The sequence below is a fragment of the Amblyraja radiata genome, chromosome 14, assembly GCF_010909765.2.
Source record: "Amblyraja radiata isolate CabotCenter1 chromosome 14, sAmbRad1.1.pri, whole genome shotgun sequence".
Lineage (NCBI taxonomy): Eukaryota > Metazoa > Chordata > Chondrichthyes > Rajiformes > Rajidae > Amblyraja > Amblyraja radiata.
In genome coordinates, this window is record NC_045969.1 from 47,410,040 (window position 1) to 47,613,733 (window position 203,694).

General features: G+C 42.7%; 2 protein-coding genes across 13 annotated transcripts; both read right to left on the minus strand.

The window, feature by feature from the left end:
* Positions 1–15,350: 15,350 nt before the first annotated feature.
* Positions 15,351–77,127, minus strand: bach1 (BTB domain and CNC homolog 1). Of its 2 annotated transcripts, XM_033033238.1 has the most exons (6): positions 76,900–77,063; positions 59,570–59,575; positions 48,405–48,659; positions 33,038–34,507; positions 22,628–22,834; positions 15,351–20,903 (listed from the first exon to the last, which is right to left on the minus strand). In XM_033033238.1, exons 3-6 carry the CDS (start codon positions 48,645–48,647, stop codon positions 20,469–20,471), a joined length of 2,355 nt encoding a protein of 784 aa, XP_032889129.1. In that variant the 5' UTR covers positions 48,648–48,659; positions 59,570–59,575; positions 76,900–77,063; the 3' UTR covers positions 15,351–20,468. The 2 variants fall into 2 exon arrangements, with proteins under 2 accessions (XP_032889129.1, XP_032889130.1); XM_033033239.1 differs by lacking the exon at positions 59,570–59,575 and having other exon boundaries at positions 76,900–77,127.
* Positions 77,128–85,769: 8,642 nt separating this feature from the next.
* Positions 85,770–195,920, minus strand: map3k7cl (MAP3K7 C-terminal like). 11 transcript variants are annotated; one of them, XM_033033247.1, is made up of 7 exons: positions 195,813–195,920; positions 191,399–191,489; positions 177,702–177,766; positions 177,163–177,277; positions 127,001–127,062; positions 112,104–112,219; positions 85,770–87,089 (listed from the first exon to the last, which is right to left on the minus strand). In XM_033033247.1, exons 4-7 carry the CDS (start codon positions 177,230–177,232, stop codon positions 86,909–86,911), a joined length of 429 nt encoding a protein of 142 aa, XP_032889138.1. In that variant the 5' UTR covers positions 177,233–177,277; positions 177,702–177,766; positions 191,399–191,489; positions 195,813–195,920; the 3' UTR covers positions 85,770–86,908. The 11 variants fall into 11 exon arrangements, with proteins under 11 accessions (XP_032889138.1, XP_032889137.1, XP_032889131.1 ...); XM_033033246.1 differs by having other exon boundaries at positions 191,381–191,489; XM_033033240.1 differs by having other exon boundaries at positions 177,702–177,808; positions 191,381–191,489.
* Positions 195,921–203,694: the final 7,774 nt, after the last annotated feature.

Sequence of the window (203,694 nt, forward strand, 5' to 3'; positions counted from 1 at the left end):
CTCATTTCCAGGGGGCCCTATGAACCAACATTCTTTGCTTCTGTCAACCTCCATCAATCTTTGGCGATTAGCCAAATTGGGATCATCCCAACACAGAGCGTGTTCACTCCTGATAAGGTAATTAGAAGCTCTGCTTATGAGGATTTTGCAGGTTGGTTTGTATTGCAGACCTGGAGCATGGTGATGTTTCATTTGTGCCTAACCAACCACAAAAAAAGCTGAAATTGATTAATAGAGGTCCTCTTATTGAAGAACTCATTAACCTATCTGGTGATGAGTAGAAATCTCAATTGCAGAGCAATAATTATAGGTTCTGCCTTCAATCAATTAAAAGTTGGGCAGATTTGTGTCAGGACAATGGAATTTAGCATGTTTCTTTCTATCTGCAATAATGAGATACCAAGGAATTTGCAGAGGGAGATTCATTTTCTGTATCGAAAGATGCAGCTCAATTGCAGATCCATTACAGGGTTGTTTTTATTGTTTAGCTACCTTGCATCTGAAACTCAGAAAACACAGCCCTTTGCTGCTAATTCTGTTTAACTGGAACGTGGTAGTTAATAGTTGTACTTTACAGCAGTCAGATAATAACATTTGGATTAATAATGAATTAAGACATTAAAACATTTCTATTTTATGCTGCACATGAAGAGCAAAATGTTACTGGGGCACAAGAGACCGCATATTCATAAATTAATAAGCTCTAGGAGCAGAATTAGGCCATTCGGTTCATCGTCTACTCCGCCATTCAATCATGGCTGATGTATCATCCCCTCTCAACCCCATTCCCCTGCCTTCTCCCCATAACCCCTCACACCCTTACTAAACAAGAATCTGTCAATCTGGAAACTTGCGCAAAAGACAAACTACTGAAGGAGCTCAACAGGTCGAGCATATCCGCGGACAGACATATTTCAGGTTGGGACCCTTCTTCAGTCTGAAATGTTATCTGTTTCCCTCCACACATGCTGCATGACTCGCTGTTCCTGCAAGAGTTTGGTTTTTGATCAAACTTTACTGGAAGCTTGCACCATTGTAATGGCAAATTTACATCACATGCCTATGTTATTGTGCAGAAGTCTCAGAAATGATGCAGCATTGTTATACCATTAATCACATCAGTGATCATTTTCAAGGAATTTGTGTCCTTACAAAGACAGACATTATGTATTTAAAATGCTTTTAAAACAATTAATATATGTATAAATATATTATGTATAATTATATGATATATTAATTCTAGATCATATAATAGAAACATAGAAAATAGGTGCAGGAGTAGGCCATTTGGCCCTTCGAGCCTGCACCGCCATTCAATATGATCATGGCTGATCATCCAACTCAGTATCCTGTACCTGCCTTCTCTCCATGCCCCCTGATCCCTTTAGCCACAAGGGCCACATTATATATATATTATATTATAATATTATATATATTTATATATATATAATGTGTAGGAAGGAACTGCAGATGCTGGTTTAAACCGAAGATAGACATAAAAAGCTGGAGTAATTCAGCGGGCCATCTCTGGAGAGAAGGAATAGGTGACATTTCGGGTTTCGACTCTTCTTCAGTCAAGAAGGGTCTCGACCCAAAACATCACCTATTCCTTTTCTTCAGAGATGCTATCTGGCCCACTGAATTATCTCAACTTTTAGATTCTATCTTTACATACATATATATATATATATAAACAATTTGTTCTATGCGGTGAAGGATGCCATTTGATGTTCATTTCATGTTCCGTTTCCCAAAGAATCTTCGCGGCACAGATTGTTTCAGTATGATGCTCCCTGCTGGGGCTTTGTGAAAATGCCAAGTAACAAGTCTCTTCAATAAATCGGAATCAAGTTTCTTCACTCCGGCACACAGCCAAAATCAGGGGGTAAAACAAGCAATATAAAACATATTTAAATCACGATATAGAGAACAAAGTAATCAGATTAAAACAATAGAACAATTGGATAGAATATTGGAAAAATGACATTTGTAAGATTAGATTTTTGTTTAGAGAAAATTAAACTTCGTGATCATAAAATGTATTTTTCAGGACTGAAGATGTCCATTAGTAATTATGACATGGGCAGTTTTAAAATTCTACTTAATCCCAATCCTCAGTTGTTTTTAGTATGGAACTAGCAGTCAAAACAATTTCAGTGATTTAGACACAAAATGCTGGAGTAACTCAGCGGGACAGGTAGCATCTCTCGATAGAAGGAATGGGTGATGTTTAGGGTCGAGACCCTTCTTCGGACCTCATCCCAAAACGTCACCCATTCCTTCTATCCAGAGATGCTGCTTGTTCTGCCGAGTTACTCCAGCATTTTGTGTCTATCTGCAGTGTAAACCAGCATCTGCAGTTCCTTCCTATCCAATTTCAGTGATTTTATTGCTGAAGATATCAACAAAAACTGTAAAAATAAAAACTACGGGGGAATGTGGTTATATTTGAAAGAGCTTTCTAAATTTCAGTTTCACCATTCATGTTCAAGTATTAAGTGGCAGTAATGGTAGCCACTGACAACTTATTATAGACAATACGGTTTGGGTGAAAACTCTTTTGTGCATTTTTATTATTTGTTTTGAACATAACATACATCCAGTACACATCTTAAACTCACCAGCATTGCATGTAAGTGCTTTTAGTTCATGGCCAGTGTCACCAACTTGTGCTGTGAATTCACCAAGAAAGGATCAGAAATACTGCAATCTTATAGCATGACTTACTGATATAACAGTTATCACAAATATTGAACCATTGTATCTTTTCAGTCTAAATAAAAAACTGAAATTGAATTTTTTGAACAGGAATTGTAATTATTAGCAATCACACAACTTGTTTACTATATTTCATATAGCAGGGCCAGCAGAAAACGTCTGTTCTTCTTTCTCTTTCTTGCCTAACCAAGATCATAGTTACACCCACTTAGATCTTGTAGATTTTCTTTTGCTACGTTTCTCAGCAGCATATATCATCAAATATTCTTGAGACACAAGAACTGCAGATGCTGGAATTTTGCAAAAAGCACAAGTGCTATTGCTTATAATTTAGTGAAACAAACTAGCAGGAAAGAAATAGCAGATGGTGGGGATGTTAAGAAATGGGGGCAGAGGGGGGGCACAAACTAAGGATAAGGGGCACACCACTTTGGACTGCGATGAGGAGAAATTTGTTCACTCAGAGTGGTGAATGCATGGAGCGGTAACTCGGCGGTGAACCAACAAAACGTTTCTAGTTTTAGATTATTTCAGAGATACAGCACAGAAACAAATCATTTGACCCACGGAGTCCATGCCGACCATCAATCACTCGTCCACACTAGTTCTATATTATCCCACTTTCTCATCTACTTGGGGGCGATTTTAGGGAGATCAATTAACCTACAAACCCACACATCTTTGGGATGCGGGAGGAAACTGGAGCACCAGGAGGAATCCCACATGGTCCCAGGGAGAAGTGCAAACTCCACACGGGCAGCATCCAAGGTCAAGGTTGAACCCGGGTCTCTGACGCTTTGGGATCAGTAACTCTACCAGAAACGCCACCCATTCTGCCACAGAAAGCGGTAGAGACCAAATCATTAAGTATTCAGGAAAGCTTGATATGCTATTACTTGCCAAGATCATCAAGGGATATGCAAAGAAATAAGGAAAGTATATTTAATTTTTGATTCATGAAGGAGGCTTGACTCCAGCTCTTAATTTCTATTTTTCAACATTTACGCATTTTTTTCATTTTCAATTCTCCGTTCTGGAATAATTTTCATTTAATCTGGAAGGATAGGAGCAAACACATGATTATGACTGATCTGCTCGTTCATTTTTGGTGCAAAGATCCTCAGCCCTGAAGTTTCCAGTTTAGCTTTGGCCCATAGAAACATAATAAATAGGTGCAGGAGTAGGCCATTCGGCCCTTCGAACTAACACCGCCATTCAATGGCTGATCATCCAAAATCAAAGGGTTCAAAAGTCAGCTTATTGTCACTTGTACCAATTAAGGTACAGTGAAACTCGAATTACCATACAGCCATACTAAAAAAAAAGCAACAAGACACACAACTATATAAAAGTTAACATAAATATCTACCACAGCAGATTCCACACATTCCTCACTGTGATGGAAGGCAAAAAAGTCTTATCTTCTTTCATCCTTATTCTCCCGCGGACGAGGCAGTCGAACCATCGCAGTCGGGGTGATTGAAGCTCCCACCGCCGGAGGTCGAAGCCCCCGCCTCGGGGCGATCAAAGCTCCCGTGATTGGGGTGGTCGAAGCTCCTGCGGCTTGGAGCTCCCGAAGTCGGACTCTAACCAGGAACCGCGAGCTCCACGATATTAAAGTCCGCAGGCTCCCGCGGCTGTTGCTCTGAGGTTGATCCCCGACAGGAATCGCAAACTCCACGATGGTAAGTCCTGCAGGCTCCAGCGGTTGGAGTTCCCGAAGTCGGTTTCCAGCAAAAGCCGCCAACTCCTTGATGTTAGGCCGCAGTGCAGACGGAGATACGATACAGAAAAAAAAAAGCATCTCCGTCGAGGTAAAAGATTAAAAAAGCTTCCCCCAACCCTCCCACCCCACACAAAACAAGCTAAAGAACACTAAAACATACATTTAACACATACAAAAAAAAAACAACAAAGAAAGAAGGGACAGACAGACTGTTGGCGAGGCAGTACCCCATTCTGGCTTTTTCCCCATATCCCTTGATTCCCTTAGCCCTAAGAGCTAAATCTAACTGGCCATCATGGGAATGTTCCTCTTGGACAACTAAAACATACAATCATTGAAGTAAGGTTCTGTCAAGTAGATAAACTATATCAGCCAACAGTTCTCCAAGTGGGGTCGGCAACAATTTAAAGGAAGACTATTTTGTCAGCGGTTGCAGACTGACATTCTGCTTAGATTTAGACTTCAAAGCTGGCGTTAGAAAATCAACAGCCATCAATCTAGATACTGATCATGCCAGCCTGGTAGACAAGTGTCTCTGGAGCAAATGGCTGGCCTCTCATTCCTTCAAAACCTGAGACTCTAGCTGCATGGAAGCAAATAACTCAGTTGATCAGCGTTCCAAATTAAGTAAGAATTCAAGGGTGCATCCAATGACAAGCATTCTCATTCTTCCAATTCTGCCTCTTTCACCCAAATGTAAGCTCTCCATTGACAGCAATCACTATAGCTGCCAGAGCCCCATGTTCTGGAACCCCCACCACAACCCATACATATCTCTGCCTCTGTAGAGTAAGGGTTGAACTGACAATTTCAGCTAAAATGTGAAATTTCAGCTAAGTTAGCAGCCCTTACATTCCATAGCTTCTCAAAAACAAATGTATCTCCTCGCGCCTGTGATCATTGCCTGGGAACGCAGTCTTCAAGGCCATTCTATGGGAAAGGCTGCTTTGGCAAACACAATACAACAGCAATAGTTGGGTCAACTACACGCGCCCCCTGCCGCTAGTAGCGCAGAAACGTTGCAGACAAGGGAGGCTTATGATTGCCTCGGGGAGGGGGCAGTGGCACGGTCTGCTCTGATAACAAATGCCATAAAGGATGGTGTTGGGCGCCCTTTTGGAGAGAGAACCTCAGCCTTCGACCGTGTCGCGAACTGTGCCAGGTGATCAAGAACGAAACATCCAGTGGCGTGCACTGATGAGTTTGCAAGTGCGTACGGGTTTACGTGAGTGTCTGTGGAAACACCCTGCCACATGCTCTGCTGTGTACTCGAGGTCTGTGAGTGCGTTTGATGATATTCAGGGATACGTGAGTGTATGTGCCTTATTTAGTAGTGTGATAAATTACTGAATGATTCAAAACTGTTACCCGAATCCAGTGATTTATTGAACACAACAGCCTCCTTTTCTCTTTTTCTTTTGTTAAGGCGTTCATCAAAACCTACCACTTTGACCAAGCCTTAGGTCACCTGCCCTAACCTATCTTTGTATGCCTTGGTATTTTTGCAAGCACTTACGTTCAATTACAGGCTGTGTCTAAAGATGTTGTTAGAAAACATAGAAAAATAGGTGCAGGAGTAGGCCATTCAGCCCTTCGAGCCAGCACCATCATTCAATATGATCATGGCTGATCATCCCCAATCAGTACTCCGTTCCTGCTTTTTCCCCACATCCTTTGATTAATTTTGCTTCAAGAGCTAAATCTACCTCTCTCTTGAAAACATCCAGTGAATTGGCCTCCACTGCCTTCTTCCACAGATTCACAACTCTCTGGGTGTTACAGTTTGATGGAAGCTGTCCATCTGCTGGAACTTTGCAGAACAGCAGCAAAGCTTAATGTGGATACTTTCATTCCAAGGCACTGTAGGAACATTCCCACTAACAACGTTTCAGGAAGCTCAGACAAAAAAAAATATGGTAGGAAAAGTTGCAGATGAATCATCAGACTCAAGAAACCCAATGAACTTTCCGAAAGTAGAAATAAAAAATATTCCCAGCATTCATTCATAAAATATCTGTCAACATCCTCAGCTTGTGATTCAAAGCTGCTCTACAGAATACATAGAGGTAAAAGGGAAACCAGTCAAGCAGGGATGTGTATATAGTGATTTGAATTGAAGGGGATTTGAGTGAATGGTCTGACATTGAGTAATGTGGAATGCCCAGTAGTGTCAGGCAGCAGAATGCAGGCACCTGCTAGCTGCCAGCATCAGGACGATACGAAAATGGGAGGGAAAGTGGGGGATGAGGAGGATAGGAAGAGTCTGCAAAAGGATATAGATAAGCTAGGTGAGTGGGCAACAACTTGGCAGATGAAATTTAATACTAATAAATGTGAAGTCATTCACTTTGGGGAAAAAAATGATAGGGCAAGTTATTTTCTAAATGAGGAGGAGCTGCGTTGTAATGCAACGCAAAGGGATCTAGGGGTATTAGTACATGAATCACTAAAAGTCAGTATGCAGGTGCAGCAAGCAATCAGGAAGGCCAATGGAGTTTTGGCCTTTATTGCTAGGGGGATTGAGTATAAAAACACGGAGGTCTTGCTGCAGCTGTACACGGTATTAGTGAGACCACATTTGGAATACTGTGTACAGTTCTGGGGTCCATACTTAAGAAAGGATGTACTAGCCCTGGAGGCAGTGCAGCGAAGGTTTACAAGATTAATTCCTGCAATGAGGGGATTGACATATGAGGAAAGGTTAAGTAAGCTGGGACTCTACTCTTTGGAGTTTAGAAGAATGAGAGGCGATCTCATTGAAACATATAAGATCGTGAGGGGCCTTGATCGGGTGGATGCACCGAGGATGTTCCCAATGATCGGGGAGGCTAGAACTAGGGGACATAGTTGCAGAGTGAGGGGGGGCTCTTTTAAAACTGAGATGAGGAAGAACTTCTTCACCCAGAGGGTGGTTAGTTTGTGGAATTCACTGCCCCAGGGAGCAGTGGAAGCAGAAACGTTAAATATATTTAAGTCAAAAATAGATGTTTTTTTAGCTGCCAAGGGGATAAGGGGCTACGGGGAGAGGGCAGGGATATGGACCTAGGTATGGTTAGTATAGTAAGACCTGAGTGATCTCCTGGACAAGTGTCGATCGCCTGGATTGGGGTCGGAGAGGAATTTCCCGGATTTTTTTCCCGAATTGGACCTGGGTTTTTATCCGTTTTTTTTGCCTCCCCCAGGAGATCACGCGGTTCTTGGGGTGGAGAGGGGTGATAGCGGTATAAAGGGGAGGGTAGTGTCTTGTGTTCTGTGTCTTGTGTCTACTGTTTGTGGGTAAGTGTGTCTGTTTAGTGTTCAGCCATGAGTGAATGGCGGTGCGGGCTCGACGGACCTGGTGGTCTACTCTCGCACCTACTTTCTATGATTCTATGATTCTATGATCAATCGTCATCAAGTAATAAGTATTTAAAGCTAGGTATCTGATCTTCTGATTGAATATACAGATCTAGGGACTCCATGCATTTTATAAAGCCTTTGTAAATTTACTCGTGTCTTTTTTTCATTTTCAATTCCCCTTTGTGGAATAATTTTTATTCATTGCTTTCAATGTCAGCAACTCAGCATTCTGCAAACTGGCAGCAGTCAGTCTGCTGAATAGAGATTGATGCCATGCATGATATATAAAAGTAATCAAATGGCTGTTCTGTGTCAGTGCTTAGTCACACTCTGATCCAGAGAAAATTACAAGTGCTCTTGAGCTGTATAAAATATACTATCAATGAACAATTCAGTATATTTTTATATGAAAATCTGGTGGGTTCCAGAAAGCCTTATTTTAAAGGCCACCTTAAATGCTGTACCAGAGGGGAGGTAGAGAAGCAATTTGTATGAGATCTTCAAAGGGGCAGAAGTGCAGGGGACCGCCCAATATGCAAGTAGGATTACATGTCATGACACATTGGAGGAGTGTAGACAAGGTGTACTCTAGCAAAAAAAGCTTCAAGGTGAAAGTGCCATCACCAATCTGCCAAGCTCCCATCAAAATTACAATGTTAAGGCTATCATCGAAAGTAAGCTTAATGATGGCAAGGACTTTGTCCCTAAGGGATTAAAAGGAAAATGAAGCCATGCCCCAGGTCTGAAGCAGTAGACAAAATGCACATGTAATTGGGCTCAGGCTGCAAAAAATGGACAAGGGAGAGCCAGTGGATATAGTGTACCTGGACTTACAATAAGACTTTGATAAGGTCCCACAAAGGAGATTAGTGGGCAAAATTAGAGCACATGGTATACGGGGTAGGATACTGACATGGGTAGAAAATTGGTTGGCAGACAGGAAACAAAGAGTAAGGATTAACGGGTCCCTTACAGAATGGCAGGCAGTGACTAGTGGGGTACCGCAAGGTTAAGTGCTGGGACCGCAGCTATTTACAATATATATTATTGATTTAGATGAAGGGATTAAAAGTAACTTTAGCTAATTTGCAGATGACACAAAGCTGTGCGGCAGTGTGAACTGTGAGGAGGATGCTATGAGGATGCAGGGTGACTTGGACAGGTTGGGTGAGTGGGCGGATGCATGGCAGATGCAGTTTAATTACGATAAATGTGAGGTTATCCACTTTGGTGGCAAAAATAAGAAGGCAGATTATTATCTGAATGGTGTCAAGTTTGGAAAAGGGGAAGTACAACGAGATGTGGGGTCCTTGTTCATCAGTCACTGAAAGTAAGCGTGCAGGTTCAGCAGGCAGTGAAGAAAGCTAATGGTATGTTGGCCTTCATAAAAAGAGTTGAGTAGAGGAGCAAAGAGGTCCTTCTGCAGTTGTACAGGGCCCTAATGAGACCACACCTGGAGTATTTTGTGCAGTTTTTGTCTCCAAGTTTGAGGAAGGACTTTCTTGTTATTGAGGGAGTGCAGCGTAGGTTCACGAGGTCAATTCCTGGGATGGCGGGACTGTCATATGTTGATAGAATGGAGCAACCGGGATTTACTGGAATTTAGAAGGATGAGAGGGATTCTTATTGAAACAAAGAGGCAGGAAACATGTTCCCAATGTTGGGGGAGTCCAGAACCAGGGACCACAGTTTAAGAATAAGCGGTAGGCCATTTAGAACGGAGATGAGGAAAATCGTTTTCACCCAGAGAGTTGTGAATCTGTGGAATTCTCTGCCTCAGAAGGCAGTGGAGGCCAATTATCTGGATGCTTTCTAGAGAAACATAATTGAGAAGAAAGAGAGCACTGGTGAGCTTAGATAGAGCTCTTAAAGGTATCGGAGTCAAGGGATATGGGGAGAAGGCGGGAATGGGGTACTGATTGTGGGTAATCACCCATGATCACAGTGAATGGCGGTGCTGGCTGGTGGGGGCCGAATGGCACCTATATACAGCAGCAAGATTATGGTATATAATGCCCTGATAATAGTAGGATATGAACCCAGGTGTATTCATTTGATGAGCAGGAGAGTTAACCGCAATGATTAAAGAGAAACAAGATATGAGAAATATTTGTGTAAGAAGGAACTGCAGATGCTGGTTTAAACCGAAGATAGACACAAAAAGCTGGAGTAACTCAGCAGGACAAGCAGCATCTCTGGAGAGAAGGAATGGATGACGTTTCGGGTTGAGATCATTCTTCAGACTGGTTAGGGATAAAGGAAACGCGAGATATAGACGATGATGTGGAGAGATAAAGAACAATGAATGAAAGATATGCAAAAAAGTAACGATAATAAAGGAATCAGGCCATTGTAAGCTGTTTGTTAGGTGAAAATGAGAAGCTAATGCAACTTGGCTGGAGGAGGGATAGAGAGAGAGGGAATGCCAGGTCTACCTGAAGTGAGAGAAATCAATATTGATAGAACTGGGCTGTAAAATGCCCAAGCGAAATATGAGATGCTCTTCCTCCAATTTGCATTTAGCCTCACTCTGACAATGGAGGAGACCCAAGACAGAAAGGTCTGTGTAGGAATGAGAAAGAGAATTAAAGTGTCCGGCATCCGGGAGTTCAGGTTGGTTCACGCCGGCTGAGCGTAGGTGTTCCGCGAAACGATCGCCAATTTGGATTCGCCGATTTATAAGAGTCCACATCTTGAATAATAGATACATTAGATGAGGTTGGAGGAAGTGCAAGTGAACCTCTGCCTAACCTGAAAGGACTATTGGGGTCCCTGGACAGAGTCGAGAGAGGAGGTATAGCGACAGGTGTTGCATCTTCTGCGGTTGCAGGGGAAGGTGCCTGGGGAGGGGTGGCTTGGGTGGGAAGGGACGAGTTAGCCAGGGAATTTAGTGGATATGGGCATATCTGAGCAAAGGGGAATAGGGTACAGTACAGGTCAACGAACCTTCACCCAGCTCTCCCACAGCCCACTGTCTCCGCCTCTTCCTTTCTTCTTCCCGCCCGCCCACACCAGTCTGAAGAAGGGTCTCGACCCGAAACGTCACCTATTCCTTCGCTCCATAGATGCTGCCACACCCGCTGAGTTTCTCCAGCACTTTTGTCTACCTTCAAAAAAAGCAAGTGTTTTATTGTCATATGTCCCGAAACAGAACAATAAAATTCTTATTTGCAGCAGCACAACAGATATGTAAATCTACTCTGTAAACACCATTAAAAACTTCAAAAAAGTTAAGTATAAATGCAAATAAATAATAGTGCAAAGATAAAAATCTTAAAACAATGCGTCCCAAGTCTATGTAGTTTGGAGCTTATTAGCCTTAATGTTTTTTTTTTTTTAAGATCAAATAGAACAAGTTGTCCTACAACTTTAGGCTGTGCACGCCATACGCAAGAAGAAGTAGAAGAAGCCTTAAAGCCCTGTCCCACGGTACAAGTTCATTCCAAGAGTTCTCCCGAGTTAAAAAAAAATCAAACTCGCGGTAAGCATGGAGAATGAACGTAGCGGGTACGTCGGAGCTCGGGGACGTCTCTTAGCGCTAACGGCAGGTACTCAGGAAGACTCGCTAACGGCAGGTAAGCACGGGAAGACTCGTGAAGATTTTTCAACATGTTGAAAAATGTCCACGAGAGCCCCGAGCACCGACGAGTGGCCATTACTGTAAATCTCTGAGTTCGAATCAGGGCAAACTCGGGAGAGCTCTTGGAATGAACTCGTACTGTGGGACAGGGCTTTTAATGTTGTTGGGAAGAAGCTGCTCCAGAACCTGGACATTGCAGTTTTCAGGCTCCTATATCATCTTCCCAGTGGCAGGAGGGTGATATGGGTCCCAGATGATGCTGCCTGCCTTTTTGTTTGTGGATCCTTGGCCTTTCTCTTCATCGATGGTGGTGAGAGTCAAAAAACGTCAAATTCCGAGGCGTGCATTTCTCTGAAGATCTGTCCTGGACCCAGCACATTGATGTAATGATGCAGGAAGCCCATCAATGCTTCTACTTCATTTGAAGATTGAGGAGACAGTAAGTCGATGAGTACTCTCTTGGACTGCAGGTGTACAATAGAGAGCATTTTGATTGATGGCATCACAATCTGGTTCAGCAAATCATACTCCCGGGAACCACAAAGAGTGCAAAAAGTGGTGAACACTGCCCAATCCATCAGTTCCAATCTTGCTTTTCTTTTAAGCTTACCGCTTTTGACACTTTGACATGTGTTTATTTCCTCAAATCTTTTCAGTTGATGTTGCATTGTTAACACAAGAACATAAGTGAAGTAAGAGCTAATTTGCTCCCTCGTTCAGTAAGATCCTGCATGGCTGGTCCATTATAACCAAGTATCTCCAATTCATTTAATATTTAAAAATGAATTGATCAATCGATCAGTCTTGAATGTACTCATATGTAGAGAATTCCAAAGATTCACTGCCCTCTGGGTGAAAGAAAGTTCTTCTCAAGTTCTCATTTTTGTCCTGAATCACCCCGCACCCACCAGTCGACACTCCCCAATCCTTGTGCTTGGAAGCATCAACCTTGTCATGCCCCAGAATCATTTTATACTTTTCAACAAGATCTCTAATTTTTCTAAAGCCAAGAGGCTGCACACCTAGTCTTTTAATCTCTCCTTATAGGGGAAACTTGCCAACCTAGGAATCAAGCTGGTGATCCTTTACTGCATTTATCATGGCAAATACTTCCGTCGGTTATGGAGATCAGACCTCTACCCAATAGTGCAGTTTAATGCAATACACTTCTACACTTGTACTCAAATTATTTTTTGATAAAGACCACTTGATCACTGCACAAATGTGTTATCTTTCAATGAATTGATGGAGGTGCTTCTCCAAACATCAACATCTTGAATGAATGAATGACTGCTTTATTATTGTCATATCTAACAAGTCAGTGATATTCTTTGCTTTGCATAGAAACATAGAAAATAGGTGCAGGAGTAGGCCATTCGGCCCTTCGAGCCTGCACCGCCATTCAATATGATCATGGCTGATCATCCAACTCAGTATCCTGTACCTGCCTTCTCTCCATACCCCCTGATCCCTTTAGCCACAAGGGATATTTGCATGCCTCAGGTATGCAAAGAGCTGTCACATGAAGGGTGCCGACAAAGACCACCAGGTCTTTCTTTGTTCTTCCACCCCCCCCCCCCCCACAAAATGCTGGAGTATCTCACCGGGTCAGGCAGCATCTCTGGAGAATCTATGAATGGTTATATTAACCTTGATCCTCATCCAAATTATTATGAAAAGATAAACTCCAACACCTAATATCAGGCACTCTTAATTTGATTTAATCATCTGTTCAATGGCATCAAAGGCCCCCTGATACTCCTCAGACAAATCGGTTAGTTCACCCTTATGCAGCTGGCTGCAACCTCAAGACATAATTTGTCAAAGATGACTTCCCTTTCACAAATTTATGTTCACTCCATCTAATCCTGTTATTTTCAACTGCCTTGTACCACTTCCTTAATAAAATGTTCCAGCATTTTCTAATGATGACATATCTGCTTTGGACTGGAGTCGCAAGGCCAGGTAGTTTATTGACTAAACACATAAACTAAATGCCATTTACACCAACACTTAAAACCCAATCATTTAGGATTCAGACGCATTACAATTCTAAATCCAGTATTCTGCAATTTCTTTCATCTTTATCATGCTAATTTCCGCTGTTTCCCACATTACACGATTGCAACAGTAAACACAACTTGATACAAGAGAATCTAATTGGACTGAGGGCTTACCTTTGGTTAATAAGACTTTTCTTTATGAGCTTTTTCCTTCTGTTGGGTTAAAAATTACCTGTGTTAACTTATCAGACTTTCTTACAACTATGTAATTGCTGTTTCATCAAATGAAACCTATAATTATAAGCAGTTATTTGATTCAGTACCATTTAGCATTGGCTATTATACCCATTTTATGCAAGCCTCAATTAAAAATGCAGTTTATCAAGACACTTATTATTTGCAAGACTAACTTCTGTCCTAGACTCCATTAACAACGAATACTCTGCTAAAATAAAGGAGGCAGTGTACATGGACATGCCTTTAATTGCCTCATTAAGTAGTAAACAGATGGTGCACACTATTCATTATGCTTACAGCTTCCCAGAGCCATGAGAGCTCTTGAACACAGCAAATAGAGATTGTCTTTTATAGTCAAGGGCATCGAGGAGAGTGGAACAAACAATTGGAGGATCTTAAGTAATTAAGTAAAAGTTTAAAAGAAAAGTAGCAGAGAAGTTGTGATCTATCAACTTTCAAACTCACTAAGGACCTACTAACTACATCCCAGTTTTTAACGAGTTGGTGTTAGAGATGGTGATGGTTCCTAATCCTCTACAAAAACCTCAAAAATAAAAGATTGAGCTGTCCATATGGTTTTATGCTTGACCATTCCATTGGAGTTAAGCATGCAACTAATGGAATAGATAACTAGGGAACCAAGATACTTGGTGTATTTGGATTTCCTTTAAGACTTGTTCAGTTCGTACACGTTGACCAACATTAAATTAGGAAAATATCTTGATACGGATTGAGAATTGGTGATCAGATAGTAAGCAGAGTGGCAATAGACTGATCTTCCTCGGGTTCAGAGGTTGGGATGAGTGGAAGAGTGCTTAGGTCCATTATTCACAATTATTTTGCTGAGGGTATCAAATATTATATTTCCAACTGATGATACCAAACTAAGTGGGATTGTGAGTACAATGGAGAATGTAAAGTGGCTTCAATATAGACAAGTTGAGTGAGTGGGCAAGAACATGGCGGATAGAAAATAATATGGGAAAATGTAAGGTCATCTACTTTGGTGTGTCCAGCAGAGAAGTATTTGATAAATGGTGAGAGACTGGGCAATGTTGATATTCAAAGGTTCGAAGAGGTACTTGTAAGCAAGTGACTGAGGGCCAATATGCAGGTGATGCAAGCCATTCGAGAACATTCGGAATGCTATTATTTAGTAAGACAGTATTTGAATGTACGAGCAAAGAACTCTTCCTGCAATTGGATAAGGCATTGGGAGCTGTCACCTGGAGCACTGTCGAGTTTTCATCCTTACGTATGCAGGTGCCAAAGAGGGAGTGCAGTAAAGATTCAATAGACTAGTTTCAGGGATGGTGGGTATGAGGGCAGGTTAGGGTGACTGGGTTCATATTCTCTTAATGTTAATGAATTGCAGAGGGAGTGGCCTCTACAGCCAAATAAGGGGCACTCTCACTGAAACATAGAGAATTCTTCAAAGACGACATAATAGACTGGATCCTTCACCTGGCTATCTTAGACAGATTTCTCCACTTGGAGACATTTCTTTGGAATTCTGTACCACAGAGCACGATAACTAGTGTTCCTTCAAAGCTGAGATTGATAGGGTTCTGGACATCGAGGGAAATAAAAGACATGGGGATGTTGCTGGAAAATGATAGCAGTAGATGTCACAATCTTAATAAATGATGGAGCAGGCTCTTAGGGCTGGATTACCTACGCTGACTTATCATATCACAGTACATCTCAATCAGACTTAAGAATCCTCAGAGACACAAAGAGTTGAAACTTGAAAGTGTAAGGATATTTAATAAAACAATTTCATGTACAGAAAATAAAACAAGGTAAAAATGTTCAAATAAGAGATAAAGATAAAAGTGAATGGAAAGAAAATTGCTTTAAAAACACTTCAATAATTAAAATGTATACAATTGAGACTCAGCACATAAAAATAAGTTTTTCAGTGCCAGGATGTTTATTTGATAAGACATGTTGTTAGATCATTAAAAAGTAACTGGGACTTGAATGGGCAAGTCCTAAGGGTTTGTGGTATGCTTTGACAGTAAGTATCCAGGTGATCAGTAGCGCAAAGTCATGCCTATCATCTGTCCGAATACCAGATCCCTCAATGAGGTACTGATGCAGAAATTGATACACAAAGGAGAATGGAGAGCAAGAAATATGTGGCAACATCTTCCCAATTTCTATTTTTATCTGCACTAAGTAGAGAAATTTGTTTTCCAATTTGTTCTTTAATTAGTGTATCACAAAAACTAGGCCAGGCTTGGTCCTTGCACTGTCATATGATTCTCGGTGCAATATTTGCTGCTTTATAAGTGAATCACACTTTCTGAAGAAGTTAATGCAGAATATGCATCTGTCTGCTCACTTGCACCATTTCCACTGAATTGCTGTTAGTCAAATATTTCATCCGTTCTGAAGAATGGTCTTCACTTGAAAGGTTTATTTTGAAATGTCACTTAACTATTTGTCTTCCTCCTCAGAGGCCTGACCTATTTTAGATTTCCAGCATTTAATGTAATTTACTTATTCATAGAGTTTGCAAGGTAACCTGACTAAGAGTGCAGAATTTTAGGAATACCATTTCCCTTGCCCTATCTCCACTGATTTATTAGGAGAGTTTGAATATTTGCAATGTGCCCACTGGCTGTTAGCTACACTTTTATTGGTTGAGGTCTAGATGAGGCTCATTTGCAACTATTCTGTTACAATCCAATATTTCACCAGTGCTCACAGATGAGCTGCACATATACATAAAGAACTCTGGATGAAATATTAGTGCATGTTGTTTGTTACAGATTCAAAATGAAGAGTTGCTAACTTTTGGACATGATAAGGTACGAGTCCATACATTGACAAAAAAAAGGGTTTGCAGCATTCTAAAGAAACTAGAACAGGTATCAATAATTGTCTGACACATTAAACAATATACCCTGGATTTTTGATTAATGGAATTTATTCCCTTCTCTTCCCATCTTAATCAAATCAAATCTTATTTAATGCATTTGAGCCATAGATCAAAACGTCATCAATGAAACAGTACTTCCCTCAACGATCATCAACATTTGGTACCGAAGCATTTGTAACTCAAATAAGGTGAGTGGGGATGATTCAAGCGGAGCCCAAGGGGCAACTTTGTCAAAAAGTGATGGGTGTATGGAACTAGCTGCCAGAGCTAGTTGAGACAGGCACTATAACAACATTTAAAAGTCATTTGGACAGGTACCAGGATAGAGAAGGTTTAGAGGGGTAAGGGGCAAGCAAAGGCAGGTTGGACAAGCTCAGATAGGGTATCTTTTGTCAGCATGGGCAAGTTGGGCCAAAGGGCCTGTTTGCGTGCTGTATGGCTATGCCTTTATATAGTCTGTGGAGTTCAGATTCACAAATACTGGAAGCTTGAGATGAACAACTGTTCCACATATTTTAATATTTACACTTTTTTGCAAAATCTGCTAAAAATTCAAAGTATATTCAGTAAAGCTAGAACATACAAAACAATTGCTGATATTTCCTTAAAATTTGTACAAAAAAGAATGGCAGTGAATACAGTTAGACAACAATAACTGGATAATGCCAAAAAAACATTCACAAGAGTAACAGTGAAATATTTGAGGTTAATTCAAGAAGTCAGTCAAAAACAGAGAATCTGAATATGAATAATTTGACCAGACAGATATTATGAAACAATCGCTGTGCGAATGTTCCATTAGTGCTTCAAAGGAGTATTAATCACAGTACCATGTTTACAAATTTAAAAAGTCATTTTCAGTATTTAGTTCCAAATAAATCCAAGTAACTCTTCATAAAATTGTACGTTAGAAATGCATAAACTACCTTATTAATAGAAAAGGTGAATTCTCAAAATTGTCGAGAAATTCAGCACTGATTTACATATCGTACAGAAAACATAGATTCCGAAAAAAACATTTGCTAGTGAAATGTTTGAGCTGGTAAATCAGATAAACTGCATATTTAGTGAGGTTGAAAGTTGAACATTCTATTTCAATCATGCAGCCCATATCCCTGCAGTGAATTAGATTTTCCTGGACTATTACAATGTGCTTGTTCCTTACGAACATACAAGTTGAGATATTGCATTTGAAGGCTCAGCCGACCAAACATAAGCATGTTTATTGCTTTCTGAGGCAGCTTTTGCTATAATCCATTATATAAGCATGAGATGTGTAGTATAAAACTACAACGCTGCAGTGAACATAAACACTATTTAAAAAAAATATGTACAATATACATTTGGTGTCATAAAATTCTGTTAATTTTCACTGTTCATTCTGCATAACAGGTGGGTATTACCAGATCAATACACCTTCAAATTGCAAAGGGGGGCACAGGTTCAAAATGAATTAGGAGACATTAATCTTGGGAGGAAGCTGGAACCTTAGGCAATTTAATATGTACATTTATTTTGCCTTTAATACACACACAGAATTTTAAAAAGTGTCATATTTGATTCATGATTGGTCTCAGACACCCTCTACTGGACTACTGTCAAATAGAAACCATTTTAAAATGTATCAAATTGTTTATTTCCATATCTCCAAGTGATGAATATCAAATTGCAAGATAACTTTTTTTAAATCACTCCTGAGGATAATCTCAAAATTGTATTAGATGCCTTTGTGTTTGCCCATAATTAGTGAATCAAGTCCCAGGAACAAACCTTACATTAAATGCTTAAATTTGCAAATAAGCACTTTCCTCCAGGACAAAATTAATCTTGCTCTGTAGTTTTAAAGTGAATACTGGTAATATGTTAGGAAATTCCTGACAATAATGATGAGCTCAGTGGTCCTCTGAAATAAAATAATACTGCTCCCCGAGTTTGCAGCTCTTTTGTCCAATGGTCGTGATTTGCGATCTTTGATGTTTAATAAGTATGCAACTTGAATCTTGATTGTCCGAATTAAAAGTACTAACAGACACTCCGGTAGAATAATAAACTATTGCCTCTTCTGATGTAATCCTTCAACATTGAGGTAGTCAAGAATATTGGCTGAAATAAATGGCTTCTACTTCTGTTTAACACAATCAAAACACAGGGAAAACTCCCTAAAGGCCTGCTGTGCACAGAAAGCAAACAGTTAGCTTTACACTTAACTTTAACATGTAGTCAAACAATGATATACATTTTATCAATTATTTTTAGATCCTAGGTTTAGGAGCAGCAAAATTAAACCAACTATAACACCATTTAATGATTCACTTTCAAGTAATATTAATGAAGGCATTCTATTTTAAATGAACTTAAGCCACTTATTAATTTTTGTTCTACTGTACTACTGCTCTTAGTGGTTAATGTCTTTTATAAATAGATACAAGGGGGTTCTATATGACAAAGGATTTCCATGTTTATCAAACCCAGAAAATCTCCCCAAATATGTATGTGTGATAATGCTGTGACATTTTACGTTTTTGGAAGTATTTCTAGTAAGAGAAATAGTGCACACAAAAAGACATCCAAGCCATTCCTTTCCACCACAAAAAAAAAGCTGGAGTGGAAATAAATGTTGGCATGAAAAGGAAGACCATCATTAAACATTCACCAACTGCAATGATAAATCTACATTTAAACACTCAACTACCTCTTGAAAACAGGTTCAGATGGAATAGAGAAACCATCAGGAAGAAGCTAACCCCTTCGATAATCTCAACGTTTCCAGCTCATGAAGGCAAGAACCTGGCTGAAAACATGTACAGAGCTTTGCATTTCACCCTTCTGCTCCAAACATCAACAAAAATCACGGTCTCTGCCGGCATGTCCCAAAAACAAAATATTCTGTGTTTACTTAATGTATTGAAGCAAAAGATTGAGGAAGGATTTAAGTGAGTTGCAATGTATAAAGTTCCCAATTTGCTGATTTTTAAAACAAATCCAGTGTTTGATAATTGGATATTAAATATCAATTGTATTAATGCTACTTAGTCCACAAAAGAATGCTGACAATAGATGGCACTGGATCCTGCTTTGCTTAAGATAAATTAACTTAGTCGGTCAATGGTCTAGAGATATGACAGTTTAAGAATAGCACCAGCTCTGATCATGGAAAGCAGCCATTCTACCTCTGGTGTTGGCTCTTAAAAATAACTATTTATCTAAGTTAATGAATATCAAATTAAAATAGTGGGTACACAAAAAAGCTGGAGAAACTCAGCGGGTGCAGCAGCATCTAAGGAGCAAAGGAAATAGGCAACGTTTCAGGCCGAAACCCTTCTTCAGACTCTTAAACAAATGAAAATAGTGATTTGGCAAAATAAACCCTTTAATTGTGCTTGGGGAAAGTCTGCTAAAATATAGTCAAAAAGCTTAGGACAGAAATTAGTGTTTGGTTATAAAATCTCAGCAATGTAAAACTCCACTGGTCATGGATTTCTGAAATACCCCAGGGAGGAAATGGCACTTTAAAAAAAGTGAAAATACATATTTTAAAGATTTGAGTGAAGTGATATCACATCATGTAAACATGCAGATAACAGATGTAAGCAACCCATTGTCCGATGAAGGGTGCTTAAAATTTAGTGACATGTTTAAGTTACTGAGATGGTAAGTGAATTTGATAGATTGCCCTGATATGTATCTTTCTCCTTGTTCATAGTTTGTGAAGCGGAGTTAAAAAAGTCATATCCACCATTCTTTACATTACACCGATTAAACTGCCAACAAGTAGTTTTAAACTTAGCACAAATTTCACATGTAATAACATGTATAAATTCAAATGGAACACTCTCAGTTTCAAGACAATGTAGATTGCATGCATAAAAAGATTAAAAATAATTTGCATTGCTCTCCTGTGTCAACTGTGCTCAGTGATTCCTGTAAATTAATTTCAAACTCTACAAAGAGTCCGAGTGAAAAATGAAATACAGCAGGTTACTCATCTGTGGTACACTTGTCTATCATTTCTTGACAGAAATCAATCATTACAGTCTGGCAGCCCTGTTCTGCCTTGGACGAATCAGCTGCAATCCCTTTTTGTGGACCACTGGCGATATCCATTGTTTTTTCTTGAAGCTGTTGACTGGAGTCTTGCACACCAGTGCATTCCATACTCTTTGAACCTCTGGAGTATGCTGGATGTCCAATAATCAAATTTGTGCGGGTGACGGAGCCAATGTTTCGTTGAGTGTTCAGTACTGAAAGAGGGCATTCTGAGGAGGAGTACTTGGCTAGTGTGTGAATTTGTTCAGGGGTCAATGCTGCTTCTTTACATATCTGCTTGCAAAGTCCTGATAAATTGCCCCAAGTTTCACCCATAGATACTTTTAATTGGCCCTTCTCTTGCAGCAGTTTCTCCTTTTCGCAAAGCTATATCAGATGGAAGAATAACGTTTTAAAATCATGTTTTAATAACAATATATACACACTTGTGTGAAGATAGAATTTCAGTTACTTTTTTACTTATGGTTAAGGATTAAAGCATAGAATGGACCATGGACTGCAGAAATCATGTTTAAGGCATTTCATAGGGGAACCAGAGTGAACAGGAGAATACTCTTATTGTGATCTGCAATGCAGCAATTGAAAGGATAGTGGGATATATTCAGTGACATTTAAAAGAGAATTAAATAAAAACCTGATTTGTCATCTTGCTATTACTTGAGTACCATCATATAAATTAATAGGGAGCCGAAGTTCTATGATTTCATTTTATTCTTGCTCAGATTAAGATATAATTGACACAACTAGCATCTATTGTTTATCCTTAATGGACCTACAAAAGAAATGACTATTTGCATTCTTGACCTACTGTGATACTCCCCAGTATTGTTATGCAGATAGATTATGGCCCTTAATGATGAAAGGACAGTAACATATTTCCAGTAACATATTTCTACAGATGCACCATAGAAAGAATTTTATCAGAATGCATCACAGCTTGGTTTGGGAACAACTCCATACAGGACCGTAAGAAATTGCAGCGAATTGTGAACACATCCCAGGCCATTACACACACCAACCTCCCTTCTATTGATTCCATTTATACCTCACGCTGCCTCAGCAAGACCAGCAGCATAATCAAGGACGAGATGCACCCTAACTACTCCCTCTTCTCCCCTCTCCCATCAGGCAAAAGGTATCCGTGTAAAAACGCACACCATCAAGTTCAGGGACAGTTTCTTCCCAGCTGTTATCAGGCAACTGAATCATCCTACCATACCAGAGAGCAGGGCTGAATTATTTTCTACCTCTGATGTCCCTAGAACTATCCTTGACCAGACTTTGCTGCCTTTACCTTGCAATAAATGTTATTCACTTATCATGTATCTGTACAGTGTAAATGGATTGATTGTATTGTCTTTCTGCTGACCGGTTAGCACGCAACAAAAAGCTTTTCACTGTACCTCGGTACACGTGACAATAAACAAAACTGATAAACTAATAACTGAAGTCATGATGTTTCACGAGCTAGTCGTGGTACCTTCTGCATTAGGTTGCTCCCCTTGCCTTGCAGCTGGAACAGAGTGAACATTTGGGAGGTGTGAAAAACCAGCCTTGAACTGCCTCAGTGCACCTTGGTAAAGGCAGTGAGCGTTTAGATTGGTTGATGTGATGCCTCTCCAGCATGCCACGGTGCCCTGGATAATCTCAATCCTCAAATATTGTTGGCAATGCACAATGCTAGCAAGCAAAGAGTATTCTACCTCACTCTTTACTTGTCTTTTATGAATAACAGACATCCTAATGGGCCTGTCCCACTTAGGCGACTGTAAGGGACTAGTTTGAATGGAATTCACCTACGACAGCACCTACGGCAACACCTATGTAAACCTGCGACAGCAAAAATTGTCAATTCAACATGTGAAAATTTTGCGGCAGTCGCCTGTAGTCGCCCAATAAAATCGCCTAATGTGGGACAGGCCCATAAGAGAGTCAGGATCACCACAGTGGCTACTAGCAATTATGTGGCTGAGCCAGTTGAGCTTTTTACTAATGCCAATTAAAAGAATGTTGAAAGCAGGTGATTTAACAGCAATAAGCATACATGCAGAAAATAAAAATCTTCAAAACACTATTTCCACTAAACCTACCAATGTATCGATTTCACATTCTAAGTTCTGAATGCAATCAAGTTTCCGCTTTCGACAGCGTTGAGCTGCAATTCTGTTTTTGCTACGGCGTCGTATATCATGGATGTAATCTAATTGTTCTGGATTCAGTTTATGCAGCTTCAGCATTGTTTGAAAATCATTTCTGGATAACAGTGTAATTCTTCCAACAGGAAATGGTAGTTTAACCTAGGAGGAACCCAAAAACATAAATTAGCTTACAAAAGTAGGAAAGAATTGCATGGTAAATGAATATACCCAGAAGTTATATGGAGAATTTTATTTAAAATGTAGAACCAAGGAACTGCAGATGCTGGTTTATAAAAGACAAAGTGCTGGAGTAATTCAGTGAGCATTCATGGAGAACATGGACAGGTGGAGGAGAAAATCTTCAATTTTCAGGCATCCCTGGAGAGGAAAACTTCTCCTATAGAACTTCCATTATTTGTTCAATTAAACATACTCAAGATCAATAATTCAGAATTTTTAGGAGCAATAAAAATGTCAAGGAAATAAATTTGTACAAATCTGTAAATAAAATGCTAGAATTATTTATTGATTTATCAGAATGTGAACATCACTAGCAGAGTCAAAATTTATAACCCATATTTTTGAGGCCTCTATGCCTTTGAGCAGGTTGTGATGAGCCACTGCAGCCCTTGGAGTGAAGGGGCTTTGCATATTGCAGTGGCATAGGTAGTTCCAGAATTTAGACCCGGTGGCGACAAAGACATAACAATATATTTCCAAGTCAGGAAGATGTGGGGCCTTGAAGGGAATCGCAGCACCAGTGCTCCCGTGTCCTTTTTCCTCGTGGTAGTAGAGAGTACAAACTTGGGAGGTGTTGTCCAAGCCCACTAAGAAAGTGCAATGTGGGGGGGGGGCTTTCGGAGCGCTAGTATGGGTGTTGTGGGATGAAGGGACTGGTTTCCAGAGGGCTAGTATGCAAATTGTGCGCCAAATAGATTCTTGGGCTGGCGTCTCAGTCAATCAAGCCTGTTGTGCTGGCAACTCACTCACGGCTGGTGGGCTGGTAGTTGACTCACGGCTAATCCTTGAAATTCTATTTCAAGCAGGGTATAAGGCCACCAAATTCAAGTGCAGTTTCTTACCACTTCTAGCAGGTGCATGGCCACCAAATTCAAGTGCAGTTTCATACCATTTGAAGTAGGGTGCAAAGCCACTAAAGACAGCGAGTCGTGACCTCTCCCTCCTCCATCTTGCAGAGACTGAGCCACACCCACATTTCTGAGTTTTATAACCCCTCCCCCCCCCCCCCCCCACCAGAAAAGGTGTGGCTTTCATGGAGTGATTGACATGAGAGAGATTCTCAACATTTTTTTTAAAACTAATAACACTTTTATTTTTCATTGATGGGAAGAATTCTCTGCACCTGCTCAGTGGAGGGGGACTGAGTAAGATGGCCAAAAATCACAGCCGTAAGTGGTAGCGTTTTATCTAAAATCAATATATAGTGCAAACAGGAAGTAAGTGCATTTACAGTAGTGCCTTTTAACTTCAAGCCAAAGCACCCAAGCCACCATTTGCAATAAGTAGTGCATTTCAACTTCATGCCACCATTTGCAGTAAGTGGTGCCTTTCAACTTCAAGCCAATGCACCCACGCCACCATTTGCAGTAAGTAGTGCCTTTCAACTTCAAGCCAATGCACCCACGCCACCATTTGCAGTAAGTAGTGCCATTCAACTTCAAACCAAAGCTCCCAAGCCACCACTTGCAGTAAGTAGTGCCTTTCAACTCCATGCCACCATTTGCAGTAAGTAATGCCTTTCAACTTAAAGCCAAAGCACACACGCCCCCATTTGCAGTAAGTAATGCATTTTAACTTCAAGCCATTGCACCCAAGCCACAATCTGCAGTAAGTAGTGCCTTTCAACTTCAAGCCACACCCAAGCCATCATTTGCAGGAAGTAGTGCCTTTCAACTTTGTCAAAGCTCCCAAGCCACCATTTGCAGTAAGTAGTGCCTTTCAACTTCATGCCACCATTTGCAGTAAGTGGTGTCTTTCGACTTCAAGCCACACCCAAGCCACCATTTGCAGTAAGTAGTGCCTTTCAACTTCAAGCCAAAGCAACCAAGCCACCATTTGCAGTAAGTAGTGCCTTTCAACTTCAAGCCAAAGCAACCAAGCCACCATTTGCAGTAAGTAGTGCCTTTCAACTTCAAGCCAAAGCAACCAAGTCACCATTTGCAGTAATAGTGCCTTTCAACTTCAAGCCAAAGCAACCAAGCCACCATTTGCAGTAGTAGTGCCTTTCAACTTCAAGCCAAAGCTCCCAAGCCACCATTTGCAGTAAGTAGTGCCTTTCAACTTCATGCCACCATTTGCAGTAGGTAGTGCAAATAGGGCGGGGGCGTGGGGCATGCGCTTTCTGGAGCACTAGTATGAACCAATTTAGAACCAATAGAGACATTTTTTTGCAAGCTTTAGAACCAATAGAGACATTTTTTTGCAAGCTTTAGAACCAATAGACATTTTTTGCAAGCTTTAGAACCAATAGACATTTTTTGCAAGCTTTAGAACCAATAGACATTTTTTTTGCAAGCTTTAGAACCAAACTTTTTTGCAAGCTTTAGAACCAATAGACATTTTTTTGCAAGCTTTAGATCCAATAGACATTTTTTTGCAAGCTTTAGAACCAATAGACAATTTTTGCAAGCTTTAGAACCAATAGACATTTTTTTGCAAGCTTTAGAACCAATAGACATTTTTTTGCAAGCTTTAGAACCAATAGACATTTTTTGCAAGCTTTAGAACCAATAGACAATTTTTGCAAGCTTTAGAACCAATAGACATTTTTTTGCAAGCTTTAGAATCAATAGACATTTTTTTGCAAGCTTTAGAACCAATAGACACATTCTGCAAGCATTTTAGAACCACTAAGGGCACTTACATTTGAGTAGACATGTGTTCAGTGTTATTCACAGCTCAGAGAAACGTGCCCCTCTGCCTTCCTCCATCTTGAAGAGACTGTGTGGCACACCACTTCCTGGTTTTATAGTCCCTCCCCCCTGCCGCCAGCGGGGGCAGCAGAGAGAATGGGGAATTTTGTAAAACCATTAATATCTGTCATTTTTTATCGACGAGAAAAATCCTCGGCACACATGTGGCGGAGGGGGGCTCTGCGCAAGGTGGCCAAAAATGATGGCCGTAGGTGGCGGCGTTCTCTCGGAAATCGCAGCACAGATGGCCAAAACCGGTCAAGAACAGACTTTTAGTAATATACTAGACCAAGTGCAGACCCGTTGGGTCTGTTTCCCCAACGGCGTTTTGCAGGGGGGGGGGGGGGGGAGGGGGGGCTGCGGCATCAAACTCATATTAACCAACCCCCAAACACACAGGTGGGGGGAGGGAGGGGGGATGTGAAGAGGGGAGGGAGGGGAGAGGAGGTGGAGGAAATGGGACAGATTTGGGAGGGAAAGGAGAGCGGGGTAGGGGGTGAGAGAGGGGGATGGGGAGATAGATGTGGTGGAGGGGGAGGATGGGGAGGTAGGGAAGGAGGGAGGGAGGGGGAGAGGGGTGGGGGGAGAGGGGGGAAAGAGGTGGAGAGGGAGGTGGAGAGGGTAGGGGGAGTGATGGAAGAGGGACAGAGGGGTAGGGAGAAGGGTGGTGGCGTAGAGAGGGAAGGGGGGTGGGGGAGAGAGGGATGGGTGGGAGAGGGGTTTCGGAGAGGGAAACATAGAACCATTGAAATTAAGTGCAGGAGTAGGCCATTCGGCCCTTCGAGCCTGCACCACCATTCAATATGATCGTGGCTGATCATCCAACTCAGTATCCTGTACCTGCCTTCTCTCCATACCCCCTGATCCCTTTAGCCACAAGGACCACATCTAACTCCCTCTTAAATACAGCCAATTGAACAGGCCTCAACTACCTTCTGTGCCAGTGAATTCCAGAGATTCACCACTCTCTGTGTTAAAAATGTTTTTCTCATCTCGGTCCTAAAAGATTTACCCCTTATCCTTAAACTGTGACCCCTTGTTCTGGACTTCCCCAACATCTGGAACAATCTTCCTGCATCTAGCCTGTCCAACCCCTTAAGAATTTTGTAAGTTTCTATAAGATACCCCCTCAATCTTTTAAATTCTAGCATGTACAAGCCGAGTCTATCCAGTCTTTCGTCATATGAAAGTCCTGACATCCCAGGAATCAGTCTGGTGAACCTTCTCTGTACTCCCTCTATGGCAACGATGTATTTGAACATTGGGCATTGTGACATCACACGATGGAACGTTCACCAGGGGCTGGGGCTGGTGATGCTTCTATGGGTGAGAAGCCAGTTTATTTTTGAAATATTGGGGGGGGGGGTGAAGGAGTTGATTAAAAACGTGCACTTAAACACGACGACCAATGGCAAACCCGTTGGGTCTGATCCCCCAACGCAGCCGTTCCCTACCCGTAGCCCCCACTGGGGGGGGGGGTGGGGGGCGGGCGCCTCACACACACTAACCACCCCCACACACAGAGTTGGAAAAGTGCATAAAGACCGTTCCCTACCTGTAGCCCCCAGGGGAGATTTGGTCGTCGAAGTCGGGTCCCTGCCGTCTTAAAATATCGTATCTTGAAGTCGTCGAAGTCGGGTCCGTCTCGGCAACGCGTGGGGGGGGTGGTGGGGGGGTTAGCGGTGCGGCATCACACACACGAAGCTTCGACACACACAGAGCCTTAAAAGTGTAAATGCCCGACCTCTTTTCCGTTTTTCTCTAATTTAATTAAGATGTGCAGGTGGTGTTCTTATCGAGGTTCAGGGGTGAATGACGTAAATATTTTCACACAATATGGGAACATCTCATGTTGTCTTGAAGGCTCCTCGGCCCACATCTGACTCTCTGTACTGTCACTATGGCAACGATGTCTATGAGCACTGGGCATTGTTACATCACACGATGGAACGTTCACCATTGGCTGGGGCTCCTGCATAGGCATATGTAAATGAATCCATTCCGATTGGACATATGTGAAGATTGGGCATTGTGACATCACACGATGGAACGCTCAGCAGGGGCTGGTGCTGGTGAAGGTTCTGTGGGTGTGAAGCCAGTTTAGTTTTGAAATATTGGGGGGGGGGGGGGGGGGTTAGGTTTTGATTAAAAACGTACACTTAAACACGTCGAAATGTAATGAGGAACGGATACTTAGAAAGAAAAGAGAAATCTCTACCAAAATGGAAAAGATGTCGGCGATTCAGCGTTCCCCCTTATCCTTAAACTTTGACCCCTTGTTCTGGTCTTCCCCAACATCCGGAACAATCTTCCTGCATCTAGCCTGTCCAACCCCTTAAGAATTTTAAACGTCTCTATAAGATACCCCCTCAATCTTCTAAAATCTAGCGATTACAAGGCGAGTCTATCCAGTCTTTCTTCATATGAAAGTTCTGACATAACAGGAATCAGCCTGGTGAACCTTCTCTGTACTCCCTCTCTATGGCAACGATGTCTTTGAGCATTGGGCATTGTGACATCACACGATGGAACGTTCACCATTGGCTGGGGCTCCTGCATAGGCATATGTAAATGGATCCATTCCGATTGGACATATGTGAAGATTGGGCATTGTGACATCACACGATGGAACGTTCAGCAGGGGCTGGGGCTGGTGAAGGTTCTGTGGGTGTGAAGCCAGTTTAGTTTTGAAATATTGGGGGGGGGGGGGGAAGGATTTGATTAAAAACGTGTACTTAAACACGACGGAATGTAATGAGGAGCGGATACTTAGAAAGAAAAGTGAAATCTCTACCGAAATGGAAAAGATGTCGGCGATTCTGCGTCCAGTTTCGGAGTTGCAGGGAATCAATGGAAGAAATGTGACAGCCGGACGGAGTTCCGTTTCGGAATTTTGGGCGAGAGTTTTATATATTAATAGATATAAGATTACTAAAACTCTGATCTTGTCTGTGTGCATGCGTGCGATTCATGCCCTGAATTACATCAAAACCGTACACGATAACACTACAATTTTTGGACCACCTTACTCACCATTGTCCTGTGGTGTGGTGTATCAAGTTTTGTGCGGATTGATGGTACATTTTACAAGTTATTCGCATTTAACTTCTCAGTGTCAAAAATCCAAATCCTTGCTGGCCCTGCCCGCAACAATGTTGCAATCACAGGACACTGAGTCCTGGCAGCAAGTGAAATCCAATTTTTTTTCCTGGCAGCATATTTTTTAAAGTTTAAAATGAGGGAGGATGAATAAGGGGAAATGAACTGCCTCTGCACAGTTGTGGCCTATGGGTGAGTGGTGGAATATTGCATTAGGGGAACGGGTTGCGTTGGGGTAATGGGTTGCATTGGGGGACCAGGCCTCCTGTGTGACAGGGATCCAACCGGTCCCACTTGGTCTAGTATCTATTAATTGTTTAACTGCCCACCAATGTTCAATTGTAGTAGCACTGGTAGCACTGCAGAGGTCTGATCTCATTCATTGGGTAAATCACTGTCAACTGCACACTGTGCAGCACGCAGAGAATCCTGTGTATCAGCTTCAGTTGTGGTATCTCATTGTTTTGAGATCCTTCCGTATTCCTGAGCTGTTGAAGGAGAATTGATTTATCATCTGAAGGAAAATGCTAACTGGTAACCAGAAGCAAGTTTCCTTGTCCATGTTTGACCCAATGCCACAAAAGTACATGGGGGCTGGCTTCAATGGTATGGAAAACCCCAGGGCTACTGACCCATCTGCTCACTCTGCTGGAACAGGTTGTTCTCAGGGGTCTGCACATTGCCTAGAAGTATGATTCTGTTACTACAACAATGCCCAAGTCATTGCCTGATTGCAAGATCAATGTTTAGAATTATACAATTCAATTTTAACTATGCATTTAACTCAAATGCAAATACAGAATTTGCAATAACTGATCTGGCCTTCTGTGCAAGTACCTCTGAAAATAAATTATATTCATTAACGATGTTTCCAAATTTAAGAACCGTAATTGTAAAAATATTCAATTTTTATTGCAAACTACTTTTAGCCAAAAAGACAAAACATTGCTCATGTTTTAAAGGAAAAACACAAACTGATTCTAGAAATGCACAAATGGTCACCTGCGGGGAAAGATAGTTAACAAATCAGTTCAATCACCAGAACTGCAAAACCAAGCAGATGAATCAGGCTTCAAGTATAGAGGCTGAGACAAGGGAAGTTATTATGTGGGTGGGACCTTGCTTGCAGTCCATTTAGTATGTTAGACCGAATATAAAATATTCTGTGCAGCATTTGCTGAGATGAAGTAGCTATGCAAACTCATTGGCAGAAACCCAAATATGAAATCTCCCACTCATCTGTGTAAGAAATTTGTAAGTGAAACCAGACCGTCTCCACAAGAAACAGCAGGAGAAGTCATATGACCCCTTGTGTCTGCTGAACTATATAATAAAATCACGACTGATTCATCTTCATAAATGAAATAGAACTGCCGGGAAGTGAGCATTCTTCAATTGACTGATTTAATATCTCCTTTGCTTTGTTTGACTGTTGTCTTCAATAAAATAATTACAGCAATGCGGCAAGACATACCTATGGCTTCAAGAAACAGCTGGTCACAGACCCAGTGTTTCATGGCTAGATTAACTAAATGACAAATTAATTTAAATCAAATTTGACATGAAGTCAATGGCACAGCAACATGATAAACAGGCTTGGGTGAGTAACCTTAAGGGGCTGTCCCACTGTGGCGACCTAATCCGCGAGTTAAGGGCCTGTCCCACTTTCGTGTCCTTGGCACGCAAATTACGCGACCTTGTGGTCGCGTTGAGCCAAGACGGTCCCTCGAAGGTCGGGCGCGATTCCATGCGTACGCACAGCCGTCTGTAGCGCGTGACGTCATTTGAAGATGGACACAAAGCTGGAGTAACTCAGCAGGACTGGCAGCATCTCTGGAGAGAAGCAATTGGTGACGTTTAGTGTTGAGACTCTTCTTCAGTCAGAAAAGAAGGGTCTTGACCCGAAACGTCACCCATTGCTTCTCTCCAGAGATGCTGCCGATCCTGATGAGTTACTCCTGCATTTTGTGCCTATCTTCAATTTTCTTGGCCCCGCTCTGGCAGTAGAAATGCGGGCGGAACCGGACCTCAACGGCCGTGAGCCCCAGGCTTCCTTTTCCTGCTTCTGCTGCTGTTGGAGGCGAGACATTGCGTCGCGCCAGGGTCTTGGGCCTGTCCCACTTTGGCCGTCAGTTCCGCGACAGGCCGTTGGCGCGCGAAGATTTCGTTCACTACAAACCTCCTAGAACCTCGTGTGTCGACCATCCTGCGAGTTTGAGTCGAGGGAAAACTCGTCTAAACTCGCAGATTAGGTCGCTGCAGTGGGACAGCCCCTTTAATTGGCAACTGATCTTTGCAGGTCAGGATGAGATTTTAATGGCAGTCTATGACTGTGGGCCTAATTTTAAGGACACAATGTGATGAGTAGTCCTAAACAGATGCAATATTGGGAATCTTACAATTCGGAAATGGGCCTGCATTAATTTTAACTTTAGGTAAAAGAACACACACACACACACACACACACAATCTGGAAATACTGAAGTCATAAAGTGAACATTAAAAATACATCGAGCATCTGTAGTCTCTGTGTTCTCATGAAGGTGTATAACTACAGAAAAGAACTACTGCATCAAGGCTTCAATGACCTAGGTTCAATCCTGACCCCCAGTGGAGTTTGCTTATTCACTCTGCAACCATCTGAATTTACTCTGGGTGCTCTTGTCGCCTTCCATATTGTAAAGATATGCAGATTAGAAGATTATTTGGCAATTTTAAATTGGTCCCAGCAAGCAAGTATGAGGAAATTTTGATGAGAACGTGTGGATAATTAGCTGTAGGGAAAATTAGCAATGAAATATGATTTCTCTACGAGTCAGCATAGACTCAGTGGACTGATATGACCTCCATCTATGCAAGGAAATATGTGTATTTTTACAATACTGGAGAGATTTTAGCACAGAACATTAAAAATGTCATATCTCCAGTTTCAAGTAGTATGGTGTTGATTTTTTCAGGGATTGTTATTCAAATGTGCAAGAGATAGTATAGATAAAATGAAGTTAGGAATTAAAATTAATTCCCTGATTCAATCAGTTTATATCTCAAAAATATCACATTTTAGGACTACAAAAATGACAATGAAATAAAGTGGCAATTTCTGCATTAATTTCATTATGATTCAAAACATTTTCAAGTTTGTTGCTTTGTAGAGATGCATGTTTCACAGTAATAAGCACAACCTTTGATGAATTTGGCATTAAGTGCTGTGAATGGCCATATTTCAGAGTGTAACGGTGGTTACTTTTGGTGTCCACCTTATTTTAGAGTAACCACCGTTACACAACAATGGTAAATTATGACCAAAGAACTTACCAAGGTGATTGAAAATGTTCTAGTTGGAAGAACTCAATAGATAATGAAATTATGAGAAGAAAGTAACCTTAAAATCAAGATTCTGTAAAAGCTGCTGCATGCCGGCAACCACCTTCAACTAGCATCACTACCTGCTTCGACTAAAAAAAATCACCAATTTTTAAAACGGCAACCTATTTTTAGTTGCAGCCGGTTTTGAATTTTTTGAAATAATCGCCGGAACATAGAAGAAGCGGAAACCACTTTCGACCATTAGGGAAACTGACAAAAACCTCCGGGAACCGCACGGAAACCTTGGGTGAGGCGCAAAGTCTCCAGAGGTTTCAGTTCAGGTTTCCTAAGTGGGACAGGGGCATAATACGACACAATGAGACCACACCTGGAATATTGCGTACAGTTTTGGTCTCCTAATCTGAGGAAGGACATTCTTGCCATAGAGGGAGTACAGAGGAGGTTCACCAGACTGATTCCTGGGATGTCAGGACTTTCATATGAAGAAAGAATGGATAGACTTGGCTTGTACTCGCTAGAATTTAGAAGATTGAGGGGGGATCTTATAGAAACTTACAAAATTCTTAAGGGGTTGGACAGGCTAGATGCAGGAAGATTGTTCCCGATGTTGGGAAGGTCCAGAACAAGGGGTCACAGTTTAAGGATAAGGTGGAAATCTTTTAGGACCGAGATGAGAAAAACATTTTTCACACAGAGTGGTGAATCTGTGGAATTCTCTACCACAGAAGGTAGTTGAGGCCAGTTCATTGGCTATATTTCAGAGGGAGTTAGATGTGGCCCTTGTGGCTAAAGGTATCAGGGGGTATGGAGAGAAGGCAGGTACAGGATACTGAGTTGGATGATCAGCCATGATCATATTGAATGGCGGTGCAGGCACGAAGGGCCGAATAGCCTACTCCTGCACCTATTTTCTATGTTTCTATGACAACTCTGACTTGGGACCTTTTTCTGTTATTTTTGCAGGATTCATTTGAAGCATGTAAAACAATACTAGTTTTCTTACCTCACATTCTTGTTCCCTGGCAGAACATGCCTCACTGTCATCCTCTGAATCAGAGCCGAAATCATCTCCTGAGTTAGTAGTACAGGAGTCATCACATTTGCCATGTTGCGGTCCTTGGTCATTTTCAAGCTCCTCTAAACCAGAGCTGCTGGAACACACTGAATTTCCAGTATTATATTTAAATGGGCACTTGGAAGAGCTGTTGGTAGAACCAGACAGGCGAGATACTGAAGAGGTATAGTGCAGTAGTAAAGTATCCTGCGAATTTTCTTCAAGGGTTTGAAGTGTTTGGCAAGAATCTATAGGAAACTGAGAGCTTTGAGAAATTCTCTCCACATTGAGTTGTCTTGGACAATTGTTCTGTTCAATAAAAGATTCGGCCATACAGCCAGACCTTGCATCATGAGGTTCACTCCAGAATCGATTTGTTAGATGTTCTGCCACCTCTCTTTCCACAACGCTTTGACCACAGAGGGCAGAATTGACATTTTGTGTTTTCGAACAGTTTGAGCTAAAAATAACTGACTGTCTTTCAGAGTCTCCTCCTGCTTTTTCTGAAGCACTCAGCTGGTCACACCTTTGACCCATTTCATTTTTTGTTCCTTCAATGTTTGTAGACGCAGCATTGGTCTTTTGCAAGTCGTCATACTGCAACAAGGGGGTAAACAGCTCTGCCCGAGAGCAAGGCAAGTTGTAATGCTCTTCAGTAAAGTCTGGTGATACACCTGAGATATTTTGTGCTGGCCCATTTGATTCTTCTGCTGAAAGGTTTTGTGCTACTGAGTAACTTGCATCCATTTGCTTCTTGAGTTCAATATTTCCATCATCTGCCACGGGTAGGTCACCATGATCCTTTTCAATCTGCCTCATAGGTTCATCCCCTGACTCGATTGTGAATGCACGGTTTTGAAGATGTTCAATTTGCTGTTTAGAAATTATTTGATCCAATGGAGAATTTGGTATTGACAATCTATTACTCTGTGATGCCAATCGCTCCTTCCCACAGGCCAATTGAAATTTTCGGTACTTGGGACAAAGGGATGACGAACTGGCCCATCCACTTTCTTTCAAACCGGCATACTTGAGATCAGTCGCCTCATTCTGAACGTTTGGACAGTTTTTCCCAACTTCAATGCATTTTCGAAGCTTTGGACAAGGACTCTTGAGATGTTCAAATTCAAGAAATTCTTCCACATCATCATCAACCTCTGAGTTTTCATTATCACCAACTGGAATTTTGAGATTTGTTTTCAGACAGTTGGACATACAACAGGCATTTCTTGGAAATTCTGTAAAATCTTTACACTTTCCAAAGAGTTTGGCATGAAGAAAGCTAAAGCATGTTTTCTCTATGTTATGGAATCCAAGAATTTCTACACTTCTACAGACATCCAATATATTATCTTTATTCAAGAGAAGTTTGGCAGTGTATGCAAACTGGAGCAGCGGTGCAAAGCCTCTTGCTGTAACCTGACAAAACAAAAAGAACAGCCAATTATATTTTGACAAAACGGCACAAAACCCAATTTAAGATGAAGCAGATCAAATTAGCTCCTGAGTGAGAAGGAGAGCAAGTTGACTGGATAGAAAATTGGTTCATGGAAGGAAGCAGAGGGTGGAAGGTTGTTTTTCGTACTGGAGGTTTGAGACTTGCGGTGTGTCTCAGTGTTCGGTGCTGGGCCCATTGCCATTTGTCATCTATATCATTTATTTTGGTGTAAACGTACAAGGTATGATTAGCAAGTTGACAGATGACACTAAGGTGGGTGGTATTGTAGATAGCAAAGATGGTTATCAAAAATTAATGCAGGATCTTGATCAGTTGGGCAGGTGGGCTGAGGAATGGTTCATGGAGTTTAATCCAGAGAAGTGCGAGATGTTGCTTTTTGGGAAGTCTAACAAGGGCAGGACCTACACAGTGAATGGCAGGGCTTTCGAGAGTATTGCAGAGCAAAGGGATCTAGGAGTGCAGGTACATTGTTCCTTGAATGTGATGTCACAGGTAGATGGGGTGGTCAAGGAGGCTTTTGGCACATTGGCCCTTCATCCGTATTGAGCAGTGAAGTCGGGAGGTTATTACAGTTGTACAAAACATTGGTGAGGCCACATTTGGATCATCAGGTTCAGTTTTGATCATCCTGTTAGAGGAAAGACGTTGCTAAGCTGGAAAAGGTGCAGAGAAGATACACAAGGGTGTTGCCAGGACTCCAGGGCCGGTGCAATAGGGAGAGATTGAGTAGGCAAGGACTTTATTCCTTGGAGCAGACGAGGATGAGGGGTGATCTTGTAGTGTTGAACAAGATTATGAGAGGAATATGTACTTCTTTTATCCAGAGTAGGGGAATCAAGAACCAGGTGACATAGGTTTGAGGTGAAGGGAAAAAGATTTAATAGGAATCTGAGGGGCAGCTTTAAAAAAAACAAAACAAAGTATGTAGGCATATGGAATAAACTGCCAGAGGAGGTAATTGAGGCAGGTACCATCAGAACGTTTAAAACACATTTGGACAGGATAGGTTTACAAAGATATAAGTTAGGTCTTTATTCTCGGGAGCGCAGAAGGTTAAGGGGGGACTTGATAGAGGTCTTTAAAATGATGAGAGGGATAGACAGAGTTGATGTGATCAAGCTTTTCCCTTTGAGAATAGGAAAGATTCAAACAAGAGGACATGACTTCAGAATTAAGGGACAGAAGTTTAGGGGTAACATGAGGGGGAACTTCTTTACTCAGAGAGTGGTAGCGGTGTGGAATGAGCTTCCAGTGGAAGTGGTGGCGGCAGGTTCGTTGGTATCATTTAAGAATAAATTGGATAGGCATATGGATGAGAAGGGAATGGAGGGTTATGGTATGAGTGCAGGCAGGTGGGACTAAGGGAAAAAAATTGTTCGGCGCGGACTTGTAGGGCCGAGATGGCCTGTTTCCGTGCTGTAATTGTTATATGGTTATATGGTTATATGGGATGTTGGTCGGAGTGGTGAAGTTGGGCCGAAGGGCTTGTTTTCATGCTGTATGACTATGATTCCACAAGTGATTTATATTTTTACTGGCATAAACTGTATGAGATATACCTCTCCCATAATTCTTTATTACATTATGGGCATACCCATACATGATAAGAACTACATTTGAATGTATACAAAATAAAATTAACTAAAAATGACTAAAAGAGAAAACAGCATTAATTTAAAAAAAGTAAATCACTTCATAACTGCTGAGGTCCTGAAAAGATGCAATGCACCTAATCAGAAGCTGTGGTATTGTTCCTTGAGTTGGCATGGAACTTCACTTGAATAATGCATGAGGATGAAATCAGAGAGGGAGGTAGTCAGAGAATTAATGCTTCAGTCAACTGAACACTCGGATAAAAACTGTGTGAGGAGTTCACTAATTCACAATCAGATGTTTGGATTTTGTCACAAATCTAAATGACGTGCTTGTTAACTACCTACCGTCTTTTGCATGTAATTTAGGTGGGTGGTGGGAAAACAAAATCAGTGCGGTGGTAATGAACGCATGTGGCAAAATAGGTTCAAGGGAAATAAATGGAGAAATGGAATTGATAAGATTTCTAAGAGCAGGCATACTCAATGGGCCAAATAGCACTGTTCTATGTTTTAAGGAAATATGAGAACTATTATCCAATATTATACTACGATGTCATAACTCAGACAGATAGTACAATGTATAAGGCAAGACCAAGTGTCAAAAAGCCTATAAGCATAAAGAATACCGTTTTGAAATAACATTTAGTGCAATCCGTCTTTGCTAAATACGAGTTTAGAAACATGAGGATTCTCCAGAACAATTACTGGAAAACAGACCCATTATTCCTCAATCAGTTAAAGTGATTGCAAGGAACATTCCTCAAAAGCCATTCCACAATAGTCCTAACTCTTTTTATAGCTTTGTTTTTTAAATAAACTCGTGTCTCTCCCTTTCATCTTCCTCTGCTCACAGCCAAAAAGGACCAGGGACTTCCCAACCCAATAAATATAAGCTGTTTGTATATTGCGGAGACTAACAATTAGCTTATCTTCAATTTGAACATTTAACAGGCCTCACACCACCTGTGTATTCAGGTGAAACCAACCCATCCCATGGCACTATGCAAACACAGAGCAGTTCACCTTGTGATCTACCGCAAGCAACACATATTATTTGGTCATCCAGGTTGTTGCTGTTGTATGCAGGCACTTCTTCTCGAAGGGTTGCCATCTTGTCATGCCTACAATCCTGAAAGCTAAAGCATCTGAAGCTATATTCCTGGTCACCCATGCAAGCAGGTCAAGGGAAAGGTTCCTGACAAAGTGCGTCCCAAGATGTTCAGATGGATCTTGGGGTCTATGTCAATAATTCCATGAAAGTGGCACCACAAGTAGATAGTGGTAAAAACTGCATATGGTATGCCTGCCTTCATAGGTCAGGGCATTGATTATATGAATCAGGAAGTCATAATGCATCTTTATAAGACTTGAGTATTGTGTGCAGTTCTGGTTTAACCCATTACAGGAAGGATGTAGAGGCTTTGGAAAGTGTACAGAGGTGGTGTACCAGAATGATGCCAGGATTAAAGTGTATTAGCTACAGGCAGAGGTCGGAAAGATTTGGGTTGTTTTCTCAGGAAAACTGGAGCTTGCACATAGTCCTGATAGAATATAAAATTATGAGAGGCATAGGGTAGACAGTCAGAACCTTGTTCCCAGGATGGAAAAATAAAATACTAGAGAGCATAGCTTTAATGTGAGAGGGGCAAAGATTACAGGAGGTGTGCGGAGCAACCTTTTTTTTTTTTACAAAGGGTGGTGAGTGCCTGGAACGCACTGCTGGGGATGATGATTGAAACAGATATGTTAGTGGCATTTGGACTTTTGGATACGCATATGAATATGTAGGGACTGGAGGAATATGGGTTGTGTGCAGGTAGATAAATGATGGTCTTGGTACATGTTCAGTACAGACACTGTGAGCTGAAGGGCCTGCTCGTGTGCTGTACAGTTCCATGTTCCAAGAAGCGGACCTCAAGGGTGAAACAGGTGCAGGATGGTGGCTGGCCAGCAGGTGGAGCACAACAACTGAGAAGGCCTCAGCAGGGAGTGTGTCTCCCAATCATCGTGGAGCCCACGTCGTTGGATCCGTGTTTGTCCCTGTCAAGGACTGTGTGGTGGCAATCCGAGCATCAGTCTCTGCGTGTTAAAAGTTGTCAAGCACGGACGTCCACTGGCGGGGCGAAACAGCTGCATATCCATGCAATAAAGTCTCTGGCTCCAGGATCAGCTTCAGCCATTGCAAGACCCACAGAACAGATCCACAAGGAGGACAATTATACAGTACTTGAATTTGAATGATCACCAATGATGCAGGCACTTGGCGTTGTGTTGCAAGGTGTCCTATAGCCCTATCTTCATTGTTTGCAATATTCTAAGTTCACTTCAGAACCAATAAACTGAGATACAGAAATGAGAAGTTGAATATACTGGTTTGAGAGCAAAATAAAGTTACAGAAAGCAAAGAAAATGATTTTGTGTGGAAAAAGTCAGAGTATCTTTTTGATACAAGAACAATAATTCCTTGACTCTTGTAGAAAGCTTGCTGGCAAGCTTCCCTTTTATAGCAAGGCTACGAGTGTAGTACAGATTGTCCAATGATTGGTATTGATTTCCAACTTGGTATGTTGTTCCTCACTATCATTAAGGTTTGGAGATATTAATAAATGGTAGCGGTTTGTACGTCTTTCCCAAAAATCCCTCCATCCTTGCCTTAAGAATGTTGCATAGTTAAACGATTGACGGAATATTTACAATAATGCAAATATTTTGTCAATCTTTTAATATTTTGTCAAATCTTTCCCATTCTTTCTTATGCCACGGTTCGAGAGATTTTTGGGAAAGTTTCAAGCCACTGCCATTTATTCACTGTAGCTCAATCGGCTCAATCTCCCAAACAATTATTGCAGTCTTCCTCAGACGATGCTTATTTCTCTGGTATGTAACATCTTGCCTCAAATGGAAATTTCAGCTTCAAAAAGGTGATGCGATTGATTTCCGGATCGTTTCTCCGATAGCTCTGCGGCCTAACATCGTGGAGTTGGAGGCCTTGCTTAGGACTGACTTTGAGCTCCAGTGAATAAATTGACTTACCATCGGAGCCGATGCTTTGCCTGGGATCGATGCCCCAACCGCCTGCGGACTTTAACATCAGGAGCTCACAGTCTCGGGTTTAGACTGACGTCGGGAAGCTCCAAAAGCCGCACGACGTTCGACTAGCCCTGACCCGGGGTTAGATCGCCTGGCACGGGGGAGCTGAGATTCACCCCCGATGCAGGAGCTTGATCACCCCGACGAGGAGGCCAGCCACCGGCTACGGGGATAAGATCATCCCGTCAACAGAAGGTTAGAGGCCCCCGACCGCTGGAGGACAAAGAAGGGAAGAGATTGAACTTTTTTTCATCTTCCATCACAGTGAGGAATGTGGAAGAGTCACTGTGGTGGATGTTTATGCTAAAATGTATTTTGTGTGTTCTGTTGCTTTTTATTGGTATGACTATAATGGCAAATCAAATTCCTCGTATGTTGCAAAACATGACTAATAAAGTATGATTATTGATTATGAAAAACCTAGCAGCTGTTGGTAATGCTTTAGTTTAGAGATGCAGTATGGAAAATAGGCCATTCGGCCCACGTAGTCCATTCCAATCACCCATTCACAGTAGCTTCTCATCCACTCTCTACACAATAAGGGCAATTTTACAGAGGCCAATTAACCAATGAACCCACATGCCTATGGGATGTGGGAGGAATCTGGAGCACCTGGAGAAAATCCACGCAGTCACAGGGAGAACGTGCGAACTCCACAATGACCCACACAGACTCCACACAGGTAGAACGTGCAAACCCCACAGAGGTCAGGGTCAAACCTGGGTCTCAGTTGCTATGAGGCAGCAGCTCTACCAGCTGCACCACCTAATACAGTGATTTATTATCCTGTCGCATGGGCTAGAAGTGAATCTTGAATAGTGCCATATTTCTACACGTTGAAAATGAAGCGTGCATTTTCTATTCCTTGCAAAATGATAACATTTCTTTTTATAGCATTCTCCTACTTCCCACTGTATATAGTACGTTAATTTTGGAGGAGCAATTCCCCACACAATTGCAAACTCATGCCAATCGTTTTCTGTTTCAATTTCGTCTGGAATACCATATCTGGCAAAATGAGCCTTCAACATGAGAGGGATTGTTGATGTCAAATTTCAAGTTAGAAAAATAAGTGTCTATTACCACGTAGCCTTCTGTCTCAACTGTGAAGAGGTCTGCTGTTGCCTTCACACAAGATCTAACGGCTTTTCAAAATGAGAAACAGAATGCTCGCGTTGTCCTTTCATCATAGATCTGCATGACATATTGCTCAGAATTGGTGAGGTGTCTTTGATCATCATCCACTATGGCTCTCCGTCAGTGCTCTGCACGGTTCATGTGGATCCAAAGAGAATCTCAATTTCTCTGATGTATGCACACACTACCTTAGCACCCAAGGATGAGGACCATGTACTGGCCTAATAATCCCTGCCTTCAACATTTTAGAAGCTCAGCTTTCAATTTCTTTGATGGCCATTGGAAAAAATTTTAGGTGATGCATTACCGGTTGCTCTATTCAAGCCTCGGACATTATTTTCCCACTTGTTTTCCAGTTCCCCCAGACCCATCTGCAAATTCATTTAAACAGCTGCTTTTTGTTGAGTGAAACATTGCACTGCAGTAGCCTTTATTCTCATTAAACTTACTGCTAGACTGCACCCCTACCAAGAATTGGCATGCATTCCTTTACAACCACAACTTTGTTTTGTACTTGCTATTCTTTGAATTTTTTATTGCCAACTTGTATTTTACCAGTGATATTGCAGTTTCATGGCTGCACAATGGTGAATTTTTTGTCTTTTCAATCTACCTGCAAACAACTTAGAAATAAAAACACATACGTCAGGCTGTTGTTCATGGACTACAGCTCAACATTCAACACATCATCCCCTCCAAACTGGTTACCAAGCTCACGGAATTGGGTCTTTGCGCATCTCTCTTCAACTGGATCCTCGACTTCCTCATCAACCGCCTCATCTACATGAATTGGCAGCAATATTTCCTCCTCAATAATCATGGAGCACCTCAAGGCTGCTTGCTCAGCCCCCAGCTCTCTACTCATGACAGCATAGCCAGATACAGTTCCAACTCCATCTTCAAATTAGCCGAGGACATCACCATTGTTGGCAGAATAACAGATGGCGATGAGGAGAGTATAGGAGAGAGATCGATTGACCAAATGGTGACAGAATCTCAGTGTCAGTAAATTGAAGGAACTGGTTGTTGACTTTAAAAGAGAAAGGTCGAGGATCCTCAAACCTGTCCTCATTGACAGGACAGTGATGGAAACGGTCAAAAACTTCTAATTCCTGGGCATGCATATCTCTGAAAATCTCTGCAGGACCCACCACACTGATGCAATCATTAAAAAAAGCCTGTCATTGCTACTTCCTACCTCATCAAATACCTCCTCCAGCAGCTTGTTCCATATACATACCACCCTTTGTTGCCCCTCAACCTCCTATTAAACCTTTCATCCCTCATTAAACATGTCCTCTGGTTCTCGATTCCCCTACTCAGGGTAAATATACAGGGGCTTTTTCCCCAATTAATTCCTCTCATGATCTTATACATCTCTATAAGATCACTCCTCATCCTCCAAGCAATAAAGTCCTAGTTTGCTCAACCTCTCCCTATATCTGAGGCCCTCAAGACTTGGCAACATCCTTGAAAATCTTTCCAGCTAAACAACATCTTTCCTATAGCAGGGTGACAAAAACGGAACACAATACTCTAAATGTAGGTACACGTCAGTCTGAAGAAAGGTTTCGGCCCGAAACGTTGCCCATCTCTTTCGTTCCATAGATACTGCTGCACCCGCTGAGTTTCTCCAGCATTTTTGTGTACCTTCGATTTTCCAGCATCTGCAGTTCCTTCTTAAACACTCTAAATGTAGCCTCACCAATGTCTTGTACAACTGTAACAAGACCTTTCAACTTCTATACTCAATATCCCGAGTGATGAACACCAATTCGGAAACTACTCAGCTCACTTGCCCAACCGATCACGATCCTACTGCAATTTTTGACAACCATATCCGCTATCTACAATATCAACGCTGGGGCACACCACTCACTAGTCACAGGCCTGCAGTGTGAAAAACAACCTTCCACCATCACCCTCAGTGCCTCCGCAGCCATAATACTGACTGCCCTCAAGTCGCTTCCATTAACTGCTCCAAGTTCCCCACACCTTATGTCTTTCTCCACAGTAGAAACACTCAAGGCCCTTGTCCATTTCCTGTGGCTCCACACAGAGTTGACCGCTTTGATTCCCGATGGGTCCCATTCTATCTCTGCTTGCTCTTTTTCTCTTAATATGTTTATAATATCTCGAGATTATCCTTAATATTATCTGTCAGTGATCTATTCTCCCCCTTTTCCCTCCTGATTTTATTTTTTAGCGTGCTCCTCAGTTCCCAAAACCCCTCCAAGTAAAAACTTGATCCCAGCTGCCTATCCCTGCCCTACACCTCCTTCTTACTCTTAACCAGAGCCTCAATTTCTCTCGTCATCCAAGCTTCCTTACGCCCACCGGCTTTTCCCTTCACGCTTAAAAGGAACAGGCGGGTCTTGGGCTCTTGTCAGCACACTTTTAAAGACATCCTACTTTCCAGACATTCCTTTTCCTTCAAACAAACCGTTCCAATCAACTTGAGTGAATCCCTGACTGATAACTTCAAAGTTGGCTTTGCCCAAATTTAGAATTTTTAAGTTGTGGGCCCACCCTGTCACTATCCATAACTATCTAACCATAACTAACCTAACAGTAAAATGGGTAGCTGGTTCCAAAAGGCTCATCCACAAATACTTCATCCACTTGCCTCTCCCAATTTGTTAAGATTAGATCAAGCTTTGCCCTCTCCAGTGTAGGGCCCTCTACATATTGCCCGAGGAAACTTTCATGAACACATTTGACAAATTCTGCCCCATCTAAACCTTTTGCACTATGACATTTCCAGTCAATATTGGGAAAGCTAAAATTCCCCTGACCACAACCTTATTAGTCCTGCAGCTGCCTGCAATCTGCTGGCATATTTGCTCCTATAATTGATGTTGACTATTTGGGGACCTATAGTGCACTCCCAACAAGGCACTCATCCCTTTCTTGTTTCTCAAGACGGGACCCAACCCAAAACATCGCCTATCCATGTTCTCCAGAGATGCTCCAACCCTGTGTAATCTTGAGTAACTGCACCTGCAGTTCCTTTTTTCTACATTCTTCCTTACTCCCACCTGCCTTGCCCTTCACTCTAACAGGGACATGCATGCCCTGAACTCTTGTCATCACACTTTTAAAAGCATCTCACTCTCCGGTCGGTCCTTTGCCCACAAACAGCCGACCACAACCAACAGGTTCCTGCCTAATACCATCAAAGTTGGCCTTGCTGCAATTTACAATTTGAACTTGTGGGCCCACCTGCCTTTATCCATAATTATCTTAAACCTAATAAAACAGTGGTCGCTGATCCCAGAAGGTTCATTCACGAACACTACAGTTACTTGCCCTTCCCAATTTCCCAAAAGTAGATCAAGCTTTGCCCTCTCTCGTGTAGGACAAATCTCCTGCTGAAAACCTTAGTAGTTTTGCAGCAGACTGCAATCCCCTAGCATATTTCCTCTTCCATTTCCCATTGACTATTTGGGGGTCTGGAGTACACTCCCAACATGTAGTCTTACTGGACGAACCATCAGTAATATTATCTCGGATTACTGCTGTGACTTTTCCTTAATCAATAAAGCAATATCCCCTCCTCTTTCACCCACCTCTATCTCTCCTGCAGAAGATACACCCTGGAACATTAAGCTGCCAGTTCAGTCCCTCTCATAACCAATGGCTATAGCATCCCAGTCGTATGCAGAGTTCATCCGTCTTACCCGTCAGGTTTCTCGCATTAAAATAAGTGCAATTCAATCCAAGTCTTTCCTTGCTCCCTGCCATCCCCTGCCTATTCTGCCCATTAAACTTTCTTTCATCAGCATCCACACTGACTTCTAGCCTCTCACTTCCTCAGTTCTGCAATGGATCCAGCCCCCCCTGCCTATCCAGTTTAACCCCACCTGTATAACACTAGAAAACCTGTCCTCCAGTTCAGGTGCAACCCAACCCTCTGGTACAGGTCACCTCTGCTCCAGACGAGATGAGTTCAGAAATCTGTTCCCTGACCTTCGCACCAACTCCTCAGCCACATTCATCTGTCCTATCTTCCCATTTCTACCCTCACTAGCACGTGGCACCGGGAGATCACTATCCTGGAGGTCCTGCTTTTTAGTCTTTTGCCTAATTCCCTATAATCATTTTGCAACACCTCATCCCTAGAAGTAAGGTGGGGAGGGACAAAGTCCAGCAAGTGATAAGTGGATACAGGTGAGCGGGGATTTTTTTTTATCGGCAGGTAGTTGGACAAAGACCAGAAATATAAGAAGACAAATAGTGTGAGATAAGGGTAGAAGATGTGCAAAATCTGAAGCCAGAGTAGGAATACAGATGGAAGGGAATGGGGTAAGGGGAAAGGGAGAAATAGTGCACATCCAGGTGGGACACAGGGTGTTGTGTTGGGGGGGAAAGGGTGGGGTCTTTGAAGGTTAATAACCTAAAATTGGAGAATTCAATGTTCATATGGTTAATTTGTAAGCTACCCAAGCAGAATATTGTCCGTTGAACACTGACTACAAAATATTGACATTATACTTTATAATATAGACACTTCTCATTCAAAACCAAGCAAATACTCTCCAGTTAAACAGACTGCATGACCATAAAACAATTTACAAATAATAAGTTACATAAACATTATAAATAATCAGAATTTAGTTAGACGGCAAGAACTTTCTATTTGTTCAAATGGCTGAGCCATGGGCGGGGGGGAAACTGATGGGTGCAGCTAAAATCAGTTCATTTCAGACCTTTAATGTCAGCAGCATATAATAGTAGTGTTAATATGGAATTCAGAGAACAGAGGTATAATTCAGGGAATAAGAATCATAATTCCTCCATGGCAGCTTGATAAAGGGCCTGTCCCACTTTCACAACCTAATTCACGACCTCTGCCGAGTTTGCCCTTGACTCATACTCGCAGCATGGTCGTCATGAGGTCGTAGATAGGTCGTAATGCTAATCGTAGGTACTCCTGGCATCAAGTAGGTCGGGGTGTTTTTCTAGCATGATGAAAAATGTCCCTCGAGTAAAAAAGGTTGTGAATTAGGTCGTGAAAGTGGGACAGGCCCTTTACTGGGAACAAAGACAAGATCAGTAAAAAAGGAAATTCATTAGATAACAATGGAACAAGACAGCCTTTTCACTTCTTTGAAATGTAGGTGCCGTGCTTGGCCTATCAGTTTGATTTAATCAAATGCTGTTCAGAGAATAGATTAGAATCAGCCAGATTCTCTTGCAGGTCACATATGGCAGTGAATGACAGGTTTTTGTTCTTGCAAAAATTACTGAAAAGGTTCAGTTGTTATATAATGACTGCCTTTTGCCGATCTTGTCTTGGTTCCCAATGATTGCACAGAATCACCAAAGCTACATCACAGGTGGCTGCCATTTGCCTCATTGAGTATGTACTGGTCCCATGCAAGAGCAATCCAATTAATTTCATTCTCCAGCCCTCCACCATAGTACTGGAAATTCACCAGTCCAGGTCCCTTTGGAACACTACCAGTAGATCTACTCCACTGCTACCTACCTCTCCTCTGACGTACATTCCATATCCTCTTGATTTGCTGTGCGAAAAAAGGTCATGGCATTTTTGGTTCTTTTGTCACTCATTTTCATCCTCTGCCCTTGGTTCTTATTACTTCTGTTATTAGGAACAGCTGTACATCTACCTTGCCTTTACCCTTCATGATTTTAAATATATAAATCAGATTTCCCCCAATATTCTCTGTTCCAAGAATAACCCCAACTTTACCAGTGCCCGGCGCCGACCAGTTGGCGTGGCAGTGCACATGTGCAGGGCGGCCAATGATGTGCTGGCCATGGTCGTGTGCATTTGCAGGCCGTGGCAGTGCGCATGTGCAAGGCGGCCGGCCGTGCCGGCGAATGAGGGGCCGATGAGGAGCGGAGAGCGGAGACCCAGCGTCCCGGACACAGATAGCGGGCAGAGACAGGGAGTGACAGAGAGAGAGAGGGAGAGAGAGAGAGAGAGAGAGAGAGATAGAGAGTGGGGCCCCACTCAGAGTTGAACGGCAGGTGTCCCGGGTGCTTGCCAAGCCGGGGAAAATGGCGCGGCTTTTAAGTTGCCCAGCGGGACTTTAGATGGCCATTGGAAACCGGGCAACCGTTAATTTCGAGCCCTGTTAATGGACATTAATAAATTCAGCGGTGCTTGCAACGAACGCTGTTGATCTCGCAGTACATCTTTCTCTAGATTGAAAAAACAATCTCACTTTGCGACCCTATTCTCATAACTTAGCCATTTTCTATTCATGTTATTCTAGAACTTTTAATTCCTTAACATCCAGTCTTCCTGACAATCTATTACATGCCATTAATGCTACTTGGAAGTTCAGACATACCACGCCGAATGCATTCCCTTCAATAAGTCAGTTATCATATCACACTCTGTCAACTTAGATGGGACACAATTTGTCCTTAAGAAATCCAGACTAACTATCTGTAATCAAATCACACTTCTAAATGACTACTAAGTCTGCTTCTAATTATTGTTCTTGAAGATTCTTTATCAACAAAATAAACCAACCAAAATAAAGCATACTCCAAAACAGTGAAATAATTATAGAAAGTAGTTAATAGACAACAGACAATAGGCAATAGGTGCAGGAGTAGGCCATTCAGCCCTTCGAGCCAGCACCGTCATTCAATGTGATCATGGCTGATCATCCCCAATCAGTACCCCATTCCTGCCTTCTCCCCATATCCCCTGACTCCGCTATCTTTAAGAGCCCTGTCTCGCTCTCCCTTGAAAGTGTCCAGAGAACCGGCCTCCTCCGAGGCAGAGAATTCCACAGACTCACAACTCTCTGTGTGAAAAAGTGTTTCCTCATCTCCGTTCTAAATGGCTTACCCCTTATTCTTAATCAGTAGCCCCTGGTTCTAGACTGCCCCAACATCGGGAACATGTTTCCTGCCTCTAGCATGTCCAAACCCTTAATAATCTTATATGTTTCAATAAGAACCCCTCTCATCCTTCTAAACTCCAGAGTATACAAGCCCAGCCGCTCCATTCTCTCAGCATATGACAGTCCCGCCATCCCGGGAATTAACATTGTAAACCTACGCTGCACTCCCTCAATAGCAATAATGTCAATCCTCAAATTAGGGGAACAAAACTGCACACAATACTCCAATTGTGGTCTCACGCGCCCTATACAACTGCAGAAGGACATCTTTGCTCCTATACTCCACTCCTCTTGTTATGAAGGCCAACATGCCATTCGATTTCTTCACTGCCTGCTGTACCTGCATGCTTACTTTCATTGACTGATGAACAAGGACCCCCCCCCCCCCCCCCGAGATCCCGTTGTACTTCCCCTTTTCCCCCCAACTTGACTATTTAGATAATAATCTGCCTTCCTGTTTTTGCTACCAGTTAATCTCCAGGCTCCATGCTTTATTCATTTATGAATTAGTCTCAAGAATGTGGATTTTTGCAACAAATTTGATTTAGATTAAACGAGGTCCTTAACAATACTAGTGAACACAGTAAAAATAATCCAAGTTTTAAAATTATTTTAGAGCAATTTTATATTCGATTAAAACAGCAAGTTTGTCTTATGTAGCCAAAGTAACATGTCCAAGCTGTGATTTACTATCTTACTGTTCTGATACATTTGGTCAAGAGTTACCAAGGTGGAGCAGTTGCAGACCCTCTGAAATCAGAATCTTTTAGCTACTGGTGGGAGATTGGTTGTTGGGTCAAAAAGTTAAATGAAAATTTCCGTGGTGGAAGCAATCTGCCCTACAGTCAATTATTAGGAGTTCAGTATCAATCACGACAACCTTTTCTTGGGAAACTAACATTCAGAAGTGCGGAGTCCACCTTAGCAGAATGGGTCTGTAGCTGCTTAAAGTGCAGGCACTATTTTCTCTCCACTTATCAGCCATTGGAATCCCCAGATAATGCAAACAGTGCACATGCCACCCACACCCTCTTTCCCTCCAACTTCCCACCTCCCCAGATCACAGGCTGCTTACATTTCAGGGGGAAGTGACCATGGAAATATCAAATTATTACAACCGTATTACAGAAATCTCATTCATTCTTTACCTCCTCAGGAAGTGTAATAAGCATGTCAAGCTCTTTCTTCCATACCACAGCTGACAGAAAATAATCACTGCAGGCAGCAAGCATAGAACGATGAGCACGGAAGGACTTGTTTTCCACAGTCACAGTCACGTCACAAAAGAGGTCTTGCTTCCTTTGATCATTGAGGCTCAGTAGTACACTGGTACTGTGTACAGAGGACTCGTAGGAATAAACCAAAGTATCACTCTTATCTTCTACCGACATTGTCTCTCATTTCTGAAAAAAGAAAAAAAACATTTTAATTATAATTTCACCAGTCTTCAACTATAAGAAGTTTTAATCATACAAGTTCAACTTAAAGAAAAAAAACGTGACGCTCGAAATGTAGCTATGCGTGGTATACGTCTCAGTTTCTTCCTTGGCTTGTACTGTACAAAATTCAGTTTTTTCATCCATCGGTAGGGCCAGCAATCCCAAAACTAACGCACAATTTTAAAAAGGTTTGCAGCAATATCTGTGGTTATATTTCAACTTAACATAATACAATTTATAATGAGGTGAAACCAAAAGGTGCATTTGCTGCAAAGCTCAAGTTGAAACTTTGCAATATATAATAATGTGCCTGTATCACAGGGTTATTTACAATACAATGTTTATTGTCATTTGAACCTCAGTGAGGCTCAAACGAAACTATGTTTCTACAGCCATACAAACAAAAACGATTCCTACTAGACACACAACCAATTTAATTCACACAAACATCCATCACAGTGAACCTCCTCCTCACTGTGATGGAAGGCAAAGTCTCTTCTCTCCCCTGCTCTCCGTTTTTCTCCCGATGTTGAAGCCCCAGGCGGGCGATGGTAAGTCCCACGACCATTTTAAGCCGCGCCGGGTGATGTACGGCACGCTCCAGGTCTAAATGTCACAAATTTGTAATTCAAAACGCTTCAATTAAACTGGAAAGGTACATCACTGCATTGCAGGCATTTAATGGCAAAACATGGCACAAAATAGCCACTTTATAACCAAAGCATCTTCCATTTGCAAATAGTTCCAAAATCAATGGTTATTTCCACCCTAACCAAATTCACTGAAACTTTATACCAATAGTAAATGAATATCTTTCAACAAGATTGTAGCAGACCATGATTTAAAAAAAAAAAATTGGCAGAAGTTTTCATAGTGGAATGTGTAAATATTTTGAACTGTGAAACTGCTGGAGCAGGCTGCGTAATCAATAATCCTGAGCAAAAGATCTGCAATTCTTGCAATAAAAATAAAGGAAATAAGCTGATGTAAAGATCAATAATTTTACATTAAAATAAGTGAATACCACTTTCATTGAAATGATGTACAACACTTAATTGTGGAAGGGAGAACTTTCCCTGGTGACAGCAATACAAGGCTAATTTTAAGTTGTAACGGGAATTTTTCCCCCCATTTTTCCCCTCTATATATTGCCTTTGCTGAACCTAACAAATTCCACCCCATGTAAGCCCTTAGCATGACCGTCCCAGTCTATCGTGGGAAAGTTAGAAATGCCTTATCATGACAACCCCATACTGTTCATGCAGCTCGTCACCATCTCCCTGCATATCGATTCATCTAATTCTCGATGATTATTTAGGGGCTATTGTACAAACCCAACAAGGTAAATGTCCTCTTATTTATCAACTGCACGCACACAGCTTCACTGGATGAACCCTCACTAATTGAATCTCAAGACTACGCGAATGAAAAAGGCAACTCCCCTTGCTCTCTTTCCACCACCTTTCTCCTGGATCAGCTTCGGAAGGGAAAAGGCTGGCAGCTTAATGTTCCAGCATGCTGTGTTTCTGTAATGGCTATAATATCCCCAGTCCAATTATCTACCCAAACCCAAAGGTCATCCATTTTACTGTCAGGCCTTATGTTGAAATTGCAAATTGATTCAAGAATAATTTCTCTTCTCTGCCGTGCTCTGTATCCTGTCAACTGAACTTGCTGACAATGGCTTCTGTATCAACTTCTAGCTGCTCAACTGCCACACTAATGCTTTGATTCCCACCTATCTGCCATTCTAGTGGCATGAGCAAGTCTGCCCACCTGGGTATTGCTTCCTCTCCAGTTCAGGTGCAACCTGGCCCTCCTCGGTTCTGCCCCAGAAGAGATCCTGATGGTCCACATATCTGAATCCCTGTCCCCTGCACCAACTCTTCAGCCATGAATTTGTGTGTCCTATCCATTCAGTCGCCAGCATATGCCTCTGCGAGTAATCCACAGTTAATAACCTCGCTTTACATCCTGCTTTTCCCCCAAAAAAATATTTTCACTCTGCAGGACCTCTTCCTATTTTCCATCCACGTCATCCATGCCAATGAGCACAACAACCTCTGGCTGCTCAACCCCACTTCTGTCGTCACTCAGACACCCTCAACCCTAGCACCAGGAGGGCAGCTCACCTTCGTGGAGTCCTGCTTGCCGCCACAGTATCTGCTGTCTAATTATAGTCTCCCATTACTTAAGGCCATCCTTTTATGCTGTGCCTCAGAGCTAAGCTTGGTGTCGTTCGTCATAGTCCTGACTGCTGTTATTGCTCTCATTGCTGCAACAGGATATGGAGTGATTGGGCAAAACCTGGTAAATGAACCCACTCATTCTCATCCGACTGAAATTAGCTCTCTGCAATTGAATATCAAACTCAATCAAACTTTCCCTTCACCAACATCCAATAACATTTATGCATGGCAATTTCCCCTCATTTATGGTCAATGAAAATGTTATTTTCCCTCATTTATGGTCAATAAAAATTATTTTAAATAATGCTAAATTCACTGTACTTATTTAGACTGCACTTACTAATCCTGACAGTTTAACATCTGGCTCACAAATCACAAGTTCCTGGGCTCTCGCAGTCTCTGGAGCTCTGGTTCCCACTCTCTCTCTCTCTCTCTAAAGCAGCTGAAACTGTTCACTATAGATGCTTGAAACTAACCTGGTTCTAGTATTGTACTTCCGGTGGCGCTGGTGCCAGCTGCCTCCACCTTCAGCCCGGTATCTTTTTGTTTTTTCAGTTTTTTTTGTTATGTTGAAGTGTGTTTTTTATGTTTTTTTAATGTTTTAATGTGGGGGAAGAGGGTACGGTAAGGGGGATACCGTCCTTCAGTCGCTTCCTGGAGAGGACGCGACTATTATTCGAGTCGCGTCGGCGTTCCATCAGCCCGGCGAGAGGGTCTGAGCATCGTGGCGACTGCGGGTGCTTGGAAGGCCCCGACCACGGGTGAACATCTGGGAAGATCGGAGGGGAGGCTGGCTGGATTATGGTGCCTTCCTCACCTTGGTGCCATTGTGTTATGTTGTGTCGTGGGCTTTCTGTGTTTGTGCTTTTTTTTTTTTTTTTTTTTTTTTTTTAATAAATTCTATTTTATTTTTAATATGTTTTATTATTTATTATTTATTTATTTTTATGATACTGCCTGTAAAGGGAAATTCATTTCGTTGTCTCTAATTGAGACAATGACAATAAATTTGAATACAATACAATACAAAGTTCTGGGTTCAATAATCTCTTGAAACTTAACGGGGCTTTGTTTCTCTGTACCACCTTTAAACGTATTGAAAATATATGATCCTACTGAAGAACATCTTTTTCAAAAAGTGTATTTAAAGTGTGACAAAGTATGAATGGTAATACATCTGATAGTCCTGAAAACCTGCTCAGCTGTTAAGAAGTCCCACGCATGGTAGATTAATGAAATCTTACTGCACTTAGTTGCTTTCACTATGACCTCCCACTTATCACATCACTCACACTCTTCATAAAATCTAGCAAAACCGCCTGCAAGCTTAATTTAATAGGCCCATATATATCAATGAAAAAAATTGGCAGGTTTTAATAAACTCACTCCTGGTAAATGTTAAAAGGTTATTGAATTTTAATGAAGAATTGTAACATGGAGCATGCAGTGTGCTTGCCTCGTCCACTAAAGTGTCAAAATACCAATGAAAAATAATTTATAACCTACATGTGAGAGCTTTGGTTGAATATGCATTGCTGTAAATTAGCTGCTATACCAAGCATTGTTGGGATTTTAGAACACTCCTTGAAAAATGAAATACGTCGAACTGAAATATATGTTGTTTCATGAACAATATAAATAGGTTACAATTATATAGATTAAAGTTGCCAGTAAAAAGAGAGCAAGTATAAATATAGACATTACATATAATTTAGTTCTCTTTCTATAGACATGCGTACATTGAATTCAGTGTTGAAGAATATACTTTCTTTTGACACTTATGTACAAATGTATAGATTACTGTTGCCTCCAATTCTTCAGTAATCAACATAGATGACCTTGGGAAAAGTATTGAGTTTTGACAACTTTTCGCAATTGTCCTTGTAACTGTTCCTAGCAAAGCTAAGTTGAGTTGGGAACAAAAGTTGCTCGAATTGAAAAGATAGATCATAAATGGGATAACTGATATCCAAGAGATGAAGAACAAGAGTCAAGAGTATTTAATTGTCAAAGATAAACACAAAATGCTGGAGTAACTCAGCAGGACAGGCAGCATCTCTGGAGAGAAGGAACGAGTGACGTTTCGGGTCGAGACTCTTCTTCAGGGTCTGAAGGGGTGTCTCAAAGTCTGAAGATCTGAAGGTCAGAGTCCAAAGAAGGGTCTCATCCCGAAACGTCACCCATTCCTTCTACCCAGAGATGCTGCCTGTCCCACTGAGTTACTCCAGTATTTTGTGTCCACCTTCGGTGTAAACCAGCATCTGCAGTTCCTTGGTACACAAAAATGCTGGAGAAACTGAGCGGGTGCAGCAGCATCTATGGAGCGAAGGAAATAGGTGACGTTTCGGGCCGAAACGTCACCTATTTCCTTCGCTCCATAGATGCTGCTGCACCCGCTCAGTTTCTCCAGCATTTTTGTGTACCTTCGATCTTCCAGCATCTGCAGTTCCTTCTTGAACACATCTGCAGTTCCTTCCTGCACATACGTATTTGATTTTCATATGTACTGACAACGGAACAGTGAAAATGTTACTTGTGGCAACTTAACAGGCCTGTAAAGACAATACAGATAATATATACGATGAACACAAAGAATCAAAAAAATTAATAACAATACTAACACAAACTACCCGCCCAAAAAGAAATCCTTAGTGCAACTTATGGCAATCCATAGAAATTCATTGTTGAAGTTGGTGTTATGTAGTATCCAAGAGCTTGATGGTTGTTGAAGCTATTCTTGAACCTGGTAGTCACAGTTTTCACATTCCTATAACTTCCTCCTGATGGTAGAAGTGAAATGAAAATGTGACCAATGATGTTGGTCTTTGATGATATTGACTGCCATTTTTAGGCAGCCTCCTATATATCCTTTTGATCATGAAGAGGTCAGTACACATGATGGACTGGTTAGTGTGTACCACCCTTCACTCTTTCACTACCGGACATTCGAGTGGCTGAACCAGCCCATGACGCCTCAAAAGCATTACAAGTCGTTATTGTGGCCTCAAATACATATGGCAGTATTTTTAACATATTGTGTGCTGTTGCATAACATTGGTAGATCCAATTTCCCATGCAGAATAAATAGAGCTCCTCATTTTGGATTGGATTGGATTCCTTTATTGTCATTCAGACCTTTCGGTCTGAACGGAATTTCATTGCCTGCAGTCATACATGTAATAATAAATAACAAAACACACAATAGACACAAATTAACATCCACCACAGTGAGTTCACCAGGCACCTCCTCACTGTGATGGAGGCAAAAGTCTTAAAGTCTTTGTCTCTTCCTTCCTTGTTCTCCCTCTGCGCTGAGGCGATCCAGGCTTCCGTTGTTGTGACCCCGCCGGATGATGGTAAGTCCCGCGGCTCAACCGAGCTCCGCGAACGGGCCGGTTCAAGCTCCGCAGCCCGGGGTGGTCGAAGCTTCCGCCCTCCAGTCCAGCGGACGTAGCTGTAGTTGCGGGAGCTCCGGAAAAAACAGGTCACCCCCTGTGACCTGCATTTCAATGCAAGATTATGTGATGGCACACCAGGTGGTGACAGAGTGTTTAAAAATTAAACAAGAAAATGTACACCCTGAATGCCTGTCACATGTTCAAAAGATTTATATTACACAGGTTGTTGGGAAAATTTCATGGACTGCACTGATTAACATTTTGCTATTAAAATTGCTCTTTCATGCAATCACTGGTAATGCAAATAGTGTTTAGTGACATTTTGGAAAACAGCTTACATAATTATTTAACAATTTTGCCCAGGTTTTTCCACAGAAATTATTTGTCATGAGCTTTCATGTATAATTTCCTAATTTAAACAGATGAGTACATTTGAAGTAAACTCTCAGGTAGATCACCTGCCAGGTGCTCGTATATTAGTTTTCAAATGTAAATGTTTAACATATTCCCAAATGTATGATGGCTTAATATAGTCTTTCATCTCATCTGCTTCAGTACATCGTGGAATTACAAGTCACTTTTGATAAAACTCAGCTATCACTATTGGAACACCTCTCATTAATTTATTGTGTTTGATCTCCTATAATATTTAATCGAATGCTTCAATGGCTGGTTTGTGAGCTATTACGCATTCATCCCAGTCAACAAGTTTAAAATCTAATAAGAATTTTTCCTTGTGCAGCTCCCCAACCTATTTTATATATTGCAGTCTCCAATTTAAAGGGAGTTTAAAAGCTGAACGTGCATTTTCGCCATTTCCCACTCCTGTCAAGTGTGGAAGCTATGCTTGATCTTAGGGCAATCACGGTTTATCTTCAAACTTCAGCCTGAAGTAGATAAATAAGGAAAGTTCTCGACCCTTGCACGCACCAACAGTATTCGGGGGGAAAAAAAACTTCTTGGCCACCGTAAACATCCTCTGTAATTATATCCAAGGAAATTCTTTGGTATCTCACTCAACTTGATCCTTTCTCTCAAATGTAGTCACCCGACAGGTTTAAAATCGTCGCTGGTCTCCTGCAGAAATTTGATGCATAAATGTTTAGATTCCCTTTGTGGTTCAGGTACACCAATAGTACTTAGGTGGGTCATAGTCATAGAGCAGGGAAACAAGCCCTTTGGCCCAGCGTGCCCAAGACGACTGAATGTCCCACCCATCTACTTCCATTTGCCTGTGTTTGGCGCATATCCCTCCAAACCTTTCCTAACCATGAACCTGTCCACCCACATACATATTTAATACTTCAAAAATAGGTCTAAAAATAATCTCCATTTTTAATTGTGAAAGTTAAAATTAGGTCCTTGGGGGCTTTAGTAGAACTAAGAGTGTGCACATCCTTACGCTAAACTCAATTTACATGCAACGTTTCAGATTTCTAGAATGTTTCATTACAGACATTCCATTTTATGATGTATCTTTAGATTGCTGTCAGCTAAGCTCTGCAATAAACCAACAAAGTGCTGATCTCATGCAGCAATGCTGACAAATGATGAGTGAGCACTTTCCGGTTTCTTCATATCATTGCTTCTCTAAATAACTCACACAAAGGAAATCCCACAAACTCCTTCAGGCTTTCATATAATTAATTTTAATTTACAGTGCCTTCCATAATGTTTGAGACAAAGATCCATCATTTATTTATTTGCCTCCGTACTCCACAATTTGAGATTTGTAATGAAATAAATCACGTGGTTAAAGTGCACATTGTCAAATTTTATTAAAGGTTTTTTTTAATACATTTTATGTAGAAATTACCCGATCTGAGCCCAATCGAGCATGCCTTCTATATGCTGAAGGGAAAACTGAAGGGGACTATCCCCCAAAGCAAGCACAAGCTAAAGATGGCTGCAATACAGGCCTGGCAGCGCTTCATCAGAGAAGACACCCAGCAACTGGTGATGTCCATGAATCAGACTTTAAGCAGTCAATGCATGTAAAGGATATGCAACAAAATACTAAACATGATTACTTTCATTTACATGACATTGCTGTGTCCCAAATATTATGGTGCCCTGAAATGGGGGGACTATATATAAACACTGCTGTAATTTATACATGCTCAAACCAAGATGTATAAAAATGGCCTTCATTAAAATCTGACAATGTGCACTTTAACCACGTGATTTTTTTCTATCACATATTTCAAATTGTGGAGTACAGAGGCAAATAAATAAATGATGGGTCTTTGTCCCAAACATTATGGTGGGAACTGTATATTTTTTTCTAAAAAGATGACCAAAGGCTGCAGCAATTTTTTAACTTATTTAAATAATATCCAGTAAAACTACAGGCTATAATTGCAGGAACACTTTAAAGTTTCAATTTTACCCTTGACTGCAACAAATTCTTTAGTGAAAAATTACTACATTAATACATGACTTTCATGGTAAGAGACACTGAAGGGTCAATTCTAATATGCAGAAGCATACTTCATGTCACTTTGCCAACTTGCAATAGCCAAAGTGACACACAGAAGCTCTTTGGTAATACAAATAAAATATCTTCAGATTAAAGTTCACTTCAAGAAACCTTTACAAGAGATAGTCATACCCAACAAGTTAGAAGGTTCACGACCTTTTTCCACATTAACAATTCAAGTATTCTGAAATTAGTAGTTAAAGGAAAAAAGTTTACGACCGATACTGTTGTAATATTTTGTGAGATGTATAAATGCATTTTAACAACATTTGTACATTAGTGGGGAACTGGAATAGGACAATCAAAATATTTTGGAAGCTCCCTTTGATGCTAAAATGAGGAAATAAACTGCAGATGCTGGTTCACAAAAAAAGGATAAACTACTGGAGTAACTCGATGGGTCAGGCAGCATCTCTGGAGAACATGGAAAGGAGAAGTTTCAGATCGGGACCCTTCTTCAGATTCATGCACCCTGCAGAAATTAGCAATCAATTGCATAGTTTGGTTTAAGGTTAGTGCTTTTGTCCTGGTGCTCCAAAATATCATCTCACATTACTTACAGTTTATGATCCATTCTATGAATTACATTATTTTTAAAATTATTTTATTATATCAACAGAAATATTACCATGATATTCTCTTAGATCCAAGGTTCAATGAACAGCTTGAGAAATAATTGCCTGATGCTCATCTGCGGGGTCATAATCAATACAATATACAATACAAATTTATTGTCATTTGAGCCTCAGTGAGACTCAAACGAAATTTCGTTTACACAGCCATACAAACAAAGACAATGTCCTACAGACATACACACAATTAAATTCACACAAACTCCAAGAGTAAGTAAGAGGAAGTGTCCGAGAGCTGGCACCTGGTCTCAGCCCGTTAGAGGTCAGCTCGCCAGACTACAATGCCACCTCCCTTGCCGGCGGCGGTTGTGTTAGTAATCTTGAGCGGGGGGGGGGGGGGGGGGGGGGGAAGTGAGCGGACGGCTGCATGTTCAGAGGGGGTACGGTTGGAGTAGGTAAAGGGAGTCGATTAGTTAAGATGGTTGATGTCCCGCCAGCAGCTGGCATCTCCCTGCCAAGAAGCGTCTCCTTCCCTAAAAGCGATTGATTGTCATTTCAAATGGCCACTTGCAGTGAAATTGACAGCATGTGTTCTCAAGCGACAATGGCAATTGATAACTGCAGGGAGATTACTACCTTGACTTTTTTCCCCCAAAGACAACTTTTTTTCTGGGGCTTGTCAATTTCCAAAGTAACTTTAGTGGTTCTCTAGTTCCCTATCAAAATTGTGTTGTTACTAATTCGGCACACAATTAAAAAGTGTCCACTAATTCATCAATCACATTACATCCAATGTGCATGATGGAAACATGCATTGTAACAGAACTGCCTGTACAGTGGCATATCTTTTCAAAATTGTTAATTAAAAGAGTGCTAATAGAAATAATATCTCTACAGTCCAGAAAATCTGTCAATCTGGATTCAAAGTTCCAAGTGTGAGTGATTATTGGAATTTCACTGTACTGACCAAAAAGGTTTCAGACCTGCAGAACTTAAATCAGATAATTTTCACTACTGTGGAAATGTTTCATTTCCTGTAACAAGAATTCACTGTTTGCTCAGATAAGAAAGGATAAGAGCAAAGTCATTATCATGAGTTTGCAGCAGCGAATATTTCAGTTTACATTTTTTCCAAGAACTCTAGCTGCACTGCTTAGTCACTGCGGTGATGCGGTGCAAAGACTCACCGTGCTTCATGCCGTAAAACCCACCACAACGTTTGATTTCAATTTTACCTCGCATATGTAGGTGTTTTTTTAAAAGGAAAGATGCCTGCCTAGATACTGGATGAGTGAATTGGAAACAACATATTAATATTGATTTTGAGAAGTCTCATCAAGATGTTGGCCGGTGTGGGCAAGTTGGGCCAAAGGGCCTGTTTCCACACTGTATCACTCTATGACTGTCACAATATCAGCCCTTCACATCTCCTAATTGAATGGCAAAAAATAGTTAATATGCTGATGGGTAGGTTTTATCATTGGTGATATTCACTGTTTCAGCCATTTATTCTCGGAGTGTGGGGAAGGCATACCAAACACAAACACTTTTCGGAACGGTTCAACTACGTTTTGCAAAGCTTAAGAGTTGCTAAATTATTACACAGGAATCCATTCAACCCATCAGATTGATGCTGACTCTCGGCAAAGCAACTCCAGCAGTCCCTTATTTCTCTGTATCCTTGCAACCTACTCTTTCTCACATGTCCACCAACCACCATTTAGATTATTTTGCCACTTATCTACACCGTAGCGTAATTTATAGCTGCCGGCTAACTAACCAGAAGTGGGAGGAACCTGCACCACCTACTGAAAACCAACTCAAGAATGTGAAGAATGCTCAAACTCCACGCAGACAGCACACAACATCAGGACTGAATCTGGATGGCTGAAGCAGAGAGGCTCCGACGTTAATTACTGTCAATGTGAGCCACATTTTTGAAATAATTTAAAACAGCCCGTTAAATATTTGTATTTACTTCACTATGTAATTCTATACATTCAACTGAATTGATTCATCAGTTTTTAATAACAGATGATAGGGTACCTTTTCTACTTTTGAAACTCATGCATCCTATGCAAACACCGAAGAAAAATACTGCAGTAAAATGCAAGTGTTCATTTAACACTGCTGCTCCTGTTGAGAGCTTATATACCGATTTAGGTTCTTGACACAGCCTTGTATCTTAGGAGTGACATCTAATGCAGTGCCAAAAGTCAATGTGAACACCATGCACTTCATGCTTTTATATATTTTATGCAGATCCTACATGCAGCAGCAGTATGAAACACATGTTGTTTACTTTTGATGCAATTTCCAATGATGCTTACTGGCGTTGACATTATAAATGTTGCCTGCCATTACTTTTCTGATGCCACTGGCCCACGAGAACCATTAATCATGTTAACCACATTGGAAAGCAGCTCCCTACAGCCAACACAACAATCTCTCATTATTCTACTTGGCCCACAATTTGAATTAGTATGTAAATCCCAAGATTGCTAGCTTGGCAGTCATGATCGTTCCAGTTCAGCTGTTCCACAATTCCCTCTTTCCAACTCTTTAATCCTGCAGATGTTAAGTTTGCCGTTCCTCTTGTCAGACTTTCATTGCTATTGTAAAAATAGCTATCCACCACTAATTCCAAAAACAGCTTTTTGCCTCTTTTGATATAATAGATGAAATGGTTGAAAAGAAAAAGCTAGTTGGTAAGGAAAGATAAATAGCTTTTTATCAGCATTTGAGTAAAAAGGCTATCACCACATCATTGGGAAGAAAGAATATACCACCATTCTTTCGTTCTTCAAGCCCAAATCAAACATATAAAGCCACACTTAATACATTCCAACGTGACCATATAATTCTAATATGGGGACCAAACAGGGAATTTTATAATGGGGAAGAAAAACGTAACAAAACTAACATAATCATAAAGTTCAATACCACACAACCTTTACAGCACATCCCCAGCTACATGTGTAGATAAAACATAACCTTCCCAAGTGGTTGTCTGGTGTAACGGTTGTAACTTTTAATTGATTACAGGTGCAGAGTGCACTTTAGTCAGCTTGCCTATCCCAATATTGTTATTAAAATGTTATAAATGGGTGTACAAATACTATTTTAAGATTTCAATAAAGTACAAATTCAACTGAACTGGACATATATTATTTTAAACTATTGTAACTATGTCAACTTTCTCAGACAGAATGCTTGAGCAACTTGCTCATACACAAATCTAAGCAATATGTCCTGTGGAATATATTTTCAACCATCAGGAATTAACCATGTTCCTTTGAAAGTCATCAACTAATTCTGGGTGACTTTTTGCAGTTGTGTAACAAAAACCGACTGAATAATCTAAATGTAGTGATTTAGAATGAAAACATGGAACAAGTGTAAAATTGGAATGAAAAATGTAATATGTGTAATTTAATTCTCAAATATTGCTGTTATTTAATGCAATGGTATAAACAAAGCATAATTAAGCATTAGTATGAAGAACAAGTAATGTTTTCCAGCCTTTTAAAATGTTTGTGCCAGTTTTAAAACATTAAATTACAAAAGAAATGCAACCACGTATGAACATGAAATTGGTATGGGGAACTAAGCAATCTAAGACCTGGATAACATGCAGGTATGGGCTGGTATATGGACGACTGTTACTTGAAACAATAGTGTAAAGATGAAATACAGCCTGGAGTTGGGAGGATGATGATAAATTAGTCTCGTGTTGCTTATAAGGTGTGGCTTTTATTGTATCCGTGCTCAATGATATTTCACTGCTCGTCGTAACATATTAATCATCACAGTATATGTTTCATTTCCTGTAATTCTAATTTGCTCCCTTCATACAGAAGTGGGGGCCAGACAAATGGCCTCGGTGCATGGCCAGACCTGGGTGGGTGGAGATGCCATGAGCCCAGTCTACCGCTGCAGCCAGAATATAGCCCAAGTGTGTTGACTACATTGGAAGCTGAAGACAGGTGCTTTGCTAGGAGCAGGTTAAAGGAGAGTGGGTAAGAGGGAGACATGAGGAAGTTGGCAGGTTGAGCATGCTCATGCATGCGGATATCCAACAGTCAGTATTAATATCCATGAAGCAGGGCCTGGTCTCTGATTGTCTTCGTCTTCTGGCCAGTCGTTAACGATCTCACTACAAAGACCCAATGAAGCTTGGAACCTGGAATGTTAAAACTTCATGGACAATCCCAACAACGAGAACCCCGACTGCCACTCTACAATCATCGCTCAGGAATTCAGACACAGACACCCACATTCATTGCAGCAATGCGTGGAACACATCAGGCACGAGATGGCCAACTGAAGGATGTGGGTATACCTTCTGGAGGAACAAACCCATGGAGAAGCATCATCTTCATGGATCGCACTCCACCTCGCAAAATACCCATTCACCGACACTTACATCACATGTCATTCCCATGTTGGCCCTACCCATGACCAGAACCTGTAAAACTCCAATAGATTCTTGAAAGATTTGCACAATTTCCCCATGACATTTAACAGCAGAATCAGATTCATACAGATTCAGTCCAACTCATCCATGGTGATCATAAGCTTGTCACATTTGCTTGTGTTTGCCCCCATATATCCCTCTAAAACTTTTCTATCCATGTACCTGTCCTAATGTCTCTTAAAGATTATAATTACCCCCGTCACAGTAGCCTCAGGCAGCTCAGTCCATACATTCACTACACTCTGCATGAAAAAAATGCCCTTTAGGTCCCTTCTCGCTTTCAAATTAAAGCTATGTTCTCGAGTTTTAGACCCTGGTATACTAGCAAATTGACTGTGACTATCTGCCTTACCGACACCACTGATGATTTTATATACTTCTATTAGGTCACTCCCCCAACCTCCAATGCTGCAAGGGGAAATAATTCTAGTCACTCAGGACTCCCAGACCTGGCGACATCCTCATGAATCTTTTCTGCACCCTTTCCAGTTGCATGATCTCTTTCCAACACTTGACTGACCAGAACTACTGTATATCACAGTGATGGCATGAGCAAAGTATGGAGGAGAGAAGGATCCAAAGCATACCACCTCACCTGTGAAACACGGGGGTGGGGGTGTTATGGCCTAGGCATGTATGGCTAGTACTGGCTCACTTATCTTCATTGATGATACAACTGCTGATGGTAGTATCATAATGAATTCTGAAGTGTACACACACACATCCTTAAATATCATCAGCCATTCCTTGGCCGACTTCCCTAGTTTATCTAGATCCTGTTGTAATCTGTGATAACCACCAATTTTAGTGTCATCAGCAAACTACCATGTTAACAACATTGATAAACAACCGTAGACCCAGCACCGATTCCTTCGACACACCGCTCATCACGTCCCCAATCAGAGCAACAACCCTCGACTACCCTCTGATTCCTTTTACCAAGACAATTTTATACCCAGTTGGCTAGATCACCCACACACAAAGCAATGCTAACCATTCCTAATCAAGAGTAGCTCAGCGGGTCAGGCAGCATCTCAGGAAAATATCGAAAGGCGACGTTTCGGGTCGGGGCCCTTCTTCAAACTGATGAATCTCAACCAATCCTCACTCCACCAAACACAGATAGATCCTGTCTCTCAGAATCCCCTCAAGTAGTTTTCCCATCACTGATGTTAGGCTCACCATCGTGCAGTTCCTTGGCTTGTCCTTGGAGCTCTTCTTATACAAAGGTACAAATTAACCATCCTCCAGTCTTTCTACACTGGAATCTGCCGGCATCAAGATCTTAGGAGGTCAAAAACTGCACGAGCCGCCTACATGTCATGGCTATGTGTTGTAAGGGATTACCTATCCTCTGGCAAAGGTTACTTTTTTACTCCCTCATACATACATACACACAAGCTCCAAGACAAGGAACACTTGACTAGATTAAATGGGCTCTAAGTACCTGCAAACAAAATTGGCAAAATCAAAATTAAAAGCAGAGACACAAAGCTTCAGATCCTGGAAACTGGAGCAAAAAGAAAAGTGCTGGAGAAAATTACCATGTCAGGAAGCATCTGGGGAAGGAAATGAACAGTCAGTGTTTTGGGGTCAGGACCCTTCCTGTGGACTGAGCGCTTGTTGCTTCCTCAGTGCAGAGAAAACGGCTCGACCCAAAATGCAGAAGGTAGCCAAAATGCAGAATGCCCATTTCCCTCCACAGATGTTGCCTGCCCACCAAATTCCTCCAACTGTTTGATTATTGTAAAAGCAGCCTGCCTGACAGGCACCATAAATGTTCACTCTCTCCAATATTGGCACAATGTGGTCAGAGTGCGCATCACCCTCAAAAACTCTTCAATATTTCATTCACAGCATCTCCCAAACCCACCACCTCTGCAGTACAACCGGAACAGGGGAACAGGTTCATAACGCACCAGCACGTATGCTCTCAAGACATCTACCACCCTGTTCTCACTGGGTCTAAATATCGGAACTTTTAGCCCACCACCAAGGACTCAAGCTGTTCAAGTAACATTATTGTTTGCAAGCTTATCTATTTTTGAACTGTTTTAACTATTGTATACAACAGTACATATTTCTATATTTTCTGTTCCTGGAAGCATTAATCAGTTTTCTCCTTTCACATATAATACAAATGCAATACAGCAATAAGGTGATAGCTTGAATCAGGAAAACAAATAAATACAGATGGTCAATACTCAACAGGTGAAAGTGTCTTCTCTCCAATAATGCAACCCATGTTATTTCAAAACAAAAAGATCTGACTCCACCAATCATTCTGGCCCTATAAGGGTGGTAGTGGAAATTGGTCTTTTGTTGTGAAGAGAGTGGGGGGGGGGGGGGGGGAGTTTTTATTTGACCACTAAAACATGGTATACACAAAATCTCAGCAGCACAGTAGCGTAGAGGTAGAGCTACTGCCTTGCAGCCCTAGTGACCCGGGTTCGAACCTGACTACGGGTGCTTGTCTGAACGGAGTTTGTACGTTCTCCCCGTGACCTGCGGGGTTTGCAACGAGATCTTCGGTTTCCTCCCACACTCCAAAGATGTACAGGTTTGTAGGTTAATTGGTTTGGTATAAGTGTAAATTGTCCCCAGTGTGTGTAGGAAGGTGTTAATGTGCGGGGATCGCTGGTCGGTGCGAACTCGGTGGGCCAAAGGGCCTATTTCTGCGCTACATCTCTAAACTAAACTAGACTTTGGCTGCAAGACTCACTTCCATAATTCTTACAATCACTTCAAATTCCCCAAACAATGATTGTCTTCTTAAGTATTGAAAGATGGGATCCTGGTTTTTCCCTAGTTGAAAATGTCACACTTCAGATTAAGAGATTAGCTATGATAGTTATTTTATTTTTTAAACAAGATAGCAAGACATTAATCTGGACTAGAGATAGCAAAATATATCTACCATCCAGCGCACCTTAAACATATCAGACTGATAGTGATTCCATGCATCATTGAACAGCTGAACACACGCAAATAAAAGGTAAAGTCAATATTGGGAAGTTGCATAGCAACTGCCACATTGCAGCAATTAACTCAATATTCACAAGCAGAAAAATGATAGCTTTCCAAAAAGTTAACTGACGAATAATACAAATACAGGAAATGTGCATTTATTTTTAGCATGGACTAAATGTAAAGGAGACAGCTTTGACATATGCTAAACCAGAAAAGTGTAAATTTAAGCATTTTTTCTTTAACTGTGGAGGAGAATGGGAACATTTGTATCTTTCAATTCTACCCTCTGCAGAATGACTGGAGATTTTATTAAAAATGATATGCATCCCTAAAAAAGCGAACATCAAAAGTACACACAGGCATGATATTGAAAAACAAGTAGTCAAGTCTGTGAAGCACCATACTGGAATGCCAATACTAACGATCAAGACATTCTGCAGTAAACAATAATTAGTTCACGCCCAATTAAAACTTAGCTTAAATAGATAATGATTACTTTGTTGCTTCAGTCTTAGGGACGATTATTCGCTTAAACAGCCAAATTATCTTCCAGAGTATTGAACTGCTGTACATTAAGTCCACTCAGGAGAACAATTTTGCATTGGAATTTGGTGAAATCGTCAATCTGCAACAACAGCTCACAATATAACACCAAATATAAATTATCCCAATATATACAAATCATTACTACATTAACCACTGTAAATCAGAAGATGTGCACGAGGGATTCATTCTGTCCATTTTTACATTCAATGCAAATTCTCCAATGCTTCTTGCACTGTTTCCTAATTATATGGCTAATGAAAGCAAAATGTTCTATTACTTACCCTAGAAAAAACGAGCAATGTTGTCACTTTTGGGTGAAGTTATTTCTAACAGCTGCCTTAAGTTGCCTTCAATGCTTTTTTAAAGTTCATAGACCTTGGATTTAATTTTAATTGATTTTCATACTTTAATATCCATATCCGTCCTTTTCCCACATATCACTGTGCCTTTCTAAAAGCCTCTCAAATGCCACTATCGCATCTGCTTCCATCTTCACCCCTGACAGCATGTTCCATGTATCCACCACCCTGTGTAAAAAGACTTCCCTGCACATCTCGTTTAAACTCCCCTCTCTGACTTCAAAGCTATACACTCTCATCTTTGACATTTCCACGTAAAAAAAGATTTTGACCACATCCATGCCTCATAATTTACATAGTTCTATCAGGTCTTCCCTCAACCTTCAATGCTCCAGAGAAAAAATAACCCAAATTTGCCCAATCTCCCCTCATAGCTAGCACCCTGTAATCCAGGTAGCATTTTGGTAAACTTCTGCGCCCTCTTCAAACCCTCCACATCCTTACTGTGATGGGTGATCAAAACTGCACACATTACACAAAAATGGTGCAACATTACTTCCGGAGTCTTATGGTCAACGCCATGACCAAGGCCACCATCTTTACCAATCCACCTACCTGTGATGCCACTCTCAGAGAGCATGGACTTGGATGCCAACATCCCTCTGTACATCAATGCTGTTAAGGGTCTTGCCATCAGCCCTAACTGCATACTTTCCCCTTACGTTTGATCTCCTAAAATGCAGAACCTCACACTTGCTCAGATTAAACTCCATCTAATATTTCTCCACCCATTCCTGTAACTGATCTAAACCCCGTTGCATTCTTTGGCAGCCATCCTCACTGTCTGCAACTGTACCAATTTTGGTTCCTCTGCAAAATTAGTAACCCATCTACATTTACAACAGTCGCGTTTATATATTCCACAAACAACAAGAGGTCCCAGCACAGATCCCTGTGGAACACCACTGGTCACTGACTTCCAGCCAGAATAAAACCCTTTCACCGCTATTCCCTGTCTTCTAGGGGCAATCCAGTACTGACCCCAAACTACCAAGTCACTGTGGATCCCATGCATCTTAATCTTCTGCAACAGCCCATCCTTTCTAACATCATTGTAGACAACATCCTCTGCCGGTCATGTCTTACTGACTTGATTGAGTATATCTGCAAATATACTCAATCAAGTTAGTGAGACATGACCTGCAGTGGACAAAGACATACTGACTAACATCCGAGATGTCCTCATTCTATAGGGAACGGGGGCTCCCCTCTTCCATCATAGATGAGGCCCTCACTCATGTCTCCTCGGTACCCCGCAGCTCCCCCCTTGCTCCCCGTAGTCCTAACAGAGACAGTCCCCTTAGTCCTTATCTTCCACTCCATCAGCCATCGCATTCAACACATAATCCTCCGAAATTTCCCACACCTCCAACGGGATCCCACCACTGGCCACATTTTGCCATCTCCACCTCTTTTCGCCTTCCGCAGAGACCGTTCCCTCCGCAACTCCCTGGTTAACGCATCCCTTCCCACCCAAACCACCCCCTCCCCAGGTACTTCCCCGGCAACCGCAGAACATGCAACACCTGTCCCTATACCGCCTCCCTCGACTCTGTCCAGGGACCCCAACAGTCCTTTCAGGTTAGGCAGAGGTTCCCAGTCTACGTTTGGTCTCGCCGATGTATAAAAGTCAAGATGTGGACTCTTATACATCAGCGAGACCAAACGTAGACAGGGCCATGGAACACCTTCGCTCAGCCCGCCTGAACCTACCTGATCTCCCAGTTTAATTCTCCTTCCCATTCCTACACAGATCTTTCGGTCCTAGGTCTCCTCCGTTGTCAGAGTGCAGCTAAACGCAAATTGGAGGAACAGCATCTCATATTTCGCTTGGGCAGCTTACCAAGGTGGTATGACCTTGATTTCTCTCACTTCAGGTAGCCTCGACATTCCCTCTCTCTCTCTCTATCCCTCCCCCACCCGTCGCACAAGCTTCCCGTTTTCACCCGACAGACAGTTAACAATAGCCCGTTTCCTTTATCATCGTTACTTTTTTGCATCTTTTATTCATTGTTCTTTATCTCTCCACATCATCGTCTATATCTCTCGTTTGCCTTATCCCTAACCAGTCTGAAGAACAGTCACGACCCAAAACGTTACCCATTCCTTCTCTCCAGAGATGCTGCTTGTCCCGCTGAATTACTCCAGCTTTCTGTGCCGATCTTCTCTAATTAGCCCATTCTCTTCCAAATTAGAGTAAATTCCAGCCCAAAGATTTCCAATCACTGATGTGAGGCTCACAATTCTATAATTTTCTCGATGGTATCTACTTCTCCTTTAAAACAAACTCTCCCGCCCTCCAGGACCTTGCGTGTGGCAAGACGGGATACAAAGATCTTCATCATGGCCCCTGTAATCTCCTCTCTTGCTTCCCTCAATAACCTGGAATAGATCCCATCTTGCCCATGGGATTTGTCCACCTCAATGCTTTTCAAGAACCCAAAGGTTTAGAGTTTAGAGATACAGTGCGGAAACCGGCCCTTTCGCCCACTGAACCTGCGCCGACCAGCCATCCCCGTCCAATAGCACTAGTCAGGCCGAAAGGTCAGGTTGTGGACTCCACGGCAAATTAAAGATGTGAGGATCGGGGACTGGCACGGTGATGCCGCGGTAGAGTTGGTGCCTTACAGCACAAGAGACCTGGGTTTTATCCTGACTACTGGTGCTGTCTGTACGGAGTTTGTACATTCTCTCCGTGACCTGCGTGCGTTTTCCCCGTATGCTGTGATTTCCACCCACACTCCAAAGACGTATAGGTTTGTAGGTTCATTGGCTTCAGTAAAGATTGTAAATTGTCCCTAGTAGTAGGATAGTGCTAGTGTACGGGGATCGCTGGTCGGTGCGGACTCGGTGGGCCAAAGGGCTTGTTTCCGCACTATATCTCTAAATTTGGTGTAAAGATGTATAAAGCTTTGGAGATAGGGGCTGAATATATTCTAAGAGATGGATAGATCAAATCTATCTAGGAGAGAGAGAGTAGTAATATGGTATTGGGACAGAAGATCAACCACGATCGTACTGAATTGCATCATTCTGCTCCTATTTTCTATGCCATCATGTTCACTTCAGTTGCACTATATACATTCTGGCATTTCATTGCACTAATTTCCTATCTTGACTGTTTCCTCGATGACTTGTTGAACCACATCTCACTATGGTATTTCTTGTATAATGTTCCAAACAGCGCACTACATAGATGCACGATGTCCTCTAGTTCATAATCTACTGACCTGGCAATGTAATTCAGCACTTCACTAATTTGGAGCGTGCTGATATTAAAATCTATCACCTACATTAGGCATTTAACATGTCACCTCATTATGGAATACCAATTAACAAAAAAAGCAGAAAGCTAAACTGCTAGAATAATGAAAGATACACAAAGTTGAGCCAAATGCAATTCTAAAATAAGTAATTTGGCCACAAATATACATAATATTATCATATGCCTGTTTCTTCGAGATGAAGTTCTCTTGAACTCTCTCTTGAACCATCAGTGCAGAAGTCGGGTAACCTTTTTTGCTTGCTTTCTACTGCTAGAAGAAACAGACATGCGGTAATATTATGCATATTTGTTGCCAAATCGTTTACTGTACCATTGTATTTGGCTCGGGTTTGTGTCTTCCACTATTCTAACAGAAGATCTGGCAAGTCCACAAGGATTCTCTCAAATTTCTACAAATCTGATATAGAAAGTATTCCGATGGGATGTATCTTAGCATGGTATATCAACTGCTCTGCCCTTGACCACCTGAACCTTCAGAGAATGGTGAACACATCCATAACTAAATTACATGTTAAACGCCTAATGCAGTTGATGGATAATCCATCACAGGCTCATCACTTCCTTCCATCCAGTCCATCTTCAGTGTATTGCATCAGCAGTGGCGGACTGACCAGGGTGTCAGCTTGCCCGATGGCAAGTGGGCCCTTGATGACGTGATTGCAAGTGATGGCAAGTGGGCCCCTGTTAAATGATAGCATTGTAGTTGTGGGTGGGCCCCCTTTGTCTCCTGGCAACCAACATTTTTAGACCCAGTCCGCCACTGTGCATCAGGAAGGCTGGAAATATCGCCAAGGAAGCCAGCCACCCTGTTCATTCACACCTCTCTTTTCTATCTTCTGGGAGCCAATACAGGATCTTGAAAGCCTGCACGTCCAAACTTAAGAACTGTTGCTACTATCAAACTTCTGAATCCTTCTATCCAGAGATGCTGCCTGTCCCGCTGAGTTACTCCAGCATTTTATGTCTATCTGCAGTTCCTTCCTACATCTCTTTCAAACCTCCTTTCTGGAGGTTTGGCATCCAACTCCAAACTCTACCTCATTTGATTATTCCGCTGTTGCCCATCAGTATTTTTCTGCCCAACTTTAGATTGTAATAGTCTTTTCACCATTCTACTGTCTTGCATTTGTGTCTATAGTTATCATGTATACTGTTTACTCTAGAAGCTTCATGTGAACATGCAATTTCATTGCACCCTGATGTACATGACAATAAAATAAATCTGAATTTGAATCATGTTGAAGAAACCCTGCCTTATTCTTTCTGTCAATTTATGCACTATATTCAAATCACACACTTAACATAGTTCAATAATGGTTAGGATTAGGAGAATTTGGCACAGACTTTATGAATAAATTGAGGGATGAGCACATCATAGATAAAATATCACACCAATTTATTTTTCTGTCATTTTCTTCTCACAGTTTCTGTACCTTAAATCAAAAATAAATGTATTATGAGGGAAAGTCACTGGTAAATTCAATAGAGAATGCAGAACAAACTTTTTCCAGAGAGTGCTGGAACTTATTACCACAAATATTGTTGAGCTAAACTGGTTTTAAGGACAAGGTAGGTGGGAACGAGGTGCAAAGGAATAGAAGCATATATTAAAGTTAGGTGGGGGGGGGGAAGGGGGGTATGGAGGGGAGAGGAAGATATGCATGTAAAGCACCATTGATTCGTGGACATAATGGCTTCATTTTAAAATTCAGCATTTCACTTGTCAACAATAAATTAACTCCCCTCACCCAGCCGACAGTTCAACATCCCAGTTTCTACTCTCCCGCGCATCTACACACTTAGCTCCACCCAAGACCGCAATAAATTGCAGAAAATAGTGGAAGCAGCCCAGATCATCACACAAACCAACCTCCCTTCCATTGACTCCATTTATTCCTCAAGCTGCCTCAGCAAGGTCAGCAGCATAATCAAGGATGAGTCGCACCCTGGCCACTCTCTTTTCACCCCTCTCCCATCGGGCAAAAGGTAAAGAAGTGTGAAAAAGCACACTTCAAGATTCAGGGACAGTTTCTTCCCAGTGGTTATCAGACAACTAAACCATCCTACCACATCTCAAGAACAGTCCTGAACTACTATACACATCATCTGGAAACCCTTGGGTTATCTTGAGATCGCAACATGATAGAATGTGGCAAGGCATTGTAGAATTTGGGTCTGAAACAACCATAACAAACTTAAATAATGGTAATTACAATGGAAAATTATAATAATCTAAACTGGACACAACAAAAGATAAGTGGAATATATTTAAGCAGACAATTTTTGACTCCCAGCAAAGATATACCTTACAAGGAGGAAAGATACTAATGGGTGCGGAGCTGTGGGATGTGAATCAATCATGGCTACTGAAGGAACACAATGAGGATGAAAACCATCAAAATGTAGATGGTGGAAATCTGAAATAAAACAAAAAATGCAGGAAACACTCAACAGACCAGGCAGCATCCGTTGAAAGAAACAGAGGTAACAGAGTTTTAGGTTGAAGTAGCTATAAAGATAGTAATACAGTGCCCTCTATAATGTTTGGGACAAAGACCCGTCATTTATTTATTTATCTCCACAATTTGCGATTTGTAATAGAAAAAAATCACATGTGGTTAAAGTGCAATGTCAGATTTTATTTAAGGGTATTTTTATACAATTTGGTTTCACCATGTAGAAATTACAGCTGTGTTTACACATAGTGTCCCCCCCCCCCATTTCAGGGCACCATAATGTTTGGGACACATGGCTTCACAGGTGTTTGTAATTGTTCAGGTATGTTTAATTGGCTCCTTATTGCAGGTATCAGAGTGCTCTCATCACCTAGCCTTTTCTCCAGTCTTTCCATCACCTTTGGAAACTCTCCCACACATCTACACAAGAGACATCAACCAAACCTTAGCCTTACCAAAATCAACTGTTTGAAACATCATTAAGAAGAAAGAGAGCACTGGTAAGCTTACTAATCGCAAAGGGACCGGCAGGCCAAGGAAGACCTCCACAGCTGATGACAGAAGAATTCTCTCTACAATAAAGAAAAATCACCAAACACCCGTCCGACAGATCGAAATTACTCTTCAGGAGTCAGGTGTGGATTTGTCAATGGCCACTGTCCACAGAAGACTTCATGACCAGAAATACAGAGGCTACATTGCAAGATACAAACCACTGGTTAACCACAAAAATAGGATGGCCAGATAACAGTTTGCCAAAAAGTACTTAAAAGAGCAACCACATGTCTGGAAAAAGGTCTTGTGGACAGATGAGACAAAGATTAACTTATATCAGAGTAGCCTGGGCATGTATGGCTGCTGAAGTTTCTGGCTCACTTACATTCATTGATGATACAACTGCTGATGGCAGTAGCATAATGAATTCTCAAGTGTATACACACATCCTATCTGCTCAAGTTCAAACAAATGCCTCAAAACTCATTGGCCGGCGGTTCATCCTACACAAGACAATAATCCCAAACATACTGCTAAAGCTTCAAGTTCAAGTGAGTTTATTGTCATGTGTCCCTGATAGGACAATAAAATTCTTGCTTTGCTTCAGCACACAGAACATAGTAGGCATTTATTACAAAACAGATCAGTGTGTCCATATACCATAATATATATATATACACATGAATAAATAAACTGATAAAGTGCAAATAACAGATAATGGGTTATTAATAATCAGAGTTTTGTCCGAGCCAGGTTTAATAGCCTGATGGCTGTGGGGAAGTAGCTATTCCTGAACCTGGTTGTTGCAGTCTTCAGGCTCCTGTACCTTCTACCTGAAGGTAGCAGGGAGATGAGTGTGTGGCCAGGATGGTGTGGGTCTTTGATGATACTGCCAGCCTTTTTGAGGCAGCGACTGCGATAAATCCCCTCGATGGAAGGTCAGAGCCGATGATGGACTGGGCAGTGTTTACTACTTTTTGTAGTCTTTTCCTCTCCAGGGCGCTCAAGTTGCCGAACCAAGCCACAATGCAACCGGTCAGCATGAGCTCTCTACTGCGCACCTGTAGAAGTTAGAGAGAGTCCTCCTTGACAAACCGACTCTCCGTAATCTTCTCAGGAAGTAGAAGCTAAAAAAAAGGTCAATTCTTGATTGGCCAAGTCAATCACGTGATCTGGACCCATTGAGCATGCTTTTCATGTTGAAGAGAAAATTGAAGGGGACTAGCCCCCAAAACAAGCATAAGCTAAAGATGGCTGCAATACAGGCCTGGCAGAGCATCACCAGAGAAAACACCCAGCGACTGGTGATGTTCATGAATCGCAGACTTCAAGCAGTCATTGCATGCTAAGGATATGCAACAGAATACTACTTTCATTTACATGACATTGCTGTGTCCCAAACGGTATGGTGCCCTGAAGTGGGGGGACTATGTATAAACACTGCCGTAATTTCTACATGGTGAAACCAAAATGTATAAAAATGCTTTATTAAAATCTGACAATGTGCACTTTGACCACATGTGATTTTTTCTATTACAAATCTCAAATTGTGGAGTATTGTGGCAAATAAATAAATGATGGGTCTTTGTCCCAAACATTATGGAGGGCACTGTAGGCATTGATATTGTTATTGGTTTCCGTGTACTAAAATATAGTGAAAAACTTTGTTTGCGTGCTTTTCAGTCAAAGCAAACCATACACGAGTGCAGAGGGCAATACCAGGGTGTAGTACATAGTGTGACAGCATTATACCCTTATAAAGAAAGTGCATTTAAAACAAAACAAGGGTTATAACGAGTCAGGGCAGGAGATTGGGACCACGCCCTTAGCTTCTGAGAAGACCATACAGGAGCATGATAACAGCGGGAAAGTACGTGCTTACAAGCTTGTGTATCTTCTAGCTGACAGGAGAAGAGGGAATGACTTGGCCTAAATGCTTCGTGATCATATTGGTTGCTTTCCTGAGGCAGCGTGTAGATAGATGACAGAGGGGGGGAGGAGGGGAAGGGTGGTTGGTCGGCAGCCCATTATGCTGCTCTAAGTAAGAATGTCATTGTCCGTTTTGGATTCATATGACAGTAAAACACTCTTGACCCTCTTGGATTACATAGTGAACTGGGCTACATCCCCAACTCTCTACAACTTCTAATGGTCTAGGGCAGAGATGCTACCAAACCAAGTTGTGATGCAACCCAACAGTATGTTTTCTCGGTGAATCTGTAGAGGTTTGTCAGACATACAGAAATTCCTTAGTCATCTGAGCTAGTAGAGATTATGGTGAGCTTTCTTGGCCGTAGCTACACGTAGTTGGTCCAGGACAAATTGTTGGTGATATTTACACATAGGAACTGTAAGCTCTTGACTATCTCCGCTGTAGCACCATTGATGCTGATTGAAGTCAATGACAAGCACCTTCGTCATGCTGACATTGAGGGAGAGGTTTTGGCTTGACATCATGTTAGTAAGCTATCTGCTTGCTGTGCTCTGTCTCATCATTGCGCAAGATCCAGAACAGTATTGTATCATCTGTCAACTTGTAAGTGGAGTTAGAACAGAATTTAGTTGCAAAGTTACAAGTGTGTAGTGTGTATGGCAAGGGGCTGAGGACACATCATTCCCAGTGTTGAGAATTATTGCAGAGGATTCTCACTGACTGTGATCAATGGCATCGGGAGGTGCCGACTCCTGGGTCCAAGAGTTTCGAAACGAGTTTGGTTGGGATCATGATGTTGAAGGCGAAGTGATGGCCAAAAAATAGGAGTTTGACATAGGTGTCCTTGCTATCTAGCTGACTTAGCTAGCGTGGAGATGTTGTGATGGTGGGCAGCCTGCGCTAGATCCAACTGTTTGTAATCCTCCAATAATCCTTAGGAGAGATACCAAGGATTGGAAGTGATATCCTTATACAAAAAGGATGGGAAGCATAAAGCAGTTAACTAGAATGCAGTCATCCCAATGCAGAAATATATCCCATCTGATTAAATTTATTACAATTGTTTTAGGAAGTATCGAAGTGCAGAATCAATTATTTTATTTGTATTTAGGCATGGAGGAAGTGGTGAGGCATCGACGATAAGCTGAGAAGATGCAAAATTCACTGGAGAGATGTTTTGACAGGTCATGTGGGAGGCAAAGAGTTGGCAAATGGAATTTTATGAGTAAGGCTGCTCATTTTTCAAGAGTAAAGAATAGTTTAAAAAAAAAAAAAACTGTAGAAAGTACAAAGAAAGAATGGGGAGGTGTATCATTGGTACATGAAAACACAAAGTTAGCACACAGATACAGCAGTCAATCAGGAAGGATAATGAAATGCAGGTCTGTAATTCAAGGGGCAATACAAACAGCAGTAATTCAAGGGGCAATACAAACAGCAGTAAAGTCCAAATGCCCTTGTGAGCCCACACCCAGAGTACCTATTAGGTTTGTTTAAGAAAATCTATATTATCATTGGAGATTGATCCAAGAAGGTTTCCTAGAATAATCCAGGTATGGAGGGATTGTGGAATATGTTGGGTCTCCGCTCGTTAGAGTTCAAACGATTAAGATGTCATCTTATTGTGATACACAAGATTATTAGGTGGCTGTGAGTAAATAACTGCTAGATGGATGTTTCCCTTCATGGAACCCAGAGGGTATAGTCACAGAATAAGGGGTCAATCATTTAAGACTAAAATGAGGAAGACTTGCTTTGGTCTTTGGAATTCCTTATCCCACAAAGCTGTGTTGCTGAATCCTTGAATATATGAAAGTTGAGATATACTGATTTAGAAATAATCTATCTGAGAATCAAGGGCATAGGGATGGACTTGCAAAAAAGATGAATCAAGTATAACATTATTGCACGGCAAAGTTCCAATGATTATATCTGGAGCACATTTGCCGACTCTTGCATGTATAATGGAAATTTAGTCTCCAGCGTGATCAATGGATCAAATGACCAAGTCAACCTTCAGTGAAAGGATTTCTAAGATAAACTTATATTTATCCTAAAAGTTAAGAGATGACAGACCTCTTCTAATTGGGTTGATGGTCAAGTGGCCATTTGTTAGTTTGAACGAGTAATGACCTGTGTGCATTCCACCTGCCATTCATAAGATCCATCATCTCACATCAACATGACCCTGTCGTAACATGAATCTGAATCATTGGAAAGGAAACCATTAAATTTAACATCCCAAGGATATCAACCGCCCCAAATACATGATTGAACTTAAACAATCTGGCGTGTTGTCTGCGTCAAAAACTTACAATCATCTGCGATGAGCTGATGTTTGTTTGTATCATCATTTCATGGAAAATTAAGTACTTCTGGTGCGTAAAATCTTAAGAACACAAACTCAACCCCCTAGTACAAAGCATAAACCTTTCCAAAAGTGCATTTCAGCTACAGACGAATAAAATGCTCCTATTTTGTTTATTGTTTCTAACTACACCTACGAAGTGTGATTATTGACAGCGGTGACTCAAAATACAGAAATATCAAAACTGAGTGTGGGTGGCGCTGAAATACTTGGTAACACAATTGTTTACAAAACAGACACCATAGATAAAGTCAGACATCCGCAGAAAATCAACACCAAGGGGGTTGGGGAAAGGAAGTTCAGATACAATCCAGGAAATTCACAAGAGACGAGAATACCTCGGATTTGCAAGAGAGAGAGAGAGAGAGATAGACAGCGAAGGTAAACTTCTGCAAGTTACGGGGAAAGAGTCTTCCTGGGGGATCGGGGCATGAACCCGCCCGCCCGCCAACCGGCCCTGCTCAATGGTGGAAGCGGCCCGGCCCGACCGGCCGGCGGACTCCCTGTGGCCGTGGGAGAGGCTGTCACAGCCCGGCCTGTGGTGACGGCCCGGCCCGGTCCGGCCCAGCAGCGACGACCGAAGCCTCCCAACGAGCGCCCGGCCCACTCCCACTCCCACCCCGACCGCAGGTAGCGGGCCCCGGGCCCCCCACACCACACCACACCCCTCACTCACCTCATGCTCATGCCGACGGGGGGAAGGAAGAAAACCCAGCCTCGGACACGGCGCCGGCGGCATCTGCCTCGCATCTGCCTCGCACCCGCGCTCCCCCGGCCCCTCCGCCGGTGTCGTTTTTTCCACACAAACTCTGAGTCTGCGAGCGATGCGATGCGATGCCCTCCCCTATCCTCCCTCCTCCCCTCCCCCGGTCCCCGCCCCGCCCCGGCCCGGCCCGGCCCAGCCCAGGGAGGGGCAGCCGTCGTCCCGCCCTCACCAGGCCCGTCCCTTTGGCCAGCGGCGATGTCTGTCACACTGATCGACCGCACAAAACAACCCGTGTAAATTGTGGAGAGGGAGAGAGAGAGAGATGTGGACATGATATGGGATGGGTGGTCAGGGGAGATGGAAGGAGGGGAGATGGAATGAGGAAGGGAGGGAGGGAGGAGGGAGGAGGAATGAGGAAGGGAGGGAGGGAGGAGGGGAGGAGGGGAGGAGGAAGACAGGGAGGAAGACAGGGAGGAAGACAGGGAGGAAGACAGGGAGGAGAGGTAGCCAAGTGGTGGGAATTAAGTGCAGGGAGGAACTGCAGATGCTGGTTTAAACCGAAAATTAATATAGACGGTGTTGTCACACGTCAGGTATTCATAACCTACTTACTGATGCACAGTTTGTTTATTTTACTAGCCCACATGGCTTCAGCGCTCATCATAGTCTTGGTCCAAACTTGAACCAAAGAACTGAATTCCATGAATGAATTGAACATGACGGGCCTTAACATCAGGGCAACATTTGATTGGGAATGGAATCAAATAGGGTGATAAAACTGAACTTATTGGCAATAGACAATAGGTGCAGGTGTAGGCCATTTGGCCCTTCGAGCCAGCACCGCCATGCAATGTGATCATGGCTGATCATCCCCAATCACAGGGCTGCCAACTCTCACGCATTGAGCGTGAGACTAACGCATTTGAGGAAATTCTCACACTCTCACGCTGATGACAGAAGTTCTCACGCTCAAAAAAAATGTTTTAAAACATATTTGAATAAATAAATAAAGTCCCATTCCTCCACACTCACCAATGAGAATAGTTGTTTTGGCTTAAGCCCATCACACACTATTTAAAATGGCAATGTAGACAAAAATGCTGGAGAAACTCAGCGGGTGAGGCAGCAAATTATGTCTGAGTTTGACCCTTCTTCAGACTCAAGCATTTCTCCAGCATTTTTGTCCACAGCTCCATACTGTAAGACTATGAGTCTGACACACTGTAGTTGCCTCACCCGCATTCACATTCCCATGCAGATGGTGTGATAGGTGAGACACGGCGGTGGTCCCAGCACCGACCCTTCCACCTTCCACCCGCCGCCCGAGGCACCGCTCACACCTCCCACCCTCACCCTCACCTCCGGCCGCTCTGTGTCCCGTGGCCGCTCTGTCCGCAGCCAGGAGCGGACCGGGTGAGTGGGGGCGTCGGTGCCGCCTCCGGTGCCGCGGGGATGAATCTCGGGCTAAGGCTCCGCTCCGATCCCCGGGCCACTGACCCTCACCTCCCTCGGACCGCAGCTGGATACAGGGCACCTTGGCCGGCACGCATTCCCGGGAGGGAGGGGGAGTCTCCGATCAAGTCTCCGATCACACCGGGTGTTGTCGCCGCTCCACTGACACACACTGGCACACACAAGGTTTAAAGGGATACGGGTAAATGGGACTAGTTTAGATGGGGCATCTTGATCTGCATTAACAAGTCGGGATGAAGGGCCTGTTTCCATACTGTAAGACTATGAGTCTGACACACTGTAGAAAGGGTGCAATTGTTCTGGAGAGGATCCAGGGGCGATTTATGAACATATTGGCAGGGCTGGAATTTTTGTTTCACTTTGAAGAAAGATTTGATAACTGGGATTGTATTCTCTGCAGCAACGGAGATGAAGAAGAGTTGAGGTGAATAATATTATGAGAATAGGACCTGTTTCGCTTAATAAAGAGTGTAAGAAGGAACTGCAGATGGTGGTTTAAACTGAAGATAGACACTAAAAGCTGGAATAACTCAGCAGGACAGGCAGCATCTCTGGAGCGAAAGAATAGGTGATGTTTCGGGTCGAGACCTTCAGACTGAAGAGGTTAAAAACCAGCAATAAAACACAATGACTGGAGATGTGTGTTATCCAACTGAAGGCAGTAATCAGACTCATGTGTTCATCTTTATTGACGCATCACCATAATAAATATTACGGGAAAAAAAATTAATGGGGTGGCACGGTGGCGGAGCGGTAGCGTTGCTGCCTTGCAGCACCACAGACGCAGATTTGATCCTGACTACGGGTGCTGTCTACAGTATTTGTACATTCTCCTTATGACCACATGGTTTTCTGTGGAAATTCCGGTTTCTCCCACATCTGAAAGAAGTGCAGGTTTGTAGGTCTCTCCATCGCAGAGGACAGACTTCTGACCGACATACACTACAAACCAACTGACTCACATGGCTATCTGGACTACACGTCTTTCCACCCTGCCCCCTGTAAAGACTCCATCCCCTACTCCCAATTCCTCCGCCTACGCCGCATCTGCTCCCAGGATGAGACGTTCCACACCAGGGCATCGGAAATGTCCTCGTTCTTCAGGGAACGGGGATTCCCCTCCGCCACCATAGTTGAGGCTCACACCAGGGTCTCATCCATACCCCGCAACACTGCTCTCTCTCCCCATCCCCGCACTCGCAACAAGGGCAGAGTCCCCTTAGTCCTCACCTTTCACCCCACCAGCCGGCAAATACAACAAATAATCCTCCGCCATTTCCGCCACCTCCAACGTGACCCCACCACTCGCCACATCTTCCCATCTCCCCCTATGTCTGCCTTCCGCAAAGACCGCTCCCTCCGCAACTCCCTTGTCAATTCTTCCCTTCCCTCCCGTACCACCCCCTCCCTGGGCACTTTCCGTTGCAACCGCAAAAAATGCAACACCTGTCCCTTCACCTCCCCCCTCGACTCCATTCAAGGACCCAAGCAGTCATTCCAGGTGCGACAAAGGTTCACCTGTATCTCCTCCAACCTCATCTACTGCATCTGCTGCTCTAGATGTCAGCTGATTTACATGGGGAGACTAAGCGGAGGTTGGGCGATCGTTTCGCCGAACACCTCCGCTCAGTCCGCAATAACCTACCTGAACTCCCGGTGGCTCAGCACTTCAACTCCCCCTCCCATTCCCAATCCGACCTCTCTGTCCTGGGTCTCCTCCATTGCCAGAGTGAGCAACACCGGAAATTGGAGGAACAGCACCTCATATTCCGCCTGGGTTGCTTGCGTCCGGATGGCATGAACGTTGAATTCTCCCAGTTTTGCTAGCCCTTGCTGTCTCCTCCCCTTCCTTAACCCTCGAGCTGTCTCCTCCCATCCCCCCGCCCTCGGGCTCCTCCTCCTCCCTTTTTCCTTCCTTCTCCCCCCCCCCCCCCCATCAGTCTGAAGAAGGGTTTCGGCCCGAAACGTCGCCTATTTCCTTCGCTCAATAGATGCTGCTGCACCCGCTGTGTTTCTCCAGCATTTTTGTGTACCTTCGATCTTCCAGCATCTGCAGTTCCTTCTTGAACAGGTTTGTAGGTTGATTGGCTTCTGTAAATAGTCCCTGGCATGTAGGATACAACTGGTGTATGATAGATTGCAGTCGGTGTCGACTTGGTGGGCCGAAGGGCCTGTTTGCATATATATGTTTTACATATATATCTTAATTTCATTGAACCATATATGGTTGAATATGTGGCATTATTTTCATCTTGTTTCTATAGTCAAAGGGTAAGGTTAATTGATTTATTTGGGCAGAACAGTGATGGAAGTCTGACTCCTCTTGCCTTCTTTCTATGTTTTTGGTTCTCTATATATGCATAACAGCATGAATTATAATCTGATTTCCATACATGAATATACTAAGATCATTCATGTGCTGCACCTGTTGATCAGAGCCAGGCTCTACTGTGGAATGTAATTAGGAATGTAGTTCAGCCTAACCTTATTCACACCTAATCCAATTTGAAGCAAAAATGTGGCATAGAGTGTAAGTTAAAAGAATGCACCAGATTCCACAAATACTGACTCCTTGCCTTAATGTGTGTGGCTTAAAAAAAAGTAAGAAAATTAACCTAATCCAGATCAAAGCAACCTTCTAGATTGACATCCCATCCATCACACTAAACATTAATTCCCTCCACCATTGTGAGCATTGGCTGAACATGTCCTGCCTAGTAAGTGCACTGCTGTTACTCATCTATTCTACTTTGATAGCTTCTCCAAAATTTCTGACCTTTATCATCACAGGGTGGCACAGTGGAGTAGCTGTAGAGCTACTGCCTTACAGCTCGAGACCCGGGTTGAATCCTGACTACAGGTGCTGTCTATATGCAGCTTGTACGTTCTCCCCGTGACCTGCGTGAATTTTTGCTGAGATCTTTGCCTTCCTCCCACGCTTCAAAGACGTACAGGTTTGTCGGTTCGTTGGCTTGGTATAAATGTTTAATTGTCCCTAGTGTGTGTAGGGTCGTGTTAATGTGCGGGGATCGCTGGTCGGTGCAGATTCGGTGGGCTGAAGGGCCTGTTTTCGCGCTGTATCTCTAAACTAGACTAAACTAAACAGGGTCTTCATTCAGATGCATGTGCAGGTTTCCCTTCATAGTTACATACCATCCAACTTGGATATATATTGTCATCTTTTCATCTGCCCAGGGTCCAAATTCAGGAGCCCTGTCTATTATTTCATCATTTCATGCAAACATCATAAAAATCAATCTGTCAAAAATATAAATAATAACCTGATGCAGCATTCTATCTCTAAGATGAACATAACAAGGATATCAAAGTATAAACATGTTTATATAGTTAATATATCTTAGTATATCATCAACCCCTCAGAATTTGTGAATTAGACTTTTTATCGTGTGAAAGAAAAAAGAAACAACTGTCAGGGATTAAAATGTTCATTATTCACGTGTAATTTTATTTTAACTTTACATACCATAACAACTACTTTCAACCAATAGCCTTGATCTTCTTCTTCTTGCGTATGGCGTACACAGCCTAAAGTTGTAGGTCAACTTGTTCTATTTGATCTTGTTTGTGCACGTTGGGTTGATTGTATTAGTTGAAACAGGGTGGACCACGGGAAGGTTGCAATCTCCCACCCCATAGCCTTGATAATAAGACGGGTTTCATATCTGTCCAGAATGCTGACTTGGAGCAGCAAAACAAATGGGAAACATCAACAGAGGTATTACCAAACAAACCACAGCTCAACAGTGGACCCCCTGCCACCACCCTGAAAGATGGAAAAAAAATCAGCAAAAAGTGTTACTCAGCTGAAGTGAACAATCTTCTAGTTGGTGAATCATAGTTTACTCATCTATTGGAAAACTGGCAATTTTGGTCTTGCTTCATAGGCGTGACTAGCACTACCTACCAGTCAGCATTTCCATAAATAATTTAATGGTCGGTAGCCAAGACATCCGTTATATGATGATATGGAAGTCACTGAGTGATTACAGAGTGGTACGGTGAGGAGCAAAAATAGAGAAGGGGGTGAATTTAATAAGGAAACTTCAGAGCAACTGATTCAGTGCTGAACCCATATCTATCAATGGTAGAGCAATTAAGATGAGGAACACATAAGAATAGAATTTGGAACCAAAAGAGAGGGAGCAAGTAAAATAATAAAAAAGTGAACGGTTTCTTAAGTCAGAGTTGAAATTTTTAATGTAATTTGGTGTGTGTTAAGACATTGCATAAAGCAGAGCATAAAGCAGCTGCTAGTTTCACATCAGATTTATTCTGCTGCTTTCCACATTTGTCTGGGATTTCTCTCATAAAACTATCCTTGGTTTAGAAAATCAACTGTATAACAATTCTGAGTAGAAAAATAATAGTTCCGCAGCTTCCAGTGGGGCTTTGAAATATTTCAAAACATTTCACTTTACTTTTGAAAAGCAGTTAAGCTGGCAAATGTAAATAATAGTTGCACATAACAAGATCTCACAAATAGCAGTGTGCTTATGGAAAGTTAATCTAATTTTTTTTGCAATGGTTTAGGGCAAGATATTGACTACCATTCTTAGTCTTGCCAAGGCTTATTTAATGTTCCCTTCCTTAACTGGACATTGTTTCCTTGTCTCATTGAAAGGACAAGGAGTTAAACCAAAATATTGCTAGTCTCGTTATTGACAAGCAATTTTACAGAATGAAATCTGGTTATTTATCTTAAAGTGTATATAAAGTACCGGTATATCTATAAAGTGTGAATATTGCCTACTGTTCAGAACTAATGCAAACACCTTAACTTTCTTGTAATTTGGTTCAAATTCACGTATGCGCACCTTACCACTCTTAGAGGTAGTGGAAAAAATCATGTTTTGCAAATCCTTTTACAAGTAAGAATGTGAACAATGAGCTGCAATTAGATAATCCAAAATTGCACGCTCAATCTCGGAGATGAAGCATCTACATTCCAATCACTAAAATAATTCCCAATTTATAGTTAATTGTAAAAGAGCAAAAAAGATTCAGCAATAAGATTTTCATCAGTTTGTTCACCTTAGAGGGAGGTAAATGAGGGATTCTGCCAGGTGTTCTTTTAATGTGGTAATCCTGCAAATATTAATGAAATGAATCATCTTATCATAACCCAAGTTAGCTCTCACAATGGAGCATGCCACTTTTGGGCATTGTCCCCCCTGATGAGTCAAAACAGGTGCTACTGCAGGTTAATGTCAAAGGTAACACAAGACAATATGGTTGTGGTTATTGATGATCAGTCATTCCAGCCTTAAGTTATTACGGAAATATTTCCTAAAGCCACTGTCCTGGACCACACACCCACATTGCCTTCAACTGCAACATCAATTACCTTCCTTTCATCATAATGTCAGAAGTAGGGAAGTATTCTCGTGAACATGCAATTTTGAATAATATTCTCCGTGGAGAGATTTGATTGATTAGGCTTTTAACATTTTAGTATTTATTAATGGGAGTGGATCTCATTCTTACTTGTAAAGTTCTACTAGGACTAAACATATTAGATACAAGGAGAAAGAAGCTATGCCTGGTGAGGACAGCAGGCAGAGGATATAGCCTTAGGTATGGGGAATGGAATTTAAAACTGAGAATACGAGATTTATTCACCCAGGCAGCGGTGAACCTTTGGAATTCTCGACCATAAAAGGCAATCATTAAATATATTCAAGCAGGTTGATTAACGCTGAAGGGATTAAGAGATATGAGGTGAAGCTGGGAACAGAATAATGAGCCAAGCCAATAGATATTTTTAAGGCAGACAGATTATTGATTAATAAGGGTGTCAGGGGTTACGGGGTGAAGGCAGGAGAATGGGGTTGAAAGGGAACGATAGATCAGCCATGATTGAATGGTGGAATAGACTTGATGGGCCTAATTCCGCACCTAAAACTTATGAACATCCAGCTATTTGGGAACTGAAGTAAATGTGCACCTTAAACTACAACCTTGACACCCAATGGCATTGCTGCATCTGTGCAAGGGTTAGGCTGCAGATCAGTTTGGAGCATGCAATACAAGACCATAATTATCTATGTTTAAACCTTCATGGCATGGTTGTTCTGACTAATGTGAGCATGTGCGCCTCTGCTTCATGTTCTTCAAGTGGAGGTAATAACAGGTAGGTACATACTGCTAGTCCCCTTCCTGAACCAGCACCACCTGAACAATTATCCAAAATGTTTCTGATAGCTTAATGGACAACAGGGAAAAGGCATATGAGGAATTGTTCCAATCCATCTAATGACTTAGATGTTTAAAGCTACTTCTATAACCAATGTATGGTAGGATGGTTGGGTAAATGCAATAGTGCTACAGTAGCATGAATGTTGGAAAACCACTGGAGTGTTAGGTATATTCACAAACTGAGAGCCACTTCAAGAGCAAGAAATTGGATGTGTAGGAAAAAACTGCAGATGCTGATTTAAACTGAAGATCGACCCAAAATGTCACCCATTCCTTCTATCCAGAGATGCTGCCTGTCCCGCTGAGTTACTTCAGCATTTAGTGTCTAAGAAATTGGATGTGGTGCCTAAGGCAGAGATGCAACATCACAGATCTTGTGTTTAAGAAGGAACTGCAGATGTTGGAAAATCGAAGGTACACAAAAATGCTGGAGAAAATCAGCGGGTGCAGCAGCATCTATGGAGCGAAGGAAATAGGCAACGTTTCGGGCCGAAACAGGTGCGACAGAGGTTCACCTGCATCTCCTCCAACCTCATCTATTGCATCCGCTGCTCTAGATGTCAGCTGATGTACATCGGTGAAACCAAGCGGAGGCTTGGCGATCGTTTCGCCGAACACCTCCGCTCGGTCCGCATTAACCAACCTGACCTCCCGGTGGCTCAGCACTTCAACTCCCCCTCCCATTCCGTATCCAACCTCTCTGTCCTGGGTCTCCTCCATGGCCAGAGCGAGCACCACCGGAAATTGGAGGAACAGCACCTCATATTCCGCTTGGGGAGTCTGCACCCTGGGGGCATGAACATTGAATTCTCCCAATTTTGTTAGCCCTTGCTGTCTCCTCCCTTCCTATCTCTCCCTCAGCCCTCTGGCTCCTCCTCCTCCTCCTCCTTTTTCCTTTCTTCTCCCCGCTACCTCCCCCCCCTCCCCCCCCCACCCACCCCACCCCCCCCACCCCCCATCAGTCTGAAGAAGGGTTTTCTGCCTGAAACGTTGCCTATTTCCTTCGCTCCATAGATGTTGCTGCACCCGCTGAGTTTCTCCAGCATTTTTGTGTATCACAGATCTTGTTCCTAGTTCTAGTTCGTAAGGCCCAATTTAGTAAAACTGATCAAAAAAGCTAAACCTACATAGAATGCAACAAATGGCAGAAATCATGTCACCCAAGTTTTATTAAAATTATAGATAGTTGTACAACAATTTTAAATGAAACAATAAACACAAGAGACCAGCTTTGAGTTTCCATATTTGAGTACTTTCTATTTTTTGCAGATTTCACAGTATACACTTACCCTTTCAAAACCATTGAGAAGAGTTTGATATATTGACCACTGCAAGAATTAGTGTGCAGTGAAAATAACCTGGAAATACTCAACATTTCAATGTATTCTTCAGATAATGAGAAGCGTTTGATATATTGACCACTGCAAGAATTAGTATGCAGTGAAAAAAACCTGGAAGTACTCAACATTTCAATGTATTTTTCAGATAACTGGCTAAATAAAATCGCACCTTGTAAAAAATGGTGTAAAAATGCCACAAATATCCTCAAAGTAAAATTATTTTAAAACACTGAATTATATAATATTTATAAAAATCATATGATAATAATGAACAAAATGTCCACTTGCATTTGTGCTTTGCGTTTTCCTGGTTGACCAAAGAGGAAATACAGAAACTAACGGTGCACATTATATAAAAACCCTGCATAATTAACAAATACTGTAAGTGCAGTTTTGTTTCAATCTGCAATGGACTAAAATTAAAAAGAGACGAGTCTCATGATTTTCAAATGTTGACTGGCAATCTCAAGCAAACATCCCTCACATATTTATCGCATGCATGCACTGTAGATTTAAAAAGAAATTGCAATTTTTATAGACTATTATGTTTTCAAATAATTATAAGTACAGAATAATCTGTTATGATAAAACATTATTTATCAGCATTAATTTGATCATTATACAAATGATTTGATTAATAACTCTTGTACATTTAGATTTATGTTAACAAAGAACAATGATAGACTTGATATTTGTTTACAATATCTAGGGATCTTAATCTTTTCCATATATTCTTTGATGTTAGCAAAATTGAATTTTGCTGTATACTGGCTGATCTGGAAAAACAACAGCAATGTTGCAAATCAGCTTCCAGAAAAATCATGAACTACCAAAATGGCTTCATTTCTCCTTTTACAAATTCTTCAAATTGATTCTCTGAATCTGTGAAGAAGATTCCACAGCTATTCCAGCATTTTGTTTGTTGTAACATCAGCGTCATTTGCCTGCAATCAGGAAGATCCCTCTTGCTGCTGCAGTAACACCTGAGGTTTCTCTAGATGTTCTCTACACTGTAAGTGGTAGGAGGTCAGAGAGTGATTCTCTTCAGAGAGCTGCTGATATTCCTGAATTAGGAGCGTGGCATTCAGTTGATCATTTTCATCTTGATCAAGCTCTGCAATCAGTTGTTTCCTGATAAAGAAATGAAATGGAAATTAGAGCATATTTACACCTGCAATCCGTTACTATTTATATTTCACTCGGGTTCTGATATACACTTCATAATTGGAAAAATGACCATGACTATCTTTTCACAGATGTCTTCAGGCAACACAGCATTCCACACTCAAGTTTAATGTCACTTTCAATATTAAAAACTTAGTGAATAATCGGCCATAGGTGAGAAACTAACTTCACGTAACTTGTAAGATAAGTATTGTGGTGAAGTTTACAAGTTTCACTTGGAGTCTCACAGTCTGAATTCATCTGTCATTTAAAAAGATGGACAACATTTCAACTATAAATTCCAATTAACATAAGCTGTATGTACAATTTGATAGTAGTTTAACTGGCAAAAATTCAATCTCCACAGTACTCCCATAGTAGTGTTATGTGAGAACAGTGGCTCCCATACATATGGAATAAGTTAATGGCCATGATAGATGAAGGCATGTAGGCACTGACATCATGCTGATAATTGTGGAAAGGTCTTTTAGACCCATTAGAAGATCGTAGTTTAACTTCTCCTCTGGCAATCCCTTGAGGTCAAGGTTGACTTACAATATGCATTCTGAGGTGAAGTGTGAGTCCAATGTGAGATCTAGACTGCCACAAATGGAATAGACCTTGATTGACACAACAGGTTATTTGAGCTGCTGTGAGTGCTTGATTTCTGTATGCTCCCATATTCCTAAAGAGCTCAGCGCCTCTCCAAATGCTTCTCCTCCACGTTCAGCTGACTAAGGTTAAGGACGCCTTTCAGTTTGTGTAGATGTTACATTTCCTCCAAGGAAGTTTTGAGAATGGCCTTGAAATGGTTTCTCTGTCCTCCTGTAAAATGCTTGCCAAGGTATAGTTTTAGAGGACATGTTTCAGGACTCTGTTGTCAAGACAACGCAGACTGCCCAGTGGACCTGACCAAGTAGTTTTGGTTGCTGAGAAGGTTGGTTTGAGAGAGGATGATAGACCTTCTTTTGAGATTAACAGGAGGCTGGAGATCACTGTTCTGTGGCAAACAGATCTCAAATTAACATTATATTCATATTCATCATCATATTCATAAGAAAGCATTTGGAGTCATGCAGAATTATCTCAATACAGTTCTCCGAATAGTGTTCTGAACGGTGAGGTGAGATTGTGTGCTTATACCCACATCAATTTAACTACATTATTTTTTGTAGATTTGTACCATAAGATACCCAACATTAAGCACATCTTAGCAGGTGAGGCAGCATCTATGGAAAGAAGGAATTGGCTACATTTCGGGTCGAGACCCTTCTTCAGACCCGAAACGTCGCCAATTTCTTCTCTCCATAGATGCTGCCTCAACCGCTGAGTTTCTCCAGCATTTTGTGTCTACCTTCGATTTTACCAGCATCTGCAGTTCTTTCTTAAACAATAAGCACATCTTGTTTATTATTAAGGATCCTGCACAGTGTGAACAATATTTTACAGCTAACATTAACTAGTTCATATGCAGCAATGCAAATACTTTTAGAGAATTTGCTGAAATAAATGCTGCACAATATGTATTAATGTGTGAAATCTTCTGTCTTAAGGTAACTACTAAATAAAAAAAGAATAAGGTTAAATATTCATTTGGTCCATTTTCCATACTATTCCAAAGAGCTGAAATGCTCACTAGATAACTTTGAAAAAAAAGTCATTTTATTGCTTATTTCCGGGTTTACACATTTGCACATGGTGGTAAATATTTGTTATCCAGCAACTACTGAGTCATGCTGCCTCATTCACTTTTCTGAATGTCTCTGTAGATTAGATTAGCTGCAGCAATGTAAAAAACTATTTATTTCTTGAAGTTGTTTGATTTTAATATAGTCCAACGTATGCAACAACAGTGAAATATTACAATGTTAGAGTGCACTATGTAACTGTACCACTGCTAGCATGCTTTCAACTATGGCACCTTTACTGTCTTTTTCTCAGGGTAGAGGATGCTAAAACATGAGGATTTAGGATTAAGGTGATAGATTTAAGAAGGACCTCAGGGGTAATCTATTCACTCACAGGATAGTCTATATCTGAAGCGAGCTGCCAGAGAAAGCTATCGAAATGGATACAATTAAAACTTTCAAAGGACATTTGAACAGATGGAAATGGTTTGGAGGAGTGTGAGACAAAAGCAGGCAAATGGGACTAACCTGAAGTCTAACTTGGTCAGCATGGTCAAGTTGGAACAAAGGACCTGTTTACATGTTGTTCGGCACTATAGGTCTAAGTGCCTCCAACACCAAACAGTGTTTTAAGAATAAAGAGAAATGATCATTCAAAAAAAAAAAAAATGTTTCATGACATCAAGACCCGACTGTTCAATAAATGCTGGTCTATTCTAATCTACATTTCTGCAAAAACACTCAACCATTTTAGTTTTAATACAATAGTCTAGATTGTTTTTGTTCAAAGGTTACTGCTATGACAATTGTCAATTAACTGCAAGATTCTACAGAATCGTTGTCACTTGGCTCCTTACCTTGCGATGTGCAATTTTAACAGATTTTGAAAACCATATCACATAAGAAAATAAACAGAAGAGAGGACTATGTCATTCAGTCTCTCATGCCTACTCTGCCAATCAATAAGACCATGGTTGATCTTCTCCCTCAGTGCCACTTCTCTACAATAACATTATGCAGTAAACTATGCATTACAACAGCGCAAGGGGAGGAATGGTGTCTGTTATTGCCCATTGTTCGCTATAACCGAGTATTATCATTATCAGTCGTTGAAACTAAGAACTGCAGTTAATACACAAAGTACTGAAGTAACTCAGTGGGTTGGGCAGCATCTTTGGAGAACATGGATAGGTGATGTTGGGACCCTTCTTCGGACTGATTCAGTCTGCTGAGTTACTCCAACATATTATATTGCTTCGTTTTAAAACTAGGTGCCGATGCCGCTGGTCTGCACCAGCGATGCTTCTTCATCGTTTAACGTGGCTGTTGATCCTTCTCATGTTGTAGCTCCTGCTCCACCACTTCCTCCTCCTCCTTCACCTCCAGTCGCTGACATCTTCCAAAGTGGAGTATGCCTGCGACTCTGGGGGAGGAGGAGGAGGGGGGAGGAGGCCGAGTGGACAAAGTGACGGCCGACAGGAAGAAGCAGCAGAAAGTGAGGGGAGGGAACGCTGCTGTCCTGTTGGTGGCAGCAGCCCGAAGAAAGCACTGTTCCCAAAGGCTACAACGTGAGCCGCAAAAACTTGCCATGTCCACCAGACGGTGCAGTGTATGAAGAAGGGCTCGCTGGTGCACCTTGCCACCCGGCAGTGACATCGGAAGCCGAGGGGAAGTGGTGAGAGCTAGGGTGGCATCAGCAGGTCCGTCCACTATAACCCAGATTCATTAAAAAGGGGTCTGTTAAAATTAGGGTTTATTCTATTGCTCAATTTTCCATCCAATGTTATCGTCTGCCCTTTACAGGAGGAAGTGGCTTTTATCCTCTAATGTCTTCCCAGAAGAGCATTGCTGAGAGTGACATCTGACTTTCTTTCTGCATTCAACATTTCTTCCAATGTGTTTCTATAATCTAACTTTATGTTATTCATTTTCACTACTTTTCCTCCATGGTCTTTCAATACATTTAAGGGATACATGGTATTCTCTGTTACGTGTCCAAGAAAATTTACTTCAGTGGACTTTAAGTCAGAGATATCTTGATGGTTTTCATTTTGGAATCCTTGCTGGTCCATGAACGGCAGGGCATTCTGTACTTAACGCTGTGACAGATAAACCTGGCAAGGTGCTGCGACTGAACCTGATTTCTCATGGTCTGAAAATTTTGTTTAATCCAGTTTAGAGATTAGCATGGAAACAGGCCCAATTAACCTACAAACCTGTACGTCTTTGGAGTGTGGGAGGAAACCGAAGATCTCGGAGAAAACCCACGCGATCAAGCTCCGTACAGACAGCACCCGTAGTCGGGATGGAACCCGGGTCTCTGGCGCTGTAAAGCAGCAACTCTAACGCTGCGCCACCGTCCCGCCCTAACGGCTTAAAATCATAGTGATTCAACTCGCAATGAAACCTCGGAAACCTCTTCTTAATGTGGTAAGAACGATTCAAACTGCCAATTTCTCATCTGATTTATACCACAGTTCCTGCACAAGGTGCATTTCCTTATAATGAAATCAAAAATTGCATCATTGTGTTCAAAGGGAAAACAAACAGCAGTCTTTCCCTTTTGCATTACTTAGCAAAATAATTGATGAGACATTTTGCTACGGTTCTGCTCATGTCAATTCCTAGGGAATCTTAGTTAATTTTGGATAGTTTCCTGATTGTCTAATCAGCAACAGACTCATCTGCTGTTCTTATTCAGAGGCACATGACATAATTTCCCTTCTTCAGTGCCACCTAAATATGTCAGTCATCAATGGGGAACCAGATTCTATGGAGAAGTATTTACAAAAATACTTCCTCATTTCTACACTTTCTGAATTCAATGAAACAGTTACATATTGTGTTATAACATCACATGTTCCAATTTTGTAGATTGCTTTGAGGACCAACCAACCATCATCTTAAGGGTTACTTACACAGGTTTTGCCCAGAATCAAGGCACAAAGCAATGTCATTTAAAAGTTTCAAGTTTAAAGCAATACAAGTAAATTTTCTGAATTCTATCAGGAGTAGAGAAAACCTGGGCTGGTTAATATGAGAGTGATTTATTTTGCTCAATCCTGATGTCAACAGCTAGGATTTTTTCCCAATGATTCACGTAAATGCACAGAAAATTGGATGGGATCCATTATGTGGGTGAAATCCTTCCCATTCAGTTTTCCCTAGTGCCGGATAATCATTTGCATTTCCAAGTAAAATCAAGGAATTGTGTTCCTTGGTATCTGCTCTACATTTCAGAAATTTCCAGCCAGCCCACTCAACATCAAGACTGGCCAACTGCTAACCAGAACCTGGTGTCATGTTATGAAACACGAACTTCAATCAGTAAACTTTCGTTTGCTTGCAAATGTCTAACGCTTGAAATTTTCATTATTAACCAATTAAACCACCCCAAAACAATTTTTTCCATCTTTGCTAGCAATTAATGCAAAATGTATATTTCTATTCATTTTAGTTATAAATATGCTTTTAAAATGTCGGTGAGCAATCCTGTTTGTTTCTTTGGTCAATGGGGTGATTGTAGTGACCTATAGATAAAATAGAACAGTGAAAACTCAGCCAGAATCGAGGTCAAATGCAAAACCTATTCACGACTGCTTGGAAGAACAATGAAAAGGCTGTCAAATAAATATTTAAGGAACATGTCTGTGACTGTATCTGATTTTGATTAAGGGCTTTGTGGAAATTGCCGCAACTTTTGAATGATTCTTTAAAAATTGAAAATATCACATTTTGTCAAAGGAATAATACTAAAAATATACTCTGAACCAATAATAAAAGTAGAAAGTGCAGTCCAGCCATAAGCCACTGGCAACAGGCAGTGGAGGTCTTCTCATCATAGTAAACAAAAACTCTGATTTGCTATCTTTCAATGATTTTATACCCAGATTTCATTTAAAATAATTGTCATATCGGTAATTGATACAAAATCAAATACAATTAAAATAACTGTTCATTTTGACCCGAAATTCAATTCAATGGATCTTTTATTGTCATGTGTACCAAATGTACAGTGATGTAGATTGTTTGTATAGAGATCAGTCCGATTATTGTCAGACATAAAGACAATCCCTGATTAAGTACCTCATGCATGGAAACAGCCTGTAGTTTTAAAAGGAACTCAGATGAGATAACTTCCTCTTTAATGAATATATACAGTCTATCTTTAAAATGCTTGTTTCAGTTCAACTGCAAGAACCAGGCGGCTTCTGACACTAATTCTTTATTTTACAATGTAAAGTGTAAACTCAGGTTGACATATTTAGTTTAGTTTGGTTTAGAGATACAGCACGGAAACAGGCCCTTTGGCCCACCGGGTCCACATCAACCAGCGATCCCCGCACATTAACACCATCCTACACACACTGGAGACATTTTTTACATTTACCAAGCCAAATAACCTACAAACCTGTACGTCTTTGGAGTGTGGGAGGAAACCAAAGATCTTGGGGGAAAACCCACACAGGTCACGGGGAGAACGTACAAACTCCGTACAGATAGCACCCGTAGTCGGGATCGAACCTGGGTCTCTGGGGTTGCAAGCGCTGTAAGGCAGCAACTCTACCCGCTGCACCACCGTGAAAGCACAAGTTCGGGACATAATCCCCGTATCATGATCAGGACATTGTATCATAGTATAAATTCTGGATGGTAGACACAGAATGCTGGAGTAATTCAGCGGGACAGGCAGCATCTTTGGAGAAAAGGAATGTGTTATGTATTCGGGATGCTTAGCACACTTGAATAAAGGCTCGGACACGGGAGTAATCTTACAAGCTTCTTTACTACAGGACGCCACCTTGAGTCTCCCGCACATGCGTACTTGCACAACATATGACAAGACACTCATTACATATGCTAATTACATATGCTAATTATCACATACCTAACAGAATGGGTGACGTTTTGGGTCAAGACTCCAACCCCCACCCTTGCCATGTGTTCACCATCCCCTCTGACCTCCCCCTTTCGGGTACAGAACGGTCGGTCCTCAGCAGAGGCCTCACCTTTGTTCCCCTCCGCCCCCACCTCAATGAGTTCCGGGTCCACCACGATGTAGACCCTCCGCAACACCCTGGTCAACCCAGCCCTTCCCACCCAAACCACCCCCTCCCCAGGTACTTTCCCCTGCAACCGCAGGAGATGCAACACCTGTCCCTTTACCTCCCCCCTCGACTCCATCCAAGGACCCCAACAATCGTTTCAGGTGATGCAGGGGTTCACTTGCATGTTCTCCAACTAAACGCAGGCTCAGGGATAGTTTCGCTGGACACCTCCACTCAGTCCGCCTTAACCTACCTGATCCCCCGGTTGCTCAGCACTTTAACTCCCCCTCCCATTCCCAATCTGACATTTCTGTCCTGGGCCTCCTCCATTGTCAGAGTGAGGCCCAGCCCAAATTGGAGGAACAGCACCTCATATTTCGCTTGGGTAACTTACACCCCAGTGATATGAACATTGACTTCTCCAACTTCAAATAGCCCTTGCTTTCCCTCTTTCCATCCCCTCCCCATTCCTAGTTCACCCACCAGTCTTACTGTCTCCGACTACATTCTATCTCTGTCCCGTCCACTCCTCTGACATCAGTCTGAAAAAGGGTCTCGACCTGAAACATCGCCCATCCCTTCTCTCCAGAGATGCTGCCTGTCCCGCTGAGTTACTCCAGCATTTTGTGTCTACCTTCAATTTAAACCAGCATCTGCAGTTCTAAATTCTGGATGCCTATTAATAGTTTTTTTTTTAAATGGCGTTTAGCCCTGGTTAATGATCAGACTTCATGACTAAAGGTTCCATGGAGAATGATGTTAGCTTATGGTTTCAGAAGATATATTAAGTGTACACGATTCTGTAAAGATTGTTGTAATATAATGCAGAAATGGGATTATATATTTTTCAGAAAACTGACAACAACTGACAGAAAACATTTCAGAAAAGTCAGATGGCTCTTATCCCAACCCTCCTTCAGATTTCCCTTCAGAACTTTAACCATGTCAAAGATTCAAACCCTCTCTACTGGTAGACTATTCTGAAAACTGTTTGTCACATATAAACCTGACTGATATCAGTTCCACCTCTATTCCACCCCTTTAGTGCAATGGCACTGTTGATAAATGCTGCTGCCTCACAGCTCCAACCACACAAATTCATTTTTGATTTATGGTGCTGGCTGTGTGGAGTTTACATGTTCTTACTATTTCCTCCACGTGCTCTTGATTCCTCCCATATCGCAGAGACATGAAGGTTAGTATATTAATTGACTACTGTAAATAACCTCTCACACTGGTGGTAGAATCAAAGGAGGCATGTGCGAGAAAATAGTTAAAGAGAAATAAATGGTGGAATGGGATTGATGCGATCGCTCTGAGAGCTGACCGGAATCTGATTGCCTCAATGGCTTCCTACAGGAAACAGTGAAAGATAAAGTTAGACACAAAATGCTGGATTAACTCAGCGGGACAGACAGCATTTGTGGAGAGAAGAAATGGGTGACGTTAAGGGACTCGACCCGAAACGTCACCCATTCCTTCTCTCCAGAGATGCTGCCTGTCCCGCAGAGTTACTCCAGCATTTTATGTCTATCTCTGGTTTAAACCAGCATCTGCCATTCCTTGCTACACAGTCAAAGATGAAGCACTGGTATCATTCCCTACCGGTAGTCTGGTGCAAACAAAAATATAAGCCACGAGATTACATTTTGATCTTAATTAATTGCATCACAATTTACTAGCTTATAAGATCACGCAGATCTCATGATGATTAATTTAGTGTTCACAATGTGGTCTCCTCTACATTGCAGAAACTAGATGTAGATAGGATTAGTGCTTTGAGGAGCACCTGCATTCAGTTTACAGGAGCAATACTGAGCTTCCTGTTGCCAGCACTTCAATTCTCTCATTCACTCGCACTCTGACATGTCTGTGGCCTTTAATACTGTCTTAACAATTCACAACATTAACTTGTTTTGCTGGCTAAATTACTGTTTCTAATTTATGTTGGGGTCTGAAGAAGGGTCTCGACCCGAAATGTCACCTTTTCCTTCTCTTCAGAGATGCTGCCTAGCCCATTGAGTTACTCCAGCATTTTGTGTCTACCTTCTATTTTTGTGTGCAGATAGACACAATAAGCTGAAGTAACTCAGCGGGACAGGCATCATCTCTGGAGAGAAGCAATGGGTGACGTTTCGGGTGTAGACCCTACTCTAGTCTGAAGACGGGTTTCGACCTGAAATGCCACCCATTCAATCTCTCCAGCGATGCTGCCTGTCCCACTGGGTTACTCCAGCTTTTTGTGTCTATCTTCGGTTGAAACCAACATCTGCAGTTCCTACACATTATATTTGTGTGTGTATGTCTGAGTCTGTGCCTGTGATGCAGCTGCAATCAACATTTTCCATTGCACCTGTGCCTCGGCGTCGTTGTGTATTTGACAATAAAATTGACTTGACTTGAGGAACAACACCTCATCTTCCGTCGAGACACTCGCAGCCTTCTGAACACAATATTGAATACTACAGGCAATTTGCTTTTCTATTTGAATCAAAACTGACCAAAGTAAAATGCTGCTCAGTGTGTGAGTGGGTCAGGCAGTAACTGTGCCAGGAATGGACAGACGATGTTTCAAGTTCTCCGTTGTTTTATTCAAGATCCATCCCAGTATTTGCAGTTTCTAGTGCCTCAAAGCTGACCAGTTACAAGTCATCCATTTGTGATATTGGCTTTTTTTCTGGTCTCACTCCATGAGTGCAGAATTGTTACCTAGACTTGCGTTGTCTTTAGTTCAGTTTAGTTTAGAGATACTGCGCGGAAACATGCCCTTCAGCCCACCGAGTCTGCGCTGACCAGCGTTCCCCACACGCTGGCTCGAAGGGCCGAATGGCCTCCTCCTGCACCTATTTTCTATGTTTCTACTAACACTATCCACAATTACAATTACTCTAACAATTTACAATTCTCACCGAAGCCATTTAACCTACATACCTGTACGTCTTTGGAATGTAGGAGGAAACCGGAATTCCCAAAGAAAACTCACGGGGAGAAAGTACAAACTCCATATAGACAGCACCCATAGTCAGGATCAAACCCGAGTCTCTGGTGCTGTAAGGCAGCAACTCTACTGCTGCACCACCGTGCCACCACCCTTGTCTTATTTCGCTTTGCACAGATGCTGCTTGATCTGATGAGTTTTTCCATCATATTCTGTTTTTATTTGAGATTTGAGTAACCAGGTGATTAATGAATACACCCTGCTCTGGTGCTCCAGTGATCCATGCGCACATGATTGAAATCCTGATCAAATAACCTGCTTCAGATGTTATAATCTGAAGCAGGTTTATGCTTCAGATGTTAAAAGCCACTAGGGTTTTCCAACAATTAATGGCTAGATACATGTCTGAAGAAGTGCCTCGACCCGAAACGTCACCCATTCCTTCTCTCCAGAGATGCTGCCTCTCCCGCTGAGTTACTCCAGCTTTTTGCGTCTATTTACACTTGATGCGTTTTTGAAGTCCAAAGCATTGTTATCATCTCTGGAAGTGTATACCTAAATCAAAAGCAAGCTCTTGCAGATGCCAGAAGTGTGAAATAAAGAACACGAAATGTTGGAATTACACAAAATGTGTAGGAAAGAACTGCAGATGCTGGTTTACACTAAAGATAGACACAACTGCAGATGCTGGTTTACACCAAAGATAGTAACTCAGTGGGACAGGCAGCATATCTGGAGAGCAGGAATGGGTGACATTTCGGGTCGAATTACACAGCATGTCAGGCAGCACCCATAAAGAAAGCAAAAGAGTTATTGTTTCAGACTGATGACCTTTCATTAGAACTATTGAAATGTTATTGACATGTGTTTCAAACTCAACACAATGACTCCAGATTATTTTCTATTTCCAAAATTTTGTTTTATATTCCATCATATGTAGCTTTCAAGAAGCAGAAAAATTTAGAAAAAGAAAACCTTTAATATAGCCGCCGCCAAATATTATTTCCTCAGTAATGCTAAACTCACACAAAGATGAAATTAGAATTGGCACTGTTTCCTACAATAATTTATTTTCTCAATCTCAATTTTACCCTTCAGCATTCACTCTCATAACCTTTCCAGTGTTAGGTAACCACAAACATCTTGTGTCCCACATGCACGCCCTCGATATTGCACTATCTCAACCCTTCAATATGGGTTTTCAATAAACACGATTATCCCTCCCCATGTCTCTGCCGATTAAGATAACAAATTGTTGAATTCGAAAGAAAGTTGTTTGCATTTGTGGTTCCTTTCATGCAGGCACATGCCGTGAGTGATTACTCAGGGTAGGCAGTCAGTCGGCTTTTTAAAAAAAACTTAAACCGCGCATGCACAGATTGTTCTCTCCGTAAAAATAAAAAATAAAAATAAAGACAGTAACAATTCAAATTGCCCAAGGCTTCCAAGTCTCCTTTATTCTGAATTACTGAATGGGTGGGGATGGAGGGTGATGGTAGGTAGAGAGATGGTGGGAACAACGGGAGCACACCGGGACAAGATGAATCAGCTGTCTTCTTATTGAATGACAACACTTGTCCAAGGGACCAATTGGGGGGGAGAGTTCCTTTCACAGCGTGTGGAGAGTCTGTGCCAGGGGTAAAGTTGCGGGGAGGGCAGGAGTGTTGAGAAGGAGGTGGTCGGGGATCTCACCGCTGCTTCGGCGCTCCGGATGCGGAGCCACCGCATTGTGGCGGGGATAGAAGCAGCTCGGGGAGCTGCGAGCGGCCGCCGGGACCCGACAGCAGAACTTGCCGCCACTTCAGCGCCTTCTGCCGTCCCGCTCACCTCTTGCAGTGCTCTCTGTCTGAACATCTCTCACCTGCCGCTCGCCGACTTCGCTAATGTCAGCCACGTCCTGCAAATCCTTAAATTCCCACAGCCGAGTAACCTCAATCGCGCTGTTGGAATTTAAGGATTTGCGGGAAGCGGCTGACATGAGTGAGGCCAGCGAGAGGCAGGAGAGAGGTTTTTAGACGGAGAGCTGCCAGAGGTGAGTGGGGGCCGCCAGAAGGAGCTGAGGTGGCGGCTGGTTCCGCTGTCCAGCCCGGCGGCCGCTCACAGCCACCCGAGCTACTTCTCCCCCCCGGCCTCAATGCGGTGGATCCGTGCAAGGAGCGTCGCAAGTGGGTTACTGGCATGATCCCGATCCCCTCCTTCACAACGCTCCTGCCCTCCCCACAACATTACCCCGGGCTAGACTCCCCAAACGCTGTGAAAGGAATCCCCCCCCACCCCGGGAAATACGGTATTTAAAAACATATAGCACCAAGAAATGTACTTACCACATTATCGGTTCACGAAGTCTATTCTCTCTTTGTTTCTTAAAATACGCTTAAGATAATGGCAATCCATATTTGAAAAAACCCGCCAAGATACTAACGCGGTGCATGCGCAGTAGGCTGCTGCGACTGCGCAGTACAGCAAAGGCAGAATTTCAGCTGCCTTCAGTCCCGCTTGTCATTGACAGCTTGAAGCAGCATCGACGGCACGTGGGCTGCACAGACCTTCGCGTGTTGCAAGTACTGATGATGAAAGACACGGAGAATTATGCCTGGCTAAGAGATTGATCTCTTAGATAGGCATAATTCTCCCATGCCTTTACTATTTATATTTAGTAATTACCATTTTATAATTTTAGTCGGGGTAGGCAGTGCCTTCCTTGCCGACCCTGACGGCACGTGCCTGCTTTCATGTCATTTAAATGTTCCAAAATGCTGCACAAGCAAATAACTATTTTTAACGTGCGGACATTGCCATGTATGCAACTATAAGAATCAAATTACATACACCAAATGCCTACAATAGAGTCAGGCTGAATTTGAATTTTGAATATGAACTTGAATTTGAATCAATTTTATTAGCCAAGTATGTATACATACAAGGAATTTGCCTTGGTGCTTTGCTCGCAAGTAACAACACGAAATACAGTAGACAATTAAAAATAAAACATTATACTTTAAACATGCGAAGAATGAAATCAAATACCAGAGCAAGAGGAGGCTACAGAGTTTTGGCTGTTGAGTGGAGCTACTGCTCGTGGAAAAAAGTTGTTTTTATGTCTGGCTGTGGCGGCTTTGACAGTCCGAAGTCCCCTTCTAAGAGTTTGTGGCCAGGGTGAGAGGGGTCAGGGATGATCTTACCCGCTCTCTTCCTGGCCCTTGCAGTGTACAGTTCGTCAATGGGGGGAAGGTTGCAGCCAACAACCTTCTTGGCTGATCGAATGATGCGCTGCAGCCTCCGGATGTCGTGCTTTTTTTAAAATCATGAATATTCAAATATTCAAATAATATATAAAGTACAGTAAAAAAAAAACAGAACCCACCATCATAATACACGACAAACGATAAACTATTGAACAACTATCTTCCATCCTTTCCAGACTGACACCACTAAAACCAATGACCAATGAACTGCTGGACTTAAGGAGAGCTCTCCCTCCCCTCCCCCGACACCATCAACAACATCACAGTCACATCTGTGGAGTCATTTAAGTTCCTTGGAACCATCATCTCCAGGCCCCTTAAATGGGAGGCCACCATCGACTCCACAGACAAAAAGGCCCAACTGAGGATGTCCTTCCTGCGGCAGCTGAGAAAACACAATCTGCCACAGGCAATGATGGTCCAGTTTTATACTGCCATCATAGAGTCTGTCCTCACCTTCTCCATCATGGTCTGGTTTGGCTCAGTCACCAAGCATGACATCCGGCCCGGCTGGGGCGCTGGTCGGGTCTCCTCAGAGTGCTTTCCTACCAGGGCAGGGTGTTGGTCATTATCCAACTCATGGCCTCCCTGCTCTGGTACAGATTGACCACATTGTAGGTATGTTGCAAAGCCTACCTGAAGCGTCGCTGAAAATCTGTCGCTGCGGGTGTGCGCGATTTTGGCGCCGTTTAGAGGGGGGCGGGTTTAAAACGCGATTTTCTCTAGGCTGTTCAAATCGAAGATGTTCAGCCTAGTTAATTATTAACGAAAAATCGCTGGAAGACCCCGTCGCAAAAGCTATTATTAGTTTTAAAGGCCTTGTATAATAGTTATAGTAGTTTAAAAATCAATCTCTAAACCCGCGACCACCGGCAGCTGTCAGGGTCGCATAGAGCAAATAATAGAAGGTATGCTGCTTATTTTTACATTAAAAAGGGCTTCTTAAGATCCCTTTATACAAAGTTTAATATTGCGAGTAGCTCATTTTGGGCCCATTATATCCCGCCGTATTTTTATGGGCATTTGAGGGCACAAATCTACCGCAATGTGAACGTTCTAAACCAGTGCGTTCACAGGAACCCACTGGAAAGCTGATTTAAAATGGACTTTAATTTACAGCAATTGAACACTAAATTCCTTCCATTTGGCCTATAAATTAATGTAAATGAGATTTTAAAATCATGTTTTATTGTGAATTATTTATGAATATTATTTGGACACTTAGGCTATTTAAAAATGTTAATCATTTATTAAGAAATGGATAGATGTTTAAATCTAGTAATTGAAGTTTGAAATTAGCTACACTTGGGTAACTAACTAATTATATGCTTTAATTTCAGGTCATCCAAGTAAGATTATTTTATATTTGTTTCAGAATGGTTCAATCTACGATAACTGAAAATTTCATTCAGTTCTCTTAATTTTTAAGAAGGTTATGGGCTTTTGACTGCACACGATCACAGCTTTTTTGTTATGTCCATAGAAAATCAATAGGGAACAAGATGCTAATTTCCGAGTATGAAAATGGCCATAACTTTTTAAATACTTGAGATATGAAAGTGAATTAGGTGTCAAATTAAACTTCTTTTTATGCTTTATCTGATGGGATAAATTATAGACTTGATTTTTTAAATCTCAAAATTTTGTAACATTGCTACACATTGGTCGCATCAGCCACCTTTGTTGGGATCATCCAGAAGAAATTGGTGCTTCTTATTATTGAGGATTAAAGAAGGTTAATGAAGGGAATTCAATGGATGTCCTCTGCATGGCATTTAAAAAGCATTTGATAAATTCCCACAGACAAAACTGATTAGGAAAATTGAGGAACATGGAGGTTAGTAATAGCATGGATAGGAAATTGGCTTTAAGCCGGAAAGCAGACAGCACTGGCAGAAAAAGCAGACAAAGTTGGAAGTGTTCAATAGATCAGGCAGATTTTCAGGAAAGAGAGTGAATGCTACAGGTCAATAACCAGAGATGTCAAGGAAGAACACAGAAAACAAAACAGAATCAACATGTGTATGGAGCGTTACTTATCAATCCCAGAGCATTTTAGGTAACATGCACCATTAACTAGTTGGTCCATATTTTTAAAGTGCTGTTTGTCTTCGAGTTTATGAAATGTATAATTAATCCGAGAAGAAAATATGTATACACAGCTTCCCAACCTACCTTATAGACATAAAAGGGCTGTGTGGAATAGTCACCACTGCTGTCTGGTACACTGAGAGTGATCATAAGGTGACACCAAATTCATCCATTCATAATCTATCTCTTTACAGAACATGGTTATAAACCTTATTATACTATCAAAGATAGACTGAAAATGCTGCAGTAACTCAGCGTTTCAGGCAACATCCCCGGAGAAAAGGTTGAGGTGATGTTTCGGGACAAGACCCTTCTTCAGACTGAGAGCCATCAATAGCCTCATTTGAGTTATCGCAATAGTTCAATTTGATTCTAGAAGCATAAGTGTTTGGAAACAAGGTATTTCGTCATGATATGTGTTTATGAAGGAACTGCAGATGCTGGAAAATTGAAGGTACACAAAAATGCTGGAGAAACTCAGCGGGTGCAGCAGCATCTATGGAGCAAAGGAAATAGGCAACGTTTCGGGCCAAAACCCTTCTTCAGACTGATGGGGGGTGGGGGGGGAGGGGCGGGGAGAAGAAAGGAAAAAGGAGGAGGAGGAGCCCGAAGGCTGAGGGATGGGAGGGATGGGAGGGATTCGTCATGATACTTTGATAACCATCTTGTAAGAAATGGAACTTCCATAATTTGTTCGATGTGTTTTTGAGTCTGTTGCTTTTAATTGTATGACTGACCTGGCCAGTGAAATCCCTCTTATGTTGCAAAACATACTTGGCAAATAAAATCTGATTCTGATTCTGATTCTGATGAAGATCCTATTCCATGCAGACAGAATTTACTGTTGAGTTGAAAAGTTACATTTAAGGGATCTGATGAATTAAATCACAGCACCAAATAAGAAAACACCCTTAATATAACCATTTAAACAATGCCACCTGGTACAATAGGCAAGTCCCTCCAATTTCAGGATATCAGTTTGATTTTCATTTTCCTTCAACTAAAGTCAAAATTACAGCCAAATTACAGTTGGTGATTTTCTCTGAATTTAACAGCTTAGAGCTAATTATTGAACCCCACTTAAAATTAGTGTCTCATAAGTCTATGAATTCTGTATTTGGAAATTAGGCTGATTTATTTTTACACCAATATAAAATCACATAGTTCTCTATGCATCACTAAGAAATATTAGCTACTTAATTTATTTTGGTCACAGCAACTGCTACCCACTTTAACTTTAGTATAGTTTAGTTTATTTAGTTTATTGTCATGTGTACCGAGGCACAGTGAAAATATTTTGTTGCGTGCTAACCAGTCAGCGGAAAGACAATACATGATTTCAATCGAGTCATTCACAGTGTACACATACATGATGAGGGAATAAAGTTTTGTGCAAGATAAAGCCAATAAAGTCTGATCAAAGATTGTCCGTGGGTCTCCAATGAGGTACATAGTAGTTCAGGACTGAACTGCACACTTCTCTAAATAACTCTTCTCAAAGGGGTGACTGCTTGCCACAGGTAGCTGATACCAGACAGCACCCTCTACAGGGCATCTGCTGTAAATGTCAGCAGGATGCTGAAGTCTCTGGTTCATCAACGTCAGATCAAAGACTCCACTCTGTGACCCTTGGGCTTGCAATCTCAACTCAGTTGCTCTGGTTATCTCATTGCATTTCTCCCAAAGGCCACAGAATTTAAAAAGCAAATAAACATTTTACTTTATTGTCACATGTGACAGGTCACAGTGAAACTCTTTGCCGACATACCCAAGGTATGCGAATGGTCGCCACATAAAGAGCACTTACAAAGTATCCGTGCCAGGTCCCCCTTTGTTCTCCCCCCCTTCCACTCCCTCACGGTGGACCCCTCACACCAGGTCCTCCTTTGTTCCTTCTCTCGGCAGCGGCATCCTCACTTCCATGTGTCCGGCCTCATCCGTTGGTCCAGACACGGAAATCGCTCTCAAAACATGGGGGGGGGGGGGACACAATTTCTTGGCGGCCGCCAATCATCGCACTGAATCATCATGTCCCCCCCCCCATTGCCTGCTGACCGACTTCTCTCTCGTCCAATCGGCGCCCTCGATCATTAGTTCCACCCCCACTGTCTCGCGGAAAGCGGAGATTTTTAATAGCTTTTTTTTTAACTGAGTTTTAAAATACAGATTACAAATCATGGGGGGGATCTTCCCCGCCTCTCAAAGCATGGGGGGACGTGTACCCCCCGGGATATCCGCCCCTGCGTTGGTCGGCGCCATCAACGACCGCAGCGCCGACCTCTCCACTATCACCGCCGAGTCCTTTCCGGATGCTTCCGTGGTGCTGTTCCAGGCCCCAGCCGTTGGCTCTGTCGACTCCGTCGGCTGCGGGCACCGACCTGCGAGGCTCCGGCCTCGGTTCCTCCGCGGTCTGCCAGGAGGCGTCTGTGTGACTAACGATGACACATTCCAAGATGGCGGCGCCAAGTGGCCACCTTTTGCCAGCAGCACAAAGCAAAGGATCAAATACAACATTGCTGAACTTCTTTGGATGAAAGAAGCAGCACAATCAGTACCCTAACTAACAAGCTGCTGGTCCGTTTAAATGGATTAGCGCTGATGCGATCTCTCGATGGCGACGGAACTGCCAATTGCATGGGAATCCCAAGCTCGCAGAGGATCAAGGTACAGCGCGTACAGTGCCAGGAATCACCGGGGAGACCTTCATTGTGTCCGGAAACATGGTCGACGGGACGGACTGCAAGTAAGACTGAAGCACAGGGTACTACGACCCCTCTACTGGCCAATGTACAGTCTCTGGAGAAGAAAGCTGAAAACTTGCGTGCAAGACTGCTTTATCAAAGAGAGATGAGGGCAGATGAGGGTATGCTGTAGGCACAGGGCTCACCTCCAGCTTCCCAGACCCAGCCCTCCAGCTCAAAGGTTTCTCCATCCATTGCGTGGACGGAGGTATCAGGAAAAGGGGGAGACGATGGAGTAGCCTCATGGTAAACTCTTGGTAGTGCTCAGACATGGCGATCCAGTCCAATTCCTTCTCTTTCCACATGAATTCCTTCCACCTCCCGAGAGAATTCACCTCGATCATCAAGACTACATCCCACCCCAGGCAGATATCCGTCTAGCATAGTTGGAGCTGCAGGCCATGGTTAATGAACACCAAACAGCACACCCCGATGTCTTTCAATTCACAGCCAGTGACCTCAACAAGGCCAGCTTGAAGAAATCACTCCCAAACTACCACCACCACCACGTGTCCAGAGGATCAAAAATCCTCAACAACTGCTTCTCAGTTGCCTACCGCTCCAGCTCTCACCGGGTCCCTCTTCGTGTGTATAGGCAGCAACTGAAGAGTGAAGAGCAGCGCAGAGCTGGTCGGTGGGGGGGGGGGGGGGGGGCGAGACAGAAGATCAACTCCGGAATTGTTTGGAATGCCATAATTGTCACCAACCTCATAAGAAAATGTGTGGAAGAGTATGTTTGCATCAGTAGATCCTTCAGGAAGATGAACCCTCGGCAGGGGTCAGGACTTGATGGTATACCTGCTCGCATTCTCAAAACCTGCATGGACCAACTGGCTGGAATTTTTGCAGACATTTTCAACCCTCTCATTACTGAGGTTTGCAGGCTCCCACCTGTTTAACAAGGGTATCAAAAATACCGGTGTCCAAAAAGAGAAGGTGAAATGCCTCCATGATTACCGACTGGTGGCACTAATGTCCGTGGTGACAAAGTGCTTTGAGAGGTTCATTATGGTGCATATCAACTCCTACCTCAACAAGTACCTGGACCCACTACAATTTACCTACCGTCACTGCAAGAGTTCAACAGAGGATGCAATCTCGCTGGCTCTCCAGTCTGCACTGGACCACTTGAACAATAAAAACACATACGTCAGGCTGGTGTTCATAGACTACAGTTCGGCGTGCAACACCCTCATTCCCTCCAAACGTTACCAAGCTCAGAGAACTGGGTCTCTGTGCATTCCTTTGCACTGGATTCTCCATTTCCTCAGCAACACAATTGGTCGATTCGGCAACAACACTTCCTCCTCGATAACCATCAACATAGGAGCAACTCAAGGCTGCATGCTCATACCGCCTGCCTACTCACTCTATACCCATGAAGTGTAGCCGGACACTGTTCCAACTCCATCTTTCAATTCACTGACACCACCATTGTTGGAGGAATTACGGATAATGATGAGCAAGAGTACAGGATCCACAAACCTGTCTTCATCAACGGGTCGGTGGCGGATGGAGTCAATAAATTCAAGTTCTTGGGTATGCATATCTCTGAAGATCTGTCCTGGACCTAGCAGATTGATGCAATTATTGAGAGGATTTGGTATGTTGCTGAATACTCTTTTGAACTTCTACAGGTGTAAGGTAGAGAGCATGTTTGCTGAGTGCATCATGGCCTGGTTCAGCAACTCAAAACACCCAGGAACGAAAAAAGTGTGAACACTGCCCAGTCCATCATGGTTACTGACCTCCCCAACCATAGAAGGGATCTATAGGGGGCGCTGTCTAAAAAAAGCAGCCAGCATCATCGAGGTCCCGCACCACCCTGGCAATGCTCTCCTTTCACTCCTGCCATCGGGATGAAGGTATAGGAGTCTGAAAACTGTAAGGTCCAGGTTCTGGAACAGCTTCTTTCCATCAGGCTATTGAACAGTACCAAGTCCAACTTACCTCCGAGTTATGAACTGCCTGGGTTGCACTGGGGACTTTGGGTTTTGTTTAAGTTTATTTTGCATTATATCAGGGTTTTTTAATTTAATGAACTTTTGTTGTTGTTTATTATATTGTCTATTGAGTGCTGTTATTACAAACCTGCTCTGCTGTTGTTGCTGCAAGTAAAAAGATCATTGTTCCATTTTGGGACATATATGACAATAAAACTCTCTTGACTCTTTTGACCACGTTTAGTAACATAGCAAAAGCAAGCCCATCCACAACACTGGCCCCAGCCCCCAGGGTGACTTCCACGTAACACTTTCACTTCGCTTTAGAAACATAGAAACATAGAAATTAGGTGCAGGAGTAGGCCATTCGGCCCTTCGAGCCTGCACCGCCATTCAATATGATCATGGCTGATCATCCAACTCAGTATCCCGTACCTGCCTTCTCTCCATACCCTCGGATCCCCTTAGCCACAAGGGCCACATCTAACTCCCTCTTAAATATAGCCAATGAACTGGCCTCGACTACCCTCTGTGGCAGAGTTCCAGAGATTCACCACTCTCTGTGTGAAAAAAGTTCTTCTCATCTCGGTTTTAAAGGATTTCCCCCTTATCCTTAAGCTGTGACCCCTTGTCCTGGACTTCCCCAACATCGGGAGCAATCTTCCTGCATCTAGCCTGTCCAACCCCTTAAGAATTTTGTAAGTTTCTATAAGATCCCCTCTCAATCTCCTAAATTCTAGAGAGTATAAACCAAGTCTATCCAGTCTTTCTTCATAAGACAGTCCTGACATCCCAGGAATCAGTCTGGTGAACCTTCTCTGCACTCCCTCTATGGCAATAATGTCCTTCCTCAGATTTGGAGACCAAAACTGTACGCAATACTCCAGGTGTGGTCTCACCAAGACCCTGTACAACTGCAGTAGAACCTCCCTGCTCCTATACTCAAATCCTTTTGCTATGAAAGCTAACATACCATTCGCTTTCTTCACTGCCTGCTGCACCTGCATGCCCACTTTCAATGACTGGTGTACCATGACACCCAGGTCTCGCTGCATCTCCCCTTTTCCTAGTCGGCCACCATTTAGATAATAGTCTGCTTTCCTGTTTTTGCCACCAAAATGGATAACCTCACATTTATCCACATTATACTGCATCTGCCAAACATTTGCCCACTCACCCAGCCTATCCAAGTCACCTTGCAGTCTCCTAGCATCCTCCTCACAGCTAACACTGCCCCCCAGCTTAGTGTTAGCTGCACCAACAATTAAGGCACAATTTTAGGACACAAGGAAAGTTATTATAAAGTCTAAAATGTTTTTAATTTTTTTTTAATATTTACTATGGCACCTCAAACTAAATATTCAATTTAATAAATAGAATAATAAACAAACCAACAAACAAACAAATAAATAAATAAATGAATAAACATTTCCTCTCCTCCTCCCCTCTCCTCCCCCCCTCTCCTCTCCCCCCTCTCCTCCCCCCTCTCCTCTCCCCCCCCTCTCCTCTCCCCCCCCTCTCCTCTCCCCCCCCTCTCCTCCCCCCCTCTCCTCCCCCCCCTCTCCTCTCCCCCCTTTCCCCTCCTCTCCTCTCCCCCCCTCTCCTCCCCCCCTCCTCTCCCCCCTCCCCCCCTCTCCTCTCCTTCCCCTCTCCCCCCTTCTCCTCTCCCCCCTTCTCTTCTCCCCACTCTCTCCTCTCCCCCCTCCCCCACTCGTCTCCCCCCCTCTCTCTCCCCTCTTTTTCTCCCTTCTTTCCCCCCCTCTTTCCCCTCTCTCACCTCCCCCCCATCTCCTCTCCCCCCCTCCCCCCCCTCTCCTCCCCTCCCCCCCTCTTTTTCTCCCCCCCTCTCTCTCCCCTCTTTTTCTCCCACCTTCCCTCCACCCCCTCCCCCACCATTCCTCCCCTAAACCCACTCCCCTCCACACATCCCTACCCCCTTCCCTCCACCCCCCCTCCTTCTCCCTGCTCCCCACCTCACCCCCTCCCCTCTCAGCACACCCTCTCTCTCCCCCTCTTTCCCCCCTCTTTCCCCTCTCTCTCCTCTCCCCCCCTCTCCTCCTCTCCTCTCCTCTCCCCCCCTCTCCTCTCCTCTCCCCCCTCTCCTCTCCTCTTCCCCCCTCTCCTCTCCTCTCCCCCTTCTCCTCTCCTCTCCCCCCCCTCTCCTCTCCCCCCCTCTCCTCTCCCCCCCCCTCTCCTCTCCCCCTCCTCTCCTATCCCCCTCCTCTCCCCCCTTACCTCACCCCTCCTCTCCCCCCCACTCCTCTCCCCCCCTCCTCTCCCCCCCCCCTCCCCTCCCCCCTCCCCCCTCTCCTCTCCTCTCCTTCCCCTCTCCCCCCTTCTCCTCTCCCCCTTCTCCTCTCCCCCCCCTCTCTCCTCTCCCCCCTCTCCTCTTCCCCCTCCCCCCTCCTCTCCCCCCTCTCTCTCCCCTCTTTTTCTCCCTTCTTTCCCCCACTCTTTCCCTCTCTCACCTCCCCCTCTCGCTCCTCTCCCCCCTCTCCTCCCCTCCCCCCTCTCTCTCCCCTCTTTTTCTCCCACCTCCCCTCCATCCCCTCCCCCACCATTCCTCCCCTAAACCCACTCCCCTCCACACATCCCTACCCCCTTCCCTCCACCCTCCCTCCTCCTCCCTGCTCCCCACCTCTCCCCCTCCCCTCTCAGCACACCCTCTCTCATCCCCCTCTTTCCCCTCTCTCTCCTCTCCCCCCCCTCTCCTCCCCCCCATCCTCTCCTCTCCCCTCTCCTCTCCTCTCCCCCCTCTCCTCTCCCCTCTCCCCCCTCTCCTCTCCTCTCTCCCCCCTCTCCTCTCCTCTCCCCCCTCCTCCCCCCTCCCCCCCTCTCCTCTCCTCTCCTTCCCCTCTCCCCCCTTCTCCTCTCCCCCCCTCTCTCCTCTCCCCGCTCGGTCCTCTCCCCCCCTCTCTCTCCCCTCTTTTTCTCCCTTCTTTCCCCCCTCTTTCCCCTCTCTCACCTCCCCCCATCTCCTCTCCCCCCTCCTCTCTCCCCTCTTTTTTCTCCCTTCTTTCCCCCCTCTTTCCCCTCTCTCTAACCTACCCCGACCTCCCCCTCTCCTCTCCTCTCCCCCTCTCCTCTCCTCTCCCCCCCCCCTCTCCTCTCCTCTCCCCCCTCTCCTCTCCTCTCTCCTCTCCCCCTCCCCTCTCTCCTCTCCCCTCACCCTCTCCTCATCCCTCCTCCCCGCTCTCCTCTCCTCCCCCCTCTCCTCTCCTCTCCCCCCCTCGTCCTCTCCTCTCCCCCCCCTCTCCCTCTCCCCCTCTCCTCTCCTCTCCCCCCCTCTCCCCCCCTCTCATCTCCCCCCCTCGCCTCTCCCCCCCTCTCCTCCACACCCCCTCCCCTCTACCCTCCACCCTCCCCCTCACCCCCTCACAGCAAACCCTCTCTCTCCCCCTCACTCTCACCCTCTCTCTCTCCTCCCCCACCTTTCCCCCCTCACCCACCCTCCCTCTTCTCCACCTCTCCACCCCCCTCTCCCTCTTGCCCCTCTCTCTGTGTCTCTGTCTCTCTCTCTGTCTCTGCCTCTGCCCCTTCTCTCTCTGCCATCACTCTCAACCCCCCCCCCCCCCCCCCCGCCTCTCCAGGTGTGACTGCAAGTTGGGGGCTATGCGTCAGTAGATAGGTTGTTCATGGGATAAAAGGAGCAAATTAATAATATTAATATGATATCAAGGGGGGTAATTAGCGTGAGTGCAGGGTGGGGGGGGGGGGGGGGGGGATAGTTAGTGTGTGTGACGCTGCATGCCGCCTCCCCCCCCCACAACCGCACGTTGGGGGAACAGACCCAACGGGTCTGCACTTGGTCTAGTTATAAATAAAAGTTCAGCTTTTTTTCGTATCATTTTCAGTAGGTTCATTTAATTTGAATAAAAGGTGTTTTTCCACATCAACCCATTTTCAACGGTATTGCACGCATTTTATAGTTACACCTTTTATATAGATCAAGCATTTTCTTTAAAAACACATTTTAAAATGTGGCCTGATTGCACTAGTTTAGATTTCAAGAGATTCAATAAACGTATTCATTCATTCATTTTGCTTCAAGTGGGTTGAGTGGAAATGCAGAAAAAAACAGCTTTCATTATCCACGCATTTGAGCATGTAATCTGCTTTGGAAGTACTCATGGTGCCAGAGTGTAAACCATCCGGGTTTATACTAGCAAAGATAAATTATATTTAACTAAACCATTTGAGGGGAACAAAATTAGTGGTTTAAGAGGGGTAATTAGTACATGTTCACGTTATGGGAGTAGAATTAAGCCATTCGGTCCATCGAGTCTACTCGCCATTCATTCATGGCGGATCGCATTTTCCCATTTTCCTGCCTTCTCCCCATAACCCTTGATACCCGTTCTAATCAAGAATGTATCCATCTCTGCCTTAAAAATATCCACTGACATGGCCTTCACAGCCCTCTGTGGCAATGTTCCACAGATTAACTACCCTCTGACTAAAGAAGCTTCTCCTCACCTCTTTTCTAAAAGAGCGCTGTTTAATTCTGAGGATGTGACCTTTGGCCCTAGGCTCTCCCACCAGTGGAAACATCCTTTCCACATTCACTGCTGGTGCTGATGCCATTTGGATCTCTGTGGCTGTTATCAGATTAGTTGATGCAGGAGGAATATCAACTAAACTAAGATAGACACAAAAAGCTGGAGTAACTCAGCGGGTCAGACAGCATGTCTAGAGAAAAGGAATAAATGACATTTCGGGTTGAGACCCTTCTTCAGACTATGACACAAAAAGTTGTAGTAACTCAGCGGGTCAGACAGCATCTCTGGGGTAAAGGAATAGATGACGTTTGGATCGAGTCCCTTCTTTAGACTGCTCTGGAGAAAAGGAATAGGTGATGATTCAGGTCGAGACCCTTTTTCAAACGCATTCTTCCTACACATCAACTAAACCTAGTTATCTCATCTACCAAATATTCACACATATGCTTTCCAAAAGCATCGGTAGGTAAGAATCAATAGTTTGATTGATTTCTCCTTTCACCTTGGTCAATGTCTCAGCTGTTGCTTTGATGGGAAAGCAGTTGATTCAATGTCATCCAGTTCTCAGATCTGAGTCTACTTGGTTCTCTGTGGCCCTGTACCACATACATCATGCACTCTGAGGTGCCAGGGTGGTTTAAAACACTTTTATTGACCACTTTATAATTTATAAACCAGTTATTACTTTCAGTTAGGTTTGTTAAAACTAAAAATAGGATCAAATAGTCAGTGTTGCAAAGCAATATTTTACTAGTTTTCAGACTTAATTAAAAAAGTAGTGTTAATGCAATCCATGAATAAAAGTTATTGCAGAAAGTATCAAATTACAAACAATGAACTTCACTTACTTCCGTTCTTGTAGTAGCGCAATTTCTTTCTGCACTTTGTGGTACTCTTCAGCTATCCTGCAGTGCTTCTGAAACACCAGCATGGACTCTTTGGAGTTGAGGCATGGCTGCAGAGGCTGACAGGCATTAGAAATTAGGACTTTGGTGCACATTGTATCAGAGGCACTTCACCAATCAAGCTATAAGACATACTATACTGTATAGCCCAATTCAATCCAACTCCGCCACAAATGGCCAGGTGCGGCTTCACTTCTCTGGTTTACTATTTGCAAGATGTCATTTTCATTTAAACGTTTTACAACTGAAATTTTCCAGAACAATTATTATTATTATTATTATTATTAAAATTTATTTCGGACTCAAGGTCCAGACAAGGGACAACCTTACATAAAATACATTGCATATAAAAACACCATAAAATACATATAAAATCTTGGTATATACACATAAAAGCGTCATAAATTATGCACAATAGATGATTTAAAATCCAGAAAAAAAAGAAAGAACAGTGTCCTACAAAGAGACAGCGATACCCGTGTCTCCACAGCTGGGATTGGTAGCGTGTAGTGCTAAACCTTATGTTTGACAAGGCCACGATAATTACATTTTTAGAGTAATTTATCCTGCAAATGAATTTATACATATGATTTCTTAGGCTAGCTTCTGAAGTACTATATTCCTGCAGCCACAAACATGTTACTAGCACTACACCATCTCGGTTTCTTTAGCAGTGTTCTCATGGCATCATTATATGACACCTTTAGTCTCTGCAAACTTGTCTTTCCGTAGTTTGAACACAGGTGTGCAGTATAGAGTGGTGTGCAATATGCTCTAAACTGAGACATCTTCACCACATCTGTACACGCATCAAACATACGCAAGAGAATATTCGCCTGTACATACAGCATACATCGTAGCCTATAAATATCCTCATCATCTGTCATTTATTCTGTAATAAAATGGCCAAGATATTTTACCTTATTGCAGACACTAAGATTATTGTCAGACAATTTAAAATCAGGACATTTTAGACATTTATCCTCTTTGGTTCTACAGATCATAACAGCATTCTTACAAGCATTATATTTAATATCATGTTCCACACCAAACACAGAACATATAGTAAGGAGCTGCTGGAGACCAGTGGTAGATGGACTAAAGACCACAGGATCATCAGCATACATAATATGGCTCACTACAATATTACCAATCATGCACCCAATATTACAGGCTTTCAATTGCTTGGACAGATCATAAATATAAAGATTAAAAAGGACTGGGGACAAAATTCCCCCTTGTCTAACACCATTGCTAACTCCAAATGGGGCTGAGACCTTATTGCCTCATTTTATTTGCATAGTCTGGTGGGCCTACCAGTAAGCCAGAATTCTCACAATGTATTTAGGCATCCCTCTTTGACTAATTTTAACAAACAACTTTCTATGATTAACACGATCAAAGGCTTTGGAAGCATCAATAAAGCACATAAGAATTGAAGAGTTTTTGCCTCTATATCTGTTTACAATCTCCTTTGTATACAAGTCAGTGCCATGTTTAGCTTTAAAACCAAACTGGTTATCTGTGCAGTTAACAAACTAATTTACTCTATCCAGCAGAATTCTTTCTAGGACTTTTGACAATATGCTGGCTGAAGCTATGGGCCTGTAATTATTTAGGCTGCCTACTTTACCAGCTTTGTCCTTAATGACCGGCACTAGCAGAACAGACAACATTGAGTCTGGTAACAAGCCATGAATCGTAAAGCCAGTAAAACAAATAGCAAGGAGAGGAGCTATCCTCATACTCGAATACTTAGGATGTTCAGTAGAAATATGATCCAAGCCACTTGCTTTGTTGTTGGACAGCTTGTTCATGGCATGATACACCTCATGTGGCATAATCACCATTGAGTCCACCCTATACAAATCACCTTGGTCACAGTCGAATAAAGTACTATAATGTTGTCGCCATAACTCCGCGATATTAGCTGTTCCGGATGGGAAAGCTAAAAGTTTTAGTTTTTAGTTTTAGAGATACAGTGTGAAAACAGGCCCTTCGGCCCACTGAGTCCATGCTGACCAGAGATCCCCTCATATTAACGCTATCCCACACACACTAGGGACAATTTTTACATTTATATCAATTAGCCTACAAACCTGTACGTCTTTGGAGTGTGGGAGGAAACCAAAGTTCTCAGAGAAAACCCACGCGGTCACGGGAAGAACGTACAAACATACAAACACCCGCAGCGGGGATCGAACCCGGGTCTCTAGCGCTGTAAGCACCGTAAGGCAGCAACTCTATCACTGCGCCACCATAACGCCCCAAAAGAGCTTAAAGAATAAGTAGTTCTGGGGCTGGTAACAATGAGAGAGGGTCATCTGTCACACTAGCAGCAAAGGGAACCCAAACATGGAAAAGAAGGTAAAACAGAGGAAGTACAAGGAATGTAGCTGCAAAAAGGTGCACTGTTTTGGGTTTTCAACTTGCTGTTTAATCTCAAATTACAACATGTAGTCAAGCTGAAAGCGGGGAAAGAAAGGCAATTCAGAGGGATAATCATTGAGATTGGAGCACATATCGGCCGGCAGCATCTGAGAGAAGAGCAAAAGAATTGATGTTTCTGGCATGACCTTTTGCCTGAACCTCACATCGGGCCTGGCATCTCATCTCTGAAATGTCAGCTCAATTTCTCTTCCCACAGATACTGCCTGACCTGATGAGAGGCTGCATCGTTTTCTGTACCTATTTCAGATTTCCAGAGCACATTCCTATTTGCGTACAGGGTCGGGAGGTAGCAACGTGAAGTAAGAAATCCGGAACTAAAGAAATACAACGGAAGCGAGAGGAATGACCTGAACATATAGAGGAAATAAATAAATATGAGCAATGCACAAAGTGCTGGAGTAACTTAGCAGGTCAGGCAGCATCTGTGGAGGGAATGGATAGGTGATGTTTCAGCTCAGCTCCCTCCTTCAGACTGGTTGTAGTGGGAGGAGAGAGAGAGTGTGGTGGGACATAGCCTGGAGAGTGATAGGTGGATACAGGTGAGGAGGGGATGTAATTGGCAGATGGGTGGGCAAAGGTAAGCGATGAAAAGGTTGTCAGATCAAAAGAGGTGAAAAGTGAAATGTAAAACCAGAGGGAAGAATATAGGAGGAAGGAGATGGGGGTGGAGGAAGGGAAAAGAGGGGCGGGGTAACAGGAGAAATAAGTGTGCACCATTTTGCCAAACATTTGGCCTACAAATAGAACAAATAGGAACTGCTGATGCCGGTTTATACCAAATATAGACACAAAATGATGTAGTAACTCAGCAGGTCAGGCAACATCACTGGAAAAAATGGATAGATGTTGGTTCGGGTCGGGACCCTTCTTTTGAACAAGGCTCCCGAGCCGAAACAACATCTATCCATTTTCTCCAGAGATGCTGCCTAACCTGCTGAGTTACTCCAGCATTTTGTGTCTATACTTGGTCTACAATGCTTGCTGGATCTCCGGCTGCAGACCATTTGAACCTCCTTTCCCATTCGTGTCTTGGGCCTCCTGTACTGCCAGAGTGAGTGAGCGCACCTGCTACTTGGAGGAACAACACCTCATATTCTGCTTGGGCAGCTTACAACCCAGCGGTATGAATATTTAACTCTCCACTTCTAAGTAATACCCACTCTCTCTTCCTCACCCCAGTGTTCACACATTTTTCCCATTATCCTGCCCCTCTCCCCCCACCTCCTGTCCCCTTCCCTCTACATCCCTCCCTCTGGCTTTACATTTCATTTCCCTTCTCTCCTTATATGACACTCCCTTGTCTCCTTTTGATCTCTAGCCTTTGTCCATCTGCCAAGCAAACCCCACCCCACCCCCCGCAATCTGAATCCACCTATAATTTATGTGGCTCTGTCCCGTCCCCTTCTCTTTTCCAACATTCATCCCCCTTCTACAATCAGTCTGAAGAAGGGTCCTGATCTAAAACGCCGCTTCATCTTTCCATTCCCTCCACAGATGCTGCCCAACCCACGTCAGTTACCCAAGCCAAGCGTCTCTGCATGCTATTCCCAGAAGCCAATCTGCAATCATTCATTCAAACCGCTCCATTCTTTTAAAACTCTATTCCAACAGTAACATTTCTTATTATCTTGCACTAATTATTGTATGGAAGGAAAAGGCTGCTCGAGAACATAAACCAGCATAAGATAGACTGACTTGGTGGAAATGCTGCAGGACATTGCAAACATAGGTTTTCACTTTATCTTTTCCAGGACCCTCGGCTTCCTAAAGGAATTTGGAAGACATCCAAACGGTTAGCCAGTTTTGAAGAGAGCTTTTTGAAGGTGGAGAGATTCTGTCCTTCCAAGAATCTGCCATTCGAGATTTTATTTGTTCTCGATATTGCTCCCTGGCCTGCTTCATTCAGATGTCACAGTTGTGTACTTGCAACTGAACACAGCAGCCATTCCCCAGCCAATGTATACAATACAATAGAAATGTGTTTATCCCAGGAGGGATATTGGTCCGCCAACAGTCATAAAAACACAAAATACATGAAATTAAAGTGACGAGTGGAAAGGCTTGGGAATGTGCAAAGATTGGGGCGATTGGGGGGGAGAGTCAGTCTCTGTCTACCCCATGACAGAAGGGAGAGGAGTTGTACAGTTTGATAGCCACGAGGAAGACGGATCTCCTGTGGCGTTCTGTCCTGCATCTTGGTGAAACCAGTCTGTTGCTGAAGGTACTTTATTTATTTATATAGCACATTTCATACACGAGGCAGACTCAAAGTGCTTCACATAAAAACATGTCATACAATAAATGAAATAATAAAATGAAATAAAATAGAAGAACTAAAAGAAAAGAAAAGCAAAATTAAAAATGCATTATAAAAAGTGCAAAAGTTAAAAGTGCAATGTAGTTAAGATTTAGCTGAAAGCTAAAGTAAACATAAAAGTTTTCAGTCTTGTTTTAAAAGTGGTCAAAGTTGAGGCAAGTCTTAAATCTTCAGGAAGTTTATTCCAGCTATTTGTTGCATAGTAACTAAATCCTGCTTTCCCATGTTTTGTATTTACTCTGGGAATCACTAGCAGATTGGTTTCAGAAGATCTTAGCGGTCTAGAAGGCTTATATAGTGGAAGCATGTCAGTGATATACTTTGGCCCTAAACCATGTAGTGATTTATAGGTGAGCAGCAGGATTTTAAAATCAATTCTCTGACATACAGGGAGCCAATGTAAGGATTTAAGAATTGGTGTAATATGCTCAAATTTTTTGGTCTTTGTTAGAACTCTAGCAACAGCGTTCTGAACAAGCTGTAGCTGCCTGACAGTTTTTTTTTTGGAAGACCTGCAAGGAGACCGTTACAATAATCTAGCCTACTATTAATAAAGGCATGTACAAGTTTTTCTAAGTCTTGAGCTGACATGAGTCCTCTTAATCTTGCTATGTTTTTGAGGTGATAGTAGGCCGATTTTGTTACTGATTTGATGTGACTGTCGAAATTTAAATCTGAATCCATAATGACCCCAAGATTTCTGGCTTTGTTTGAAGTTTTCAGGGACAGAGAGTGAAGGTGTTGGGTTACTTTAAGCCTTTCTTTTTTAGCACCAAAAACAATTATCTCCGTTTTGTCCTTATTTAGTTGGAGAAAATTTTGGCACATCCAGTCTTTGACTTGCTCAATGCACTGGCACAACAGATCTATGGGGCGATAGTCATTTGGTGATAGCGCTACATAGATTTGAGTGTCATCGGCATAGCAGTGGTGGTCAATATTATTATTTCGCATGATTTGCCCTAGTGGGAGCATGTAGATGTTGAATAAAGAGGGCCCTAAGATTGAACCTTGCGGTACTCCACACGTCACGTTGGTTGGTTCTGATACAAGGTACTCCTCAGGATCAAGGTGCAACTGCAACTTTAAAAACCTGACTTGCCGAGTTCTTCCGTAAGACATTTTCTCAAGCTATTAAAGTAACTGACGCAGCAGAAAGCAAGATTACAAGGAACTTTGCGTCTTACAACATCTACAATGCAGTGGAGAATTGTGCAGATGCATGGACGGAGGGAAAGCCGGCAGGGGGGATGGTGGATGGAGGAAACTTTGTCCTAACTTTGTTCAGGAATTCCTGGATTTACAAGACAATAGCAGATGTAAAGGAGAGAGCGGTCGCCCTTGAGAATCAACTTCATCTTGAGATTAATGAGGATAATGTCACTTGAATCTCACACAGAAGACGAGTGTAGATAGGACATGTTGGTTAGTATGGGCAAGTTGGGCCAAAGGGCCTGTTTCCACTGCTATGACGAGCAAAACCATGAAGACCTTTTGGAACTGGACAAGGAGCTGTTAGAAGAGGAAAAATAAGGAGAAATTGAAACCCCAGTACCTGAAAATTGATTTAATACAAAAGGATTGGCAGCAGAATTGAAGGCATTTGAAGATGTTTCGGCAATGCAGGAGGATTAAGACCCTTATTTAGCAGCATCACTAGAACCAGTTGCACCTACGTTAGTAGTGTGGAACATACATCTCCCTTCAGAAATATTTTTCTCTTCGCATGTTATAGAAACGTTAACAATGAAATTCTGAATTCCCTGCAAACGTACGGTCACACTCTACTTTCCCCCTCTTAATTAATCCTTGGGTCATCCTTTGTGGCATTTTTAAATGATCCCCGTCCTTGAGTTTCAATCTTTCTTTTGGCCAATATGAATGTTCTCTCCTTGGATATAATCCTGAATTTCCCATGTTGGCTGCAGTTGAGTAACTATTTCCATTTGATTTGTGACCCGGATGGGAATGAAGAATTGAAGTAGTTTTTCCCAACACCAATAAATGTTGCTCCTTAAGCAAAGTTCCCCAATCTGTTTTAAGCAACTCACCCCTAATACCATTATAATTTCCTTTATTTATATTCCAGACACTAGTCACAGAATCCAGCACATCACTCACTATTTTAATGAGGAAATCTATCATATTATGGTCACTTCTCCCAGGAGCCTTGCACAACAAAATTGACAAAATAACTCGTTCTCATTGCATGATACCTACCCTTGTTTAATCTGTTTATTGGTTCATCTTTGATGTACTGATCCAAAAAGAATTGTCTTGAATACACTGCAGAATTCCTCATCCATAGTACTGTTCCTAATTTTGCAAGACCAATCTATGTGTAGATTAAACTCACTCATGATTATTGCTGTACCTTACAGCATGGGTTTCTTATTTCTCCCCATCACCTCTGCTCTTTGGAGGTGGGGTCTGTAAACAACTTCCACGTATATTTTTGACCCCTTGCTTTCTCTCTGTAGTTCAGCCCATACAGATTCCACATTGTTTGAGCTGATGTGGAATCTCACATAGATGTGCCCATCTGGTTTCTGATTTTGTTTGTCATAAATTGCCGTGTAACGATGCTGCATGAAATATCATACTTCCTCCTCAAATTTCAATATCACTTCATTTTATTTACTCTACTACCAAGGTGTGCTCTGTAGAATTGGATTTCTTCTATGCCTCCAAAACTAACATTATATATTTTTACTGTCAATTTGTTCCGACTGTTTTTTCAAAATATGCTTATTGACATCAGAGGTAAATATAATATATTCATTTAAAGGAAATTAATTTCTGAGATGACACTTAGCTAGTTATCCACAGAGGCTGTATAATATAGCTGAACAGCATTGCATTGTTAATGAATGCAAGTGGCTAACTCAAGGAAAAGATAGCAATATTCTTCAGAGAATATGACAAAATAATCTCAAAATAATTAGGAATAATATTATTCAAAAAAGTTTAGTATTGCTGGGAAATCAATTTTCTGCTCCAGTGTAATAGTTCTCATATCTGTATACTTATAAAACTCTGATCTTGGATGTGTGTGTATTTATTTGTGTATTTGTTCGTCTACGTTTCACATCTCCTCAAAAACACGACGCGCTAACGGTGAAGTTTTTACATATTCCGATAGAGATTTATGCCATGATGTCACAAATCACTTCATCTGAAAATTTGATGCATTATTTCCCGAGTTATATATGAAAATGTTCACAAATGTGCAAAAACTTGGAAAAGATAACTGCTTTTTCCCCGTGCTTAGCCCTGCTCGCAACATTGTTGCTATCCAAGTACACTGACTTCTGCTCGCCCTAGCAAGTGCAAATGCATTTTGTTTAAGTTTAAAAATGAGGGAGGCTGAATAAGGCCAAATGAGCAGCCCCTGCGCAGTTCTCGGCTACGGGGGACCAGGCCTCCTGTGTGACAGAGTTGATCTAGTAAATAATAAAACAAATTGTTTACTGGAGACTCAAGAGACGGCAAATGGTGAAATCTGGAGCATAAACCAAATGGCCGGATGAACTCGGTGGGTCAAGCTGCATCTGAGAAGACACAGAAGTGGCCGACATTTCAGATCAAGACCCTGCATCAAGACAGAGTGTAGAGGGAAGATGACCAGTGTAAAGAGGTGAGAGGGAGCGGTTTGTAGAGGATAGTGGAGGAGAGGCTTGATGGGCTGATAGAACCAGGGGGTGGAAGGGAGGAGGTAGAGATATAGGCTGGAAGGTGAGGGGTAGAACCAGATAAGGAAGGGGCTCTGGACAAATGGGACCAGAAGGGAGGAGGGAGTATAGAGACAAAGGCAGAGCTAATTGTTTAGCCTGTGTTGAATCCTCCTGCAGGATTATGGTTTTATATTTTCCTTAGTGGATTGGGGAAAATTGTTTCAAAATCAACGTAAAAATGCAGTTGTGTGGCATGTGGTATGTTTCAGTTTGTAGGAAGTTTACTTTTGTAACACATTTAATTGAAAAATTATAGGCAAATAGTTCAAATTGTGTCATATATGTCATCACAGGGCCTTTATCCCAAATATCACGTTTGTCAAAACTATTTCTGAAGTTCTGCCACATGTTTTATTTTGTATTCATCTTTTATGTCACCCGTGTTTATAACCCCCATTTGGTGCCTGGGGTTGGGGCCTGGTAATAGTGGGGGTAGCTTGAAGAATACAGGAGATTCGGGTGACTTTAATAAAATTGTAGTGGACTTTAGACTTTAGAGATACAGCGCCTAAAACAGGTCTTTCGGCCCCCTGAGTCTGCCCCGACCAATGATCACCCCATACACTAAAACCATCCTACACACAAGGGACAATTTAGCCGAAGCCAATAAATCAACAAATCTGTACATCTTTGGCGTGTGGGGGGAAACTGGAGCTCCCAGAGAAAACGCGATCACAGGGAGAACGTACGAACTCTGTACAAATATCACCCATAGTGTGGATTGAACCTGGGTCTCCAGCGCTCGAAGGCAGCCACTCTATCGCTGGGCCACTATGCGGCCCCATTAGGTCATTCAGTAATTTCACAGAAAAGGTTAAATCAAAAAATATATATGCTTGGCATATCAGCTGCCTCAGCTGTGGGGCTGTTAGCAGTCCTGAGTATTGCCGTCTCAGCCACAACTCCTTCAAAGAAACCACCTATGACATCATCAAGCATTTTAATAGGGATGGAACATTTTGACTAATTGTGAACAGGTTGGCTATTAATTTAAAACCACTGGTTTATATGATACAGTATAAACTGCACTGAATGAACTATCTTTTAAATAACCTTATTGTATCTGACATCCACCACCTCAAGATTATGTTTATGGCTTTGGGCTATCCTATATCTAATCCTTGTTTCCATCTGCAAAGGTGAATAATAGTTATGGTTAAGTGCCGAGAGAGATGGAAAGTAACTCTTTACAGTTGGCAAAACATTAACAATACCTTGTATTAAATGGTTATTTTACACGCAATCCAATATTAACAGTGGATACAATTTCTGGAATGAAGGATAGAATATTTTTAGTTTTCAATAACACTTTTGTTTTCTGGCATGCTATTACTGTCCTAGTAAACAGATCAAAATCCTGTTACCAAGTCCAAAAGAAATGAGTTTGAAATGCACACAATTGCCAAGAGCAAAGTGACGCTGGAGACATAATAAGACATTTGTTATTTATTGACCGTGATTTGTTGCGTAAGACAGGTTTAGTGTTTCTGATTACAGTTAGGGATTTATTGGTGATGTGGTGGTGGTGGTGGTGCGGGGAATTAGAGGCAGGCTGAGGATGAGGATATGGGAGGAATAGAAAGAATGGAACTAAACAAAGAGAGCCAGGGCAAGAAAATAATGGAAGAGACTGACAGGGTATAATAAAGCACGGTGGAAGCTGAGGGTGTAAGTGGTTGCAGTGTTTTAAAAGTTTCTAACAATAAAAGGGCGGCACGGTGGCGCAGCGGTAGCGTTGCTGCCTTTCAGTGCCAGTGACCCGGGTTTGAACCTAACTACGGGTGCTGTCTGTAAGGAGTTTGAACGTTCTCCCCGGGACCTGCGTTGGTTTTATCTGAGATCGTCGGTTTCCTCCCACACTCCAAAGACGTACAGGTTTGTCAGTTAATTGGCTTGGTATAAACGTAAATTGTCCCTAGTGTGTGTAGGATAGTGTTAGTGTGCAGGGATCGCTGGTCGGTGCAGATGGTGGGCGGAAGAGTCTGTTTCTGCACTGTATCTCTAAACTAAACTAAACTAAACTAAAAGGATATCAGATAAAGGAGCAGGAGCAGGCCATCTGATCCTTAAAACCCACACCACCATTCACCAAGATCCTCTATCTCAGTCCCTAATATTAGCTTCCCTGATGAACAGGACAGTATGAATCCCTATTTTGAATTACCAATGACAGAGCCTCCAAATCCCTCAGGTTAGAGAATTTCACAGATATTCTATCCTCTGTGTAAGAAACGTTCTCCAAATCATAACTTTTTATGATTGGGTGCCTGGGTTCTAGATTTCTAAGCAAAAGAAAACATCTTCCATGCATTCACTATTCCAATCATTGTAAGGATTTTCCAAGTTTTAAAGGGATCGCCTCTCGTTTAGTTTAGTTTAGAGATACTGTCCAGTGCAGAAACAGGCCCTTCAGCCCACCGAGTCCACCCGACCAGTGATCCTCACACATTACACTATCCTACAAACACGAGGGACAATTTTACAATTTTACCAAAGCCTATTAACCTACAAACCTGTACGTCTTTGGAGTCATAACCTGTAACCTTCACGTCTCTACAGAATGCAGATCTAGTCTATTACATTTCTCCTCATGAAGCAATCCTACCACCCTGGGAACCAGCCTGATGACACTGGAATGGCACGTAGAACTTGGCTTGGTCTGGCAAGTGCACAACCCAAGATTGCAAGAAATCTCAGAGAATTAGTGGATGCAGCCTCGTCCATCATGCAAACCAGCCTCCTCGCCACCTCATCGACTCAACTTACACTGCACACTGCCTTGCGTGAGCAGCCACACCGATCATTTTCCCTTCTCCCCTCTCCCGTGGGAAAAGAATACAAACCATGAAAGCAGGTACCAGCAGATTCAAGGACAGCTTCGTCCCCACTGTAACTCAGACTCTTGACCTCATAAACTATGGAAATATTTCCAATCTCCCAACCTATCTCAGTGTCACCTTTACAATTTTTAAAATCTTGCTTTCTCTCTGTCTGTAGCAGTATATTTTGCACATTATATTTCCTTTCTCTTTTTGCACTACCTGTTATACTCGTGAATTGTACTCATGTGTGATTTACCTGGATGGCACACAAAACAAAGTATCTTGGTGCGCGTGACAATGATAAACCAACACCAATCTATCTATACATAACTAAAACTCTGATCTTGTTATCTTCCGGTTTGTGCGGTCATTCTATTTGCACAAAAACGGTACAAGATAGCACTACGATTTTTCGCCAGCTTACTCACCATTCTCCTGTGCTGTGATTGCACCAAGTTTCGTTCTGATCGGTGGTCTAATGTAAAAGTTAGTGAGGTTTAAAAACCACGTGTGCGCAGATCGATCTACTCTCCTGCCAGTCGGAGCCGCGTGAATTGGTCATTTCTCTTGTCACTCCACGGGACGGTCCGTCCCTTCCTGCGCCATTGCATCTTTACTCGAGCTGAGGGAGGCTCTGGATGGCCAGCAGAGGTCTCCAACCAAACACAATTTTCGGAGGGACCGGATGCGGCCCAACCCGACCCGGCGCAGAATCGGAGATATTGCCAAACGGAAAACGGAGACTCTGATCCCGGTGGAGGAGAACGTCCAGCGACCAGCGCCCGCTGTGAGTCCTATAGCCCCTTTCCCTCTGGTCCCCCTCTCTGGCTGCTGCCCCCCTCCCCCGTGACACCCATCCTCCCACACCCCTCCCTCACCCCCACCCCCTCCCCCCGCCTTCAAACCCCCCAAACCCCCGCCTCCATATCCCCCCCACACACCCCCTCTCTCTGGCTCCACAACGCTCGCTGCCCCACCCTTCCCCCTCACCTCTCCCCCCACAACCCCCCCTTGCCCCCACACACACCCCATCCCCCGCCCACACACTCTTCTCCCCCACCCCTCCCCCCCACAACCCCACCTTGCCCCCACAACCCCCCTTGCCCCCACAACCCCCCTTGCCCCCACAACCCCCCACACCCACACACCCTCCGCCCACAGATTACTCCTAAGTCAGCGCGAGTAACCTCAATTGGTCCCTTGATCGAGCTGACACAGGAGTAAGTTCCACCGCCCGCTGTCCTGTTATCCATCATCTGCTGACTTGCTCTTGAGCTGGTCCCCTCACTGTCCGGTCTACATTGAAATGCCATGCAGTGTCACCCAGCGCAGCAAGTGAGGTCATGTCCTGCTCCCGGCGGCAGTCTGAATTTAAGTATTTGTGGGAAGCGGCTGATATGAGAGAGGCAGCTCTCCCACCATCTCTCCACCTGCCGTCACCCTCCACCCCCCACCCATTAAGTAATTCAGAATGGAGGAGATTTGGAAGCTTTGGGAAAATTGAATTGTTACTTTCTTTATTTTAATTTTTATTTTTTTGAACATGAGAAACTCTATGTCCCGTCAGCCTTTTTTCAAAATTTAGCAACTCAAAATGGGGGTGCTTCTTCGAGGCAGGTGCGTCTTCATTGCTGGGAAATACGGTACTTTATTAAGAGATATGGCTTTTGAAGACAAATTACTTTATAAAAGTCGACTGACAGCTTACGGAGAGGAGAACAAACTGCGCATGCGAGGTTTAAGATGTTTTAAAAGCCGACCGACTGCCTGCCCTGAGTAATTACTCATGGCACGTGCCTCCCACCCCATACCCCGCTTGCCACACACCCCCCCTTCCCTCCTCCACATGAAGAGGGGCGGGGGGGGGGGTGGAGTGCTGGGGGATGAGGGGTAATGAGCCATACCTGCACAGTTAGGGGCTATTGGTGAGTGGTGGAATATTGCGTTGGGGGGACGGGTTGCATTGGGGGAACGGGTTAGTGGTGGAATATTGCGTTGGGGAATGGGTTGCAATGGGGGACCAGGCCTCCCGTGTGACTGGGACCCAACGGGTCCCACTTAGTCTAGTATCAAATATTTGTCAATGTTGTAATGTCATTCATAACCAGGAGAGTCCTGACCTACAATACTTGCAAACTTTGTTATTGATATTAATACATACTTCCCTTCACTCTTCAGCTGGTGAAATCACAACCATAAGTTATATCCCATTCTCTGTAATTCCCATCATAATGTCTTGATCCCCTACCCCATCTTCCCTTTTTAATATACTTACTGAAACCACATTTTAGCCACTCCATCTAATAATTTTCAGTCATTTATCCGCCATCCATTGTTTTATGCCACATATGTATTCTTCCACATCAAAGTAAAAGCACGCTGTTTTTATTGTTCACTACAAGTGCAGGGAATAAGTACCCTGGAGTATGATGATCTGTTCTATTATCATGAAAACAGCAATGTTTAAGTTCAAATGTTATCTACAGAAATTAGATTTTCTCTGTCTTCATGGAATGTCCGGTGTACTGATAGGCTGGAATTAGGATGGCTCTACCAGAAATTTCAAACATTCAACTCGTGAAAAGAAAACAGAAGTTACCAGTTCCATGTACTGCACATGTACATGCCTGACACCAACCCAGATTATACAATTGAAATCCAAGGTAAAATGGCTAATAATAGGTGAGCTCCTGTAATGGTCCTCAGTAGAAAAACAAGAAACTGTCATCATATGTCCTCTACTGAAAATTCACTGGATCTAAAGAATATGAAAGCAGACATAATGTTCTTCTGACTTTCCACAGCCCTTAAATGGATAATTTTCTCTTTCTCTGAAAGGAGCACATTTAACACTGTTTGCTTTATGTGCAAAGCAAAATCCCTGTCCATCACTCAGATGGAAAATTTGAACATGGAGTGATCTATGATTAACTAAAGAGTCATAGAGAAATAGAGTGATACAGTGTGGAAACAGGCCCTTCGGCCCAATTTTCCCAAACCAGCCAACATGTCCCAGCTACACTAGTCCCACCTGCCCGCGTTTGGCCCATATCCCTCTAAACCTGTCTAACTGTTCTTAAATGTTGGGATGGTCCCTGCCTCAACTACCCCTCTGGCAGCTTGTTCATTACACCCACCACCCTTGGTGTGAAAAAGTTACCCCTCAGATTCCTATTAAATCTTTTCCCCTTCACCTCAAACCTATGTCCTCTGGTCCCCGATTCACCTACTCTGGGCAAGAGACTGTGCATCTACCCGATCCATTCCTTTCATGAACTTTAGCATTCTTGATAAGTTAAATTTAATTTTTGCTTTTGCAAGTTGATAATTTTTAAAATTGTTCACAATTTAGCTACAAGTCCATGGAATAAAATGCAAATTTACTTTTTTCTTTGTAATATTGGGTGCAAATGTTATACTTTTAACAGGATCGGATCCATTTTTTATTCACTTCCTGGGGTGACAAGAATTATAGCGCCTTGCTCTTCAAATTAAATACAATTCTCAATGCTTTACCTGGAGATGTTGATCAAGTTGGAGATAAACGTTGGGAATGAAATCATCAGGGATATTCAGCTCTAGGGAAAGACAAAATAATAGAAAAGGTCAATAACAAAGTACTAAATGTTAAGCACAGTAGATAAGAGACATAAATCATTTAGTTTAAAATTTTAACAATGTAAATTACAAAGTTTAAACAGTGAACCTCAAAGGATCCTACATTGCAGTGTAGAGAAGGAAGAACATAGGTTCTTGGTGTGGACATGGTACAGAAAGACAGAACAGTGATTTTGTTATTTCTGTTGCTCTGGGCGACTAGTATGAAAACAACAAGAGTGGATGCTGTATTTCTTATTCCGAGACTAGGAACTGAGAAGGCTTAGGAAGTTCGGCATGACCCCAACAACCCTCACCAACATCTACAGATGCGCCGTAGGTTTCATCGCAGCTTGGTTTGGGAACAGCTCCATTCAAGACCGCAAGAAATTGCAGACGGTTGTCGACGTTGCCCAGACCATCACACAAACCAACCTCCCTTCTGTTTGTGTGTAATATATTTTTTTATTAAAGGTAATCAATTACAATGCTTCAAACAACTTTATATCAAATTAATTCAATTTGCATTAAGTAAAACACTAGTAATACTTATCTACTGTTTTTTTAGAAATAATGATAGAGAAAGAATAGAGAAAGAATAAATCATTAAGAGAGTGATTAAATAATAATTTGATTATATATAGGAAAGAAAAGAGAAACGAAAAAAAAAAAAAAAAAAAAAAAAAAACATTTTTAGTAATCACAATATGTATTATTAATAACACTACTACAAGTGATAGTATCAATAAAGACATATATGTAATTCCAATATAAAAATGAATTATTCTCACCAAATCCCGCAGGGTGCACGTCGAGCTGTGTTGCCAAGAACAGCTACTTCTCTAAATACTGTATATATGGAGACCATATCTGTTCAAAAGAATTATACTTGTCCAATAGGACAAATCTAATTCTTTCCAGATGTAACGTCTCCATCATCTCTGTTGCCCACATTTTGGTTGTGGGGGATAATGTTCCCTTCCAAAATTTCAATATGATTTTTTTTCCAATTATTAAACAGTAATCAAAGAAATTTCTTTGATTTACTGTAAGTGATAGATGTAAATCCGGAATTCCAAATATTATTAGCTTTGGGTTAGGGTCCAATTTAACTTTGATGACTTCAGAAATAACTTTAAAGATTTCTGTCCAGTAATAATTCAATTTAGGACATGTAACGAAACTATGTATTAAATTTGCCTCTGCTTTCTTGCACTTATCACAAATAGCGGAGAGATTCGGAAAAATACTATTTAATTTAGTTTTCGAATAATGTAACCTATATAATACTTTAAATTGTATCAGTATATGTCTGGCGTTTAATGAACACCGGTGTATTCGTTGTAGACTTTCTTCCCAGTTTTCTTTTGTTATAGCCAATCCCATTTCATTTTCCCATGCTTGACGATATACTTCCGTTATTGGATTCTCCTTATCCAAAATGATGTTATATATATAGGCTATTAATTTTTCTGTATTTGGATATAAATTAAACAGTTCATCTAACAATCCTGCTTCTTTATTTTTATAATCTTGTGTATTGGATTTAATATAATCTCTAATTTGTAAATACCTAAACAAATGTTGTGGAGACAATCCATAAATATCTTGTAACTCCTGGAATAAAAGAAATTTTCCTTTTCTATACAGATGTTCTATCCTTGTAATTCCTAAATCATCCCATTGTTTAAACCCCCCATCTAATATAGCAGGTTTAAACGATGGATTATTCATAATTGATAATCTAAATGAGAGATTATCCAAGTGTAGAGTCTTAACTATTTGTTTCCAAATACGTCTATTATTATATATTATTAGGTTGTCTTTATAATATTTTTTTTGTACTTCCGTTGGTGCAAAAATTATCGAACCTACATTGAAAGGTAGACAGTCCTCCTTTTCTATATTTAACCATGTCGGTTCATGATCCATATTTACCCACCAGAAATTCATATTCTTAATCTGAACAGCCCAAAAATAATATAAAAAGTTGGGAAGTGCTAATCCTCCATTTATCTTAGCTTTGCATAGATGTTTTTTATTTATTCTGTGATTTTTATAATCCCAAATAAAGCTATTGACAATATTATCAATTTTTTTAAAAAAAGTTTTCGGAAGAAAAAAAGGAATAGCCTGAAACAAATATAACAACTGCGGTAGAAATACCATCTTTATGGCACTTATTCTACCAATCATGGATATAGGCAGTGTTTTCCAATATAAAATATTTTTTCTAAGTTTATCTAATAGTTGAGGATAGTTGGATTTTATTAATGAGTTATGAGTTTTAGTTACGTTAATCCCTAAATATTTAAGTTTGTCTGTAACTACTTTTAATGGGTATTGTTGTAATGTAATGCGACTAGTATGAAAACAACAAGAGTGGATGCTGTATTTCTTATTCCGAGACTAGGAACTGAGAAGGCTTAGGAAGTTCGGCATGACCCCAACAACCCTCACCAACATCTACAGATGCGCCGTAGGTTTCATCGCAGCTTGGTTTGGGAACAGCTCCATTCAAGACCGCAAGAAATTGCAGACGGTTGTCGACGTTGCCCAGACCATCACACAAACCAACCTCCCTTCTGTTGATTCCATTTATACCTCACGCTGCCTCGGCAAGGCCAGCAGCATAATCAAGGACGAGCCGCACTCTGGCCATTCCCTCTTCTCCCCTCTCCCATCGGGCAAAAGTTGGAGAAGTGTGAAAACGCACACCTCCAGATTTAGGGACAGTTTCTTCCCAGCTGTTATCAGGCAATTGAGTCATCCTACAGCAACTGGAGAGCAGTCCTGAACTACTATCTACCTCATTGGTGACCCTCAGACTATCTTTGATCGGACTTTACTGGCTTTATCTTGCACTAAATGCTATTCCCTTATCAACATGGATTTGTGCCTGGAAGGTCATGTTTAACTAATCTTCTTGAATTTTTTGAAGATGTTACTCGGGAAATTGATGAGGGTAAAGCAGTGGATGTTGTGTATATGGACTTCAGTAAGGCCTTTGACAAGGTTCCTCATGGAAGGTTGGTTAAGAAGGTTCAATGGTTGGGTATTAATGGTGGAGTAGCAAGATGGATTCAACAGTGGCTGAATGGGAGATGCCAGAGAGTAATGGTGGATGGTTGTTTGTCAGGTTGGAGACCAGTGACGAGTGGGGTGCCACAGGGAGCTGTGTTGGGTCCACTGTTGTTTGCCATGTACATCAATGATCTGGACGATGGTGTGGTAAATTGGATTAGTAAGTATGCAGATGATACTAAGATAGGTGGGGTTGCGGGTAATGAAGTAGAGTTTCAAAGTCTACAGAGAGATTTATGCCAGTTGGAAGAGTGGGCTGAAAGATGGCAGATGGAGTTTAATGCTGATAAGTGTGAGGTGCTACATCTTGGCAGGACAAATCAAAATAGGACGTACATGGTAAATGGTAGGGAATTGAAGAATGTAGGTGAACAGAGGGATCTGGGAATAACTGTGCACAGTTCCATGAAAGTGGAATCTCATGTAGATAGGGTGGTAAAGAAAGCTTTTGGTGTGCTGGCCTTTATAAATCAGAGCATTGAGTATAGAAGTTGGGATGTAATGTTAAAATTGTACAAGGCATTGGTGAGGCCAATTCTGGAGTATGGTGTACAATTTTGGTCGCCTAATTATAGGAAGGATGTCAACAAAATAGAGAGAGTACAGAGGCGATTTACTAGAATGTTGCCTGGGTTTCAGCAACTAAGTTACAGAGAAAGGTTGAACAAGTTAGGGCTTTATTCTTTGGAGCGCAGAAGGTTAAGGGGGACTTGATAGAGGTTTTTTAAATGATGAGAGGGATAGACAGAGTTGACGTGGAAAAGGTTTTCCCACTGAGAGTAGGGAAGATTCAAACAAGGGGACATGACTTGAGAATTAAGGGACTGAAGTTTAGGGGTAAAATGAGGGGGAACTTCTTTACTCAGAGAGTGGTAGCTGTGTGGAATGAGCTTCCAGTGAAGGTGGTGGAGGCAGGTTCGTTTTTATCATTTAAAAATAAATTGGATAGTTATATGGATGGGAAAGGAATGGAGGGTTATGGTCTGAGCGCAGGTATATGGGACTAGGGGAGATTATGTGTTCGGCACGGACTAGAAGGGTCGAGATGGCCTGTTTCCGTGCTGTAATTGTTATATGGTTATATGGTTATGTATCTGTACACCGTGTATGGCTCGATTATAATCATGCATTGTTTTTCTGCTGACTGGTTAGCATGCAACAAAAGCTTTTCACGGAACCTCGGTACACGTGACAATAAACTAAAACTGAATTCAGAAAGGCTTGGAAAATACATTAACAGAAGATGAATCCCTAAAGCAACAATATCAATGCAAACAGCCCCATTGCTCTCGTAATGCAGTAAAGGCCACATTTTGTGACAATGTTATGGCCAGCACAGTGGATTGGGGTAATGGTGCCCATGCTGCTGCAACTGACTGTGATTGCTGATATGCACATAATTTACACACAATTTTCACGGTCATTTTCTTGGCAGTTTTCTTGCTTTTATTTGGAATAGTTGCTGTCGTTTATTTTTCTGAAAAAATTTGGTTTACTGAGTAATATTTCTTTGCATTAGACTATTTAGAAACATAGTTATTCAGCACAGAGCAAGCTATTTGTTCCACCAAGTCCACATCAAACAGTGGCACCCATCCCTGTTAGTTTTATCTTCCAGATCCTGGTCCAAAGACTTCTATGCTGAGGTGATTCTTGACACTTATTGGGATAATGTAGAACTAATGTGAGTAGGTGACCGGTGGTCTGCATAGACGTCGTGGGCCAAAGGGCACGTTTCCATGCTGTATCTCTAAACTAAACAAAAAAAAATGCATCATGCCACATGTATCTGAATTAAATTCCATCTACCATTTCACAGCCTACTTAGCCAACTCATCAATATCATCCTGTAGCCTAAAACTACCCTCCACACTGTCAACAACCTCACCAATATCATGTCATCTGCTAACTGAATAACCCTCTTTCATCCACATCCAATCATGGACATATATTACAATTAGTCTGAATCCCTGCATCGTTCCTTGTGCAACACCATGTCACAGATATCCAATCACAATAATAACATTCTACTATCATCCTGTTTCCTATTGCCAACCTTTGGTGAAACTGATTATTTGAAAGACACAGCATGGAAACAGGACCTATGACTATGTCTCTATGACACCAGTCTCACCATGTTCATTAACATGTCCTTGCTTGTTCTTCCTTTCAGATTTTTTTAATCATAACCGCTACCTTCCCAACAATCTCTCCACTTGTTAACTTACTGCTCTAGTTGCAACCCCTCGCCACTCTGGATGTGAACCATTAATATTAGAAGTTCTGAAATTGCAGAACTCAAGAGTGTTCAGTGAATGTTGTAACAGATAACATATTGGAGAAACAGCCACAGTGCTTGTTTCTCAGAGCGGGCTTATTTTAGAGCTGTCTGTGTTTTCATGAAATTGCTTATTTCCCTTTCACTAAATACTGGTGCAGCTCTTACATAATCAGGAGCGTTTCAGCCATCATGACCATATTTCAACAGAGAAGGGAAGTGTAAGGAAGTGGGTTGAATGAAATTTGAAATGTTTGCAACTTTCAAACTTGGGTATTTTCAAGGGCATTCCTATTAAAGGATAGTATTCATGTCTGCGGTAAACCTAAATGATGATAGAATTGATGAGAGTTGCGAGAACATCATTTATATAGAATATTTATATTTATGACTGTTGAATATAATTAAATCTATTTTATTGTAGGTTGCATTTACAATATGGGATAATTTGTTTGTAATTGTTTAGGACAGCACAAGATCTGAACTCTTGGGATATTGAAGGTAAAGTTGATTATATAGACGGAGAAAGACTGGTACCAGTAGCACGTTTGGTTCAACATAATTTTCAGCATGATTTATTTTCTGGGATTTACAGATCACAATATTTCTTCCTTAATTATCCCAATGTGTCCGGTTTTCACCCTAGCATGAAGCAGGGTGGATTGGAAAGCTCCATGGTCTGAACAAATTACTGTAAAGTTCCTTCCAGGATGCACATGTGAACTTTCTCTCCACAGACCAGTCAAGGCTGCTGAAACCCCTGGATGACTGAGTTTCTTTCCACCTTGGCTTCCTCTTGATGTTACACTCATTCCTTCCTTATTCCCAGCAACTTCCTCAAAATTCAATTATTTATTTTTATGCTGCAAGTTTATTCTCCTCGTGGTATATGCTCTGTTCTGCAACTTATACACCAACTCATGCTCTGATTCTGCACCATTTGCCTGCCCATCTCTCAATAACACGCGGGCATGGGGGAGAGGGCAGAATGAGAGGAGAGAAAAGTTAAAACAGGAGATTTTTTCCCCCAATCTGCTTCCCATCTTTTGCCTGCTTGGCCACACCATAACGGTGACTCCCTGGTGAGAGAGTTACCAACCTTCAACCCAAAACTGATGTCGACCTTATCGCAGGAAGAAAGTACAACTATAAATAAGAGGGTTGGCCATCAGGGATGCCATTAGCTGCTATGCACGACAAACCTCTTTTCTATCAGTAGCTCTTATTTTGCTGAGTTGCCTGCAGTTCAGCTGCTGTCGTTTTTCAGTATAAGTGTCAGGAAGCTTCATGACTCATCCAAATGCAGAAGTCCCTCGCTTGACCACCCATTTCCCAGCTTGGATCTTGATGCATTTCTCCAGACTTTATTCTGGGGAATAGAGTCATAGAGTGATATAGTATGGAAACAGGCCCTTCGGGACAACTCACCTACACCAGCCAACATGTCCCAGCTGCCAACATTTGGTCCATATCCCTCCAAACCTATGCTATCCATGTACCAGCCTAACTGTTTCTTAACTGTTGGGATAGTCCCTGCCTCAACTACCTCCTCTGGCAGCTTTTCTGTACATCCACCACCATTTGTGTGAAAACGTTACCCCTCAGATTCCTATTAAATCTTTTCCCCTTCACCTTAAACCTATGTCCTCTGGTCCACGATTCACCTACTCTGGACAAGAGACTGTGCATCTACCCGATTTATTCCTCTCATGAACTTATACACCTCTATAAGATCACCCCTCATCCTCCTGCGCTCCTGAGTCCCAGCCTACTCAACCTCTGCCTATAGCTCCGACCCTCTAGTCCTGGCAACATCTCCTAAATTTTCTCTGTACCCTTTCCAGCTTCACATTCAATTCAATTCAATTCAATTCAATTCAATTCAATTTATTGTCATTTGGACCCCTTGAGGTCCAAACGAAATGTCGTTTCTGCAGCCATACATTACAAACAAATAGACCCAAGACACAACATAATTTACATAAACATCCATCACATTGCTGTGATGGAAGGCCAAAAAAACTTATCTCTCCACTGCACTCTCCCCCCCGATGTCAGAGTCAAAGTCAAAGCCCCCGGCGGGCGATGGCGAATTGTCCCGTGGCCATTAAAGCCACGCCGGGTGATGCAAGGTCGCACACCGGGTTCTAGATGTTAGAGCCCCCGGCGCGCGCTCACAGTCCCGCGGCCATTCCAAGCCGCGCGGGGTGGTGCTGTAAGGCCCCGCTCAGGTGCTCTTAAACCCCGCAACTCGGGCGGGAGAAGTCGCCGCTGCGGAAGCCCCGAAAAGCGGACTCCCTCCAGGGACCCGCGGGCTCCTGGTGCCGTCGTCCGCCAGACCCGCAGTTGCAGCCACCGAATCTCCGGGGGTCGGGTCGCAGCAGCGTCCACCACAGCTCCACCCGCTCTGGACTCGGCCAGCTCCGCGACGGTGAGGTGAGTAGTCGGCACCACAGCCTCCGGTCTTCCTGTTGGAGGCCGCTCCTCGTTGCAGCCCCAACGACAACGGAGACCCGACAAAGAAAAGGTCGGGTCTCCCGTGCAGGGAGAGATTTAAAAGTTACCCCCAACCCCCCCACACACATACCCCAACAAAAAATAACAAAAACTACATAAAAACATAGACATAAAATAATAAAAACGCAGACGGACTGCAGAGGCCGCTGCTGACGAGAGTCGCGCCGCCCACTGAATCTTTCTTGCCCAGAACTGAACACAATATTCTAAATGTGGCCTTACTGACGTCTTGTACAACTGCAATATGACCTCCTAACTATACTCAATACTCTGGCTGATGAAGGCCAATGTACCAAAAGCTTTTTTGACCACCTGTCTCCACCTTCAGGGAACGATGCAGCTGCACACCCAGCTCCCTCTGCTGGTGGGCAGAAGCATATTTATTTCAACACAAGGAATATTATGGGTAAAGACGATGAGTCAGTGCATGGAACCATGATGTTGTGGCCAATATAGAGACAATTACAAAAGGGATAGGACTGGCATCTCAACATGATGATGACATGATAGCGAGGGAGGTCCAAACGGTGGAGGAGTTGCATTACCAATCGAGGAGATTGTCACAGCTCAGAAAGGACATACAGGAAGGATCATCCACAGATCCAATATGGGTAGAGTTCAAAAATAAGAAAGATGCAATCATTCTGGTGGTGTTATACGAGAGGCCTCTCAATAGCCAGTGGGAGATGAAAGAACAGTATGGTGAATGATTATGGAAAGATGTAACAAAGTGATCGTGGCGCTGGCTTTAATTCCCCCAACATTGACTGGGACTTCCTTAGTGCAAGAGGCTCAGATGTGTCCAAATTTGTTAGGTGCGATGACTGCACCTCGTTTGGTTTTAGATAGTTATGAATAAGGTTAAGTCTAGACCTTGGGGGAAAGCACTAAATTGGGGATGGCAAATTGCAACATTGTTAGACATGATCTAGGGAGAGAAACTAGGAAGCAGCTGTTTCTGAGTAAGTCCACACCTGGCATGTGGGAGTCATTTAAAGACATCTGATCAGTCAGGGTGACATGTGGACATAAGATGAGGGACAAGGATAGAAGTTAATAAAGTTATGAGAAGGATAAATATGGTAGAGAGTAGGTATCTTTTTCCCAGGGTGGAAATATCAAACACTATAAAGTGTAGCTTTAGGGTGAGAGAATGAACGTTTAAAGGGGATGTTAGGGGTTAGTCGTTATACACAGAGGGTAGTACCTGCCTTGAACGCACTGCCAGGCATGGTGATGTAAGCAGATATAATAGTGGCGTTTAAGAGGCTTTTGCAGAGGCACATGAATATGCAGCGAGTGGAGGAATATGGATCACATGCAAGCAGGAGGGATTAGTTTAATTTAGCATTGAAACTTTCCTGACTGTGTAAGAGATGTGCATGTGAATTTACAAAATATGAAGTCCCAACATTTGACAACACTGGATTCACAATGACTTGGTCGTATGGACTCGGGACTGGCTTATTCATAGAAGACGGAGGGCTGTACAGCTGCTCCTCGACCGATGATGTGGTGAAGTTCCGATAAACCCATCGTAAATTGTAACTATCATGTTGAAAACGCATTTAACACAATTTGATCACGTGACCGGAAGTGAGCTGCGGCTCGCTGCCATTGCCCAGCATTTGCACCATCGTAAAGTCGAAATATCGCAAGTCGAAGCATCGTAAATCGGGGAGCATCTGTAGTGGACAGTAGATATTCTGGCTGGAGGTCTTTGACCAGTGGAGTTCTGCAGGGGTCTGTGCTGGGACCTCTGCTGATTGTGAGGGTGGTTAGTGTGTGGGGGGGGGAGGGTAGTTAGTGTGTGTGTGGGGGGTGGTTAGTGTGTGCGTGACGCCACAGGCCTCACCCCCCCCCCCCCCTCTCCCCCCAACCCCCTGCAACCGCACGTTGAGGGGATGGGACCCAACGGGTCCCACTTGGTCTAGTATATTATAAAACTATTTATTGATTTTGTCAATTGGCAGTATTTGCATATTTGCATTTCCAAAGTTTCCCATTACCGAGGGGGAAAGAAGCTGCTGTTAAACCTCATTGTTGAATAAGAGGAGACACATAGGCCTGTGAGGACCTCAGAAAAGGATTTTATTTTTGGTAATATATCAACAAGACATGTAGTACAATTATAGTTCCCAATGATCATGCCATTCTCAAGCACAATATTGATTGGAGGTATAGGAGATTATTTCACACCCCGCAAAAGTGAGGAGCATTGCCAAATTTTCAGGCGCTAAAGTTGATTAGCAATGTTTTATCAAGGAATTCATTTTCCTAATGCCTCTGTCCCGCTTAGGAAACCTGAACGGAAACCTCTGGAGACTTTGCGCCACACCCAAGGTTTCCGTGCGGTTCCCGGAGGTTTTTGTCAGTCTCCCTACCTGCTTCCACTACCTGCAACCTCCGGCAACCACCTGCAACCTCCGGAACTGCACGGAAACCTTGGGTGGGGCACATAGTCTCCAGAGGTTTCCGTTCAGGTTTCCTAAGAGGGACAGGGGCATTACTGAATACTTTTCCCAAGAAAATAGTAATCATTTTTTATTGTCATTTTGCTCTACCAATACAAACGTCAGGAGAAGAGCAATATCACACCCATGTGTCCTGTGGTGTGAACTGGGCTTTTGTTTCTTCTGAGCAAAATGTTTATTCACTCTCCCGAAACGGAGACTGAACAAATAGTGTGATGAGAAAGGACACAAAGCGCTGGAATAATTCAGCAGGTCAGGCAGCTTCGCTGGAGTACAGGGATGGGAGATGTTTCATAAGTTCATAAGTTATATGAGCAGAATTAGGCCATTCCGCACATCAAGTCTACTCTGCCATTCAATTATGACATCTATCTTTCCATCTCAACCCCATTCTCCTGCCTTCTCCCCATAACCCCTGATACCCTTACTAATTAAGAACCTGTCAACCATCGCCTTTAAACTATCCATTAACTTGGCCTCAACAACAGTCTGTGGCAATTAATTCCACAGATTCACCAACCTGTGACAAAAGAAATTCCTCCTCACCTTTAAGGTACATCATTTTGTTCTGAGCCTTTGGCTTCTGATCCTAGGCTCTCCCACTAGTGGAACCATCCTCTCCACATTTACTCTATCCAGGCCTTTCCTATTCGGTATTTTGGGTTGGGACCCTTCTTCAGAGGCCTGACGTGCCATTAAAGCCCTTGTCCCACTCTCCCGAGTTACTCACAAATTTTCCCGAGTTTTCCCCTTGATTCAAACTCGGAGAATGTCCGTAGCGAGTCCGTAGGAGTCCGTAGCGAGTCCGTAGATATTTCGTAGCAGCTCGTAATGCCAGCTGTAGGTACTCGGGCCATCAGGTAAGTCGGGACGTTTTTTCAGCATGTTGAAAAATGTCCACGAGTAAAACAAATACCTACGGCTGGCATCTCCGAGTTTGAATCAAGGGGAAAACTCGGGAGTATTCGTGAGTAACTCAGGAAAGTGGGACAGGGGTTTTTTGTTATTTTTCAGGAAAATAGATTGCATTTATGGTCAGTTTAGTTTAAATTAAACAGTACATATTATAATCTAAAGAATTTACCACGCTGAAGGAGCTACCACATTTTAAATGATATGTAGTGTTATTCTTATTACTTAAATAACTGACAGCTGCTTAATTAATCACATTGTTTGTAACAATATTCTATTAACTTCATTCAACTACTGAATCATCTGCCGTTTTTGAACCCAAAAAGAATCTAAATCAACCAAATTGCATTTTCAAATATCTTTGTTCGGTTATGTAGCTTTACTAGGTGCTGAATACTTCAGATTTAGTCTGATAGGAAAATCTAGGTTTATATAGAAAGAATAAAAGTCTGAGTGACTCAACGGGACAGGCAGCATCTCTGGAGAGAAAGAATGGGTGACATTTTGGGTCGAGACCCTTCTTCGGACCCTCGATCCGAATCGTCACCCATTCATTCTCTCCTTAGATGCTGCCTGTCCTGCTGAGTTACTCCAACTTTTTGTGTCTATCTTTGGTTTAAACCAGCATCTGTAGTTCCTTCCTACACAAGAATAAAAGCCTGTTCAAGAGAACAGGAGAAAGGAATCTGCCAGAAACAGATCGTGCAAAGAAGAGACCTCAATGGCTGAGGCTGCCACTGGTATTGGAGGGGCTGGTGAGGACAGGCGAGCTGGAAATGACAAGTGATTTCCTGCAGGAAATTTTTGATTTGATTTGATTTGATTTGATTCCTTTATTGTCATTCAGGCCTTTCGGTCTGAACGAAATTACGTTGCCTGCAGTCATACACAGTAACAATAAATAACAAAACATACAATAAACACAAATTAACATCCACCACAGTGAGTTCACCAAGCACCTCCTCACTGTGATGGAGGCAAAAATCTTAGTCTCTGTCTCTTCCCTCCTTGTTCTCCCTCTGCGCTGAGATGATCGATCCAGGCCGAAGATGCCGCCCTCCAGTCCAGCGGACCTCCGTGGTGATGTCGCCGCTGCCGAAAGCCGGAACGCCGTCTCAGCACCGAGTCGGCCCGCCACAGCCTCAGCTCCGAGTCCCGCTGCATCAGCTCCGAGTCCCGCTGCATCAACTCCGAGTCCCGCTGCAACAGCTCCGAGTCCCGCTGCATCAGCTCCGAGTCCCGCTGCATCAGCTCAGAGTCCCGCTGCAACAGCTCCGAGTCCCGCTGCAACAGCTCCGGGCCGCTGCCGAAAGCTGGAACGCCGCATCAGCGAGTCGGGCCACCGCTGCCTCGGCCCCGAAGACAGCCAGCCTCGCGTTGGTAAGTCCTGGCTGGCTCTGCCTCCGGAGCCTCGAGGTCGGTCGCAGGTTGGAGACCGCCAGCTCCGCCATCAGGCCTCAGCGCAGACGGAGGCAGAGAAGGGGGATATGACAAGAAAAAGTCGCATTCCCCCGAAGGGAGAGACAAAAAAACATGTTTCACCCCCCCCCCCCCCATAACACAACCTAATAAACTAAAACTTAGCCAAAACAAGACAAAAATCTGCTTAGAATCAAGGATAATGTGCTTTCACACCAGATCTGTGGGCACCCGCATGGTCACAGGGAGAACGTGTAAACTCCAAAAGGTTGCACGGGGGAATCACAGGCTCCACCACAGGTGGTTCTTGCCAAGGGACAGCTTAAGAAGTGAAATCAATGCAGATGGTATGAATCTGAACTTAAAATTAAAAATGATGGAAACGCTCATCAGGTTAGATGGCTTCTGCGGAAAGAGATACGGAGTTGATACAGACACATGAAACTTCAACCTTGTTCCTCTTTCAACAAGACTGGCTTTGAGGTGACTGCTTTAGTGGAGATTGCAGATCTCGAAAGTGCTGCTGTAAGTTCTTTGGTGGTGCTGCAATTCATTCCGTAAAATGGTGTGGCAATGCTACAGAAATGGAACCACCATTTTGTATAATTGTTCTTGTTTTCCTCAGATATTATTTTTCAAAACAAGTTTAATTAAGATTGATAAATGCATACTGAAATGCACACACACACATAGGCAATGTGGCACAGTTGGTAGTGCTGCTGCCTCACAGTGCCAGAGACCCAGGTTCAATCTTGGCCTCAGGTACTGTATGTGTGGAGTTTACACCTTCTCCCCGTGACCATGCGGGTTTCCTCCAGTGCTTTGGTTTTCTCCAACATCCCAAAGATGTACGCGTTTGTAGGTTATTTGGCCTCTGATAATTGTCCCGAGTGTGCAGGGCGTGGATGAGAAAGCGGGATTGAATAGAACCAGTGTGAATGGGAGATTGATGGACAATGTGGACTCAGTGGGCCGAAAGGCCTGTTTCCATGCTGTATCTCTAAACTAAAACTAAATTATGAGTCATCAAATAGTTAATTAATTTCTTCTAAAGGAGCAGCTTGTATGGTCCTTTGCAGCAGCTCTGATAATGCATGGCAAAGTATTTGTCTCTTTGCATTTGACTCTGAACAGTCAATGTCAGTGAAATTTTCAAATGCTGGACCATTATATTAGAAGCCTGCCCTTTCTTCACTCAGCACTTTCCTACCACATTTCCAGCAGAGGTCACTGGATCCTAATTTAAAGTGTGAATCTGACTGATATTTTTTTTCACTCTATTCCAGCCTGGAATGCTATACCAATTATAGTCCCCCCAATGTTTCAATAATAGAGACAAGCTAATTCAGCAAGTCAAGTTATCAAACATTTTGCATTCCTGATGTTCATAGCTCAGTGCCACATCTCACAGTGCATCTACAAAACAAGATAGCAAGGATTTACTGCCTTTAATGTACTTTATAGAACTCTTTAGTTCACAACGAACACATGCATTTCATTGCAGATTTTGGATTACATATTTTAAAATGTGCTCTACTAAGGAAGATTTCCCAATTTCAGAAAAACAAAGTTCTGCTTATAACGTGACATATAAATACACTTCCTTGGTGTGAGTCATGTCTGAGCAGTTGGTCTTGCTTCACTGAATAGACATGGAGCAATGAATAGCTGATGTTTATTCCGTGAGGGCATACGGCTAATTGTAGCAATATGGTGCTTGACATCATTTTGTAAAAGGACCATCACTAAATGTCTTCAGACCGCTGTACCTCCACTAAGTTAAAATCAAACACTTTTTTAACATCCATTAAGAAATCACTTTTGTTTCTTACAGAGTTCCAGTCTCAAAAACACAATCTGTTTACTTGTTAGCTAGATTGCAGATTTTCTTACTGGGAGCTGAAAATAGATCTGTATTCTAAAAACAGATGGATGAATCAGACTCCAGATGGTCAGTATGGTGCAAATAATAAAGATCAGTAATGCCAACAGTACAGTTGCTGGGGTAATGTTAGGGCGACTGATTGTAAAACAGGCCTATATCAGTGTAAGATGAGGGAAAAATTGTCATCAAAGCTAGATTTTGGAGTAAAATTAGTCTTTGCAAGGCTAGCTATTTGCATTAAGGGAACTATTCTCGTTATTGTCCTTGGACAAGCTTACAAGAAGTTGTCTTTAAATACTTGTCACTGGTTTATAAAGACGACTCTGTTCCAGATAGGAATAAAAGAGATGCCTTATCATTAAAATTACTACCCTTCTGCATTTCTATTTTTTGAAAGGCAGTTCCATTCTTTGGATAGAAATAAACTTATTTTACATTTGTTGTGTCAACACAGACTGCAATACGGATATTTCACTGAAAACAGCTGAGCTTGGGACCCGAGCTAGGCTCGCCAACTTTCGGGAAATGAGAGGTTGCTGTGTCCTCAGTTTTACAGAAACATTAGACCAAGTGCAGACCCGACGCCGTTTGTGGGGGGGGGGTGAGAAGAGGGGAGGGAGGGGAGAGGAGGAGGAGGAAACGGGATAGATTTGGGAGGGAAAGGAGAGCGGGGTAGGGGGTGAGAGATGGGGAGAGAGATGTGGGGGAGGGGGGATGGGAAGATGGGGAGGAGGGAGGGAGGGGGTGAGGGTGGAGGAGAGAGGGGAAAGAGTGGGGAGGGAGAGTGGAGGGGAAGGGGGAGAGAAGTGGAAGAGTGGGGAGGGAGGAGGAGAGGGGTAGCGGGAGTGATGGAAGAGGGACAGAGGGAGGGGGGAAGGGGGGGGGGGGAGAGAGGGAAGGGGGGGGGGGAGAGAGGGAGGGGGGGGGGAGGGAGGCGGAGGACGGGGGAAGGAGGAGGGGGGGAGAGAGTGGAAGAGGGGGGAGGGGGGGGAGGGAGTGGGAGGGGTGGGATAGTGGTAAGGGACGGGGGGGAATAGGGAACAGAGTAAGGGGGGAGGGGGGAGGGAGAAGGGGAAGGGAGGAAGAGGAGGAGGGGTGGAGGGAGGGGAAAGAGGGGTGGGGTAGGGGATGGAAGTGGAAGGGTAGTGGGGAGGGAGGGGTATGGGGAGTGGTGAAAGAGGGACAGAGGGGTAGGGGTAAGGGGGTGGTGGTAGAGAGGGAAGGGGATGGGGGAGAGAGTGATGGGTGGCAGAGGGAGAGGGGCGAGGAGAGGGAAACATAGAAACATAGAAATTAAGTGCAGGAGTAGGCCATTCGGCCCTTCTAGCCTGCACCACCATTCAATATGATCATGGCTGATCATCCAACTCAGTATCCTGTACCTGCCTTCTCTCCATACCCCCTGATCCCTTTAGCCACAAGGGCCACATCTAACTCCCTCTTAAATATAGCCAATGAACTGACCTCAACTACCTTCTGTGGCAGAGAATTCCAGAGATTCACCACTCTCTGTGTGAAAAATGTTTTTCTCATCTCTGTCCTAAAGGATTTCCCCCTTATCCTTAAACTGTGACCCCTTGTTCTGGTCTTCCCCAACATCCGGAACAATCTTCCTGCATCTAGCCTGTCCAACCCCTTAAGAATTTTATACGTTTCTATAAGATCCCCCTCAATCTACTAAAATCTAGCGAGTACAAGCCGAGTCTATCCAGTCTTTCTTCGTATGAAAATCCTGACATCCCAGGAATCAGTCTGGTGAACCTTCTCTGTACTGCCTCTATGGCAACAATGTATTCGAGCATTGGGCATTGTGACATCACACGATGGAACGTTCACCAGGGGCTGGGGCTCCTGCAAAGGCATATGTAAATGAATCCATTTTGATTGGACATCTGTGAGCATTGGGCATTGTGACATCACACGTTGGAACGTTCACCAGGGGCTGGGGCTGGTGCTGCTTCTATGGGTGAGAAGCCAGTTTATTTTTGAAATATTGGTGGGGGGGGTGGGGAAGGATTTGATTAAAAACGTGTACTTAAACACGACGAAATGTAATGAGGAGCGGATAATTAGAAATAAAAGTGAAATCTCTACCGAAATGGAAAAGATGTCGGCGATTCTGCGTCTGGTTTCGGTGTTGCAGTGAATCAAAGGAAGAAATGCAGTCGGAAGCCGTACATGTAAATGGATCCATTCCGATTGGACATCTGCGAGCATTTGGCATTGTGATTGGACATCTGCGAGCATTGGGCATTGTGACATCACACGATGGAAACGAATCAAAAGGCAGAAAGGCAGCCGGACTGCAGGCACACAGTTTTATATATTAACTAGACCAAGTGCAGACCCGTTGGGTCTGTTTCCCCAACGGCGTTTGCGGTGGGTGGGGGGGTTGGGGGGGGGTCTGCGGAAACACACTCACATTAACCACACCCCAAACACACAGGTGGGGGGAGGGGGGTGAGAAGAGGGGAAGGAGGAGAGAGGAGGAGGAGGAAAAGGGGCAGATTTGGGAGGGAAAGGAGAGCGGGGTAGGGGGTGAGAGAGGGGGATGGGGAGAGAGATGTGTGGAAGGGGAGGGATGGGGAGGGAGGGGAGGAGGGAGGGAGGGGGAGAGGTGTGGGGTGAGAGGGTAGAAAGAGTGGAGAGGGAGAGTGGAGGGGGAAGGGGGAGAGAAGTGGAAGCGTGGGGTGGGAGGGGTAGGGGGAGTGGTGGAAGAGGGACAGAGGGATAGGGATGGGGCGGGGGAGATGGAAGGGGGTGGGGTAGAGAGTGAACGGGGTGGGGGAGAGAGGGATGGGTGAGAGAGGGAGAGGGGTGAAGAGAGGGAAACATAGAAACATAAGATTCTATAAGATCACCCCTCAATCTTCTAAATTCTAGCGAGTACAAGCCGAGGGGTGAGGAGAGGGAAACATAGAAACATAAGATTCTATAAGATCACCCCTCAATCTTCTAAATTCTAGCGAGTACAAGCCGAGTCTATCTAGTCTTTCTTCATATGAAAGTCCTGACATCCCAGGAACCAGTCTGGTGAACCTTCTCTGTACTCCCTCTATGGCAAAAATGTCTTTGGGCATTGGGCATTGTGACATCACACGATGACACGGTCACCAGGGGCTGGGGCTTGTGCAAAGGCATATGTAAATGGATCCATCCCGATTGGACATCTGCGAGCATTGTGCATTGTGACATCACACGATGCGAACAAATCAAAAGGCAGAAAGGCAGCCGGACTGCAGGCACACAGTTTTATATATTAGATAGATAGATAGATAGATAGATAGATAGATAGATAGATAGATAGATAGATAGATAGATAGATAGATAGATAGATAGATAGATAGATAGAAGATAGATGGCTCACCTCTGCTTCACCTGGCTGTGCAGTACAATACTTACCCCTTTTGAACATGAACGATATTATTTGTATTATTTGAATTACTTATTTGTTTGTTTTCCTTTGTGTTTTATTTTCATTTTTTATTGCTTACAAGTTTATTTGTGTTTGTATTTTTTAACATGTTCAATAAATTAATAATTATAATTTTAAAAAATAACATTGTGATGGCAAATTTCCGACTCTTCCAGTGTCCAACTTTCTGTTGCCATTACTACACATGTAAGTAGGAGTGATCTTACGCAGACCAAATAGAACAGACTTTCCAATCTTTATTTCCAGTTTAATTGGTTCTTTATTGAAGTAATTGTACAAACAAAGAGATGAACATACCAGGTTTTCGTTATTCTGCGTACACGTTGTAGCAAGTTGTTCTCCCCAGTCTGGTGAGAACTGTATGCCCTCCCTGCCTGTGCCTGGTCTGCCACTCCATGTCCACTATGCCCATATATATACGCCACTCTATGCATCCAATGACCGCCCCAAGTGTCCAAAATAATACTGCAAGATATATCTTGACAAAATAATATAATATGCCAACAGTAGCTAGCCTGAACATAAATGGCTCCTACAAACATCTTAACTCACCGGATGGACCGCACACTCTCAGGCAAGGTAAGGGGTTGCGGGATTTATTTCCAAATCAACACCTTGAGGTGCTGGAATGTGGCAGTGCTAGTGAGTTCCTGCTCCCTGGACCAGGAATATCTAACAGCGAGGTGCCATCATACTCCCTGCCTCAGGAATTCACATTGGCAGCAGTTACATCTCACAGATGTGAACGTGAAGTTTGCACTGGATAAACTATACACTGTAACCATGAGCCTTGAGACAGAGTACTCTGAAACCTCCTTCATCATAGCCAGGGACTACAACCAAGCCAACCCTACGAGTGTGCTACCAAAATACTACCGTGTCTCCTGTCCCACTCAAACACCTTTGATCACCGCGATACAATGACCAATGATGCCCACTGCTCCATTTCCAGCCCTCAGTTTGGAGAATCAGACCTTCAGATGCCGTGCTCCTTTACCCAGCTTACCAGCAGAAACTCAAGCACGAGGGTCCAGGACAGAAAGTCGTACAATGCTGGTGTGAGGAAATAGATGAGCTCCTATGTGACTGCTTTGAGTCAGTGAATTGGTCCACATTCAGCGACTAACCTGAATAATAATACACCACTGCCGTCACAGACTTTATCACAGTCTAAGGGCTGTGTACCAAAGAAGTCAATCCGAGTGTACACAAAATTGCTGGGGAAACTCAGCGGGTGCAGCAGCATCTATGGAGCGAAGGAAATAGGCGACGTTTCGGGCCGAAACCTTTCTTCAGACCAAAGTCAATCCGAGTGCTCCTAACCCAAATCCAAGGATGAACTGTGGGATTCATTCCCTATTTAAGAAGTCTGAGGTGTTCAAGTTGGATGACCCTGACCTGTGCAGGAAAACTGGGTACAACTTTTGAAAATGCCAAGAGACAAACTAGAGCCCCAGATTAAACACACACACACTCCTGATTGTGGCAAGGCATACATGTTATAACAGGCGATAAACCGGTCTGGCAAAATAACCTACAACAATGTGTCACTCCCAGATTAACTCAATTTATTCTCTGCTCATTTCGAACAGAAGGGCGTTGGAATGAGGGCAACCATCCCAATGTTGGTGCACCTACACCCATAGTCACCAGTACCAGGGCCGGCGTTAAGCCGATTTGACCGATTGCTCCCAATTGGGCCCCGCGCCTAAGCGGGGCCCCGCACTAATGTTCAGTATTTCGTACGGAAATACGAATTCTCTTTGTTAAATAAAGATTTTTTTTAATTCGCCATCCGGATTTTTTTAAACGAACATGTATAACAACCGCTGCACGGCCATCATACACAAACGATTTGTTAACTAGTGCTGTTAGCACATCTTAACGGTAAGTACTTAACACCTTGTTATGCAATGTCATGAATCTGTATCTATCCGCATTCCTCAGTAAATGTTATAGTGTTTTGAACAAGTATTAATGACGCCGTGTTCCTTTGAATAAAATTCACGCGGCGTCATTAATACTTGTTTAAAACACAATTACATTTACTGAGGAATGTAGATCGGTGACACGTTGAGAATTTCATTTAACTCACCATCATGAGTGAGGGCCCCGGACCGCGAGAAGGGGTTTCTTCCTGGTGTGCAGGTTTGTCATTCACCTACCGACCCATGTTGTGTCCAAAGATCTTGGATCCAGTTCCCTTTTGAACATCTTATAGCGGATCTTTGGTTGTGTCTCTCTGTCTTTTGCTCACTCCCTCCCTCCCTCCCTCTTTCTCTCGCGCTCTCTCTCCCGCTCCCCATATTGTCTCTCTCTAGCTCTCCCACTCCCTCTCTATCACCCTGTCCCCTCAGCATTCCCGGAATGACGTTTTGCAGTAGACAAAAATGCTGGAGAAACCCTGCGGGTGAGGCAGCCGCCTGGCCCGCTGAGTTCCTCCAGCACTCTGTGTTTTTTGTTTGGCTCTGAAGTTGAAGTTGGCTCAGCGGGACGGGCAGCGGCTCTGGGGAGAGGGTTGTGTTTCTGGTCGAGACCCTTCTTCAGACAATCACAAGTACTCTCATCGACGCGAGTTCAGTTCGGTCTGAAGAAGGGTCTTCTCTCCAGAGTCGCTGCGCTGCCTGTCCTGCGGAGTTACTCCAGCTTTATGTCTATCTTCAATTTCAGAGAATTACAATTTCTCACGGGGGGCTTATAACGTCTCTAAACCCCTCTGGGACCCTCTGAACACCTCTAAACCCCCTCTAGCCCCCCTATTTCCCTCTATTCCCCTCTAAACAATTGTAAACACACCTGAACCCATCTGAAGCCCTCTAAACATTTCTAAACCGTTTAAACCCCTCTAAACTAGGAGGCTGCAAGGTGACTTGGATAGGCTGGGTGAGTGGGCAAATGCATGGGAGATGCAGTATAAAGTGGATAAATGTGAGGTTATCCACTTTGGTGGCAAAAACAGGAAAGTAGACTATTATCTGAATTGTGGCCGATTAGGAAAAGGGGAGATGCAACGAGATGCAACGAAAAATGCTCACGGCAGACCAAACGTGTTAAACAGAAATTGGTCAGATATTGAGCTTTACACAGTGAGAAATCATGTGAAATAATCACTGAATTTAATTTTAAATGAATGTACCTGCATGTTATACTGTTTAGTTTGGAGATACCACCAGATAGTCTGGTTGATACAACCAGATTAGTTTGGAGATACAACCAGATTAGTTTGGAGATACAACCAGATTAGTTTGGAGATACAACCAGATAGTCCACTGAGTTCGCACCGACCAGCGATTTTTGTTACAGATTTGACAAATTTATTTGGCGGCCAATCAAACGCTGTCTCTAAGAGGGGTTCATCCAATCACCAACCAGCTTGCCTTAAAATTCACGAAACTACACGAAATATAAACATACATAAATTTTTACTTTTCTAGAGTAGGGGCCCCGCCATCAGTTTTCTAATTGGGCCCCGCAATTCCTAGCACCGGCCCTGACCAGTACAGATGTCACATCAGCTGTCCTGAGTGTGAACCCAGGGAAAACGATTGGCCCGGATAGAGTTCCAGTCTACATCCTCAAACCCTGCGCAGACCTGTGGGCGGGAGGATTCATAGACATCTTTACGGCATTGGGGGTTCAGTATTGATGTGGATAGAGAACTGGCTGGCAAACAGGAAGCAAAGAGTAGGAGTAAACGGGTCCTTTTCACAATGGCAGGCAGTGACTAGTGGGGTACCGCAAGGCTCAGTGCTGGGACCCCAGCTATTTACAATATATATTAATGATCTGGATGAGGGAATTGAAGGCAATATCTCCAAGTTTGCGGATGACACTAAGCTGGGGGGGCAGTGTTAGCAGTGAGGAGGATGCTAGGAGACTGCAAGGTGACTTGGATAGGCTGGGTGAGTGGGCAAATGTTTGGCAGATGCAGTATAATGTGGATAAATGTGAGGTTATCCATTTTGGTGGCAAAAACAGGAAAGCAGACTATTATCTAAATGGTGGCCGACTAGGAAAAGGGGAGATGCAGCGAGACCTGGGTGTCATGGTACACCAGTCATTGAAAGTAGGCATGCAGGTGCAGCAGGCAGTGAAGAAAGCGAATGGTATGTTAGCTTTCATAGCAAAAGGATTTGAGTATAGGAGCAGGGAGGTTCTACTGCAGTTGTACAGGATCTTGGTGAGACCACACCTGGAGTATTGCGCACAGTTTTGGTCTCCTAATCTGAGGAAGGACATTATTGCCATAGAGGGAGTGCAGAGAAGGTTCACCAGACTGATTCCTGGGATGTCAGGACTGTCTTATGAAGAAAGACTGGATAGACTTGGTTTATACTCTCTAGAATTTAGGAGATTGAGAGGGGATCTTATAGAAACTTATAAAATTCTTAAGGGGTTGGACAGGCTAGATGCAGGAAGATTGCTCCCGATGTTGGGGAAGTCCAGGACAAGGGGTCACAGCTTAAGGATAAGGGGGAAATCCTTTAAAACCGAGATGAGAAGAACTTTTTTCACACAGAGAGTGGTGAATCTCTGGAACTCTCTGCCACAGAGGGTAGTCGAGGCCAGTTCATTGGCTATATTTAAGAGGGAGTTAGATGTGGCCCTTGTGGCTAAGGGGATCAGAGGGTATGGAGAGAAGGCAGGTATGGGATACTGAGTTGGATGATCAGCCATGATCATATTGAATGGCGGTGCAGGCTCGAAGGGCCGAATGGCCTACTCCTGCACCTAATTTCTATGTTTCTATGTTTCTATGTTTAACCTTTCCCTACTCTAGGTTGATGTTCCCATGTAAACCACTACCATCCCAGTTCCAAAGAAAGACAAGGTAATGTGTCTAAATGTAGCTCTGACATCCATCACCATGAAGTGCTCTGTGCGCTGGTCATGGCACAATTAATTCTAACCTCCCAGACAGCCTTAATCAACTACAACTTGCCTACTACTGCAACAGGTCCATGGAAGATGCCATCTCCCTGACCCTACACTCATCCCTGGAAATAGACACAAAAAGCTGGAGTAACTCAGCAGGACAAGCAGCATCTCTGGAAATAAGGAATGGGTGATGTTTCGGGTCGAGACCCTTCTTCAGACTGGTTAGGGATAAGGGAAATGAGAGATATAGACGATGATGTGGGGAGATAAAGAACAATGAACAAAAGATATGCAAAAAAGTAATGATGATAAAGGAAACTGGCCATTGTTAACTGTTTGTCGGGTGAAAATTAGAAGTTAATGCGACTTGGGTGGGGGAGGGATAAAGACAGAGGGAATGCCGGGGCTACCTGAAGTGAGAGAAATCAATATTCATACCACTGGGTTGTAAACTGCCCAAGCAAAATATGAGATGCTGATCCTCCAATTTATGTTTAGCCTCACTCTGACAATGGAGGAGACCTAGGACAGAATGGTCTGTGTAGGAATAGGAAGGAGAATTAAAGTGTCCAGCAGCCGGGAGATCAGGTTGGTTAAGGTGGGCTGAGCGAAGGTGTTTCACAAAACGATCGCCCAGTCTGCGTTTGGTCTCGCCGATGTATAAGAGTCCACATCTTGAACAACGGATACAGTAGATGAGGTTGGAGGAGGTGCAAGTGAACCTCTGTCGAACCTGAAAGGACCTTCGGAGTCCCTGGACAGAGTCGAGGGAGGAGGTATTGCGACAGGTGTTGCATCTTCTATGGTTGCAGGGGAAGGTACCAGGGGAAGGGGTGGCTTGGGTGGGAAGAGATGAGTTAACAGGGAGTTGCAGCGGTAACAGTCTCTGCGGAAGACGGAAAGAGGTGTAGATGGGAAAATGTGATTAGTGGTGGGATCCCGTTGGAAGTGGCGGAAATTTCGGAAGATTATGTGTTGCATGCGATGGCTGATGGGGTGGAAGGTAAGGACTAGGGGGACTCTGTCTCTGTCCTAGGGGGAGGGGGAGCGAGGGCGGAGCTGCGGGGTACCAAGGAGACACGAGTGAGGGCCTCATCTATGATAGGAGAGGGGAACTTCCGTTCCCTAAAGAATGAGGACATCTCGGATATCCTAGTATGGAACACCTCATCTTGGGCACAGATGCGGCGTAGACGGAGGAATTGGTAGTAGGGGGATAGAGTCTCTGCAGGAAGCAGGATGGGAAGAAGTGCAGTCGAGATAGTTGTGGAAGTCAGTGGGCTTATAATAGATGTCAGTCAATAGTCTATTTTCTGTGATGTAGACTGTGAGGTCAAGAAAGGGGAGGGAGGTGTCGGAGATGGTCCAAGTAAATTTGAGTGCAGGATGAAAATTGGTGGTGAAGTTGATGAAGTCCATGAGTTCTGCGTGGGTGCAGGAGGTGGAACCGATGCAATCATCAATGTAACGGAGATACAGTTCAGGGATAGGTCCAGTGTTTGCCTGGAACAGGGATTGTTCAATATACCCTACAAAGAGTCAGGCATAGCTGGGGCCCATGCGGGTGCCCATAGCTACGCCTTGGACTTAGAGGAAGTGGGAGGAGTCATGGGAGAAGTTGTTGCGGGTGAGGACCAGCTCCGCTAGGCAGAGTAGAGTGTTAGTAGAGGGACATTGGATGTTTCTGCGATCGAGGAAAAAACGGAGGGATTTAAGGCCTTCCTGGTGGGGGATGGAGGTGTAGAGTTACTGAACATCCATAGTAAAGCATGAGGGAGTGGGGGCCCAACCCTGGAACATCTAGGTAACATCTACGTCAAACTCCTATTTATGGACTAAAGCTCCACCTTCAGCAACATAATTCCAAACAAACTTGTCTCTAAATTCCTAAGCCTCGGAATCCACACCCTCCTCTGCAACTAGATCCTTGACTTCCTCTCACAGACTGCGAACAGTAAGAATATGCCAAGTATAATTCTCAAAACTGATGCCCTGCAATGTCGCGTATTCAGCTGCTATACATTCACAACATGTGGCCAAATACTGCTTGAACTTCATTTACAAGTTTGCAGATGACACCACCATAGTGAGCTCGAGCTCAAACAACAATGACATTTCATATACGAAGGAGATAGAGAGCTTAGTAACATGGTATCAAGGCAATACCCTATCTCTCAAAGATGGACACAAAAAGCTGGAGTAACTCAGTGGGGCAGGCGGCATCTCTGGAGAGAAGGAATGGGTGACGTTTGGATTGAGACCCTGCTACAGACTGGTTGGGCAACCCAGTGGTATGAATATTGATTTCTCCTAACTTCAGGTAGCCCCGGCATTCCATCTCGCTCTATCCCTCTCCCCACCCAAGTAGCACCTAGCTTCTTGGTTTCACCCAACAAACAGCTAATAATGACCTTTCCTTTATTATCGGTTACTTTTTTGCATATCTTTCATTCATTGTTCTTTATCTCTCCACACTATCGCCTATATCTCTTGTTTCCCTAATCCCTAACCAGCATCTGCAGTTCCTTCCTACATAATCTATCTCTCAACATCAGTTGAATGAAGGAGCTAATCATTGACTTCAGTTAGCAGGGGAGAGTACTAACCATTGTCTTTGTCATTGGTGCTGAAATGAAAATGGTTCAGAGTTTCAAGTTCTTAGGTGGAAATATAGGTAGGCGGCGCGGCTCTCGCCAGCAGCGGCCTCTGCAGTCCGTCTGCGTTTTTATTATTTTATGTCTATGTTTTAATGTAGTTTTTGTTATTTTTGTTGGGGTATGTGTGTGGGGGGGTGGGGGTGGTGTGGGGGGGAGGGGGAAACTTTTAAATCTCTCCCTGCACGGGAGACCCGACCTTTTCTTTGTCGGGTCTCCGTTGTCGTTGGGGCTGCAACGAGGAGCGGCCTCCAACAGGAAAACCGGGGGCTCCAGTGCCGACTGCTCACCTCACCGTCGCGGAGCTGGCCGAGTCCAGAGCGGGTGGAGCTGTGGTGGATGCTGCTGCGGCCCGACCCCCGGAGATTCGGTGGCTGCAACTGCGGGTTTGGCGGACAGTGACACCGGGAGCCCGCGGGTCCCTGGAGGGAGACCGCTTTTCGGGGCTTCCGCAACGGCGACTTCTCCCGCCCGAGTTGCGGGGTTGAAGAGCTCCTGGAGCGGGGCCTTACAGCACCGCCCCGCGCGGCTTGGAATGGCGGCGGGCTGCGAGCGCGCACCGGGGGCTCTAACACCAAGACCCGGTGTGCGACCTTGCATCACCCGGCGTGGTTTAATGGCCACGGGACAATTCGCCATCGCCCGCCGGGGGCTTTGACTTTGACTCTGACATTGGGGGGGAGAGTGCAGTGGAGAGAGAAGTTTTTTTGGCCTTCCATCACAGCAATGTGATGGATGTTTATGTAAAATATGTTGTGTCTTGGGTCTATTTGTTGTAATGTATGGCTGCAGAAACGGCATTTCGTTTGGACCTCACGGGGTCCAAATGACAATAAATTGTATTGTATTGTATTGTATTGTATTGTAATAATTTGTTCGGATTAAACCAGATTGGCGCCACAGCCAAGAAAGCACACCATCGCCTCTACTTCTTCAGAAGACTAAAGGGCCTGTCCCGCTTGGGCATCATTTGTGCATCATTTACGCATCACAATGCACAACGCGCGCGTCGTGACGTGCGCATGGTGCGCATTATGCACGCATGGTGCGTGGTGATGCAGGCAGTGACGCGCGGTCGCGCATGGCGCCCCAGGATTTTGCGATTCACAAAATCTTCGCGCGCCACCTGCGTGACGCGCAAATGACGGCCACAGGCGATTTTTCAGGTGACTGCTGGCGACTGTCAATTTGCCGGCAGTCGCCTGAAAATCCGGCAACTGGAACGGCGACTGTCATTGTGGAACAGACACACACACACACAAACACATCGCTTCCTTCCTCAGCCTGTTATGCAGGCGGGAGACAGGGCAAGCGGGGGGAGCGCTGTCTGAGTGAAGTTCAAATAGTGCAAAGTCAAGGTGATACAGACACACACCGAGATGAATAAGAAGGTTGGTGCTGTAATTAAGACGGCTAGTGTACGGTAAGTTCTTTAAAAGAGAGGGGGGGGGGAGAGGAGTGAGAATGGGGGAGAAGGAGTGGAGACAACATTTAAGAAGCCAGAGATACACGGCTGTGAAGCTCGACGGACATATAACATTACCGGTCGGTTATCCTTGGTTCTGAAAACTACTGCTTACGTTTTCTTTTCCTAATGAGCCAATGAAATTCACCGATCAGCACCGGCTACAACCTACAAGAACCTACCAGAACCTTTGACCTCCTGGCAACCCACTAGGACCTCCTGGCGACCCACCTACTGCACGAGAATTCTCGCTACTCTCCATGTAGTTGCTGCTAATTTTTCAACATTTCAACATGTTGAAAAATTTGCGTCAACCATAATGAGGCCGCGACTAGTTCCCAGAATGCGGGAACTACTCACGACCATGAAGGCGACTTCCCGGCAACCACCCGCGAACATGTGGCGACCATCTGGCGACTGCATAGTCTCCTGCAGTCGCCTAAAAAGTCACCCAAGTGGGACAGGCATGTCTCCAATGACCCTTACCAATTTTTATCGAAGCTATTTAGTTTGGCAATTGCCCTGCCCCACGACTGCTGGAAACAGCAGAAAGTTGTGAACGCAGCTCAGTTCATCATGCAAACCAGCCCCTTGCCCCACCCTCCACACTTCATGCTGCTTCAGGAAAGCTGCCAACATAATCAAAGACCTCTCTTCTTCTTTCTCCCATCAAATTGGAGTTACCAAAGCTTGAAAGCCCATACCACCAGATTCAAGAACAGCTTTAGTCCCGCAGCATTCAGACTCTTGTACGGACCTCTAAAATGCCAAGCATGAACTCCTAATCTCCTAATCTATCTCTTTACAGCCCTTAATTTTTTTTAAATAAGATACTCAAGGGTGTCTTTCACACAAAGGGTGGTGGTTTCACACAAAGGGTGGTGGGTGTATGGAACAAGCTGCCAGTGGGTGTATGGAACAAGCAGCCAGAAGAAGGTAGTCGAGGCAGGGATTATCCCAACATTTAAGAAGCAGTTAGACAGGTACATGGATAGGACAATTTTGGAGGTGATATGGACCAAATGCGGGTAGGTTGGTCTAGTGTAGCTGGGACATGTTGGCCGGTGTGGGCAAGTTGGGCCAATGGGCCTGTTTCCACACTGTACACTCAATGACTAAATATTAGTTCCTTATAATTTTGAGTAGCTATGATTTGGGGATTTGATGCTGGCAATATCTAAAAATAAATTATTGATTTTTTGTCATTGTTTAGATATCAAATGAAAAAATATACGGTCAAGTTATAATAACTGAACAGTTGGTTCTAATGGTGAACAGCTTTGCAGTCCTCAAATTGAATAATTTACTTATGGCTCTACTCACTTCCTCTGAATGAAAGTTGTCGCTATGGGAACCCATGTTTGTCTTTTCATAAGTGCCAAGTAATATTCACATCTCAAAAGTGTCAGGCAAGTGTCTACCATCACATGTCAAGAGCAATCTCCAACAAGATGGAGTCTACCTACCAACTCCAGATATTCAGTGGTATTACTGCCACCTACTCCCTCATCAACATTTGGTGTCAGCTCTGAACAGAAACTGACCTGGCCAAGCTGCAAAAATGCCATGGAGACACAAAATAAATTGGAATCTTGAGTTAAGAACAAATTGCTGGAGGAACTCAGCGGACCAGGCAGCATCTGTGGAGGACTCAAGGCTGGGGAAAGGTCCTGAAGCATCGTCTGTCTATTACCCAGCACAGATGCTGCCTGGCCTGCTAAGTTCTTCCATCACTTTGCTTTTTACATAAATACCATGATCAGGTCAGAGACTCAGTATCCTTACCTCAGTGACTCACCTCTTGACATCTCAAGGCCTTCCTACCAAGTGCAAGCAACATATCAGGAGTATAATGGAATACTCTCGACTTGCCTGATTGAGTACAGCACCAATAAATTTCAAGAAGTTCAATGACATCCAGGACAATGCAACCTTTTTGATTACTCCACCCCAAACATTTAATCATCCTATCACTTGCCCGCAACAGGCGCATATCACTGTACCTTAATTGGTACATGTGACAATAAAAGATCTTTGAAACCTACAAAACGTACCGTCGTTTCTTGCACTGTCTACTCCGATGGAACCTCCAAACCCATGACCTGCATCAGGAAGAAGGTCAAGAACAGGAGGTGCCTGGGAACGCTGCCATCTGCAGCTTCCCTGAGAAATCGCACACCACCCTGACTTGGAAATATATCAATGGTCCTTCATTGTCGCTGGATCTAAATCCTGGATCTCCCTCCCTAACAGAGTGAGAGTACCTTTACCACATGGGGTCCAGTGGTTCAAGAAGTTGGTTCACTACCATGACATGCCAAGGGCAATTGGAGATTTGCAACAAATTATGCCCTTTGTTGCGACATCCCGATTCTGGAAATTCATGTTTTTTTTAAATAGATAGATTATGAGATACTATCAGAACATTTCATTATTGAATTCATTCTCTTCCTCATTCCTTTTTGAGGGATCTCGGTGACTGTATCAGTTACAAAACCTGCTCTCACTTGAACTTGAAAGTATCATCATTCATGCTGCCAATTGCCATTTTCCACTCATCTTCACAGGATCTTTTTCCTACTTTTCCTTTCCCTTCTCCCTCCATCATATGACAAGAGACACCTGCAGTCAACTAAGAAGGCACCACTTCCTCTCTTCTAACCTCTCGCCAGTATTCTACTCCAATTTTCCAGTTTCTCCATTGGTGTTCCTTTTATTCTAACTATCAAATCAACAATATCATCACCAGAATATCCTCCGTTTTCTCTGGCACTTTATGCACAACCTCAGGAGATACAACATATGCCCTTTCACCTTCTTCCTTTACTTTGTCCTGGTCTCCAAACACCTCAACTGTAACTGATTGCTGTTTTCTTCTTTGAATTAGTTTACATATATTATTCTGTGATCATTGATCGTGATGCAAGTGGAGGGGATGGGGTTAATAGCTTTGCAGAACACCTCCAACCATCTGCAACTGTGATCCTGAGCTTCTGATTTCCTGTCCCTTTAATTCTTCATCTCTCCCAGTCAGAGACTCCCTGTCTTCAGTTTCGAAAGAAGTCCAAGGAATAGCACACTTATTCTTTGGATTCAGTTCAACATTTTCAGATGTTTCTGCTTATCCCATTCACACCTCTTCAGACCTTTTCTTCTATATTTTCCCATCGCTATTTACATTTTCCTTGCAAGGTCATTTTTTCTATCAATTGATCTTCCCAAAATAGGACATTTTGCTTCAACATTTGACTGCAATGTGCCATTCACGTGGGTGTTTAAAACATACTTTTGGTCTGGTATTTTCAAGTGTTATTTGTAGAAAAATATTTTTTACTGAAAGTAAATGCCATTAATGGAATATCAACCTATTTGCTCAATGCATTATGTTTAAGAAAAAACTGCAGATGCTGGAAAAATCAAAGGTAGACAAAAATGCTGGAGAAACTCAGCGGGTGAGGCAGCATCTCTGGAGCGAAGGAACGGGTGACGTTTCGGGGTCAAGACCCTTCTTCAGACTATTTCACTGCCTCTTTACTTTAGATTACTTTTCTGTGTTTGTGACTGCTTATCATTACAAGGAAGCAATAAATTATTTACATATAATATAGGCTTTAAAATACTCTTTCAAATACTCCCTTCCCCAAATAATACTTCTTCAATTAATATGGAAACAAGTTACATGTAACAATGGCACCAAATTCCCTGAATGCACATTATTATTAATTACTTGCATTATTTGTTTCTTGTCTTGGGAATTACTAATTGATGGGACATTAGGGTTTGGCTAGGGAACTTAGCAAAGATTTAAACTTGAAAAGCAAGAGAGAATAGTTTCACATTATGGTGAAACCGTACCAATAATGTGCAACATTGCAATAAGGACAGTCTTATAACAACCATCTTTATTCTTGTGCTTTTACTTTTAGAAGTACAAAGCAAATCTGGAATTCTGGGCAGTCTTAAATCTGGAAATCTGCTACACAGATGAGCAAAATTAATTCAAATATTCAGATTACTTTTAAGCTTCAAAGCATGACATTTCTTGAAAATCATTTTAAGATGACAAATTCATGCATTAACATTAAAATAAATGCTTTACAACAAACAAGATCAAAGATATTTCTATTATTGACACCAATGATAAAAGGTTAAGGTCTGACATTTGAAATATTGGCCTACATTTTTAAGTTGATCAAACCAAGATCGCTTCACGAATCAATTCTTTCAAGTCATTCATTCATCTTCCTACAACAATTCGCTATTTTTGGGTGCCCAGAACATTGTACCTTTGCTGCTTCTGACTCTAATCCAGATCATAATCACTCATCAACCATACATTATTATAAAGAAAATTTACATGGAGAGGTATGTACTAATAATATTGAAAGAACTTAAGTAGAATGAATACAAAGACAGTAGCAAAGATTCTGACATGAGTGACACCAGAGGATTACATAGAAACATAGAAAATAGGTGCAGGAGTAGGCCATTCGGCCCTTCGAGCCTGCACCGCCATTTGATATGATCATGGCTGATCATCCAACTCAGTATCCCATCCCTGCCTTCTCTCCATACCCCCTGATCCCTTTAGCCACAAGGGCCACATCTAACTCCCTCTTAAATATAGCCAATGAACTGGCCTCAACTACCTTCTGTGGCAGAGAATTCCACAGATTCACCACTCTCTGTGTAAAAAATGATTTCCTCATCTCGGTCCTAAAAGTTTCCCCTCTTATCCTTAAACTGTGACCCCTAGTTCTGGACTTCCCCAACATCGGGAATAATCTTCCTGCATCTAGCCTGTCCAACCCCTTAAGAATTTTGTAAGTTTCTATAAGAACCCCCTCAGTCTTCTGAATTCCAACGGATTGGGAGTACTCCACCTCTATTCAAAAGCAGAAAAAGTTGAGCAGATTAATCACTGGGTAGCTAATTTGATATCAATAATGAACATATTTTACAAGGTTATTGTACCAGATAAATTTAACACGCATTTAGAAATGGTGTCAATAAAATGTAAGCTATTTGAGAATGTATTGGAACATTGATAAAGGAAATACATTGGGTAAAACACATGTAGATCTTCATAAGCTGTTTGGTCAGTTACTAAAATGGGGATTGTTGCTACAATTGTGATGCTTTGTGTTACTCATATTTAATTTTAAATACAAACATAAAACTTTGAAGCAGAGTAGGTTACTTGTTCCCTGAATTTGTACTGCCACTTAAAAAGGTCATGGTTGATCTGATTGTAACCCCAAATTCTACATTCTCTTCTACCTATGATAGCTTTTTATCCACTTGCTTATTAAATATATACCTATCTCTGACTATAATATTCAAAGACTCGAGTATCAAAGACTAATTTTTTAAAATAAATTATCTTTAGTTCCTGGTTATTTAACAAGAAGAAATGTTCTTCCCATATTCATTCTGTCAGGATTCCTCAAGGAGTGTGCTATCTGATGTTTTACCAATCACCACACATCCTAGCCCGAGAGGATGTACCAGAATTATTAGTTTTATTTTTAAATGAACAGTGTCAAGCAGTCATTTGCAAACCTACAGTCCTTTGGGCTTCACCCAATTACCCACCTCTGTGATCCATCCCTACCGAATATCCTCTCGGTGTGTTTCTACAAACTACTGTTTGTACATATATATATTTTACTGTTCATTATTCTATGTTCGCTCTTCTGGGTGAGATACTAACTGCATTTTGTTGCCTCTGTACTTTACACTGCACAATGACAATAAAGATTGAATCTGAATCTGAATCTGCATGTGCTATACCATTTTAGCAACTTGTTCTTAGCCGAGAGAATCTTGCCTCGGGGAAGGGCACACACAAAATTAAATTAGTTTCCCTCCATAGCACTATTTTAATCAGTGTCCTGAGGAGATGAAGAATTCAGTGGCTCAAGTTCTGAAAATAGAGTTGAATAAGTCACACTTTTAAGACATGGCCCAAATGCCTTCACCGATAATGGGACACTGTGTGGGATACTCAATTAAAAAATGCTTGTGTTATGATGGACTAGGATTTAAGCACAGCCATTATGACAAATGCATTATTGCACAAGTCTTATTGCTGGAAATAGTCTATTTTCTTAATATAGCTCCCTCGAACACTATATGTTTTAGAGTAGTTCTGAATCTTAATTGCATACCATGGTACACTGAGGTTTGCAGTACAGTTGGTTTGCTCATCCTGATATTGATGGCCCTTTGCTAAAGCAACCAAAACTCTCATTCAGCTCTCGTCCTTTGTTATTTATATCTTCAAATAGTAATTCAATTTTCCTTTGTAAAACAATACGAGTACAAGGACATTTTAACCTTTGAGCCTGTCTTGTTTCTAATGGAGTGCAGTGTTCAGGTAATGCAGAAAATACCGAGGTGCCATTTTTCACCTGGTGATATTAAAACAAAATTGTCTCGGTCTTTTCCGATGGGTTTTTAACAACATAAGGCATAATTTAATTTTGAAAAAGAGTAGGAGAGTGCTAACTGACATTTACTTCACAAATCAAAAAATACTAAGAAACATAATCTAGCCCTTGTCATTTTTCTGTTTCGCTGTGAACACATTGGCAATGATATTTCCAACATTATCACTCTGTCCGCATTTCGAGGAGTATTACTGGCTGTAAATCATTTTGAGATGTCCTGGGGTCGTAAATAAATATGTGTTTTTGTTTGATGCGTGTCAGCTGGTCTCAAAGGAGCACCGTCTTCAAAAATATGATTACAGCTACAAATTCCTCTTCGCCCCTTATTGAATTTATTAGTGGCCATAAATTTCCCAAAACTACTCATAATTGCAAGCAGAACTTCTATAGAAATACCTTTATTCACTAGAAAGAATATGGTACTCGCTGCAATAAGGTTAACAGCATTGATTAATCAAAAGCTAAGTAAGTCGAGAAGAAAGAATGGATATTCTGAAATGGTTGGGTTAAAAAGATTTTTTTAAAGTGTCTTGAAACATGGGAACAGGGTGGAAATGCGCCCTTCGACCTATCAAGTCCATGTCAAATGCTAAGAGCCCATCTACGCTTGTGCTAAACTAGGGATGGCACCGTGGCGCAGCAGTAGAGTTGTTGCCTTACAGTGCTTGCAGCGCCAGAGACCCGGGTTCGATCCCGACTACGGGTGCTGTATGTACAGAGTTTCTATGTTCTCCCCATGACCTTGTGGGTTTTCTCCGAGATCTCAGGTTTACTCCCACTCTCCAAAGGCGTACAGGTTTGTAGGTTAATTGGCTTGGGTTTGTATATTTGGTATGTATAAATTGACCCTAGTATGTGTAGGATAGTGCTAATGTTTTTTATGTTTTTTTTAAATTTTTATTAGAATTTTTATTGTACAAAGAGAAAATAATCAACATAACAGTTATACAATTTTCGTACTGCTTCAGTTTTAACATTTTATAAACTAATAACTAAATCGGAAAAAAAGAAAAAGGAAAAAAGGGAAAGAAAGAAGATAAGAAAAAGAAAAGAAAGAATTTCAAGAAAATCACGAAAAAGAAAAAAAGAAAGACCTTAGAACTAATGAAAAAGTGAAAGAAGCGGAGATATATCCCACTGCCCTTCCATACGCCCGCTCACCTAACCCTAGCGTCGGTTTTGAGTTTGTGTTCAACCATTATGTTGTTGAAGAAATTCAATAAAAGGAGACCATATTTTGTAAAATTGATCTGGTTTGTCAGTCAAGATAGTGCTAGTGTGCGGGAATCGCTGATCGGCGCAGACTCGGTGGGCTGAATGGCCTGTTTCCGTGCTGTATCTCTAAACCAAACTAAACTAATGCTTGTTTATTCCCCCATCTTCTCCTTCCAGAGTTTGTCACTTACGTACATACTGCGGGCAATTGACAAAGTCCATATCCTGCACATCTTTGGGATGTGGGAGGAAACCAGAGCCCTCAGAGGAAAGCCATATGTCACAAGGAGAATTGGCAAACTCCATACAAACAGCACTGCAAATCAGGTTTGAATCTGGGTTATTGGAAATGTGCGGCAGCATCTCTACTAACTATGCCACTGTGCCTCTTCCAAGAGGGAGAACGGAAGCTCATGAACCATAAATACTGCCATTAATCATTCGAGCCAAAGATCTGTTTTTACGTAAAAATCTCAATATAATTTTGTTAGCTTTGCTAATTTTTTAAAGTAAAATTGTTCATCATGACCTCCATATCCTAATATATCCACTTCCTCAAGTTTTCCCCAGTGCCTTAAAGAATGCAAAAAATGTGATCACACTTGTAGGCATAAATCACAACTGTCAAGACAATATCCATGGAATTTAAAAACACTCTTGATTCTTGTGTGGTTTGAAGATCTCTATTAAAAGGTGCATTATTTGTCTACTATTGGAGCATGGAATAGGAGCTATTTAATTTCATAGGAGTAACGTATTAGTTAAATAAATGTTCTGAAGAAGCTGAAACACTAAATCTGTTCCTTTCTGCAGATGCTTCTTGAGCTGCTGAGTGCTTTTACATTTCCCTTGTTTTATTCCAGATTCCAAAACAGCATCTGTTTTTTTTTTTTTTTCAGTTAAGTAAATTAATTTGATACATTTCTTCAAATATGATTGACATAAGTTACTTATCGTGAGAGGTGATAGAAGCCAGTGAATATAGAAGATGCAGGTTAATGAAATGCTTCCAAACATCTCTGAGTATTTGATGGTATTTTCACCTCCAAGTCAAATGATTCTGTGTTCAAATCCCAATCAAGAGACAAAAGCACAAAGAATTGGTGTGTATGCACCTGCACAGATTTGAAGTGTTACAATGTGAAAGTGCTGTTAGTTGTTTGCAATATTAAATAAAGGCCCTTTCTGGCCTCACAAGTGGATTTAAATAATTTGTTGGCACTATTGAAGAGCAGGCAATTAATCTTAGTTTTCTCGATAATATTGCTATTACTCACATAACTTAAACAAAAAGTGGTTCAAAGTTGAGGCCCGTGACTGGTGTGTCCTCATCACAGTCCTAAATGGCCTACCCCATATTCTTAAACTATGACCCCTGGTTCTGAGCTTCCCCAACATCGGGAACATTTTTTTCTTGCATCTAGCCTGTCCAATCCTTTAAGAATTTTATATGTTTCTATAAGATCCTCTTACATCCTTCTAAATTCCAGTGAATATAAGCCCAGTCGATCCATTCTTTCATCATATGTCAGTCCCGCCATCCTGGGAATTATCCTGGTGAATCTACGCTGCACTCCCTCAATAGTAAGAATGTCCTTCCCCAAATTAGGAGACCTAAACTGCACACAACACTTCAGGTGTACTCACCAGGGCCCTATACAACTGCAGTAGGACCTCCTTGCTCCTACACTCAAATCCTCGCGCTATGAAGGCCAACATGCCATTAGTTTTCTTCACTGCCTGCTGTACCTGCATGCTTACTTTTAATGACTGATGTACAAGGACACCTAGGTCTTGTTGCACCCCCCCCCTTTCCTAATCTGACACCATTCAGATAATAATCTGCCTTCATAGTTCCCTGAAAGTGGTGTCACGGGTCGACAGGGAGGTGAAGAAGAAATTTAATATGTTGCCCTTCATCAGTCAGTGCATTGAATAATAAAATTGTGTTGGTATGTTGCAGTTGTCTAAGATGTTGGTGAAGCCGTAGTACTGCAAGTACGGGAACATTTTTCGGGAACATTACTGCAAGTACGGCTTTGATCAGTTTTGGTCACCCTGCTGTAGGAAAGATGGCATGAAGCCAGAAAGAGTGTAGAAAAGATTTATGGGGATGTTTACAAGACTCAAGGACTTCCACGACTGAGTTACAAGGAGGTCAGGCAGACTAGAACACCAATTTATATTCTAAAACACCAATTCATCTAAAACACCAATTTATATTCCATTGATCTACTGCAGAGCCTGCTGTCGCCTTTGATATACATCGAATTTACAAACATTATACCTTTATGTATTTTAAGAAGACACTTGATGGGCATTTATTAAATATTTATAGTATGTAACGCAGAACTAGTGATTGAAAAGATTGTTGATGATAGTGATCTCAAATCAAATTACTCACCAAAGGTTGGTGTACTGGTGTTTAATTTATGTTTTCAACAGAACTACTGAAATCTAGATTACATTAGATCTTTAGCTCAAACATTGATGAAAGAGCTGAAGTTTAATGATAGGCTAAGAGTCATTACTCTTGATCTCAATTCAATACTTAATCAAATGTGACTTTGAGCAGCAGAAATGAAATTGAAATCAATGGAATTCAAGAGAAATGCTCTGTTGGCAGCAACTTTAGCTTATTCAAAAAAAGATGATTGTGATTTTAGTTGTTGGAGGCCGTTCAACTCAGTCCCAGGATGTGGCTGCAAGGATCCCTTAGGGCAGTCCAAGGTCGATTGTCCATTGCTGTTAATTCTTTCACTAATGATCTTCCCTCCATCATAAGCCCTTATGTGGAACAATTCATGAACAATGTTTATCTCCATTCCATTTCCAAAACCTGCAAACGTGCTCATACTTGATTTGGTCGATGACAAGTACTGTTCATGTCGCATAAGTACTAACTAATTGGAGAATGTAATCACTTCCCCTCAGCATACACTACCATTGCCATGATCATATCCCTCATACTCAGCCAAGGGCAGATCTGTGGCTGGATATCCAAAGACTTGTCCCACCCCAGTCTTTCCTCCTTCTCCCCTCTCTCATGAGGCAGAAGACATGGAAGCTCGAAAATGCACATCCCCAGACGCAGGAAGAGCTTTTTCCCCTTGCTTATCAGGTTTCTGAATAATCTTTCCATAAGCCAGGATACTCTCAACTCTACCCCATTGCAGACATTGGACTTTGCCTGTGGCATTGGTGTGCTCCAATGCTGTGAACTATATTCTGCACTCTGTCTCTTCCCTTTTACTCAACTTATTGTACTTTAGTTTGACTTGATTGTATTTATGTATAGTATTGTCTGATCTGATGGGATAGTATGCAAAACAAAGCCTTGCAATCTACCTCAGTCAACGTGACAATAACATAGCTAAACCTAGCATTATATTAGTGTCCAGAAATCAATTGAAGCTTCTCTATCCACAATACACAAGATCGGTGTGAAGGAATAATCTCCAGTTGCTTGAATGAATACAATTACAACACTCAAGAAACTAAACACCATTCAAGACCAAGGAGACTACTTGAGTGGCGTCACATCCAACACTAGTCTGAGCATTCACTTTCTCTCCCACCAGTGAGCCATGGTGCAGTGCATTGTAATTACAAGATCCACTATCGTCAAAGCTTCTTTGACAGCATTTTCCAAAGCTGCCTCTTCTACAGCTTAGAAAAAACAAGGCACAAGGAACCTTAAGAACAACACCACGTCCAGAATCCACTAAGTTACTCACCATCCTGATTTGGAAATGCATTGCCAGTGGTATAAGGCAACAACATATCACTCCCCTCTTAAGGTCAATTAGCAATGGGCAATGAATGCTGACCTTGCTTATGCACAGTGACTTGATAATGAACAAGGCAGGAGACAAAGGGGAGACACCTCTATTCGCTACAAAACAGAGTGGGCATTACAGCAAGAAGAGGGGGGAACAGGAGGGAACAGGTAGTATTAACAAGATTGAGGATAGGACACACTCACCTGAACAGCACATTAAAAATATTGGGAAAACACCCTACTGGGCTGTGTGAGGAATGCCATCAACCAGAAACAGTTCAGCATGCCCTAGTTGCATGTAGGAGATATGAGACAGAAAGAGGATTTATGATCATTGAAATGAGGAAAATTGGATTGACAGAAATATCAGTAAAGAACATTCTAGAGTGTGGAGGGAAAGGAAAAGGAATAAAGTTGTTGTTTGATTTCTTGAGGGCCTCTGGGCTTATAAAAAGGATCTAATATAAAGACATGAGTACTGTGGAATGAAGCCAGAAGGTGGCAGCAATGCAACATTGCGGATGCCGGCTGCCGTAAAACTCCAAAGAAGAAGAAGAAGAAGAATGAACAAGGCACAGGCCTTGGCAATCAGTGAAAAGATTCAGTGAAACAACTTTGGCACTGTGGGAGACAACAGCGACATTGATACGAGGTAAGGGGGAATCTGGAATTAAGCAAAAAAGATCTTAGCATTAAGAAATGGGAGTGTGAGTGAGAGAAACGGGAAGAGGGAGAAAGAGAGAGAGAGAAAGAAAGCGAAAGAAAGAAAGAGAGAGAGAGAGAGAGAGAGAAAGAGAAAGAGAGAAGGAGACAGAGATAATAGAGAAAGAGATAAAGAGATAGAGATAAAGAGATAGAGAAAGAGATAGAGATAGAGAGAAATAAAGAGATAGAGAGAGAAAGAGAGAGAGAAAGAGAGAGAAAAAAAGAAAGAGAGAGAAAGGGAAAGAAAGATAGAGAGAAAGACAAAGAGAGAGAGAGCGAGAAAGAGAAAGAGAAAAAGGGAGAGAAAGAGAAAGGCAGAAAGAGAAAGGGAGAAATAAAGAGAGAGAGAGAGAGAAAGAGAGGGAAAGCAAGAGATAAAGAAAGAGAGAAAGAGAGAGAGAGAGAGAAAGAAAGAGAGAGAGAGAAAGAGCAAATGAAAAAGAGCAAGCGAAAGAGAAAGAGAGAAAGAGAAAGAGAGAGAGAGAAATAGCGAAAGCGAGAAAGAAAGAGAGAAAGATAAAAAGAGAACTAGAAAGAGAGAAAGAGGGAGACACACATACATACAAGCGTGCATTGTACTGCAAGCGAAAAGGCTCTGTCACAGAAATACCATGACATACAGTGTAGCTGTAGCTGTTGATGAGATACACTGGCCGTGAGTCATTCACAACTGGCATTAGTTAAGAGAAACTAAGTAACACTGCAAGCAAGTGAGGGATTATGGAATTATTGCTGAGGCAGATCATGGCGATGAGTGGGGGCACTGATGCTGAATTAGCAAAACCTTAGCCTTGGTGCTGAATGAGGTAGAACCTGTTGCCAAGCAACACAGCAATGGTCTTCATTAAAAAGGTTGGGCCCCAAAACAAGACAGAACCTGGCACTGATTTGGAAACAATCCGGTGCTTAGTCAGGAACTCTGGCACTGATATTGAGAGAAACCCTGGAAATGACACTAGGCAAGAGAAACCCTGGCATTAGATCAAAGAGAAACCGATACTAATTCACAATGACCCTCAAACCATATGATAGAAATTCTGGCATTGAGTCAGATGGATCCTGGCACTAAACGCTCGGATAGGAGCACTGGCACTGTGACTCTGTGAGAAAGGCAGGAGCTCTTCATAAGAGTTTTAGTGCTACTTCTGCCTGACCTCTTGAGTGCCTGTCAGGCAGAAAACATTTGACATACATCCAACTTGAACACATTTGTGCCCTTTCAAGTTCATGCCACTGAATAAGATAATATCTTGACATGATGTGAGAGACATTAAGTAAGAGAGGGATTCCGACACATTGTGGAAAATTAAATCAGTTCAAAGACCACTACTACAGGAAGGACACTTTAGATGCATCAGTAATCCTCATCCATTCCTGCTCTGTGCTTAGCTAGCATTGTGCCCACTGTCAGTTGAAGCTCCATGCTTAATATTGGTCTACACTTTTTCCTCCAGAGCCCACTGAACTGTGTTGTATAGGATGTCTGACTTTCCTGTCAAGCATAATCATCACAATTTCCTTAATCGCACACATCTAACACAGAGTTATTGTATCATGCAGCACGTAAACAGACCCTTGGGCCCAAGTCATCCATGCCGACCATGATGCCTATTTACGCTCGTCCCACTTCCCCATGTTTGACCCATATCCTTCTAAACCTACCATTGGGAAGAAGGTACAGGAGCCTGGTTCAAGAACAGCTTTGTTCAATCAATATCGGCTCTTGGATCACAATGCACAACTCTAATCACAACCCTACCTCAGCACCAAACTACTAAGGACTTTGTATAAGGTTGTACTACATGGTTCACCTGGCAGTATTATGGTCTTGTTACCTGGAATAATTGATAATTACGTGTAGGAAGGAACTGCAGATGCTGGTTTAAACCAAAGATATACAGAAAAGCTGGGGTAACTCAGAGGGACAGGCAGCATCTCTGGAGAGAATGAATGGGTGATGTTTCGGGTCAAGACCCTTCTTCAGATTAGTCAGGGGAAAGGGAAATGAGAGATATAGACGATGATGTAGAGATAAAGAACAATGAATGAAAGATGTGCAAAAAGTAAAGATGATAAAGGAAACAGGCCATTGTTAACTGTATGTTGGGTGAAAACGAGCAGCTGGTACGACTTGGGTACGGAGGGATGGAGAAAGGGCTGGGGTTACTTGAAGTTAGAGAAAGAAGAAGGGTCTCGACCCGAAACGTCACCCATTCCTTCTCTCCAGAGATGCTGCCTGTCCCGCTGAGTTACTCCAGCTATTTGTGTCTATAACTGATAATTAATTATTCTTTATTGTATATTTATTTTCCGTCTGTAAATCTGCAGCAAGTCAGAATTTCATTGAACTGGTCCCGGTGAACATGACAATTAAAAATCTCTTGGCAGTTGATTCTTTCTCTTGGGCCAAGCACAAACCCCTCTGGCACACCACTAGTCACGAACTTACAGTCCAAAAAAGATAATCCTCCACCATCATCCCCTGCATCCTACCATCAAGCCAATTATGTATCCAATTAGCTAGCTCTTCCTGATTCTCATGCGATCTAACCTTCCTCAGCAACTTAACATGTTGAAACTTATCTAAAGCCTTGCTGAAATCCATATAGACTATGTTTATCACTGTGCTATCTTTGACCTTCTTGGTTAATTCTTCAAAAAACTCAATCAAGTTCGTGAGATATGATATCCCGTGCACAAAATCATGTTGACTATAAGTTCATGTCATACGAGCAGAATTATGGGCTTGTCCCACTTAGGTGATTTTTCAGGTGACTGCCAAGTTGTAGCAGGTTGCTGAAAAACCGACACATGTGCACGCACGCACGCGCACACACACATCACTTCCTCCACCAGATAGTTATGCAGGCGGGGGACAGGGCAAGCGCTGTCTGAGCGAAATTCACACGGTGCCAAGCCAATGTGAATACACACCACGATGAACAAGAAGGTTGGCGCTGTAATTAAGACGGTGAAAGCACAGTGTATGGGAAATGTCACTTAAGTCCTATAAAAGAGGGTGGGGGGGGGGGGGTGAAAGGGGGGTGAAGGGGGAGATGGGGTGGGGAGAAGGAATGGAGACAATTTTTAAGAAGCCAGAGATACACGGCTGTGAAGCTCGGCGGACTTTAACATTACCGGTCAGTTATCCTTCGTTCTGAAAACTACTGTACCAATGGGCCAATGAAATTCACCGGTCAGCACCGGTTACAACCTACGAGAACCTATGGCAACCTACGGCCTCCTGGCGACCCACTACCACTGCACCTACGGCAGGAGAATTCTCGCTGCACGAGAATTGCGGCTTCATTCTGGTCGCCGCTGATTTTTCAACGTTGAAACATTAGTGGCGACCAGAATGAAGCCGTGACTAGTTCTGAGAATGCGGGAACTACTCACGACCATGAAGGCGACACCCCGGCAACCACCTGCGAACATGTGGCGACCGCATAGTCTCCTGTAGTCGCCTAGATGGGACAGTTCGGTCCATCGAGTCTACTCCGCCATTTAATCATGGCTAATCTATCTTTCCCTCTCAACCCCATTTTCCTGCCTTCTCCCCATAACCCCTGACAACTTACCTAATCAAAAACCTGTCAATCTCCGCTTTAAAAATACCCAATGACTTTGCCTCCAGAGCCGTTTGCAGCAATTAATTCCACAGATTCACCACCCTCTGGCTAAAGAAATTCCTCCTCCTCTCCTTTCTAAAGATTTTATTCTGAGGCTGTGTCCTCTGATCCTAGACTCCCCCACTAGTGGAACCATCCTTTTTACAACCACTCTATCCAGGCCTTTCATTATTTGATAAGTTTCAATGAGAATCCCCCTCATCCTTCTAAACTCCAGCCAAGAGTACAGGCCAAGTGCCATCAATTGCTCATCATCCGTTAACTTAATCATCCCTGGGATCATTCCCAGAAACCTCCTCTGGACCCTCTCCATGCTGGCACATCCGTCATCAGATATGGGGCCAAAAACTGCTCACAATGATACAAATGCCGTCTAACCAGCGTCAGTTACAACATCAGCCTTACATCCTTGCTTTTATATGCTGGTCCTCTCAAAATGAATGTTTTTGCCTTCTTCACTACAGTTTCAACCTGCAAATGAACCTTTTGGGATAACTGGATCAGCACTCCCTAGTCTCTTTTCACCGCCAATTTCTGATTCCTCTTCCCACTTAGAAAATAGTCTTTAGAAAATATGCCTTTATTCCTACTAACAAAGTGCATGACCGCACACTTTGCTACGCTTTACTCCATCTGCCACTTTTTTGCCCACTCCCCCAACCTGCCCAAGTCTTAATGCAGACCCTCTGCTTCCTCTACACTATCTGCCACTCCTTCTATCTTTGCATCATCCAGAAACTTGCCCCCAAAGCCAACGTGACGAGTAGCAGACCCAACACTGACCCTTGCGGAACACCACTAGTCACCTCTGGAACCAGAATCAACCCCTATCTTTCTAAATCCACGTGTATCTTATCCTTCAGAATTCTCTCCTGTAACTTACTTACCACAGGTATTAAGCTTACGGATTTATCTTTGCAGCTCTTCTTAAATAAAGGTACAATGTTAACCCTCCTCTAGTCCACCAGCACTTCAACCAGAGCTAACAATGATGCATATATCTCAGCCAGGACTTCTATAACTTTTTTCTCTATCTTCCCACAGTGGTCTTGAATATACCTGATCAGGCACTGATGATTTATCTACCTTCATACATTTTAAGTCGGGCACCTCCTTTATCGTCAACCTGACTATCCCCAGGTCGTCCCTGTTAACTTCAACAAGTTCCCTAGTCTTAATGTTTTTCTCCATTGTATAAATATAGGCAAAGTACTCATTGAGGACCTTGCCCATCTCCTGTGGTTCCACACATAGATGTCCACATTAGTCTTTGAGGGGCCTTATTCCCTCCCTAGTTACTCTTTATCCCTGAATATACATAGAATCCCTTTGGATCTTCTCTGCCAAAGCTATCTCATGCCTCATTTTGCCCTATTCTGCTTAAATATATTCTTGCATCCTCTATAAACATCCAGAGATTTGCTTGATCCCAATTGCTTCTACCTGACCCATGTCTCCTTTTTCACTGTTCAGAGCCTTGATATTTCTTGCCATCTCAGGTTCCATAATCCTGCCAGCCTTGCCCTCCACTCTAATAGGTGCATGAAAACCTTGAATTCTTGTTATTTAAAGGGCCTGTCCCACTTGGGCGTCATTTGCGCTTCATTTACGCAACATCATTTACGCGTCACGATGCACGCGTCGTGACACGCACGTGATGTGTGCATGGCGTGCATTTCGTGCGCATGGTGCGTGATGACGTAGGCAGTGACGCGCGGCGCCCCATAATTTTGGTATTCACAAAATCTTTGCGTGCCACCTGCGTGACGCAAATGACGCTCAAGTGTGACAGGCCCTTAACTTTTATATAGCCTTCCAATTGCCAGACATCCCTTTGCTTCCAAACGACCTACTCCAATGATTTGGGTGCTCCCATTTCTTGAGTTATTTGTTGCTCGACATTATTGTTAATCTGATACTCCAGTAGCAAAACATCCATCGCTGTAATTCCCTTTACATGACATTGACAATTAATATTTCATTTGCATTCAATTTCCTATTCCTGAGCAATCAAGTATGCTAATATATTAACCATGCTAATATATTAACTGGGGGAAATTGCCTATTATTGCAAAGGTTTCAAAGGTCTTTTATTGTCACCTGTACCAATTAAGGTACAGTGATGTGCGAATTACCATATAGCCACATGAAAAAAAAAGTAACAAGACACACATCTACATAAAAGTTAACATGGAACATCCACCACAGCTGATTCCCCACATTCCTCACTGTGATGGAAGGCATAAAAGTCCAATCTTCTTCCTCTTTATTCTCCCGCGGTCGGGGCAGTCGAACCATCCACAGCCAGGGCGTTCGAAGCTTCCCCAGCTGGCGGTCAAAGCCCTGCATCGGGGCGGTCAAAGCTTCCCCAGCTGGCGGTCAAAGCCCTGCATCGGGGCGGTCAAAGCTCCTGTGTCGTGGTGGTCGAAGCTCCTGCGGCTTGGAGTTCCCCGAAATCGGTCTCTAACTAGAGATCATGAGCTCCGCGATGTTAAAGTCAGCAGGAACCCACAGTTGGAGCTCCGAGGTCGATCCCTGGCAAAGGCAGGGATCGACCTAACAACAGCATTGCTGGCGCCACCCGGTTGAATGTGCGTTTCAGTTTAACGCCAACCCGCTTGTTGTTATTCTGGTGTAAATTATAGCCAAGAGGGGAAAGTAGCCCGTCTCGAACTTTAGTATTTAACGAGAAAGATTCATGTATTGATTGAATCAAGCACCGGGGTGGAAGATTGCAACCTTCACGTGGTCCGCCCTGTTTCGACTAATGCAATCAACTCGACATGCACAAACGGAAGATCAAGTAGATCAAGTTGTCCAACAACTTTAGGCTGTGCACGCCACACAAAAGAAGAAGAATCAAACACCAAAATGGAGTTGCCTAACACTGACCTTGGGTGAGATAGATCAACACTCTGAGTGATAGGGACCATGCCACCAAATTAAATTGATTCCACGTGCGATTAGACTGATTGTGCTGTTGAATAAAGGAGGTCTAAGCAATGGTGCTGATTGAAAACCAACGCAACACTGTCCTGCAGCCTGAAAACCCTGGCTACCAACACTGCTTGTGGCAGTAACAATAGGGAAAACATATCATGAAACCAAGTCAGGGTTACCCAGTGATGAGTAGGACAGAATTTAGTATATCTGTGGAACTGAGTCACAACCTGGCAGTTATTTACACTCTGACACAGAGTTAGAGACGCAGCCTGGGGCATGTAGTGAGATATACTCTGGCATTGAAACCGTGCACCAACATGTTACTGAAATACAACTTCAGACAAAAATCAGAGAGGCCTGGTATTGACATTGAGACACATCCTCACTCTGAGCAGGTGGGAGTCCCAACAAACACTCTAATAAGCACACTGGCACCCAGGATAGTCCAAAGTACTTTACATGTAAAAACTATTATCAGTGAAATGCGGAGCTTTCAAGATGGCACCTTTCATCAAGGAACTCCACCAACTTGGCCATATTCTCTTCTCACTGTTACCATTGGAAAGAAGGTAAGGAAACCTGAAGATCGATACAACCCGGATCAAGATAAAGCTACTTATCTCAGGCACAGTCTTAAGTTGGTTCAGGTCATATTTACAAGATAGGAACTATTTTGTTTCCATTGGAGACTTTGTATCGGAACCAACCAACGTGACGTGTGGAGTACCACAAGGTTCGATCTTAGGGCCCTCTTTATTCAACATCTACATGCTCCCACTAGGGCAAATCATGCGATATAATAATATTGACCACCACTGCTATGCCGATGACACTCAAATCTATGTAGCGCTATCACCAAATGATTATCGCCCCATAGATCTGTTGTGCCAGTGCATTGAGCAAGTCAAAGACTGGATGTGCCAAAATTTTCTCCAACTAAATAAGGACAAAACGGAGATAATTGTTTTTGGTGCTAAAAAAGAAAGGCTTAAAGTAACCCAACACCTTCACTCTCTGTCCCTGAAAACTTCAAACAAAGCCAGAAATCTTGGGGTCATTATGGATTCAGATTTAAATTTCGACAGTCACATCAAATCAGTAACAAAATCGGCCTACTATCACCTCAAAAACATAGCAAGATTAAGAGGACTCATGTCTGCTCAAGATTTAGAAAAACTTATACATGCCTTTATTAATAGTAGGCTAGATTATTGCAACGGTCTCCTTGCAGGTCTTCCAAAAAAAACTGTCAGGCAGCTACAGCTTGTTCAGAACGCTGTTGCTAGAGTTCTAACAAAGACCAAAAAATTTGAGCATATTACACCAATTCTTAAATCCTTACATTGGCTCCCTGTATGTCAGAGAATTGATTTTAAAATCCTGCTGCTCACCTATAAATCACTACATGGTTTAGGGCCAAAGTATATCACTGACATGCTTCCACTATATAAGCCTTCTAGACCGCTAAGATCTTCTGAAACCAATCTGCTAGTGATTCCCAGAGTAAATACAAAACATGGGAAAGCAGGATTTAGTTACTATGCAACAAATAGCTGGAATAAACTTCCTGAAGATTTAAGACTTGCCTCAACTTTGACCACTTTTAAAACAAGACTGAAAACTTTTATGTTTACTTTAGCTTTCAGCTAAATCTTAACTACATTGCACTTTTAACTTTTGCACTTTTTATAATGCATTTTTAATTTTGTTTTTCTTTTCTTTTAATTCTTCTATTTTATTTCATTTTATTATTTCATTTATTGTATGACATGTTTTTATGTGAAGCACTTTGAGTCTGCCTCGTGTATGAAATGTGCTATATAAATAAAGTTGCCTTGCCTTGCCTTGCCTTGCCTACTTTCCTGCAAATATTAGTTTCTTGAACTGCACAACCCTAAACCTAAGGTACACAAAAATGCTGGAGAAACTCAGCGGGTGCAGCAGCATCTATGGAGCGAAGGAAACAGGTAACGTTTCGGGCCGAAACCTTCAACCCTAAACCTACCTTGGCAACAGGACAATACAGACCACGTCTTGAACTACCATAGACTTGTTTTCTAATTACGTATTTCTGCACTAATGTTTTGTCTATTTGAACGATTGCTTTTCATTCTTTGCAAGATTCATGTGCAATTTGTGTGCAACTTATGTGATTTGCGTTTTTGTGTGTTGTCTGAATCCTGTGAGCAAGATTTTCATTGTACTTGAACCTCTACCTGTACCTATGACAAGTAAAATAAACTTGACTTGACATGACTAATCTAAGGAATACTGGGTTCATTTTCTGCAGAGTAGTGTCTTGCAAATACATACTCAGTAAATCTATTTTTCATTTGTTCCATTGAGGCCGAATTAGTTATTGCACTTGCAGACAGACAAAATTTTAAAAAAGTTTCCTAATTGACTGAAAGAGGTTGAGCTTAAATGCGCACAAAATATCTGGAGGCACTGGCATTTGGTGCTCTTTATCCTGGTATTGACAGAGTTTCCTTAGTCATCTTTCCAATGATCCTTCTTTTTATGTCTATTCTCTTTTGATGGTATTGCTAGGGTTCAAGTGTCGTCAAGGTGAGTCACAACACCCGAGAATGTCACCCCGTGCACTAGTGAGGGAGTAACGCTCTGATGGAAATCCCAACTTTCCAAGGGGACATTAGACTGAAGCCCTGCCTGTCCTCTAAGGTAAGAGGGTCACATGGACATAAAAGGTCACGTGCATTATTAATCTCACCCCTAAATATATCTGCACAAAAGTTAATTTGTCCAACAAATTTATCCTTCAATCAAAAGTTCTGAAATATATTATTACATCATGAATACACTGTGGAAATTTCCTGTGCACAGATTGGCAGCAATGCTTTCAAGTACATTTAAAAATACACTTTACCAGCTGGAAACCAATTTGGGATATTCTGAAAAGAATATGAAGGGTGTTATATTAATTCATATATCTTTTTTTGGTTAGTGGCTTTCACAGTTCATTTATAACATGTGCTCGTTTTTCCCTTATCTATAACATTACATTGCAAAGGATTCAATACCAGGTCTGACAAGGTTGTCACAATGTTTGTTCCCCTCTATCACTCCCAAATTGTACGTTGTCTCCAAATCTCACAAACTTTAATCTCATCTGTAAATATATCTGCACAATAGAATATTTGCCCATATTTTCATCCCTCAAGCAATCAACAAACTTGATTGCTGAACTGCTATCAATTGAGGCGCCCAATGATTCTTAATTTTTAATTGGAAAATATTAATCATGAGTGAAAGGTACACAAAATTGCTGGAGGAACTCAGCGGGTGCAGCAGCATCTATGGAGCGAAGGAAATAGGCGACGTTTCGGGTCTGAAGAAGGGTTTCGGCCCGAAACGTCGCCTATTTCCTTCGTTCCATAGATGCTGCTGCACCCGCTGAGTTCCTCCAGCAATTTTGTGTACCTTCGATATTCCAGCATCTGCAGTTCCCTTTTGAACACAATCATGAGTGAAAGCTTGCTATGAAGAATTAAAAGATACAGGTACCCACCGGGACAATTTCTGCCTACAGATGTTAAAATTCTGCTGGTTCCACATTCAACAGTTGTTGCAAGTTCAGGAAACCGACTGGGCCTGCTTCACGTATATCAAGAGGGGCGTATGTGGTCATTAAGCTGCCATTACCAATGTTTCATATGAACCTCGAATACAATTAAACAAAATAATTCTATCACACTGAAAGGAAGTTTATGCAAGGGGTGGTAATGGGCAGAATGATTACAATATCGATCTCCACATAAAATCCCAGTTCTTGCTTGATATGTTACAAACCATAAATTAGAATAAGAATCCCGTCTACATCTGCTATCATCGCAGGTGAATGAAATCACCATACATGATTCTGAATTGGTTCAATGGCTCTTCTGAATTCATTACAAACCACACAGAGGCAGGAAAACAAGAGAAAAAAAAAATTGATACAGTCATCACAAAATCAATTGGGATGATAATTGAACCAATGTCAATGACCATATACAATTAATCACTGTTATTTGTTGCACCTTTGCAAATTATTCTCACTAAAGTCGTAAGAAAATATGAGAAATGTGAAATGTTTTAATCGTGAGATCTTCCACTGTGATTGTATTCTAGTAATCTAATGCTAACTATCCTTTTATTTTCTTTCCCTCGGTATACAAAATATCCATCATTATTATGTCTCTTTTATTTTTTGAAGTAAACTATTTTGTAAGTTGTCTCTTTACAATATTATTGTTTAGATTTCTAAAGACAGAAATGTTAACTGAAGGGTTGCACATTCTATTTAAATCTATCCATCTTGACATTAGGCAACTGAAACATACTGTCATACCTGTAAGGTCATCTAGACTCAGGGAAATATGGACAGGTTTATCTGAAGGTAGCCTCCTTGTGGTAATCATATGGCCACTGGTACTGGAGTTCGGATTGTAGTTTCTGTTCTTTCGCTGTGAGGAAAGATTGATAGTGGAATTCAATACAAATCCCTGTACTTGCTAAAATAAAATTAAAACACTGGATATGTAAAGTGCCATCATGCTGCTGAAACAACATCTGCTAAGTACAGCCCAATCCCTTCTAATGTCAAATGTAGTAGAAGTTAGTAGAAGTAATATTATGATAAACATGTAGTAGAAAACATCAGAATTCACTATATTATATATACTATAATACGTTTCACTATAATACGTACATTAATGTACAGACTTTATCAAAGGCCATGATAACCCAAGCTAATTGCCAGTCTTTACATGGCCATGGCTTAATAGAACATGAAAGTTATACAAAACCAAATGTAAGCTGTAGTTTGCCTTGTTATAAAATTGCAGTTCAGTTTTAATGCGTGCACACAGCCCACACCTATAGCCTTACCTTGGTCACTTCCACACCTGCCAACGCGAGGTTCTGGACAGACGTGTCTCTTGCCTGGTCTTTGCCTTGTCGGAGCATTAAAGATCAAATGTGAGACAGAGCACCTGCTGCATGGCAACAAATTGACACTGTAATAGGCACTGAGGCAGCTGGTACGACAGCATGCTGTTACCTGCACTTCCCATGGGCTCTGGGCTCCCTCAGGCCTGTTTTCTGTGGGCCGGACTTCCCCTCTCTTTCTTACTGTAAAAGGCGCTGAATCTTACTCACTCGCACAAAAGCAGCAGCAATTCCTCTGTGTGATGCGCCTATCATTTTTGTTTACAGTTCAGCAACTTTAGAGTGTAAAGTGCCTTAAAACTAGAAAACGATTGTCAGCATGACCCTGCCTGTGTCTGTTCAATACGGCAAACTCCTTTAAACAACATGACTCCAGTCAGTAAAAATGCCTGTGACCCCAATTAGCTCAGGGTGACATAGCCAGTTTGGACTGCAGCTGCAACAGTACGTAAATGTACCATGATGCAGCTTTCCAAACTGAGGCTCTGTGTGCCTCTGCACAACATGACAGCATAGTACACTTGAATGACAGTAATGACAGGTGTCAGCCTCATCTGACACGAAAGTCCTCGACATATTTTGGCACGTTTTCTTCAACTCATATCAAATAACCGCGTTTTGAGATGCAGCGTTCTCTTATAGCACGGGCTGATGAATTTGACAGTCAACCTCCAGCCATAATTTGTCTGTAAAATCAAGGACACGTTATTAAATATCTTGAGGAACTCCTAGAGTTTTATATAACATACTCAAGACACGGGAAAGGACAGTCATCCTTCGGGAAACAGCAAAACATATGAGATTGGATTAAAAACATCTAAAAAGATTAAAACTAGTTGGGTAGATTAGTAATTAATCTTCTGAGGGCCCCAGCTGCTATTTATAATCACCCTTTTTTGTTATATCTCCTCTTCTTTTAGGTTGTCCCAAGCCACATGCCATTCCCTAACAAATTGGGCAGGCAGTAAACCTCCTAATGCCATACTGGAATTGACTGCTAATAAATGTATGAGAGTGACTTTGTCTCTCTTGTCCTTCGATTTTTCTTCCACATCCAGAGGAAAGCACCATCCTTACTTACCCTTACCTGATTAGTTATATTAAGAATTATTGGCGTGAATCACAATATCTCTATCATACCCTTGGCACAAAGTCTAAAAATAATAAACACTTATGAATGTGCTATTTACCTCGTACGTTACTTAACTTTTCAACAAGTGGAGTGTTATCACCTGAATAGCATTTGAGTAAGACACAGCTCATCTGTTTGAAATTATCTGTAAACTACTAAGTAGGTCAGAACTGGTGCACTGTGCCTATTTAGGGTGCTACATTAAACAATGTCCATACCTTGGAAACTGTTTGGAACACGTGTGAGGGAGGCAACACTTCAGTTCTGAGGAGAGATTTTAGAGGTTGGGATTGTTCCAGTCAGAACTCAAAAACGATTAAGGGTGGAGTTGATCGAGGATTTAAAACCATTAAGTGTTTCAATATGGGAAGCAGCTCCTCTTTGTTTCGTATGTCAAAAATGTTAGGAACTCAAGTCGACACAAATTGAAGACTAAAAGAAATAACTAGGAAGAAACTTAAGCGGAATGTTTTTATAATCTGGAATGTGCTGCCCAGATGAGTCATGGACAGAAAACAGAGAGTAGGAATTTTTTCTTAATTTTCAAAAGTTGGGGGATTTGGGCACCAAAGCCGCAATGGCCATCCCATAGGGAAGGATCAGAAAGATATTCCCAACTCAAAATAGTAGGAAATTTGGAGAGCAGCAGATATTTACTTCCTTAACTACACTCATCCAGGCAATGGAAACTATTCCAGCATGCTCTTGGTGTGCCTTGTATGAGGTGGAAAGGCTTGCTGACTTGCTGACTTGCTTTTGAGATTTATATGGATGTTCCAGCTGAGGGTCTGGTCAACAGTGCCCTTGCAAATGTTGACGGCAGAGTAATTGACAATGCTACTGCTAAAGTGAACTTTTTCAAAAGGAAGATGGTTAGACAATACCTTGTTAGAAATAGTGAAGGCTTTGAACTGGCGTGATACTGGTGTGTGAAATGGTGTGTTATTTGCCACTTAACAGCCCATGGATAATATAGTTTAAGTTTTGCCTCATGCAGTGATTTCATGGGCATTTTCTGAAAATGCAATAATGTGAACAAACTCCATCTGATCGCATGATGGAATCAAGTTCACTGTTAAAAACGTGAAGCACCTAGATCAGGACATGACTTTAGCAGTTTCCGAGGTCAATGTCTTGGATCTGAGAAGACTGGTCACCAGGGCTCCTTGAAACTGGACCTTGCCAATTGCTACTGTGATGTCAAGGGCAGTCATTCTCATCGCACCTTTTGAATTCAGGTGTTTCTTTGGGTTCAAGTCTAGAGCTAAGTGGATCTGGAAAACGCCAAACAGGACATTAGTGAGCAGCTCATTGGTGGGTCAATCCAGTGGAAGTGTTAATAATGACACTTCCATCACTTGGCTCATGATTGAGAATAGACTGAGAGGGTGGTAACATGCAGGCTAGCAGTGCTGTTCGTGTTTCCAGATTGGCAGTATTACTCATGGGTTGTGACGGCAATCAGTACCGAGCTTTCAGTTATCCATGATTGATATGAATGATTCAGATGAAAGATGTGAATGCAATGTATCCAAGTTTGCTGATCATAGAAAGTAAACTGAGGAAGAAGTAATCAGTCTACAAAGTGATACAGGTAAGGGAGTAAGGGGGAAAGAAGGAACCAGGTGGAGTATAATGTGGTCAATCTTAGGTTATAAACTTTGGGAATAAGAATAGAAAAAAATAATATTTTTAATTAGTGAGAAACTAATAAATGGTGGTGTACAGGAGGATAGACACAAAAAGCTGGAGTAACTCAGCGGGACAGGCAGCATCTGGGGAGAGAAGGTATGGGTGACGTTTCGGGTCGAGACCCTTCTTCAGACTGAAGGAGTGTACAGAAAGATCCTGGTAATCTGGTTTATGAGACACAAAAAGTAAACATGCATGTCCATCATGCAATTGGAAAGACAAATTGTCTTTATTTAAATGAGTTTAGTTTAGTTTAGTTTAGAGATACAGAATGGAAACAGGCCCTTCGGCTTACCAAGACCACACCAACCAGCGATCACCCCGTACAATAACACTGTCCTACACACGAGGACAACTTACAATTTTAACCAAAGCCAATTAACCTACAAACCTGTACGTCTTTGGAGTGTGGGAGGAAACCGGAGCACCTGGGGAAAACCCACACGGTCACAGGGAGAATGTATAAAATGTTCGAACTCCATATAGACAGCACTCGTAGTCAGGACCGAACCTGGGTTTCTGGCATTGGAAGGCAACAACTTTAGCGCTGTGCTACTGTGCCGCCCTGGTGTTGAGAAACAAAACTACAACAGGCAAAACTACAATAAGCTCACACAAGGCTTGGGTGAAACCTGATTTAGACGACTGTTTTCAGTTTTGGTCACTATCTAAAGAAAGATGTTGATGCCTTGAAGCCATTTAATAGATTGATTGCATGGATGCTGGAAATGTCCTATGAAAACAAATTGTGTGTGATAGTTTGTAAAATAAGAGGTGACATCTAAGATGTTGTGAAGAGTTGTCAGGGTGGAGAGTCAAGAAACAGGAAATATAGATTCAGGATAAGGGAGTCACCATTTTTTACATGGAGAGTTATTAGTCTTTGGACATCTCTCTTTCAGAGAAATCTCTTAGAACAGGGTAGCATGCTGGCATAACAGTTGAGTTGCTGCTTCACAGCGCCAGAGACCCGGGTTCGATCCTGACTACGGGTGCTGTCTGTACGAGGTTCGTACGTTCTCCCCGTGATCTGTGTGGGTTTTCTCAGAGATCTTCGGTTTCCTCCCACACTCCAAAGACGTACAGGTATGTAGGTTAATTGCCTTGGTATAAGTGTGAATTGTCCGTAGTGTGTGTAGGATAGTGTTAATATGCGGGGATCGCTGGTCGGTGCAGACCCGGTGGGCCGAAGGGCCTGTTTGCACGCTGTAACTCTAAACTAAACTAAACTAAAATAGAATGATCTATCATAGGAACAGGCTCTTCAGCCCACAATGTCTAATCTGAACATGATGACAAATTAAACGAATCACCTCTGCCTGCATGTGAACCATATGCCTCCCTGCATATTCATTGCCTACCTAAAAAACAATTAAATGCTGCTGTCAAATCTATTCCACCACCACTCCTGGCAGTGCGTTCCAGGCACCTATCACTCTCTGTGTAAAAAAACTTGCTATGTACATTCTTGTTATGTACTAACTTGCTGAAACATCCCCCCTGCAACTTTAAGGCTGTGCCCTCTGGTCTTTGTAATTTGGAAAAACATTCTGACTGTCTACCCTATCTAAGGCCTCATAATTTCATTTACAGCTATCAGGACTTCCTTCAGTTTCTGGCACTCAAGAGAACACAACCCAAGGATTATCTCCTTATAGCTATTACTCTATAAAATAGGCAGCATCCTGCTAAACCTCTATTGCACCCTAACCATGGCCACCACATTCTTCCTGTAATGGAGCAACTGGAATTGCACTCAATATAGACCATGGGCCGAGGTGCTTTTTCGTTTCATTTCATGACCCAAATCACGTATCCACCTGTATTTATAACATATTGTGTAAAAATATTATAGAAATCATTCCTGAAACTCGTCAAGAACAAAACCTGCACATATTTTTAAAATATGAGAAAAACCTCCAATTTTCCGAGTAGTAATTGTCCAATTAAAGCATGTTTGACATTGAGTCGGACGCCAATTAACCAATCACCTTTGTTTCATGCTAGCTAGGCAGCGAGCACACTGGGATCATGGCTGCCTCCTAATAACATCACAAAAATAGCAAGGTTTCGAAGGCAGAAAGGTAATGTATTTGGTGATAATTTTGTTTTACAATTGATTTATCTTTGTAAAGTTATGATGTTGTGAACTGTGAAATAAAAATGATAAATAAAAATGTAGAGCTAGGGTTAGGATTAGGGTCAGGGTTTGTGTCAGGGTTAGAGTTAGGGTTAGGGTTAGGCATTTTCCTCTCAGTGGAAGAGGGTTAGGGTTAGGGCAGGGGTCGGCAGCCTACGGCCCACGGGCCAGATCCTGCCCGTAACCCGAAAACATCCAGCCCGCAGGCGGTTTTTTTTCTGAGGACTTCCGTGACAGAGCCGGCACTATGGGGGTGCTGAAGGCTGCCCTGGGTCAAGCTGAGCAACAGGGGGGAAGAGAGGGGGTCAGTGAGTCGGCCGGCCGGTGGGTGCTGTGAGGGGTCGGTCGGGCTGTTGGCCGGCCGGTTCTTGCAGTGGGCGGACTGAAGGAGCCGACGCTCTGGGGGTGCTGAAGGCGGCCCGGGCGGCTTGCAGGGCAGTGCTGATCCCCACTATGTTGACATTCGGTGTAATCGTGCCGTTGGGTAGGCTGCTGCTGATGATCCAGAAGGGCATGCTGGCCGGGGTGAACGCGTTGAGCGGCCACAAGTACGGAGCCCACAGTCAGTCCCAAAGCGGCTCCAGCTCCAGCCGTGGGCAGCTCTGGAAGGGGGGCGAGTTAGGGTTAGGGTTAGGCATTTTCCTCTCGATGGAAGATGCCTTAGCCTTCCCCCAGTCCCACTATGGCTGTGACCTCCACAATGCACACTGGCAGTCAGTGGGGTTCAGTACACGGGGGAACGCACAGGATCTGCCCTGATCCATTAATTAGGCGGGTTCAGGAGCCGGGAAAACCCAGGACCTCTGCGGCAGTCTCACTGAACATACACCTCTAGTCGGACTCAGAATTATATTCATTACTAGACTAAGTGGGACACATGTTCACAAGGGAGGGCTGGTCCCCCAACGCAATATTCCACCCCTCCACCAATTCCAATATTGGTGGCCAGTGTGGGGTGGGGGGGGGGGGGGGGGCTTTCTGGAGCGCTAGTATGGGTGTTGTGGGCTGAATGGACTGGTTTCCAGAGGGTTAGTATGGACTTTGTGGGCCAAATGGATTCTTGGGGTGGCAGCTCAGTCACTCAAGCCTGATGTGCTGGCAGCTCACTCACAGCTGGTGGGCTGGCAGTTGACATGGCTATTCCTTGAAATTCCATTTCAAGCAGGGTGCAAGGCCACCAAATTCAAGTGCAGTTTCTTACCACTTCAAGCAGGGTGCAAGGCCACCAAACTCAAGTGCAGTTTCATGCCACTTCAAGCAGTGTGCAAAGCCACCAAACTCAAGTGCAGTTTCATGCCATTTCAAGCAGGGTGCAAGGCCACCAAATTCAAGTGCAGTTTCATACCACTTCAAGCAGGGTGCAAGGCCACCAAATTCAAGTGCAGTTTCATACCACTTCAAGCAGGGTGCAAGGCCACCAAATTCAAGTGCAGTTTCATACCACTTCAAGCAGGGTGCAAGGCCACCAAATTCAAATGCAGTTTCATTCCATTTCAAGCAGGGTGAAACCACCATAAAACCCACACAAAACCCACACAAAACACCACATAAACACCCCACTCACCGTTCAGTAGACATTCAGTGTGTTCAGTTGATTCACAGCTCAGAGAGTCGTGACCTCTCTCTCGCAACTTGCAGAGACTGAGTCACACCCACACTTCTGGGTTTTATACCCCCCCCCCTCCCACCGGAAGGGGCGTGGCCTTCATGGTGTGATTGACAGGAGAGAGATTCTCAACATTTTTTAAACAATAATAACACTTTTATTTTTCATTGATGGGAAGAATCCTCTGCACCTGATGAGCGGAGGAGGACTGAGTAAAATGGCCCAAAATCGCAGCCATACGTGGTAGCGTTTTAGCTAAAATCAATATACAATGCAAACAGGAAGTTGTCAAGTTTAAACTTTTAATCATTTGCCATTTCAAACCAACCACTACCAACCATTTGCTGTGCTTTATTTCAAACCAACCACCACGAACCATTCGCTGTGCTTTATTTCAAACCAACCACCACCAATCATTTGCTGTGCTTTATTTCAAACCAACCACATTTTCATTTTTGAACCATATTAAGGGCACTCAAGGTCAGTAAAACCACACTCACAGTTTAGTAGACATGTGTTCAGTGTTATTCACAGCTCGTGACCCTCTCGCTCCCCCATCTTGCAGAGACTGACTGAGGCACTCAACACTTCCGGGTTTTTAAGTCCTTCCGGAAGGGGCGTGGCCTTCAGGAGAGAGAATCTCAACATTTTTTAAACACTAATAACTCTTTTATTTTTCATAGATGGGGAAAATCCTCTTGTCCTGCACAGTGGAGGGGGACTCTGAGTAAGTTGGCCAAAAATCACAGCCGTAAGTGGCAGCGTTTTTTCTAAAATCAATATACAGAACAACAGGAAGTGGTCATGATCAGACATTTAGTAATATATTATTATTATTATTATTATACAATATAATTACATATAATTATATATAACTCCAGTCATATTCAAAAGTCATATATACGGTACAATAATATATGGCTTAAATAGACCGCAGCCCGAAATTAGGCTCACCATAGAGTAATATTTCTCTGCCCATATCTGAACCTGCTCTTCCCTCTGAAGGCCTGTTTCACTGTTTGCAACTCCATCAACTTTAGTGTTGTCGCAAACTTACTACTCATCCCATTTACATTTTTATCCAAATCATTTGTATATTTTGTCCAAATCATTTTTAAGGTGAGGGGAGAAAGAATTAACAGAACATTTTCTTACAGAGGGCAATAGATATACGGAATGAGCTGTCAGAAGTGGTAGTTGAGGCAGGGACTATAACAACATTTAAAAGGCATTCGGATAGGTACATGGATAGAATAGGTTTAGAAAAATATGGCCCAAATGCAGGCACATGAGGCATCTTGGCCGGCAGAGGCAAGGTGCCCGATGGGCCTGTTTCCATGCTGAATGACTCTATGACTATATCACAAACAACAGAGGGTCCCAGCACTGATTCCCACCGAATGCCAGCTCGCACAAATCTCCAGCCAGAATAACACCCTTCTACCTCTATCCTGCAGATAGACACAAAATGCTGGAGTAACTCAGCAGGTCAGGCAGCGTCTCTGCTGAAAATAAATAGGTGACGTTTTGTGTCGGAGCACTTCTTCAGACCTCATGATAGGTTCTGCAGAAGGGGTTTGACTCGAAATATCACCTATTCCTTTTCTGCAGAGATGCTGCCTGACCCGCTGAGTTACTCCAGCATTTTGTGTCTATTTTTGATATAAACCGGCATTTACAGTTTATTCCCAAACACCACTCTCCTTGTCTTTTATGGGTGAAGCCAAGGTACCATGTCACCACGATCTCTTACATTTTAATGTTCTGGAGCCACAATGAACTGCAAATGTTGGAACCTTGAGTAAAATACGAAGTGCTAGAGTAATTTAGCATGTCAGGCAGTATCTCTGGAGGACATGGACAGGTGACATTTAGGGTCGGGGTTTTCTTCAGGCTGATTGTAGTGGGGGCGGGGGGGGGGGGGGGGGGGGAAGAGAAAGCTGAAAAGGAGGGAGAGGCAGGACAAAGCATGGCAAGTGATAGGTGGATACAGGTGAGGGAGTGTGGTTGACAAATGGGTGGACAAATGCTGGAGACGGGAGGAGACAAAAGGATGTCAGATGAGAGAAGGGGAGAGAGCTAGATGATTCAATGTTTATACCGTTGGGTTGTAAGCATATGAAGTGCTGTTCCTCCAGAGTGTGGCCTCACTCTGACAATGGACAGAAGGGTTGGTAAGAGAATGGGAAGGAAAGTTAAATGGGTTTGCAACCAGGAGAACCGAGGGGCTTGACTGACTGAGCCCAGGTGTTCAGTGAAATGGTCACCTAATTTAATCTTCTCGTTCAACCTACCATGAGGGGCTTCATCAAACGCCTTACAAAAATATTTCTAGACAACATCCATTGCTCTACCCTCATCAAATACCTTAGTCAACAACTCAAAAAACTCAATCTAAAAACTGATATTAATGTATCTGCAGGGTATGAATTACTGTGCTGTGAGAATAGAGCAGGAGAATGGATTAAATTTCGTCAGCGTAAAGATGATCAAATGGATTTCAGAACTGTATCATGCCATGATTCACCAAATTATATTTCTGAGACCCTAAGCAATTCCTTACAGATCTACTTCATATAATTTGCAAGTTGTGCTGGTTAAAGTCCCTAGTGTCCAATGAGTAGTTTCAACATTTTAAAGAAGTATACAGGTGGGGCGATTGAGAGAGACAGACACAAAATATCGGAGTAATTGAACAGGACAGGCAGCATCTCTGGGGAGAAAGAATGAGAGGCGTTTCGGGTTGAGACCTTTCTCAGGTGATATAGAGTGACATGTTCAGTCCTTTGCTGCTAAACGTTGCTACTAAACTTTAGCCCATAAAGGGGAAAGTAATGCTAAAATCACCACGGGTCTTCTCAGCCTTTATTGGCCACTGGATAGAGAGCGTAGGAAGGAACTGCAGATGCTGGTTTAAATCAAAGATAGACACAAAAAGCTGGAGTAGACTTCAGACTGTCTGAAGAAGGGTCTCAACCCGAAACGTCACCCATTCTTTCTCTCCAGAGATGCTGCCTGTCCCGCTGAGTTACTCCAGCTTTTTCTGTCTATTAAAGGATAGAGAGCATTCCAACACAGAAAATAGTGAAGGCACACTAAACACTGTCCATTCATATTCAAAAAGTGGATTAGAGAGTAGTGTCACTGAACATCATGAAATTGCATGAGAAATGCTTCCTTTGTTACATTGGCCTATGATTTTCTTTGCCCTGATCACAACCAACATTGAGTTTTTCATGATACCTTAGGAGATCACTGTTACAGATATCTGTAATGTGGTTCAAGTGAATCACTGGATTACTACAATGGTATTGTTTAACACATCAACTAGGAACCATGCACAGAAAATTGAGAATCTAAATGTGTAGAATTGTATTTTCCATTCGCAAACAAAAATGAAATGTAAGAACCTAACATAAAATTGAAAGAAGGGTCACAAAATGCTGGAGTAAATCAGGGACAGGCAGCATCTCTGGAGAGGAATCGGTGTCCTTCTTCAGATGTCTAAAGAAAGATTTCGACCCGAAATGTCGCCCATTCCTTCTCTTCCGAGATGCTGCCTGTCCAGCTGAGTTACTCCAGCATTTTGTGTCTATCTTCGGTGTAAACCGCCATCTGCAGTTCCTTCCTGCAGATAAAAATGAAAGAAACATGCAAGTAAAAGATAGGATAACTAACAAAGTAGTTATTAGGAAAAACAAATCTATGTTAAGCACAATTTGATTTAATAGTTCCAGTGTTTGGACAAATAAAGTTGCCATCGCAAAGGAAGTACAATTTGAGCATAATATAGAAGCAGTGAAATCAGTCCGTGTTGGCAAGAACACTTCAGGCTCGATCACGCTGAGCACCGGCTCCCCTCAAGGCTGTGTGCTCAGCCCGCTGTTGTTCACATTGCTCACACATGACTGTGCTGCCAGATTCAGGGACAATAAGATCATAAAATTCGCGGATGACACAACAGTGGTGGGACTCATCAGCGGAGATGACGAATCAATGTACAGGGAGGAAGTAAAACAACTAGTGGACTGGTGCGGCAAAAATAATCTAGAATTAAATGTCGACAAAACGAAGGAGATGGTTGTCGACTTCAGGAGGGCGCAGCCAAAGCATACACCCCTCAACATCAGTGGCACTACAGTGGAGAGAGTGGAGAGCATAAAGTTCCTCAGTGTGCAAATTACAGACAGCCTCACCTGGTCCAGGAACACCACTGGGACCGTCAAACGGGCCCATCAGCGACTGCACTTCCTGAGGAAACTAAAACAGGCCTCACTCCCCACCAACATCCTCAGGACTTTCTACAGGGGTACGGTGGAGTCTGTACTCACGTACTGCATAAATACGTGGTACTCCACCTGCAACTGCTCGGACAGGAAGGCTCTGCAGAGGGTAGTGAGGGGAGCAGAGAGGATCATTGGCGTCTCCCTACCCTCGGTACAAGAACTGTTCCAGAGACGCTGTCTGAAAAAAGCTCAGAGAATTGCTAAGGACAAACTGCACCCCCTCCACATACACCTGGATTTCCTGCCATCAGGCAAGAGATATCGAAGCATCAAAGCCCGGACTACAAGACTGCTAAACAGCTTCCTACCACAGGCTGTGAGGCTGCTAAACAGTCACTCTGTACTCACAGTCACTTGATTCTGCGGCTGGCACGGACACTTTAATAACTGGCACTGGCCACTTTAATAACTGGCACTGGCCACTCAAATCAGCTGCCCCGGACATTTTATGATTGGTTTATTGTATTTTAACCTTGTGTCTTACCTGCTTTTAACTATTTATTATACTGTTCCATTAGGGACTGGATTGTTTTTAGTGTTATTATGTGTGAAATGTTTTAAATTTCATGTGCGATGCTCCGCTATTCCCTGGGAAACGTCTTTTCATTTTGCACTGTACAACTGTTGCTTGCAAGATGACAATAAAGGTTGATTGATTGATTGATTGATTCTGCTTTTTGCATATTGTGTTTCAATGTAGTCAGTAGAAATGTAACAAACCTTTAGATGGCTTTTCGCTTGGTGGTTCTCATGCTGGTTTTTAAAATATATCCCACACCTATTTATTTTTGTTTTGTGAGCAGCAGGAAACCAAAATAGATATCAAATAAATTTATTATTTAATGGGTCTGTGATCTCGTTCCAGCAATGGTGACCTTGGATTACCATTGCTGGATTCTTTATGCACCACTTATAGTCCTTGAGTTTGCAGCAGGAATCTGCACTTTATCCAGATGGTAATAATTAATTATTAACCTGGTTTTAACCTATGAATTAAAATGTGCAAACTTGACCATCATTTCACCTGCTGATTCCTGCTGTTCATCCACACGCTACATGTCACAGCAATTTATCCGAGTGTTGGCAGGTTGTACTCTGTTCATCTAAAGCTCACCGCCTAACAACAAGCCAGGGAACAGCAGCTGTTCATGCCTTGGCAGACCAGCTGGAGATGAAAGGTTGATGGTGCGAAGAAGTCATTGAGGAAAAGGATTTTAAAAATTAACATGTATTACAATGCGAGTGTGTATTAGATGATAAGATTGACGTTTCTTTGAATGAAAGATTTTGTTTGGATAAATGAAAGCTGTTTAGCAAAATTAACTGAAGTGAACCTTTGTATATCAAAGTCTGCTCTTCTCCACTCTGCTCACAGAGTTGCTGTCACTCTATTAGTTGGATCAGATCCATGTGCTCAAGTTACTACTTCCAATCTCATGTCATCCTCATCATCTACTGTCACTTGAACCACCTTCTTATCTCCACTAATCCTCCGAATTTATCTCTCCCCTCATTCCCCAGCTTTAAATATGCTTCTGGATTTCACTCTCACTGCGCTAAGCTCCTCCACTGAACAACCAGCTCAGTTAGTCCACACCATTAGTATCTGCTGCTACTGAAGATTAACCCCTTGGGTCCACCGGTTGACTCTGTGATACTGGGATCTGGAGACTCCAGAGATTGATCAGTTCACTGGAATTTGTTGTATTTATTTATTACTAGCTAGGTCAACTGTTATTGCTCATCCTAAATCATCTCTGAATGGAATGGCTTGTAAAGCGAGGATTAATAAGTCATGAGTCCCAGAGAGTCATATAACCATACAGCACGGAAACAGGCCCTTCTGCCCCACTTGTCCATGCCAACAAAGTTGCTTAACTGAGCTGATCCCACTTGCTTGCGCTGAGCCCATATCCCAACAAACCTTCCCTATCCATGTAACATGTCTAATGCCCCTGTACCACTTAGGAAACCTGAACGGAAACCTCTGGAGACTTTGCGCCCCACCCAAGGTTTCCGTGCGGTTCCCGGAGGTTGCAGGTGGTTGCCGGAGGTTGCAGGTAGTGGAAGCAGGTATGGAGACTGACAAAAACCTCCGGGTTCCACTCGTAAATCATTTTTTGCACACTTTCCAGTTTAATGACATCCTTCCTCTCAGGTGATCAGAAAAGTACATAATACTCCAACACGATTGGTAAGTGGCCTAACCAACGTCTTGTACAGCTGTAACATGACATCTCAACTCCTGTACTCAATACCCTGACCAGTGAAGGCAAGTATGGCAAACACTTTCTTCACCACTCTGTCTACCTGTCTTGGCACCTTCATGTAACTATGTACCTGCACTCTTTGTTTTTTTTGTTCTACAACACTTCCCAGGGACCTACCATTTACTGTGCAAGTCCTGCCTTGGTTGGCCCTACCAAAATGCAATATCTTGTATATATCTGAATTAAATTCCTTCTGCTAGTCCTTGGTCAACTGGCCCAGTTAATCAAGATTCCCCAAACAAAGTTTGTTCCCATGTTAGATTCCATGCAATCTAATCTTCCTATCATGTGGTACGTTGTCAAAGGCCTTCCTGTAGAAGACTTCTACTGTGCTGCCCTCAATACTCTAGGTCACCTCTTCAAAAAACTCAATTAAATTGGTGAGGCTGGATTTCCCATGTTCAAACCCAAACTAATTATCCCTAATCAGTCCTCGGCTTTTGAAGTGCATGTCGATCCAGTCTCTCAGAATCCTCTCCGGTAACTTACCTACCATTTATGTGTGGCTCACCAGTTTGTAGTTCGCAGGCTTTTCCTTTCAGCCTTTCTTAAATAAAGGCACAACAGTAGTCACCCTCCAGTCTTCCAGCACGTCGCTGTGGCTATAGATGATAGAAATATCTCTGTTAATGGCCCTGTAATTTCTTCCCTTGCTTCCCATAATGTCCTCAGATACAATAGATCAGGTCATGGCGATTTATCTATCTGAGTGTGTTTTAAGACCTCAGCTCCTCCTCTACTGTGATGTGGACTCTCTTCCAGACTTTACAATTAACTTCAATTAATCGAGTTCCCTTGCATACATGTAAATACCGATGAGATATATATATATACTTATTATTTATTATTAATAATAAATAATTGCCCACCACTCAAACCAACCTCCCTTCCATTGACTCCATCTACATTTCATGCAGCCTCGGCAAGGCCACCAGCATAATCAAGGACGAGTCTCACCCCAGTCACTCCCTCTTCTCCCCTCTCCCATCAGGCAAGAGGTACAGAAGTGTGAAAACGCTTGCCTCCAGATTCAGGGACAGTTTCTTCCCAGCTGTTATCAGGCAACTGAATCATCCTATCACCAACTAGAGAGCTGTCCTGACCTACCATCAACTTCATTGGAGACCTTTGGACTATCTTTAACTGGACTTTATCTTGCACTAAACATTATTCCCTTTATCCCGTATCTGTACACTGTGGATGGCTCGATTGTAATCATGTATAGTCTTTTCGCTGACTGGATAACACGCAACAAGAAGCTTTTTGCAGTACCTTAGTACATGTGACAATAAAAAACTAATAAATAATAATAATAACATCTCACCCATCCAATGTGCCTCTACATATAGACAACCTAGTGATCTTTAATGGACCCTATCCCTCACTATTCTTTTGACCTTGATATACTTGTAGAGTAATTTTGGATTCTCCTTTACTTTATCTACCAAAGTTACCTCATGCCCCCTTTTTGCCTTCCTAATTTCTCTCTTATGTGTACTCCTAAACCTCCTGTTCCCCTGAACGGATTCACTTGATCCTGGCTGCTTACACACATGCCTCCTTAATTTTCTTGATCAGGACCGCAATATCTCTTCTTATCCAGGGTTTCCTCCTCCTACCAACTATCTCCTCCAACACAAACATTGGGTCAGATTGACTGAATTTCTTTTGCAAAGGATATCACAGTATCCGGTACATTTTCATGACAATCCATTAGTTTCATGGGTGCTATTAGTGATCGCAGTTCATTGTTCCTGATTAATTAGCTGAATGTTAACCTTGTCGTCTTTGCGTTCCTTCATTCTGAATTCACTGTTTCTGTTCTCTTTGTATGTAAACATCAAACTCCATATTACCGTGTAGACTCTCCACTCCCACTGTCATTGACAAGGCCCGTTTCACTATATTTTTCACTAAAATCTCCCTATCATTGAACAACCTTTTTAATTTCAGCTGGTTCCATTGGAACTGAAAGAAAAACTCTCCCAATGTTTACTTACACCAAGAAAGCTGAGACACTACGGATGCTGTAAATCTGAAATAAAAAAAACAGAAAATGCACTATTGCCAGGATCCTTGTTTATTTAGGAATTTCAGCATCTGCTTGCAGTCTTATGTTCAGTCTTCAGTTTCAACATCACCATGTCTCTTCTGTAGACTCTTTATCTCCCTCTGTTTACATCTCCTCCAAATGATTAGCCGAGATGAACAAAAACCTTCATATCATCACTTAGTCAGCATCACCATTCTTTTAACACCATACTCCTGGACTCTACTTCATAAACCCATTGTTCTTCACCCATCCTCTTCTCTGCTTGTTTTCTAACTTTACCTAGTTCTGATGAAAGATCATTGACCTGCAACAGTAAACCTGATTTTCTCTCTTTTGACCAGCTGAATCCATCTAGTATTTCCTAAGTTCACTGGCAACAGCCTTCTCAGCACCAAGGGTCCAATTTATGATTCTCCAATTCCACAGAAGCTGATTTGCTTAAGTATTTCTTCACATCTGTGCAGCACGGTGGTGCACCGGTAGAATTGCTGCCTTATAGCGCCAGAGACCCGGGTTCGATCCTGACTACAGGTGCTGTTTTTAAGGAGTTTGTACGTTCTCCCTGTGACCTGCCTGTGTTTTCTCCGGGAGCTTTGGACATTCCAAAGATGTACAGGTTTGTAGGCTAATTGGCTTGGTAAAATTTTAAATTATCCCTAGTGTGTGTAGGATAGTGTTAATGTACGGGGATCGTTGGTCGGCGCGGACTCGGTAAGGCAAACGGCCTGTTTCTGCAATGTGTCTCGAAACTAAACAAAACTAAAATCTTTGATGCCTTTGTTTCCACCTAATCCTACCCTGTCCCATCCCAGTCAGAATGCGTTTATTTTTTGATCTTCAAGTGGCAAACACTCAAATCTTATTCAAGCATCCAAAGCCTCTTAAGCCTTAATCATGTCCAGATCCTCTCTGGCAAAATCTGCCACTGTCAGACCATTCTGGAGACAAAAGTTCACTGCACTGACTTTTGTCTGCCAATGACCAAGTAGTTAAAGTATCTTCCTGTTGCCTCCCGCTACAAGAAGTGAACTAAGCCCTTGGATTTATTTTTTGCTATGATAGCAAGCATCAATTTAATTGCCTTCTTCACTGCATTCCTGAACTCCTGTCTCTCTCTGAAGGATAGACAAATATCTAAGTCAGGATAGACAGAAAATGCTGGAGTAATTCAGCGGGTCAGGCAGCATTAATATGTGACATTTCGGTTCGTAAACCTCCTTCAGACTGATTGCAGCATTCTGACCTGAAACGTCGTCTATCCATGTTCTCTAGGGATGCTGCCTGACCACTGAGTTACTCCAGCATTTTGTGTCTTTCTTTAGTATAAACCAAATTCTGCAGTTCCTTATTATCACATCTAAGTTAGGACGGTATCTTACTTGGAGCTTATTATGTTCTTATGGTCTTGCTGAGTACATCTTCAATAACATACTATGGTGATGAGACCTAGCTTAAAAATCCTAACCTGAATCAGTCTGAAGAATGGTCTCGACCCGAAATGTCACCTATTCCTTCGCTCCATAGATGCTGCCTCACCCGCTGAGTTTCTCCATCATTTTCGTCTACCTTTGATTTTTCTTAAAAATCCCAACCACCTTTTGACCACAAAAGCCACCATATTGTGCCATGGCTGAACCAGGTATTCACAATCTCTGCTTCTTATTTAATCAACTGAATTTCTGAACATGTAATCTCTCCAACATAGGGATCAATCAGTTCCATCTATAAAACATTCCCTGCCTCTTGACATGCATCATCAAAAACCTCCATCCACACATTTGGCACCTCCAGACTCGTTCGCTGCCAATGAGCTTCCCCTCCTCTCTTTATCTCTCTTCACTGCACGCTCTAGCCTGCTGGCTTCCACCTACTCTCTGAGACATCACACCTTCTTAAATCCTGCTCCACGTGTTAAATCAACTTACAACTTCACTCCTCCTTACGTTCTAACCCTCTCCACCCCAACAAAAAATAATTTATTTGGCTTTGACTTGCTCTCCCTCGAGTTCTGTGTCTTCAGCTGTACCCATCTTCCTTACATTTCCCCTCTCGAATGACCACATAGTACTAACTCTTCTTAATCGTTCCCTCTTTCTTCCTTGAGATTCTGCGAGGAACCTTTGGACATATTTGAAATTTGCAGTAAAAATTGTTGACAAATTCTTCACTGCCCCTAAATCTTTAGGGGTAATATAGAGGTGGGTAGGAAGGAACTGCAGATCCTGGTTTAAACCGAAGATAGACACAAAATGCTGGAGTAACACAGCGAGACAGGCAGCATCTCTGGAGAGAGGGAATGGGTGACGTTTCGGGTCAACGCCACCCATTCCTTCCCTCCAGAGATGCTGCCTGTCCCGCTGAGTTACTCCAGCATTTTCTGTCTATCAGGGGCAATATAGACGTGCTTTATACAAGAATGTATTCCTTAGGACGTGATTGCTAGACCCACCTTCAATCACCAGATCATTTCCCAAAGAAATTAAATGTGCTCACACCTTAAACTAGTCCGCTACAATCCACTAGTCATTTTCAAGCTCCAGTATTTACTCACATAATTACTCAGTCGGATTAAACCTTCAATTTGTTGTCACGGAAGATAATTTATCGCAATATTTCATCAAAATTATCATGTTAAATGTGTGAAAATAAAGGCAAAAATGCCAACTGCAAAAGCAAACATGTACTATATATAGTATTTCTTCCAACCAATAGCAAAAGACATAGAATAAATGTTCGTCAGCCTAGCTGCCTTTGGTCTGTCTTCATAGTGCAGAAAACATTTCAGGATGAGAATACTGCAACAAAAAAAAGCCTGCTCATTCTCAGTTGAAACATAGGATCAAAACCCATCATGCTTTTTTTTTTTACCTACCTTTCTCTTCCTCTTTGTTTTACCTTCTAACTACATGCATCTGTTCTTTGTCTGTCGTTCCAAGCCTAGTAATGGAGTGCTGCAAGGGGTCTCAATCAGTTATGACCAGAGAACAGTTTCAGAGAACCAAATGATCACATGGTTGCTCAAGAGTTGCTCACCAAGCTGGAGGTGTTGTTTGCTGTCCTCTAGTGGTCGCCCAGAGTCAATACTTACAATTTCCCCTCTTTTCCAACTCATTGTTCTCTTTTCATGTTATGCTCCAATAAATGCAAGGCTATGATGTAAATTTTCAATTTATAATTATTTATTTAAAGAAGGATTTCCTCCTCTCATTCCAGACAAGGTCATAATTAAAATAATATCCATGAGTCTCAAAGAGGTAAGAAATAGAGGGTAGACACTGAACACTGGAGTAACTCAGCGGGTTAGACAGCATATCTGGAGAAATGGAATAGGTGACGTTTTGGGTCGAGACCGGTCTTCAGACTTAGAGTCAGGGGCAGTTGGAAGATTAGATTAGAAACCTTAACACGTGGTGCACCACAGAGATTGTGGCGGAGTCCACTGTTGCTTGTTATTTATATTAACGATTTGGATATAAGTGTAGGTGGCATGGTTAGTGAATTTGCAGAAGGCACTAAAATTGGAGGTTTAATGAACGGCAAAGATTACTTCATTAAGTGGATTGGCATGTGGAGTTTAATTCACATATTTATGAAGGGTTGCAGTTTGGTAAAGTAAACCAGGGCAGGACTTGCACAATAAATGGTAGGTGCCCTGGGAAGTGTTGTAGAACAGAGAGATGTAGTAGTGCAGGTACTTAGTTTCATGAAAGTGGCGACATAGATAGACCAGGTGGTGCAGAAAGCAGTTGGCACACTTGCCTTCATCGGTCAGATTAGACAATAGAGGTTGCGAGCTCATGTTGCAGCTGTAGAATATGATGGTAAGGCCATATATAGAGTACTGGGTACAGTTCTGCTATAGGATAAATATCATTAGACTGCAAAGGGTGCAAAAAAGATTTACGAGCATGTTACCAGGTCAAGAAGGTTTGAGTAATTGGAGTGGCTGAATAGGATGGATCTTTTCTCTGCAGGGAATTGGAAGCTGGGACGTAACCTTATAGGGGTATGAAATCATCACAGATTAGGTACCAGCCACTGCCTTCTCCCCCAAGGTACGGAAAACAAGACGGCACAGGTTTAAAGGTGAGGGGGGAAGGATTTAAAAGAAACCGCGGGGCAACTTTTCACAGAGGGTAGTGCATAGATGGATTGAGCTGCCAGAGAAAATGGTAGAGGAAGGTACACTCATGACATTTAAAAGACACATGGACAACAAAGATTTGGACGTATATGGGCAAGGCAGGCAAATGGGATAACCTTGGTTAAGCAACTTGGTCGGCATGGACAGATTTGTTCCACGAGTCTGTTTCCGTGCGATATAGTTGTATGACTCCAAGACCGAACATTGACTGGTAACACTGATCAGGTCAGACTTTGGAACTGTGGAAAGTAACCGTGGAAAGGCGAACTGAGTTAAAGTTTTGAGTTGAAACCACATAGTCTAATAAACTGAGTATTTCCAATAAAAGACAAAAAGACAGACAGACTGTTGGCGAGGCTGCCATCGTGCGGCACCCTGGTGATTATCTGTCTTTCTGGACCAACAGAGGTCACGTGATAATGAAACGATTATACACCCCTGCCCTGCCAATGAGACCCTTCCCTTGTCTCTCAAGACCCATGTAGTGCCAGAAACTTAAATGAAACAAATGTAAAATGTAAACTGAGTGTGAATGGAATGACTTGCTGACCCATTCCCGACTCCCACCGTCTCCCCAGTGTCCGACCCCACTCCCAACTCATAAGGTGGACCAGCAAGACCTTCTTTACCCACCACATGATCCGGAGTGTCATGGTTGTTGTGCGGCTCACGTTGTTGCCCTTGGGGAGAGGGTTTTCTTCGGGTCGCCGTTCCCTCCCCACCTGTCCCTCCTCCACCCTTGCCTCTCCTCCCCCCCACCCCCTCCTCCTTTTCCTTCTCCCCCACAGTCACCGACATACTCCACCTTGAAAGCGACAGCAGGTGAGAGGGGAGGGAGCCTCAGGGTGACTGAGTGCGTTCTGTCGGTGGGGGCACATTGAACAAAGAGATGCCGGCCAGGGGTTACAGAGTGAGCCGCAACAACAGCCATGTGAACTAGCGAAGAAAGGCTCGCTGGTGCAGACCAGCAGCATCGGCACAGAGTTTTAAATGAAACAACACAAATGTAACTCAGCCGCCTGAATCAGTCTGAGGAAGGGTCCTGATGTCACCTATTCATGTTCTCCAGAAATCCTGACCTGCTGAATTACTCCAATACTTTGTGTCCTTTTGGTGGGTGATGAAGGGCTCGCTGGTGCACCTTATGAGTTGGGAGTGGGGTTGGGAAGCCGAGGAGACAGTGCAAGCCAGGGATGGTTCGGCAGGTCCGTCCGTTATATCCAACATCTGTTATAAGGGGGTTGTTAAAACGAGGGTTTACTGTATAGTCTTTACGAAACAGTTAGGAGAGAAGATTGAAACCATGGTTCTTTCTTTCACGACGGAGGGACACAGCCAGTAAGAGCGCTCGCCACTCGCAATGCCACCTGTGGCCGCTCAGGGAATTTCAACTGAGCTCTCGTAATTTTGTCCAGATTATAGGGGTGAATGGACCATCAGTTTTCGGATAATCAGTGTTCAACCTGCACTTGTGCCAAATGGGTGCGATTGAATATCTTGGGACCAGTATCAAAGTAGGCATGTGGTACCTTTGGACACCAGGGCTGGGTATTTGTATGCCACATGTGGTACCCGAAAGTAAATTTGTAAAAACACAGAAAAAAACAAATAGCTCATTATTGATAATAGGTTCACGTGTTGCACAATTCTTCTTTTTATTTATTTATTTTATTAGAAGCAATTGTACAAGGAGAAAGTAATCGACATAACAATTATACAATTTTCGTACAGCTTCAATTTTAACATTTTATAAACTAATAACTAAATCGGAAAAAAAGAAAAAGGAAAAAATGGAAAGAAAAAAGAAAAGAAGAAAAGAAAGAATTTCGAAAAAGACATGAAAGAGAAAAAAGAAAAACCCCTGAACTAACGAAGAAGTGAAAGAAGCGGAGATATATCCCACTACCCTTCCCTATGCCCGCTCACCCGACCCTAGCGTCGGTTTTGAATTTGTGTTCAACCATTATGTTGTTGAAGAAATTCAATGAAAGGAGACCATATTTTGGAAATTTGGTTTGTCAGTCAAGACAAGCCTTATTTTTTCTAAATGTCGTGTCTCGGTCATTTCTGTGATCCACATCTTCACTTCTAGAATCTATTCAGCGTCGAGAGAGAGAGAGAGAGAGAGAGAGAGACAGAGAGAGAGAGAGAGACACAGACACAGACAGAAAGAGAGAGAGAGAGACAGACAGAGAAACAGAAGTAAGAGACGACAGATTATCCCTTGGAGCACCCATGAACTGAGAGGGCTAAAATTAAAAAAATAAAATTTAAAAAAATGGATTAGGGCTTTGGAGGAGGAGAACGTGGGACGATTGTTGGCCATGGAAGATTTGAAGGCACCATTGGTGAAGTGGTGGGAATCACTAAGTAAAACATTTAAAAGGGATGATGTAAATTGTTACAATGACCGGCAATAGACTACAAACATGGCCGCCGCTCACAAACTTACCGGCAACAGCGCCACCGTTAGGTCAGCTGCTGTTACTGCACCCTGACTATCGGCTACAGCGCCATCTTCTGGTTGGATGCCATCATGACCGAGGGTATGCAGGCCCCTCAGCAAATGTTACCCACTTAAGGTGAACCCCAAGGAACAAAGGGGAATGAAAAGGTGGAGAGTTGAAAATGAACAAGAAATAGACGGCAACCAGTTGATGAACATTATATTATGAACTATTGTGGTGGAAGCCATTCTTCTTAAAGTCAAGCAGAATCAGTAAACAGTTGGTCTCTGCGGTCAATGTCAATGAACAAAGCCCCTGGTTGAAAAGACTGAAATCAGTGATGAACTGACACAAGTGAGTCCTATGACGGAACCAAGCGGGGCCAGAGAATTACATGCCAATAATACATGTCTTGGGGAACTTTTCCTCGAAAAGTCCTATCAGGAGTGAAATTAATCTGGAGATTATAAGCCCTAACAGGACTGGGGTCCCCAAGAGAGAGGAAGGGATTTAAGGAAGGATGTCAAGAAAGGCTAGGATGAGGTAGGTTTTTTTTAATTAGATGGGAAAGGCAGAGTTGAAAGTTGAGGGGGAACTTCTTTACTCAGAGAGTGGTAGCTGTGTGGAATGAGCTTCCAGTGAAGGTGGTGGAGGCAGGTTCGATTTTATCATAAAAAAAATAAAAAATTGGATAGTTATATGGACGGGAAAGGAATGGAGAGTTATGGTCTCAGCGCAGGTATATGGGACTAGGGGAGAATAAGTGTTCGGCACGGACTAGAAGGGTCGAGATGGCCTGTTTCCGTGCCGTAATGGTTATATGGTTATATGGTATACCCTTAGAAAGTATTTGCTGATGTGGACAATTTGTTGGTTTGTTCCACAAGTAAAGAGAGAGAGAGAGAAATACCAGAATATAAGACAGCAGATGATGACCTTGGGAAAGGCAGGATATAGTTCAGACTAGATCGGAATAAATGTTGAAATTGTATGGTGAAACGGAAAAAGTACATGTCAAAGAAGTTAAATTAAAATGCAGACAAAGCAGCTGAAACAGCATCTGGAAGAGATGTCCAGGGTAAGTCTGAATCGATTTAGGTATAAACACTAGAGTGTCGTTTATGCTGAATAAGGTAATTAAGAGGTTTGGTAAACCTACAGAAATCAGCTTTGACAACGGATTGTTTTCATTTGATGAAAAGAATAAATGGAACATTGAAGGTTAAAATAAATAAGATTTGTGTAATGCTCTGCCATTGGCACTGAAGAAATGTTGCATGCAAACTAACCAGCCGTGGGTGGCACAATGGAGAAGTCCCTGCAAGGGACCGAGTTTGGAACAGTTACAGATAGAATTTAAAAAGTATATGAAACAGTTAATAATGATATACAAGTCTATTTATGAACAGGTAAAGTAAAAGCTGTCGGAGATGGACCAGGAGGAAGGACCCTTTAAACCTGAAGACAAGGTGTATGTATGAGTTTTCTAAATCACCAACCGATGTTCGTTTAGAAGGTTGATATACCTAGTACCATTTCAATAATTACATGAGGGCTGTCCCGCAGGTACGAATAGATAATAGCTCTGAGGTAAGTGAACAGGAGGACAAAGAAGAGTAGAGTTTTAACAAGAACTTGTTTGACATCAGTGGTGGGAAATAATGGAAATGATACTAAAGACAATATTATAGGAATTTGGATAAATAGGGTAGGATTAGGAAGAATTAGCATGGATTTGTGATTGTGACATTTGACTAATCTTGATTTTTCTTAAAAAGAGGTTATTAGGGAAATAGATTAGGTTAAAGTGGTGAACTTCAGTAAGGCCTTTGACAAGCTTCAATAAGGAAATAAGGTTGGTTAAGAAGAGGTTAGTAAGGAATAGCAAGATGGATTAAAAAGTGACTGTTGGGAAATGTCAGAGAGTAATGGTGGATGGATGTTTGTCAGGTTAGAGGTCAATGACTAGAGGGGTACCTCGGGGATGTGTCTTGGGTCCACTGTTGTTTGTCATGTGAATCAATAATATGGATGTTGGTGTGGTAAGATAGATTAAGAAGTATGTAGATGATACTAAGATAGGTGATGTTGTGAATAATGAAGTAGATTTTAAAAGTGTACAGAGAGATTTAGGTCATTTGGAAGAGTGGGTTGAAACATGACAGATGGGTTTAATGTTGATAAGTGTGAGGTGATACATCTTGGCAGGACAAATCAAAATTGGAAGTACATGGTAAATGATTGTGAATTGAGGAATGAAGTTGAACAGAGGGATCTAGGAATAACTGTGCATAGTTCCCTGAAGGTGGAATCTCATGTAGATAGGATGGTAAAGAAAGATTTTGGTGTGTTGGCCTTTATAAATCAGAGCATTGTGTATAGAAGTTGGGTTGTAATGTTAAATTGTACAAGGTATTGGTGAGGTCAATTGTGGAGTATGGTGTATAATTTTGGTAGGCATAATTATAAGAGAAAGGTTGAACGAGTTAGATATTTGGGGAAAGAGAGAAGGAATACCCACCATAGAGGGTAGTGATGTTTTCTTAAGGAACTATTTACTGGCAGTATCTCGTTCTATTACAGAATTAAAAACCAAGGGGCTGCTGGCACAGAGTCCCCATCTCGACTTGCCAATCCATTCTGTGAAAGCAGAGAACTGGGATCTTGTAAAATCATGGAAGGAAGAAAAGCTGCAACCTAGGTGGACTGGACCCTACCTTGTGTTATTAATCACCGATACAGCAGTACGAACAAAAGAAAAAGGGTGGACACACGCAAGCCGATTTAAGGGTCCTATGGAGGCCCCACCGGACAATATCAGCCCATGGACTGTGCGTGAAGGGAAGGAACCATTGACTTTGTGCCTATTCGGATGTTGTATCATTCCCTGCGCACGGGGTCTGGCTCAGCGATTGATAGAGACAGCCCTGACAAAGAACAGCGCCATCATGATAGCCGTCAGAACACAGTATGACTAGCGAGAGGAGGATAGGGAGGCGAAGAATCTGCTGCTAGCACTAGAAAAGGAAGATATAGTATAAATCAAAAGATGCGTAGCAAAAAGAAAAATGGTGGATTGTGAGAAAAGGGTTAATAGGGATGGTTGATTTATACTAGAACTGTGAAAAATATAACTTAGAAAGAAATGAGCTGTCAGCAGAAGCCAGACTGCTGGTAGAATAAAGTAACAATATACAGGACAGAGGGTAATTCTAGATAAAGAAAGTAACAAAGATAAAAACTCCAGCAGAAGCCTTTGACGTCAGGAGATGTTCCGAGACGTTCCTGGACATTCTCGTGGGAATGTGGGCTTTATGTTATGATTGGACGAAGCTCGATGGGGAGACATGAGGCAGTGACCATAGTGAAGAAAGGTATAAAAGATAGATACAATCTCCATTTTTGTGTGTCTCTAGAGGATGATAGAGGAGAGACACCCTTTTCTGCGCAGAAATGTAATAAAGGAAAACTTGTTTCTTGACCTTGTCTCTGAAGAGTTTGTGATTGATTTTGTATCTCACAAACGCCATGTCAAGGGAGATACTTAGATTCTCTTACTGGAGTTTTGTGGTATGAATGTTACCTAAACTTACCTGAATGATATTCTGGCCTTGCTGCATGAAGGCATGAACTGCAGGAATTGTTGAAGAATGGTAAATAGAATTTATGATTGTGCAATCATCAATAAATAATCCACAGTTGACCTGATGATGGAGAGAAAGGCACTGATGAAGGATTACTGTGAGTGACTGGAATGCTGGATGCTAGGGAACTCATGATGCTAATCAAGATGTCTTGAATAGAGGCCACATTACAGGAGAGGGGGTGCTGAGATCTTAAAACACATTTTGGTAGATAAATCCCCATGACCTGCTCAATTATATATGAGGACATTATGGGAAGCTAGGAAAAAAATTATGAGGCCATTGGCAGAGATATTTCTATTAATTTTAGCCACAGTTGGCATGCCAGAAAACTGGAGAAGGGCTATTGTTGTACCTTTGTTTAAGAAAGGCTGCAGGGAAAAGCTTCAGAGCTAGACTGGTGAGCTGCACGTTAATGGTAGGTAGGTTACTAGAGGGGATTCTGAGAGGCAAGAACTACATGCATTTGCAAAGGTAAAGGCTGATTAGGGATATTCAGCATGGGTTGTTGCATGGTAA

Excerpts from the sequence above, each read along its gene's own strand:
- bach1 (XM_033033239.1), bottom strand. The coding sequence starts at position 48,647 with ATGTCGGTAGAAGATAAGAGTGATACTTTGGTTTATTCCTACGAGTCC. Across the intron at positions 34,508-48,404 it reads TTATTACACTTCCTGAGGAG|GTTACAGCAAGAGGCTTTGC; the intron begins GTAAAGAATGAA and ends TTGTTTTGTCAG. Across the intron at positions 22,835-33,037 it reads CCAGGGAACAAGAATGTGAG|GTTAAACTACCATTTCCTGT; the intron begins GTAAGAAAACTA and ends GGTTCCTCCTAG.
- map3k7cl (XM_033033240.1), bottom strand. The coding sequence starts at position 177,779 with ATGCTCCGACAAGGCAAAGACCAGGCAAGAGACACGTCTGTCCAGAAC. Across the intron at positions 177,278-177,701 it reads CAGGTGTGGAAGTGACCAAG|CGAAAGAACAGAAACTACAA; the intron begins GTAAGGCTATAG and ends CTTTCCTCACAG. Across the intron at positions 127,063-177,162 it reads GAGTCTAGATGACCTTACAG|AGCTGAATATCCCTGATGAT; the intron begins GTATGACAGTAT and ends GTCTTTCCCTAG.